Source organism: Amyelois transitella, chromosome 9 (assembly GCF_032362555.1).
Source record: "Amyelois transitella isolate CPQ chromosome 9, ilAmyTran1.1, whole genome shotgun sequence".
NCBI classification, from domain to species: Eukaryota; Metazoa; Arthropoda; class Insecta; order Lepidoptera; family Pyralidae; genus Amyelois; species Amyelois transitella.
Window position 1 is genome coordinate 10,759,438 of NC_083512.1, and position 209,596 is coordinate 10,969,033.

At 35.6% G+C, this 209,596-nt stretch overlaps 11 protein-coding genes and 1 non-coding gene across 12 annotated transcripts; 5 read left to right on the forward strand and 7 right to left on the reverse strand.

The window, feature by feature from the left end:
* The first annotated feature begins 1,593 nt into the window (after nucleotides 1–1,593).
* LOC106132501 (angiotensin-converting enzyme) lies at nucleotides 1,594–136,982 on the forward strand. The gene is made up of 12 exons (XM_013331943.2): nucleotides 1,594–2,310; nucleotides 17,418–17,576; nucleotides 18,318–18,558; nucleotides 19,086–19,168; nucleotides 19,858–20,064; nucleotides 20,938–21,107; nucleotides 21,981–22,105; nucleotides 29,969–30,212; nucleotides 33,299–33,397; nucleotides 126,750–126,890; nucleotides 133,307–133,495; nucleotides 136,078–136,982. Exons 1-12 carry the CDS (start codon nucleotides 1,666–1,668, stop codon nucleotides 136,205–136,207), a joined length of 2,433 nt encoding a protein of 810 aa, XP_013187397.1. The 5' UTR covers nucleotides 1,594–1,665; the 3' UTR covers nucleotides 136,208–136,982.
* LOC106132469 (uncharacterized) lies at nucleotides 35,282–36,701 on the reverse strand. The gene is made up of 2 exons (XM_013331895.2): nucleotides 36,571–36,701; nucleotides 35,282–36,463 (listed from the first exon to the last, which is right to left on the reverse strand). The coding sequence occupies exons 1-2, from the start codon at nucleotides 36,580–36,582 to the stop codon at nucleotides 35,309–35,311; spliced, it is 1,167 nt and encodes a 388-aa protein (XP_013187349.1). The 5' UTR covers nucleotides 36,583–36,701; the 3' UTR covers nucleotides 35,282–35,308.
* Nucleotides 67,815–69,344, reverse strand: LOC106132502 (skin secretory protein xP2-like). Its single transcript, XM_013331945.1, has 2 exons — nucleotides 69,333–69,344; nucleotides 67,815–68,861 (listed from the first exon to the last, which is right to left on the reverse strand). The coding sequence occupies exons 1-2, from the start codon at nucleotides 69,342–69,344 to the stop codon at nucleotides 67,815–67,817; spliced, it is 1,059 nt and encodes a 352-aa protein (XP_013187399.1).
* Nucleotides 76,097–77,557, reverse strand: LOC132902080 (tigger transposable element-derived protein 4-like). Its single transcript, XM_060945866.1, has one exon. It carries the CDS (start codon nucleotides 77,220–77,222, stop codon nucleotides 76,344–76,346), a length of 879 nt encoding a protein of 292 aa, XP_060801849.1. The 5' UTR covers nucleotides 77,223–77,557; the 3' UTR covers nucleotides 76,097–76,343.
* On the reverse strand, nucleotides 89,757–98,064 carry LOC106132470 (uncharacterized). Its single transcript, XM_013331896.2, has 2 exons — nucleotides 98,046–98,064; nucleotides 89,757–90,860 (listed from the first exon to the last, which is right to left on the reverse strand). Exons 1-2 carry the CDS (start codon nucleotides 98,052–98,054, stop codon nucleotides 89,757–89,759), a joined length of 1,113 nt encoding a protein of 370 aa, XP_013187350.1. The 5' UTR covers nucleotides 98,055–98,064.
* Nucleotides 136,983–142,151: 5,169 nt separating the features above from the next.
* Nucleotides 142,152–157,904, forward strand: LOC106132471 (mucin-2). The gene is made up of 8 exons (XM_060945849.1): nucleotides 142,152–142,272; nucleotides 149,750–149,942; nucleotides 150,427–150,553; nucleotides 152,681–152,792; nucleotides 154,285–154,405; nucleotides 154,741–156,401; nucleotides 157,307–157,429; nucleotides 157,539–157,904. The coding sequence occupies exons 2-8, from the start codon at nucleotides 149,818–149,820 to the stop codon at nucleotides 157,829–157,831; spliced, it is 2,562 nt and encodes an 853-aa protein (XP_060801832.1). The 5' UTR covers nucleotides 142,152–142,272; nucleotides 149,750–149,817; the 3' UTR covers nucleotides 157,832–157,904.
* Trnai-aau (transfer RNA isoleucine (anticodon AAU)) lies at nucleotides 157,200–157,273 on the forward strand. Its single transcript has one exon. It is a non-coding gene; the product is annotated as a tRNA-Ile (tRNA).
* Nucleotides 157,905–161,275: 3,371 nt separating the features above from the next.
* LOC106132506 (putative uncharacterized protein DDB_G0282499) lies at nucleotides 161,276–172,978 on the forward strand. Its single transcript, XM_013331948.2, has 8 exons — nucleotides 161,276–161,332; nucleotides 167,873–168,012; nucleotides 168,512–168,589; nucleotides 169,336–169,384; nucleotides 169,720–170,026; nucleotides 170,403–170,583; nucleotides 170,700–172,451; nucleotides 172,726–172,978. Exons 1-8 carry the CDS (start codon nucleotides 161,300–161,302, stop codon nucleotides 172,856–172,858), a joined length of 2,673 nt encoding a protein of 890 aa, XP_013187402.1. The 5' UTR covers nucleotides 161,276–161,299; the 3' UTR covers nucleotides 172,859–172,978.
* Nucleotides 162,663–167,586, reverse strand: LOC132902076 (uncharacterized). The gene is made up of 2 exons (XM_060945848.1): nucleotides 167,063–167,586; nucleotides 162,663–166,407 (listed from the first exon to the last, which is right to left on the reverse strand). Exon 2 carries the CDS (start codon nucleotides 166,404–166,406, stop codon nucleotides 163,473–163,475), a length of 2,934 nt encoding a protein of 977 aa, XP_060801831.1. The 5' UTR covers nucleotide 166,407; nucleotides 167,063–167,586; the 3' UTR covers nucleotides 162,663–163,472.
* A 941-nt stretch (nucleotides 172,979–173,919) lies between the features above and the next one.
* Nucleotides 173,920–178,044, forward strand: LOC106132507 (prion-like-(Q/N-rich) domain-bearing protein 25). The gene is made up of 6 exons (XM_013331950.2): nucleotides 173,920–174,037; nucleotides 175,052–175,169; nucleotides 175,568–175,626; nucleotides 176,115–176,738; nucleotides 177,115–177,242; nucleotides 177,670–178,044. Exons 1-6 carry the CDS (start codon nucleotides 173,946–173,948, stop codon nucleotides 177,762–177,764), a joined length of 1,116 nt encoding a protein of 371 aa, XP_013187404.2. The 5' UTR covers nucleotides 173,920–173,945; the 3' UTR covers nucleotides 177,765–178,044.
* Nucleotides 178,045–186,628: 8,584 nt separating this feature from the next.
* LOC106132473 (fibrillin-1) lies at nucleotides 186,629–195,510 on the reverse strand. The gene is made up of 6 exons (XM_013331898.2): nucleotides 195,337–195,510; nucleotides 194,046–194,082; nucleotides 192,504–193,582; nucleotides 189,706–189,813; nucleotides 188,837–188,967; nucleotides 186,629–187,633 (listed from the first exon to the last, which is right to left on the reverse strand). The coding sequence occupies exons 1-6, from the start codon at nucleotides 195,462–195,464 to the stop codon at nucleotides 187,470–187,472; spliced, it is 1,647 nt and encodes a 548-aa protein (XP_013187352.2). The 5' UTR covers nucleotides 195,465–195,510; the 3' UTR covers nucleotides 186,629–187,469.
* Nucleotides 195,511–202,077: 6,567 nt separating this feature from the next.
* On the reverse strand, nucleotides 202,078–203,840 carry LOC132902107 (epidermal growth factor-like protein). Its single transcript, XM_060945938.1, has 3 exons — nucleotides 203,740–203,840; nucleotides 203,309–203,393; nucleotides 202,078–202,863 (listed from the first exon to the last, which is right to left on the reverse strand). Exons 1-3 carry the CDS (start codon nucleotides 203,838–203,840, stop codon nucleotides 202,078–202,080), a joined length of 972 nt encoding a protein of 323 aa, XP_060801921.1.
* Between the last annotated feature and the right edge of the window lie 5,756 nt (nucleotides 203,841–209,596).

A 209,596-nucleotide genomic window follows, 5' to 3' on the forward strand; every position in this document is an offset into this window, starting at 1 on the left:
TCTCATCGGTTGTTGAATTTTAATTTTCGAAGCATTATATTACTGCCTTAAAAGGGCTTTACTCAAGGCGTGGTAAAGAAAGTCACACTGATAAGAATGAAAGCGACGCGATAACAATGTGATTACAGTCGCAGGAAGTGGCGACCTAGATAAGTCACTTGACGTAACTTTTGTTTGACAATTTTTAAAAGGAAATCATTGCTACCTATTTGGGTGACTATTCTTCATTAGAAGTTGATTTCGTGCACCTTAAATATCTTTAAATTTTAACTTAACCATCATGTTATTCCAATATCTAAGCTGTATTACTATAATTACTGTAGCAAAGTTTTATGAAAATCCGTTCTGGCAAAAGGTCAGGTCAAGAGTACCCAAAACCAACGAGTTTGCATGGAGAGAATTATGAATATGGATGAACCGAAAGAATTATGCAGGGATCGTGGTAAGTTGAAAGATGTTGTCTCTGCCTACCCCTCCGGGAAACAGGCGTGATTTATCTATGTATGTATAGAATGTATGTTGTCAATTTCGGGTACTCCTGACTTGACCATTCGCCAAGACTATACCTGTTCTTCTTTTTCTTCGCCGATCTTGAAATCTAACTAGTATTGCGAAATAATATAAATGACTAGCTGTGCCCGCGATTTCGTATGCGTGGAATAGTTATTTTGGGCGTCATTGAAGCCCTCAAGGATGAATAATTTTCCCCGTTTTTTCTTTCACATTTTCCATTATTTCTTTGCTCCTAATAGTTGCAGCGTGATATTATATAGCCTAAAGCCTTCCTCGATTATTGGTCTATTTAACACAAAAATATTTTTTCAATTCGAACCAGTAGTTCCTGAGATTAGCGCGTTCAAACAAACAAACAAACTCTTCAGCTTTATAATATTAGTATAGATTTATAAATTTAAATTAAATACAATTGCAGTCACGTACAACTTTACAATAACACATTTCACGGTCAAGCTGAGATTTATTATCATAATTAAATATTTGTCACGGCATTACCTCTTGCCCGCGACTTTGTCCGTTTACTTCTTTGGAACATCATCCTAACACTATCTTTTTCCAAAGCGCTCTAAAAGTACCTATGTACATATGTGTATTTTTTGCAAATTCGTATTTTTCTAGTTGAAACTTTTCAATATACAAACATATGTATATACAAGCAATGCCGTGTGGTTCCCGGCACCAAGAGAAAAAAAGAATAGGATCGCTTTATCGCTTACCTATGGATGTCGTATCAGGCGACTAAAGGATAGGCTCATAAACTCGGACCCTTCTTTAAGGCCATGGGCTAGCAACCTGTCACTATTTGAATCTCAATTTCATCTTTATGCCATACTACAGCTGAACGTGAATTTTCAGTCTTTATAAGACTGTTGGCTCTGTATACCCCGCAAGGGACGTGACTATATGTATGTATGTCACTATCAGTATCACAATTTGAATTAACAGTGACGTATCAAAACAATACCACACTAAAACAGCGCCATCAAACCAACAATTCCATCTTCCGACACCGACACTACGACAAATCTTACCCTTGTACAAACTGATACTTAACAATGGTTCACATGACGGGTTCAACCAACACTCAGTAGTCGGCGCGAGCGCAGTCAAGTATCACGCACCATTGCAAACGCGACCTCAAGCCGAAAAATGGCTTGCGCGCATAACAGAAAGTGTACCCTATGGTTTCAAGCTAGCTTAATTTTCTTCCTAAATCTCTCCTTCGCTAAACCACAGTTAGATCTGCCACCTATTTCTGGATCCAGTACCCAACGTTACGGCGGCTACGGACTCCTAACTAGCACACAAGGACCGATAAATTCCCCCGGGAACCAATTCCAGAATCAGAACTTCCAATTCTCGACGGCGCGACCTAATCAGAATACTCCAGGGGTTTATTCTGTATCGTCAACTCCTTTCAGCAATGGAATCAGCCCTGATATAAGTAACAACGGGTACCCTAACAACAATTTCGCGAATCCCAGTTCGACGTTACGACCATTCGATGACAGGAATCGGGATGACAGAATCGATGTCAACAACGATCCGAATTTTCGAAGGAACGATCCCAATTTCGCTAGAAATGACCCGAATTACGTCGGAGTGAATCCGTTTGATTTTAATAGGGGGGTTGATAATAATAATATCGATGATAGGTTTCATCAGGTCAATGTGCAGCAGATCAGGGATTTTCTGGTGAAGGCTGACGAGCAGGCTTCGAAGGAATGCACCAACAATGTGGCGGCTCAGTGGAACTTCGAGACCGATGTTAATGACGCAACACAACATGCTGCTGTAAGTATTTTTTTTATTCGATAATTAGCTTTTTTTTTATGAATTTTTTTGAATTTGATCTTTGAATGAAGAATGTTACAATAAGTTCCATCGAGAAAGGTAGCTGTAAGAAGTATTCTTTCTTATATTCTCGTAAGTAAATAAACTGCAGCATTTTACGTTATTTTTACATTAATTACAAAAATTAATAACTTTAATAGTTTTGCTTTATTTAAAGAAGTATGCGACCCAATTCCTATCGCTAATAAAATTTTAATTTTTTTAAATTATATCCATACCTTAACAGTGCAGTGTGCAGTGTGCAGTAAAATATTTAAATAGTATGACAAAAAAATTTTTTGCAGCCAGCCATTTTTTGTTTACGTTAATATTTATTTAACCAAAGTCAAATAAAATTATGTGATAATATGGTGATGAAATGAAAATAAGACGTATCAAAAGATAAACTATTGTTGCGCACGGTTGATTAGTTTGATTACTTAGAAACTGAGAAAGTTAAATTAAGAGTGAAAGTGTTGAAATTTTATATTGTGTTACTCAATAAAACTTACATTACATAAAGACGTGACTGAAATGATAATTCTAACGAAGATTTTAACTAAAATTATATGTTGAGTTATCCATGAAATCGATTTTAAAATAATCAGTGAAGACAGCAATCAATATTATGAAAAATATTGAAATAATTAAATATTATGTACCTAAATAATTTAGATCTAAAAACTGATAGGAAATATGGAACAATTTTGCGGTGTGAACATAAGACTTGAGTAGGTACGTGAGGTCTCATGACGCATTTTTTTTTTTAAAAAGAGCATAGACGAACCTATAGCCGCCAGGCCATTTTTAAGCAGCATAGGGTCTTTTGCCTAGAAAGACTGTCGTCTGACATATTAAGGCTGGCCCAAAACCAATCTTGAGATAAGTATTATGTAAGTAAGTAGTAACATTATATTTTATTTTTATAAGTACCTAGATTTAAGATTTTTTATAAAATCGAACACAATATTTTTTGTTTACCGAATAAATAAATAAAAAAAACATATATTTCTATATATGTGTCGTAATGTGTCATGTGCCGTGTGGTTCCCGGCATCAATACCAAAAAGAATAAGACCACTCCATCCCTTTTCCATGGATGTCGTAAAAGGCTAAGGGATGGGCTTACAAACTTGGGATTCTTTTTTAGGCGATGGGCTAGCAACCTGTCACTATTTGAATCTCAATTCTATCATTAAGCTAAATAGTTGAATGTGGCCATTCAGTCTTTTCTGTTGGCTCTATCTACCACGCAAGGGATATTGATGTAATTATATGTAAGTATGTACATATATATCATAAAAATATAATTGATATTAGTTAGTCATACAATTTAAAGATAATATAAAATCTTTATGTAAGATATTATAGTAATGCGTAAGTTTAATGGATCTGAAAGAGGTGTTAACTTGTAATTATGACGTTAAAACAACTAATGAACACCGTAATGGTTCAGAGAAAGCTCCATAACTTTTAACTAAAACATTGTGTATAAAAATATATTTTCACTTCACGAAGTAAATATTATCATAATTATAAAGTTGTCAACGACATGACATAACGTTGAAGAAAAATCTTTGATGACAGGAGTCGTTGATGTCTTTTCAATACGTACATTACTGATATACTTAATAATACGGTTAGTCTTCAATTCTGACTGCACAAACTTCTCGTTCATACCCAAAGACCTATGTAATATGATAACTATTAGAATGACGTGATTAAAGAAAACAGTGCAGCGCAGTTTGTTACCGCGTCTTCTGCACTGGCGCTTTGAAAGCGGCAGTAAACTTAGTTTTAAATTATAAGTGATGTTAAAATGATTCATAACACAAAATAAAAAAAAAAAATGAATTTGAATTTGTTAGAATCAAAAATATATCAACAATCCTCTTTTGCCAAGATAGGCAGAGACTACATCTTTACACTATAATTATTTTGCTTTAGCGATCTTTTCATGCAAGCTCGACAATTAAAGGTTACTTTTGACCTGACCTTTTAGAACATCCAAGATTTGACCAAGGTCCGTTAGTCTAGTTATCCTGGTTATTTTAGAAATTAATAATGCTACATTTTCATATATCATCAAACAAGTCTTGACGAATACATACAATCACGTCAATATCCCTTGCGGGGTAGACAGAGCCAGCAGTCTCGAAAAGGCAAAGACAGATTGTAGCACCAAATCAAATTCGAGACCTGTGTTATAGGCTACTGACGCCTCAAAGATACTATATTTAATTATAAACCTCGATCTCCTGTTTGGTTTCCTTCCACCCAAAGGTTGACTGGAAGAGATTGCTTTAGCGATAAGTCCGCCTTTGTACCATCTATATCTGCTTTGTGTTGTTTTGTATGTTTTCTCTTATGGTGCAATAAAGAGTTCTATCTATCTATCTATCTATAAATACCTAATGACCCATGTCAATTAGAAAATGTTGTCTTTTTCTATCATGCTAACCTGGTATCAAACTCGGGACCTTTTGCCTCAGAGGCGAGATTTCAAGAACGCCATACAAGTTTGATAGATTCATTGACGTAGGCCCAAGAGTTAATTATCACAGAATTTATCCCTCATCTAACGTAATCGCGTATAATTGAAATATCTGTGAATCGTGAAAAGCCTTGTTCTAATTTCGGATAACTTAGTTATCGCCTGAATGAACGCACTTAATTTCTTGTCTTGTTAAATTGTACTGGTAAACATATTTTAAGATATGTATGATTCTTGATCATCACTCAGGGTTATAACTGTGATGATGTGTGTAATAATAGTCTGAAAACTAAAGACGCCGATGGGACAAAGTGGAATAATAAATAAATAAATAAGAGAGGGATAAAGACCGAAGCTTCTAATTAGATTTATGCAAGGAGTTTTGCATTTATAGAAATTATCAGAAATTAAATTTATTCTTTCATTACTTATAAAAACCTATTCTATGTCTGTGTCTTTTTAATTAATATTACAAACTTAGATGTTAGGACTATTGTAAAACTATGTAGTAACTAACAACTAATGTAGGTTTAAGTATAAATTAAACGTTGTAGTTACTAAATATGCAATACAGATAATTCATAATTACAAATTATAGTTAAAAATACAGCCAATATATGTATATAAAGAGTGTATACACAATTACTGTTCATTTCATAGCGCCATTAAGAGGTAATCACCGCATTCAAGATTGCTATCAAATAAACAATGTAGGTAGCATGTTATGTTATATGACCATGTCAATGGGAATTATGGTTATATGCAAGGAGATTTACGCATAAACATACATTTGCCGTGTGGTTCCCGGCACCAATACAAAAAAGAATAGGACTGTCTGAACCTCAATTCTATCATCAATCCATAAAGCTGAACGTGCCTTATCAGTCTTTTTAAGACTGTCGGCTCTGTCTTCCCCGCAAGGGATATAAACGTGACTATATGTCTGTATAGCGGTCAAATTTTACTCCGTCGAAAACCTTAGTGAAATACAACCAACCAGTAAACTGTTATCTACGTACGCATACGAGCATTACTGGAAAGTTTCCTGGTACAATTTCCCACACAAACAATGCACGATTTCAATAGATAGCGAGCAGTTTCCAACTGTGAAGAAACTAGTGTCTTCACCCGTTTTTGCTTGGAGATATTGTCGCTCGCTATGTCTGTAATTGTAAGATTGTTTGTTTGGGAACTAAGTATATGTTAGATTCGTTGGTGATATTGTGATATACTTGTTTGTTTCCGTGTTTTAACTTGAGTGTATTTAATACAAGAAAAGATGATTAAAACGTACAAGGATAGGTCAACTTATTTTAAAATCTTTGTCAAATGCTTCTATGAATGTAATGTTTAATTCATATGTAAGGAACATAAGGAAAATAACTAAGGAGTTTTATATTCATACATATGATCACGTCTGTATCCCTTGTGGGGTAGACAAAGCCAAAAGTCTTGAAAAGACTGATAGGCCACGTTCAGCTATTTGGCTTAATGATAGAATTGAGACTCAAATAGTGACTGGTTGCTAGCCCATCGCCTAAAAGAAGAATTCCAAGTTTATAAGCATATCCCTTAGTTGCCTATTAAGACTTCCATGGGAGACAATGGGACAAATAGACGGATTGGTCCTATTTTTTTTTGTTTTGTTGTCAGTAACCAAACAGCACTAAGGAGATTTAAGTTCTTAAAAAAATATTAAAAACTAAAAGATAATAGTTTAATTTGCATCCTTTTTTTGAGAGATCTAATTAGAAGCAGAATCCAGAATTTAAAAGTAAATCCAATATTATAAACGACTTACCAGAATTTAAAATGAATCTTATATTATAAACTATTTAGGTATGTCAAAAGGTAATCAGAATACCACAACGACAAGGGGCTTGGTTTTCTGACGTTTCATTGTTATAACTAATTAGGACTTCAACGATCCAAAAAAAGGCAAATAAAAAAACAAGCAATATTGATCACGACCTAATTCAGCATTCAGTTCCCACGACAGACGTGTCATAAGAAACATATTAAATGATTATAATCTATGCATACTCACGTTTTATTAATAAAATTATTATTAATCATTTGTTTTTTCCAACAATTAACATGTTTTTGCCCCCATAACACGGTTTGGATGTGATGATTATTAATTCTCATTAAAATTGAAAACAATAGAATTGAAGAGTCATTAATTAATTTTAGGTCATGCCGGATTTTGGTCAAAATCGAGTCCATTCGACCCAATTTAAGAATAATGCGAGAGGTTCCGTAATTAATGCCTTATTTCTGTCCTCGCAAATTGTTCCTTTCGTTGGCTATAGACCAATAACATACATACATACATAGTCCCATCTATATCTCTCGCGATGTAGACAGAGTCAACTGCTAGTAAATACTAGTCTACTAGTCCTAAAGTAAGTCTGAGATTCACTCAACTATACTATTTCAGATGATAGCATTGAAGACCCAGGCCAATCAGAAAATGTTTCTTTTTCTATCATATAATGACCAGGAATCGAATTTAACAATTGTCAGTAATTTTCTTCCTTGGTTGCCGAAAATAACGAAATGTTGTTATTCTAGTAGCTGTTTGTCCTTCATATCAACCCAGTAATCTTAAGTCGTATTAAGTGAGTCACCGTGTCAAAGATACCTTCTCAAAATAACGTACAATCAATATCAATAACACTATGCGTCGAGGTGCGATCGAATCACAATAACAAATCAGTTATATTGATGACATAGTTGTCAACTGCGCAGCCTTCATACTTCCGAGAGCCAATGCTACCATAGACAATAGGACCTCAATAAACGAAGCCATAGACTCAGAATTCGGCAACATCCGATTTATTGTCCGTGATAATGGCGTAACAGGAACGAAACAAGCAAATCATGCTATGTTGATTCGTCATGGGGTTGCAGAGGACGTGATTGTTTTAGAATTTTATGTTTGACTAGAGTACGTCCGTGGCTTCACCCGTGTAATGAACAAATCTTACGTTCCGCGAGAATTTCGGGAAATAGTCTCGAATCACTTAAAGTATCTTGTATTTCTGAATATCTAGTCCATAGACCATCAGGCAGGTTTAAGTGTGACTCACACAAATTTCAAATACAAAAAATAAATGGGGGAATCCAGACAGGAGAAGTCTTTTACGAACATACCTGTTTAGGCACCTGACAGGTGCCGTGTGGTTCCCGGCACCAATATAATTAAGCATAGGAGCACTAAACTATTTCCAATGGATAACGTAAAAGGCGAATTAGGATTAGGCTTTTAAAATTTCTTGTAGGCGATAGGCTGTCAACCTTTCACTATTTGAATTCACAATTCTATCATTAAACATGAACATGGTTTATCAGTCTTTCAAGCTTGCTGGCTTTGTCTACACCGCAAGTAATTTCATTTTCATTAATTCAAAATTCAAATTCAAATTTTTTTTTAATTATTATATGATACTTTATATCGCTTAATAATTGTCAAAATGTATGGTTTAACAACATTGATTGACGTCAAATAAATTACTTAAAACTAAGTTTAATGCCGCTTCCAAGGCGTCAGTGCAGAAGCGGTAACAAACTGCACTGCAGCATTTTCTACAACAATTAAATTATGGACGATCTGGTGAATGATAGCTTGCATGAAAAGATCGTTGAATTGTTGTTTTGGCATCAAGTTTAGAATGGTCAATGTTAATTTCTTAAATTTTAATATAAGTAAATAGTAGCCCATATGTCTACCGCACACTATATCTATAATTCTAAAGATCACACATACATTTAGATTCAGCATTACCATGCATACTTATAGCTCCCCGATTACTTTAATGGCCTATACAACAATAGCGTACCTTGAAATAATGAATTGTCTCATTGTACCATGGTCCCAAGCCTTATAGGTCACGACCCTAACGATCACAGGTGACAATATTATTTCCGCCATTTTGTGCCGTTTTTGGATGATGTTGATTGGCAAAGAAGCGTACGAAATCATCCAGCACGAAGGACTAAAATACATACAAACATACATATGTATGATCACGTCTGTATCTCCCGGGTAGACAAATTCAAAATTTTTATTTATTATTATGGGACACTTCGTATCACTTAATAATTGTCATATGTTTTGGTTTCACAAAATTGGTTGACGTCAAAACTAAGTTTACTTACTACCACTTTCAAAGCGTCAGCGCAGAAGAAGCGGTAACAAACTGCACTAACTTTGGAAAGGAGAGTTATTTTTCCTAACATACATACATTATAAAATCAAAAATGTACCTAGACGCTACTGTAGTTATATTTATTTCCTTAAAGAGTTGTCTTAACAAGCCTCTTCGGCGTAAAACGTAAATTGGGTAACTGCCATGTTCTGAATTATAAAAAAAGTTTGTATATCAGCCGCGTTACCTATAAAAGTAAACTATAAGATAACAAGCTATGAAAATAGCTGAAATAAACAAACCTAGCTACATCTGTCAATTGTCGGATCCTCCTAACAGAATAAGCGACAGAGCAGAGACTCCAAAAACCTAAAAGGCCACGTTTGTTTGCTGTCATAGTGACAGGTGTTTCCCTTGATTGGCTTTTACAATACGTAACCTCTCTTACCCACTCCAGCTTCAGTCCAGGATAGTTTTTCGCGCGATAAAAATGGCGTCACGCTAAAAAAAGCGCGACAGGCAGGTTCTTCTCTCCAGAGAGATGAGGACTGGGACTAACATCGAGACGGTAGTGCTTATAATCTGAAAGTGGCGAATAATTTATAAGAAATGCATGAAGAAACCAGATGATATGAAGATGTAGAGATCTTGGCAAGTAGAAAGACGCAGTATCTGCCTGCCTCTCCGGAAAAAGGCGTGATTTTAAGTCAGACATCAGACAGATACTTACCAAAAAGGGCTCAAATGATTCAAAGAGTCAGTAGTTACAACTTCATCTCTTATCATCGAAAAAAATCATCACCAACCTTGTCACGTAGCACATACGTGATGTCCAATCCGTCACGTAACACCTCTTTTTTCATCACCCAAACTACTTTTTTATTCACCATTGTACTCTTAGTAAGTGGTTTTCCATTCTGAGAACATTTTTTTTTAAGTTTTAATCTGGATAAACAATTTTTTATTAACGAAGATAGGTTGGGTCGGCTACTACTTAATTGAAATTATTTCCTTGTAGCAGACAAATGAGAAGTGCAAAATTTAATTTAAATGTTAATAGAATATTCTATTTTCGAATTTCTTTTTAAGCAGTGCCAGGTTTGAAGATATTTTTTTTATTACATTATGAAAAAATTGTACAAAGAAAATTAATGATATTATCTTTATAATGAATACAGGTCGGCTTATCAGTAATATGGTGAAAAAATTCAACCAGTTACCTAAAAAACCTGTATAGGATTCAGTTGCGGTCATAGATAAACCAATAAACCGATTTAAAAATAAACTTAAAAAAAATGATAAGTTCTTTTATTTAACTTTGTTAAACCAACGCATAAACAGTAAAATTAAACTTCGGTAACAACAGTATTTCACATTCCTTTTGAAGGTCTAGGATAAATCTTTGCCAAATCCCATCAAAATAAATCATTTTGACCTTTTTCGTTACAAGCAAAAATCTTTTACTTTACAATTTAAGTACATACTAATTTCAAACAAACAGTGTTTGATTTCCATAGAGATTTGTCCCAAATTTTGACCACCTTCACCTTGCGATCTCACGGTCGGCAAATTACGTCATTTTACTCATTTTTTTTTTCTATTCATATTTCGTGTGGCCAGTCTTTATTCAACGCGAAGTACTAGTAAGTACAAAAGTACTAACGTGACGATCGTGGATCAAAGTCAAGGTAACATGTAACATTTAATTCGTCAATGTTTAGTTGTTTTGTTTATTTTGTAGCGTTATTTGTTTACATACATACATATAGTCACGTCTATATCCCTTGCGGGGTAGACAGAGCCAACAGTCTTGAAAAACTGAAAGGCTAAGTTCAGCTGTATAGGCTTAATAAAAAGATTTGAGATTCTAATAGTGACAGGTTGCTAGCCCATCGCCTAAAAGAAGAAGAATCTCAAATTTGTAATCCCATCCCTTAGACGCCTTTTACGACATCCCTATGAAAGAAATGTTGCGGTCTTTATCTTTTTTATATTGGTACCGGGAACCACACGGCACTATTGTATATAAACACATTATTATTATGAGTGTGGATATAGCGAAATAAGTATGCAGAGATCGTATGCAGAAAAATGTAAATGTAGTATTTCTAACTAGTACTCAGTGTCAAATCGTACTAGTCCTCCCGCAATGTACTTTATTTTTTGGAATATTCCACATAGTATCTTCTTTTAATTTCTAAATCGCTCAAAATTATACTATAAATACTTAAATTAAATTTACGGCAACGTGTGATCGTTTACCTTCATTCGATCCCTTTATGAGCATATATTTTGCGTCTCCGATGTATTCTTATAATTGTTTTTGAAATATTAAACTTTTCTAAGGTTATGTGAAATCAAATATTAGCAAAATTATTTTCTATCAATTCAAGTGCACACTAAACACGGCCCACGTTGTTTTCAATTCGCTAATTGACTTACAAAAGACGAACCTGACCTTACACTAGAAAGACTGTTCTTTATTTGCTTATTTCTATAGACATAAAGTTCAAAATTCTGAATGTAATTCGACTGAATTTACTCTTCATTTAGTATTGTAATGTAAATGAGACGTAAATTGGCTGGTGTCTTGAGCAACAGATTTTGACCAAGGAGCTTATAATCATGTGGAGGTTAACTCCTATACAATGTTTTAGTTAAACCGCTTTAGAGCTATTTATCTAGGTAAGGAAAGCATGTAGTGTGGTTCCCGGCACCTATAAAAAAAGAATAGGATGACTCCATCTCGTTCTCATGTATAATAAAAAGGCGACTAAGGGATAGGCTTATAAACTTGGGATACTTCCTGTAGGCGATGGGCTTGCAATCTGTCACTATTTGAATCTCAATTCTATCTGTAAGCCAAACAGTTGAACGTATATTTTTTCAAGACTATTGGCTCTGTCTACCTGCAAGGGATATAGACGTAATAATATGTATGTGTGTCTATTATATTAAATTACTTTTATACTATATATATTTAATAACTTCGGATTCCGGTTTCACGTAAACTTATTATATTTTACCAGTAGTAATTAAAACTCATATAAACGAGCAAAAGAAAGCACTAATTTGTTTTATACGCAGCAATAAATTCAAATTTTACGACGATTGTTAGCGTGTTATTTTTTGTTAACTCTATAGTATAAGCTTCTTGGCTGTCACATATATTAATTTTACGTAACATTTTTGCACGCCACAGTACATTGTAGTAAACTTGAACTCGTTTCTTTATCAATGGATGTCTACTCTAGTTATTGTTTTTGCTTGGTTTTTGTTTGATTGATTGATTGATGCCTCAATTGTTTCGGTGTTCGGTGATTTGTGGTTTGTTTTGCTGTTCGTTTGTGGGTCATTATTATTGTTATTTATATTTATTCTTCTCGTCGAATCTTAACATAAAATATTATCTCCCGTATTGCGATACTATCCAGAGGTTAAATTCGTCTTCGAAATAAAAATTTCAAAAATATTTTTTGTCATCTGGAGAATTAATTTTTGAATACATTAGGTATTAAATATTGCCAAATTATAGAAAACCAAAATTTTGCCACATTTACCAAAAAAATTTATATTTTTCACTCAATTTATTCCAAGTGCAGTGCCCTTAAAAAAGACGAAGAGCCAATGCGATGTTCCTCACTCTGTAAAATAAAGAAGTCATGGTCACTCTCATGATAAACAGTTCTAGTGAGGGCACGTACCAGACATTTGTCGTGACCATATAAGAGTGCGAGGTGGAAATTTGCATAACTATGGGAATCTGATTGCGTCGCGTGAAATTAGAGATTTTCGATTCAATGTTACGCGTGTTATGTGCTCATCTTTGGATAAATGGTATTGAGCTACATTCATTCATGTTTTTTAAGGTAGACAATGTGCATTCGTCCATGATTTAGATTTAAGAGATCTATATTCGTACATTGACATCCGATGAAAATGCTGCAGTGTAGTTGGTTCCGCAGCTTCTTCTACACATGCGCTTTAGTAGTTATACTTAGATTTAAGTGATGTGACGTCAATAAGTGATACCTTGTATCCAATTTTGAAAATAAATCTATTCTATTCTATTCTTCTCTAGTTACTGAAGACCGAGAATTTTTAAGAGCTAGTTACGAATTAAAAATAAACCTTTTGTTTCAACAACATTCTCTTCTGGCGTTAACTCGATTAGGTCAGTTTAGAATAGTCTTAACCAGAATTTCTTCCTCCTGGCTTTAGTCCCGGTCCTCGGTCGTCACCACCTCTGGAGAGGAGCCCAGGGTATTCCTTTGAACATATAACCTGTATTGGGTGATTCAAGTTTTTACACGAAGCGACTTCCATCTGACCGACCATTTATCGAGGAAGGCTTTAGGCTATATAACATCACGCTGCAACTATAAGGAGCAAAGACATAATGGAATATGTGAAAAAAAACGGGGAAAATTATTCATCCTTGAGGGCTTCAATGATGCCCAAAATAACTATTCCACGCGGACGAAGTCGCGGGTAATGCTAGTGAAGAATAAAATGACATCACAAGTCGTCGCATGTCACGATAAAATTAAGTATATACAATTATGATGAGTCAGGTGGTGTATCACCACGTAATTATCACCTTGCTCATGAATCACCATCATTTACAGAGACGCAATTATCTGGAGACTGTCTGGAGTTTAAATCTGTCATATCGCGTGATGATTAGCATTACGATGTTTCAAATGGTCTTAATATTTGCTTTGTGAAGAATAGTTTTAAATTTATGCACTAGTTTTTGGTAACTTTGTCTTTAAAAGCACATTTGCTTTCTCTATGCCGTGTGGCTACCGGCACCAATACAAAAAAGTGTAGGACCACTCCATCTCTTTCCCATGGATGTCATAAAAGGCGACTAAGAGATAGGCTTACAAACTAAGGATTCTTTTTTAGGCGATGGATTGGCAACCTGTCATTATTTGAAACTAAATTCTATCATTAAGCCAAATAGCTGAGCGTGGCCATTCAGTCTTTTCGAGACTGTTGGCTCTGTCTACCCCGCAAGGGATATGAACGTGACCATATGTATGTATTTTTATTTGCTTTCTCGTTGTGTTAGTTCAGTAACATCCTCCGCCACTATACTTCGGTTCCAGCCTTTTTTTGTCGCGCGATAAACTATAGCTGTTTCGCTTTTTATTTTAACATGAAACGGGACGGCGATAGTTTTACTACTTGCTACTTTTTTTTTTAATTTTTCTTTTTAATTCGTCTGTAGTATCTTAACTTTTAAACGGTATAGCGACATAAAGTCAGGTATTTTTCGGATTGCTGCTTGGACAAAAGCCTGGAGTTAGTAGGTTCTGGTGAGGCATTTGATCCCCAGGTAGCTGACAGGCTTCCGTGACTCTTGCAACTTGGTTGATACTTTGTACATACATACATACACATGGTCACGTCTATATCCCTTGCGGGGTAGACAGAGCCAACAGGCTTGAAAAGACTGACAGGCCACGTTCAGCTATTTGGCTTAACGATAGAATTGAGATTCAACTAGTGACAGGTTGCTAGCCCATCGCTTTAAAAAGAATCCCAAGTTGGTAAGCCAAACCCTTAGTCGCCTTTTACGACATCCATTGGAAAGAGATGGAGTGGTCCTATTCTTTTTTGTATTGGTGCCGGGAACCACACGGCACTACTGATACTTTGTTACGGTCTGGAAACCTACTCTGAATGTGGTGGTGGCGTTTTCGTTAGGAACCAATTAACCATTTGACGGCCTCTGTGGTTCAGCGGTAGTACGCTTGTCTGTGACACCGGAGGTCCCGGGTTCGAATCCCGGCCAGGGCATGATGAGAAAAGAACTTTTTCTGATTGGCCTGGGCCTTGGATGTTTATCAATATAAGTATTTATTATAAAAATATAGTAGAGGCTAACTCAATAAGTGTAATTTGTAAAAAAAAAACAAATAAACATACATACATACATAAAATCACGCCTCTTTCCCGGAGGGGTAGGCAGAGACTACCTCTTTCCACTTGCCATAAATGTAGCTTCACTTAGTTTGAAGCTAAACCTAACTCAACAGTTGTTTTAGGGAACCAAGCAAGAAAACCTTTTTTGAACACCAATCAAGAAAAAATCTATCAGTTATTTCTACATTTTTGCTCAAAACTTTGCTGTAATGATATAGATAGAAAAACGTGTAAGTATAAAATGGAATTTAACTCTTAAGTGAATCTCCACAAAAAGTATGTATACCTGCCACTTTTAATTAAGCCAAAAACCCAAATGACCGCGACCTTGCAACGTTATCTGATAGTCATTTTCATGGCTATTCCCACTGCTCAGAATAATGTATGTAAATAACAATTAAAGCTTACTTCCTTGAGTTTATTGTGGAATTCATCCATACTCGTATTAATATTATAAAGAGGTTAAGTTTTTAACTGTTTGTTTGTAAGAACTAATCTTTGGAAATACTGAACCGAATTTTTTCATTTCTTTCACCATAAAAATGCTACATTATTCGCGGATGTAAGCTAATAGCTTTTACTCGGTTTTTCGCATATCCCTCGGGAAGTATAGTTTAGTAGGTTGAAAGGTATCCCTATGTCCTTCTCCATACTCATACTTTATCCATCCATCCATATAATCACATATTTATCCATTGCGGGGTATACAGAGCCAGCAGTCATGAAAGAAAAACAGGCGATGTTCAGCTGTTAGGCTTAATGATAAAATTGAGATTCAAATGGTGACTGGTTGGTAGCCCATCGCCTCTCAGTCGCCTTTTACGACATCGATGGGAATGAGACGGAGTGGTCCTATTCTCTTTTTTTTATTGGTGCCGGGAACCACACGGCACGCTTAATGATCAATAGTATTAATATAGCAACAAATTAGTCTTTGCCACATGGAAGCTTACAATAAAATCTATGCTTGCAAACCATAACATTGTACATATCCTTCAATTAGTTAGCAAAATAACCCGTCATTATTATTTCCCACGAACAAGTGTTGATCTTGAATCAAGCTTGTTTAAGTATACTTTATATATTTAATTATTAGATTATGTCTAATCTGCGTCGCCTTGTCACGATCTTTAAGATAACTTAAGATGTATACTCCGTACAACTATTTGCCGTGTGGTTCCCGGCGCCAATAGAAAAAAATAATAGAACCACTCCATTTCTTTCCCATGGATGTAGTAAATGCGTCTAAGGGATAAGCTTATGGGATTCTTCTTCAAGATGTAGGCGGGAAACCTATTTGAATCTCAATTCTATAATTAAGCCGAGCAGCTGAACGTGGCCTATCAGTACCTTTAAGTTTGTTGGCTCTGTCTACCCCGGCATGGCAACGACGTTTTATATTATAGGCGTGATAACATGTAACATGAAAGCCTGAAAGGTCACTTAAAGCTTAATGATGGAATTTTGATTGAAAAATCGACAGGTTGCAAGCCCATCGCTTACAAGAGAATTCCCAAGTTTAGTTACGTTTCCTTTAGTCGCCTTTTACGACACCGATGGGAAAGATATTTAGTGGTCCCATTCTAATGTGCCGGGAACCACACGGCACTCTGCTTCCTCAATAATTTCGTTTATAATTTCACTCTTCCCCTAAGCTAAGATCCTGCGCACGCGTCACGTTACGATTGCGAAACACCAACCTCCGTGGGAATGTCCTCTAATCATCCACAATGGTGACAAACGTACGGCTGCTGTGTGAATTAATAGGTGTCTCATTATTTTTATGTGTGCTGTGACCACTGTGGACGACCTCGGGATTTACGTGTGTGATTTTGGTGTCTGAATTATGATTATGTCATAATGTTGTCCGCGAATTCGGCTTCGATTGCGTATTTATTTTTTGTAAGTTTTCTTTGTTTTTCAGTAGATTCTATGCTATTTAGTTTGGTGGCAAAGAAAAATTTAAATGTGTGGCAGCTGATAAAAAAAGTCAATCGAATAAAAAGATATTAAACTTCGGATTTTTTTTAAGCGACGTGTTATCAACCCTTTTCTATTTGAATCTCAATTCCGTCATTGGTCCATACAGCTGAACGTGGACTTTCAGTCTTTTCAAGACTGTTCTTCGTAAGGAATAAAGACGACATACATATAGCCCCGTCTATATCCCTTGCGGGGTAGACAGATCCGACAGTCATCATTAATGATGGAATTGAGATGCGAAACGTGACAGGTTGCTAGCTCATCGCATATAAGAAGGATCCCAATTTTATTAGAATTTCCCTTAGTTGCCTTTTATGATATACATTGATAAGATATAGAGAGATCCTCTTCTAAAGGACCGGACACCACACGGCACGACGAAATTATATTTATGAATTCCAAGACATTGTTTCTTATCTAAGTGGATGCCACCGTTGGCTCTGTCTACCCCGTAAGGGACAAAGAGATTATAACTTGCGTATTACAAGACATTATTTATTTTCCAGTTGGACGCCCAGCAACGCTACACACTCTTCCAGCGAGGGTTGTGGGAGGCGGCTCAGCAGATCCCTCGTCAGGCTGTGAGGGACTATGGCACCTTCAGACAACTCCGGCTACTGTCTATCATAGGCCCCAGTGCGTTGCCCCCCGATCAGTTAGACAGAGTGAGTAAATTTATTTCTAATCACTCTTTTTATGGTGTGTTTATTTGTATCTTTATTGTATAGAAATTTACCGTTAGCTCTGTAGGCCCCGCAAAGGAAATAGACGTGATTAAATGTATTTATGTAGACAATAATAATACTCATGATACCCAAAAGTGCCGTGTGGTTCCCGGCACCAATAGAAAAAAGAATAGGACTACTCCATCTCTTCCCCACGGATGTCGTAAAAGGCGACTAAGGGATTGGTTTATAAATTTGGGATTCATCTTTTAGTTTAGGCGATGAGCTAGCAACCTGTCACTATTTGAATCTCAATTCTATCATTAAGCCAAACAGCTGAACGTGGCCTATCGGTCTTTTAAAGACCGTTGGCTCTGTCTACCCCGCAAGGGAAATAGACGTGATGTGTATGTAGACAATAATAATACTCATGATACCCGAAAAGAGGAACGCTTCAAGTAGTAACGATTCCTGTCTGATCTTCGCTGACTATAACAATATGCCTTGTTTGCCGGTTGACTGGAAGAGATCCCTTCATGGGATAAGTCCGCCATTGCAAGTGATTTATTTCTTTTATAACTATATACTTACTATTTTCTTGTTACTGTGTAAATTTCTATGCAATAAAGATCATCAAACAAACAAACAAACATTTACCAATCTTTTCATTCCGGCTCATTTGTTTACGGTATCCATTTTACATGTTATTAGATATTTAACTATTTTTCTTAACAATTCCAGTATAACCGAATCATTAACGACATGCTAGCCGTATACAACACGGCTGAAATCTGCGCTTACAACGAGCCCTTCAAGTGTGGTCTACACCTCCAACCCGAGCTCCAGTTCATCATGTCCCACTCCAGAGATTGGGACGAGCTGTCCCACGTGTGGACCGAGTGGAGGAGGAACACCGGGAGAAGAATCCGGGACTTGTACGAGCAACTCGCCGATTTAACCAACCAGGCCGCTAGGTTGAACAGTGAGTACATATATACGTATAATCACATCTTTGCATTCAACGATTAATTATTATTTAAATACAGAAAGAATCAAAGTTATGTTATTGACAAAATTTTCATACAACAGATTTAGCCCGACATGATTGCGTATATTTTTTTATCAGGCGAATTGGTAACAAAAACCTACATCTATAAATTTTTATATTTGAGGATAATATTTTTGACATCTATATTTACGAATATCTTCAATGTCCAGTAAAGTAATTAATAACTTTAATGAATTTTGAAACCTGAATTACTTGAATTAATTTTTAAATTTGAGAGCGGTTGGCTTGCCGGCGGAATTCAGTGAAGCGTCATCGGATAACGCTTCAGAAACGCTCTTTCAGAGAAAAGAGATGAATGTATGTCATCCATTTAATTGTTCTAAAAAATATAGATACTTAGATGGGTTTCTGGCCAGGAAACACAATGTTTTGCATTTTTATATCTATGAAGTAAAATCACATTGAGTACTGAAATTAATGGATAATGTCAATGTTTCCAGATTTCACTGACGCGTCTGCTTACTGGATGTTCCCGTATGAGTCCGGGAACTTGAGGCAGGAGGTGGAGGAGGTTTGGGAACAGGTTGGTTTTTAACAAATATGGAACTAAACTTTTTTAGGATGAAATACAGTGTAAGAGCAGTAAATCCTGACTATTTATGTTAGTTGTTAGGTTAGAATACTTGGGATCGAAATTTTATCCGTAACTTATCCTTTAAGCACGCTGAAAGATAACAGAGGAAGATGTTTAATTAACAAATTACAACATTCCGATTAATCATAACAATGTATTCTCTCGTCCACCTTCCTATTTTAAGTTTGGATAATTGTGAAGTTGACGTTAATGAAGAAAATGCTGCAGTGCAGTTTGTTACCTCTAAGTTGCAGTAAACTTAGTTTTAACTAATATATTAGATGCCAACTAATGTTGTGAAACCAAAAGATATGACAATTATTAAGTAGTTGAAATGCCGTGTGGTTCCCGGCACAAATAAAAAAATAATAGGACCACTCCATCTCGTTCCCATGGATGTTGTAAAAGGCAACTAAGGGATAGGCTTATAAACTTGGGATTCTTCTTTTAGGCGATGGGCTAGCAACCTGTCACTATTTGAATCTCAATTCCATCATAAAGCCAAATAGCTGAACGTGGCCTGTTAGTCTTTTCAAGATATAAAAGTGATTATATGTATGTTGAAATGCCCTTAATAATGGATAAAAAAACAATAATTTGGAAGCCTAAGTTTTGATAGATAACTTTGCTTTTTACAGGTGAAACCATTATACGACCTCCTTCACGCCTACGTCCGTCGTCGTCTTCGGGAAGCCTACGGTCCCGAGAGGATCTCCCGGTCTGCGCCCATCCCCGCCCACGTCCTTGGGGACATGTGGGGCCAGAGCTGGTCAGGGATCGTGCCGTTCACCCTGCCATATCCAGGGAAGACGCTGGTCGATGTTACACCAGAAATGACTCAGCAGGTATGTTTTCTATCGTGACAAAGACTTGACACTTTAATTACTTTCACTGAGCAAGCCTTAAATCTCCTGGTACATAAGTTGCGAATGTATTGTCTCAGTGTATGTGGCTGTGCATAGGGGCGTGTTGGTCCCGACATTAATGTATGAAAGTGAAAGTTGGGTATGGCAAAAGAAGCACGAAAGCAGAATAAATGCAGTGGAAATGAGAGCGTTAAGGAGTATGTTGGGTGTGAAATTGAGTGACCGGATAAGGAACAGCGTGGTAAGGGAATGTTGTGATGTGAAAGAAGATGTAGTTACAGGAATAGAAAAGAGTATGTTGAGATGGTTCGGTCATGTGGAGAGGATGAATGAAAACAGGTTGACTAAGCAGATATACAAGGAGAGTGTGGAGGGAAAGGTCGGAGTGGGAAGACCTAGACGAACGTATCTTGATCAAATTAAGGACGTCCTGGTAAAGGGTCAGGTCAAAAGTACCCGAAACCGCCGAGCTTGCATGAAGAGAGTTATGAATGTGGATGAAGCGAAGGAAATATGCAGAGATCGTGGCAAGTGGAAAGAGGTAGTCTCTGCCTACCCCTCCGGAAAAGAGGCGTGATTTTATGTATGTATGTATCCATGAAGCTTGTTCATAATTTTGGATTTAGGAAGTTCAGTTTTTACACGAAGCTACAACGGTCTGGCCTCCAAAACCCTCGCAGAGGAACCTAGGTTTTAGGATGTTTCCCCACACTCTTAGATTTGATTCAAAAAGTATGTTAATACAACAGAAATCCTATGCCTCATTCTCCTTATTAACAACATCCATTCATAAGGACAGCTATAGCCCTATAAATTTTGACAGTAAACATCTGAAACGTTCTATATTTCCAGGGCTACACCCCAGTGACAATCTTCCAACTGGCCGAAGAGTTCTTCGTGTCCATGAACATGTCGGCGATGCCCCAGGACTTCTGGGCCCTCAGTGTGCTGGACCAGCCTCCGGACAGACACATACACTGTCAACCTTCTGCCTGGGACTTCTGTAATCGACACGATTACCGGTATACATACATATAATCACGTTTATATACCTTGCGGAGTAGACAGAACCAATGGTCTCAAAGACTGAAAGGCCACGTCAGCTGTATGGTCTGATGGTGAAATCGAGATTAAAAAAGTGACAGTTTGCTAGCCCATCGCCTAAAAGTATTACCGGTATGTTGGTTACTATTATCATTGGATCCAAAGCTCCTATCTCAGTACTTCTGGATTCGCAGAGGAGCAATCTCCCAACATTATATACTCCCAACGGTATATTGGTAATGATAGTTATCACCTACTTCCTGCTTGCGTTGCGTAAATACCAGATACATCCTCATCTCTCTGAAAAGCAGTCTGGAGTGCGCCTTCTAATCGTAATCCTGGATTGTTTAAGTCAGGTTTATACACGAAGCGACTCCCGCCTGAGGCAACCTTTACATGGGAACTTTTACCATAATCCATACTGGATCATGGTAAAAGTTGTACCTACAAACATACATACATACATCCATATCCCTTGTGGGATAGACAGAGCTAACAGTCTTGAAAAGACTGATCGGCCACGTTCAGTTATTATAACCACACCAAACGGCACAACCCCACAAGTTGTACCTATTATATGAATGCCCCTATTCCCTTACTCGCCTTTTATGATATTCACGCGCTTCAAATGAATTTGATTTACTCTGATGTGATGGGTTCCAAAGCATAAAGACACAATTAATTAACTGGATCCAATGATAATTGGTAACAAACCAAAGAAACTGTCCTAAAATTAATGCCCGATACTTCTAAGAGAATGACGTTTTGTTTGCAGTTAAGTTGAAAATTTTAAAATAGTGAAACGGGCTGTTCAAGAAATATGTAAAAAGCCTTTCTTCTCAAATTTCCAGCATCAAGATGTGCACCCACGTGGACATGAAAGACCTGGTGACCGCTCACCACGAGATGGCTCACATCCAGTACTTCCTGGCGTACAGGAATCAGCCCAAGGTGTTTAGAGACGGTGCCAACCCTGGTAAGTCGCTAAACTTACACTGACACCCTGACTCCACGACCTTAACCTTTATTCACGAACGTTGAAAGGTTATCTTCTTCTGACTTCTAACAATCAAGTTAAAATGAAAGGCAAGATATCTAGTTCGATTCCCAGTTAGTTCAGGTTATATAACACAGGAGTACCTAATTTAAGTAGTTTTGAATAAGGTAAGGTTATACATTAAATTGCCTAGATGTAACGGTATATATTTTTCAAGATGTATTCTATTACTGGAGAAACAAAATTCGTTATAGAATTTAAACTTAAGTTTTTAACATGTCTCCAAAATCGTTAACGAGTTATACACTTTATTATAGTTGAATACACAGGGAAATCTTAATTAAACATACCTAAACAAATAACAAGTAATTTAATAGTTAAAAAATAAATAGAACACACATTGGTCATAAACAAACCGAACGAACCGATCCAAACATTTACAGAATTACACAGATTCGTGACACAGGATCAGTTTGTGACGTAAACGCCCCCGTTCCCGGTCTGACGACGGTAGGACTACTTATAGTTGACTCGTCTAATTGTCTCGGTTATGAAGTGATTCCCGGTGTCTTAAACGACACTTCTTAGAATACGCCAAGTTAATGATAATGTCACATAAATACTCGTATATGGTCGCTAAAAATAACGTAATCCAGCAAATAATCATAATTTTTTATTCCTACACTTGTCAAATACTAGACACGCTTATGAACACTATCGAATCAAACAAACAACAAAACTAAAACAAGAACTGGGATTATATAGACAAAATCCCCCATGCCTACCTACCCTCCGATAAAAAGTCGTGATTTTATGAACGTATGTATGTCGAAGAAATTAAAGCAACAATCACACCGAACGTAGCGGTCGCTTGGTTCACATACACTGCACTCCCAGAGTTACACAGATCTGTGTCACATGAGCAGTATGTGACGAAAACGTCCCCGTTCCCGGTCTGACGACGGCAGGACTTCTGGCCGTCCTCTCCTACTGCCTCCTCTACTTCGGGGAGATACCCGCATTGCCGGACCACGCGGACTTTGCCGTAGACTGAAATATAATGAAAAGTTTGTGATGTAATTGATGTGAACTAAGTTTCAGAATGAATATTCCAAATAAAATAAAGCAGTGTACAAATCAAATCACCATGAGTGTACTGGGTAACTGGGTACTAAGTTGATAAATTTTGTGTGAAATTGTAAAAAAAAAACACTAAGTGCATTTCTTAAAGAAGGCTACTATTTGATAGACTGACATACTCGTGTGAAAGCATAGCTCAAATCGCTTGGTCTAAAGGTTGGAAATTACACCTGCCAGATTACTTACGTATTAAAAAAGAATTCAAAATGCCTGAGAGAATGGAAAATAGAGTGATTTTTCGTTACACGTGGATTGAGCCGCGGGTTATATTTAACATACATATAGTCACGTCTATATTCTTTGAGGGGTAGAAAGAGTGTTGTGTTGAAACGCCTGAAAGACCACGTTTAGCTGTATGGCTTTATGATGGAATTGAGATTCAAATAGTGACAGGTTGCTAGCAATATCTTATCAATAGCTTATCAATGTTCTTACAATAATCCCGTCACCTAAAAGAGTAAGTTTATCAGCCTATCCCTTTGTCGCCTTTTACGATATACATGGGAAAGATATGGAGTGGTCCTATTCTACAAGAGTGCCGGGAACCACACGGTATTTATTTTAGCTAACAATAAGTTTGATACTCACTCTCCATCTTAATGGACCGGCATAAAGTCGGTTCCACCACGGGTATGTGTTCCGGGGGGTCCCTCAGGGAACAGTTGACGACGCCCAGGCTGAACGAGTCGAACTCCTCGCCGCAGCGAGGGTCGTAGGCACTGTTGCAGTCGTAGCATAGGATTGCTGATGCTGTAAAGAAATGAATAGGACCACTCCGTCTCATTCGCAAGGATGTCGTTAAAGGCGACTAAAGGCTTATAAACTTGGGATTGTTCTTTAAGGCAATGGGCTAACAACCTGTCACTATTTGAATCTCAATTCTATCGTTAAGCCAAACAGCTGAACGTGGCTTATCAGTCTTTTTAAGACTGTTGGCTATGTCTACCCCGCTAGGGATAAATACGTATACATATATATGAATGAAATTACTATTGTATAGTACCTGTTTAGTTTTTCGACCCAATTCGTTCATTTCGGGGTCACCATGACTTCACTACGAAGCCCTACTTCTGTTGAAATTGGATTACACGACGCTCTAAACTTGACTTCATTACTAAATCCATGATGTACTAAAGCCACGTTCAGCTGTTTGGCTTGATTATAGAATTGAGATTCAAATAGTAACGGGTTGCTAGCCCATCGCCTAAAAGAAGTATCCCAAGTTTATAAGCCATCCCTTAGTCGCCTTTTACCGTCGCCAATAGTATTTTCAAACATATATATGTATCTCTCGTCTTTATCCCTAGCGGGGTAGACATAGCCAACAGTCTCGAATAACTGAAAGGCCACGTTCAGCGGTTAATAAAATACATACAAACATTTATATTTATATATTCACGTCTATATCCCTTGCGGGGTAGACAGAGCCAACAGTCTTGAAGTACTGTAGGCCACGTTCAGCTGTTTGGATTTATGGCTCAATGACGGAATTGAGACTCAAGTAGTGACAGGTTGCTAGCCCATAGCCTAAAAGAAGAATCCCAAGTTTATAAGCCTATCCCTTATATAAGTAATATACAATAGTTACGTAATTAATCTCTAAATTATCTAGTAAATATGGAAATTTGGCATATAGGTATTTATGTACCAAGTACGTACCCTATGAAACCAAGAAGTGCGCCATGTATAGAAAACCTGAATTTGTGTCTATCTTTATTTTTAAAAGAGTATTCTGACTGATTGACTCACAATCAACGCGCAGTCTTGTACCTTAGGTTGACTAGGGGTGCCCTGAGAATTGCCCACGGGAACGCAAAATTAGCGTGATGTTTCAATTAATAACTTGTTGTAGCCCGCGACTTCGTATGCGAGAAGTTAAGTCGAAATGAATTTCTTAAAATCACATTTTAAGCTTTTTTTGGTCTTATTTAGACACCAATAACGACTTCTTGGAAATTTCTTTCAAGTAGGTACATACTTTGGTTAGTTACAATTTATATGTTTTATTTCCCGTGTTAAATATAATTCTAAAATTTACAATATTTAATTTAGAATCGTGATCAACACTTTTAATCATTATTATGGGACACATCAACATCACTTAATAATTGTCATATCTTTTGGTTTCACGACATTGGTTGAGGTCAAATAAATTACTTAAAACTAAGTTTACTGCCGCATCCAAAGCGTGAGTACGGAAGAAGCAGTAACGAACTGCACTGCAGCATTTTCTTCAACACAATTATCCAAGCTAGAATAAAAATGTGAAGGTATTATACGTTTATTAAAGATTTACCAAACAACTTACCATTTTTTGAAAAAGAAACTAAAATAACAATAATAATTGTAAAAAATAAACACGAACTCTTTACAATTTTCATAGTAAAAGTAGGCTTAGCTGTCTAACATTACTTCTACTGCCATTCACTATAGTGAACTAAATTAACTTGTCTGTCACGCTGTTAATTAAGTTAGATAAACGTGCCGACCGCCCAGTGGTTGCGATGCTATGCTTGGCTATGTTAGCTATATCTATACTAATATTATAAAGCTGAAGAGTTTGAGTTCGTTTGTTTGAACGCGCTTATCTCAGTAACTGCAGGTTCAAATTGAAAAATTCCTTTAGTGTTGAATAGACGATTTATCGAGGAAGGCTATAGTCTATAAAATATCAAGCTGCAACTATTAGGCGCGAAGAAATAATGGAAAATGTGTAAAAAAACGGGGAAAATTATTCATCCTTGAGGGCTTCAATGATGCCCGATATACTCGTAACTATTTCACGCGGACGAAGTCGCGGGCCCAGCTAGTTTATTATAGTTATCGAATTCCACACAAAACTCATTACCATGTTACCTGTGAGCATTTAAGTTACAATGTTGATTAGTACATACATACATATGATCACGTCTATATCCCTTGCGGGGTAGACAGAGCCACCAGTCTTTAAAAAACTGAATGGCCAAGTTCAGCTATTTGGCTTAATGATAGAATTGAGATTCAAATAGTGACAGGTTGCTAGCCCATCGCCTAAAAATGAATCCCAAGTTTGTAAGCCTATCTCTCAGTCGCCTTTTACGGAAAGAAAGAGACGGAGTGGTTCTATTCTTTTTTGTATTGATGCCGGGAACCACACGGCACGTTGATTAGTAATAAGATGCATTATCCCGTAACGTTGGTACAATGGGGAAGCTAAATTACGTCACTTTAGTGAAAGTGTGATATGATCGTATGTTTTGTTATTAGTTTATTAGGTACATACCTACATATTGGAGTGCCGTGTGGTTCCCGGCACCATTAGAAAAAATAATAGGACAACTCCATCTCTTTCTCATGGATGTCGTAAAAGGCGACTAAGGGATAGGCTCATACACTTGGGATTTTCTTTTAGGCGACAGGTTAGCGACCTGTCACTATTTAAATCTAAATTCTTTCATTAAGCCAAACAGCTGAACGTGGCCTATCAGTCTTTATAAAAATGTATACATATTGCCACGTCTATATCCCTTGCGGGGTAGACAGAGCCAACAGTCCTTGTTCAGCTGTGGCTTTACGATCGAATTGAAGTTCAAATAGTGACAGGTTGAGTATTAACTAATAGTTTCAAGTCTGGCCTAATCTTTCAATTGGCATTTTACATAATTAGATCTGAAACACACAGATTGCAGAGTTAAGAACATGCCGCGTTTAGAAATTGCACTTGATAGGCGGTTCGCTCATCTAATGCGAGATTTTAACACGTTGAGTAAAATTATACGCAATTCTGAGCACCGTCCTTAAATTTGCATACATACATACACCAAATCACACCATTTTCCCGGAGGGGTAGTCAGAGACTACATCTTTCCACTTGCCAAGATCTCTGTATGCTTCCTTCGCTTCGTCCACTCATAACATTCATAACTCTCTTCTTCAACCTGAATCCAAATATATTTGTTCAGTTACTTTTTCATGAGCATTTCATTAGCCCATCGCCTAAAAGAAGAATCCCAAGTTTATAAGCCTAACCCTTAGTCACCTTTTACGCCATCTATGGGAACGAGATGTAGTGGTCCTATTGAGTGTAGAAGTGTGAGGTGAATAAAAAAATCGCACCGTATCCTAGCGAGTGGCTTATTGTAAATTCACGGAAAATAATATCAGAATTACGCGTTTACATTATGTAACTCATGCGCGTCTTGCGTGTAACGATCATATATATAGAGATCATGGGTATATTAATTGTGCTTAAATATTATTCATTTACAACATACATACACTGTACCACATCTTTATCCTTTACGAGGCAGACAAAGCAATATTAATAGCTTTGTCTTTCGACCAATCTCCTCTTTTATATATGTATGTATACATATAATAAAACAGTAAAAAATATTTTGTCTGTACATTTAGTATTTTTGACTGAAATGAATAGAGGGACACTTAGAATGAAGCAAATTTTTTTTTTTAATTTTTTGTCTGTCTGTATGTATGATCAGGCTTATCTCCGAAAGTACTGAACCGATTTAATTTGCCTGCAAATAAGTTACGAAATTTAAAATTCAAAGTAATTTATCATTTTACGACGTCCTTAGTCGTCTTTTACGACATCCATGGGAAAGATATGGAGTAGTCCTATTCTTTTTATATTAGTGCCGGGTACCACACGGCACTATGGATTTTATTAGGCGCATAATACGTTATATTCCATTTATTCATTCAATTTCAAACAGAAGAGAATCGCCGTGTTATTTGAGTTAGTTTTCCGCCATAGTACCAGTCGGTATCAATCTGCTATTTAGCTTCCGGATGCTGACTTTCTCTTAGATTCTCAGATTTTAAATGTCGGACAATATACCCGGCGAAGCTGCGGGGCAAGAGCAAGTGTATATTATAGCACTTATAAACAAACAAACAACTAAAACCAACAATCAAAATTTTTATCTATAGTCAATAGGCTGGCAACCTGTCACTATTTAAATTTCAATTCTATCATTAAGGCAAACAGCTGAACGTGGCCTGTCAGTCTTTCAAGACTGATGGGGCTGTCTACCCCGCAAAGGAAATAGACGTGATTATATGAATGAATGAGTTTTTATTGTTCAATAGTACGAGTACTTACCGGTCGGTATTTGAACCTGACTTAAAATGCGTTTCACACTAAGCCTTTGTTTATTAAATTTGCATCCGAATATCCGATCTCTGATTATAACTCATAGCTTGATTGCTATTCATAAGGGCAATTAAATGCGTTGCCAAAATAAACTAATTTTCGCGGTAAATAGGTTGGTCATAATAACGTCTATTTGCCAAGTAGGTCATACTAACACACATAATGTTTCTTGCATAGAGTAGCTGCATATAGAGACAAAGTTGTCTACCTACTGAAAAAGAGTTTCTTTTATCGTAGTAGTTTAACGGCGAATGAGTTAGAAAAAAGTATCAAATGTAACGTTCAAAATTTTCACATTATAGATTTTACATCGTTATTGTTTTTTTTTTGTTTCCCTTACATATTTGAGTTTTATACATACATATGGTCACTTCTATATCCCTTGTGGGGTAGACAGAGCCAAAGTCTTGAAAAGACTAATAGGCCAAGCTCAGCTATTTGGCTAAAAGATAGAATTGAGATTCAAATAATGACAGGTTGCTAGCCCATCGCCTAAAAAAAGTCCCACGTTTGTAAGCCTATCCCTTAGTCGCCTTTTACGACATCCATGGGATGTATCTGTACCTCTTTAATGGTCGCTTCCCCTCCGTGTATTTATTTACTCTGCGATTTCTAATGCGTAACTTTAATATGGAGCGCGAAAACAATAGTATTACTTTATTCGGTATCATCTTTATTTTTAAAACGGAGCACGTATGACTTTTTTGTGTACTTCCGAAGCTGCATGGAATTTAAAATGGCGAATTTTTCTGTCTACGAAAAGATTTCTCTTTATTTGCGGAGGTGATGTCACTTTTTTTGGCTTAGGAATTCGTTATAGAATTATATTTGTAGCGTAGTCTCTCCAGTAGTAACTCCAGTTCATTTGTTAATGTGTACCCTTAACCAATAGAAAATGTATAAAGCATATAGCCACGCGTCACGTCACACGAAATACTTTAGTAGTTAAAAAATCAGTCCAGATAATTTCCTAATCAGTCTAGAAACATATTCTAATTATATTTAAAAAAAAATGTACTTTTTAAATAATACTATAATATAATAATGTGGATGAAGCAAAGGAAGTGGGTATCAAAACTTAAATATTTGAATAAAGTTAAAGACACAGTAAAAAACCGGTGTATGGAAGAACAACTTCAAACGTATTTTTTGACAGTTTATTATTAATTTGACAGATATTTCAGAGTTGCCATATAAACTTCAAATAATCAACTTAAATTTCTAAAAAAGTAAAACATAAATAGGCAATTGTTTAAAATGAATTTTTGGTGTTGAAAGCTTTCTTGGTTTTATCCCTATTCAACCTTTGATCCCTATTCACCACATTTTACGGTATGCAGAGATAGTGGCAAGTAGAAAGAGGTAGTCTCTGCCTACCCTCCCGGGAAAGAGGCGTGATTTTATGTATGTATGTATGTTTTTATCTTATATCCTTTCCCGTCTTCTTTTACTCTGCACTTCACCTTCAATTAAGTTAACCTTAAATCTACCGCTACAGTACAATAGAGCACATATTATAAACAAAGAACTAAAACAAACAACCTTTCCAGGTTTCCACGAAGCGATAGGGGAAGCCATAGCCCTCTCAGTGGCCTCTCCCCGCCACCTTCAGACCTTGGGCCTGGTCCAGCGTTCAGTGGACGACACGGCCCACGACACCAACTACCTCTTCACCCAGGCTATGGACAAGCTGGCCTTCCTCCCGTTTGCGCTGGTCATGGATAGATGGCGCTGGGATGTCTTCACTGGGGACGTAAGGAAGGAGCAATACAATTGTCATTGGTGGAGACTAAGGTAAGACACGTAAGAAGTAAGGTAAGACAGGTAAGAAACATTGATTGCCATTCCAATTCGGGTAAATTGAACGTTTTTATTCAAACCTAAAATTAAAGACTTAAAATATACTTGCGTCTATATTAAGCGATAAGTACTTTCTTTATCAGTAACTATTGACTTTACTACAGTAATAGTATGAGAAGCCTGTCATTGGCCTTATAATAGCATAAGATTAATACTGTATTACTATTTAATGTATATGCTGTTGGTTTCTTTAATAAAATATAATGAACGAACGCATCTACACTCTCCTTGCAAATTCGTTTATAGCACTCTATTACTAGATTTGACAAAAACAAGATAAGTACCTGGTTTCTATCAAATATAGAGTGCCCTAAACCGACAAGGTTCATTCATTCATTTGTATAATCACGTCTATATATCTTGCGGTATTCCGCAAACAAGTCTCTCAAGACTGCTTACACTGACGTACGTTCAAACAAACAAACTGTTCAGCTTTATAATATTATAGTACAGATTAAAATAATGTAACTTCAAAGGCAATATGTAAATCAATAATACACAGTAATTAAGCATGCCCAGTCAGACACGACAATCACAATTGTTATTAGATAATGTAGGCAAAGCCGGTCGCGTGCGCATAACGTTACGCTCTGCTGGTACTAATAAGTAAGTCTTCTAGGTCAGCTAATGCAGTGTTATTTAACGTATTCATGTAGTTCAGAGTTGTTAGTGTGAGATTTACTCGATCAAACGCGTCGAGCAAATTAACTGTTTACCGAAGGTGTACAAGCAGAATGCCGTGTGGTTCCCGGCACCAACATAAAAAACTTGTCACTATTAGAATCTTTGTTCTATCATTAAGCCAAACAGCTGAACGTGGCCTATCAGCGTTATCAAGACTGTTGGCTCTGTCTGCCCCGCATGGTATATAGACGTGTTATATGTATGTATGTTATGTTAAAAGTCAAAATATAAACTGAATTATGACGAAAATGTATAATTTAGTATTAGATAAGGAATAAAATTACACGGTTGCATAGGAAGCGGTAATAATGAACTAGTTGATGGTAACGCGGTCGATACACGGCCTTGACTCTAACGGGTTTGACTCCAGATGAAAGCAAAAGTGTTGTGGTCCAAGTAATAGGAGTAAGCGGGTAAGATAGTTTGGTATGTGTGTGATTGGTCCAATTTGCGATTGGTCCCAATGGTCAACAAAATTTTATTCGCAGTTACTGCAATAATTTTTTTTGTAAGATTGGCCAATTTTTGTTAAGTTGTTTACATTTATCATCTTAAGTGATTCAAAATCGACCAAGCCTTATATGTATATGTATGTAACGTGAAAATAAGTCATATGTACTTATAAAAAAAACAAGTATTTAACGCGCACATAACCTTTATTTTATCTCGGACGTTTCGAATCTAGTTGTATCTGTGGTCACCTGTATTATTTTTAACTAATATAATGCAGTTCGAATCCAATTCGTTCGTTCAATCAAGTTTGAATGTACTATTTTAGAAGTAATGTACCTTAGTTTTATAACTAACGATGTTCTTACGGCGAGGGAAATCATCGTGAGGAAATCTGCACATTTAACTGGATGTGTAAGGTTGCGGAGGTCAGATGGGAGTCGCTTCGTGTAAAAACCTGACTCACCCAATCCAGAATCCATGGTCATGATGCAACGCGAAAGTTTAAAATCAGTCAAAACTAATGTTTCTCATATTTTTTTTTAAATACTTATATAGTCTTGTCACTTGTCTTTTGTACCAAGCCATAACTTTTTGATTGTCGTATGTAACTTTAAAGCGATAATCCGTTCAACTTGGCTTTCATAACGGCATGTGAAATTTACAAATCGCCCTAATTTACATGTTCGCACTATATTTTGAAACAATTACATTCAAATAAGAACTCTTTTTGTTTTTATTCTGTCCTTTTCTTGTGATTGTGCAAAGACACTTAAAGATTTTAATGTTTGTAACCTTTTTTTGGATTAAAGAAAGAAAGGAGAAGAAAATATACAACAAAATAAAACGTTAAATTATGTGAAAATAAAAAAGAATCAGCTAATCCACACACACACAAAATAAACACGTTTTTGTCTTTTTCAGGGTAGACAGAACCAAAAGTTATACCTATAGGTAGTTGAGTGGAGAAGATTTAGTAAAATAAACTAGAATAGTTACTGTTAAGTAGTCGTTAACAATGGTGAGATGTTACTAGCTAGTAAGTTTAAAAAAAAATCTGCTTTCCATTGGTTGACTTTTTCAAGAAGAATCCCAGTTTCTTTACATGGATGTCGTAAAAGGTGACTAAGGGATATGCTTATAAACTTGGCATTCTTCGTTAGGCGTTGGGTTAGCAACCTGTCACTATTTTAATCTCAATTCTATTATTAAGCCAAACATCTGAACGTGACCTATTGGTATTTTCGAGACTGTTGGCTCTGTCTACCCTGCAAAAGATATAGACATGATTATATACATGATATTTCATTCAACGGAACATCTGACTTCACAACATAGTGATAGACTATACTTAGCGTTCGGCTCATTATGTAACAAACTGAATTCCAAATTCATTGTTTCAGTTGCATCACATTTAAAGATAATTGTTTAGATAGAAATCTGTATTAAATTATTCGTTTACGGACTAATAGAATGTTACATTTTTTTTGACTGATTTTTAGTTTGACTGACTAGCTTTTGCTCGTAACGTTGCCCGCGTGAATTAAACACCATCTACAAAAAAATGACGAATTTAATGTAAACTTAAAAAGAAAAAAACGACAAAATTAGCACCACCTATAAAAATCAACAAATTAACGCCATCCAGATACGAATATATATATTTTGGGACCCGCAGGCCTTTCAGTTGTTTCAAGACTGTTGGCTCTGTCTTCTCTGCAAGAGATATAGACGTGACTATATGTATGTATTCTATCACTAAGTCATAGAGCTCAACGTGGCCTTTCAGTCTTTTCAATATTGTCGGCTCTGTCTACCCCGCGAGGGATAAAGACGTGACTATATGTATAAAATTATCCTAATACATCCTAATCTCTTGTCTACAGGGAGCAGTATCAAGGCATCAAACCCCCTGTGCTCAGATCGGAGCTGGACTTTGACCCTGGAGCGAAGTACCACATTCCTGCTAACATCCCGTACATAAGGTGAGTGCTAGAACTTTAATTGAATTATGTATTAGTGCCATGTGGTTCCCGGCACCAATACAAAAGAGAATAGGACCACTCCATCTCTTTCCCATGGATGTCGTAAAAGGCGACTAAGGGATAGGCTTACAAACTTGGGATTCTTTTTTAGACGATGGGCTAGCAACCTGTCACTAGTTGAATCTCAATTCTATCGTTAAGCCAAATAGCTGAACGTGGCCATTCAGTCTTTTCAAGATTGTTGGCTCTGTCTATCCCGCAAGGGATGTAGACGTGACCATATGTATGTATGTATGTATTAGTTAAATATATTTTTTGCTTTGAAAAGAGTGTCTTAGACTTGATGGTTTGATTTGTTTGATGGTTATGGTTTGAGGTACACACGGCTCAGTAGATACTTAGGTCACCATACTCTTATCAAGGTAAGGTGGCACAGTTTTCTCTTGAATCTACCGTACCTACTTTCACGCGAACTTAAATTTTAAGGGTCTAAGATCGTAGGGAAAAGAAAAGTTTGCAAAAAAAATTTCTTGGCGCATATAGAAATATTCTTCACAGTCTCAATTCAAAAAGAATAAACTGGACTTTTTTTTCTTGATTCTTGCGAAGAAAATTCTTATTTTAGGTTTATTTTTTTTTTATTTTCAGCTCTTGTTATGCTTTAAAAATAAATGTTTTAAGTACTTAGGTACTTAAAGTTTATACGTTTTATCTATTTATCCACACATGTCGGATAAAAATTCATCTGTTTTCTATTTCTTTTATACGTACCTATGAACGAAGTCACGACAAACCCACATTTTAATACGTCGTTACGCGCAGTTTTATGCTTAATCTTAACGTAATCTTAATTTTGTAATAGCGCTCACATTGCGTGCCTTTTCTTATTCAAAATAGCACAGACAGTTATTTTTAAGACGGATTAAATGTACGTTAGAAACACAATGCTGTGGAGGGAATCGGCTAAGTTTTCTTTTATTTTGGTGTTTTTTTTTTTTTATTTTGATGAAAAAACATCAGTGACTTTGTATTTTGTTCGACAATTACATGAAGAACAAGTAATGATCTTGATATTGAACTAAAGTATTTGTTAGTAAAAAAATATTGCTATTTCAAAAATATGTCTCCATCTCAAACATTTAAAAAAATAAGTAGTTAATTGTGAACAACATGAACCGTCTTCGTGAAGTGTATTAAAAATGGTATATCATTTAAATGTTTTGTTATTTCGTTGAAAACAGTGTGTTGAGCCACGATATGTCCCACGCATTATGTCTTAACGATTTGCACTTAAAACAATCACTGACACAATTACCTACCGTCTCACTTTCAAAACTGATAAGAAATTATTATTATTTAAGCCTTTATTACGCTCGTATTCCGCATTTGCTCGTTAAGATGTGAATTAATTATATTATATATTACTACGAGGTAACTTACACATCGGGGTCTTGCGTTGATATTGCGTAAAATTTACGTAACTAGAATCTCTAGACGTTTTCCTAAGTAATTACGTATAGGAAATTAATGCTTGCTTTGATTTTTATGGACGCCAATGAGAAAACTTAATTGTAATTATTTAAATGAGCTATACCTGTTATATAAGTGTGACAAGAAAATGCTTTGATTCATATATTTTTCATAATTCTTATTTTAAATTAAGGAATATTAAACGATATATTCCTTTGATTTTGATTCGGTGATTCAGTTATTATATATTTTTTTTACCTACATGATGTATTTCTATGGTCATGGGAAAGAAAATCCATAAATAAATTATTCAATTTTTTTTAATACTTTTCTCACTATTTACATTATTTTGGAGCAGTCGCAAAACTTAGTTGAGAACTAACACAAGATAACAGTTAAAGCTAGATAAAACAAAAAAACACTAAAAAGAGATCAGTTCTGTTAATGGTGGTATTCCTCGTGGCCACCTTCCCCGCCGTAGCTCTCCAGCCCTGAAGAGCCTTCCCAGCCGTGGCTCTCATGCTTCTCCTCATGTACAATTGGCACTGGGATTTTGACTGGATAAGGCACATGCTTCTCAACATGGTAGGGCACGTGCTTTTCGATGTGGACTGGGTAAGGCCTGTCCACGGGAATCTTGACCGGGATGGGCACTTTCTTCTCTACAGGGTAGGGGATCACCTTTTCTACTGGGTAAGGAGCAGGAACATGTACCTTGACGGGGTAAGGCACTGGTTTTTCAACGTGGACCGGCACAGGGTTGTCGTAGGGCACTTTGACGGGGTAAGGCACTTTCTTCTCCACGGGGTACGGGACAGGCTTCTCGACGGGCACTGGGACGGGTTTCTCCACGTGAACCGGGACAGGGTTGTCGACTGGCACCTTCACTGGGTAGTGTACGACCTTCTCCACTGGATAGGGAACGTGCACTTTGACTGGGACCTTGTATGGGACATGGACTTCCTTTTCCACTGGGTAGGGCTGTGGCACGGGCACTTTGACTGGCACGTGAATGTGTTTTTCCACTGGATACGGCACGTGTTCGTAGACCTTAACCGGGACGGGCCTGTCGACGTGAACCTTGACCGGGACAGGGACATGCTTGGTCACTGGGTACGGCTTAGGGATGTACTCGGGCACTTTGATGTACTCCTTCACTGGGAAGTGCACGGTTTTCACGACGGGATAAGGGTGAGGCACTGGCACTTTCACTGGATAGGGGATTTTCTTCTCGACGGGAACTGGGATGTGTTTCTCCACTGGGTACGGAACGGCCACTTTCTTGACAACAGTGACGGTTTTGTGCACGTGTTCTTCGGTGTGGCCTTCCAGCCCGTGGCCTCCCAAATCTCCTTGGCCTCCCAAGTCTCCGTGACCTCCTAAGTCTCCTCCCGCGTCGCCGCCGTAGTCGCCGTGACCGATCTCAGAATGTCCATAGTCACCGCCAGCGCCGCTGTTGCCGTACCATTCAGAAAGACCTCTCTTCTCTTGTTTCTTGTCTTCTACAGCATTAGTTTGTTCAGCCTTTGTGTCTTTCGCCACCTTCTCCTCTGCCGTGGCCAGGCTTAAAGCCACGGCCAAGATTAAGGACGACCTCTGTAAAAAAAAGAGAACAATTTAAATTTTATCTTTCGAATTGTATTTCAAATTTTTTTTCAGTGTCACATTTCATTGCACTCCATATAAGGACATGTTCTACTAACCAATAGCTTCATTTTCGCCTTGCTTGTAGATCAGCGAGCGCTGGAGTGTACTCAGGCCACTGCGTCCCCCCGTTTTATACCTCAACTAAGTCGTTTCGTAGATATATGTTGCAAATACTTTCGCCCGTACTCGCAGCGCTTTCCATGTGTGTGTTGTTATTTATTTTGATATTTTTTTTAAAGATGAACTTTTTGGATTCGATATCACGTTTGGGAACATGATAGGGTTATTGGAAAGACGAAGTTTTCGGTCAATTCTCAAATGAAAGTTGAAGATTAGTTCTGAAAGTTAAAACAGGAAAATATTTGTTATCTTCATTAAAGTTAGACTTATGTATGTATGTATGTGAATATTATATCACTTAAAAATATCAAACTAATACAAATATATCATTGATAGGTCACTTATTCAGTTTCTACATGAAATAATCAGCATTATAAGGAGTTGGTTTTACAACAATTAATTTAAACTAAATTAAGCCATTCATGTCTATTATTTGTTTCCAAATGTTAAATAATCTTTTATGATTGATCGACGTATACATAGTTAATGTTCGTTTAGTTCGTGTTATCTAATATTAAAGTTGTAATTATGATTCAACTATATAGGTATGAAAATATTGATAGACTTATGATCCCAATTAAATGCCATATATAAATTGTTGTTTAGTAATATATTAATTTCAATAATATAAATATTATTGTCTTGACTTAATATAATTATATTATATATTCATTAGTTATTATTTCGGTATAAACGTGTAGGTATTTTATAATCGTTAATTTTCACAATAATTTTATAACTCAACAAGTGTATTGCTCAAGTAATTTTAACCGACAAATAAAAATTATTATTCAGTATTTTTACCTTATTCCATCACCATATGATTTTTTTCTTGCTTATTGCAATAAATTCTCAAAAACATATTGAACAAAATTTGTTACAGCATAAATTTGTTCTCTGTGTAGGGTGTTATAAAAATTAAATTAAAATAACTATATAAATATCACAATATCGGGGGAAACTCTTGTTTGGCGTAACTTCCATCACAAATGACGTGGGTGCGTGGATATCCGCTTTTTATACCATAAAAATGTATAAACGATAATCGATTTCCCCTCTGAAATGAATCGACACGCTATTTCGATCGTTATATTTTATATAAAATCTACAGAACCTCGGTTTTGCGCGGAACATATCTTTTGACGATCTGTGAGAAGCAAAACCTTGTTACATACATACAAACGTAAAAGGCGACTAAGAGATAGGCTTTTAAACATGGGATTCTTCTTTTAGGCGATAGGCTAGAAACCTGTCACTATTTGAATTTAAATTCTATTAAATAATAATCCAAACAGCTGACCGTGGCCTAGCAGTCTCGTCAAGACTTTTGGCTCTATCTACCCCGCAAGGGATATAGACGTGACTATATGTATGTATGTAATCATTATGTCAAACTCTCGCGCACGGATTTCCGGGTTCCGTTGTGATATCAAAACTGGCACTGCGCAATTAGGGCACAATATTAATTGTGATATTGATTGAAGTGGAAATGGTATATGTCATATGATTATGATATGTGTACCGCCATTTCAATATGTTTTATGTGATAGACAAAGCTTGTTGGTAAACTTTTTCAATATATGTATACACTAGCCGTGCCCTCGACTTCGTCCGAGTGGAATAGTTATTTTGGGCATCATTGAAGCCCTCAAGGATGAATAATTTTTACCGTGTTTCTTTTTAACATTTTCCATTATTTTCTAAAAGTTGCAGCGTGATGTATATAGCCTAAAGCCTTCCTCAATAAATGGTCTCTTCGACATAAAAATAATTTTTCAATTCGAACCAGAAGCTTCTGAGATTAGCGCGTTCAAACAAACAAACAAACTCTTCTTACTTCTATTACTAAGATATACATACATTTGATGAATTATTATTATGTCATTTTGTATGTTTGTTTAACGATTTTCATTTCCTTAGAATAGTAATAACGAGACGTCAAACATTTTTGTTTGACGTAAGTCCCCAATTTTTTACGATATTTAATCGTAAAAACGTACATTGCCGTGTGGTTTCCACCACTTTAGAATAGAAACATTCCATATATATCGCCAAAGGCGACTAAGGGATAGGCTTATATAAATGTATCCTCTTCATTCTCTTGTAGGCGATGGGCTAGCAACCTGTCACTGAATCTCAATTCCATCATAAAGCCGTATAGTTGAACGTGGTCTTTCAGTCTTTTCAAGACTGTTGGCTGTGTCTACCCCGTAAGGGATATATATATATTTAATGCACACGGCATCCTCTCTAGCAATTTCAACTATGTGTGTGATAAATTTCAATAAAATTTGTTAAGAAGTTTTAGCGTAAAGCGTAAAAAAGGTGAATATCTTCACGTTTATGATTGGACATCATGAATTTTCCTTTAATTTCGAATAGCAAGTTATTGAGATACTTTAAAAGCAAGTTTAACTAAAATCATCACCAGATGGGTAGGTACTCTAAAAGAGTAGGCACAATAGTAATCTAGACATCTCTTTCACACACTAAACATTAAATGATAGGTGCGCGAAATTCTCACGGCTTTTATTTCTCCGGAAGGAAGTCACGGTTGACTGAGCGTACTGTAATAAACTTGAGCTAAATTCATTCAACTTACACTTAGGAACACTGTTGGCTCTGTCGTACCCGCCAATAAGGGATATAGACGTAATTTTATGTGTGAAGCGTGAAAAGTTTAAAGACGTATTCTCTGTCTATCCCTCCGGGAAACAGCCGTGGTTTTCTTGTATGATGGAATGTTTGTGAGAGGCTAAAAAACTTACATGCATACATATATTCACGTCTTTATCCCTTACGGGGTAGACAGAGCTGGATGTCTCACAAATTAAATCGCACAATATAACAACCCTTTAGTCTAAAACTCAATACTAGTAGGTTTAGATTTAGTTATGTAATCGTAGGAACTATAAACTGGTATGTTGATGACGTCTTAGCCGGTCTAGAAGTCTAGATTTTCCAATCGCCACATAAACGCCAGCCATCCGTGACTTTGCAGTAAATATCTAGTACAAAATTCTATGTATGTTTGTATAGATCTTACCGATTTTGGTGCAGTTTTGTAGAAGTCCAAAGTATGTTACGATATTAGGTACACACATTATAGTGCCGTGTGGTTTAGCCCAGCACTTTAGAAAAGGACCACTCCACAACTTTTCAAAGGCGACTAAAGGAAAATTTTGTAAGCGATGGGCTAACATTCTCTCACTATTTGTATATCAATTCCATGGCTTTGCTATATAACTTGTGGCCTCTCAGTGTTTTTAAAGACTGTTGACTCTGTCTCCTCCGCATGAGACATAGATGTGATTATATGTATGTACAGACTAGAAATACGCTCGCGGTTCCTAAAACGTATAATTTTGTCAATTCTGATTCCGTAGGAATTTTGAGTAATCCTCATTTTGAGTGCATGCCTAGATGTGACCTAAGGGAGGTAAAGAGCCTACCTATGTACATGCTTGATTTCAAAATACATACATACATACATAAAATCACGCCTCTTTCCCGGAGGGGTAGGCATAGACTACCTCTTTCCACTTGCCACGATCTCTGCATACTTCCTTCGCTTCATCCACATTCATAACTCTCTTCATACAAGCTCGGCGGTTTCGGGTACTTTTGACCTGACCCTTTACCAGGACGTCCTTAATTTGATCAAGCTTAATTTCAAATCTAAAAGAAAATCCTTGTTAATTTTAATTCCCGCGGGAATTTCGGATAATCCGCTCCTAGTGATCCTTCAGACCAAATAGGGCTGTGCGTTAATGTGACAATGAATCAGTCAGTGAACATTTTGTTATATAGGTATGTCCCTTTATGCAAAGGTAACTGCGACTGTGTTTGATAGCATTTGCAGACGACCCTTAGTAAATTACGTACAATACATATTGATACCTAGGTAGGTAGGTTTTATTAACTTTATATTTGACCTAAACTATACTTTGGTAGTATCTACTAAAGTTTTGTTATCAAAAGATTAGTTCTACATTCATTCATGTTTTTTTTTAATTTAGACAATATGCATTCGTCCACGATTTAGATTTAAGAGATCTATATTTGTAAATTGACGTCCGATGAAAATGCTGCAGTGTAGTTTGTTCCGCTGCTACTTCTACACATGCGCTTTGGAAACGGTAGTAGTTATAATTAGATTTAAGTGATGTGACGTCAATAAGTGATACCTTGTATCCAATTTTGAAAATAAATCTATTCTATTCTATTCAATTGCCGGAAATTCGTAAATAGCGTTACGTGTTACCATTACTAGCATTACCGAGTACAGAATAACAAGTATTGATACTATTGACATACATTTTGTAATGCGTACACGCGAGATTTGCAGACGCACTCTTGCGTAATGAGATTTGAATTTGGAAAGACGTTCTGTCAATTAATTACTTTTTTTAAGTCCATTAGGCGCCGCTCCCTTCGGTGTAGTGATTTGTGTTGTTGTCCCTTTCTTTCTTGGCCAAGTTTTGGTTGTTTTTGGACGACTTAGATTAGACCATTATAAGGGCCTCTCAAAATAAGGTCTATGGGTTTAAAAATGCAAAAAGCGACCCGATTGTACTGTTATCTCTTACAGAATCAGATGTACTTTATATAGAGTCATAATATAAATAAGGCGATTATTTCCTGCGGGATTTCATACTTTTGTGTCGTAATGGTTAAAGTTTATCCAGGGAAAGTTTATAAACGTTGTTAAGTACACCTGAATCTCAATTTCGTCATTAAGCCATGCAACTGAACTTTGCATTCGAGACTGTTGACACTGTCTATCCCATGAGGACATTTTTTAAAATTATTTAACCAAATTCTCTCTTACAGAATTTGGTTGCCTGGAAGAGATTGCACAATGCGATAGGGCTGCCTTTTATACATTACCTTAACATAAGTTAAGGATACAAGTATAACGATACTAGCTGTCCCGGCAAACGTAGTTTCGCCATATAAAAATTTGCAAGAAATTTCCAGTTAAAAAAAAATGTTAAGAGTGGACAAGCCTTATCACTAAGGGGTATGAAAAATACATGTAGGCCGATTCTCAGACCTACTCAATATGCTCATAAAATTTTATTAGAATCGGCCAAGCTTTTTTGAGGAGTACGGGAACGAACATTGTGACAAGAGAATTTTGGATATAAGATTTTTATGTGCAATTGTTGTTATCCTACTACTATTATTAAGGCGAAAGTTTGTATGGATGTATGGATGTTTGTTACTCTTTCACGCAAAAACTACTGAACCGATTACCATGAAATTTGGTATGTAGGTAGCTGAAGACCCAGAATAACACATAGGCTACTTTTTATCCCAGAGTTCCCGCGGGATTGATAGGGTTTCCATGCGGACGAAGTCGCGGGCGGCCTCTAGTACTCTATATATCCATTTTAAATGGCATTAAAATTAACATACTATAACGTGAATTCGTAACCGAATGAACAATCGATTTAACATACTGCAACACTGTTACGCGATACAGTGTAAGAAATCTGGATGAGAAATTTGCATTTCAGGAAAACAACGTTAAGAATTATGAAAGAGAACAACTAAAGTCGCGGTTAATGTTTTTGTGTAACGCTTTTACGACTTAACCTTTTGAAAGATTTCGATGATTTCTTATGAAAATTTAGTTAAATATCCGATGTCAAATATAGGTTACTTTTTCTGAAAATTTCCATGGAATAGAATAGTAGGTAATAGAAAAAAGAAATATTTTGATGATACGCGGACGAAGCTGTAGGCATAAGTAAGTAGTCTTCGTACTCCTGGCTTTCGTCCCGGTTGCATCTTCACCACTCTGGATAGGAGAATGGAGACTGAGAAGAGATAAGAAGGACTTCTTCCATCAAAACTTTGAAACCTCGCGTTAATTTTATTTAATTAACACGGTAAATCGCTTCCATCTTATCAAGTATTACTTACTGTTCACATTACTATATCAATAATAAATAAATAAATATATACGGGACAAATCACACAGATCGAGTTAGCCTCGAAGTAAGTTCGAGACTTGTATAACGAGATACTAACTCAACAATAATATATTTTATAATAAATACTTAGATAGATAAACATCCAAGACCCAGGCCAATCAGAGAAAGTTCGTTTCTCATAATGCCCTGGCCGGGATTCGAACCCGGGACACAGACAAGCGCACTACCGCTACGCTACAGAGCCTGTTAATATCAATAATCAAGGCTTTTAAATTGAAAACCGCATCAAATAGGTCATTTTATTTGACAGCTATGATAGCATCGTAGGCAGGCGCGACGCCATTTTTATCGCGCGATACAAACGACATCGCGCGTGCCATGCAAGGGGACAAGACAAGTCTTATATAACATTCCCCTTCTTGGCCGGGGGGGTAAATACGAACAAGCAATCCTGTATTGAAAGTGGATTACAGAAATCCAGTATAATGAAATAACTATAAAAATTTAATTACTTATCGGGCTCATTAGCGGTGCCATTAACTTGCTCGGCAGTGTACAATTGAGGGCATTGTGTACGTTCGGTAACAGATTTCCTGCAAGTATACGCTTTAGTTGGAATTATTGTGGTTTATTTACAATTTACTTTTAGTTGATCTGTATGTTATTTAAGGGATAGGCTTACAAACTTGGGATTTTTTTTTAGGCTATGGGCTAGCTGTCACTATTTGAATCTCTATTCTATCATTAAGCCAAATAGCTGAACGTGGCCATTCAGTCTTTCCAAGACTGTTGGCTCTGTCTACCCCACAAGGGATATTAGACGTGACTATATGTATGTATGTTATTTATGTACTACTCTGTCAAGAAAGTAGCAGGAAAAGATCAATAATACACAAACTGTTTGTTATTCATCCAAATTTATTTTATCACCTTCAAAATACGCTCCTTTAGAAACGATACACTTACGCCAACGAATAATCCAATCATCAAAACATTTTTTAAACGCTGTTTCCGGAATTGAGGTCAGTTCTCGCCGCGAATTCTCTTTTATGCCTTCTACCGATTGAAAACGGGTGCCACGAAGTGGTAATTTGAGTTTAGGGAAAAGAAAAACGTCGGCTGGAGCCATATCTGGTGAATATGGTGGTTGCTTGATGGTATTTGTTGAGTGTTTAGTTAAAAATTCGTTCACAATGATGGCCTTGTGCGAAGGTGCATTATCATGGTGCAAAATCCAAGAATTTTCTTTCCACAAATCTGGCCTTTTTCGTCGGATTTGCTCTCTTAAACGCCGCATAACACTCAAATAATATTCCTTATTTACCGTTTGACCTTCCGGCAAGAATTCCGAGTGCACAACACCGCGATAGTCAAAGAAAACAGTCAACATGACTTTGACTTTTGAACGACTTTGGCGTGGTTTTTTCGGTTTCGGTTCAGTTGGAAGGCGCCACTCCGAAGCTTGTTGACTAGTTTGCATGTCAAACTCGTAAACCCACGTCTCGTCACCAGTAACAATGCGTTTCATGAATGTTGGGTCGGAATTGACTCGTTCTAGCATGTCCTCAGCGACTCTCATGCGATTGAGTTTTTGAAAAAAATTCAGGTCTTTTGGGACTAGCCGAGCGGCAACATGTTTCATACCCAAATTATTAGTTAAAATGGTACGGATCGACTCGTGAGATACAGAAAGTTCGGTGGCTATCTCTCTCAAAGTTGAATGAGGATTTTCAGTCACTATTTCCTTCACTTTTGCGATGTTAACTTCAGTTGCAGACGTTGATGGCCTACCAGAGCGAGGCAAATCTTCCATCACATCTCGACCGCTTTTGAACGCTTTGTACCACTCATAAGCACGAGTTTTTGATAAAGTCGATTCACCGTAAGCCTTCTGTAACATTTTCAGTGACTCCGAACACGATATTCCATTGGCAATGCAAAATTTAAGACAAACTCTTTGTTCGATGTTTTTATCCATTATGAAATTAGCAATACACACTAGATATGATATGACTAAAAATAGCACTGTATTTAATGTAAACAACAGATGCAACTCAAACTCCGCGCCAAAATGGAAAACAGTTGTGCCAATCTAACAACAACAAAAAAAACAAAAATTTGAATTTGGAACCATAAATAAATAATCCATTCCCGATACTTTTCTGACTGAATGTATAAATGGGATTATATCTGAATAATTTATATGTGATAATTTTTTTTTAAGTCATACCGATCGGTGATATTGCATTTCAATGCAAAAAAAAAATAGTATCTATAAATAAAATCCATAAATTGACAAAAAATACCATTTTCATTAGCTGAAATGTATAATGTCGAGAGGATTAATGAAAGCTGGTTGACTAAGCAAATATACAAAGGAAGTGTGAATGAGATTGTTGGAGTGGGAAGGCCTAGACGAACGTACCTTGATCAAATCGGAGTCGTTCTAGCAAGTTGGTCGGGCGAGCTTGCATGAAGAGAGTCATGAATATGAATGAAGCGAAAGAAGTATGCAGGACGAGCGGAAATATGTGGTTTTTGCCTACCCCTCAGGAAAGAGGCGTGATTTGTGTGTGTATGTTTGTATGCATGAAATGTATAAACAAAGATTCTTAAAAACAAGCTTTTTTCAATCATCCAATTGAAATATTTGCGTTTGACGAAATATTCGTTAGTAAACTAGTGTAGTGTAAGATAGATATTTATGCGTAATCTGAAGGTCTCTAATTTTTACGAGTAAGTGTATATATTATGTAACTAACGCGTAAATCTATTACTGGTGTTACAACGTCTTTATGGAGGGAATTGGAGCAGAAGTGACATGTAGTTATTTCTTAACGATAAATCTATTTAAAAGAGTATTCTGTCTGACTGATTGACTGAAATATTAATTAATAGCGGAAACCGCTCAGTCTAGATATTGTAAATTTGGCTTGTAGGTTCTTTAAATGGTTTAAGGATGCACTTATAAAGAATTTACCTGGATTCCCACGGGAAAAGGAATTAAAAAGTTTACTTTATATTTATAACGATCGGGCGAATTCTGGTTAGCTATAGGTTGCAAACCCATCGCCTAAAAAAGAATCCCAAGTTTGTAAGCCTATCCCTTAGTTGCCCTTTACGACATCCATTGGAAAAAGATGGAGTGGTCCTATTCTTTTTTCTATTGGTGCCGGGAACCACACGGAAAATAATCCTTTATTTTTAGTACAACAATAAGAATGTTAGTCAAATTAAACAGTACACATACACCCTTAGACTGGCTATTCTCCCAGCTAAATAACTACCTATCTTTGTTCAACGTGCACCATAGACAACGTTCCCATGCTGATAAAACACAGACAATCGGAGAACATTGTTCTTTCGAGAAATCGCGAATGTTCCAGCGAATACGGAATTGTGCAAGTTACTATATTACGCGGTGAGGTAAGGTGCCACTTTCTCACTTGCTGTGCCCGCGACTCCGCCCGCGTGGAATAGTTATTTTGGGCATCATTGAAGCCCTCAAGGATGAATAATTTTCCCCGATTTTTTTTCACATTCTCCATTATTTCTTCGCTCCTAACAGTTGCAGTGTGATGTTATATAGCCTAAAGCCCTCCTCGATAAATGGTCTATTCAACACAAAAAAAAATTCAATTCGAACCAGTAGTTCTTGAGATTAGTGCGTTCAAACAAACAAACTCTTCAGCTTTATAATATTAGTATAGATTATCAAAGAGGGTTTACATCAGGCAGGCGGCCGGTCATAAAACTAAAGCCAAATATAAAGTACCGGGAACCATATGGCACATATCAAACCGCTAAATCCTCTCACCAACGCCTCTTTTCTCTTAATATGATTCCTAGCAAATAATAGAAATGTTGAATACTTGTTGAGTGCCGTGTGGTTCCCAGCACCAATATAAAAAAGGATAGAACAACGCCACCTCTTTCCCATGGATGCTGTAAAAGGCAACTAAGGGATGGGCTTAAATACTTGCGATTCTTCTTTTAGGCTATATACATTCAGTCAGAAAAGTATCGGGAATGGATTATTTATTTATGGTTCCAAATTCAAATTTTTGTTTTTTTTGTTGTTGTTAGATTGGCACAACTGTTTTCCATTTTGGCGCGGAGTTTGAGTTGCATCTGTTGTTTACATTAAATACAGTGCTATTTTTAGTTATATCATATCTAGTGTGTATTGCTAATTTCATAATGGATAAAAACATCGAACAAAGAGTTTGTCTTAAATTTTGCATTGCCAATGGAATATCGTGTTCGGAGTCACTGAAAATGTTACAAAGGCTTACGGTGAATCGACTGTATCAAAAACTCGTGCTTATGAGTGGTACAAAGCGTTCAAAAGCGGTCGAGATGTGATGGAAGATTTGCCTCGCTCTGGTAGGCCATCAACGTCTGCAACTGAAGTTAACATCGCAAAAGTGAAGGAAATAGTGACTGAAAATCCTCATTCAACTTTGAGAGAGATAGCCACCGAACTTTCTGTATCTCACGAGTCGATCCGTACCATTTTAACTAATAATTTGGGTATGAAACATGTTGCCGCTCGGCTAGTCCCAAAAGACCTGAATTTTTTTCAAAAACTCAATCGCATGAGAGTCGCTGAGGACATGCTAGAACGAGTCAATTCCGACCCAACATTCATGAAACGCATTGTTACTGGTGACGAGACGTGGGTTAACGAGTTTGACATGCAAACTAGTCAACAAGCTTCGGAGTGGCGCCTTCCAACTGAACCGAAACCGAAAAAACCACGCCAAAGTCGTTCAAAAGTCAAAGTCATGTTGACTGTTTTCTTTGACTATCGCGGTGTTGTGCACTCGGAATTCTTGCCGGAAGGTCAAACGGTAAATAAGGAATATTATTTGAGTGTTATGCGGCGTTTAAGAGAGCAAATCCGACGAAAAAGGCCAGATTTGTGGAAAGAAAATTCTTGGATTTTGCACCATGATAATGCACCTTCGCACAAGGCCATCATTGTGAACGAATTTTTAACCAAACACTCAACAAATACCATCGAGCAACCACCATATTCACCAGATATGGCTCCAGCCGACTTTTTTCTTTTTCCTAAACTCAAATTACCACTTCGTGGCACCCGTTTTCAATCGGTAGAAGACATAAAAGAGAATTCGCGGCGAGAACTGACCTCAATTCCGGAAACAGCGTTTAAAAAATGTTTTGATGATTGGATTATTCGTTGGCGTAAGTGTATCGTTTCTAAAGGAGCATATTTTGAAGGTGATAAAATAAATTTGGATGAATAACAAACAGTTTGTGTATTATTGATCTTTTCCCGCTACTTTCTTGATAGAGTAGTATACTAGCAATCTGTCACTATTTGTATCTCAATTCTATCATTGAGCCAAACAGATGAACGTGGCCTTTCAGTCTTTTGATGGCTGTTGGCTCTATCTACCACGCAAGGGTTATAGACGTGATTATATGTTATATGTATGTTATGTTGTATAATTTCAGTATAGCTTAAAATGGCACCCCACCCATCACCCTGGGGTAATTTTATCGGCGTCTTGAGCAAATCGCTAATGTGTGCGGTGTCCATTAAAATTTATGAAACCACCACCTGTAAGTATGGTATTATGCCACAGCCCAGAGCCAACTGTATTATTTTGTTACCTCTTAGGTTTTGTAGCGGCCGTTCAGCCTAAATGGACAAACAGACTCTTTGACTCGACATTTTAGATGACCAAAACCGACTGACAGACTTATGATAAAAAGGACAATCGACACTAGGACAAGACAACGATAAGACGCACCTTGAACAGCCGAAATTCTGTTTTATTTAGACACGAACTAACAGACCCTCGGCCCGTTCAGATTTGTTACCGCTTCTTCTGCACTGACGCCTTGGAAGCGATAAACTTAGGTTCAAGTAATTTATTTGGCGTCAACCAATGTTGTGAAACCAAAAGATTTTAGTCAGTCAGATTTTCTTCGTGTCAAGTATCTTTAGTGTATTTATTTCCCACTTATTTTCCCTTTATTTCTATATCTAGTGATTTGTCAATACGTGCACTAAAAAAAAGTCTAAGACAAAATGTAATAATGTAAATAGTAGAGTCGATAAAAGCAACAAGACATACCTATAATTAATAGACAATTGACACATTATAAAACTAAACATTTTTTTATTGTGATATGAATTATGATAAACGAGACAACACGATAAAACCGCGTGCAAAAATGTAGTTTATGTGCTGATGGTTCAATAACTTAGGTTTTCGTAGTGATGTGCTGTGTTAATAATATATCGATATTATATAAATAATCCTACTCGATCTATTGTTAAAATTTATCGATGTGTGTGTATTAGTTTTGAAAGAGTGATTTTATTTATTTTGCTATTGTATGGCTTTTGGAATTAGTTTACTTCTTTCTACTCAACTCCTAGGCTATAAGTTAAGTGGGTTATATGTACAGTAACAATCATATATATTTCGAAAAATTTATGAATTGGCATCAAAAATTACACGAGACAAATGTTTCTCTTATTGCTGGCAAATAAAAGATTTAAAACAGTATTTGTAACATCTAAATGTCAATTACGTGAATTGCAGGCATGTAGTAAAGCAATAAACATGAAGCAAGTGTTTAGTAATTCTAGGCTACGTTGTCTTATCTCGAAATTTATTAAATCGATGAAGTAACAGCACTATTCGATTATGCAATGTGATCGAATGCGATCGCGGCCATACTTGTTCTTCCGTTTTATTTAATTGAACAGCACTAGTTGGTACTGGCGATGACAAAATGTCTTGTATTTTTGTAACAACTTGCTAGTCCCTTAACAAAAACTTAATTTTTTTCTTTAGAATCATTTTCGGGAGGTCTTGGGAAAAGAACCGGTCGAGAGCATACTAAGTTGATAAGTCTTCCTGAAAAACATACATACTAAAATCACGTCTATATCCCTTGAGAGGTAGATAGAGCTAATAATCTTGAAAAGTCTGAAAGGCCACGTTTAGCTGTATGGCTTGATATTGGAATTGAGATTCAAATAGTAACGGGTACTAACCCATCGCCTACAAGAAGAATCCCAAAGTAGCCTCTCCTGTAGTCGCCTGGTCTTAGTTGCCTGAAAAAATATAAATGTTAATGAAACAAAATAAGGTATAAGTACGTAGGAATTGTGGGAAGTGGGAAGATTGTCAATTTTTATCCCTCCGGGAAAGAGATGTGACCAATGTATGCAGCATTTTTTCCTATAATAGTGATACTAATATTATTTGCAAACTGTAGGCTTTTTATAAACGTTACGTACCTACTTCGTTCGACATCAATTAAGGGATTTATTTAAGGGATCTTTACCACACACCGTAATACATAGATAAAAAGAACAATATTATTAAAACTTTGTTTCGACGTTACATAATTATTACTAGTTGCATTTTTGTATTTGTCTTTTATTACAACAAATAAATGAATTAACATATTTAAAAAACATAAACCTTTTGAGGTGGAAACCTTGGGACCGTGGGGTCGTTAGCTTTTCAATTTTCTTTCTAAGAGACCTATCGAGAAATCACATGACCTGTTGGCTGAAAACTTCTTAGGCAACCAGCCTTCTCGGCACGTTGCTGTGGGCAAACGATGTACAGGGACTACACAATTCACAAATTATAACGATTTTTTTTTATTTTCTCTTTTATTATAATTGAGAATTTTTTACTATATCCAGTCCTATTAGATGAAAGGCCAATCAGTCTTTTCAAGACTGTTGGCTTTGTCTACCCCGCAAGGGATATAGACGTGATTAAATGTATGTTTACTATGATTGTAAATAAGACAGATTTAAATGTTAAAAACATAAACTAAATAAAGATAACCATTTTCTACACGACTGTGAAGCAACATACTAGATGACAGACTAGCGCACGCTTCCCGATTTTTTATCGATTATCCAACGTGGGTTCCCAGCTATTGAGTATCGAGTTTTTCTTGGACGATCACAGCACTAGGTTTCCTGATTATTATCTAGAATTCCGTTAACATAGTTTCAATTGTGTTAGTAGTGTTAGTTCGTACATTGTCGATATTAATTAGAAGTTTTGCGAAGTTCATGACTCCTAGACAATAACTGTATGCGAACATTCAAATTTAGAATAAATTTGTCTCTGGGATAGGCATGTGATATCTTCGTCTTCATCGTTACTAACTGTCAGGTGAGATGGAAGACGCCTAGTCCTATATTGAATAAAAAGAAGTAAAAGCAATGTGAGACAGAAAATATTGTTAGGTAACCTATCTTCATATTCAAGATACAATTAGAGTTGAGTTCCTCGCATCACAGGGTCAAGGAGGTAATGCGAGAATCGCTTGGTAAACTTAAAAGCAGATAGATTAATTTTCAAAATAGGATACAAAGTATCACTTGAGAAGAAATATATTAAGTAGGTTTTAGTTATTAGTTTCATAACAGTACCTTTGTTTGATAATAAACCAGTTGAGATCAGAGCCGTAATTTACAGCACGTCAATCAAGATCGTAATTTACCAATAGTCCACCGCTATGTCCGCAGACATACATCTAGCTAGATATCGCGAGTTAATACACGTATATTATGTTTGAAGAAATAGCTTATAATATACGTATAAAAATCACGCCAAACCAATCAAGCCTGATAAACTTGTTGTATGTATGTTTGTAACGCCATAACTTGTGAAACGTTGGTCTGATTTTGATGTTATTTAAAATGTGTATAGGATCTATCCATAGTATTTTTGGTTAGGTTAGTAGTATGGCATCAAAATAGGTTAAGTAGTTTCTGTGATGTTCTTAATTTTGTAAAAAAAAAGCGTTCGCGAAGTCGTAAGTTCTCGAACGACTACTTATAATAAAAGCAGGATCTAGCTGATTTACATCTGTGTCTCCGACACTTCCCTGGCCTATGATTTATGGCAACTAGTTGAAATCGTTAAGTAACAGTTTATAGATTAGTCTAATAATACCAATAGTTGGTAAATCGTGCGATTGTGAATCGACATATAATTTTGCATACAGTATTCGTAGCCAGTGAAATAATTAATTTGTTAATTACATGTTTAGTTGAATAAGCTAGCTATATTCAACATATTTATGGACCACTTTCACTTCCCACGAATGTTGTAAAAGGCGACTAAAGGAGAGGCTGATAGGCTTGAGATTCTTCTTATCTAGCAATGAGCTAGCAACCTGTCACTATTTGAATCTCAATTCCACCATGAAGCCAACGCCTGGTCTTCCAGTGTTTTCAAGACTGTCTGCTCCGTATTCCCGTAAGGGATATAGACGTGATAATATATATGTATGTAAGTTGAATAAGCCTTGCTTAAGAAGGCATAATGAAAGAAGTATGCACGGATCATGGCAAGTTTAAAGATGTGGTCTCTGCCTACCTTTTCGAGAAAGAGGCGTGATTTTATGTATGTATATACGTATAGACTTATAAAGCGTGCTGAATCTAAATATAAACAATGAATTAGATTCCTCATCGAAATTGCGCATGCGTGTGATATTACGTGGACGCAAGCAGAGCATAACACCCTCTTTGTAATGTTAGATAATTAATATAATACGCCCTGCAACTATGTATAACTATACCTCTCTCTTAAAATATATATTACTAGAGGCCGCCCGCGACTTCGTCCGCGTGGAACGGGGAACTCCGGGATAAAAAGTAGCTTGTATGTTATTCTGGGTCTTCAGCTACCTACATACCAAATTTCATCGTTATCGGTTTAGTAGTTTTTCCGTGAAAGAGTAGCAAACATCCATACTGACATCCTGACATACTCACAAACTTTCGCATTTATAATATTAGTAGGATCTATATATATTCATATCTCTATATATTATGGCCTCTGTGGCGCAGAAGTAATGCGCTTGTGAGTATCATAGTTGGTCCCGGGTTCGAATCCCGGCCAGGGCACGATGAGAAACGAACTTTCTCTGATTGCCCTGGCTTTTGGATTTTTATCTATAAAAGTATTTATTTTAGAATATCTTTCAGTCAGTATCTCGTAACATAAGTCTCGAACTCACTTCGAGGCTAACCCAATCTGTGAAATATATAATATATTATTTACTAGCTGTGCCCGCAACTTCGACCGCGTGGAATAGTTATTTTGGGCATCATTGGGTATGATGCCCAAGGATGAATAACTTTCCTCGTTTTTTTTTTCACATTTTCCATTATTTCGTTACTCCTTATAGTTGCATCGTGATGTTATATAGCCTTAAGTCTTCCTCGATAAATGGTTTATTCAACGCAAAAATAATTTTTCAATTCGAACCAGTAGTTCCTGAGATTAGCGCGTTCAAACAAACAAACAAACTCTTTAGCTTTATAATATTAGTATTGATTATTCAATGGGTAAAAAAAGAAGAATTTAGTAAAATTCGCTCTTAGTGCAACCGTAGAGTCTAATATCTAGACTTAGCGGTTTGGGCTGTCAGATGTAATTCAGTCAGTCAGTTAATCTACTCTTTAATACTAGAGTAAGCCCGTAGCTTCACCCGCGTAAATCCAATTATCAAATTACATATTTTTTCCTGCGGGAATTCCGGTAAATCTTGTGCACTTCTCAACCACATAAGTGAAATATAATTGTCTGAGGGAGAAGATAAAAAAGCAAAGTTTCCGTCTGAAAGCATAATACTCTCTTTTTTGAACCAGCGGTAATGTCGTAGCGTGTTCGTAGCTCTGTGAGAGCGTTGATGTCTAATGTATGCACAGGAACATCAATGTTTAGTGGTTACTTAGAGCTTACCTTTTGCCTTATAGTTTTATTAAAAAATGTGGCAGAACCATAGAAATTGGATTATTCTGAATTTAGTTAGACTGAAATGCCATCATCAGCCGTTTGGCTTAATGATGGCATTGAAATTCAAATAGTGATAGTACATCGACTACAAGAAGAATGCCAAGTTTATGAGCTTAGCCCTTAGTAGCCTTTTACGACATCCATGGGACATTTTCCCATGTATGTCGTAAAAGGCTACTGCTACTATGGAGTGGTCCTTTTCTTTTTTATTTTGGTGCCTGACACCATATATTAACATATTCATAAGAAATGTCGCTAATCAATAGCTCTTCAATTCAATTCTTAAATCTTAAAAGTTACATATATCTTTTTTTTTCAGGTAAGTTACAAAATGAGGAATCTCTTTATTTTAAAGAAACTACGATTCGGTAAGTACCTCATGTGTAATAGTTTAATAAAAATAAATAATTATTTAAACCAAACTCAATTGTTCGCGGCACTTAACAGTAATATTTCTTAAATTTTTATTATAATCTTTCATTCTACTACAACGCCATCTATTTCAACTGAGCAAGTCAAAAAAAAAATACAGAAAAGCGTTCGTAAAATACCCGATATCCTTTCTCTTTTATTTTCTACGTGCTTTGTGGTCAAACGCTTGTGAATTTTGTGCGTGTCCCATAGATGGCGCTAATATACAATTATTAATTTAAGCTCATCGGTGTTTGAGCTTTTGAGGGTTTTTAAAGAGACAGTGTAGAATATGATGACTTGGTCTGATAGTTTTTAGGTAAAGGACAAGATTTTGAGGAAACCTAAAAAATTCAAACAAAAATTTTGTATAGACGAATGCTGTAATTCAGATACTACTACTAACTAAATTCTGAAAACAAAAAAGGAAAAAAAGAAATTATTTTTATTTATGTACACAAAATTATATGCAGGAACATTACCTAAATACATTATTCTAGTACAAAGGTGCTACTTATTTCAAAAAAAATCTCTTCCAGTAGACCCATGCATGAGACAGATGAATTTTGGAGCTGTATAATTATATATTAAATATTTTGGTGCACAATTTTATTGGAGGATAAAATAAACTTGAACCTTCAAATCTTATTGTGATTCTAAAATTCATTACTAAATGTAATCGTTTATGTACAGTTTGGCATTAACAGCTCGACCAGCGACAATTTTCCGTTGCCCTTATTACGCAGCTATTATTCAATAGAATTTATCCAGAAAATCAAGTTTCCTTGAAACCTAGATGTTACATAAACGGTGCTGTTTACATCAGTATAGTTTGAGAATTTGTAATTGTTGGACTGAGTAAGTATGGCGAGATTTATATATGGAGCGCACATATAACGTCTATTATGTATGTAGGTTTATCGTATACTAGCTGTCCTGGCAAACGTTGTTTTGCCATATAAATAATTTAAAATTTAAAAAATGCTAAGTGTGGACAACCCTTAACACTTAGGGGTATGAAAAATAGATGTAAGCCGATTCTCAGACCTACTGAATATGCATGCAAAATTTGGTTAAAATCGACACGATAATTTTATATATAAGAAGATATGGTATAGTAAGTATGTTTATTACATACATATGGTACGTCTATATCCTCTGCGGAGTAGACAGAGCCAACAGTCTTGAAAAGACTGAATGGCCGCGTTCAGCTATTTAGCTTAATGATATAATTGAGAATTAAATAGTGACAGGTTGCAAACCCATCGCCTAAATAAGAATCCCAAGTTTGTAAGCCTATCCCTTAGTCGCCTTTTACGACATCCATGGGAAAGAGATGAATTGGTCCTATTCTTTTTTTGTATTTGTGCCGGGAACCACACGGCATGATTATTATACATTATTATTATCACCCACACAAAGGTTTTCCGCTTAACCCAATGGTAGACTGCTAGATAATGCTAGATATTAGCATTAAGTCCGCCTATTGCACTTTACAAATTGTAATTGTTACAATAAAGAATAAATAAATAAAACTCTTAAAAGAAAAAGTTGACGGAAAACATATCAACTAATACAGTTATAGCTAAAATTATGTTTTGAAATATCCAAGGAATAGAACAGACATCATCACTTCTTATAAAATTCCTTTCCTATAAATTAAGTATAATTTTTTAATTAGCATTGAGAGACAGACTTGTTTCAAAATGTTGGACAACATCTTCATAAATTTATATTAAGCCGTATAATGATAAGAGTAGTTGTTTAGTCACAAAATAAATATATGTAGATGTATAAGATACTAGCGACCCGCCCCGGTTTCGCACGGATGCACAGCCGATACTAAATATATCTCTATTATAACTAACTAAAGGACCGCCCGCAAAGCGGCTAACTAAGTCTTGCTCACTTCGCAACGGGCCGTGCAGCAGAAATCGTAATATTTTAATTTCACCACAACTTCAAAACCAAACGTCCAATTTTAATCATTCAAAGACCAAATATTATCTACATAAACTGTTATTATTGATGAAATTATTTATTTTTATAAGGATTAATAGCATGAGTAAAAAAAACGCGTTTAAATGAAGACCAAAAAAAATTCAAGATTTTTAAATAAAAATGTGGTTGTTGTACCTCACTCGACATGGATAGGTATAGTGTGTCGCGGACTTTTTTGTAGATATTTATAAGGTCTACAATTAATTGAAACATTTTATGGTTCTATCTTTTGTAGTTTAGGCAGCGTACGCAAAATAAGTCTTTTTGGTTGATTTTTTCAGTTTGTGTCCGAAAAATCCAAAGATATTACGGAACCCTATTTTTTTCCAAAATAAAATATAGTCTATGTTACTCGTGGATGTAGCTTTCGAATGGTGAAAGAATTTTTAAAATCAGTCCAGTAGTTTTTGAGCCTATTCATTACAACCAAACAAACAAAGTTTTCCTCTTTATAGTATTAGTGTAGATTATGTAGATCTTATGAATTCACTTTATTATGTGATAATTGCGGAAGAATATGCAATTTTTTTTAAACCTTATGCAGCTGATATTCTTTTTATAACTTTTATAAGAACGACATGTTTTGAATTTTTATAAAATGTAATATAATTCATAATCTATGTGAAATGTATATCTACTCTTGTTTCTAAACAGATTGTGAATGATAAATGATAGTAATCGTTAAAATTGCTACATCGAACATAGATCGATGCTAAATTTTATTATATATCTTTCACCGGTTTGTGTAATATTTGAATTATTTCTTGCATATATACATACATATAATCACGTCTATATCCCTTGCGAGGTAGACAGAGCCGACAGTCTTGACAGGCAGATAAGCCACGTTCAGCTGTTTGGCTTGATGATAGTATTGAGATACGAATAGTGACAGGTTACTAGCCCATCGTCTAAAAGGAGAATCCCAAGTTAATATAAGCCTATATCTTAGTCGCCTTTTACGACATCCATAGGAAAGAGATGGAATGGCCCCGTTTCTTTTTTCTATTAGTGCCGGGAACAACACGGCACTATTATTCGTACAATAGAAAATATTGAGTACCATTTTGCCTTGAAAAAAAAAAATGAGCTCACCCATGGGTCCATTCGTATCAAGTTAAAAACCTCTTATAGGTTAGGTTATGTAAATACTGTTGGCTCTGTCTACCCTACAAGGGATATAGACGTGACTAATGTATGTATAAAGGTTAGGCTAGTAAAGGTTGCGGAGGTCAGAATGAAGTCGTTTCGTGTAAAAACCTGACTCACCCAATCCAAGGATCATGGTCATAGTCGCACGCTTGTCTCATCTCCAGGAAGAAGCCAATGTAACCGGTACTAACTCCAGAGAGAAGAAGAATATATTTTTTTTACATACATACATATTGTAACGTCTATATCCCTTGCGGGGTAGACAGAGCCAACAGTCTTAAAAAGACTGAATGGCCACGTTCAGCTATTTGGCTTTATGGTAGAATTGAGATTCAAATAGTGACAGGTTGCTAGCCCATCTATCCCTTTGTCGCCTTTTACGACATCCATAGGAAAGAGTCATGGAGCGGTCCTATTCTTTTTTCATTGGTGCCGGGAACAACACGGCACATTTTTTTTTATTTAAATAAATAAATGATTTAAATAAATAAGTGACAATAACATTACTCACTTCGTCGGATGCAATCGAGTAACAAGTAACAAGGTCAGGTGCGAAAGTCGAACAGTAAAAGTGAATCGAGATCTGGGTGAAGTGAGACTGAGAGTGAACGAGTGATGTACAAACCACTTTTAATTTCATTAACACGGACTAGCTTTCGCAGTTGGTTTCGGTTACGTGGGAATATCAGGAAATATGTAAGACTAGTAATAGGAGAGTGTGGAGGGAAAGGTCGGAGTGAGAAGACCTAGACGAACGTATCTTGATCAAATTAAGGATGTCCTGGTAAAGGGTCAGGTAAAGAGTACCCGATACCGCCGAGCTTGCATGAAGAGAGTTATGAATGTGGATTAAGCGAAGGAAGTATGCAGAGATCGTGGCAAGTGGAAAGAGGTAGTCTCTGCCTACCCCTCCGGGAAAGAGGCGTGATTTGTATGTAAGACTAGAGGCCGCCCCTGACTTCGTCCGCATGGAAACCCTATCAATCCCGCGGGAACTTGTGTAAGCTTGTTACCTCAAATGTCGTAAACAGTCTTCATTCTGAATAGATCTCGTTTCGCCACCAGTCACTGAAACTATCCCTTATTCGCCTTTTACGCCATCCATGGGAAAGAGATGGAGTGGTCCTTTTCTTTTTTGTATTGGTTACTTTACATTTAATTATTAGTTGAGATTTGGCTAGAGATAGGCTGTACAAGACTGAACCAATACTAACATTTATACTGTGGTTGAACTGAGTTCTCACGATAATTCCAGTTAGCACAGTTCCCACATAGATATATCGGACCAACTGTACTGAAAACACGATTGACCAATTTTAGGGTCTATGCCCCAAAGTACGTCATTTATAAAGAATAGAATAGATTTATTCTCAAAATTGGATACAATGTATCACTTATTGACGTCACATAACTTAAATCTAATTATAACTACTACCGCTTTCAAAGCGTATGTGTAGAAGAAGCGGCGGAACAAACTACACTGCAGCATTTTCATATGTACAAATATAGATCTCTTAGATCTAAATCATGGACGAATGCACATTGTCTACACTAAAAAACATGAATGAATGTAGAACTAAAACGAACTAGAAGCGTTTGTACATTGATTTTTATCTTCTTATTTCTAGCTTTAGTCCCGGTAGCATCCTCACCACTCTGGAGAGGAGCCCGTGGTATGCCTATGACCATGGATCCTGGATTGGGTGAGTCAGGTTTTTACACGAAGCGACTCCCATCTGACCTCCGTAACCTTTGCAGGTAAACCTAACCATTACATTGATATTGATATAGAGCTTTTTTATTTACAAAGTCACAATAAGGGTTTGATTTCATCAATGATTTTGATAATAAATTCAAGCAGAGTATGCGTCTTCATAATATTTATGATAAGTTTTTTTTATGTAGCAATTCCAATCTGATATTGCTTTGGAATCTAACCCACATTAGATCATAATTACACATCCAGTTGTGCAGGTTTCCTTACATTTCTCTAGAGTGTAACATCTTCAGAAGATAATTCTTATACTCCTCATCAATTAAAGCTTAAAACTGTATTGACATACAAGGTTTTTGACAGCAATATTAAGGTGTAATTATAGAGCATAACTAGGGCTATTGTACCGTTATTTCACAACAATGGCGCACGCGCATGGACGCTGTCTTGGCCGCGACCTTCTCACCGAATTATGTAAATCTTCTCACGGCATTTTTGTACAAACCTTTTAATTATTAACATGTTACAATACGACATTATTGTAACTGACGCACGAATGTTGTATTATAATTGTAAGCTAAGAAATGGTAGATAGATTGTGCCGTGTGGTTCCCGGCACCAATAGAAAAAAATATAGGACCACTCCATCTCTCTCCCATGGCTGTCGTAAAAGGCGACTAAGGGAAAGGCTTACAAACTTGCGTTTATTTTTTAGGCGATGGGTTAGCAACTTGTCACTATTTGAATCTCAATTCTATCATTAAGCTAAATAGCTGAACATGGCCATTCAGTATTTTCAAGACTGTTAGCTCTATCTACCCCGCAAGGGATATAGACGTATGTGGGTGTGGTAAGGGATATAGTATGTATGTGAAAGAGTTTAAACAAAAACGCATTTTCTATTAAAACAAATTCTACACACGTTACTAAGTACAGCCGTTACTTTTGCATATAATTATACTTATAAATATGACAACAGTGTAATAGTTTCAAAATGTTGGCCAACGGCTTCTCTGATCTAGTTTGGAAGGTAGGAGACGGGCTTGATCCAGCATTCCCTTTCCCCGAGTAGAAGCCACACAATGAATAAGGTCTGCGTCGCATTGCGATACAGGAATGTCGTTGTATTCGTTGGCATCAATATTACAATCACGTGACTGCTTTATGAGCAAACAAATAGTCGCAAGTTAATGATGATGATGTTATTCGTAGTTAGGATGTGAAAAATATATTTTTTTATTATTAAAATTTCATATAAGTCAATAATTCTGAACAATGTATAATCTCGTCCACATTTTTATTTTACGGATAGTTGTGAAGTTGACGTTGTTAAAGAAAATGCTGCAGTGGAGTTTGTTACCGATTCTTCTGCACTGACGCTTTGGAAGCGGCAGTAAACTTAGTTTAAATTTATTTATTTAACGTCAACCAATGTTGTGAAACCGAAAGGCATGATAATTATTAAGTGATATGAAGTATCCCATAACAATGAATTTTTGAAATTGAATTTAAATGATTATTGAAATTAAAGGCTTACAAACTTGGGATTCCTTTTTAGGCGATGGGTTTGCAACCTGTCACTATTTTAATCTCAATTCTATCATTAAGCCAAATAGCTGAACGTGGTCATTCGGTCTTTTCAAGACTGTTGGCTCTGTCTACCCCGCAAGAGATATAGACGTGACCATATGTATGTATGTATGTATGAATTTAAATGTGGATCGTGCTCAATTCAAATAGAAAAATATAATCACGCAAAAACTATACCGCCCTTTGAATGGGAAGTTCTCTAATGTAGGGTAATAAAGGGGTTCAGCTTTTATGAATTGAGATTGTTAGTTAACTATTTGGTGTATGAAGTCGCGGGCAACAGCGTGTTTAAATAAATAATAAAAATAAAAAGTGATATAGTGTTTACTGAATACTTTTAATAAATACATTTTACGCAACACAGGGCCAGAGTAGTTTACAATACCTTAAACTTGTAGAGCCGTGTGGTTCCTGGCACTAATAGAAATAAATTAGGACCACTTCATCTCTTTCCCATGAATATCGTAAAAGACGACTAAGGGATTGGCTTATATACTTGGGATTCATTTTATAGGCGATGGGCTAGCAACCTATCATTATTTGAATCTCAATTCTATCTTTAAGCCAAACAGCTGAACGTTGCCTATCAGTCTCGTCAAGACTGTTGGCTCTGTCTACCCCACAGGGGATATAGATTATACGTTATGTTATGTATGTAGCGCCATGTGAGAAGGGCCTTATTCAGACAATGTTTGGTATCGGTTTCATAATGGCGACCTTCACCCAGCGGTCACTGACATCGCCGCACCGTAATGGGATGAATAATGTACTATTTACAAATTTGAATAGTTGCTTCTTGTTAATAAGAAATGTAATCATACAATATAGAATAAGAAAATTTAAAAAAACATGTTGTAATAATTGCACATTTTACTTTTATTGCAGATTTAGGGAAATGAATTGAAGTGAGTGGAATATACAAATAAATATTCTACTTTCTTTTTACGTATATGGTATAAGTCAGTCAACAGTATGAACTGTAAATCTTTTTATGTCCATACTGTTGACTTTGTTTTGTTTGACTTTGAACGTGGCCTTTCAGCCTTTCCAAGACTGTTGGCTCTGTCTACCCCACAAGGGATGTACGTTTATTCTTATGGCAGGAAAAACATCGTGAGGAAACTAAAACCTCATTACAAATTTGTCGCAGCTATAAATTACTCAACTTCTGACCACCGCTGAGAGGAACATTCTGAAAAACTCATTTACAATATCGTCCCTAATAACTTAAATTACCTATAATGGTTTCGCATCTAACATAGTGTGAGCAATATAGTCATATACTCTAATACGGGCCAGTTGAGTGTTCTGTAACACGTCCTTGTAACATATAGAGAAGGCCATTCAAGTTGTCTATAGATTAGCCATCGATTTTTTTTGATCGGCAAAATTAGATTTGAGAAGTTGCGTCATTGATGAAATTGAAGTGTGGAAGTTGACCGATTTCAATATGGTACAGTGGTCGTTATGAAACCATTGAATAATTACAAGATGAAAATGTTATTGTCTGTACTTAATGACCTTAATAATGTACTTTAAACTGCATATTGGCGAAGATCAAAATCAAATTAAACATTTTTATTTATTAATATAGGATACTTCATACCGCTTAATAATAGTGAAATCTTTTGGTTCCACAACATTGGTTGACGTTCGAATAAATAACTTAAACCTAAATTTACTGCCGCTTCTAAGGCGTCAGTGCAGAAGAAGTTCTTCTTCTCCTTGATAAAATGACCTCCCATTAATTATTTTGGCACTTATTTGTTTGAGCGTTCATGAAATTACTTGTGAAAAGATATGCCGATTATAATTTTTATAACAAATTGTATAAAATTCATTTGTACAAGAATAAATTAAAATAAATAAACAAACATTAAAAAAACTAAATTAACTATAGTTATCACGACAGCCAGTTATATACGTATAAGTTTATAACTAATTGCATGCTTATAACTTTTACCTGAGGCTTTTTTCCCGAGGTAAGTCTAAGTATCTCTGAGCCAATATTCATCAGAAACGGTCCAGTAGCTTTGAGTTACAAACAACTTAGCCCTTTACGAAATTCAGTTTATAACGATAACAATTTCATATAATAGTTAAATTAAAACATCCTCCTCTGTTAGTCTAGAGTTACACAGTAACACAGGATTTTGTAGGGTTCCGTGAAGGTCGAAAAAATTATGAAACGTGTTATTTTATTGGACAGTTTCGTAAAAAAGCTACATTCATAATTTTAGTTTTCTTGGCCTTTACTAATGTCAATGTTGTTTTTATTATAAAGCACTGTTGACATTGAAATCTTAATGTTATACTTACTAATATTTTAACGTATACGTTACCAATTCTTAGTTTTCGTTCCGTTTTACAAGATTTTTTGATAAAATGATACCCCTTTGCTACATTTTCCATATTTAGAATATGATTTAACCAAACACAATTATTTGTTTATTTATTTAAACTTTATGCACGTAAAATGTACAGTACGTGGACTTAATGCCACAAGGCATTCTCTGCCAGTCGAACCTTTGGACCATCCTGAGATTGATGTTATTATATAATGTTTATTACCTATTAAAATAAATTTACATTGATATCCTTATATCAATTTCGCCCAATTATGAAAGGTAAATATATTCATATACAATTTTGAAAAAAAAAAACCTTCGTTTTTCCATTTTCCCCGATAAAATCGAGCGGGCATACGAGGCGGAAGCGGTTGCACAAGTTTGAAGAACGCGTATATTTCGTATGCAAAATGTATAATAGTGCGGGGCACGTACGCACTCGGAACGCACGCGCACTATAGGAAAACGAGAGTAATAGTGAGGAAATTCAAATAAAAAATGATGATTCATTATGTAACGTGCACGAGGTGCGACGACGACGATTCTTCGTTATGTAGTTTATTTACTTAATCCGGTTATGTTGAGGTGTAATATTGAAGTTCTAGTTAGTTTATAGTAATTTAGTATTAGTAAAGCTTATATTATTTTAATACTAAGGGTACGACATCGCGGTTCATATCTAAAATTGTGGGATTTTGGCAAATCCTCCCTTAGTGGACCCTTAGACCACTTGAGGAATATTTGATGACGTTTTACGATGTTTTGACAAAATGCTTGAATATTCTGCTGGAAAACCTAACCTATTGAGCGTTTCATATTTTATAGATATTGACAAAATGAATTGTAGAACAATACTACATACTACAATACAACAATACTACTAAATATAATAAATCAATAGAAACATTTTTATTCTAAAAAAATTTTTTAAATTTGATTTGTTTTATCTTGATACTAGGTAATGTTAATAAAATTCCATGATTTATCAAAGAGCAATAATAAAACATAAATCAATTAATACATTTATCGATAAAAGACCGCGTGTCCCATCACTATTTGAAGTTGGGCTGAAGCCACGAGTCACACGCCAATGCAGATATGTGACGGACTTGAAAGTGAGTTGGCACATCGTCTAATAACACTACGGAATATCAGATTGTCTGTCTGTGTACATTGTTACTTGTACTTTTTTATAGTTTTTGGAGGTTAGGCGCCGTGTGGTTCCCGGCACCAATAGAAAAAAGAATAGGACCACTCCATCTCTTTCCCATAGATGTCGTAAAAGGCGAAACTATTGGCTCTGTCTACCTTATAAGGGTAAGAGACTATTTGTCCAATGTTAATCTATAAAACTGTATATTTATAGTATTACGACCTGTCACTATTTGAATCTCAATTCTATCATTAAGCTAAACAGCTGAACGTGGCCATTCAGTCTTCAAGACTGTTGGCCCTGTCTACCCCGCAAGGGATATAGACGTGACTGTATGTATGCAACGTTCAGATGGCTTTTATACTTTTTCTAATAGACGGGTGTATAGCCACCTACATTACTACATCAGAATCGCAAAATTCGAATCTAGAACCTCCTATTTTCGTTCCTGCCACTGCGCAGGTTGCGCAACGACGACATTCACCCACATGCTCGTACCGTCGGACCATATCGGATTACTTCATTCATAAGGCAGCCATATTGTATTTTTTTCTTTGTCATTACAAGCTCAAGAAGAAACGTACACAAATAAAGTAATTAGTTAAGTATACACTATAGCTAGTCACGCTCCCGTTGGAATTAAAACTAAGTAGTCTATGTTACTGTTACAAATATCATCTAAATCGGTCTACTAATTTTTAAGTTGATTAGTTACAAACAAAACTATTTCAGTAATTTAATTGATAAATACATAAAAAGTTTGATAACACACTCACATCTATACTTCTATACTTATATTATAAAGCTGAAGAGTTTGTTTGTTTGTTTGAACGCGCTAATCTCAGGAACTACTGGTTCCAATTGAAAAATTATTTTTGCGTTGAATAGACCATTTATCGAGGAAGGCTTTAGGCTATATAACATCACGCTGCAACTATTGGAGCAAAGAAATAATGGAAAATGTAAAAAAAAAAGGCTCTCTCAAAAAGACTAGTCTTGACGTGTAATTCAAGATAGTAAATTTTTTTTTGTCAGAAAAATCATACATACATACATACATATAGTCACGTCCATATCCATTACGGGGTAGACAGAGCAAACAGTCCCGAAAAGACTGAATGGCCACGTTCAGCTGCTCAGCTTAATGATGGAATAATAAGAAAAATCATAGCAACTTTATTTACAAAAATAGTAGTGAACCACTCTGTAAAATTTATTAACCTACCAAAAATAGAATGGTCACAATGACAATGGATTTGCACGATAATGATGAAACAACAGTATCCGTAACCTTTCACTGTGTAGTGACTGAGTCCTTGCCTCGACTCAGTTATATTTAACCCTCGACTTAAAAGAGGGGTGTAATAAGCTTTGCTTGTCTGCTTTTACATTAGTATATGTTGATTTGTATCATTCAACACACATGTAGTCAGGTATTAATCCCTTGCGGGGTAGACAGAGCCAACAGTATTGAAAAAACTTAAAGGCCACCTCCAGCTTTATGGCTTTCTGATAGAATTGAGATTTAAATACATACAGGTAAAAAGGAGAATCCCAAATTTATAAGCCTATCCCTTAGTCGCCTTTCACGACATCCATGACAAAAAGATGGAGTTTGTTTTCCTATGCCTTTTTTTGTGTCGGGAACCACACGGAACTAATACTTTGTTTCACACAAATAATAATCTATTCTAATAACATCAATGGAGAAATTGTCGCATAGTTTGCACCAGTGGGGTTATGTAAATCTGGTTTTCGTAACGTGTATATATACTTACACGATACACGGTAAATTACAAGTTTGTTATATGTACGTAATGTAACTAGATTGCGGTCGGAGACGTCCGCGCGTCATTGATACATACATACATACATATGGTCACGTCTATATCCCTTGCGGGGTAGACAGAGCCAACAGTCTTGAAAAGACTGAATGGCCACGTTCAGCTATTTGGCTTAATGATAGAATTGAGATTCAAATAGTGACAGGTTGCTAGCCCATCGCCTAAAATAGAATACCAAGTTTGTAAGCCTATCCCTTAGTCGCCTTTTACGACATCCATGGGAAAGGGATGGAGTGGTCCTATTCTATACATACATACATAAAATCACACCTTTTCCCCGGCGGGGTAGGCAGAGACTACATCCTTCCACTTGCCACGACCTCTGCATACTTCTTAGCTTCGTCCACATTCATAATTCTCTTTATGCAAGCTTGGCGGTTTCGGGTACTCTTGACCTGACCCTTTGCCAGGACGTCCTTAATTTGCCTTCCCACTTCGACCTTTCCCTCAACACTCTCCTTGTATATCTATACTAATATTATAAAGCTGAAGACTTTGTTTCTTTGTTTGTTTGAACGCGCTAATCTCAGGAACTACTGGTTCGAATTGAAAAATTATTATTATGTTGAATAGACCATTTATCGAGGAAGGCTTTAGGCTATATACAACATCACGCTGCAACTGAAAATGTGAAAAAAAACGGAGAAAATTATTCATTTTTGAGGGAATCAATGATGCCCAAAACAACTATTCCACGCGGACGAAGTCGCGGGCACAGCTAGTCGATTATAATTTCGAAGTAACATCGATTTACGGATATTGGATGTAAACAATAATTAGTCGCTTACATCTCTAATTACCCATTGTTTATGTTGACATGTCCATAAAAAGGGTATTGGCAATTGCTAACTATTGCTATATAACCTGTCTGCATTTACGTGTGTAAGTACCTACATTCTTACATCATGGAGAAATTAGTAGAAGCACTACTTAACAGTTATATTGAGAGTATTTTTCTTACTACAAGTCGTCTCGTAACCGTCTTTTAATAGATCTCTGTAATATTCAATAGAACGCTCTGTCAACCCCGTGAGAGCTTATATTGTTTTATAATATAATGCAATATCATAAATAAGATTTATATATCAAAGGTAGATGTTTCTTTGTCTTTTAAAAATAACTTGGTAATTTTTTGTGTGACACTATGTCGCCTTTTGGTTTTGTCTACCTCGTAAGGGATAAAGACGTAACTTATATGTACTATGTCGTTTAAGATTTTGGCTACTTGCTAGTGCTAATTAGCTATTTTTAAATTATTTTTTTTAGAATGGTAGGCTGTATCGATGTAACACTTCAAATTCTTATGATTTTTTTATTTCATCATATACTCGTACTCTTTCCAATGCAATAGTTTTAATCCAATGCGTTTAGTGCATGGCTCAAGGTCTCATATTAGCCAAAATTTTTTAGTGAAGTAATAGTTATCATTTCTGAAATAATATTACTCAATCGTATGAATACGTTAAAAGTGATCTTGTTAAGAAATAAAAACAAAAGGTAAATTTTTTTAATAAGAACCGAAATTTAATTATTTTAGTTTTCGCAAATCGCTAAGCTGTATTAATATGCCACACTAATTTTTGGATAATGTTAATGCGGATAATGTAAATACCAAGCGGCCATTACGCAAAACAAAGACCGCACCGCGTGTATATTGTCGAGAGAAAATGTGGTGCTTACTTTGTGTTTCGTCACAGCACCAGCGGTCCAGTCCCTGATGCTAGGAACTGGGTCGCTATATTTTGCATTTCGCAAATAACTCACGGCATGCGATCCATATAATAACATGTTCAAGTTGCGAAACTGTAGGAAAAACAAATGAAAATACCGGTTACAATTATTTGTTGGCCACGCCATCTTTTATTTTTAAATCAGTTCGTATGAAAATACTCGTTCAAAATTAAAAATAAAAAATAATTAAAAAGAACACAAGTTTTGGTAACTAAAAATAACAGGTACATCAACTCAAACGTAACATTCACCGATCAGGTATAAGCTAAAACTGAATCACAACAAAAGAATAGACTATTTGAGAGTATTAAAGTCAGTGCGGGTCGTTCGCGGGTCGGGGTACAATTGTCCAGGGATCTAGCTGATTAGCAACTATCCCTCTGACAGATTGTGTCCCGGCCCGCGTTCGTTATGTGCTAAGCTTATATTTATATATCACATTCAGACGTCTGCTCCCTGCAGCCTTTAGTAGCTACCATAATGACCATGCTCGTAGTCGTGACCGACGACGACCGGGACTGGCACCTTGACGGGGTAAGGCACTGGCTTCTCGATGTGGACAGGAACGTGCTTTTCGATGTGGACTGGGTAAGGTCTGTCTACGGGGACCTTAACGGGGACTGGCACGTGTTTCTCGACCGGGTATGGGATGTGCTTCTCGACGGGGTACGGAGCTGGCACGTGTACCTTGACCGGGTAGGGCACGGGTTTCTCGACATGTACGGGCACTGGGCGGTCGACGGGGACTTTGACGGGGTATGGGACGGGTTTTTCGACTGGGTAGGGAACGGGTTTCTCTACTGGGTAAGGCACTGGCTTGGGAATGTGCACGGGGTAGGGCCTGTCGACGGGCACCTTCACTGGGACATGGACTTCCTTGACTACTGGGTAGGGGGCGGGCACATGCACTGGTACCTTGACTGGGTAGGGAACCTTCTTTTCTACTGGGTAAGGAGCTGGCACTGGGACCTTGACGGGCACTGGGACGTGTTTCTCGACGGGGTAGGGTTGGGGCACGTATACCTTGTAAGGCACGGGTCTGTCGACTGGGACGTGCACGGGAACGTGGACTTTCTTTTCAACAGGGTAAGGTTGAGGGATGTGCACGGGTACTTTGACGACCTCCTTGACTGGGTATGGGACGTGCTTGACTACGGGGTAGGGTTGGGGTACTGGTACTTTGACGGGGTAAGGCACGTGCTTTTCGACTGGCACAGGAATGTGTTTTTCGACGGGGTATGGGACAGGTACGTTCTTGACGAGTGTGACGGTTTTGTGGACATGAGTGTCGTGTCCCAAATCGTATCCGCCGCTGAAGCCACCGTACCCACCGCCCAGGCTGCCGCCTCCGTGGCCGTACCCTAGTCCGATGTCCCACAGTCCTCTCTTCTCGTGTTTCTTGTCGTCAGATGCCGCCTCTTTGGTGTCGGTCACTGCCACTTCCTTTTCTGCTTTCTTGGCCTCTTCAGCGTGAGAGATGGCCAGAAGAGCCACCAGACTGGCGGCTACGAGCTGTAACAATTAAAAAAGCAATTTAAAAAACGAACGATATCGATAAATGTTCTAAACTTATGCGCTGGAATTGGGTGTTTAGAAAGATTTTTAACTCGTTTATGTACACAAAGATTTCTTTTTGTAAACATATGATTTATCATTGAAATGTTTGCGTTTTGCACTAAGGAAAAACTCGTAAACTTATCCTGACAGACAAACTTTAAACGTCAGAAATTAACATATTCCGCAATCGTCACCACAATCGGCGCTTCGCGACTGAAACTGATGATAACAGTGGAAACTAATTAAAGCTCTAATGAGTGGTCTAGTTCAAATCGGTGGCACACATAGCGCACACAATTTCCGCGTTGCGCAACCCGAAGTGGGGCGAGGAAAATGCGAAATCCAGGTGTTGAAGCACATTTTCGAACACCGTCACTGCACTGTCCTGTCACTTTGTTTATATATATATATTTAAATGTAACACACCATGAACCTCATGATGCTGCACTAGGAGGTTGCACTGAAGTCAGCGAAGTCCTGAATGCGAATGATGCGTGGTGGTCTTGTCTTCGCTATATATATACGGTATGAGCGGCGGACCGAAAAACGGCGGTGTAGGACTCTGCCGTACTTTCGCTTTCGAGGGTACGCGCCGGCTCCTGAGATTGGCTTGTAGTTGGATTATCGGCAGCTAAAGCTTTGATATAAATTAAGGGTGTTTACATAAATTATCTGTGAAAAGATGATATTAATTCTATTTTTAATCTTTTATCTTTATTTAATAGAATCAAGTAATCGTATTACTTTTAAAAAAGAAACATAAAATTACTATAATTACAAAACGCGAACCCCTTTTTAACTTGAAGAATTTTAAATTCAGCTTTTCTTCCTCCTGGCTTTAGTCCTCTGAGTGGAGACTAGGGTGCGCCTTTTTTTATTATTCGAAATTTAATTTCAAACGACAAAATTACAAATAGATATTTAGAACTTCTAGAGAGATGTGGACTTTCTACATCTTTTATTTTGTAATTTTCGGTGTAATAATTTTCTAGCAAACTCTTGTTGGAATTTCAGAATATTTTACTTATTTTGTTTAGTTTTTGTACATTACTAGCACCAAATAAAAAAAATATTCCTTATCAATTTTTAATGCAACTTAAGCAAATGTCTTCTGAGAATAACCAGAACTTGTCTTATGTTAAAGTTTATGTTTTTAACAAAATTGCATTTAATAAAACAACTAATTTGTTATGATAATTCATTAATGAAATCTCCGAATTATATCATTTCAATTCGATTGTGTTAACATGTCCATAAATAAGATTCAGTGCAGAAATTTCTCAATAACAACTTATTTGGGATTAATTTTTGATTAAAAGTATTGACCGATTGATGTTTACAGATTTAATGTTTTTTTTAAAGAAGTATGGAAACTAATTATCATTAACTAATAATTATAGGAATACACAGGGCCCCGGGTTCGAACCCCGGTCAGGTCATGATGAAAAACTACTTCTTGGTCTTGAAAATATAAAAATTATATACTAATATATCGTATATAAAAAACTCTTCCGATATTAAGTGACTGACTGACTGAGAGACAACGCACAGACAAACCGTTGGGTCTAGAATTTTCTTTTTTTTTTCATTTATGTTCCTTTTCTGGTTAAGGATTACTAAGACAGGTTTTACCAAAATTCCCGCGGGAACAGAAGTCAACAGGATTCTCGTTTTAAGCAGGCAAAACCACGAGTGCTCTCTTGTATAATATACAACTGTTCTATACAGATTTTGAACTTACTTTAAACCTATAATTAGTATATAAAAGAAGAATAGCTCACATATAAAAGAAACTACATACATACATACATACATATGGTCACGTCTATATCCCCTGCGGGGTAGACAGAGCCAACAGTCTTGAAAAGACTGAATGGCCACGTTCAGCTATTTGGCTTAACGATAGAATTGAGATTCAACTAGTGACAGGTTGCTAGCCAATCGCCTTAAAAAGAATCCCAAGTTTGTAAGCCTATCCCTTAGTCGCCTTTTACGACATCTATGGTAAAGAGATGGAGTGGTCCTATTCTTTTTTTACTGGTGCCGGGAACCACACGGCACAAGAAAGAAAAAAGAACTATTAGTTATTATTGTTTGCCAATTATCGAAACCTTTCAATGATTGGTTCTAGTAATAAAATCATCAATTAAACAAAGCATGCCAAGGTTGTCACATCCTGATCTCACGCGGGGTCCGATTATGCAATTAGGGTAAGTAATTAAATAAACAAACAAGTAAAAATTATTGTTAGTAAAGTTTTTAACGTTAATTTTTTTTCTTACAATAAACAAATAAGTAAAAATTATAACTTTCATTTTTTTTTTTCCTTTAAGATACTTCATTTATATTGATTGATAAACGGTATTGCACATCTTAAATAAATATTGGTAGAATTGAAAAAGTAATAGGAGATACTTTTAGGCGTAACAAAAGGTCTGTTTTACCCCGACCCGTCTTAAGTCGTCTCCTACGTAATCACTACCCTGAGAAGGACTCGCATGTATTCTTGTGAAGGTTGCAGAGGTCAGACAGAAGTCGCTTTGTGTAAAACTTTTACGCAAAAATACGCTAAACTAAACTTTTGCTTGCTTCTCAGTCCGAAACTGTAGGCTCTGTCTATCCCGTAAGTAATAAAGACACGATATACATATATATGTATATAAAGCGGTTTCAACAAACTCTAATTACAAGTTATTTCAGTGATTTACGTCTTGATATTTTTCAAATTTGTTGTAATATTTGTAGGTATGTTTTTTCATTAATTTTGTTTCTCAATCTGCTAATTCTAATTAACTGAATGTAAATTAGTTTCAATTGGTACTAATTAAATGTGTTTACATAATAGCTTTCGTATTAGCTCAGTTACTTTCATAAAGAAATAAGATACTCGTACATGGCATAATATCTGTAAGACTGTATCGAATTTATATGAAGCCGTAAATGTATATAATAAATTTATATAAATACTAGCTGTCCCGGCAAACGTTGTTTTGCTATATAAATAATTTTTAATTGGGGTATGAAAGATAGATGTTGGCCGATTCTCAGAGCTACTTAACATGTTCACAAAATTACATGAGAATCGGTCAAGCAGTTTCGGAGGAGTACGGGAACGAACATTGTGACAGGAGAATTTTATATATAAATAAAATAATTGGGATTTTTATTAAGGCGATGGGCTAGCAATGAAACGCTATTTGATTCACAATTTTATCAGTAAGCCAAACAGCTGAACGCGGTCTATCAGTCTTTTCGGGACTGTTGGCTCTGTCTACCCCGCAAGGGACATAGACCTGATTATATGTACATACTGACATACAAACGTATAATCACGTTTATGTCCCAGTCTTATATGTTCCAGTGAATAAAAAAAAAGATTCTGTGTGTTTCCAGCTTAGCTCAAATACACGTTGTGGTAAAAATTGTCTCAATCCGTGTTGCTTTTAAGAAGTCAAAGTAATGCAAGGCCATGCACGTCATCGTAAATATTGAGGAAATCTATTTTTAATTTTCTTTTCTATTTTTGAAATTAAATTTTTTCCTAATAAAGAAAAAACATAATTTGGCCAGTAACTAAGTTTCATTATACTCATTCATTTAAATTAGCTTAGCAGTACAAATGTTTGATATATGTATGTAGGTATTGATTGATAGAAATCAAGAATATCCGGCGGAGAAAAATTCCACGATTTAACTGCGAACTACTAAATAAAGAACATTAATTACTTAATGCAAATTACAGGAACAATTAATTTATTATGATACCTTCATATGTATCACGCATGTTTAATTTATCAAACCTTAAAAATATTAAGGTATACGAAATTGCGTATAACAATAACCCGTTTAAATAAATATACATACATACATAAAATCACGCCTTTTTCCCGTTCCACTTGCCACGATCTCTGTATACTTCTTTCACTTCATCCACATTTATAACTCTCTTCATACAAGCTCGGCGGTTTCGGGTACTCTTGACCTGACCCTTTGCCAGGAAGTCCTTAATTTGATCAAGATACCTACGTTCGTCTAGTTCTCCACACTCTTCTTGAATATTCGCTTAGTCAACCTGCTTACATTCATCCTCTCCAAATGAAGAAAACCATCTTAACATACCTACCCTTTTTTAAATTAATAAATAAGGGAAAAATCACACAAATTGAGCTTCTACATACATACATACATATAATCAGGACTATACAGGGTAGACAGCATCAACAGTCTCGCAGACCGGGAGACCACATTCAAGATTTTAAATTAAGTAATGACAGGTTGCTAGCCCATCGCCTAAAAGAAGAGCCCCAAATTTATTAGCATGTCCCTTAGTCGCTTTTAACGACATCCATGTGAAAGAGATGGACTGTTCCTATTCGAAGTGCCGGGACCACACGGCAATGAGTTTCTTTCTTCTCTTATATAAGCGTATCTGAACAGCCACGTCTGAAGCGATGGTACATTACGAATTGTTATATTCACATAAAAAAACTAATGTTTTATAACTAGTATTTTGACTAAAGTTATAAACCTATAATTAAGTATTTCAGTGACACTAAAGATATTACGTAGATGCTACAAATCCGGTTACATAATCTTATTATACCTTTATCTAATAGAATCTTAGTGCCGTGTGGTACCCGGCACCAATATAAAAAAGAATAGGACCACTCCATCTCTTTCCAGTGGATGTCGTAAAATGCGACCAAGGGACATGCTCATAAACTTGAGATTCTTCTTTTAGGCGATGGGCTAGCAACCTGTCATTATTTGAATCTCAATTCTATCATTAAGCCTAACAGCTGAACGTGGCCTGTCAGTCTTTCAAGACTGCCGGCTCTGTCTACCCCGAAAAGGATATAGGCGTGATTATATGAATTATTGATTGTATTGTACAAATTTTTCATTCCCCAACTGGATGTGTAACATGATCCAATTAGAGTTAGATTCCCCTGCAAAGATTGCGAAGTTAAGACGAAAGTCGCTTCGTGTAAACCTGACTTACCCACCCCGGGTTCCTCTCCAGAGACTCAATTGGTACTTACGCTTGGAAAAATGATGATTTTTTCATTAATTTGGTCTGGCATTGTTATGATATATTGATATTTGAAGGTAAAAATGTCCCGGGTTCGATCCTCGGTCAAAATAACTTTTTCCGATTGACTTGGCTCGGATGTTTATCTAATTAAGTTTTTTTTCCTCATGACTTTAGTCCTAGTTGTATCTTCACCACTCTGGAGAGGAGTATGGAGTATGCCTTTGACCATGGATCCTAAATTGAGTGAGTCTGGTTTTTATCCAAAACGCCTCCCATCTGAACTCCGCAACCTTTGCAGGGGAACCTAACCTGTATTGAATTGATCATTACACATCCAGTTTCCTGAATGTGCAGGTTTCCTCACGATGTTTTCCTTCACTGTAAGAGCATCACACAACATGTTTATCTATTTAAGTATTTATTATAAAACATAGCAACTATTGTTGAATTTAGTATCTCGTAACACAAGTCTCGTAATTACTTCGATGCTGACTCAATCTGTGTAATTTGTCCCGTATATATTTATTTATTTATTAATTTATGTTGTTCCAACTGCTCGATAAACTCAATTCCCCAATATGCAAATTATTAAAGACTAAAATTTGTACGAATACGTATATCTGCCAAAACTAATGATAATCGATTTGTTACAATTAATTCACAGTATTGATGCAATAATTACTTAGCAGTAACACCTGAGGCATAATATCATTATCAAAACAATAAGACGATGTTAAGAAATATATAATAATTTCCGTACGATTTCGTTATAATTTCTCCTTGTACTATATAGTCTTAATGTAGATCATTTCTATCGATTATAATATAACACTTAATCGATATTTTGTAACGCAGTGGCAAAGTTTGTACTGAACAATAAAAGCGCTGGATCGCGCGGTCGCCTTTTGATCTACATAAAATAACGCTAAAATCAATCTTAATTAAATCTCAATTCTATAATTTAACCTCTGTAGTCTGTGTTTTAAATTTAACTAAGTTATAAGTAATTCTATCCACTCTATCTCTATCTTTCGTAAAAGGCGACTAAGGAATAAGCTTATAAACTAGGGATGCTTCTTTGTCCTTTCACTTTATAAATGACCGACGACGCGAGGAAAAAAACGCCGCGCGTTTCATGGGCGTTTTTTAACGCAAGTGTATACTTCGCGTAAGTATAGCTGAAGTTAATCGCGCTCGCGCAACACATTCACTTGTATTTTTATTACCGGCTGTCGTTCCAAGGTCTTTATTGTTTATAAACTTATTGTTTCTCAGTTGTTGTTGCAACAAATTAATGCATTATTAATTTACTAGAGGCCGCCCGCGACATCGTCCGCGTGGAGTCAATCCCGCGGGAACTCCGGGATAAAAAGTAGCCTATATGATTTTCTGGGTCTTCAGCTACCTACATACCAAATTTCATCGCTTTAGTTTACGATAGCAAATCGCCTTAAAGTAGATTCTCTAGTTTATAAGCCTTTTCCTTGATCGACTTTTACAATCAGCGTTGGAAAAAAAAATAGAAAAATCTTGCACAGTATAAATGTATTTAATCTCTTACCCTTAGTCGTCTTTTCCATGGACCTATATATTTTGCAGCGAACTATTTGTTTCATCTAAGTATAAAAAATAAATAAATACTTCATTTTCATAGGAGATGCAGGATACATCAACCTAAACTTATTTACAAGTTCCCTAATAAAGCCCACATACAATAAAAAAAACGGATAACTTTTGCAACGTTGTCATGTGTTCGTTGTGTGTATGTGGAGCAAAGCGGACGGACAGACAGACAGACAGACAGTACGGAGGGTGTTTGTGGCGTAAATCATAAGCTGACGCGAGTAGCTTTAGTCTGTGATTCAAAATTCCAAATTTTTATTTCTTGAAAATTTGAAGTTGTCATATCTTTTGGTTTCACAACATTGGTGGGCATCAAATAAATAACTTAAACCTTAGTTTACACTAATATAACTGCCGCTTCCAAAGCGTCAGTGCAAAAGAAGCGGTAACAAACTGCACTGCAGCATTTTGTTCAATCACGTCAACTTCATATTTATCCAAACTTAGAATAGAAATGTGGACGAGAGAATACCTTAGTGTATAGTATATATATTACCCCGATACATATACATATACAGTGAAACCTGGTTAATTGGGATCTCAAGGGACCAAGACATATGTACCAATTATTGAGAGTTTCCAATAATCCAGTTTTCCAATTAAACAGGTTTAAAATTATAGTTGTCTCATTTACAGAGGCCCCTTTACAGAGGTAGAAATGTGCCTTTATTCTTTTATTAGACGTGGAAATGTTAATAAAAATGCGTATTTTTGGTGTTAAGAATTTAATGTAGTAGATATGATTGTACTACATATAAAAAAAAACAATATTGTAACGATTATGACTTAAAGTAATCGGTAATGGTTGTTTGTACTTGATTGCTAGTTGCTGAAACCTGTTTCTCGATATAATAAATTCGATCAAAAATATTAGAATCATCAACATTTGACATTTCGAAATACTTGTGTAAAGTTTCTAAAGCTTCCATTGCCTCACACTTTGAAATTTTCACTGGAGTCTCTTCACAGTCTTCTTCCTCTTCTTCTTCTTCTGTGTCCAAAGAAGAATACATAGCAACTATGTCATCATCATTGAGCTCCTCTGAAATGACAAGTACTGTGACCCGATCTTTACTCAATTTACCACCATGGCAAGGCTGACCTTTGAACGTAAATGTTTTATCCGGAAGACACTTGTAGAATAAGCCCGCTTCATCGGCGTTGAATACGTCATCGGGGGAATAATCGTGTAATAAAGCTGGAAGGTTTTTAATCCACTCATTACATTCGTTATTGTCCACAGAATTGCTCTCGCCACAAACATTTTTGAATGTGATATCGTTTCTTTTCTTAAATCCTTCCAACCACCCATTACTGCCAGAAAAATTATCAAAATGGAGCTTTTTTGCAAATTCTTCAGCTTTCTCTTTAATCATTGGTCCGCTTATTGGAATGTTATTATTCCGTACCTGCTTTATCCATGTACAGAGACACTTTTCAAGTTCAGGATACTCTGCGGCTCGTATTCGTTTGAGTTTTCCTTTTCCATCAATACACTGAGACCGAATTTTCTCGTTATTTTGAATAATTCTACACAGGGTTGACTTTGGTATGTTATTCTCCCTACACAGTTCATCACGCGACTTTCCACAATCATAATCTGATAGAAGTTTTAATTTTTCAGATACTGATAACGTTTTATATTTACGTTTAGACATTTTGTACACTTTTATTTCCTTGTTTTAAGATCAAAACCTGAGATAGTACTGATAAACAAAGCATGCGCGGAAGACGATGCGAAATGTTTGTAAACAAACATGTCAAAACGTGTTCAGACCTGATTAATTTGTCTCACTTATACAGATAATTGAGCTACACAATCTCAATTATAGAGGTAAACATCGAAAAAGTCTTAGAATCCAAATCTCATTTAACCAGTTTCAAAAAGTCCCATTAACAGAGGTAATTTAATGAAAAAGAACCGGGACCTCATTGCAACTCTTAATAATAGAGGTTTCTCACTTATCCAGGTCCCACTTAACCAGGTTTCACTGTATATGTATCGGGGTAATTTACGCTTTTGACAGCGTAGCGTATTTCCGTATGAAAAATATCGTGATGATTCAGTGGTTTGCTTACGCATTTATAATATGCCGTGCCGTGTGGTTCCCGGCACCATTACAAAAAAGAATAGGACCACTCCATCTCTTTCCCACGGATGTCGTAAAAGGCGACTAAGGGATAGGCTTATGAACTTGGGATTCCTCTTTTAGGCGATGGGCTAGCAACCTGTCACTATTTGAATCTCAATTCTGTCACTACGCCAAACAGCTGAACGTGGCCTATCAGTCTTTTTAAAACTGGTGGCTTTGTCTACCCCGCTAGGGATATAGACGTGATCATATGTATTTATAATGTTATTATAGTATGCATGGATGGCGTATATAACTTGTTCCTATAATGTACGCGGTCGATTTAAAGTTTTAATTAAAGAAATTTTAGAAACAATAATTTCTGTAAAAAGTACATACATATAGTCACGTCTATATCCCTTGCTGGGTAGACAGAGCCAACAGTCTCTATAAGATCAGGTTTTGCTAAAAAAAAAATAAGACAAAAAGCAAGTGTGGCTTTCTTAAGATTGCTAACGCTTGTGCTTTAAGAGTTATTTGCAAATAAGCGAACGCAACTTGAGATAATTCTCCTTGCGCCACATACTCCGTATAGAATTGTGCATAGATTGGTAAATTTATGTAAATTCTTTTTTTTTATATGGCAATAAAAATGGCAAAACATCACAAAGACGGACTTTTCCTTAAGTTAGCTGATCGAACCGTGGGATTGAGAGGAAAATTCTTGATTTGATTGAAACAGTACATATTGAAATGGTATTGTTCTTTTATAAATTTCGTTTTAGTGATAAGATTAAGTCTCTGTCTACCCCTCCAAGAATGAATAATATGTTCACATGTGTCGTGTGGTTTCCGGCACCAATATAAAAAAGAATACCCTATCTCTTCCCCATGGATGTCGTAAAAGGCAATTAAGGAATAGGCTTATAAATTTGGGATTCTTCTTATGGCCATTGGGCCAGCAACCTGTTACTATAAGAATCTTAATTCCATCACGAAGCCAAACTAACAACTGAACGTGATCTTCAGGCTTTCAAGACTGCTGCCTCTGTCAAGTCCGCAAGATTGTATGATATTAATTTGGTAAATTAAGAATCTCGCAAAACAAATAAAGAGAAATAATTAAGGAAAAAATACTTATTGTTGTTGTTACATATTATGATAATTAACCAATCCCAAGTAACAATTAGGCGCTAAAGTAAGATTTATAATAAGTCTATAAAAGCGCTAACTAGATTCTAAAGTGGTTTATGGGTGTAACAAATTAGTGTTAGAGCGCGCTCTAACCCTACTTTACCCCCGAATTGGGCACAATTTTTATATTACTTAAGGTTGTATAATGACGGTATACAAGAGTTATGGTAATTGGCTAAGAGGTACAATTAGTGCTATAAGAAAGTTATTATAGCGGTAACAGGATCTCTTAGCGATACAAGAGGGGTAAATAAGCGTCAACTGACTCCTTAAGCGGTACAGTAGAGATACAAAGGCGTTAATTATATTTTCAAGCGCTAAAAGGGAGGTAAATAGGTGTTTTGTAACGGTCTGAACGCTATTCAAGATAATGAAACTAATTTTGTGATCTAATAATAAATAATTTTATTTTCAATGGCTATAAGTTTACGACTAATGATTTTTATATTAAACAAAAACAAGTGATATTGTATGGTGAGAAAGGAAGCATATTTTTGCTGCGAAGGGAAGTACACTGTGAATATGTTACATATTTATTGGCAAATAATTCGAGCGCCCGATGTATGTTGTCTATTTACTGAAAACTTTTCCACGTATTTACAACAATTTTTGTTTATTTTGGTTGCGACGCCATTGTCAAAAACAAGTAGTCAATATAAGAAATACAGTAGTGACCTTAAGCGCTATTACTTTACCTTTAGTCACAAAAAAGTAACAATAGACGCTATAGGATCTGTTATAGCGAAAAATTATACTCCTATTTGACTTAAGGTAATGCAAGAGAGTTTTGTATAACTTCAAGCATTTGGTTCTATATAAGATTAAATAACCACTATTGTAAGGCTGGTAGCGCTTATTAACGCTATTGTGCAACTTTAGGTTCTTGTAAAGAGTTTATTATCACCTGCATAGCACTTTTGGAGGTAGTAGCTAATTCTTATTCTTATTTAGATCTTAGAGTTCTAAGATTCACTTAAAGCTATAACACAAAATGCTGTGCATGTACAACAGTGTTAAGATTTGCCATAATACATCCATAACCTTTAAGCTCGCCTAATTGTCGCGCTTGTAACTCTGTATTATAAGTAGAAGTGATATACGTTACTTGGTACGCCACTTTATCGCCAATAGTCATAAGTGTTGCTACTGTAATGCCTTTGTAGCCCACTAAGTAACAAAATAAGCTCTAATCGTCGCCTAAATGTTTGTTGGGAATCTTCCTTCAAATTCTTTTTGTCTACGCGAGTCACACCGAAGACGTGACAACCAATTAATTTTTAGTAACATATTTTTACGCCAATACCCAGGTAGAACATCATGATAGTTGAGAAAGATCTTAAGCGCGTAAAACCGCTTGTAAAAGCTATATATTAAGATAAGAACATGTTTGTGTGTTTATCATAACAGAGGCGACCTTCACGTGATGTGAAACGCGTGGCGCCAGTGAATGGACGCAATTGCTGGCCTTATTATACGTGCGATAAATTACAGTGCACACTTTTGTCTTATACAAATTAGATATATTTTCATTTAAGAAATGAGTGTATTGACTTCGAAATATGTAGTAGTTTTTAACTGAAATTCATTAGACTCACTTCTATTGTATTTTTTCGTGTGTCATTATATTAACTATGTATAAATTATATATCTACCTAGAATATAGTCTCTGCATATTAAATCAGAGACTATATTCTTCCATTTGCTATGATCCTTACATACTTCTTTCGTTTCACCTACATACATTTATTGTGCTCATTCCAGGTTTTGTATATATGATCGGTATGATCTAATGAATTAGAATAATACAAGAACCTTAACTTTTAAAACATTTTTTTATACATCATGGTCTATCCCGTGATTATATAATCACGTCTATATCCCTTGCGGGATAAACCGAGCCAACAGTCTCGAAAAGACCAATCGGCCACGTTCAGCTGTTTGGCTTAATAGTGACAGGTTGCTAGCCCATCGCCTTAAATAATTAACAAGTTTTTTTTCAAAATAGAAATAATACGTTTCATGACTTATGAAATTATCTTACAGCAGTGCCTAGATGGCAATAATGGCAGTTACAAATAAGCAATGTAAGGAATTGGTGGTATGAAATGACGAACTAATATGTTAATTCGCGCCATGAAACAAATACGGATATTCAGAACGAAGACAAAAAGAAAATAAACATATAAATGTCATTTTGATACGAATGCACAACATGACGCAAGTTTTTGCATCAGAATAATTTAAAAAGGACACAGTGATTCAAGATGCACAAATTTTCGAAATTGTGAAAGACCTGTTTTGACGAAAGTTCACCTTTTTTAATTCAATTGACATCGCATCGTAATTAAGGAAGACAATTACATGAAATCATTAATTGAATTGTATTATGCGTGCATAATGCGTCGCCTTTCCACTCGTTTTGAGTTTTATTCTGTATATGGTAAGGCATACAAATTAACTTCATTGAAAATGTAAATATGACAAAAATTAAAGCAAAATGTAGCTACATTTATAAGAAAAATTATTTAATCTTGAACTGTTTTAAATATTTTTTAACGGATCTGTTATTTTGTTCCAGGTAAGCTATGCTGCAGTTATCATCACACGGTAAAGTAATAATATGTAAAATAATTTGTTTTATTAAATAATAGCTATTAAAATTTAATAAAAAAAAATAGTAACAAAAGTACACCTTGATAGTATATATAACGATATTGCTATTAGACGTAGACTCCCACTTTTATCCAATTCACAACAACAACTTTAAGGAAGACGCCATGTCGAGTCTTAAAAAATCACAAATTTACGCACCGTATTTTATCGTGTGCATCATAATTTTTACACTCTAGTTATCTTTCTCTTCATTTTTAGACAGGTGTTGATTGCGAATTTATTTATTTATTATTGCAAGATATAGGATGAGTGTGGCAACACTGAAATACGCGGTAGCTAATTAATTTGATTCGCCAATTGCATTTTTTATGAGCAGCTCGTAAAAGTTCGTTCTGTTAATTTGGTAACGATGAAATGGAATCAGATTTTTTTTATTTATCTCTTTTCTTCCAACAGAGTAAAAATTGAGCTTCTTTATTTGTTGTCAATACAAAAATGCACCCTGCATTTAATATGAGCGTACATCTAGCCGTATAACGCTACCAATTTTTAACGGCTTGTAAGATATAGGATTCCATGCCGTTTTAGCGGCTACTTAGTTTTGAAGTCGTTAGCTGAGAAAGCAATCAAGTTTACGCGTTTTTCTGTAAATGATAGATAAATTCCTACACTTATTTTACTTGCCTTAATAAGCTCGTCCTTGGTCTACATTCTATAAAATTTCCAACTGATTTTCTCAACAAAAATATTAGCAATAGACCAACTAACTACTAACTATTTAGTATAGTGCACGATGAATAATAACCTTCCAAAAAAAATTGTACCGACGCGTGTATCAAATTCCTACAGGCCTGTGTACCTTATTCAAACATTAAGCCAGTTGAGATTTCTGCGTGACTCACGAGTTTCCCAATGTCTGAGAATGTTAATAACCGTGAAATTATTATGTTGATGTGACACTGCGCATTATATGTGCAAACAGAAATATAACTAAAATATAGAAACGATTAATTATGCAGGTGAAGTTAATGTTACAATCATTCTTAACAGTAAATCTTATTAACGTTTTCTTAAGTGTATCGCATTCTCTTTTTAATACTCGTAATAAAATGTCAGAAGACGAAAAGACGCTAATGTCTAACAGAGGATCTTTCAAATTTCATCTTATCCCTAACAATCTGTCATGGGGGTGAAATATGTATTTTAGCTTACAAACACTTTGTTGAAGAAAATGATGCAGTGCAGTTTGTTACCGATTATTCTGCACTGACGTCTTAGAAGCATGGCAGCAGGCAGTTAACTTAGTTTTAAGTTATTTATTTGACGTCAACCGAAATGTTGTGAAACCAAAAGATTTGACAATTATCAAGCGATATGAAGTATCCTATAATAATGAATAAAAAAATTGAATTTGTATTTGAAAAAGCTCATGTTATAAAACTAAGTACGATTACCTTTTTGGTCTGCCGCTTACATCATACACCTAATAATTTCATAGAAGTGTCAGATGTGGGTGGCCAATGTCTATGCAATTGGTTTCAATTCACGTCTATTTTGGTGACCGCGGGGCGTCTGTTCCTTATTATTATTGTGTAACAATATCGATGCTTACTTCTATTATCCAGTTTTAGCCAGTTTAATCTCGTTTTTACCTGTTGTGACGAGTTTTACCAGGAAACCTTAGTGTAACTTGCAATTGAATTTCAAGCGTCTTACTTTATTATATTTAACTAAAATACAGCATTATATTAGCCTCAAATTAATATCTATTGAAGTATTAATGTGATTGGCTTTAAAATTTATATTTAAAAAGCTAATGATAGGCTATTTGACTGTATTAAAAATATACATTTCTTTTATGTCATCAGTCTTAATATTATTTTTTTGGAGCGATTTGTAATAACGCGAGATAAAAATATTGCATTATTTAAACAAAATCCGTCTCAGAAAATTAGGTTTTTATATGCAGCTGTCACGTGACTAAAAACGATGGCTATTTCTATTATGACGTCAATTATCCATAAACAGACTGTGGATCGTACCGTTCCTTAGTGTTCGCTATTATTTTTCAAGATTTTATAAGTGTTTGATCGCTCAGGATTACTCAGATAACATAGGTATTTAATAATGGTAACCAATTCCGCGAAAGCTGACAGTCGAAACCTACCAAAAGTGGACGCAATAATGGTTGGAAGAAGTAATCTGGATTGTCTTCTTCAAAGACAATCCAGATTTCTATGCTGCCGAACTGAGGAATGTGAAAACATCAATGTAAGTATATCTTGGTAACCACTGATCTTAGATCATGATCTGAAATCACTTCTTACGAATATTCAAATCCATCGGCATAGAAAAAAACAGTTTCGTAGGAGATTTTATTGTAGTATTAGTGCATTGAGGCACTGCACAACATTTATAGGAACTCATTTTAATAATTTTCACACATATGACGTGGCACAAGTTAAATAAAACAAGAGAAAATCAAAACTTTTCGAAACACCAACAAGCTTTGTATGATATTTACACGAAATTTACGTCACTGCATGCCATGGCCGCCATATTGCTAAAAGTCGCGTTTTGGCGGCATATTTGAATATTTCATTTTCTTTTTCGATTTTTTAATAAAATAGCTGTAATAAAGGCAGAAAAGTGTTTTTGTAGGGCTCCTTATAAAGAAATAAATACCCTAAGATAGTTTTTAGAACTTTGTCAAATAGCCTATTGTAAAACTTGCTGTTGGTCATCCAAATATATAAAACTAGCTGTCCCGGCAAACGTTGTTTTGCCAAATAAATAATTTTTAAGCAATTTCTAGTTAAAAAAAATGTTAAGTGTGGAAAACCCTTATCACTAAGGGGTATGAAAAATAGATGTTGGCCGATTTTCATACTCTTTATATACTCACAATATTTCATGAGAATCGGTCAAGCCGTTTCGGAGGAGTACGGGAACGAAAAAAATAAATAAATAAAATTAAGTAAGTTCTTTCTACAAGATTATCAGCAACTGGTTTATTGATTAGATTATTTTCTAAACTAAACCCTACAACAAAATAATGTGTACCCACAAAGTAATCCCAATCCCAACGATTACTCGTATTATAAATGCGAATGTGAGTTTTTTTTGTTCCTTAGTTACCTCTTCACGGATTTGAGTCTGGGAAAGGACAAAGGGTACCCTTCACCCCGGTAAAAACTATAGTTCCCGTGAGATTTGCAAAAAACTTTTGAAGTCAGCGCTAAATTCACGCGGCCGAAGCTGCTGGTAAAAGCTAGTTAAATATGTTCAACAAAAAAATTGTATGCTAAGAAATTAAATCTGAAAATAGTACTTATCATTTATCAACTAAATCATTAGTTTTGTAACCTGCTAGTTACTTGTGAAAGGTGCTCTCGGAGTGCGCAAAATAAAACTGAACTTTTTTTTATTATATCCATCATTTGCGTTGAGTAATTCAACAATGCAAGAGCTATTAATATGCGTACATACTTAAAGTTAGGAATACACTCACGAAGATTTATATTTATTTTTTTATATACGGTACAAATAATAATGGTAATAAAATATTTATTTTTTTCAATTTTTTTTGGGTTTTGCGAATGTTTGATGAAAATTAAATTGGGATTCTTCTTTTAAGCGATGGACTAGCAACCTGTCACTATTTTAATCTCAATTCTATCATTAAGCCAAACAGTTAAACGTGGCATAAATAACAGTCTTTTCGAGACTGTTGGTTCTGAATACCCCGCGATTTATGTTTTTCTGGAATAAGAGATTCCCTATGTATCTCTCCAAAATCTTAATTTTATATACGCTAATTTTATGTAGACTGGTTCAGTAGATAACGCGTGAAGAGGTTAAAAACAAACAAACTTACTTTCGCATTTGTAATATTAGTTCGGATTACAGACAGACAAATGTGAATGCCAACTAATATTATGACTGCGAAAGTAGGTTTGTCAAATGTATCTATAAAAAAATTTACTGATCTTAATCAGAATCAAATACCTAATCAGTAGTGTACTCCTTGCTTTAGAATACGATGAATTTCATACGTACAACTATCAATACAAAAGACGCTCTATACACATAGGATTAATGTTCATATTTATTTGTAGTTCCAACTTCATATTTCGATCTCTTTAGACAAAGGTATGTAATGACCAATTGCATTATTTTACCAGTTGTCTCACCTTACTTCTGTGTTTGTGGTCAAATATAAATGATAGCGTGGTCAACATGCTTCATTAGTCAAGGGTGCTACTTATTTATGAAACCACAACGTTATTAGATGTAAAAAAGTGTGGTTAATGTTAAATAGGTTTTTGGGTGATTTAAGTCATTAATATTATTGTTGTTGAATAAACTTCTAGGCACCAATAGATTGCCGTGTGGTTTCTGGGACCAATAGAAAAAAAATCCCGAAGATGTCGTAAAAGGCGGCTAAGGGAAAGGTTTATAATCTTGGGATTGTGCTCTTAGACGATGGGCTAGCAGCCTGTGACTATTTGAATTTCAATTCCATTATAAAACCATACAGCTGTACGTGGCCGTTGAGTCTTTTCTAGACTGTTGACTCTGTCTACCCCGCAGGGGATATAGACGTGCTCATATGTTTGTATGTATAAACTTCTGCACTAAGTCTATAACTTAAATAATAAATATCCGCTTCTACGGCATCCACAGAAAACATATAGAGTCCTAAAATGGTCCTAATTTAATTGTGAAAAGAACCTGTGGTTTCACCTGAGCACCTTACTGTATACATACATCACTTGCCGTGTGGTTCCCGGCACGAATAGAAGAAAGAATAGGATCACTCCATCTCTTTCCCATGTATGTCATAAAAGGCGACTAAGGGATAGGCTTATAAACTTGGGATTCTTCTTTTAGGCGATGGGCTAGCAACCTGTCACTATTTGAATCTCAATTCCATCTTAAAGCCAAACAGTTGAACGTGGCCTATTAGTCTTTACAACACTGTTGGCTCTGTCTACCCCGCAAGGGATATAGACGTGATTATAAGTATGTATGTATGTACATCACTTGCGGGGTAAATAGAGCCAGCAGTCTGGAAAAGACTGAAAGAACGTTTAACTGTATAGCTTCTATGGTGGAATAGAGTTTCAAACAGTGACAGGTTGCTAGCCTAAGCCTGGCCTAAAAGTAGAATTCCTAGTTCATTAACCCTTAGCCGCCTTTTACGACTTCCATGGGTAAGAGATGGAGTGGTCCCATTCTTCTCCTATTGGTGCCGGTAACCACGCGGCACATACCTAATTGTATGTATAAAGAAAAATATATCTTACCATTAAAGAATTTTTAAATACCTACATTTATCACGTGTTTGTCTGTTACGGGGTAGACAGAGTCAATTTAGACAAAACTTGTGTGATTTACATGGTCTACACTTACGCCCTCTATCGGTAAACTGGAGAACTAGCAGGCGTTGTTTATACTTTCTAAAATATACACATATCGACTTAATTCGTGTCTATTAGCCTTTTATTTTCTTAAAATAACTAAAGATGGCGGCGTTAGCGCCTTTTTAACTGACCTCAATAGAGAGAGTTATGTTTTATATTTTTGTTATATTATTAATGACCTATAAATAAAAATTAAGATTAAGAAACATAAAAACAAATTTTCACCTTTGCTTAAATTCAAATAATAATTCTGATTTTCAAAGTTGAAAATCGTATACCTAGTATAAGATATATTATCTCTCTAAACCTAAATCTTCTCCATAACAATTTCTCCTCCATAAAGTATTTTTTGTTGTAGTCTTCATTTATTACTTACTACTACTTACGAGTATATGTAATGATAATCATCGCCACATAACTGCGTATTGGTTCTTTTTCTCCTTTTACCCCGTAAGGATGCATATATTTTTACTAGGTATTACGAAAATATATCCTGCTACATTTTCTATACATATAGCAGCAATTTCTTTCATACATTTTTAAAAATAGCAAAGTAATGAATATTACAAAAGTAATACCTATGCCTGCAAAATCCCTCAAATTTTCGTACATACATACGGTCACGTCTATATCCCTTGTGGGGTAGACAGAGCCAATAATCTTGAAAAGACTCGCCACGCTCAGCTATTTGGCTTAATGATAGAATTGAAATTCAAATAGTGACAGGTTGCTAGCCCATCGGCTAAAAAAAATAATCCCGAGTTTGTAAGCCTATCCCTTAGTCGCCTTTTACGACATCCATGGGATATGTAATGGAGTGGTCTTACTCTTTTTTATAATTTTTATTTTCAAAAAATATTGGTGCCGGGCACCACACGGCACAAAAGTTTAGATGACATAAGTAAATAAATATCTTAACAAGTCAGACTATCATTACATTGACCTACTTGGATTCGGAACTTGTGTAAAATAGGTACTACATACATATATATATGTACCCCCAAATTATCTGCGATTTGTTGCAACAAAAAACATGCGTGAGATTGCACGCAAACGCACAACAATGCACAATACAATCTTTGTTTGATTTTAAGTCCGCTGCATGAACTATTGTAGCACTATGATTGTTTAAGTTCGTTATTAAATTAGCTTTGATAAGTTTTAATGTGTGGTTCCCCGCACCAATAGAATAGAATAGAATAGAATAGATTTATTCTCAAAATTGGATACAAGGTATCACTTATTGACGTCACACCACTTAAATCTAATTATAACTACTACCGCTTCCAAAGCGCATGTGTAGAAGAAGCGGCGGAACAAACTACACTGCAGCATTTTCATCGGACGTCAATGTACAAATATAGATCTCTTAAATCTAAATCATGGACGAATACACATTGTCTACATTAAAAAACATGAATGAATGTAGAACTAATAGAAAACGAACTAGTAGAAACTTATTTCAATACGAATTCGATATTTCGTCAAATAAATAAAGATAAAATAAAATATGTACACACTGTACTGTATACTGTACTATATAGTCCCTAAGTCGCCATTAACGACATCCATGGGAACGTGATGTCCTATTCTTTTTGTTTAATGGTGCCGGAAAGATGAATCAATAATCACAAATGAAATAAACAGGTCCATGCAATAGTGAAATTAAAGTGATCACCTGACATTCATATAGCCAATAACTGCCTGCCATTCATACGAGTATAGCCAATAACCAGCAATTTTTATTTTTGCTCCACAAAGATTAACCTTAACAAATTATGTTACGTAAAGTTTCAAACCGAAACGCAAGCGACTGCTAAAACCATGGAACTAAGAAGTATGGAGCCTTGTGGTCTCTGACACTTTAGAATAGGATTAACTCTCTCTCTTTCCCATGGATGTTGTAAAAGGCGACTAAGGGATAGGCTTATAAACCGGTTCTCCTCTTTTAATTGATAGGCTAGCAACCAGACTATTTGAATCACAATTCCATCTTTAAGCCGGAAAGTGGATGTTAGTCTTTGCGAGACTGTTGGCTTTGTCAACCCTGTAAGGGATAAAGACGTGATTATAATTTGTATGTTAATTTCCACTATTTAAGTATAATTTATCTCACCCTCTAACTCTTTTATTATGCGTATTTTCGATTGCATTATAAGTTGTTGAATTATTGAATAGATAAATAAAGTCTAATTTTTTTTTAATTTCTCAACTGCATTACTGCTACTTCTACACATGCGCTTTGGAAGCGGTAGTTGTTATAATTAGATTTAAGTGATGTGACGGCAATAAGTGATACCTTGTATCAAATTTTGAGAATAAATCTATTGTATTAACTACTAGAGGCCGCCCGCGACTTCGTCCGCATGGAAACCCTATCAATCCCGCTCGAACTTTGGGATACCCACATACCAATACCAATATTATTAGGATTATACAAAATGTAAACTTGGGATTTGTTTTTCGGAGAATTCTCTTGAGAGATGGGCTAGCAACCTGTCACTATAAATAAAAATATTGTTAACTATTATTATACAACCAACCTCCACGACCAAGCGGCGTGAAGGTCAGTCATTGTATCCCCGTCAGTCACACAGTCTCTCCGTAAGTTTCTTAACCTTTCTATTATTATATTACCGAGCAAATAAAACAGGAAAACTTTTCGATTTTTTTATTTATTTTCATGTCTTTTATTTTTACATTCGACTTAACCTAAGGTAACCTTTTATATCACTACGTACACGTACGCACATACTTACATGACATGATTTTTTTATATAAATATACAAAAATTATGTTTTGTTGCTTGTGTCCCGGCCCAGCGGCGAGGTGATGGTGCTTCCATGGTATTTGGCGGGTGAACACATGTGACTATCCTATCATTATCCTAATGGCTGTAGTAGTTGCCTCCGAGGCTGAGCTCTGAGCTGTATCCATGGCCGTAACCATGTCCGTAACCGTGGCCGTAGGAGCCGACCACGACTGGAACCTTAACCGGGACGGGAACTGGTCTTTCGACTTCGTAAGCCACTGGCTTCTCGACCGCGATAGGGACGGGCCTGTCGACGGGTACCTTGACGGGCACGGCGTAGGGCCTCTCGACTGGGTAAGGTACGTGCTTGTAGACTGGGTAAGGCTCCGGCACCGGCACCTTCACGGGCACAGGCACGGGTTTCTCAACTGGCACGGCGTAGGGCCTGTCGACGGGCACTTGGACGGGGACGGCGACGGGCTTCTCGACGTGGACGGGGTAAGGCACCGGCTTCTCAACTGGGTAAGGAGCTGGCACATGGACGGGGTAAGGCCTGTCTACGGGGACCTTGACGGGGACTCCGACGTGTTTCACCACGGGGTAGGGCTGGGGCACGGGCACTTTCACTTCGACGGGGTATGGCACGTGTTTCTCCACGGGGTAGGGCTGGGGCACTGGCACCTTAACGGGGTAAGGAACGTGCTTCTCTACTGGGTAGGGCTGGGGCACGAGCACCTTGACGGGGTAGGGCCTGTCGACGGGCACGTGTACGGGGTAAGGCACCTTCTTTTCAACGGGGTACGGGGCAGGTACGTGGACTGGTACTTTGACGTACTCCTTCACGGGGTATGGCACGTGTTTGACGACCTCGTAGGGTTGCGGCACGGGGACCTTGACTGGGTAAGGCACCGGGCGTTCTACTGGGTACGGGACGTGTTTCTCGACGGTGACGGGTACAGGGACGCCTTTGACGAGGGTCACTGTTCTGGTGACGTCATGGTGTTCGCCAAGGTTGAAGGCTCCGTAGCCGGCGTAGGCAGCGCCGTCGTCAATGGCATTGTATGCTCCTCCAAGGGACCCAGAGCCGATGTACCCGATGTCAAGGCCGCTGATGCCGTACCCGTATCCGAGGTTTAGGAGACCCCGTTTGTCCAGCTTCTTCTCCAAGGGCTCGGCCTTGTCTGTCGTCTTCTTCTCGCTGGCAGCCGCTGCGGCTACCAGCAGGAAAACTAAGCAGAACTGTGGAAAAATAAAAAAAAAGCTTTATATTTTACATTCATGATGAGCAGAAGAAGACTTAATCATATTAATTTAATTTGGCACTGTTACAGAAACGCTTCGATCCACTGACATAATTTCAAAATAATATCGCTCTTAACCATCTACGCAAGGTCTAGGATAATCTGTTACTATTGAAGATTTATGGATCATTTTTACGACTAATATAATGTTCCACTAACGTTTTAATACCTACTTATGACAAAATAACAGTCCAATTACTGGAATCATAAATTATGATTGATGTTATAACGCAACGCTGTGTTTCGGTTCATGGAACAACAATTTATCATGGATGTGAAGCTTAAAAAGATTTTGTAATCGATTGGAAGCAGTATTCTGTAAGGTTATAAAATGCTGATTATAAGTGCTGTAAGGTTATAAAGTGCCGTGTGGTTCCCGGCACCAATACAAAAAAGAATGGGACCACTCCATCTCTTTCTAACTACTACTAACTAACTAAGGGATAGGCTTAAAAAATTGAGTTTCTTCTTTTAGGCGATGGGCTAGCAATCTGTCACTATTTGAATCTCAATTCTATCATTAAGCCAAATAGCTGAACGTGGCCATTCAGTCTTTTCAAGACTGTTGGCTCTGTCTACCCCGCAAGGGATATAGACGTGACTATATGTATGTATGTATGCTTAAGGTAAGTACTTACAGAAGGTACTAGCTAGACTATTGCAAGTTAATAACGCATTACAAGTGTATGTCATTACTATAATGGGAGCGAATCCCACCGGACGAACGCAGTGTCGCAAAGTATCAAGATTGCGCATACGCATGTTGGCTGCAATACTAACGCCACCGTGTTTGGTATCGATGACCCATTTAAATAAAACCTTTGATTTAGTAATTTTATGGCATAAGTTAGTAAATGTAGTTCTTTTTTATGTAAGTCTTTTACTTGATTTCAAATTCTAAGTCTACTGAAAATAGCTGGGGTACCGCTAAGGTGCCATTTTAGATAACTGTATGTATAGGGACAATTATTCTATTATCTTACATACACCTTTCACCTTGTTTTTACTCCACAAGGACATAAGTAGACATTTGTCTTAAAAGAACTTGAGGGTACGGACAGTTTTATAAAGAAATTGTGATTAAATCATTGACAGGTTGCTAGCCCATCGCCTAAAAGTGAATTCCCAAGACATTACCTTGATTACATTTTTAAATCAGCACGGGCAGAGAAGCAGCTGATGCACACTTTGTTTTACAGAAGCTTGCACTATTACATACATACATATAGTCATGTCTATATCCCTTACGGGGTAGACTGAGCCGACGGTCTTGAAAAGACTGAAAGGCAGCGTTCAGCTGTATGATGGAATTGAGATTCAAATAGTGTCAGATTGCTAGTTCATCGCCTTCAAGACGAATCCCAAGTTTATAAGCCTATCCTGTAGTCGACTATTACGACATCCATTATTTGCATTATTAAGCAATCTAAGGATGTAAATTCATTACAAAAGTAGCAAGTTTTGCTCTTTCGTGTCATATTTGGTCAGATAAGTAGCATATGCCTCTGATATTATGCGAAGTCGGTTAAGTTAGTGATTTCGACATTCCCTTGCTTCCTCCGAGTCATCGTTGACATGCAAGATTTAACAGTAGTATGGGAATTTCTCAATGGTCGAAAGATTTGACAATTTTCGCCTTGAAATCATTGCAATGTGACTTTCTGTTTACAAAATTAATCTAAATTACAAAAATGAGCTTTTGATTTTTTTTGTCAATTTATCTAATTTTTATTTTAAAATTGATATATAATTTTATAGTAGTGAACTTAATGCCTTAAAGGCGTTCTCACACGTTTGAACCTTAGGACCAAATCTAGTTTAAAAATTTAAGACGATAAACTTTAGCAGTATTTTGCAAATAATTACGACTGAGAAAGTAACTAATTAACTATTTCATCAAAGGAAGCTATAGACAAAAACTAAGTTGACTATTTCATCAAAGGAAGCTATAGACAAAAGCTAGTGAGTAATAAAAATATATACGGATCAAATTACCCAGATTGAGTCAACCTCAAAGTAAGTTCGAGAGTTGTGTTACGAGGTACTAACCCAACGATACTATTTTTTATTATAAATACTTATTTAGATAAACATCCAAGTACGAGACCAATCAAAAAAAGTTCGTTTAGAACCGGGATTCGAACTCGGGACCATTGAATAAATATAACATATTATCTATTAAATATTTCTTTAATTTACCTCGCACATATTTTTTATAGTAAATTTAATATAATTTGTAAGTAATATAACTTGTGCTGAATGCGGAACAGAAATAAAACCTGTCAGCCTTGTGAATGAATTGTGAACTAAATGTTACCGCAAAAGACAGAAACTGTCTCAGACATGATTCAGTTTGTAACAGAAACCAGTAAATATCCTGTTTGCAGACGAAAATTCTATTTAAATAGAACATAATTGATTTATTTGTCAAAATTTTATAAGAGGTGTCACTTATTGATGTTTATATATAAGTGTTAACTTATCTTAAATCTAATTGTATTTACTACCGCAAATATTGTCACAAAATCTGTCGGATTTTTCGTTTTACAAGGGCTGAGTTATAGACGTAACTTATTATTATTTTCACCAATAGTCGAATGTTAGATGCATACATTTTCCGCCATTTTTATATACAAACTTTTAATAAATCGTATAGCAAGTACCGAAGTGATATTTCTCGTATATTATTTTCATTATAATGATGGTATAATGAACATGCCTGGCCAGGAATCGAACCTGGGACCTTAATCAGCGGCAAGAATTTTGGCAACACGCCGAGACCATAGAGATATAACTACATAGATAAAGCAACATTACATAGAGATATAACTACACAGATAATGCAACATAAATTGAGATAGCCAGTAGTTTCACAATTCTCCCACAAGAGGGCATTGTTTGTAGTTCCCATAGGCCATGGGCTGTATTTTTGTAACAGTGATAATTAGGCCGTTTTTCACCTGTTGCCACAATCATGTGAACTATGCTGAAATGTTTTACGCAAAATTTCGTTTCGATTTGCATTTATCGAATGGAATTTGTGCCTTATGAATTTAAAATAATTGTGAAATAATTTTGGGGTAATTTGAATGAGCTCCCATTTAATTTACAGTTTACCAATATGAAGTTAATTTTTTTTATTAATAAATCTTTAATTTATAATAAAAAATATTTTCGTTTAAATATTTCAAATAATATTTAGTTAGTAACCATTTCATAATATGAAAATCGTCTGAAGCTCAAAATGTGTTATATGAAGACACTATAATCCTGTTTCTGTCAATTAATTTTTTAACTCGAATATCCAACTCTTTTATTAAAACTTCCTATAAAAAACGTATTAACAATTCCATTACACATCCGAGCGTAACGTACGTAACGATGAAGTCACGATAACATAACAATAACGGATAACGTATTAACATCACGATTCCAGTGAAAACTTATGACCCGGTCATCAGATCCTCGTAAAACCTTGTTATGCTAACTGTAGCAAGTGACGTCATATCACTTTCTTTATGGCGTTATAAAAAAGCAAATGCGTTATTTAGAATCAACTGCATAAAGTTACGACATACTCTTTTAGTATATTTTGGTCTAATTTTTTTTTGAACAGGAATACCGAAAAGAACAACCCCCGCTTCTGTTGAAATATGTAACATTATAATCATTATCTATGTATAAGCTAATTTTAAATGGGTAACTAAGAAGTGTTTAGTTACTTAAAAAATATAGGATCAATCTTGAATTCGCGTCACTTTTATACCTTATAAAGATTTTCTTCCTTACGGATAGACCAGACAAACCTACTAGTTTATAAAAATTTTCACTGTGAATACATGTGTGAATACAATTTAAAACGGTTAACAACATGAACACGACTTCAAAATAACACGAGCTGTGATAAAACTAGTAATTCACAAAGCCCTATGCCTTTCAAATTTTGTAGTATTATAATACAAGCCTCATTTGCAGATGTCCACATAGAACAAACAATCGTAATCAGGAAGGAGGTCGCCAGATTAAGTTGCCGGGATATAGTTTCTCACGGAGTTTCGTAACTTGTACGCGAAGTGTATACCCGTTCGTGTTTTGTTCGCTGCAGATTTAAATTAACATTTTTTTTCTATCCGGCCAGTTCTATTTTCCACAATATTCGTACAATGTAATTTTATGCGCAGTCGAATTCGAAAATATTTTTTTTTTCTGAAAATTATTTATTAGCTGCCAGTACTATTTTCTTCATTTTATTCTGTTGAAATTCAATTTCTTATACTTTTTCCAAATTAAATTTGAATTTTATGGAAAATATTAAGTTGATATTAATGAAAACTTAATAGATAAAACATACAAGTGATTCAAGTCGATTTGTGTTTCCTGTTTAGTTTGACCCTACCACCTCTGGGTTACATTTCAAATGCCGAGGCTAAGTCAGTACCTAATGTACCTTTGAAACTAGTTGGAGTCCTTCAAAGAAATTGAGACATAGCAAAAAATTTGCATTCAAATATATGTTACACCGATCTAGTCAAACGATTTATACTTATCGATGCGGGAAATGGCTTCATTTAAGTTTACGACATAGTTTTGCATAGAGTATCAGATTCATAGTACAAAGTTTGTGCAACCATTTGGCAACGATCGGCCGTCATTAGTCTATCTTTTGAATGGATACTACATACTAGGTTTTCCAATTTAATTTAGTTTTTGATCTTTTTTGTACAATAGTAGAAAACAAAGGATTACAGCGTCAATATTAATAAAAATGACTACTCGCATACGAACAAGTAACAACTTTTATTAATTATTAAGATTAATATTTTTTGTATTGAATGAATAGAAAAAGCAAAAAATTAAAAAAAAAAACAACATTATTTCTATTTTTTTTTTTGATTATTTTCTTGACCGAATTTGTGTTACTAGGAACACGTAAACTAACATGCGACATAAAATGAAACGCTAACATTAAGATCTCGTTCATTGCGTAAATCGGAATGCCTTCACCTTATAAGGTCCTAGCAACAGGACCTAAAGTTTACGAGAAAAACGCCGGTTTTTCTGCTAACTTGGACGCCGTCACGTAAGGAACAGGTCTTGAGACATCCCCAGTGCGTAACTGAGATAACTCTTACTACATATTCAGTTAACGTGTCAAATTCTTTATTATCAGGAAAACTAGTAGCGGTGTTAAAAATATTTTTTTTATTTTTCTCTCATATGATTTTTTTTTATCAGCCTTTTTTTCATTTGTCTAGTTTCAAACCTTTTTCGCCTAATTTCAAGATTTGACTGTGCGTCATGTTTTGTTCGTGATGATAGTTGTTTTTTCTGATTTTTTTTTTCTGGAATAATTTATTGATTTCATTATCTCTGTCTGTTTAAATTCTATGCAAAGAGATGAAGTGGTCAGATTCTAATTTTTGGATCTAAATAACATCAAAGCAGCACTCAAAGAAAAGGTTGATTGACTAACTAATTGGTAAATTTAATTAAATTTGTTTAGTTTGAATATTTCTTTGTTTGTTTATTATCCCTCTTCACCATTATCTTTTTAACTGACGCTTTTCAAATATTGCATACAAACTTTATGCTATAAAAATAATATTCCCATGGATTTTTGAAAAATGACTTTAAAAAAGGACCATAGTATTTTGAATTCCCAAATGCCCGAAGCCCCGGTAGACAGCTAGTTTAATAAGACAGGTGCAATGAGAGTCACAGCTAATGTGCGTAACAAAACCTGTTAGTGTTATATCGGATAATGGCGCTTCCTGGACTGTCTTCCTAGCCCAGGCCAGCTCGAGAGAAACTATTGTGATGCAACATAGAAACAATACAATATCTTAAAGATGTATTCCCCGTCTATCCCTCCGAGAACGAGACATGATTTTATTTTAATATAAAATCCTATTGTCACAATGTTCGTTCTCGTACGGCTTGACCGATTCTCATGACATTTTGTGAGAATATTGAGTAGGTCTGAGAATCGGTCAACATCTATTTTTAATACCCCCTAGTGATAAAGGTTGTGTCCATCCATAAATTTTTTTAAACTAGAAATTACTTGAATATTATTTATATGGGAAAACGACATTAGGGAGAGCTAGTATGCATATATAAATATGATTATTTGTGAATATTAAGTTTTTTGTACTGGCTGTCACTGGTTGGCGCTTATTAGTCACAAGGTTTAGGATTCGTATCCCGGTTATGATAGTTAAGTTAGTTATATTAATTCTTAGAAAGTTAACTATTTTCTATAAAGCATAGATATAAAGATGGCATACTATTATTAATTTATCACTGCGTTTACTTTTTGTGCTTTGTTGTTCTTGTACTAAACAAATATTAATGTTTTTGTTTTAATGAATTTAGTTTTAAAATTATTATTGTAAAAATAATAATAATAATCCAAAGTTTAGGTAGATTGTTTTGGTATAGTTAAAATAATAGATTTGCATCGTTTAAATTTTAAATATATTTTTAAACGCGGAATATTCATTATTTAATTGCTTTAAATGTGCCTATTTGATCACAACATTAATAATTGGATTTGATTGAATTATCTACAAAACATGATATTTTTTTGGTTTCTCTTTAATTTTATTTATTTGATATTTTCTTAAAATCTTTGTATATATTGCAAACATTTAAAATTAACGAATAATACTTAATTTTTATTTATTCCATGAGAAAAGAGAAATTAAATAATTTATAACCGAAAAACAGAATAAAAATTAGATACAACTACTAACAACTTAGATACCTACTGCAATTGCATTTAACACTGCAATACATTCTATTTTAATGGAAACTTAGTATACCGATAAGGTAACCAATTGACATGATTTGACTCAATAATCTTTCCGCCCTGAATACCTAACAAGTATTTACTATTTTAGTATTCACTAAACACATTTAAACTATTAATTTATCTCCCTACTTCAACTATTTCGAACAAAAACACATCAATACAGTAAAGCGTTGACTTCAAAAAAGTGTGTCAAATCCCGAATGTGAAATCGACACGTTAACACTAGATTTTCATCACTTTTTAGGGACACTGTTCACTTTTTTGAAGTCATCACTTCACTGCACTCCACTGCACTAGCCACGCACTCACCGTCTTCATAATGCCTCTTGTTGAGTAAGGAATCGACTGGATGCAGTCCGATTCTGGCCCGCAGTTTATATAGGTGGATATTTGTCAAAACTTTCGCTAACCCCCCTAGAATATGGAATATACGTTGCGTTTTGATCAACGCTCAAGTCCTTCGTATGTCCGAACGTTGGAGGGAGACAGACGCGTCGCGCGTTTCAAATTTAATTTTTTTTTTCGTTGCCGGCCAGTGATTAACTTTTTTTTTATTTCTTAATCTATGATTTATGTTTTTTTAATATTTGACAGTTAAGGCTGTGGATTCCGTTCGCTAGCGACTAATCGAGCCCTCATTTTAATAACTGTTTATGTTTACATAATTAATTTTTATCATAGTGTTTTTCTTACGATTGTTGTACTTGATAGCCATGAAATCGCTTTTCTATGACATGTAACGATTATTGCGGCCCAGTTAACGGCAAGGATTGTTTCCCAAGCGAAGGAATGCCTTGTATTTTTTAATTGGAGCATAGGTACGCGAAGGTATATAATTACTGAGACTTATTTCAGTTATTTTCAATTTTAATGAAATTCTCTATTGATACCGACAAAGTTATGGTATCTATTGCATTGGTATTTTTCTTTTTAATTTTTATTAATATTATCTTTAATTTTTTAAGTTGCCTTGCACTTATGTGTATTAGTTTTTTTTAATTCAATATTTAGTTTGCAGAAATCGAATAAAAACAAAAATAATTTTTATTAATCACGGCTAAGTTTATCATAAAAGTTAATTAGTATTGTCTCTTGACTGCATTAGCAGTATTTATGTAACATTAGTTTCAACTATGACATCTGAACCTCATATCACGTGACATATTATGAAAGTCTTTTTAATTTAACTAGTATTTCCCCGTGACTTTTCTCGCTCATAAATTATAGTCTATGTTATTGTCATGTGTAAGCTAGCTATGGTCTGTAACAACAAATAATCATATAGTAATCATATAAAGTATATAACTTACACATTGCACGTACGATTAATTTTAACTTTATCCATTTAGGAGTTTTTGCGCGAAAGAATAACAACATACAAACTCATATATTTAGAGTTCTCTTGTGGCTTCAAATGCCAAATTTCAAGTCAAAAAGACCAAGACTCTGTCTACTCCGCAAGGGATATAGACGTGATTATATGAATGAACGAATGCACAAGGATCGTGAGTACATCTCACTATCCTGTGATAGTTCATATAATCACGTCTATATCCCTTGCGGAGTAGACAGAGCCAGCAGTCTTTAAAGACTGGTAGGCCACGTTCAGCTGTTAGGCTTAATTAAAGAATTGGAATTCAAAAAGTTACCGCTTGCTAGCCCATCAAGAAGAATTAAAAAAAAATCCAAATTTAAAAGAAATCCATGTTTCTTAGTCGCCTTTTACGTTATCCACGGGAAAGAGATGTAATAGGCCTAATTTTTATATTAGTGCCGGGAACCACATGACACAAATGCGATTCCTGTTGCATACGTCTTTTCGAAGTTTACAAATTATATGCAAATTATATAAGATTTTTTTAATTTTCACACGTCTTAAGTTCTAAAGATAGGTCTTTGTTCAGTGTTTAATTAACAAGGAATCAAAATTTCCTGCTCGAAACATTGTTATCGCGTCGGCCTTACCATCCCGGGAACTAAGTAAGCTTGACTGAACATCACTTGGGTAATCCAATCAAATCTTATATTTACCTTCTTACTTGACACAATAAATGATACTTATTCGACTTTGCAAGTTAAAAATATATATATTTCATCTACTTATTTAAGTATTCAAATCTTATATTTACCTTCTTAATTAGTACAATACATGATACAATTAGTACAATTATGACTTTGCAAATAAAAAATATCTACTTATTTAGGTATTCAGTTATAATAAACAACCATATTTACATACAGATATATATAAACACATTTATAAATCAGAACCATCTTTACATACAGACATTCTACAATCCGGTTCTATATACATAAACATACAAACAACGTCTTTGATAAATATAATTTTTTCTTCATAAATTTAAAAGTAAACTCTTGTCGGTGCAAAAGCTGGAAGTAGAGCATCCTCCATTCATTTCTTTTCACTGCATTTTTTTAAATTTATTTATTGACTAATTTATGTACACAGAAAACATCGAGAATGATAAACGCAAGAAACAAAATAACATAGGTTCTACATACATACATACATATGATCACGTCTATATCCCTAGCGGAGTAGACAGAGCCACCAGTCTTGAAAGACTGATAGGCCACGCTCAGCTGTTTGGCTTAGTGATAGAATTGAGATTCAAATAGTGACAGGTTGCTAGCCCATCGCCTAAAAGAGGAATCCCAAGTTAATAAGCCTATCCCTTAGTCGCCTTTTACGACATCCGTGGGAAAGAAATGGAGTGGTCCTATTCTTTTTTGTAATGGTGCCGGGAACCACGCGGCACTACATCATAGCTTCTAATTATTTAAAAAGAAATCTCTTCCAGCAGTCCTAGAAAGAACTTCCAGAGGTAGGAGACATGATGGAAAGCGTAACATTCGTGTACTCCACACACACAACTAACTATAGACATATATAAATAAATACATACATACATACATACATATAATCACGTCTATATCCCTTGCGGGGTAGACAGAGCCAACAGTATTGAAAAGACTGAATGGCCACGTTCAGCTATTTGGCTTAATGATAGAATTGAGATTCAAACAGTGACAGGTTGCTAGCCCATCGCCTAAAAAAAGAATCCCAATTTTGTAAGCCTATCCCTTAGTCGCCTTTTACGACATCATATTATAAAAGAACAAAATATTATAAAAGAAATATGTAAACACCAATGTATAAAATATTTCGAACGTTCGTACAATATACCAAAAAGTTTTAAAAATAAAAAAAAACTATTTTATAATCAGGAAACATTTTTTATTTCACATTTCAAGTCCTTGCTCGGCCGATAAAAATCATGGCCCACGCGGAAATTAAGGTATCGTGATAATTGGTTTCGGCGATTCGGTGAAAAGTGTGTGTTTGTCAGCGCGGCCGCTGTCAAGGTCTAGAATGCAGATGGCTCTTGTTATGTCATTGTGCGTTGTGACCTGAATTCGTAAACTCAATACGAGTATTTTTAAGGCTATGAAATGCATAGTATGATCTCGTTTTTTTGACTACATATGTAAAGTTTTCTTTTTATCTATATCATTGCATTTTTACACAAAACAATAACAAGTAACAAGTATTACTATATAAGTACATTTTAGTAAAAAAAAGACATACAAAACACTCAACGATGAGTTAGTATCCCTTTACAAGTCTTGAGCTTACTTCGCGGCTAGCTCAATCGGTGTAATTTGTCCTGTGTAAATATTAATTCTTTGTTTACATACATATACATACATTTATATTTCACTCCTCTTTCCCGGAGGGGTAGGCAGAGACAACATTTCCAACTTGCCACGATCTCTGCCTACTTCTTTCGCTTCATCTACATTCATAACGCAGGTTCGTCAATTTGGGTACTCTTGACCTGACCCTTAGATTTAATTCTGTATTTTATTCTAGACTTTGAGAAGTAGAGTCTAGAGATTTAAAATATTGTAGATTCCTACAACTTGACGAGCTTGCATGAAGTGAGTTATGAATGTGTATGAAGCGAAAGAAGTATGCAGGGATGGTGGCAAGTGGAAAGATGTGGTCTTTGCCTACCCCTCCGGGAAAGAGGCCTGATTAATGTATGCATGTAGATTCCTGGTTTACCAAGATTTCCTAAAATAACTAAAGAAGTTGATAATAATGGGATATTTAGTTTTTGTAATTCCTCTTGTAGGCGATGCGTCAACAACCTGTCACTATTTGAATCTCAATTCCATCATAAAGACATACAAAGCTGAACGTGGCCATTCAGTCTTTTCAACACTGTTGGCTCTGTCCGCCCCGCAAGTATATAGACGTGACTATATGTATCTATTTAGTTCTACGCAGGCATACTTACTTATAGATCATAAAGAAACTTCACTTTGGGTTGATTTATTATTGGCATAACAACATTTAGTCTAAATTTCTAGTAACGGTATGAAACAATAAGCAACCGGAACGTGCAAACTAGTTGTTGCTACCGGTTTTGCCGGAGTTACGCATTTTTAGGTTTATCACCTGCCAAAGCGATAGGTAATTAAAGAATTACGAGTTACATACGTGTATACACATAGGCACGTCTATGTCCCTTACGGGGTAAACAGAGCCAACAGTCTTTTAAAATTGAATATACATGCATAGCATTACTTTGCATAGTAAATGACTTAATGATTGAATTGAGATTCAAATAGTGAAAGGTTGCTATCCTATCGCCTTAAAGAAGAATACCAAGTGTATAAGCCTATCCCATAGTCGCCTTTTACGACATCCATGAGATAGATATGTAGTGGTTCTATTCTAAAGAGCCGAAAACCACACGGCACAATTACGAGTTTAGTGATTGATTAGGGTTCTGGAGATTCCTGATTCTTACTTCACGATTACACATGTTTTTACATACTTAGAATCACGTCTCTATTCCTTACGGGGTTGACGGCGCCAACAGCGTTGAATGGACTGAAAGGATATGTTCAGCTGTATGGCTTAATGACAGAATTTAGATTTATATACTAATAGCTTGCTTTTCCAACGCCTAAAAGATGAATAACAAGTTTTTCATGATTCATTTATAAGTATATCCACGTGTAGGTATATATCTTGCGGGGTAGAGCAGCAGTCTCGAAAAACTGACTATTTGAATCTAAATTCTATCATAAAGCCAAACAGCTGAACGTGGCCTATTGGTCTTTTCGAGACTATTGACTCTATTTACCCAGCAAGGGGTATAGACGTGATTATAATGTAAGTATGTACGTAGACAAATATGTCTTAAAGATTCTTAAGGATTGTGTCACAATTTTATTAGTCGAGCGATTTAGTGCGAACGCTGTAAGATTTGGCGGATACGACTAACTATTGCGCAAAACTAGTCGCTGGTTGTCGCAACGTGAATAACTAATGAGGGATTACTCAGAACGGCTGGATCTATATACATTAATTAGATTAATTGCGATTTTACGGTTTGATATGTGAACTGAGATTTGAGACTAATTGCGTATTGTGAAAATGTTGCGATGTTTTCGAAAAAAATATATTCATATAGACACGTCTATATCCCTTGCAGGGTAGACAGAGCCAACAGCCTTAAAGAGACTTGTAGACCACGTTCAGCTGTTTGGCTTTATGATATAATTGAGATTCAAATAGTGACAGGTTGCTAGCCCATCGCCTAAAATAAGAATCCCAAGCTTATAAGCCTATGCCTTATTCGCCACTTACGACATCCATGGGAAATGAGATGGAGTGATCCTATTCTTTTTTTATTGGCGCCGGCAACCACACGGCATCACGAAAAAAATATACCTTATTTAAAAAATTAGTTAGGAAAAGTAGCTTTTTAGAAGCATGCAATCACGTCTTTAAAGCTTAGGATGTGGCCAGAGCTGATTGTCTGTAAAGGGGATGGCTTAGTGAAAGAATTCTGATTTAGATAAGTAGTGACAGTTGCTAGACCATAGACAAAATGAAGATTCCCATGTTTATTAGCCTTTCCAATGGCCGAATTTCACAACTTGCCCGGGATTTAAATCATAAATTCCGATTAACTTCTATTTTCGACTGCATATTTTTTTAAGTTCAAGGTAGCAGACAAGGCCGGTATTTAAAAATTAAAAAAAAACTAATTTGTTTTCCAAATTTGAGTAAATACATTATTGATTTTACTAAAAGGTTAATCAGAGCATAGACATTTACAAAAAAAAACACTTAAATTATTATATGTTTTTTTCCTAAAAAAAATTCAAGTATTTTTTTTAAATAAAGAAGGTACCTTCTGTCTCCTTTGCGTGTTTCAGTATGAACCGGACCCTGGGTCCACTTCGTCCATTTTTAGGCATCCTCAGTTTTTCGCATTGACTGTTCTTAAAAACAACTTCGATTTTTTTTTATTATTTTTTTTTATTCTAGTTAATCAATACCTATGTAACAAATTGTACAGTCCCTAAATTTATAGCTTCTATATCTTCTAGAAGTGCCTTAGACTTTTGATGATGGGTGAGTCAGTGAGTGACAAAATTCAGAAAATTTAACAAGTTGTCTTTCTTAAACTACTGGTTCAAATTGACTGAAATTTTAAATATACCGTACTGAAAATTCAGACTTCCTGTTTATTCCTGTATATATCCACAACGAAATTATAGGGGGGTCGAAAATAGCCTGAATTGCTACGAGAAAAGGATGGTACGGCCGTGCCGCTTTTTTTTTGCTCGACTTGGCGGGGGCACTGCCGTGCACCCAGATTAATAATTAAATTTTTAGTGCACCCGCGGGCAAAATCTAGTAAGATCCTAAAACCTACCTACCTACCTACAGTCTAAAACACTACATCCGGTATGGCCAGACTGGTGCCATTGGCCTTGAACCCATTACCCTAAACTAAACAGACGTGGTCGTGACATTGCTCTAAAATTACTGGACCGGAAACGATACAGCTCATATTGATGATTCTCTAGAGCAATTAATAAAAGATGGTGACATTTTGCGTTTACGTTTTATGAAGAGTAACATTGATTATTTCTTATTTATATATTTATATACATACATTTATAAACACGTCTTTATCCCTTGCGGGGTAGACAGAGTCAAGCAGTCTTGAAAAGACTGATAGGCCACTTTCAGCTGTTTGGCGCAATGATAGAATTGAGATTCAAATAGTGACTTTTTGCTAGTTCATCGCCTAAAAGAAGAATACCAAGTTTATAAGTTGATTTATAAGGCACAGGTCCCTTAGTCGCCTTTTACGACATCTATGGTATCGAGATGGAGTGTTCCTTTCTTTTATTGTATATGTATGACATATATACACATGCCGTGTGGTTCCCGAACCACATTTTATTTGAAATCTAGAAGAACCGACTAACTATAACGTGGTTTTATAAAAAAAAATCAATTTACTTTACTATTTTAAGTATTTTTAAACTTAATTGCATTCATACTGACTACATTCAAAACAGATCAAGTGAAGGTCTTTTTTGTCAAAGCCACTGTTTATTTAGAGTTAATCGGAGCTCGGTTTTGTAAAATATCGTGGATATAGATATACTCGTGTACAATATATAAAGATACGGTGCCGTGTGGTTCCTGACACTAAAGAATAGGATCCTTACCTGAACAGCCCCTAAAAATTGGGATTCTTATAGGCGATGGGCTAGCAACCTGTCACTATTTGAATCTCAATTCTGTCATTAAGCCATAAAGCTGAACGTGGCCTTTCAGTCTTTCAAGACTGCTGGCTCTGTCTACCCCGAACGGGATACATACGTGATTATATAGATGGATAGATATACGCATTTTTATACGATACGTCTTAATCCCTTACGAGGTGAACAGAAACATTTTTAAAGAGACTTGCGGGATAGGCAGAACCAAACAGTCTGGAAACTGAAAGGTAACGTTAAGATGGATGACTTAATGATGAAATTAGATTTAAATAAAGATAGGTTGCTAGCCGTCGTCTAAAAGGAATCCCAATCAAAATTACGAGAGAATTTCCCGAAATTCCCGCGGGAACCGGGAACTAATGGGATTGCGCTATTAACACCGGCAGAGCTGCCTCGCAAGTAACAACAGTGGAAGTGATTTCTTTTGAAATAAGTAGCACCTTTGTACTAGTATTAAATGCTCCTGTATATAATTTTGTGTACATAAATAAATAAATAAATAACATATGGTGCGTTGAACCTTTTTTATATCGAAGTCATAGTTCAAGTTCAGATTAGTTTAATGTGCTGTTATGTTGCGTTTTATACTAATAGCTCCGTTTGTATGTTTGTTTATTTGCTATGTTTTCGCCTTTTTTCCATACAAGCATATAGTGAAGGATACGTAGTACTTTAGATTCTTCTTGCAGGCAATGGTCTAGCAACCTGTCACTATTTGAATCTTAATTCTATAAATAAATAAATAAATCATTTATTTCTCACCACAAAACAAGTGTCTTAATACCTACTAAGGTACAAAGATTGGAGTACTGCTAAACAGCCTGTTTGCGGGAGCTGACGCCTGTACTAGGTTATTACCTGTATTACAAATCATCAGGCCCCAACTCTTGATGGAGTAATCAAAAAACATTGTGAGTAAAATACAAAGAAGAAAATGAGCATGTATAAATTAAACAACTTGAGAAAAATAAAATAATAATACTAAATAAATACTAAATTCTATAATTAAACCATACAGCTGAACATGGCCAATCAGTCTTTTTAAGACTGTTGGCTCTGTCTACCCCGCATGGGATATAGACGTGAATATATGAATGTATGTATACGTAGTATTTCTTTGTGCTGGTTAAAAATACGAGTATAATGTACTGAAAATGAACAGTGTATATTTAAATGATTGATGTTTAATTTGTGATGTGCCAGCATTTTATCCCTACACGTTTTATTTTATTTTTAAATAAGTTTTTTTTTTCTTAAATCAGTTGTTTTTAATGTGCCAGTACGAAAATACCGCAAGGTCGGCGCACTTGAACTTGCAACTTGTGTAAACCTTTCTAATCCCGCGCTCGGATACAAGTATAAAAATTTAACAGTCAATTATTAAAACGAAAAATAACATGAGGTCTATGGCCACTTTCAGCTGTATGACTTATGTTGGAACTGAGAATCGAATAGTGACAGGTTGCTAGCCTGTCACCTAAAAGAGGAATACAAAGTTTATAAGCATATCCTTTAGTCGCCCTTTATAAAAAAAAAACTGAAAATCCTACTAATATTATAAAAGCGAAAGTTTGTGAGTATGTCAGTGTGGATGTTTGTTACTCTTTCACGCAAAAAAATACTGAACCGATTACGATGAAATATTGTTTGTAGGTAGCTGAAGACCCATAATAACATATAGGCTACTTTTTATCCCACAATTCCCGCGGGATTGATAGGGTTTCCATGCGGACGAAGCCGCGGGCTGCCTCTAGTGAATAATAATGGAACCCTAAAAATAAAACCGTTTACAATAAATTAGGTTTACTTTGACAGTGATCTGTCTCAAGGTTTCCTAGATTTTTAGGTCATGCCTAAATCTGTCCGTTACTGTGAATGGATGCAGATAAGCTCATGTTTTACGACCAGTGGATTTTTCTAACCAACATTATATTTTTGTATGTGAAACATAAGTTTACCTCATAAATTTTAAAATATTAGATTAATATTTAGTATGGGATAATTCCAAAAATAAGTAGCTATTATGTATCTAATTAATAAATAATAGTATTATAAAGGAAATGCCTATAAACTTGGGATTTAACTTTTAGACGATGGGCCAGCAACCCTTTGACACTATTTGAATCTCAATCCTACATATCACTTGATTACTTGGTTTTCAGTCTTTTCGGGATTGTTGGCTCTTAATGGGGTATAAAAAGCCAGAGTTAGGGTTAAATACGCATTTTTTGTATGTTTGTATCTTTATCTGTGTTATGAACAATATGGACAAAAAAAAATTGATTAAGTAAAACCAGCCCTCATAGTTAGCGCGCGTTCGAGCAGTTTAATTTTTTTATTTTGACTTGTTTAGTATGAGTTTTATTGTGATTATTTGATGAAATATTCGTTTTGAAATTATTAGTTCTAAATTCATTTATGTTTTTTTTTAAATGTAGACAATATCCATTCGTCCACGATTTAGATTTAAAAGATCTATATTTGTAAATTCAATCGTCCGGTAAATGCTGCAGTGTAGTTTGTTCCGCCGCTTCTTCTACTAGGCAGTAGTTATGATTAGATTTAAGTGAATTGACGTCAATAAGTGATACGTTGTATCCAATTTTCTATTTTTCTATAAGTTTTCGCGCTATAAAAACAGCGTCGCGCGTGACATGCTACTGCACCTTCATTTTAATCAATATTTTGTAGAATTAAGTCATCTTTCTGTCTCACTTTTCCGTGATTTAGTTATAAACAAAATGTCACATTTAAAAACGACCTTCAGAGATTTACATAGTAACTCCTACATATTTTTTTGTGAAACATTCTTATTTGTTTTGAAAATATATATATATGTATAGACATTTATCAATATTATTAAATCATAGAAGTAAATATCATTTGAAATGACACATCATGAGAGGAGAGGAAGGTCATGTTACTAAAAGAGCCTTAAATATAGAAGTGAAAGGTTCAAGAAATAGGGGAAGACCGAAAAAGACATGGATGGACGTAAAGGATAGTATGAGGAGAAAGGGAGTGACCAGTGAGATGGCAATTGACAGAAGTAATTGGAAAAAACTAACATACTGTGCCGACCCCACGTAGAAAGTGGGAAAAGGTAACGACAAAGAAGAAGAAGAAGTAAATATCATTTGTGTCGTTTCTAGATTCAATCCTGGCACCCTCACTTTCAAAATATCAAGTTGCCTGAATGTGCAGGTTATCTCCTGATGTTTTCCCTCACCGTACGAGCATCGGTTAGTATTCAAACTAATGTATATAACTTCGAAAATAATCACTGGTATGTACCAATGTGGAAAGTGGGATTCGAACCCGTGCCTTTCTGCGCATCACGCATTATAACGCACCTTACGAATTCGACCACTGACGCTCTACAAAATTTATTTGTGTAACTAAGTATAAAGGTGTTAACATAAGTATCACTTAGCACCAAAGTGTGACCCTTGGTTTCATTCATATTCATAAACAAACAAACAACCTTGGCTGCATGTAAAGCAATGATTTGTAAAACATATTAGACCATGTGAAATTATATGAAAAAATATGAATGTCGAAAGGTAGGTTGGGAAATTCTATATTGAACCAAAAAAAAAATCTGAAACAAAAACAGGTTATGAGGTACAAAGACTTACAAAAATCATAACCAGGCCACTAAGGGATAGGCTTATAAACTTGGGATTCTTCTTTAAGGCGATGGGCTAGCAACTTGTTACTCTCTGAATCTCAATTCTTCCATTAAGCCTAACAGCTGAACGTCGCCTATCAGGCTTTCAAGACTGCTGGCTCTATCTACTATGTGATTATATGAATGAATACATACATACATATGGTCACGTCTATATCCCTTGTGAGGAAGACAGAGCCAAATGTCTTGAAAAGACTGATAGGCCATTCAGCTATTTGGCATAATGATAGAATTGAGATTCAAATAGTGACAGGTTGCTAGCCCATCGCCTAAAAAAGAATCCCGAATTTGTAAGCCTATCCCTTAGTCGTCTTTTACGATATCCATGGGAAAGAGATGGAATGGTCCTATTCTTGTTTGTATTGGTGCCGGGAACCACACGGCAAATCAATGGGGAAATAAAATTAAAGATGGACGAGGCGTAATCGTCTTTGATAAAGATATGGAGCGATCCTATAAGAACCACACAAAATACGTTAGTAAGATAGTTCTAGTCTAACAGTTATCATGTATGATGACTTAACAACTGATTAGAATTCAATTTCTCAAAGTATGATCAAGGTTAACGAAGAAATCGGCCACAAGGCTGACTGACGGTCAGATGCGACATTTACCTATAAAATGCCTACTATTACAAAAATTTTGTTACGAAATCTTTAAGTGTGTATTTCATTTATCTTTAAAGATGTTATAATAATGTGAAATTATTGGATAAGTGCCATCTATAATATAATATTATAAAGCTTAAGAGTTTGTTTGAACGCGCTAATCTCAGGAACTACTGGTTCGAATTGAAAAATTCTTTTTGCGTCGAATAGACCATTTATCGAGGAATGCTTCAGGCTGTATAACATCACGCTGCAACTATAAGGAAGCAAAGAAATATGGAAAATGTGAAAAAAACGGGGAAAATTATTCATCCTTGAGGGCTTGAATGATGCCCAAAATAACTATTCCACGCGGACGAAGTCGCGGCCACAGCTAGTATTAAATAATCGTGATACACATATGCAATACTTAGATAGATAGACTCTTTATTGCACTATAAGAAAAAGAAAAACAGAAGTAAAAAACACAGGTAATGAGGTACAAAGGCGGACTTATCGCTTAAGCAATCTCTTCCAGTCAACCTTAGGGTGGGAGGAAATTAAAATAGAAAGGCGATTGGCGCAGTACGTATAAAATAATCTTACCCGACTATGTACCAATGACTCTTCTGCGAGTTATGTACATTAGTTTGAGTGCTAACCAATGGTTTTATGGTGATGGAAAACAAATCATGATATCTATAATTGAGGCAAGTGGATGATCCAATACTGGTTAGGTTCCCGTGCAAAGGTTGCGAAGATCAGACTGAGATTCGTAATTATATCATGATAAGCAACATACCAGTCGAATAAAGAAACTCCTCTTTTCTGGAGTAGGTCGAAAATTATAAACCAATTGGTAACATTACAAAACTGTATTAGAAGATTATTGCTCTAACCAAATCTATGGAAATTTGTAGATTTTGTAACTGTTATACAACTATTCATAACATGATCTAGATCACTTGACTATTAAACAATAATTTACATACATACATTTAATCTTTACAAATCACATTTATATCCCTTGCGGGGGAGACAGAGCCAACAGTCTCGAAAAGACTGAAAGGCCACGTTTAGCTATATGACTTTATGATCAAATTGGAATAGGTTGCTAGCTCATTGCCCACAAGGAGAATACCAAGCTTATAAGGCTTTTCCTTAGTCGCCTTTACGACATCCATGCAAAAGGATATGGAGAGAACCTATTCTGAAGTGCTAGGAATCATACTGCCACACGACAAGGTAAATGTTTATATTTGTATTTCATATGTCTCAGTCCCATCATTAAACAATCCATCTGAATGTAGCATTTCAGTCTTTTCGAGACTGCTGGCTCTGTCTACCCCTATTGCAAAGTAGTATTACGCACAAAACCTACTCTCCCGATAAAGTCCACCGTGGAACCTGGATGGAACTGTATGAAGCGGTAATAGAGAATATATTTTAGTTATTTTTTAATAATAATTTAAGTGCGTTTGACCTCAATCTGCTGGTGGTAAGCAAGATGGGGCCTAAGGTGGTGCACGCAAGCTCAATTATTGCCAATTCACTCTTGCCTTGAAAATTTATAAGTTACAAGCATTATTACGAGCAAGTTTTGAACTTACTTCGAAGTTAACTCAAACTAGGTAATTTGTACGTAATTCCAAAAACAAAACACCGAGCAAAGCTCGGTCAACCAGGTACTATTTATTTAAGACAAGAAGTCTTCAAAATCCCCAAGTTGTATGGATCGGGGTAGGGTTTCGTAAGCAGTTCGTCATCAACGAGACTTCTGTCAATAGCATCCAGGGATTCCAGCTGATACCGGGCGGAACCATCATCCCATAAGTGCGAACAGAACTCCACACATGAACGGACCAGATTTATGTAGAGGTTTAGAATTGGGTAGTTTTATTTGCCGCTGACTGTACCTTTGGGTATTTTGGTCTAGTTACGTCGAAGAGATAAGTAATGGGCGGATTGTGTGTAAACAAAGAGATATATTGAGAACTATTGAATTGTGTTTGTTGATTTGTGGCCAATAAATAGAGTGAAAAATCATTATCTAAATTTAATTCAGAAAAAAGTACTATTTTCTTCTTATTTTCAAATAGTGACAGGCTGTTAACCGAATTGATATATACAATATACATATATCTATATATACATACATATGGTCACGTCTATATCCCTTGCGGGGTAGACAGGGCCAACAGTCTTGAATACACTGAATGGCCACGTTCAGCTATTTGGCTTAATGTTAGAAGTGAGATTTAAATAGTGACATGTTGCTAGCCCATCGCCTAAAAAAGAATCCCAAGTTTGTAAGCCTATCCCTTAGTCGCCTTTTACGACATCCATGGGAAAGAGATGGAGTTGTCCTATTCTTTTTTGTATTTATGCCGGGAACCACACGGCACTAAGAACTTAAGCTAGTTATTGTATAAAAACGCAGTATATAACTTAATCTCGGACTAACTGTACTTACATAGTATTATTAATCGCAAATGTAGTAAAAGTATTAGACGAAGGACAAACCTTGGGGCCGGATGTGTTGCGAGACGACGGAACGAGCTTATTAATACCAACGCTAGCGCCCTGTGAGTTAACTTGACACGATAACCTGGTGATTAGTGCATACATACATACATACAAATAGTCACGTCTATATCCCTTGCGGGGTAGAGCCAGCAGTCTTGAAAAAACTGATGTCTGAAGGATGATGATCAGTCACTAAATAACGAAAGAGTTCTATTTTATTACATACATACATACATATGGTCACGTCTATATCCCTTGCGGAGTAGAGCCTTGAAAAGACTGATTGGCCATGTTCAGCTTTTTGGATTAAAGTTAGAATTGAGATTCAAATAGTGACAGGTTGCTAGCCAATAGCCTAAAAAAGAATCAAAAGTTTGTAAGCCTATTCCTTAGTCGCCTTTTACGACATCCATGGGAAAGAGTTGGAGAGGTCCTATTCTTTTTGTATTGGTGCCGGGAACCACACGGCAGACATGACATTATTTATATACATACATAATTATAGTCACGTTTAATTCCCTTGCGGGGTAGAGCCAGCAGACTTAAAAAGACTGATAAGCCGCGTTCAGCTTTTTGGCTTGATGATAGAATTGAGATTCAAATAGTGACAGGTTGCTAGTCCCCCGCCTGCAAGATGAACCCCAAGTTTGTTAGCCCTTAACTTGTTTGCATACATACACACTTATAATCACGTCTATATCCCTTGCGGAGTAGAAAAAGCCAACAATATCTAAAAAACTGATGGGTCACGTTCAGCTTGGCTTAATGATAGAATTGAGATTCCAATAGTGACAGGTTGCTAGTCTACCGCATTCAAGATGAATCCCAAGTTTGTTAGCCTTTAACTTGTTTGCATACATACCCACTTATAATCACGTCTATATTCCTTGCGGGGTAGAAAGGGCCAACAATATCGAAAAGACTGATAGGCGACGGCTGTTTGGCTTAATGATAGAATTGAGATTAAAATAGTTAGAGGTTGCTAGCCCATCGTCTAAAAGAATAATCCCAAATTTATAAGCCTATCCCTTAGTCGCCTTTTACGACATCCATGGACACATCAGAATAGGATTTTTTTAAATGTTTCAATTGATTTTGTGCCGGAATTTTGGTATGTATTTATTTTAACTGTGTTTTTTACAATATTTATAATGGGACCAAACTAAAGTAAGTACCTACGCGAGGTCTACGGTCGTGGCCAACGACTACTAAGTATATTTAGCTTAGATAATGCGTAATTAATTATTACTTACCTTTAGAAACCACGTGGCATGCGTCACAAATGTTTGGCCTTAGCTAGTAATTGGGCCATTCTAAGGTCGAGTAACAGTGAGTTTGAAAAATAAATCGGATTATTATCGCGCGGCGTCGGCGGAAACGCGACTTGACACATTTTGTCGGTTTGTCAATTGTTAGCACTGTCTTAATTAAAGTTAAGGTTGTGTACATAGGGGTTAAATAAATAGAAATGTTGCACAAAGGCTACACAAAAAAAAAAAAGAAAGGAAAACAGAAAGAAAGAAGAAAGGATACACTCTGTATTTGAATAACTGTGGCGCAGCGGTAGTGCGCTTGTCTGTGACACTGGATGTCCCGGGTTCGAATCCCGGACAGGGCACGATGAGAAACGAACTTTCTCTGATTGGCCCGGGTCTTGAATGTTTCTATATAAGTATTTATTATAAAATATGTATCGTTGAGTAAGTATTGGTAACACAAGTCTCGAACTTACCTCGAGGCTAACTCAATACGTGTAATTTTGTCCCGTATATATTTGTTGTATTTTATACATACATACATACATATAGACCGATATATATACTTTGCGAGGTTGACAGAGCCAACATTCTTGAATAGACTGAAAGGCTACGTTCAGCTGTATTTATGTATTTAACTCTATTTCAATAATTACTAATCCCACATAATGTTAATGCAAAGTTTCAATATTATTCGACATTTATAACTAATTCCAAGGTAATAATTGATATAAGCAGTACCTTTGTACTGCCATTTTTGGAATGCACGCCTTTTTTTTGTATACATAAAAAAAAACTACACTAACTCACTTTCATTATCATGCTATAATAGGATTTCCGCAAATGTTTATATTTTTGCGTGTCAGACTGATTTTTATATCGATTGCCATAAAAAATGTGAACAACATTGGCGGGAGAGAGGTTCGCCCTTCGCCCGAGTCCGCCTCAGGTTCCGGTACCCGAGTGCCATGAAACGGTACAATCGGATGTGGTATCGATAAATCTGATCTATTACTTCATTACAGTATAGGTCAATGTCATTCGTAATGACAGCTTTGGCGTGAAAACAATTATTTGGTAATCTGTCATTATTCCGGGTACTAAAATAAAAAAAGAGTAGGGCCACTCTTCCCCATGGATGTCGTAAAATTGACTAAAGGATAGGCTTGTAAACTTAAGATTCTTCTTTCAGGCGATGGGCTAGCAACCTGTCACTAATTTAATCTCAATTCTATCATAAAACCAAACAGCTGAACGTGGCCTCTATCAGTCTCTTCAAGACAGTTGGCTCTGTCTACCCCGCAAGGCATATAGACGTGACTGTATATGCGTATGTATATTTTCAACGCGCACGTAACTTACGTTATGTGCGCGTTTTAATACCTGTATTATTTATAAAAAGAGTACTTTTATGATTGAACCATTTCCACAGAACACAGATATCAAACAAAGGGAATATCGAAAAAAAAAATATTTAGAAAATATGATGCGAACTACGATTTGTTCCAAAATAAAGTATAAACATGCAAATGACATAAATGTGAAGAAAAATATCAAATAAGGAACCACAAAAAAGGAAGGTTGTGAGTGCCACTTAAGTGCATTGCGAGATAGACAAAGTCTGCAATCTTGTCAAGGCTTTTTTTTAAATATCTGTATCTATACTAATATTATAAAGCTGAAGAGTTTGCTTTGTATGTTTGTTTGAACGCGCTTATCTCAGGAACTACTGGTTCGAATTGAAAAAGTCTTTTTGCATTGAATATACCATAAGCAAAGAAATATTGGAATATGTGAAAAAAAAAACAGGGAAAATTATTCATCCTTTAGGGCTGCAATGATGCCCATATTAACTATTCCACACGGACGAAGTCGCGGGCGCAGCTAGTTATTTATAAATCAAATTGCCGCATCCATTAAATAACAACTTTACTAAATCAATGTATCAAGTATGACACATTAATACCTGCGTTAATTATATCTAATTCACATACAGATTATCTACGATACGACTAAACAAATTGACCGACTTCGCAAAGAAAGGTTGTGTTATCGCTACTAGTATCTCTGACCTCGAAATGGAATGCAGAATTCTGATGTAACTCAATTGATTAATTCATAAATTAATAGACTCTGAGATAAAATAACAATGTTTTTTTTTAATTATGTAGCGACCAATTTTAACCATGGTACAATGTGGGTAATTTGCAGAGGATCTTGGCAAAACTAACGGAGATCAAAATGGAGTCACTGCGTGTAAAATCCTGACTTGCCCAATTGAAAAAAATAAAAAAAATTATTTGATTTGATACACAAACAAAAGAAATTGACATTATTTTGTATTAAGGATTTAAAGTTATGAAGTTTTAACTTAAGAATAACTTAACGTCAACACAGAATATTAATTAAATGTAATTTTCTACCTTGTTTTCATAGTCTATCTTATAACAGAGAACGCATAGACAAAATCATAAAGTCTATTTCAAACAAACACTGATATGAAGTGTTTATAACTTTACATACATACATTGTGCCGTGTGGTTACCGGCGCTAATGGAAAAAGAACAGGACCACTCTAGCTCTTTTCGATGGAAGTCGTCAAATGCAACTAAGGGATAGGCTCACAAATTTTGGGGTTCGTCTTTTAAAATCTCAGTTCTACGAGTATCATTATGCCTAACAGCTGAACGTGGCCTATCAGTCTTTTCAAGACTCGGCTCTGTTCACCCCTCAAGGGATATAGACGTGATTATATGTACGATGCACACTTTCATAAATTCCCGGAGGGGTACGCAGACACTACATCTTTCCACTTACTACATGAAAGGTAAACCGACTGATTTAAATATTTCCTAGAGACCGTAAAAATGAAAGCCGGAAATAACTTATATTTGTCAACAATGAACTCTGAATGGCATTGAATCGGCATGAGTCTTGGACATTACGTTAACTACGTTATTTCTTTGCCAGATAAGTAATCTAGTTTAAAAAATAAGGGACAATAGCAATGAAACATATGTACAATATGTACAACATTATCGTATTCTTTTAGGTGACAGGCTAGCAACCTGTCACTATTCGAATCTCAATTCTATATCATTAAGCCAAACAGCTGAACGTGGCCTATCAGTCTTTTAAGACTGTTGGCTCTGTCTACCCCGCAAGGGATATAGACGTGATTATATGTATGTATGTATGTTTTTTCAACAATCCTTACAATTATATTAATTTGACAAAACAAGCATTAAATCTTTTGGAAGCATGTCAAATGCTGGTCGTGCCCGCAGCCATGATGCACGGCTTTGATAAAATAAACTTGACTTCCAGTACACGCGTGTCAGCATGCCACTCACCGACTCGTGATTTGGCAGTTTTGAATAATTGTTGTAAACTAATAAATGAGAACAATTAAAAAAAAAAGTTAACGAGTAATGTTTTAATAGGTGTTAGGTATAATAATTAGGTAGTTAAAATTTAATAGTAGTTAGTAGTTGAAATTAAGAAACAAGAACATACATATAATTACGTCTATATCCCTTGCGGGGTAGAAAGAGCCAACTATAAATAATTATAGGCCACGTTCAGCTGTTTGGCTTATGACAGAATTGAGATTCAAACAGTGACAGGTTGCTGGCCCATCGCCTAACAGAACATCTCTAGCTTATTAGCCTTATAATTCTACTTCATTTCCTGGTCATAACCAATTTTCGCGTAATTCGAACTTGACAGGCACAATGCAGGTTATTGCATTTTATCAACCTTTCGCTTGCAGTCCATATCTTAATGTCAACGAACCGCGCACATGATATGCCAAGGATTGGGAGTGACTTGCCCGCGAACGCTGTGATATTAAACAAAAAAAAATGATATGCCACTCCCTTTGTGTCAGTACAATCAGAATGTTGCACAAAAGTCCAAAGAATAATTGAAGAATGAACAGACATGTCCTTCATAGAAAACTAAATCAATAAATTTATACGTGACAAATTTCATAGATTGAGTTAGCCGCGATGTAAGTTCGGGACTTGTGTTACGAGATACTAACTCAACGATCTCATCACTACCATTTTCAGTTCAAAAAAAAAATTATATTAAACTACTCAATACAACTTTAATTCATCAGTAAGCAAATAACCAAAATAAACAAAATTGTCAATAAGAAAAACCTAAAAAAAAACAATTTAATTAGAATGACAAAACTGCGTTGACACAAATGACACATTTACATAAACAGTGACATTCCGCGAGTGTCATCACACCACGTGACTGCGCGCGCGCATTTTGGCGAAAAAAACGCTGAAGTTATGTAAAGAAGCGTAAGTGATCGAGCGGTTAAATATTTATTCTTATTAAATAGCAAGTACTTATTCTTCATGAGAACTCTTTTCTAAGTTACGTTCATTACGATAAGATTGATAACCTATGCTCTTTTGGTGAGGGCAAACGCCGTGAAGAAACCTGCACATTCAGGTATCTGGATGAGTCACAATGATCCAATATGAATATAAATAAATAAATAAATATATACGGGACAAATTACGCTGATTGAGTTAGCCTCGAAGTAAGTTCGAGACTTGTGTTACGAGATACTAACTCAACGATACTAAATTTTATAATAAATACTTATACATATAGATAAACTTCCAAGACCCAGGTCAATCAGAAAAAGTTCTTTTCTCATCATGCCCTGGCCGGGATTCAAACCCGGGACCTACGGTGACACAGACAAGCGTACTACCGCTGCGCCACAGAGGCCGTCTTCAATATGGTTTTGCATGTGCAAGGTTTCGGAGATCAGACCGGAGTCGTGGATAACCAAGAACCAGGATCGTGATCAAAGGCGAACTCCAAACTCCACAGCTAACGCCAGGAGGATGATGACATAACAGTGACATTTCTCCAGTGTCGTCACGTGACTGCGCACGCGCGCAATTTGGTGGGAAATCGCGCATACTACGTGACTTGGCACCGTGTCCTCTGGTGATGCAAAGTCGGGTAGATAACGTTTATCATCACCCAGAATTGATTAAAGCTAAATTTCTTGTTTATTTGCTTTGACGTTTTGGTCACAGATATACAAGGAGGATGTGGAGAGAAAGGTCGGAGTGGGAAGACCTAGACGAACGTATCTTGATCAAATTAAGGACGTCCTGGTAAAGGGTCAGGTCAAAAGTACCCGAAACCGCCGAGCTTGCATAAAGAGAGTTATGAATGTGGATGAAGCGAAGGAAGTATGCAAAGATCGTGGCAAGTGGAAAGAGGTAGTCTCTGCCTACCCCTCCGGGAAAGAGGCGTGATTTTATATATGTATGTATGTATGTACATTTTGGTCGCATGTTTAGCATGTTAGCCAGTCAGTCAATCTGTTTCGTCTTGAACATAAACCTTAATAATGTAGAATACATATAGTAGAACCACTCCAATCTTTCCCATGAATTTCGCAAAAGTCGACTACGGGATAAGCTTATAAACTTGGGATTCCTCTTGTAGGCTGATGGTCTAGTAACTTGTCGCTATTTGAATCTTAATTCCATCATAAAGCCATACAGCTGAACGTGGCCTTTCAGTCTTTCCAAGACTTTTGGCTCTATCTACCCCACAAGGGATAGACATGACAGTATGTATGTAAGTATAAATAAGTTACAAATACCACCTTCAATAGCTCCACGATAATCACCTTTCGTCTTAATAACTTCAACCTCCAAAGAAACCCATTAAACTATTCTTGACCCCATGTACAAACACTATATAGACCTAATGGATATGAAACAGTTTTTGTTTGTGCAATAGATTTAAATTGATAAAATATCATATAAAAGACCTCCATGAGTACGGTGTGGACATCAACTGGACTCAAAATTAAATCTAGACAAAAAGCAAAATTAATCAATGTTACTACAACCGAAGGAATTTTGATCAGTTTTAATAAATTGACTCAAAGTCTCTTTTGACATCGTTTTGACATTGTAATTTTCGATGTGTGGCCGACATCGTCAACTCATCTCAAAATGGCGCAACTGAATGCTTAAGATGGAAATTTTGCAAAAATAATAAAATATTAATATTATTTTCATTACTTATGAGTATTACTCCGATATCACAAGAATTATTAATATTTTTTTAATTACATTTGTTTTTCAGATTTGTTTTTAGGACTTTTTTTCTCGTGGCCTATCAGTATTTTCAAGGTTTTTGGCTTTGTCTATCCCGCAGTTGATATAGACGTGATTATATGTGTATAATACATAAAATCAGGCCTTCTGTTCTGTTTTTTTTGTTTATAGGTTATATAAATACCCTACCCCCTCGATTTTGTTTGTTTGCAAAATATTTTGCAATTAAATACATTAATTTACAATTTAATTGTAAATCTGAAAGAAAAAAAAATCTCTGTGTTTTTTTAATAAATATACAAATTGTTATCTTCAAGTTGAAAAGATTTTGAAAGACAGACAACGAAGTGATAAGTTTTTTTTTTGAGTTATGAAACCCTTAAGTAACGAATAAGATCATATCTACATTAACAAACTCATTAATTAATTAAATAAAGACGATTGCCATAAAAACTATATTATTTATTGAGTGCGATCAAGTTAGTCAAAAAAAAAATATAGCTATAATGATATGATGATTGTGTATGGCATTTTAGTTAAGGCGAAGTATTACGACCGTCAGTTGTTTTTCGTCAAAATCGTGAAAAGAAAATGCACTCAAATTATTATTAAAAAAAAAAATAATAATAAATAACCAGTAGTTGCTGGCGATTTCTTCCGTCGCAAAGGTTCACTGACAATGTATCATACCCTATTTTAACCCCTTCTCCCCCTTTTCTAGCAATAAAATGTGTTAGTAAGCCTATATTCTTCCTTAGGGTCAACTCTATCTCTATACGGAATTTCATCAAAATCGGTTCAGTATTTAAGGCATGAAACGGATAGTGTTATATTTGCATTTTTAACATTAGCAAGCATTGTTGACTTCTTCATTATACATAGATTTAAAAACAAAATTTAAACACACATAAATTAAATAGTCTTCTCCTTAAATGTTGACCAAGTGAACTTCGCCCCGTCCGTATAATCCACGGTCATGACACGACTTACCGTTATGTAACGATGGCATACAAATAAGAATCATAATTAATTAGGGTACAACTATTGAAATCCTAATAATATTATAAATGCGAAAGTTTGTAAGAATGTGTGTGTGTGTGTTTGTTTCTTTTTCACGCAAAGTATTTGGAATGGTTTCTCAAGAAATTTTGCAGGAATATAGCTTAGACATCAGAAGAACATAATATGTTAATATTTAAAGATATTTAAGGCTGACGAAGCTAGTCTTATAACTAGTCTAATACTTTTTATGTTGTGCGTTATAATAATTTAAAATTGGAATTGATGCTGGGACTTTACGACTTCGAGCGAAAGAACAAAACTACTATGCCACAGAAGCTGATATAATCCTATTAGGATTATTTTCCTTTTTATCTTATAATGTATGTACTTAAATTTCCTGCATTTCTGTGTGATTGCCGGCACCAATAGAAAAGAATAGAATCACTCCATCTCTTTTCCATGGATTTCGTAAAAAGCGACTAAGGGACATGCTTAAAAACTTGGGATTCCTCTTGTAGATGATAGACTAGTAACCTGTCACTATTTAAATCTTAATTCTATCATTAAGCTAAACAGCTGAACGTGGCCTGTCAGCTCTGAGCTCAGACTGTTGGCTCTGTCTACTCCGCAAGGGATATAGACGTGATTATATGTACGTATGTCCTTAATATAGTGCTTTTATAGTTATAAAATTATTTCTTAATCTAAGTATTTATCAATATTAATATATTTATCTTAATGTTAATAACTAAACCAACTTGTAGCATTTCCTAGATCATCTTCATTATGCTAAAAACTAGTCAAATAATTAAATGTATCTTAACTGAATTATGTAAATTATATTTATTTTAATTTAATAATGTTAATCAATTCTAGATTTATATCAATCTTCTAATGACTTAAGTGTTTAAGCGTATTTATATTTATTACTACATCTATACTAATATTATAAAGCTAAAGAGTTTGTTTGTTTGAACGCGCCAATCTCAAGAACTACTGGTTCTAAATGAAAAATACTGTTTGTGTTGAATAGACCATTTATCGAGGAAGGCTTTAGGCTATATAACATTACGCTGCAACTATTAGGAGCGAAGAAATAATGGAAAATGTGAAAAAACGGGGAATATTATTCACGCGGATTGAGTCGCGGGCACAGCTAGTATAGTATAAAACAAAATAACAAAACGCTTTTTGTCAATAAGTAAAGTTAAATTTTAGAAGTATCCATTAGATAGAGTGATTCAACAGGAAGGTATACCAAGCCAAACCACTGGTTATAAAGATCTTAAAAGCATTTCAATTCCTTAAGTTGTCTTATTAAACCATCGCAGCTTTACACGCGTACAGTCCTGATTAAGAATCTGGTTCATTCCCGTTTTCGGGAAAATGTTGGCGAAATTAATTCACATTACTTCCCTACATTTTCTGAGGGACATACTCGTACATACATGCCAAATTACGACGGCCTCATTGAGCTGAAACAATAGCTCGACCTAATTTAATTTTCAAAAAGGCACTGGCTCAAAAACCAGTACCAAGTAAGACAATTTTGTAACTTCACGCTAAGGCCGGCCTTAGAGCCCAACCATCTTGTAATTCATCTCGTTTTGAAATCTGGGCCACACACAATTTCGCTGACCTTCGCATACGGCGGCCATCTTTTTAATTTGAATCATTACCACACGCACGTTAAGAAATATTAACTTGCAGGATTCCGGTATTTCGTTGTTTTATAAACTAATCCCAATCCCATTTGTTGGTTGATATATATTTTTAAAAATTGACGTCCGGTAAAAATGCTGCAGTGTAGTTTGTTCCGTCGCTTCTTCTAAACATGCGCTTTGGAAGCGGTAGTAATTATAATTAGATTTAAGTGATGTGACGTCAATAAGTGATACCTTGTTTCCAAATTTGAAAATAAATCTATTCTATTCTATTTGACATTTTTTCATATTCATTTATTTGCCAACTATAAGTTTAGGTCTTAAATAATAGGAACTGATCTCAGGAACTTATTTATTGTTACTTTTTTATGAAGAAATTTTATAGAAAAGGCAGCGTGAAAAGTGTACATTTTTCACATTGTCTTCAACCTCCTGGCTTTAGTCCCGGTTGCATCCTCACCTCTCCGGAGAAAAGTCCGGGTTGTGCCTTTGACCATGGATCCTAGATTGGGTGAGTCAGGTTTTTACACGAGGCGACTCCCATCTGAAAACCTTTGCAGGTAAACCTAACCCATATGGGATCCATGGTTACACATCCAGTTGCCTGAATGTGCAGGTTTCCTGACGATGTTTTTCCTGACCTGACATTTCACATTGTTTTCTCAATAAATCTTCTTGAAACTATAATAATAACGACTCAGTAAATAACGTTATACAGCAAGCTTTTCCTAACACCAATATATTTTTTGTACATTATTCTGGTAGATATAGGGTGATCCCAGTTTTATTTGAAGAAACACATAAGATCTAAGAATTAAAATCTTTCGTACTTGATATTATTTCTTTCAATTAGCAATACATTGTCGATAAGACGGAAAATGTAAAGGAAACTCGAACCCGTTTTACCTGCACAATTATGTAAAGACTCAGTGGGGCGATGTAGATGGATATATTTTATTACTATGCGGCTAGACGACATTATAGTGAGCAAGAATCCAACAGATTTTTGTAGAACACTTGCTGTCTCGGCAAACGTTATTTTGTCGTATAAATAATTTCTAGATAAAAAAAATTTTATACTCAATATGCTCACAAAATTTCATAAGAATCGGTCAAGCCGTTTCGGAGCAGCACGGGAACGAACGTTGTGACACGAGATTTTTAAATATTAGATTTAAACAAGTATCAAATGAGCGCTGCATATCTTGATGTCAGACTGTCCTGAGACTCTCCTGTATGTGATATTATATTAATATATAAGTTATATAAATAACCTTCTTGGAGTTGATGGGCTAGCAACCTCTCACTATTTGAATCCAAATTCAATCATTGAGCCAAACAAACAGTCTTTGCGAGACTGTGGGTACTGTCTACCCTGTAAGGGATATAGACGTGACTATACGCATGTATGTAAGTACACGTATATTACATACATCATATAAATAAAATTGTTACACTATTTAACAACTTACATATAGGTATGTAAGTATGTATGTAACAATGATTAACAATGTGCACTACTCTAACTATAACAGAAGTTGGGTAATTACACATTGATTGATTGATGTATATGATGCGTTCGCTTCATCATTATTTAATTGATTTATTAGGCAATAAATAAAGAACTGTTCTACTGTTTATTTATGTCTGGATTTTTAGTGGACGAATACTTTTTGTTTCGAAATTCCCAAGGTACTGAAGCCCTGAAGTATTGTAAAGTTTGTAAGGATGTGTTAGGTTTAGAAGGTGATTGTAACCATTTCACGCAAAAACTACAAGATACTACGGTACAAATCAAAAATCTTTACAGTTATAAGTTTAGCTTACAAATTGGAATCTATATATATAAAAGCGAAAAACACTCACATAGGAATCACGAAATCTCGAAATCTACTGAGCCAATAAATATGAAATTTGGCAGGAAGGTAGATTTTAATTGGGAGGGATCCACTAAGAAAGGATTTTTGGAAATTCTATTCCTAAGGGGGTGAAATAGGGGTTGCAAGTTTATATGAAACTTCGTCATTTTTAGTGTGGGTTACGCGGACGAAGTCGCGGGCATCAGCTAGTAACATAATAAATTAAAATTGACTGATATTTATGTCGGACGAAGGCAACAGTTAGTTTTCCCGACCGAGTAAAACCCGGGGCAAGAATTAACTCGCTAATCACGTTATTTTGACGCGAAATGGAACGGAATGTATGATTTATTGAACTTATTTTTCTTTGTCCTGTGTTTATGAAACCGCAAAGTAATTAAGACTTTAAAACAAGTAAAGTGAGTTCTAGAAATTAATAATGGATTTTTTATAATTAACCTATCACGAAGAAGTAAATTTATTGTTTTTTAAGGTCTTGTGAATACATACATACATAATATAATCACGTCCATATCCCTTGCAGGGTAGACAGAGCCAACAGTCTTGAAAAGGCGGTAGCCCACGTTCAGCTGTTTGGCTTAATGATAGAATTGAGATTCAAATAGTGACAGGTTGCTAGCCCATCGCCTAAAAGAATTTTATAAGCCTATCCCTTAGTCGCCTTTTACGACATCCATGGTAAAGAGACGGAATGGTCCTATTGTTTTTAATAAAAAAAAGAAAATTAAATAACCTCATATAATAATAACAGCACAATTTTTTCGACAAGAATTTAAAAATGTACCTACATGGTAGTTAAGTCGATTAGTAGGTACGTAATTACACATAGGTCCTTAGCATATTCTGTCAATGTTTCATTCATGTTTTTTAATGTAGACAATGTGCATTCGTCCACGATTAAGATTGAAGAGATCCATATTTGTAAATTGACGTCCGATGAAAATGCTGCAGTGTAGTTTGTTCCGCCGCTTCTTCTTCACATGCGCTTTGGAAGCGGTAGGAGTTATAATTAGATTTAAGTTATGTGACGTCAATAAGTGATACCTTGTATCTAATTTTGAAAATAAATCTATTCTATTCTATTCTAATGACATTTATCTTGATGTCCCACCTCACAACTATTGCGATACTAAGCAAAATCATTATAATTATAAAGCATTTCATCAGGCGCACACGCACAAGTGTTTCAAAACCAAATTGGCTAAGTACATAATTTTTTAAATCTTTTTTTTTTACTTAACTCTACTGTAATTTTCACTTACTCTCTCAATCATATTGTTGTCCTTATATATTTACGACATGAAATGTTTATTTAAGATTCCAGTAAAAAGTTTACTTAGCGAATTATAAGACGAATATATAGGTATAGCTCTTGGTTTACTTTAAACAAATTGTTTCAATTACTTACCTAGGTCATCTTGTAAGATATTTATAGTTTTATTAATTCGTTTTATTACCAAACAAACTATATTTCACCGAAGAATTAGAGATGTAAAACAATAAAGTAATTGTAAATTTTTTTATATCACGCCACTTTCCCGGAAGGGTAGGCAGAGACTATATTATTTTCTTTCCAGTTGCCACGATCTCTGCATCCTTCTTTCGCTTCATCCATATTTATATAAGTTATTCATACTTTAATCCGATACATAGGTATGTATATAAAAACGTGATTGAATCTCAACAGCAGTACATGTTCTATTAGTTTTTTCGAGACTGTTAACTCTGTCGACCCCGCAAGGGATATAGACGTGATTATATGTATAAGTTTACCTGAGTGATAGACGGTAATTACATCTCTCCGCTTGAGACATAGTCAAATCATCTAATACGAAATTGCTCTTTTGATTTCCATAAAATTCTAATGCAAATCTTGACTCTCCCACGAAATAATATTCACATACAATTTGTTTCGTTTCAACGACGATCTTTCTTCTAGGACTTAGTAATTACATACTATATCTAAAGCGGATATCCGCCGAATGAACTTTATTGGTTGAAATAAATTAAAGGTATGCACAGGAAAATGATCATTACCGATTAAATGAAGCATATGTTGCAAAATTCTATGCCAGCTAGTAAAATGTATACATATATTTATATAATCACGTCTATATCCGTTGCGGGGTAGACAGAGCCAACAGTGAAAAATTAAAATGAAAAAATATTTATTCAGTCGTAAAAGGCGATTTGGATTCTTCTTCTAGGCGATGGGCTAGCAACCTGTCACTACTTGAATCACAATTCTATCATAAAGCCAAACAGCGGAACGTTGCCTTTCAGTCTTTTCAAGAGTGTTGGCTCTGTCTTCCCCGTTAGGATTTTCAATTTGAAAATCCATATTAATTTATTCTCATATGGTTAAATTATTTAACAAACTGTACGCAATGATCTTGTACGCAATAGCAACGGTTGCCATGGATTTTGTTTAGTTAGGAAGAATGTCAAAATATTTTTTTTCTATAATTTTTTTCTAAAATATTCTTAATTTTTATGTTCAATAAAATATAGTAATTCTAAACTGATTATTTCTCTACTCTTTTCTCCTTATATCTTCTGTAGGAATAAATAACTTTGTAACTAACTATACTTCCTACGCAAACATACAACCAAACCTAAAAAGTCGTTCAAAACCTCCTTTAAAACGCTTTCTCATCCTTGTTCACAGATACTTCGTAAGCACAATCTTACAGTTCCAAATCCACCGGGCGATATGCGAGAGGACCGGCCAGTTCATCCCAGGGGATCCCACCAGACCGCTCCACAAGTGCGACTTCTACAGGAACCCTGAAGCTGGTAGAATACTGACGTGAGTATTAAACCTGTTATTGGGTAGTACCTGTTTAGTTTTTAAACGTACATACATATAGTCACGTCTATATCCCTTGCGGGGTAGACAGGGCCAACAGTCGTGAAGAGGCTGACAGGCCACGTTCAGCTGTTTGGCTTAATGGTAGAATTGAGATTTGAATTGTGACAGTTTGCTAGCCCATCGCCTAAAAGAGGAATCTCAAGTTTATAAGCCTGTCCCTTAGTCGCCTATTACGACATCCATGGGAAAGAGTTGGAGTGGTCCTATTCTTTTTTGTATTGGCGCCGGGAACCACACGGCACAATTATGTCCACGTCTGAATTGAATCAGTATTTATGTTATTAAAAAATCAGTAAAGGGCACGATTTAATTATAAAATATAGTGTTATTGCAGAAGGGACAACATACAAGAAAAATCATTTTTAGAAAAATATTATACCGATAGAAAAACGTTTCTAACACGTTTCAGTATTAGAATTGTTTTTCTACAGAAATACTTCTGGTATATGAAATTTAGTATTTAATAATACTTAGGCATATTTTATACTTGAAATTATTACAAAGGCTGTTCACTGAACACATTTCGGTCGGTTAATAAATAAACAAAATGGTAATAGCCAAATTTTTAATTTCAAACTGAAAATGCAACATAAAACCATTTTTTCTCAAGTCGCGGACGCGAGATAATCGCGGACAAACATACATACAGGTAAAACTGAGAACAAACATTTTTTCAAGGCGGTTAAAAATGCACTTTATAAAAAGAACAGATTGAACTTCTGTACTTTAGTTATTCTAGACTAAGCGAAGGGCACAAAATATGGAGCAATAAAAATAATGCAATAAAACAATAACGTTAAGTTATTCAATCATGGGACGGTGTGACCTTGACCACGGCGTCCAAGGTCACAGAACAATGGAGACAGTGGTACAGTGAGCCACGAATAACTGTGACAAATCTTTCAAAATCTTATAACATACATACATATTTTAATCCCGTGGGGGGTAGACAGAGCCAACAGTCTTGCAAAGACTGAATGGCCACGTCCAGCTATTTGGCTTAATGATAGAATTGAGATTCAAATAGTGACAGGGTGCTCTAGCCCATCGCCTAAAAGATGAATCCCAAGTTAATTAGTCTATCTCTTAGTCGCCTTTTACGACATCCATGGGAGCGAGATGGAGTGGTCCGATTCTTTTTTTTCGGGAAAAAAGTGTGATTATATGTCTGTGGCGCAGCGGTAGTACGCTTGTGTGTGACACCGGAGGTCCCGGGTTCGAATCCCGGCCAGGGCATGATGAGAAAAGAACTTTTTCTGATTGGCCTGGGTCTTGGAAGTTTATCTTTATAAGTATTTATTATCAAAATATACGTAGTATCGTTGAGTTAGTATCTCGTAACACAAGTCTCGAACTTACTTCGAGGCTAACTCAATCAGTGTAATTTGTCCCGTATATTATTTATGTATATATGTTTTCCTAAACGGTTAGACTTCGACGTGAACTGTACTAATGTACATTCATAGTAAAAAAACAATAGATCCATTTGGTCGAAATTAGTACGAGCCTGACCTGAATTCATTATAGACATTGTTAATCAGACTATGTATATCAGTTCCCATCCATTGTTTGTGAATGTTTTAATTATTTTTAACGAATGATTAATTACTTTTTAATATACTTACTTGTTTGAGATTTACGTAATTCTAAGTCTACGAAATAAATTAAAAGGCGACTAAAGGATAGGCTTAGCAACCTAACATCACATTAATCAACCACAATCCTTGGCCATAGAGTTGAACGTGGCCTGTCAGTCTTTTGAGTACTGTTGACTATGTCTACCCCGCAAGGAATAAAGACGTGACCATATGTTCGTCTTTATCAGTAGACAGAGCCAACAGTTAATTGAAATTATGATTAATTAACGCAACATTTATTTTAAACGTATAGAATATTTCTCGGAACAATTTCGTGCGCGCGTAATTTTCTTGCGTCAATTTCTACAACATACTTCCTATACTCCACAACAATAAGGGTTAATTTCACATGCAGACATTGAAAATAAAGGAGAGTGCACACAATTGGCATTTGAAGGCAGGAAGCGGCCACTTGACTCGCTATGCGGGCGATATAGTTAACACGGTTTTATATTCAGTATACATTTTTAAGTGTCTATTCTTAAAGTGACGGTCATCGTACTCGATCGGTATTTTTGTGCGCTATTTATCGCGAATTCTTCATGAACTTCTTCTTGATGTGCCGTGTGGTTACCGGCAAGCACGTTCCGAATGACTTTTTGTTTGTTTTATTCTTTGTTATTAGTTTTTAAGATGGAGAAATAAAATGTCGTTTTAGTTCGCTTAGGACACGGTATTTTTACTTAATTGGACCCTTGTTGAACACTCCAAGAAGAGGGAGTGGGTAGGCAGCGGCCCGCCCGGGATGAAGTCAGACTTGCCGTGACCAGGAAGTTATATATAAACAAATAATACATACATACATAAAATCACGCCTTTTTCCCGAAGGGGCAAGCAGAGACTACATCTTTCCACTTGCCACGATCTCTGCATAGTTCCTTCGCTTCATCCACATTTAAAAACGTAATGATTGGAAAATTCTGGCTTTGAGAGTAATGAGCGTCGTAATTTACGATTCCCGGCCACTAGGATACCTAATAATAGGACCACCCCATCTCATTCCCCATGGATGTCGTAAGAGGCGACTAAGGGATAGGCTTATAAGCTTTGGATTCTTATTTAAGGCAGTGGACCAGCAACCTGTCACTATTTGAATCTCAATTCTATCTTAAATGCGTTTTGCAACTTCCTAGCTGCGAATGTAAAGCAGCTATAACTATATACAAGCTATATGTAGCTATATGTATAGCTGTCTATAGCTGATATACAGTCTTCCTAGCCGATGCAATTGGGACCGAAGGAGTCACGTTTTTAGAACAAGCGGTTTTGCACTGACTACTTAAAACGCGGCGTTTTTTTAAACGTTTTCAGTATGGATAATCGTGATTCTGATATAAGTTTTAGCTTGGTACAGAATAACATAATTTTTCTAAGAAGCCGTGTGATTTTTTTGAAAAAAGTGTGTTTGTTGATTGAAAACTTTATAACCACCAAATTTCGTCAAAATCGGTCAAGTTTCATCTATGAAGGCAGACAGACAGACAAATAGACTGATAGATTCATTTTTACTATTAGAATAAGGTTTGAAGCGTTACCCAAAATTCGTCAAAAAAAAAAGGAATTTACTTTATTTTTCCGCAATCAATAAATAACCATATAATACAATAACTTAGGTATAATTATATTAACACAACGATTTGCCGCTTTCTACTCAAGTAGGTAGTCGTATCTAGTTACTTTATTGTTTGCCGGTTGACTAGAAGAGTTCCTTCATGGGATAAATCCGCCATTGCAAGTGATTTATTTCTATTTTTTGTACTATTTGGAGCTTTGGAATAATTAAGTAGTAGTTATAATTAGATTTAAGTGATGTGACGTCAATAAGTGATACATTGTATCCAATTTTGAAAATAAATCTATTCTTTTATATATCTTGTAACTGTGTGAATTTCTGTGCAATAAAGATATTACAAATATACATAAATACATACATACATATGGTCACGTCTATATCCCTTGTGGGGTAGACAGAGCCAACAGTCTTGCAAAGACTGATAGACCACGTTCAGCTGTTTGGCTTAATGATAGAATTGAGATTCAAATAGTAACAGGTTGCTAGCCCATCACTTAGAAGAAGAATCCCAAGTTTAATAGCATATCCCTTAGTCGCCTTTTACGACATCCATGGGAAAGAGATGGAGTGGTCCTATTCTTTTTTCTATTGGTGCCTGGAACCATACGGCTAATTACAAATATTATTATAAACAATAACAAACCTTATTACTAAAACTTTACATGAGTGACGTACAAAAGTCTTACTTTACCTACCGTATGGCGTAAAATAAAGTTCGTGTTCATATCAAGTTATGTAACTAAAGGCGATCGAACATCTGACTCAAGCGCCTAGTATGTCTAACTTTATACTAAATAGGTGTCCATTACGCTTCCCTTATAAGTGAACTAGCTGTGCCCGCGACTTCGTCCGCGTTGTATAGTTATTTTGGGCATCATTGAAGCTCTCAATGATGAATAATTTTACTCGTTTTTTTTCACATTTTCCATTTTTTCTTTGCTCCTTATAGTTGCAGCGTGATGTTATATAGCCTAAAGTCTTCCTCGATGAATGGTCTATCCAATGCAAAAAGAATTTTTCAATTCGAACCAGCGAGAAACGCAGACATACAGACAAAGAAAATATGTAGGCTTTATAATATGTAGTAAGAGTAATAAACTTGGGAATTTTCACATCTTTTCGGGACTGTTAGATCTATCTGCCCCATAAGGGCTTAAGACGTGATTATACATTATGTTTGTACATATCTGTTGCATTGCACTATATTACTGATATTCAGAAAATCACTTAGAAAATTAAGTGATTTTTATTTTGAACATAACATTTTTATTTGTTTTCTATGCTATACTATAAAGATATTTCAACGGTATAAAGACAATTTCCTCCAAAATGTGATGCCAAGAAGAAACCCAATTGAACCCTATTAGATTCGGCTCTGACATAATAAGAAGAAATGGTCGCAAAGGGAACATATTACGTGACCCACTATAGTCTTACCTTCCTGAACGGAAATAATTCTGTTCCTGTTTAAATAACAATACATTTTGCCCTTCATTTTCATCTTTATAGTCTTATTATCGTGTCACAAAATTTTCTGTTTTATGTATGGTTATAAAAAAATTGTTTTATGTATGGTTTCTGGCACTTAAGAATAGAATCACTCCATATCTTTCCCATGGATGTCGTAAAAGGCGACTAAGGGATAGGCTTAAAACTTGAGATTCCTCATGTAGGCTAGCAACCTGTCATTGTTTGAATCTCAACTTTTATTATAAAGCCATAAAAGTAAATTTTTAAACAAACAAACAGAATTTTGCCTTCGAAATACCTACTAGTAGGGAAGTACGAAACGGTATGGATAAACCAAAACGACCCAAATAAGTCAAACAAGAAGCCGATCTAGGTCTCAGATATCCTAGTAAATCTAGACCTAATTACATAAGACTACCGTAAAACAATGCCTTGGCCTGCCATCGATACGCGTTATGCAATTCAGTTGGCTAATGGCTTGATTCTGGATGAATATACATACACACATACATATAATCACGTCTATATCCCTTGCGGGGTAGACAGAGCTAACAGTAAAAATACTGAAAGGCCACGTTCAGCTGTATGGCTTTATGATGGAATTGAGACTCAATTAGGCTAGCCCATCGGCTACATGTGGAATCTCAAGTTTATAAGCCTATCCCTTAGTCGCTTTTTTCGAAATCCAAGGAAAAGATATACCTAGCGTGTTTCTATTCAAAAGTGTCGGAAATCACACGGAAAGTTATCGCAGCCATTATTTCAATTTAATTGTTGTAACCCTTAAAGAAGGAATTTCATTCGTAGTACTTCCCAGCATAATATTCACTAATAACCGGCCATCAAGTACAGCTTACCTTATAATGGCGGAATAATAGCATCGATTAACAATCATAGCTAAATAATTACTCCATACAAACGAATTATACACACTTCGGCATAATTTCCAACGTATTGCAATATTGTGGATGATTTAACTCTTTAATTTGTAGTTTAGGCGGTATGCGGGGCAGTTATTAAACTCATTGCTAAAGAAACTGAGGTCGATGGGCTAAATAATGATTACAATAAATATATCTAGTGCCGTGTGGTTCCCGGCACCAATATAAAAAAGAATAAGACCACTCCATCTCTTTCCCATGGATGTAGTAAAGGCGACTGAGGGATATGCTTACAAACTTGCGATTCTTTTTTAGGCGATGGGCTAGCAACCTGTCACTATTTGAATCTCAATTCTGTCATCAAGCCAAATAGCTGAACGTGGCCATTCAGTCTTTTCAAGACTGTTGGCTCTGTCTACCCCGCAAGGGATACAGACGTGACCATATGTATGTTGCTTTGGATAACAAAATGATGCAATCATAACAATTGCTCAAAACTTTAGTTACTCGATACATTAACGGCCTCTGAGGCGCAGCGGTAGTACGCTTGTCTGTGACACCGGAGGTCCCAGGTTCGAATCCCGGCCAGGGCATGATGAGAAAAGAAAATTCTCTGATTGGCCTGGGTCTGGATGTTTATCTATATAAGTATTTATTATAAAATATAGTATCGTTGAGTTAGTATCTCGTAACACAAGTCTCGAACTTACTTCGAGGCTAACTCAATCTGTGTAATTTGTCCCGTTTATATTTATTTATTTATTTATTAACGATTTCATTCAAACATTACAGTCGCCTCATGGAGCGTGGATCATCGGCGCCCTGGAACCAGATCCTGCAGGACGCTATCGGGGAGACCAGGCTGAACGGGGAGGCTCTCAGGGACTACTTCAGACCATTGGAGGACTGGCTCAGGAGCGAGAACCTGAGGACTGGTGAATACTTGGGCTGGAGTTACGATGGGGATTATTGCAAATTCAGGTAAGTTTTTTAATTATTTTCATACGTACCTAATACAAACATGTTTTCGTCTTATTACGTCTTTATACTTTAAGGGTTAAGAGCTGCAGTGTAGTTTGTGCCGCCGCTTCTGCTACACATGCGCTTTGAGAGCGGTTGTATTTATATTTAGATTTAAGTGATGTGACGTCAATAAGTGATACCTTGTATCCAATTTTGTAAATAAATCAATTCTATTCTATTCTATTGCGGTTACACATCCAGTTGCCTGAATGTGGAGGTTTCCTCACAATATTTTCTTTTATCGAAGAATACCCTCCATTACACAAAAAAGATAGAGCCCTTTGAAGCCTTAATTATAGGAATTCGCTATACTATATATTCGTACTATTGTTTGTTTGAACCGCTTATCTCAGGAACTACTCATTCGATTTGGAAAATTCTTTTTGTTTTGAATAGACCATTAATTGAGGAAGGCTTTAGGCTATATTACATCACGCTGCAACTATAACGAACGTAGAAATAATGGAGAATATGAAAAAAGTCGGGGAAAATTATTCAACCTCGAGGGCTTCAACGATGCCCAAAATAACTATTCCACGCGGACGAAGCCGCGTGCGCAACTAGTTGGGTAATATTACAACAATCGGTCATCAATAACGTGTGAACCGACACTGCATACATTAAACGTAAATATTGAGTCATTATTACAGTTATAGCCAATTATACATTACAAAAAATATAGAGGAAAGTAACTAAATGTGGGCTAGTGCTTTAATATGGGCTAGTAACAATTCTCGAAAACCTACAGTCGAATGACACAACAAACGACGATCGTCCATCGCATTCATTCGCTTTGACATCGCACTCACTCGCTCTCGTCAATCGCGCGCGAGCTGTCGCCATTGTCAGCTGTTCTTGTGTTGTTGCTGTCGAAAAGTTTTCTGAGGTTCGTATCAATGTGTTGTTTAATCAAAGAAAATTAGGTCTAAATACTGTAACCATGTGTTTTATTGCAAAATATAAGTTTAATTTTATGATTTTCGGTCGATTTATTGCTTGCTATATATGATTTGTAAAGTACAAGATCAAATTTATTTTAGTTAAGAATTTCGAATATGGGCTATTACTATGGTCCTAAATATGGGCTGCTGTGGCTTCGGTCATAACTTTGTCTCCATATAAAAATGGCCTTATTGCAACAAGTAGGAAGAAAATTGAAAAAGAAAATAAAACAAAAGATAAGTAACCCAAGCAAAAGAAGTTTAGGAAATAAGTAAGCCAAGACCAAGGAAGAAAGTGTAAGTGAAGAATATGTCCAATTTGATTCAGATAGTGAACCAGATGCCCCTATAGGAAGAGAGGCTCCTGATACTGCCGATGCAGCGTGTATGTTTTGTCAGGAATTTTTTTCAGAAAACGCAGCAGGAGAACTGTGGGTAAGATGTTTAATGTGTCAGCTCTGGGCACATAATGACTGTGCTGGGCCAGAGTTCGACACTTGGATATGTGATTTTTGTAAGTAAATTATGTAATTTCTTCCATCTACCAAAGTAATTTGATCTCTTATAAGGTAAATATTTATAATTGTTATTTTCGTAGAAGACATATTAAGTTTCTATTAGTAGCCCATATTTAAGTACCTGTTCCATATTTAGAATCTATTTTGATATTTTGTTTAATGCTCAAGATAATAATATATAATAATATTAAGAACATATGATTGTTACTTAGCTCTTTAAAAATGTATGTGTGATTATTTTGACCACAATAAATGGTTATTTTTTTAATAGTTTTTTATTTTTGAGGCAAAAACAAAATGGTAGCCCATATTTGGTTACTTTCCTCTAGGCATACGCATCGCGGTCAATTGCCTGTGACCAACGCATAAATTTTCTACATACTTGAACTCATATATAACAAGTGTCAGTTAAAAAGTCGTGAACAGCGATAAAGATTAAAGTCTTCTTCATCGTGGCGTCTTTTCAAGACTGTTTAGGCTCTGTCTACCCCGCAAGGGATATAGACGTGACCATATGTATGTATGTATGTCATCGTGGCGTTAGTTCTGCTTACATCCTCACCTAGCTGGAGAGATGCCCGGGGTGCGAACCTATGACCATGATCCTGTCTGTTTGTTTGTTATTTCTTTATTGCACATGAAGAAAATAATATAGGCTATTACCTACAAAACAGTCATTGGATTAAGAAGAATATGTATGTATGGCGGACTTATTCCAATCGGGATAAGTCCGCCATTGCAAGTCATGTTTTTACACGAAGCGTTTTTATTTAACAGTCGCGAAGAGACTAATGCTAATTGAGATTTTTAAGCGACAGGTGACTAGCCCATCGCCTAAAACGAAGTAACTTTCTATGGTCTTATAGGCTAACGAATGTTGTGCATACATACATATAGTCACAGATTTATTCCTTACGGGTAACAGTACCTCAGTGAAAAGACTGAAAGGCCACCTTCAGCTATAAAGCTGCCCATCGCCTGAAAGAAGAAACCTTTGATAAGAAAGGGATTCCTTAATTGATTTTTACAGTCTTTATTTGTTATTTTCCTTGTCATTAAACCAATTTTCTTTCACTTCCAGCATCGAGACAGCTGGTCTACAAGTATACGGTGGATTCTACAACGCGGCCGCTCAGAACTACGACACCACCAGCTTCATCACCCTACTCATCACTTCGGCACTCACCACTATTTTCACATTACGCAGATGAATAATATAATTTTAGATGTTATATTAAAGGAATCGGAATAATATGAGACGGTAGAAATGGCATTTTTGTTTTTGAAGTGATATGTCGTAATCTTGAATTGCACGCACATTTCAGCGCAGTTATAAAGCTGTATTATAATTATTTACAATTATTTATAATTAAGTTTATATCTAGGTGTACTTTAAGATGAAAAAATATGGTGTCACATCACAACCATAGTTGTAAAGTCACATTCACCAGTAGACCACTTCTGTAGTCTTACATTATTCCGATTTCTATGTTTTATACTTTAAATTGTAGAAAGATATTTTAAGAGAATTACATTTGATTAATATAAATACAAACATTAGGATGGATCCACTAATTACTCGTATCAATTAAAAAAGCCGAAACGAGCAAAGATGAGTCAAAAGCTTAAAACGGTTAAATCAATAGCAAGCTATAAGTAATTCTTAAAAGCTTTGAAAATATATAAATTACAAAATTAATAAACAATAAGATATTTTACTTATTTTAATCAAATCATATACCTATTTAATTTTTAACTGATACAGTTACAACCAAAAGTTTATTGTTAATTATTCAACAAAATCAGTTTTTATCGAAATAAATACTGTTATTAACCGAAATAAATAAAAAAAAAATATCAGGGTTTTTTTTATAATTTTTTTGATTAAATAAAAACTTGTATATTTTTATATAGTTGTTAAGAGAAATATATTTGTTATTGTAAATAGCATTTAATTAAAATAACATTAGAATATTTTGTGATAACTCGAGAGTAAAGAGAAATACGAATTTGTTGTGGTTTAATTTATGAATATGAATAATGCCGTGTGGTTCCCGGCACCAGTACAAAAAATAATAGGTTCACTCCATCTCTTTCTCATGGATGTCGTAAAAGACGACTAAGGGACAGACTTACAAACTTGGGATTCTTTTTTAGGCTATATGGGCTAGCAACCTGTCACTATTGGAATCTCAATTCTATCATTAAGCCAAACAGCCGAACGTGGCCATTCAGTCTTTCAAGACTGTTTGCTCTGTCTACCGCGCAAGAAGTAATTATATGAATGTATGTAACAAGAAAATTTGGCAAATTTCAGTTACCGAATACGTTTAAGTTTATCAAGTTCCCGTGGAGTCAAAGTAATAAAGCAACAACTTACATACATACATAAAATCACGCCTCTTTCCCGCAACAACTTCCCTGTTCTAAATGTGCATACTTTCGAATTGCTCACTTTATACCGACACAGAAAACGCATTACACTACCCTCGTTAGGGATCCCTTATAGATCTTTATTAAAAGCTTTTTGAAAACAACGCAGCGGACCCACAAATGAAGGTCGAAGGTGTCAACATTAAGTAAATTTAATTCAAAAGCCCTACCCAAAATGCCACCATCTAGTTTCCGGAATGTGCAGGTTTCCTCGCGATGTTTTCCCTAACCGTAAGAACATCGGTAAGTATTCAAAGTAATGAACATATCTTTCGAAAATAGTGATTGGTCAGGCCGACAAGGGATTCGAACCTGTGCCTTTCTGCGCATCACACAGAGATGATAAGCTCTTTAATTCGACGGAATATAGACACGAAAATATATACGAGTATTTTTCAAGACCTTTGAGATTTAATATTGTTTCCAAATATTACTGAAATTACATATATATAATCACATCTATATCCCTTGCGAAGTAGACAGAGAATCTTGAAAGACTGAAAGGCCACGTTCAGCTGTTCGCCTTAAGATGGAATTAAAATTTTAATATCGGCAGGGTGCTTATTAATAAAAAAAATGACTGCAGAAAACAATATCTTTTAGAGGTGGCACTGAGAAAAACAGCGATGTCTATTCGTGAAAGATTTACCTAAACACATTTGCAATGCACACTCATATCAAATTTGCTACAGTTAACAAAAACATTCTGATAGACGGATGTTTTTCTATAGATGGCTAGATGGACAGCTGTTGATGTTATTTCAAATGGTCGCGTCACATGAATAACATTCACTCTCATCTGTAAATACTCTTCTCGCCAACATCATCAAATTAATATTGGTTAACATGTATTCGGTTGGAGGTAATAATTTTTATAGGTATTTATTTATTATATCACAGTTAAAACAAGTCCTTTGAAAATAAAGTGGTCAATTTTATTATTATGACTTTTAAATGTTTCCAATGTATGTTATGAATGTGGATTAAGTATAAGTTTTTTGCTTCAATTTCATTTCAAAGATAAAGTCAATAATTTAATAAACTATAGGTAAATTAGATCTTTTGTGCAGTGCCGTGTGGTTCCCGGCACCATTAGAAAAATAATAAGACCACTCCATCTCTTTCCCACGGATGTCGTTAATGGCGACTTAAAGGGATAGGCTTATAAACTTGGGATTCTTCTTTTAGGCGATGGGCTAGCAACCTGTCACTATTTGAATATCAATTCTATCACTAAGCCAAACAGCTGAGCGTGGCCTATCAGACTTTTCAATACTGGTGGTTCTGTCTAACCCGCTCCCTAGCGGGGCATATCGCTATATAGACGTGATTATATGTATGTATTAGAACTTCAGAAGAAACATAGGCTTCCATTTATTTTAGTATATTTAGGATATAATCGTATGTTCAGGCATTATAGCTAATTTAGATACATAATGATGTCATTGCTCACTCATCAACAAAATTACAAACGCAATCTAAAAGAAACCAAACAAATAAACCACCGTTACATTAATTGGAGATGAAAATCAATAGGAAACATACCAGGGCAGCATATTCGATACAAAGACTGCCCACAGCTATAAAGGCGGCGGCACACTGGCGCCGAAGATGCAAGGGGGGACACCCCCAATGTTTGCTATCGCCGCTGGAAGCTGCGACGTTAAGAGGTTATACCAAGCTAGCTGTGCCCGCGACCCCGTCCGCGTGGAATAGTTTTTTCATCATAGCATCATTGAAGCCCTCAAGAGTGAATAATTTTCCCCGTTTTTTTTTCCACATTTTCCATTATTTCCATGCTCCTAATAGTTGCAGCGTAATGTAATATAGTCTTAAGCCTTCTTCGATAAATGGTCTATTCAACACAAAAAGAATTTTCAATTCGAATCAGTAGTTTCTGAGATTAGAGCGTTCAAACAAACAAAAGCTTTATAATATTAGTATAGATGTTTTTTCTCAATACACATTTATATCTCGTTAAAACCTGAGCTCTTCTCTTTCTTGCATCGTTCCGTGGAACGGATCGGATCCACTCAAAAAAAAACATAGTCTTAATTCATTGATAAAATTTAGGAAGCTGTTTGTTTAAAAAAAATCTCGATTATGTTTTGGGTGGTTGGCGGCTTAGTCGGCGCAAGAGTCACACTTCCGTCTACTGCTCCATTTGAATCGTATAAGTATGAAGTCTTCTTTTTGCAAAACCCAATTAAAATTCCTCACGATATTTTAGTTAACCTATTTCTTAAATAATCAAATCAAATATGTAACAATAGCCACATCCAACAAGAAAAGTATTAAAGCTTATATGACAACTGAGTTCTTAGTTTTAATGAAAATATACATAGTAGTCAACTATCTAATAGAATTCCGACGCCATAAGAGGTAGAATATGTGTTCACAGAAACTGTACCTAAATACTAAGATCTAGATTGTAACCATATTCATGGAATAATTGATTATTATTATAATAAATAAATACGGAAAAAAAAGCTCTCCTTAATTTCTTTTTACTAGCGTTTCCTCTTAAGACAATGGCTTTTATTCAGTAAAAATATTGTTTGTTTACACAGATAAGTGTTATTGCGGTTTTCTGAATAAAATTTGGCTTTGTTTGCCTTTGTCACAATGTTCGTTCCCGTACTCTTCCGAAACGGCTTGACCGATTCTCATGAAATTTTTCGAGCATTTTGAGTAGATCTGAGAATCGGCCAATATCTATTTTTCATACCCCTTAGTAATAAAGATTGTCCACCCTCAATAAATTTTTATTTAACTAGAAATGCAAAACAACGTTTTCCTGGACAGCTAGTAGTCTTATAATACACTTTATATGCTTTTTTTATAAAAACATAATGTAAATTACTAATAAAAAGTTTGTAAAAAATCACAGAAATTCATCCAGCAGCACACGATACAGTACAAAACTCTTTTGCAATAACAAAATGAAATAATTGAGACATATTCAAACATCCACAAGTGGTTTCAATCTGATGAATGTATTGGTGGCCCGCATCATTTATCCCAATGCCCGGATAGCCCGCTCCTGACAAATTATTCTCGAATGATCCATCGTATTAAAGATTTATTATCTCATTAATTAAGTCTATAGACTGTGACTATTTGAATCTCAATTCGATCATTAAGCCAAACAGCTGAACAGGGTCTTTTGAAGACTGATGGCTCTGTCCACCCCGCTTGGGATATAGACGTGATTATATGTATGTAAGCATTTATAATATTTTTAACGGCTTAGACAAAAATTCCTTGATCAAATTAGGCACATTCTAGGAATCTGCCAATAAACCGGCGATTTGTCATGATGATTAAACATTTTGAATAGCTGTGTTCCAAAGCGTATAATAAATAGTGTAGCGTATAATATATAGCGTGTAATAAAAATACACAGCTTTGAAAACTTTATTATATTATTATAAAATTTAACAACAACCCTTTGGGAATATTAAATATAATATCTACTAATAAATATGAATGTTTCTGTCGTTAAAACCATTTCCAATTATTGCATCAATATTTCCAAAGGCGCCCAACTCTTTCCAAATTCCGGGATTCTCTCGGTAAAAGATATTTAATATTTGGTTACTTTGAACTGCGGTATCAGTTGATAGCAGTCCAAGTTAACTGCGTCTCCGAAATTTCCCGACTCCAGATGCTTACCGTATACCTCAGCATTGGTTGGCAATCAAACTAATATAGATAAATCCGAAAACAGTCATCGGTACACGACCGAAGCAAGATTTGAAACTGTGCTTTTGTTAGCATTACGCCTTTTTAGGCATCCACAGTTCGACTATAAACGTTACTTGAATATTGTCACAATATAGATGGATATTTTATTTACTTACTTCAATACGTGTATCATGATATTGATGTACATACATACATACATACATAATAGATTCTTATTATAATATCTTCAGGTACTAACTTGCATAGACAGGGAATGTATATAAAACAAAAGAAGTATACAGAAATCGTGGAAAGTGGAAGTAGGCCTCTGCCTAACGAAAGGACGTAATGGATGTAAAAAAAACTAAAGTACATACTGCAAGCTATAAAATACCACGAAGCTGCGAGCGAAAGATAGCGTAAGATAAATCTTGAACAAAGAAACGCATTACAAAATGGTGGTCAAATAAATCAGACACCACAAAACTAAAGGGAAACTTGCAAGTTATGAAGCCATCACTCAAGTCTTTTTCCCGGCCGAGCTTATCTGTGAACCATAGATATCGGAATAATTTAATACAATAGAAATGTCGTATAGATATAATGTGTCGCTGCCTCACATCGCACGCAGTTATTTGTGTAATTGATAAGATGTCAAATAAAACTCAACATTGATATGCAATGTTAAAATGTTAATGGTGACTAAAGGTGGTGGTGACCATCAGTTGCGACTACACATTTATCACTACTTGCCACTTCTTCTTGCTATCTGTCCTCTGAACCTTTACAGAAGTTACTAACTCATAATGAATCATGGTAATAACTGCACCAGATGAATGTGCCTATTCCCTTACTCGCCTTTACGGTATCCATGGGAATGGATAACCTATCTATTCCCTTGGATACGGTAAAGGCTTATCCAAAATTCTGGTAACCACCCGACAATACTTACCACTTCTATAATCTAACATTATTCCGAATGCTATGGTTCCTGTACATCGTTCCCGGTGCTATCCCGCTTCCCACCCCAGTATCGTTTCAACTCTAATTCGGGTAATACGTGTCTATGGTTTCTGGTAGCCTAGTACTTTTTGTTGTGACTGAACCTTTTTTAGTGAATTTGTGAGTGTGTTTTTAATGTAATGAGGATTGATTTGTAAGTGAAGAGATTAAAACATGATTTTGTACGTTTAGCATTTTTGTTTCAAGTTGTAAATCAAATAATAATTTATTTTATGGACAGCTGAGAATGCAATTTGGGAATGCACTGAAATAATTAATTAATGCGCTATGATGAGAAACAGAAATAATGTTTTGTAATTTTTTTTTATAACTTTCTGTTCTAATCACTTGTACGTTGTAAGTAAAATATAATAAAACTTATTAACTTCCCATCAATCAAGTATATGACGAAGTTATGTTTTTCTTACAAAACAATTCTAGTAATGACATTAAAACTTCTTCTTGATATTTTTTTACAAATGGCTACTTGCAAAATGATTTTGTTTTAAATTTAGAATAAAAGAAAATTATTTGAACACTAAAGAATTGGACAATTGAGTGCGCATTTACAATTACTTATATTTAAATGCGTTTAATAATTGGACAAAACTTGTTTATATTTTCATATTTATACATAAAAGCTACATAAAAGCTTTACAATACTGTCCGGTTTTATTATTAGCTAGCTTTTGCGCGCGGTTTTTGCTTCAGTGAGATAAAGGTCTGTGCTTATCGTGTCTCCAAAATGTTTAAAGCTCAAAATCTAATAGACCATTACTAGCTACGCTCCCGTGTGAAATTCTAGAAAAAAAAGTAGCCTTTGTTACTCCCGACGGTCTATTCTATATCTGTGCCATAATCTGTGCGACTAATTTCCAGTTTTTTTTTGAGTTTATTCGTTACAAACATACAGAAAGACACATCTTTTCTCTTCGTAACATTAGTATGGAAATTAATGTAGGGATCTCCAAAAATAATTAGAGAACGTAAAATGGACGCTACAGAAGCAATGAACTGGTATAATTCGGGAGTGCATGGTACATCAATTAGGCCCAATTTATTCATCCTCCCAACAGATGGTTTTGTAATTGACTTTGTATAATAGGACGCTATATAGGGGAGATTACATACATACTTACATATAATCACGTCTTTATCCCTTGCAGGTTAGACAGAGCCAACAGTCTTGTAGACCGATAGGCCACGTTCAGCTAGCCCATCGCCAAAAAGAAGATTCTCAAGTTTATAAGCCTATCCCTTAGTCGCCTTTAACGACACCCATGGGAAAGAGATGGAGTGGTCCTATGCTTTTTTCTATTGGTGCCACAAGGGGAGATTATGTATACAATTTGATGTTAGCTTTAAAACTATGGATGATGTAGGGATGGTATTAATTAATGACAAGTGAAATTTGTGATTTCTGCTTTGGGATCGAAGAATAGCGATATAAGATCAATGTGCCTGTTGAACGTGGCCTTTCAAGACTGCTGGCTCTGTCTACCCCGCAAGGGATGTAGACATGATTATATATGATTTTTTTTTGTTTTGTTATAACTGCTATTACTTCTACACATGCTCTTTGGAAGAGGTATTAGATATTAAAAGATTTAAGTTACGTGATGTTAATTCAATTAAATTATAACTCAAATGATACCTCATATCCAATTTAGAAATTAAATCTATTTTATTCTTAACATGTATTCTCCAAAAAAATTGGTTAAGAACCTGTCATTCTCTTTAAATCGCAATTCCAACACTGAAACAAGATTGAGACTTTCATCTGGCCCGTCTACCCCGTAAGGTATAAAGACGTGATATGTGTGTCTCCTATCACCCAGCTGCGTGCCACTGCGCACAAAAATTATCACATATTTATCTAAATGGTTCACATCCTTTGCGCCGTACCACTCCCGGTGTATTTGACTGCGTTAGTTAACGATTGTCAAACAGTTCTGATTTGTGTATTTGTATTTATTGATTTATTTATTCTTGTTTGGGATAAATTGTTTGTAAGGGATAGGCTTACAAACTTGGGATTCTTTTTTAGGCGATGGGCTAGCAACCTGTCACTATTTGAATCTCAATTATATCATTAAGCCAAATAGCTGACGTGGCCATTCAGTCTTTTCAAGACTGTTGGCTCTGTCTACCCCGCAAGAGATATAGACGTGACCATATGTATGTATTCTTGTTTGGTTGTTTGTTTGTTTGTAAACTCTTTGTTGCACATGTACAATGGCGGACTTATCCCAAATGGCATTTCTTCCAGTCATCCAAAATATTCTTTATTGAAATATTTATACATACATACATATTGTCACGTCTATTACCCTTGCGGGGTAGACAGAGCCAACAGTCCCGAAACTGATAGGCCACGCTCAACTGCCTGGCCCAATGAATTCATAGTGACAGGTTGCTAGACTAATGCCTAAAACAATAATCACAAGTTCATAAGCCTATCCCTTAATCGCCTTTTACTACATACATGGGAAAGGGATGGAGTGGCCCTATTCTTTTTTGTTTTGTGCCAGGAACCACACGGCATATTGAAACATTTACAAAGTACAATAGGCGGAATTAATGCTAATAACATTATCTAACAGTCTACTATTGGGTTAAGCAGAGAACCTTTGTGTGGGTTATAATAAATAATGTATAATAAACAAACTTTTACTGTATATATATATTCTTGTTTGTTTGTCATACACTGCTTATCTATAGTCTAACGACTTCTTCAAATATTAGTCTGAGGAACATGTGAGAAAGAGATTATCCTTTTCTTGTTTATTGCGACATGACTCGGAGGAGTGGGAAGACCTAGACGAACGTATCTTGATCAAATTAAGGACGTCCTGGTAAAGGGTCAGGTCAAAAGTACCCGAAACCGCCGAGCTTGTATGAAGAGAGTTATGAATGTGGACGAAGCGAAAGAAGTATGCAGAGATCGTGGCAAGTGGAAAGAGGTAGTCTCTGCCTACCCCTCCGGGAAAGAGGCGTGATTTTATGTATGTATGTATGTATGTATGCGACATGACCGCCATGCACATCATTAACCCTTCGAGTCGTTTACCGTAAATAACGCGATATTTCAAGTTTTCCATTTTGTTAACTGAGTGACGCAAACAGAAACATTAGAAGAAGAAAAAATAAATGAATGACAGTTACCGAAACACAAATACATGGGTAAATAGCTGTATTAATTTGAATTTGGAATTCTTGACCAAAGAGGCGAAATTTGTGATCAAAGTGGCCAGTAGAACAAAACTCGTACTCGTAAATAACGCGATATTTCAAGTTTTTCATTTTGTATATAGAGTTACGCAAACAGAAAAATAAAAGAAAAAAAAATCAAAAGAATGACAGTTAATAAAACACAAATGCATGTGTAGGTACCTAAATAGCTGTATAAATTTGAAATTGGAATTTCTGACCAAAGAGGAGATATTTGTGATTAAAGTGGCCAGTACAAAAAACGCCAATTTCATATATAAGGACCTAATATAATAAGTTTGAATCCTGTTCCCGTGGGAATTTCTGAGTACTCCCTACTCTATCCAAGAAACGTACATTTTGAATTTCATCTCCTTACGTTGTCTGTCAGTCCCACATCATGGCAGTAATGGAAGAGTTACATAACATACATACATATACTCACGTCTATATCCTTTGCGAGGTAGGCAGAGCCAACAGTATAGAAAAGCCTGGCCACGTTCGGCTACATGGCTTTATGATGAAATTGAGATTAAAATAGTGACAATTTGCTAGCCTATCGCCTACAATAGGAATCCTAAGTAAATAAGCCTATCCCTTAGTCGCTTTTTACGATACTCATGTGAACGATATATGGAGTGGTTTTGTTCTGAAGTGATGGCACTTAACTTTAATTTTTACTTATACGAAGACCTTCCCACACTTAATCACTTAGTAATAACTTAGTCTAAAATAAAGTCCTTATAATCAGACACAATCATTGATTTTTAATAAACATTCATTTCTCACCGCACTGACTATTTATAACTATAACTACCAAATCTTCAATTAAAATCATTCATAACGCATCTAAAATTACAACACACCCAATTCGTATCACAATTGAGGACGGATGAGGGTTATTTAAAAGGGCCGCATGCGAGTAGTTAGCGACTGCGGCCGGCCGACAAAACAAGATAGCTCATTGATTGATGTACTGGGTGTCAAAATATGTCGTTGTTTTAAAGGGCTGGACCTTACAAATAGTAATATTGTAAGGGGAAAGCCTCATTTATTCCTTACATACATACATACATATAATCACGTCTATATCCCTTGCGGGGTAGACAGAGCCAACAGTCTCGAATAGACTGAATGGCCACGTTCAGCTATTTGGCTTTAAGATAGAATTGAGATTCTAATAGTGACAGGTTGCTAGCCCATCGCCTAAAAAAGAATCCCAAGTTTATAAGCCTATCCCTTAGTCGCCTTTTACGACATCCATGGGAGAGTGATGGAGTGGTCCTATTCTTTTTTTCTATTTGGTGCCGGGAACCACACGGCGCCTCATTTATTCCTTTATTCATATTATCTCGTCTATATTACTTTCGGGGTAGACAGAGCCACAGAATTTGCCTTTACGTAAAACTTTCCACTCAAACTACGGCGAAATTGAATAGAATTTCGAAAAAAGAAAGTTGAATAACAAACTCAATTAAAAAGTCCGATAAAATTTTCAATTTGAACTGAAATTGTGAAAAAGTTACATAGAAACTCGAATAGTTGCTGTAATTTAATAACGGTACGAAAAATCACAGTCGTTTCTGCAGAAAAAAATTTTTTTGTTTCATATTTATCATTAAACTATTTTATCAAATATACAAAGTCCTTTGTTTCCCTACAGATGAAGATGTGTGAAATCTTATGGAGGTTGCAACCAATATGAGTCACTTCATACCAGAGTAGAGACTACGTGGAGATGCTATGCGACATTTTGACTGACCAGTCGAAATTTTGCAATTTCTAACAAATCTTTTTTTCCCAGTAGATAAAGTTAAATTTTGGATTGCTCTCAAATTCTGGCATTTGGCTCAAAGGTGTGCACTAATAGAGAATTTCTCAAAATTCCCTCGGGAAATCAAGCAGATTTTTCCGAGCGGAGCTGTAGACTTAGTCAATAAAATTCCCAAGAAAAAGTTATATGAAAAACATAAAATATTAAAACAAATACGCCATCGTCCGTTACTCGCTAAGGCAGTTCATTCACACGCTGGCCCAAGATTGAGATTGCGTGATACAATATAAGATGTTTATGACTGACTCATATATTTGTAGTTTGTAGTACTCGTACACTAATTGTGACGTGACACGCTACTGGGCCTTCTCTCATCTTTGCGTGATCCCAATTGCACCCTACGCCACGATCCCAATTGCACCCTACGCCATTATGCTTCGGAAATTGGAATCTGCTGTTCTTTTTCCACGTCGTCTGGTCTATGGTGTCTTCAGTTTCAAGACCATTAGCATGCTTATTATCTTTCTTGACATCAAGTCATGATTTCTTCTGCTTACCCGTCCTATCTGGGCGCGGTGGATACGGAATAGTCAGACATTTATACTGCAGATAATTTGCAGTCTCTGAGGACTTCCGATAGATGTGGATGTACAGTGTACGTTCAGGAAAACCAAAACCTCTACCACCTTATCTTGATTGGTGTATTGAAGGTGGGCCAGATATCTTATGATTTGTCTGCACCACCGTAGAGAGGTCTCCTATATTTTTTCTGAATACACGCTAATAAGCAACTGCTTTATACGCCTATAGTTCGATATGAGTTTTCTAAACTATTTGTCAAGCATTCTTATTTCTTAGTACTATTGTAATCATCTGTTATAGTATCATACCTTCTGTCTACTTGAGTGAGTGAGTGAGTACTTCTGACCTAAGGAGATAACACGTTTACACCGTTCCTATTTTGTTTATCTTTTTCTTCTTCAGTACCCGTCTTATAGTCACGTCTATATCCCTTACGGGGTAGACAGAGCCAATAGTCCCGAAGAGATTGAATGGCCACATTCAGCTGCTCGGATTTATGATGGAATTGAGATCCAAAAGAATTTTATAAGCCTATCCCTTAGTCGCCTTTTACGATATCCACGGGAAAGAGATGGAGTGGTCCTTTTCTTTTTTGTAATGGTGCCGGGAACCACACGGCATCTACAATATGTTGTGCTGATATCATTTAAAATCAATTAAGACCATCAAATAATTATGATCCAGTCCAGCTGCATGTTATGAACCTGTATCATCTGAATGTTTAAGTCAGCTATCTCTCCAAACTACATTTTTAACCCTTCGTCTAAATCGTCAGTGAGCGGGGTCGTCGCTCGACGGCTGACAATCAACACATCCTGCCTACAATTGGACGCGAAAGGAACGCATCTGCTGATAATGTTGTCAGATCACTGCGCTTTGATTTGTTGGGTGATTTTTACGATATGCGCACACGATTAGGCACATAATATAGATTATATTTGGCATCTCTTTCCCGTGGACGTCGTAAAAAGCGACTAAGGGATAGGCTTACAAACTTGGGATTCTTTTATAGGCGATGGGCTAGCAACCTGTAACTAGTTGAATCTCAATTCTATCGTTAAGCCAAATAGCTGAACGTGGCCATTCAGTCTTTTCAAAACTGTTGGCTTTGTCTACCCCGCAAGGGATATAGGCGTGACCATATGTATGTATGTATGTATATTTGGCATTATGAAACAAAATAACTTTAGGAGTAACATATTACTATTGAGTACTAGAGTAACATGAAATAAATTAATGATCAAATAAAAATGTGGAAAGCAAAAGTTCCTAGAACTTTTAGCTGTTTTCGAAAGCGTGTAAATGAGTTTTGTAGTCATTCTTTGTTTGTAAAATTATTTATTGAAGGTACATTTTACAATACATGTATCTGTTGCATTCGCTTCTTCATAATACCATATTGATAACATTGTCTCGATTGCATTCTCAGCCGTTCATGTCAAATTGGTGGTCCACTAAAGATTCTGAAAAAAACTTACAGGGAAAAATCTGGGGATAATTTTGATATTTTAACAATTATAACTGGATAAAGTGTAGCATCTGAAGGTAAACTGCTTCTGACCAATCAGCCTTGATGTTTGAAGTTCAAGATGCTTTTGTTTATTTACCGCTTATAATGACATCCACAGAATGAGATGAACTGGTCCTTAAAACGTACAGTCCTGTAAGCAATTTTGAGATGAATAGATTTTCAAAAAAACATTCTTTTTTTTTAACTAATCATAAGATAAAATGTATGTGGTACCTCAACTCTAAAAAAATATAATCACACTAGCCGTGGAATAGTTATTTTGGGCATCATTGAAGCCCTCAAGGATGAATAATTTTACCCATTTTTTTTCACATATTCCATTATTTCTTCGCTCCTTATAGTTGCTACGTTCCTTCCTTAAATGGACTATTCAACGCAAAAAGAATTTTTCAATTCGAACCAGTAGTTCCAGAGATTAGCGCGTTCAAACAAACAAACTCTAAAGCTTTCCTTGATTCAGCCGAAATATCCTTGTATCGTTTACTGTGAAAACTGAACCTTTTATCAAAACCCACTATCAATTCCAATTCCCAGAATCGCCCACAAAAAAAAAAACAAATGAATCATTACAAATGATTTGGCCCTAACGATGGGGTATTAACATGTGTGTGATGGAACGGAATGTGCGGACTATAAAGACTCTAACATGGTGTGCGGTGATCCTGGCGCTGGTGGTGGCAGAGGTGGCCAGTCTCAGCGGGTCCAACGTCTGCGTGGTGAAGCAGAAGTGAGTATCTTGTATTTCTGTAATACTACGTCACCATTTCTATAAAACGAAGCGGGTGAAGGGTGCCGTGTGGTTCCCGGCATAAATAAAAAATTGGGATCACTCTGTCTCATTGTCTCGTGTCGTAAAAGACGTCTAAGGAATAGGTTTTTATAAACTTGGGATTCTTCTTGAAAACAGCTGAACGTGGCCTATCAGCCTTTTCAAGACTGTTTGCTCTGTCTGCCCTGCAAGGGATATAGACGTGATAGAAGTAGGAGTATGGAAATAATTTATGCAGTCCGTGGCCTTTGAGTTCTTCCGAGAGTCTAATCTGTTTTAAGGAATAAAAACGTGATATGTAATGTAGGTACGTTTTTTCTTCTTCCTGACTTTAGTCCCGGTTGCATCCTCACCACTCCGGAGAGGAGCCCGGGGCATCGGGGTATGCCATTGACCAAGGATTGGATAAATAAATAAATAATTTATATGTATTTATTTTCAGATACAACATCACAAAGCGAGTGAAGTACCGCGCTCCGATGTCTGTACGTACTCTGGAATGGTGTTTCTCGCTGCCGCCCAGATGTTCCCGCTGGAACACCGAGATGAGAGACTTGACAAGACTAGAGGTAAGTTAATATCTGTACCTTCTAATTTCAGAATGAGGGTGACTGTAGCGGCCGTTCAGCCTCCATGGACAAACACTCTTAGACCTGACAATTTAGATGACCAAAACCGACTGACAGACTTATGAAAAAAAGGACAATCGACGAGACGACGAAAAGACATCTTGAACAGGCAAAATTCTTTTTTATTATATTCAGACACGACGCAATACACCCTCGGCCCGTTCAGAGACAAAGTATACTACTAGGGTGTAGTGAGAGAGATTGATTTGCACTCCACTGTCGTCAAAGGGAAGATTTTCCGTCAGGCTTGGGAACCTCGGCGATGGTGTAGAGTCGGAGGAAGAAAATGCAGCAGTGCAGTTTGTTACCGCTTCATCTGCACTTGGAAGCCTTAGAAGCGGCAGTAAATTTAGTTTTAAGTTATTTATTTGACGTCAACCAACGTTGTGAAACCAAAAGATTTGACAATTATTAAGTGATATGAAGTAATATCGCTTAATAATAATAATATAGAATAAAAAATTTAAACTTGAATTTGAGGTGTATGCTTCAATCTGTAGAAACTCTGACAGCGCGATTTGAAACTTCTCTGCTATAGGCTGATGGCTTCGCATTCTTTACAACAAGGGTTTTCAACTCTTCTGGAATCTGTGAAATTGAGGTTCCCGGCACCAATAAAAGAAAAAGAATAGTACCTTACACTCTTAACACTCCTTTTTTTGACAAGTCGAGTAAATAGTCGGTCCTAATGAACACTTATTTCGATTGCCTATAATTGCTATGCATTGCAAATTAACAAGAGTATTGGTAAGTACGCGACCATTATTAAGTGACAGTGGTCAGGTCCAGTTTACCTCAAGGATAATCCTCGGTCAAGGTAATAAAGTCACGTATTTTAAGTAGTGGAAAGATGATGAGGTTTCTTGGGTAATTGTTAGGAATATTGAGTCAAACAAATTGTGGAAAGGTGCAAAAACTGTATTGTGACTGATTTAATCTTTACGAAAACTACTTTGACAACATCATTACGTTTGACGTTTTGTATTATAAAAAAAGTAAGTTTAATAGACAACAAGAAGGTACTACAAGGTACGCAAAAAATGATATACAAGCTCAAATTCAATTAACCAAAATCCAAATTAAAATATTTGATTCATTATTATTGGACATACTCGTATCAATAGCACTCAATAATTGTCATATCTTTTGCATCTTTCATATGACAATACTAAGTTTACTGCCGCTTCCAAAGCGTCAGTGCAGAGGAAGCGTTAACAATCTGCACTGCAGCATTTTCTTCAACAACGTCAACTTCACAATTATCCAAACTTAGAATAGAAATGTGGAGAAGAGAATACATCGAAATGATTTATACAAAATATAATTTATATAAAAATAGAATTTATATAATAATAAATATATTTTTTTATAGTTTGGCAATTTTAAATAAATTGATGACAAATCCTACAACGACCACCAATGATCATGACTCGTTATAGTGATCATATTATACTTATTTATACACGATGACTAATTGATACATACAAACTTAAAATTACGTCTTTATCCCTTACGGGGTAGACAGAGCCAAAATACCCGAAAATACCACGTCCAGGTGTATGGCTTATGATGGAATTTGGATTCAAAAAGTGACAGATTGCTAGCACATCGCCTTAAAAGCTTGTGTGCCTATCTCGTGATGATTAAAGTAATCATAGTGATCATTGTTTGCTTTCAAAGTGCCGTGTGGTTCCCGGCACCAATACAAAAAAGAAAAGGACCACTCCATCTCGTTCCCATGGATCTCGTTAAAGGCGACTAAGGCATAGGCTTACAAACTTGGGATTCTTTTTTAGGCGATGCTAGAGCTAGCAACCTGTCACTATTTGATTCTCAATTCTATCATTAAGCCAAATAGCTGAACGTGGGCCATTCAGTGTTTTCAAGACTGTTGGCTCTGTCTTCCCCGCAAGGGATATCGACGTAACCGTATGTATACATACATATGGTCACGTCTATATCCCATGTGGGGTAGACAGAGCCAACAGGCTTGAAAAGACTGATCGGCCACGTTCAGCTACTGACCGTACCGTATGTCTGTATGTATGTATGTATGTTTGCTTTCAGACAGAGGAGAGGACGGCTGAGGTGTCAGTATGTTGTCCCGGTTACAAAATGCAGGATGTGACATGCGTTCCCATTTGTCCTAACGGGAAGACAGGAGCGGACTGTTCTAAGGGTATGACTGTTCTATATAGACTAGGCTGACTGATCTATTCAAACCGTTATTAAGGTTTTCAAATCATGTTTAGTCTAATTCTATCAGTAAGCCATAAAGCCTTTTAGTCTTCAAGACTGTCTCCTGATTTGAAGTGTCTCCTGATTTAATGTACTGTCATGTATCGAGTTTTCTACAGCTTCTTTTGTTTATCATATTTATTAAACAGTTTCGAATAGTCATCCTGTAATTTTATGACATGAGTTTCCAGTCTGATCCTCTTAACTTGATAGGCCTCTTGCTGTTTGCTCTGTCTACCCCGCAAAGGATACTGATGTGATTATATGTATGTATCTATAGTCTAAAGTCATATAAAGGTACCTTAGTAAAGATTGGCAATCTTTTAGTATCGACATATTAACATATAATCAAGTCTATATCCCTTTTGGGTAAGACAGAGCCAACAGTCTTGAAATGACTAATAGGCCGCGTTCAGCTGTTTGACTAAATGATAGAATTGAGAATCAAATAGTGACAGGTTGCTAGCCCGTCGCCTAAAAGAAGAGTCCCAGTGTATAAGTCTATACCTTGGTCGCCTTTTACGACATCCATGTTGTTTTTAAATATTCTATGGAAATTCATGTCATTTCTGTGCTATGCTTCAGTGTTCTATGATTATTTATAGATTGACTTTAGGAAGCTGTCTTTGTTTCGTGATTGTTCACACAATAAGAAACATTGCTTGTTTTAATAACGTAGGCGCTTGTTTGATTTTTGACTTGCTTGGTGAAATTTAAATAATAATGTCTCTGTCCATTTAGAGTTATATATAATGTAGTTTCAAATCTTTTTTATTTCAAAAGATGATCAGAATTTGTTACTTGATTTTTACATACATATAATCTCCTTTATCCTTTGCGGGGTTGACAGAGCTAAAAGTCTTGAAAAACCTTAAAGGCCACGTATAGCTTTTCTGCTTAACGATATAATTGAGATTCATGTAGTAACAGGTTGCTAGCTCATCGCCTAAAAGAAGAAGCCCAAGTCTATAAGCCTATCCCTTACTCGTCTTTTAAGACATATATGGGAAAGAGATGTGTGGTGCTATTTTTTTCAGATGACTGTTATCGCCTAATATTTACTATTCTTACTACTTACAGTTGATGCTTCTTCTCCACAAATTTAATCATGATCATTTTGTCAATCTACTTCACCTTATTAAACTGAAATAACTTCTTGTTCTTCTTATTTTAATATAAATGACATTAATTATGCTTAAACGTGTGTAGAGTACCTAATTTAATTATATTTTGACCCATTCTTTTTCTCTCTTTAAGTTTATCCAATTAATTGCAAAATACATAATAACAATAATTCAATTGCTTTTCTTTATTTAATTTATCTTTTCATTCCACGAACAAATCTAAACATACACAATATTGTCAGAAGTTACACCAACATGCCACGAATTGTACACTCAATTATGTAGAATTCTAATATTTCTTAATTCCAGGATGTCCTCCGAAAAAATGGGGTCCTAACTGTGTGAATGAATGTAGAAATTGCACTGAAAACGGGCACTGTTCCCCCGTTACTGGAGAATGTGTGTGTCAAGATGGATGGCAAGGTGAGAGGTGGGTTGCCACTTCAGATATTATGGCATACAAACATATATTGGTCACGTCTATATCCCTTGCGGGGTAGACAGAGCCAATAGGCTTGAAACGACTTAATGGCCACGTTCAGCTATTTGACTTAATGATAGAATTGAGATTCAAATAGTGACAGGTTGCTAGCCCATCGCCTAAAAAAAAAATACCAAGTTTATAAGCCTATCCCTTAGTCGCCTTTTACGACATCCATGGGAAAGAGATGGAGTGGTCCAATTCTTTTTTGTACTGGTGCCGAACAGAATTTATAAACATCGTATTAATTTTTTCTTCAAGTATTTCAATTTCTTATGTTACAGTTGTCAAACAAGCATGCCCACAACGATTGCCACGACAACAATGAGAGAATTACTAACCACCTTGAGAACTGAACCCACAACTAAAACCACTGTATTTACTACGCCTAGCAGTACAACATTGCCTTCTGTTATAACAACTATTCCTACAATTACAACTGCCCCTACCACAATTACCCCAAAAATTGTGACAACGACAGCAGTACCTATTACAACGAAGAATATAATTACAACTTCAGGGATAACAGTTGAAAAATTTAATGATGTAACTACGTTTATACCAATACCAAAAGTACGAGTAACAACAGAAATACCAGCCACAGAAATCGTGACTAAGAAAGTTATAGTAGCCAACACAGCATATAATAGAACTGAACCTACAACGGATTATAAAGGTACATTTATTGAAGCAACTACACTAGGGAATAGAGTAACAAGAATCTTAACTAATACAACTTTATCAACTTCAAGTTCACCACATATATTGACACCGACAACTACAAGAACGACTAAGGGGACTACAAATTTTGAGACAACGAGAAAACCCGAGACTGCAACCAAAGTTCACCCAACAACGCTGAAATTCAAACCAAAGGAAATATGGATAAGACCAGCACAAAAAGGTGAATCTCCCATTTTAGAAATAAAGACTTTACAAAGTCACGAAACACATACGAAAATTAAAACAGCAATGAAGAAGGAACTCGCCCAAGAAACAACTACACCGAAGACTATAATCGTTTCGATTATTCCAACATCGGTATCGTATGCGACATTTAAGAAGATTGCTTTGTCTACAGCATCATTTGTTTCACAAAAGAACGCTACAGCAATAAGAGCTTATAATCAACCTTTAGAGGTTACAAATTCTATGTCCATTCAAACATCAACATCAACAACTCTCACAAAATCAAATACATCATCTTTGAAGCAAACAGGCAATTCTATGTTCACAGTAAATGTAACTAAAGCACAAAACAGTACTGTAAGCACATTATCACCCACAAGAGGGCCCTTTTCAACTAAAACACCTGTTAATAATAAAACTAACAGCATGTCAAGCACGACTGTAGTTAGAATGAGTTCTAATTCTCTAACCACGTCTCCTTCGACTAAACACAAGACTTCGTTAAAAAAATATGTAACCTCATTCACAACAAGTACTTTAATACCTGTTTTCAATGCGACAGAACGAATAACATCACAATATTTTACAACAAAACAAAATTCTGAAGGGAAACTGAATAATATAACACAATCATCTGCAAGAAATGGATCGTTTGAAGCGAAGACAGAAGAGAAAACTAACATTACTAAACATAATGCATCAAATGTTAATTCTAAGTTTAAAACAGTGACTGCCAAACCTGACCAAGATGAAGAAACGTTTCATATTTTGACAGAACCGGAGCATATAACTGCAGTTATGGGTGATAAAGAGTCTGAGAGGAGCTCAGTGGACCTTATATCGGTGATAAGCATAGCTGGAGGTATAATGATGGCTGTCATAACCGTAGCGGTGATCATCGTGATGATAGAGAGGTGCAAGAGGCCGAGGTATGAACATGTGAGGAAGATCAGTGATATGAGAATGCAAGTTATGATCGATAATAATGATGTGCCGCCTCCATATGTGAGGAGTATTTTCCATACGCCTTTACCAGGTAATTATTGCTTAATTACATACATATAATCTCGTCTTATCCTCTGCGGGTAAGACAGAGCCAACAGTCTTGAACTGACAAGAAAATATAAAAATACCACGTTCTGCTGTATGGCTTAATAATAAAAATAAAATTCTAATATTGACAAGTTGCTAGACTATCGCCTACAAGAAGAATGCCCATTTTATGAGCCATTCCCTTAGTTACCTATTACGACATCCACGGGAAAAGTATGGAGTAGTGCTAAACTAAAGTGTTCGGAACCACACGGCACAATTACTATTATTGCAAATTTTCTGTTGTAACTGGCAATGATCTTCCTAGTGTCAGTCCGTCGTTACCTCAATATAGAGGAGCCCGAGGTGCCCTATAATTATGATTGGGTCAGGTTCTTACATAAAACAACACTCGTATATCTGCCATAATTATTATTATGTTATTCGGGAAATAGTAAAGTTAAATAACATTATGTTTACGTACATACTTACATCTATCACGTTTTTATTCCTAACGGACGTGTCTAGACAGAGACAATCAGATATTTAATGTACCTTAAATAATGATTTTATTTTCATTTCATTAACTGTTGATTCTACCTGTTGTCTACCCCGCAAAGGATAAAGACGTATGTAGACGGTGTATGTATGTATACTATAGACATATAAGGGTTCCTTGTTTATCCGGAACCCTAAAATAGATGAATAAATAGTAAATAGACAGACAATAATGAAAATCGATTTCCTGAACTCACTATCAAAGGAAATAAAAAAGAAGCAGTATTTCAACAGTATTGATATCGGCCCATTAGCTCAGTTGGTTAGAGCGTCGTGCTAATAACGCGAAGGTCGCGGGTTCGATCCCCTCATGGGCCACGATTATTTTTATAGTTCTTTATTTTTTTTCAGATCCTCCAACAACAGAGAAATGCCATTATCAACCAATTTCAACTCTTGACCGAAACCTAAAACAATTTATGAGGCCCGTCGTCGTACAAACAATTTCGCCTATAATGCTAGAAAACTTTAGAGGTGAGTTGTTGCTTGGTAAATAAAAAGTAGATTATATCTGAACTTAGACTAATATATAATAATATTTCAATCATTATTTTATATTTTAACAATTAATTTTACGTTCAAGGTATACTGGAATGCCATTATGATCACTTGCCTCAAAGGAGCCATGATTTCGGAACGATGCCAGCGCGATTTTCCACAACGCCATCTATGCCAGACAGTGGTGAACTACGTGGATCGCGTGCTCTCTCAGTAACAGAATCAACAATAGAAGCTTTAAAGTGCGAGGCAAAATTAGATGTAATTGACAACACTACTTCTGAACCTCTGTATGCCGAAATTCCCTGCTGGAGACCGCCTTCTGAACATGCTATTGAAATAATTAACATGAACGGAGAAGCTGTGACAGAGTTATGATTCGGCAATTTTTTGATATGCAGATAGCATGCGTAGCAATGTCTGAAGTTCTGAACGTATTGAGTGATGGCCGATAGATGGCGTTTTGCATATTTTTAAAAAGTGTTTTGTAATGTATTGTGAATTTTATTGATGTTAAAATACCAAAGACAAAAATTGTGTGGATTAACTATAAATGATGTATGTTAAATGTGTAAGTTATTTGGGTATACGCGTTGAGGTGAATAAAATATGTATTACCTAATAATAGTGAGTTTAATTCTTTTGTGAATAATTATACATACATAGATATGATCACGTCTTTATCCCTTAGGAGAACAGAGCCAATAGTCTTAAAATACTAGATCGATTTTCCCAAATCCCCTCCTAAAGTCAAAAATTAAATAAAAACATTTAGACAATCCTATGACAGACTTTAACCATAATAGTTTTAAAAAGTATAGTCTTCAGATGCACGAGTGACACCGAGATATCAAACACAGCCGGCTCCGATTGTAAAAGGTCAAGAGTCAAGTCAAGACGGTCAAGATCGGGATCAGGGTCTGGGCTATGTAATGACAATAACAAAATCAAAGTTATAAGCTGTGTTTCAATACATACATAAATCACGTCTATATCCCTTGCGGGGTAGACAGAGCCAACAATCTTGAAAATACTGATAAGACCACGTTCGGCTGAGGCTTTCAGAATTGGATTCATGTTGCTAGTTTGTCGCCTAAACTTATGAATCGCAAGTCTTTTACGACATCCATGGGAAAGAGATGGGAGTCATCCCGTATTGGATCTCGTACATGGTTATGTAACGAGAGCGATGATTCGGCTCGACCGCCACCAAAGGGAAGATCTTCCGCCAGGCTAGGTGTTATGCCTGGGGAACCGCGGCTCCAACGATGTTGTGTCGGAGGTTGTATATATAGCTCCAATCCATGAAATCTTTGCTTGCGCGATTTAGGGTTTTCGCTGTTTTTGACTAATAGCGTCGCGAGATTCTATTTTTTATTTTTGGGACTTATGGCGTATAGATTTCGCTACAATTACATTATCGATAAGATGCAGTGGATTTGACCGAAGTTCTTACGTTGAGGGAAGCATCGTGAGCTAACCTGCACATTCAGACATCTGGATGTGTAACCGTGATCCAAAACGGGTTTTTTTTTATTATTATTTTATTTTTTATAGCTTTAATTCTGTTTGTCACTAGTGTAAAAAAAAATGTTTGTATAATAATAGGTATTTTTTTAAATATTTATTTTATGTGTGTATATATATTAACATTATTTTATTATTATATTATATTACTGTGCAAAGATGTCCCTATTGAGTTCTTTTAAATTGGAGAAAATATTTTCGACAAATTTGGTCAGTGAGGCCATCGATTGTTCTTTTGTCATCCAATACGGGTTAGGTTTCCCTGCAAAGGTGCGGAGGTGAAATAGGAGTCGCTTCGTGTAAAAACCTGACTCACCCAATCCAGGATCCATGGTCAAGGCCTTACATCAGGCTGCTCTTCAGAGAAGTGAGGATGCAACCGGAATTATCAGAGGATGGAAGAAGAAGAAGCATGTGCTATGCACATGTATTTAAAAATAAAGTTTAAAATATAATTTTTGAATGAATGACATTACATGAATATTTACAAGGCACAGATGACGCCCAGTCACCGCTGATGTCATGATCAGACTAGATTGTGATTTATTATTACCAGGAAAATGTAACTAAATATAAACCACAACTTAAACTTAAGCGCAAACAACATACTTAGTTTGAAAACATTTGGGAAAATTCCTTCCTCTATGGTTCAGTGGTTAAGTGCTTGCCTCAGAGTCAAAAGTCTCAGATTCGGCTCCCGGTTAGGTCAAAATGTAAAATGGTCTTGTTTTTAGAATTGTCTCAGGATTTTTAAGTTAATGTATAAATTGGTATGAAATCAATTAATGAAAAAAAAATTTAATAAATATTTCCCTTTCTTCCATAAGTACCTTTATGTATGTACAAAATATAGTATTGTTGTAACACAAGGAACATATATTAAGCTTAAATAAACACACATTGATTGATCAACGGGATCAATCAATGTGTGTATTCGTCAGTCTTGATATTTTTTGTAGAAAGACGTGACCTAGCCTCTGCCTAGATAGGCATATATTTTCAAAGAATAATAAATAGGTAGCCAACTTTTTTATAAACAACTGCTTCAGACAGGGGTGAATATAATCTTAAATGCTACATATACATGCAAAAAAAATATATAATAACAATAATATCTTAGATAAAAAAAAATATGCAACGGTGTAGATATGCTTGCCACGGAATTCGAATCGATTAAATTTGAGTCAAGATTGAAACCTCTTAAGTCTAGATTCTTACGTCTAGAAATCTAGACCAACGGAGGGCAGTTCAAACAGTCACGAAGACTAAGAATTGTATCACCTGTTTGTTTTTACTATAAACTATATTTTTGTTTATTTTTTTTTACATTCGATTGTCCATAAATATGCAAAATAGATATTATCTCACCGATTCGTGTCGATGACAACATCAGTTAGCGGAATTAGGGATCCGTTTGCAGTGTAAGGAAACCTTAAGTTTTTTATATCGTTATTATTTGAGGAAAAATATTTTGATATAATTGAGATTCATATAGTAACAATTTCAAAGCACGTCGCCTGAAAAGAGGGTAATAAAATTTACTCATAAAATATAAGCGGGAAAGGAATTTGCTACCCATTTGTATAGTGCGAAAAACTATCGCTGTTTCGCTTTGTTTTTATGACGTGAAATGGGACAGCGATAGTTTTTCGCGCCATAAATAAGGCGCCGCGCGTATTATGTTTTGCGCTACAAAACCAACATGGAAATTTTTTTCTATTTCCTCTCATATTATGCTCCTAGAAAATGACTGAAAAAGCAAGGGCGGCATGGCATCGACATCTTTTTCAGAAGACAAAGAAGTTCTGCTTCTTACTCAAATAAATATAACTGATAATTATTTTAAGCGTTTTAAACCATAGAGTTCGTAATAATATAACATTATAGAAGTGGTAAGTAATTCACTGAAGTGATTTGTCGTTATGGAGAAACAACGTAATAGATATTGTATTACAATTCTGAAATTTGTTTTACAACATTTCATACATTCCTGTAGTTTCAAGTAAATAATGACATAATTTTATGGTGGTGCCTGGCACCAATAAAAAAAACAACAATCGCTCCATCCACCCATGGATGTCATAAAAAGGGACTAAGGAATAAGCTTATAAACTTGGAATTCTTCTTTTATGCGATGGCTACTTGTCACTAGCACGTGACGTATGTATGTATTTCATTTATTATAATCTTATTTCGATTCTTATAATTTAAAACCGATAATTTTGTACGGAACCTCCATCAGGAAATTTAATTAGAATCAAACCCAAGTAATTCACAATACTTATGTCAGTTAAGTGTCTAAGGTCTCAGTGTCGGTTCATGCGCGTTGGCAGCGACAGCGCATATTGTTTGGTGAGTATATTATCAATATTATCTTATTTGACCGTCAGTGGCACAGACAATATATACTTACATATAACTAGCTAGGTACAATCATATAATGAGCTACAGCTAAACAAAAAAATACCTACATATGGTTTTTCTTTACATAAAAGGTAAGGCAAAACGATAAAGCTTTAAGGATTTTTAAAGAAATTGCCAAATTTTTTCAATGAAGTGATTTTTATGATTATAGATTAATTCTTATGTTAATGATTACCGTTGAAACTTTGTCTTAAAAAATTTATGGGTGGATTTCAACAAGTGATTTTTTTTTGTCATTTCGGTGAGATTTTTTATTTCAATGCTATTCTACAATTTTTTGATAATAAATAAAACTTTAAGCTATTTTATAACATATGCGTGAATGGTCATCAAATATCATCGAAACTTGCAGATATATTTAAGGTTGAATTTTTAAGTGTCCACTGAAATGATAAGTATCCATCGAAATGATAATAAAAGCCCACCGAAATGAAAATTACCCACCGAAATGATTTAAATGTGCACCGAAATGAAATAAACCCACTGAAATGATACGGCTAAGAACAACCGTGCTGCGGAACAAGGGTTCCGTAATATTTTAAGTTCGGTTTTCATATTCTTAGTTAAAGAAGATACAGTTAGTTGTTGTTATAATATCTTTCTTTGAGACTATTCTCATTGTTTCTTTACTCAAATAACTGTGACTAATTTTAGGCACGTTTAATTTTTTTTAAAGTCATTTTAGTAACTGTGATATTTTTAGTAAATAATGAAGTTTGCTATAATTAAGCTTCTTAGATTTTATTACACACTTAGTTACCTACAGCTCGACCATAATAAAAGCGTGCTAATATTTATTTTACTACCTGCATTAAGGCGTTGTGGCAAGCAAAACTAGTGCTGCCAATGAAAAAAAATAATATGTCAGTAACTAGTACGAATATCAAAAATGTACAACACCCGAACACTAAAGTATTATAATCATATTATGCATTGTTTTTTAGAAATAATAAGAAAACTTTGTTTCATTGTGTTGAGAAACAAAAAGCATTATTGCTAAAAGCGGCCGTTTTTTCCTTTGATGAAAACTGTTGCTCAAAACAATGACATACAGTTTTCCTAGTATGTTTAAAAAATAAAGCGCGTATTAATTTAGTATTCGGGTGTTGTACATTTTTGATATTCATTACTTACTGAGATATGATTTTTTTTTTCATTGGTGGCGCTAGTTTTGCTTGCCACAGCGCCTTAACACCAAAATATGGAGCAGGTAAAGAACTTCGTTTAGGTATAAAAATGTTATAAGAAGTTAAAATTAAAAAAAAAACAGAAAGGTTACACACTGGAGAGTTCATCGAATTAACAGTTTCTTTACGGAATAAGGCAGATACGTACCCTCGTGACTCTTAACCCGGTCAAATGTAGCAAGTAGTTAAAGGTGATAAGTGGGATTTAGTATTTTATAAGTAAAACTTCTATATTAAACAAATCAACTCTTATATTTTTTGATAAGAAACATTATAAAACATCTAATTATATCAGACGAGCTAAGTACTTTAAAACCCTTTTAATTGAGATCACGTTATCTTAAATCACTAATAACAATACAGTATAGTATCTAATAAAAAAAAAGGAATGCAGTTTTTTTCTGCCTAAATACTTATTATTGCAAACTATAAGCCTTAATAAAACAGTATTTTTAAGTAGGTACGTAGATGTAACTTATGTCTCTAATTCGCTAATCAGCCTCTTTTTATGACTTTAAATATGTATATATTGGTTCTTAACTAGATATATAGTAAACAAATGTTTTTTTTTTTATTATCACATGATAACACTTCTTCATTATAATTAAGTATACTATAATTCTCCATTAGTTTAACTTACTACTTAATAGGAACATAGCAAATATCACAAGTATAAATATTCACGCACGAATGATCCAATGGGTTGCTACAAGTTTTACCACACTTTAAGAAAGATAGCCCACACATTAGCAAGCTTGTATTTAAGTGGGAATATGCATTTGAAATCAGGCTCATTCGTGCATTAAACAAGTCGAGTACTTAAAAAAACAAAAAACGAAACCAACGAATAACTACTTACTTTAAAAAATCAAATCAACAGTTCAATCAAAAATATTCAAATCTGAAGTCGATGAAGACGATGATAATCTTTTTACTGGTCTCCTCTTGACTTTAGTTTTGATTTCCTGTTCACTGTCACTGTTACTTTGTTCATACTTTTCAAGTAATGCAGTATCAGGGTTATCAAAAAATGAACACGAGGGAGTGTTGAATTCAATGAAGTTTTCATACTTTTCCAGTAGTGATTTGGGGATCATTGATGATTCCTGTCCAGTTTCTTCTTTTTGATTATTCATTCCAACGGGAGATTTGGATGTTGAGGGCTTAAGAACTGATATGTCAATGTTTTGGATCGAGTGTATTGATAGTTCAGTTATAATACTACTTCTTTTCTTTGGATGTTTCTTTTCTTTGGATGGTTTGGGACGTAGTACCAACTTCTCTGTTAGTTGTATTGGACGCAGCTGTGCCATATTTGTAGTATTTACAAAAGTAGGTAATTGAGTCTCAGTTAAATCATGAAAACCTAAATGTTTGCCGTGAGGGCACATTACGATTTTATTTAGGCATTCTCTTTCAACACAGGATAGATGACGAAGTGCCAAACGGTTCCCCGACTCTTTAGACCAAACCACTTGGTGAACTTTCATAGTTCCCGCAAACGTTTTCAAGTCTTTGGGCAAAAGCCAGTCTTTTTCTGTTATTTGATAATCTTCAACTACTTCGATTTTCACGCCTTGAACAAAAGACTTTAAGTTTTGTACTAGTACTTCAATATTGGTAATATCATGTTGATATGCGACCTGTTTATCCAGCGTTCTCTTTAACACCCCACCCACTCCGTCTGCTGCGCTTTTTCCATGGCCGCACTCGCAATAGTTCCATACTATGTGGGTCAGCATTGGACAATAGGAAGACAGTTGTGATATTATGTATAATATCTTTTTATTCCGGTATTGGGCAGACGGAGAGTCAGAAATAATGTAAAGATTGCGGACTAGAGGCGCAGTTATTTCAATTTCACGCAAAATAGGAACAAGATGCGCCCAGACTGCTGCAGCATCATGCCTTAATGATGTACTTACAGTACAAAAAGATTGAGTTTTGCAAGTTTCATTGTTCAGTTTAAAATAAATTACAGCAGTGTGTAACGTAAATTGTTTTCTGCTGCCACCAAAATGAAGAGACTGAATTTCGGATCCATATTTAGTGGTATAATTTTCACTAAAATCTATTTGTATAATGCAGTCTTCTGTAGTCATATTTTCTTTTAAAGTCTTAAAAGCTTGGTTTTGGTTTTTATTATTAAGGCAATGTTGAAGGAATGCTTTCAGGCTGTTTTCAAATTTTTTAATCAGATCTAGAGGTTTTACCCAGTGTCTTACCTTTTCAACTTTAATAGCAGATTTCTCTACACTATTTTTGGTGTATGTACTTTTGTTCTTCTCCCAATTCCAATACGTTACGTGTACTCCATTATCAAACTCTTGGTAATCAATGAGTCTACTTTTACAGTTCGAGCATGTTCTTTGCAGACAATCGATGTTATCTTTACTACAACATAGGCTGTTTAAAACGTCGGATATTGTGTTTTCTTTGATCAGGCGATTTCTTTTCATCGATTCAATCAAAAGTTTCATATTTTCATGCTTTTCACATAAACATGTGTTTCGTGCATTCACATTTGGTTGAATAATCCAGAAAGGTTTCAGTCTTGAAAATGTTGAATAGCTTATCGGTGGTTCGCCTGATTTTAGATATTTCAAGTGTAAATTTTTAAGTGTGTCTGTCATTAGTCTCTTTTGTTTTTTTAAGCCATGTCTTGATATAGTGTCATTTTTGCCAGGACAAATTGTTGAATTTTCATCGTCTTCTAAAAATGTTACAACCCTCGTGAGATATTGTTTTTTTTTCTTATCAGATTTAATAACTACTTCTGTTTTTTTTTCTACTTTTTGCGTATTTTTTTTCAAATTTATATAACTGCTTTGTAGTCTATTACACCTTTTTTTGAGCATTTCTTTTTCCCGAGAGACCTGTAATAATTTATTTTGTAATTCTGTTATTAGCTTATTTTTAGTTCTTTGATATATGCGGAATTTATCTTTAAGCGCTCGCCTTAATTCTACAGATGTAATTGACGATTCTGACACAGGGCTGTTGGGGCAAAGTGTTGACTCAATACTACTCAGATTTGATGGAGATGGTATTCGTTGTGCGCTACTTGGTAGTACACAAGGAGTGGTAGTTACTACGTTGTCGTAAATATGATGTTGAACATCGGAACTGACGGAACTATCACTGTTCATCCGCAAGCAGCGCCGTATCATGCTGCAACGAGTAGGTCTTAGAGATGAAGATGGGTAGTCTTGTCGTGAAGTACTTGGACCAGGATTATTATTGTCTACAAAATTTCGATGCCTTGAGAGCGGGGTTTGTCGTGGACTGCTTGTGTATATAGGACGAGAGGTTGTAGTCGCTGTATGTTGAGGTTGGATATTCGTACTGATGCTACTTCTACTGTTCAATCGTAAGCTGTGCCTCAAAGTATTGCAACGGGCAGGTCTTGCAGTCGAAGAAGGTGAATCTTGACAGGAAGTGCTGAGTCCAGGATTATTAATATCCTCACCAATTTGATTTGTTGAAGATTGTTCTGGATGATCTTGAACTGTTCCAACTAGAGAGTTTGCACGAGTAGCCGTAGGAGCCGTAGTGGCTCTTTTTTTTTTTCTTTGGTAATAAGCGGCAGCACTTATGTTGTTTCTTCTTCTTAAGTTTCTTAATTTGGTCTTGTTCATTTGATGCCTTGAAACAATTAATCCTGCTGCTTTCTTTCTTGCATATCTTTCTCTATCTTTTTTCAGAAACTCTTCGCGTGTCTCTGCATTGCTCTTTATTCTTTCTTTTCTCCTTCTTTCGTACAACCTTCTTTTTTCTAACCTTTCTTCTCTAGTCTGTGTTCTTGGCCGAGGCATCCTAAAATAAAAAGAAACACAGTTCCTTTTTACTTACTTTCACACACAAAAACATATACACGCTGTACATACCTAGTTTCCCTAATATACCTTCAAATATACCATGCATTTACATTAGCTCTCTCGCAATGGAGAAGTTCAATGATGTTAAAAATACAACATCATAAAATTAAAATATATGTAGATCTGAACTAATCAATAAACTGATCTAATGAGTGTTTTTTTTTTTTAAATTCATCAATATAGGTATGATTGATATATGGATTATAAAAGATTGTGTTTTTTCGCGAAACGACTACCTACCTACACATAAAAGTATCTAGCAAGGTAAGTTTAAAAAAATATCTCGAGGATCTCTAAAACTTTTAACGGATTTATCATTTCGGAGATACATTTCATTCCGGTGGACTGTTATCAGTATTACAGTCCACCGAATCCGCTGAAATGATAACACTGAGATGATAAAACAGATGTCAATTTGACAATAACTCTGAAATAATGTCTGTATCAAAATTTCAAAACTATTTAAACAAAACCATACTTACAGCGTATTTAATGCACAATTTTGAAATAAATCAAATTAATGTAACACAAGTTATAACAGCTACCGAAATGAAATTTTTTTTGACCCCATATCACAGAAATGATACACTTACTTTTTTGGCGGGAAATCACAACACGTTGTAACGCGTGCATAGGCGCCGAGAGCTCAAGCCGGACTAATCTGAGGCGAGGAAAGGTAAGGGGGGCGCAACAACGCAATATTGACGGAGTTTTACTGCTAAAACTTAATGTCCTTTGAAATGATAATTTTTTTCGGGACAAAAGTTGAATGCCTGTCAAATCTATGAGAAGGAAGATAAACAAACAAAAATAGTTTTTGTTGATAGGAAATACATTATTAAATGAAACTAAAATCGATTTCAATCCAAAAAAAATATCGTATTTGCAGGATAAGATATTTTATGAGCAAAATTGGGTGCGGGACAGGTCACCGTCATGATAAAGTGACACTTTGTCATTTTTTTTGGCATGTAATAGATGCCGTAACTCGATGATTTTTTTTGCCATGGTAGAGGAGTACAAACTTCATTAAGGAAAAATATGAAAAATCATAAAGCACCATTCCTCACTACCGTTTTCACGTTTGCCGTGTAATTCTTGTGCTTGCGCAATTCACCCTTATACCCTTTTGTATTGTTACGCGATCACGACTGAGTTAGGATTTTGGGTTAGGCTTTTTATAATTTGATTTGACACTTAAAGGATATATACCATTGCAGGGTCTATCTAGATCTATGTCAGTAACGTTGCCTTTAAAAATATGTAAGAGGTCAAATGTGACCCAAAAGTTCAAAATACTAGCCACCATGTATACCAGAATCAGGGAATTTTATTTTAATAATAGTTCGAGTCTAATTGCTCTTATATCTATTTCTTCAATGTTTTTTTTTTTAATTTTTCAGTTCAAAATGAAAGGTCTATTAATTATATGGGCTATAGCAGCCTGCGCGTACGCAGTCGACTCAGATGATGTCCAATCAGTAAAGTCTGTCAAGGGAGGTCTTTCTCGGTACATTTATAAGGGAGACAACAATATTTCTAGGTAAGGTTTTCTTACATTCAATATTACAGACATATTAATGTATATTTAATTAGACTAGACTCCTACGGTGATAAATATTGCTCATCACGTATTCTTCCTTCCATTTTTTATATTTGTGCAGTGTGGTTACCGGCACAAATTAAAAAAAAATAAATAGCATCATCCTATCTCTAATGGATGTCAATGTGTAAAGGCGACTAAGGGATAGATAGGCGTATAAACTTGGGCGTCTTCTTTTAGGCGATGGGCTAGCAACCTGCCACAATTTGAATCTCAATTCTATCATTAAACCTAACAGCTGCACGTGGCCTATCAGTCTTCAAAACTGTCGGCTCTATCTACCCCGCAAGGGACATAGACGTGATTATATGTATGTATTACTTATATACTGTTATTATGACTTAGAAAATTAAAACTATCAAGCGGTGTGTAAGTGACAAAGATTAATAACAATCTATTAAGATTTCTATTATGTTTTAGAGAGCGCTTTTTGTTTCAGATTCTATAACAGCCGGCAGTTCAATTTGACAAAACATAAGGATGTTGAAGAAATAGGAGTTTGTTATATAGAAATACCGTAAGTATTCATACATACGCCTCTTGGAAAAGACTTTCAGATTATCTTAACTTGCCTCGAAGTCTGCATACTTTACCCAAAATTTACGTTAAAAAAATATCGTCTAAGGTGTAATTACGGTTTAATTTCTTTTTCATATAGTGACTATACCCCAATCTTTTCATTGATAATAATATAATTAAGACATTATATAATTATAAATACTCTAAGACTTTTTTTTGATGAACTTCAGATGTATAAAAATCGAAAGATAACACATGTCTGACAAAAATTCTGACGCCTGTGACCTGTGTTGGCCACTTGCTCATACGATAAACGAACATATGCCTTATGAATCGATCAACTAACTCTAAGGTCTTCTGAACGTTCGTGCTTAACCCTAACCCATCTTGCTTTTTATGACCCATCTTTATACAAGCCGTGTGGTTCCCGGCACAAATAGAAAATAAGAATAGGACCACGCCATCTGTTTCCCTTGGATGTAGTAAAAGGCGTCTAAGGGATAGGCTTTTAAACTTGGGATTCTTCTTAGGCGATGGGCTAGCAACTTGTCACTGTTTGAATCTCAATTCTTTCATTAAGCCAAACGGCCAAACGTGGTCTATCCGTCTTTTCAAGATTGTTGGCTCTGTCTACACCGTGAGGGATAAAGACGTGACTGTATGTATGTATGCATGTATCTTTATAGACTCTCTAAAGTAACAGAAACTGTGAATAAAAAAAAATTATTATTCCATTTTTTTCAGAACAGCCCAATTAGTTCAAGATCAAAATCATGTGCCAGCTGGTAATGGGGTAAGTTAATAAAGAAATCATGCATCAGATCCAAGGAATTTCCTTTGTTAATAAATATCGCTATGTTATAGGTACTATCATTGAAATAATGCATGCTAAATCTCTAGGTATTATGAAAATGTTTGGTTGAAATTCAACTTCAAAACTGCCTACTACAATTTTGTCCAATAAATTAATTGCATACATAATAACATAAATTCTTACAATAAGACACGTTAGTTTTACCTACTTCACTATACATAGTAACATGCATTACCATCTTTTTGAATCCAAAAAAATACATTCCTGTATTCCTGTTAATCCTGAATTTACATTATCTTTTTATTCCTTTCCAGTCACGCCCAGAGCTGTCTAGAATCCGAAGCTGCTGCCACGGCTACGCCAGAAACATCCACGATTTCATGGTCTGCGAGCCGGTCTGTTCCAAGGGCTGCATCAACTCCCTCTGCGTCGCCCCAGAGACCTGCCAATGCTACCCTGACTACGTCAAGAATTCTGCAGGCTTTTGTACCGCTACCTGCCCTATTGGATGCCAGAATGGAAGATGTTCTGGTGGCGAATGTATTTGTAACTCTGGATACAAATTAGACTCGGAAAGCAAATATTGTGTGCCGAGTTGCAAAGATGGGTGCGGTGGGTCAGGTAAGACTGATATGTGAATCCTTTTAAATGAAAAGGAATACTGAAGACAGACGGCTGCTTGTCATACTAGTTTAGGTATCCCTAGAATTAAAATTACCACAAACATCGTGGTTAGTGGTCTATGCCGTTTAAAATTTAAAAATTGCTTCTTATTCGTATTCCTATAATACTGTAATTTCCTAAAGATTCCTCTGTAGTATCATTGAATTAGTAATACAAGTGTCAAACTCACTGCACAGCAACTCAATCTATATTATTTGTCCGTCTAGTATTTATATCTGTTCTGTTTTAATTTAACTTCTTTTTTCTCCAATGTCAAAGTTTGTCCATAATGCTATTACTACTAACTCGCTACTAACATGATGATATTTTTCAGGAAACTGTACAGCACCAAACACCTGTACTTGCCAGCCAGGTTACCAGTCGACTCCAGAAGGCTCTTGCAAAGCCTCTTGTGAACATTGCGAGAACGGAGAATGTGTCGCCCCGAACAGATGTAATTGTCGTACTGGTTATAGTAAAGATCCACAAGGAAAATGCAAGCCACAATGCACTCCGTAAGTTGCTAAATTTTATTGAGGTTTGAACAATTTACTCGTAAATACAAACGACATCATTAAATATTCATTTCCAAAAAATTATCTAAGTAAATGTTCCGCTTTTTTTATTTCAGTGCCTGCCGATCTAATACCAACTGCATCGCTCCAAACGTGTGCTCAGCTCCCTCTGAATTCTCTCCGCAAAATCATGGTCTACCACTTAATGTAATGCCACTTCATCCAGAAAATCAAGTGAATAATACAACACGCCCACTACAACCAAACACAAACCATTATCCTAATCCATACAATCCAAATTACCCACAAGGTCCATATTACCAATATCCAGGAAATAATCCAAATTATAACACACGGAATCTTTCAAATGGATCACATGACAGCTCCTATAGTCAACAAGGTCAAATATCGCAACGGCCCGATGAAGGCTTCTATTTCAATCAGGGAAATTACCCTTATCCAGGAGGCCAAAATCCTCAACAAGGAATTGCTTCACCAAATAATACATTATATCCTTCTCTACCAAGATCAGGACAAGAATCAAATCATTATCCGGGTAATAATTATCCAGGAAATAATCCAAATTATAACACACAGAATCTTTCAAATGGATCACATGACAGCTCCTATAGTCAACAAGGTCAAATATCGCAAAGGCCCGATGAAGGCTTCTATTTCAATCAGGGAAATTACCCTTATCCAGGAGGCCAAAATCCTCAACAAGGAATTGCTTCGCCAAATAATACATTATACCCTTCTCCACCAAGACCAGAACAAGAATCAAATCATTATCCGGGAAATAATTATCCAGGAAGGCCATATCAGGGCAATCAATATCCAGGCGGTCAATATCCAGAAAATCAATATTCAGGGAATCAGTATCCAAATGGTCCACATGTTCATCAAAATGAACCCAATTCTTCTCAACCACATAGAGGAGACATAGATTCTGATAGTAATCAAGGCTCTCGATCAACATCGCCAAATAACACCATCCATGGATACCCATATCCTGGATCAAATCGCAACCCAATTTACCAAGAATCGAACTCCTATTATGCTGGTGGCCGTCAACAAAATACTTCTTTTAACTCTATGAACCAATATGGCTCTAGTTCATATGACTCATCAGATCAAAGACATGGTCAAACATATCAAGGATCATACAATAGATCTCAACAAGAATCACACGACTCCAGAAACCAGAGAAATTTCGATTCGACGCAGCATCAGTCATATGATATATCTAACCAAAGATCATATGATTCATCGCATCGTGAATCTCATGATTCTTCTCAACATGGTCAATATGGATCGGAATATCAAAGTAATTATGGAAATTTCAACCGCGACTCTCAGAATTCTTCAGTCTTTGGGCAACTTGATGCACATCATCACAATTATTCAAATCAAGATACCCAACATTCTAATCAAGGCCTTCAACATTCTTCCAACCAAGACACGCAAAACTCTTATCATCACGGCAATAGCTCTTCAAATCAAGGCTCAACACAGTATGGGTCTTATGATTCTTCAAGACGGGAATCTCTAGACTCTACAAATCAAAGAAATCACCAAGGTTTTGACAGAGCCAATCAAGCAACATACCCTTACTTCAATTCGGGCAGTAATCCCAGAGAAGCTCCTGAAGTATCTAATCAGGTTGCCAACCAAAGTGTTGATAACACTGGTCACACTTATGTTCACGGTTTCGCAGATAGATTTGATATAGATAACAAAGAGAATATAGACCAACAATCTGCCGATGTGCCAGTGTGTTCAAAGGCTTGCATTAACAGCTATTGCGTTGAAGGGAACGAATGCCGATGCAAGCCGGGATACATCCCTGACAGGACAAATCTAAGCGTGTAAGTATAATTGTTTTTTTTTTAATAACCCTTACAAAAAGCCAAGTAGTTGTCACAGTTTCAGTAGGCAAATATTCACAACTACAACAGCATTATTTACACCTTACGAAATGTAGTCCAGAGTCTTAAATCTGAAATCATCTGGAAACACCAATTCATTAAGTTTATGGTCAATTCTTTTACTAATCTTATTCTCCCTCTTGTTAATTCCCCTACATTGATGGAATTACTTGTGTAAACTTCTTCATATGTAAAGCTTCTGCAAAATTTCCAGATGCCAGCCACATTGCCCTGGAGGGTGTCCTAATGGAGTATGCTCTGGCCCCAGACTTTGCCTGTGTAATGCGGGCTACTACAAGGATACGAGTGTCAAAGGGAGACAAGTATGCGTAAAACGAAACAGATAGTGAACAGTCTTCAAAGTTCGCTTTGTAATTATCTAAGTTTAATTTTGTGTGCTATTGAATACCTACTAGGTTAAAAGTTACATTATTTGGTTGCTTAATGTATAAAATTATTAAGACAGTTTTTATAGTTTTATTTTACTCATGCATGAGCTAATTATAATATACCGTGTGGTTCCCGACACCAATAAAAAAAAGAATACGACCACTCCGTCTCATTCCCATGTTTTTTTTTTCGTAATGTAAAAACATAAAAAATAAAGAATAGGACCGGCACCAATAGAAGAATAGGACCACTCCGTCTAGTTTCCATGGATGTCGTAAAAGGTGACTAAGGGATAGGCTTATAAACTTGGGATTCTTCTTTTGGGCGATGGACTAGCAACATGTCACTATTCGAATCTCAATTCTATCATAACGCCAAACAGCTGAACGTTGCCTATCAGTCTTTTCCAGTCTGTTGGCTCTGTCTACCCCGCAAGTGTTATAGACGTGATTATATGTATGTATGTAAAAACATTGCGGTTTTTAATATCCCTATTGGATTTCATATGTGTTCTGTCTGTAGGGGTTTTTATTGTCATGTGATGATGCATCCACGGATGTTGATAAAATAAAATGATAATAACTTAGAATAAAAACTACCAGAATGGCTATCCTGAAAGCACAGCACAAACACTAAGTTACATACAAACATACACATCTACATATCAGCTACGATCAGCTGTTTGGCTTTATGATAGAATTGAGAATGCAAATAGTGACGTTCACAAGCCTATCCCTTAGTCGCCTCTTACCACAACCTTTTCAAAAAAAATATTAATTTTAGCATATTTTACTATAGAGTTAATAGCAGGCAATTGTGAGACTGTCGACTCTGTCTACCCCTTAAGGGATAAAGACGTGATTATGTTTGCATATAGAGTTATAAAAAAAAGTTATAAGAGTTCTTACCTAACTTTCGTGCTGTACCTTCTATACTTATAGTAGGTCTATAACATGGTTTGTTCGTATAAACATAAGCAAAAATTAGTTGGTTAACCACATATGCGTACGATATTATTTTGATATACTTCATTTAAATGGAACTATGGCGTCAAAGCTTTTGGGCGTATGCTTCGTTTTCATCGCTCTGAATTTTTGTGAAACTTATCTAAATGGAATTTGCACAAGGACTGAATGGTAAGAAAATATTATAATTGTCTCATTTTGCATGTGATTTAACGATATTTTTTAAAAAATATACATAGATCTAACCTAATCAATATCGATAGTACATTTGGAAAACGTTAACTATATACGTTTATTGAATACAATAACATTGAGAAATTTTATCAGCTAAACAATACGTATATAAATAAAAAATATATATATTATGATTATTTATTAAACTTAACTTAATATTACTTAAGACGGCCTCTGTGGCGCAGCGGTAGTACGCTTGTCTGTGACACCGGAGGTCCCGGGTTCGAATCCCTGCCAGGGCATGATGATAAAAGAACTGTTTCTGATTTGCCTGGGTCTTGGATGTTTATCTATATAAGTATTTATTATAAAATATAGTATTGTTGAGTTAGTATCTCGTAACACAAGTCTCGAACTTATTTCGCTAACTCAATCTGTGTAATTTGTCTCGTATACATATATTATATCAAACTAAAAATAAAACTACTATATTAAATTAAAGTTGACTTTCTAAACAACAAATTTATGAAATATATTATTGAAATTCAGACCCCTTGGTAGGATTCCCATCACGCAGGCAGCATTACTTTCAAATTTAGGTAGTTTGTGAAGTGAAGTTGAGATTTGTAGCAAAGCCTTATTACAGCACGTGAGAGATCTGTATTTGTAAATTGACATTGTATTGTATTTAATCATACAAACATATGGTCACGTCCCTTGCGGGGTAGACGGAGCCAACAGTCTTGACAATACTGAATGGCCACGTTCTGCTGTTTGGCTGTATAATAAAATTGAGATTCAAATAGTGACAGGTTGCTAGCCTGTCGCCTAAAAAAGAATCCCAAGTTTGTAAGCCTATCCCTTAGTCGCCTTTTACGACATCCATGGGAAAGAGATGGAGTGGTCCTATTCTTTTTTGTATTAGTGCCGGGAACCACACGGCACGGCGTTTTTAATCAGGTACTCTAAACCGTTCAACCACAGACTTATTAATACACCAAACTTTTGCAGGACAAGTGTTCCCAGACAGGTGATGAAAACAAGATCAGTGAAGTATCAAAAGAAGCCATGCTTTTTCAGATGTTGGAATACGAGACGAGAGTATTATAAAGTTACGGAGAACCAGAGGGTAAGAATTTTCATTTACAGTTTCCATTATAATCAATATTGAAATAAAGCTACTTCGTTGTTTTTATTTCAATGTCTTGTTGTTTGAGTTCTTGTTATGTTAATGACTCATTTTACATGATCACGCTGTGTACGCTAAAGTTGGACATTTTTCTTGTTCACTATATATATGTATGTATGTCTACATTTCCTAAGGATAATTATGCAATTTTGTAATGTGTCTGTATGTGTATCTTAATAAATAAATAAATATAAAAGACCGAAAGGCCACGTTCAGCTTGATGGAATTCAGAATTCTCAATTCTATATAGACGTGATTATATGAATGAATGATTAATTGTGAATTTTTTGTTCGGATTTGCAAACTTAGTTTTTACCTAACAGATTGTAAATTTTCAGCAACGACGTGTTTTATATGAATGCTGCAAAGGTTACATACAAATTGGAATAAGCTCTAAGTAAGACAACATTTTTCAAAAAACTCTAACGATACAACTATTTACTTTATAATTACTAACGACAACGATAGAAGATGTAATTACAGGAATAGAAAAGGGTATGTTAAGATAGTTTGGTCATGTGGAGAGGATGAATGAAAGCAGGTTGACTTAGCAGATATACAAGGAGATTGTGGAGGGAAAGGTCGGAGTGGGAAGGCCTAGACGAACGTATCTTGATCAAATTAAGGACGTCCAAACAAAGGGTCAGGTCAAGAGTACCCGAAACCGCCGAGCTTTCATGAAGAGTTATGAATGTGGATGAAGCGAAGGAAGTATATCTGCCTACTTGGAAGTATGCAGAGATACTTCCTTCGCTTCATCCACATTCATAACTCTTCATGATAGCTCTTGATCGTGACAAGTGGAAAGATGAAGTCTCTGCCTACCCCTCCGGGAAAGAGGCGTGATTTTATGTATGTATGTACTAACGACAAACTCTTCCACAGGTCATTCCCACAATGTGTTCCACAATGTGAACCTTCGTGCAGAAATGGGACGTGTATAAGTCCAAATAGATGTGAATGTCATCCAGGATATAACCTTCAATATGGAACATGTTTACCAGTTTGTTCTTGTGACTTTGGAACTTGTGTGGAACCATGGTCCTGCGAATGCTTTACTGGATATAGGATGACCGCTGTCAATGTATGTTCTCCTGTATGCTCTAGTGGATGCTATAATGGAACTTGTGTTAGTCCAGACGTCTGCAAATGTGATGATGGATGGGAACTGATAAATGGAAATACATGTGTTCCAAAATGTTCAACTTCATGTCAAAACGGCACCTGTGTAGCTCCGGATACATGTGAATGTGATTCAGGAAATGAATTCGTTAATGGATCATGTCAAATAATTGATACAGAGGCGAACACTTCTGAAACAACAACAAATTCAGATAACGAGGATTATGAAAATGTCACAGAAGCTGAGCTATCAGATGATCCAATAGATAATACGACTGTGTCTAATGATTGTTTAAATGATAGTTGTTCGAGTACGGAAAAGAACAAAGAAGAACATAGTTATTTTAATGTTACTTCTGATTTAGCCCAGCCATATGAAGATCACAAGTAAGTGTGTAGTTATTTGTTTATTAACCATTACGTAGGTACAGATTCTCGTCTGTATCTGTATTACTAATTGTTGAGAGATACAAAATCGGTCAGCTACGTTGATCAAACTTTTGCTCTAAATCGTACCTACTGGCGACACTTTTTCAATCAATAATACGAAATTTGGCCTAGCCTTAGTGAAGAACTTAATGTTCTCAAAATTTTACACATAAATAATTCTCAGTCCGATTTTAAACGGGTATAACACTAATAATACCTATAGATAGATGCTTTCTTTGTATACATATGTATATAGAGGTTTATATACATATAAATCTTGATTTAATAGGAGAAAGGACGACAATTTATACATTTACTTTCGAATAACTTTCAGAGCCCTGGATTGGATATATTACTATGTGATTCCTGCTTTGGTTCTCATTTTGATCCTCATCATAATTCTGGTATGGAAAAAAACATCAATATCTAATCATTTCACTGGAGGTAGTTATATTGTAGAAGGTATGAGTGATTTATATTTGCAAAAAATATGAATATCAAACTAGACTGCAGTGACGTTCTTGGAATTTTACATACATACGCGTCTTATACCTTGCGTAGTAGAGCTACCAGTATCGAAATATTTAAAGGCCACTTCAGTGTCCAGATGGCTTAGTAATGGAATTGTGATTCAAATAGTGATAATTTCCTAGCTCATCGCCCAAAAGAAAAAAATCAAGATATACTTACTTAAACTCTTGATTTACTCTTACAGTCTAAGAAGAAAAATAAGCATACAGAGCACTCTTTTAATTTTCTTATTATTCAATTTTCTTGTTAAAATTAATTACTTAGCCTTTCAGTCAGGTGTAAGTTGTAATAAGATTCCATAGTTATATTTGATCAATATGTAATTATTCTCCTACTTTCATTAAAATTTTAATTGCAGGTGATAAGAAAAGTGCTCCAAACAACATAAGATTATCTGATATAGCAGAGATCAAAGGGAAGGATAAAAGCAATTGGTGTTACGATGAAATTTAATACTTATTCTTTTATACATTATCACGAAAGTATACACAGGTGGATAGATTATATATTTAACATCGGAATGAAAACAAATGATGAGAAAACTAAAACCCTGCTAAATTATGCAGGTACAAAAATAGCTTATTTCCATGATAAAAGACAGACAACTACTTTTATTTAACTAGATCTCAAAAAACTGGCTTTTCTCAGTGTTAAATAATTCAAAGCATTTCTACAAACTTCGGTAAACTTCAATATATTGTTATAGTTCTTTAAGCACTTTGAAGCAAATGCAGAAAATGTAAATAAATATATATAATATTAAAACATTGCTTTATTTACTTGGCTATCAAGAAGTGGTGAAGGAAGACTTAACCTGTAGGTCTTGGTTCCAATGGATCCTCTCCAAGCTCAATGCCTTCGTTATTCTGATTTTGGGGCAAAACTGTAAAGTAATCATAATGTAACAGTAATTTACAATTGGGTCGAAATTCATATTTCCGTATCAATCGGTCAGTTTTATTTTTTAAATTGTAACGAATAAATCCAAAATATTGGACCAATATTTACGATATTTGACAAATGAACTATACCTTCAGGTAACATACACACACGTCGCGTCTTTACATCTAAGGCACGAAGGCTTCATTTTGGCATGTAAATTTTGAGAAAGTGACAGGTTTCAAGCCTGTCTATCGTAAGTGAGCATTTTGCTTGATTCACTTTTACAATCTACCAATATGATCTAAGGCCCGATAACATAGGGTACTTTACATCTTTTTCTCAGTATATCAATGTCCACTAGTCTAGGCGGCGGTTCTAGTCCAAGTCAGCCCTTGTCGTTAGACCAACTGGCTGTTAGTTCGCTTCTTTTACCTATCCGTAGTCACTAAAAAAATAATTTTCTGGCTTCGTCTCTCGTCATCTCTGGGGCAGATTTGTCCAACCCAACGCCATTTGAGGAAGGAAACTCGAGTATCGATATTGGTGACTTTAGTACGTTGGCGTATGATCTCATTTTTAACTCGGTCTCGCTTTTCATGTTTCTTTATGATTATTATCATTTGTTCGAGATCTAAAATACCTTTTATCTACTAGTCAACAAAAAGAAGTAGTAGTTTTAGAGCTAAGAACAGTCATGAATCACATGAGAACAGCTTACCATAAACGCCCTTTTGTCTTCTATAAATAATTTTGCTTGCCCATATAACGGTGAGTGCAAGCAGTATAGACACAAATAATATAACAACAACTTTCCGTCGTTCATCTACAGATTTAGTGTCATGTTTACTGTAAAAAATAGGAAAATGTAAAATGAATTCTTGGAAAATGCGTTTCACACACTTTTTATCGAATTTTAGATGTACAGTCCATGGGATCACGCCATTTAACTCAAAGGGGTAAAGAAACTTCTTTTTTTGCTGCATTCACATCCACTATTTCTTTTCAAGCGAGCTCATTTTTTACACTTTTTACTTTAACTATCACCAGAACATCCCAGACTAGATCACGGTACGTACGTCTGAGCCTGTCTCTTTCTACGGTACCATTTATTCCTTCCTTCCAAAAATTACTATTGATAATTTACTATCTATATCTGCTTTGATAATTTTCAATGTTTATTTTATAAAAATACTTGTGGTACTCACTATACTAATGTAACATTAGTGTTGTAACTATAAAGTTTGAGGGGCATATCAGAAGTATCCTCTTCTGATTCATCATAATAATCTTCATCGTCACTTTTTTCAGTACCGTTTTTAGTTGATTCGTTTGCATTTGCTACTAATCTGCAAATTATAAATGTTATTTTATATAAAAGGTAAAAATAAATATGAATGTTCATTGCATCACCATAAAAATATTTTAAGTGAATTAAAAAAAACGCATCAGAGCATGTGTTCGTGTTTATATGTTTAAGTACATAATTGTCGGTTGGCTGCAAGTTTCTAATCGTAAAAAAAATTATCGATGTTTTTATAGGAACCCAAGTAAAATGTTTAAACTTACTCGTCATTAATATTAACATCGTCCTCAGATGTATAGATAAGTAAATCTTTATCTTCTGCATCAAAAGAATCTGTAGAGTTTTCAGGCCTAAAAATTGTCTTTACTTTTTCCGTAATGTCTTCAATTGTTTTAACGTTCCCTAATGCTGCTTTCGTTGTTGAGAAGGTGGGAGTTAGACTTACAAATGGCAAAGTCATATCTGTATCCATTATAGACTTGTTTTGCCCAAAATAAGAATCTGTAGCTGTGGTTTTTGATGACTTAATAAATGACTTAATTCGCTCCTTATTTTGAGCATCACCTATTCCTTTGATATCATCAACCACTGAAGTAGATTTTGCAAATAATGGTGTTACTTTTCGCCCACTAAAAAGGATGGTGTTATTTTTTATATCTAAAGAATTTGTAGTTGGAGATTGTATTTTTATAGTTGGTTTAATCATAACATCAGTAATCTCTGTCGTATCCATTTTTGTTGATACATACTCAAATTCAGTAGAAATTTTCTTTGTTGATAATTCAACTGGTTTGTATCGGAAAATGGTTTCATTTTTAAATTCATAGATACTGCTTCTCTTGGTTGTTGATCTAACATGACGAAATATTGTATCTTCCTTTTTTGTGAAGTCTGAAGTTGTAGGTCTCTCTATTTTATTTTCAAAGTCCATATCAATTTCTTTAGAAAAATTATTACTGCTATTACTACTTTTACTTTCAAGTGTTAGCGATTCTGTGATGTTTTTAACGGTCGACTCTTCATCAGAAAATACCATAGTTTTAGTAACGTTTGCTTGCCTTCCGCTTTTGTTAGTAATTATTTTTGTTTCCATTGGAGAAGTTATCGATTCTGTTACAACTGGAATCGTATGGTTATTTTCTCTTGTTGTCTTTATTTCATGTTCGACTAGCATCGTTATTACTTTTGTTGAGCTGTCTACTAGATTCAAAATATCTGATTCACTTTTATGCACAGTGCTTCTTTTACCGTCTGTAGTTATATCATCTAAAGTGGACATAGTTTCCAAAGTAACATTATCAGTAAGATTATTAATTTTCATGGGCATTCCAGTTTTATTATCTTCCGTTGCATTAACATTTGGATTTTCTTCTATCTGATAGTACCTATGAAAAGTTCATACTTTTAGTTTATAACCTTAATAACAATTTATGTACTTGTACGTATTTATACTTACCCAACGTAAGGGCAAAATGTTTCCAAGATGACGCCAAATAACCTGAAAATAATAAAAGACATACATAATAATTAAACAAATATAATACTTTATTTAACCATAAGAGATTTACATACTTTAACAAAATTGAAACTAATAGAATAGAATACATTTATTTTCAAAATTGGATACAAGGTATAACTAATTGACGTCACATCACTTTAATCTAATTATAACTACTACCGCTTCCAAAGCGCATGTGAAGAAGTTCCTGAATGCGCAGCAGTTCCTGAGATAAGCGCGTTCAAACAAACTCTTCAGCTTTATAATATTAGTATAGATTCATACATATCATCACGTCTATATCTTTTGCGGGTTAGACAGAGCTGATAGTCTTGTTGTTAAAACGACTGAAAACCACATTCAACTCTTTGTCTTATAATAGAATTAAGATTCAATTAGTGACACGTTACCCGCCCATCGCCTAAAAGAAGAATCTCAAGTTAACCAATAAATGTCTCAGAAAACATATATAGGAATGATGATCACAAGATAGTACACAGTTTCTGCTTGTTTGCAAAGAAACCTCTTCCAGCCTCTAAGCTTCCAGCAGACCCAAAACAAGAGACATAATGGAAAGAATGACATACCCATTTCAAGGATCTCGCAAAACCTCTTCTCCCGGACTAAAGCTAGAAGCATAAAGGATGAAGGAAGTTTGAAGATGCGGTTACGACGCCACGATTTTGCTAGCTATGACGAAAATATTTATTAACATGTTAAAACTCACGAATCAGGCTCCAAACTTGAATTTTCAATGGACGCTATAAATTTCTCTCCCTGAAATAAAAAGATATACTTAGTATATATGTAAAGAATTTTAATAAAAATCATTAAAATTTTATCATTCCACAACGAACATACCTCTAATATTTTTGGATCCCCTTTCAAAAACCTGAAATATATATATGTTTATGTTTTACATGGAACTTTCAACTCAATACTATATAATTTTAACGATTTTCATATTTCAAAATGAATTATGGATAGTTTTTCTTCTTTTAATGTCTTTTATTTAATGAAATACTTACGGAGGAGTTACAGGAGATGGTAAACTGTATGCATGAAGCTTTAAAAGAGAAAGGAATGAAAGTGAACGTAAGTAAAACTAAAACACTGGTTTTTGAAATGGAGAAAGAAATGACAGCATGTAATATTTTGATTGGAGGAGAAAAAGTGGAGCAAGTGAAAGAGTTTGTATATCTAGGATCAAAGTTTACATCAGATGGCAAGTATGATAGTGATATTGAAAGGAGAGTGAACGCGGGGAACATGGTGAATGGAGCTTTGCATGCCTTTATGAGCAGTCAGAAACTATCCAAAAAGGCTCGACTGGCTGTGCACAGGGGCGTGTTGGTCCCGACATTAATGTATGGGAGTGAAAGTTGGGTATGGCAAAAGAAGCATGAAAGCAGAATAAATGCAGTGGAAATGAGAGCGTTAAGGAGTATGATGGGTGTGAAATTGAGTGACAGGATAAGGAACAGCGTGATAAGGGAATGTTGTGATTTGAAAGAAGATGTAGTTACAGGAATAGAAAAGGGTATGTTAAGATGGTTCGGTCATGTGGAGAGGATGAATGAAAGCAGGTTGACTAAGCAGATATACAAGGAGAGTGTGGAGGGAAAGGTCGGAGTGGGAAGACCTAGACGAACGTATCTTGATCAAATTAAGGACGTCCTGGTAAAGGGTCAGGTCAAAAGTACCCGAAACCGCCGAGCTTGTATGAAGAGAGTTATGAATGTGGACGAAGCGAAAGAAGTATGCAGAGATCGTGGCAAGTGGAAAGAGGTAGTCTCTGCCTACCCCTCCGGGAAAGTGGCGTGATTTTATGTATGTATGTATGAAATACTTACCCAGAACTTTCACAAGCTTTATCAAAGTTTATAATTGTTAAAGATCTGAAAATAAATTTCTTTGTTTATTTCAGTAATCTACCAGTCAGTCTTAAGAAAACAGTAGACTGACAATACTTAGATCAGGTGTCAATTTATCATACATGCATACATATAGTCACGTCTATATCCCTCGGGGCTACCAAAACTATTGGCTCTGTCTATCACTTTATCGTGACATATATACTATGAACATTACAAATTGAAATTCTATCATAAAGCCAAGCAGGTGAACATGGCCTATCAGTCTTTTCAAGACTGTTGGTTCTGTCTACACCGCAAGGGATAGACGTGACTATATGTATGTATGTATGTTTTTTTTAACATACCCATTCAACAGCATTACTTCTAAAGAACGAATTTGTCTAACATACGTGACCTGAAATAAAAGTCTGAACTAAGTTTCTCTAACTACATTTCAGCTTATTTGACCAAAATGACTAATTAAAAAATACTTGTGTAACATGTTGGTTCTATACAAACATAAAAACACGCCTCTGTCGCGAAGGGATAGGCAGAGACATTACGATCCCCTCACACCTACTTCTTTCGCTTCATCTACATTTTTCAATCTTTTCATGCAAGTCCTGACCTGATCATTCATCAGAACGTCCTCTAAGTTTTTCTTTTGAAAAATAAAAAAAAATTATTATACTTACAATCAGAATGAAACAAAATAATATTTTAATCAACATTTTGCACCAAATACACGACGTCACTCATTAAAATAATCACAACTTTTGAAAGCTGTTAATCATATCTTCATTAAGTTAATTATGTATTTACTAGAGTACGCATGCGGCTCCGTCCACCTATAACTAAATTTCCGTTCCAATGGGAGTTTCGGGAAACCTTTTTTGTTTGTTTGCAATACCTTTATTGCATAGAAATTTACACAGCTACAACAAATGTGTCAGTTACATAATTATAAATATTTATTTATTTATTTATTTATTTAAACTTTATTGCACAAAAACAAAAATGTACAAAAGGCGGACTTAATGCCGCTTGGCATTCTCTACCAGTCAACCAGTTGACCAAACAGAAAAAACTTTAAGTTGGTGGTGCGATAAAGTGCACATGCATACTGACAAAATACATACATTACAGAAAGAAAATGCGTAAATACATACAAGATATATATACATAATATACACTATAAATACATATTATTATACATACATAAAATATATAATTAGGATATATAATTAGGATGACCCATCATTAATCTGCCGAAGAAAGAACCCCTTCACAGCATGTTTGAACGCAGAGCGACTAGGAGCTCTCCTAATCATTTCAGGAAGAGCATTCCAGAGCCTTACAGCCTGAACCTGGAAAGATTTCTCCAAAAAAGTAGACCGGAACAGAGGAGTACGCAGAGTCAGGTTGTCTGAAGAGCGAAGAGAACGGGAATGGGTGGAACTCAGAAGCGGGAATTTAGATTTTAAGTAAAGAGGAGAGTGAGCATCATTGAGTAGAGAGTAATATTCATATTTGTGCATATTATACTTAATTATCTTGTTCCTTTATTGTTCGCCGGTTGACTGGAAAAGATCCCTTCATGGGATAAGTCCTAAGCAAGTGATTTATTTCTTTTATAACTATGTACTATAAAATATTATAGTACATAGTTATAAAAGAAATAAATCACTTGACTTTAAGCAGGTTCACGTTACTTTATTTCTTTTATAACTATGTACTATAAAATATTATAGTACATAGTTATAAAAGAAATAAATCACTTGCTTAGGACTTATCCCATGAAGGGATTTTTTCCAGTCAACCGGCGAACAATAAAGGAACAAGATAATTAAGTATAATATGCACAAATATGAATATTTATATTATGTAACTGACAAAGGATTGTACGTACGTAAAGCTGTGCTGTTGATTCTTAGTACTTAGTAGTTGCGTGGAAATATCGAGTCGGTTAACCGGGTCATAGCTGAAAACCAGTGCTTTGCTTATCCCGAGCAATGAAATCCGCTGAGCTTATGACCTTTTTGAATTGCTGCGGCGTACACCTGCTTAGAGTTAAGTTATATATATTTTTTTTAATTATTTTATGTTGTATTTGAGAAGCTTGTGTACGTTGAGTTATTTAAAATTAAAAACAAACAAACAAACAAAGTACCTACTCGTAATAACTAAGGACACGCCAACCTACAAATCTGTCGACTCAAAGGTTAATGCTATTTGTTTGATGATTTAGTCAATCAGACATCTATCATCTTTTTTATACTTACTTTAGACTAGTCCTAAGAGAATAATGTGGTAAATAAAACAATTGGAAAATATTAAATAAAATTTAACTATGTATATTTTTGTAAAATTCTTTGATATGTTAATTTAAGATGTTTCCTTTTACAATTTTGCGTTTTAGTAATGCTTATATAGCGTACAATATTGTAAACAAATATTAATACTATTAGGGTCAATCACAGTCATGAAATCCATATTTTTACACAAAACATTTACTCTCCTTGTGGCTAGAGCGATGATTCGACTCGACCGCCAGCAAAGGTAAGATCTTCCGCCAGGCTAGGTGTTATGGGGAACCGCGGCTTCAACGATGTTGAGTCGGAAGTTACATATTATGCTCCAATCCATGAAAACTTTGTTTGCGCGATTTAGATTCGCTATTGTGATTGGCTGTTAGTGTAGAGATGTCGCCTCATCCTTGTATCCTTGTTTAGTTTCGGTCTGTCGTCAGACTAACAAAGGTCAAACTACAGTCGATCTGAGTAAAAACCGGCAATCTCTTTAAATCATCTCGGTAAGGCACTACAACCCCAGACTCTGAACAACGCAGCTAAGGAGCTATGAGAGCGTTTTTGGAAATTCCCACGTGAGCGACGCCCCGTTGATGCCGATGAGAGCCCCGATGATCTGATGATAATGAAAAGCAATAGCCAATTATATTTTACCTGTTAGAAAGAAACCAATTGAAGTTGACGTAGAAATTTTTGACTAATATTTGTTTTCAAGCTCTTAAGGCGAGGAAAAACATCGTGGGGAAATCTGACAACTGGGTGTGTGATTAACAGAGATCGGAATAGGTAGATTGAATTGGGGTCAATGAACTGAAACGTATATATTAATATGGACATGCCTCCGTCCGGGATTGCGGGATTTGTAAATTATTAAGATTTTTTCCGGAATTTTTACAAGTGGGATGAAGAATATATTAGTGGTAGCTGTTTTCCCCCGACTTCGTTCACGTAAATTGTAGTCCTATGTTACCCGCGGACAATGTAGTTTACTGTAATTGTAAGTACTGAAATGGAATCCCGGAAAAGAGGCTTATCCATGTTATGCTTTCTATGGTAATTCATGATGCAAGTACATAAAATCAATCTACCTATTCCGATCTCTGGTGATTAAGCGCCTGCGCCTGCGCCTGCGCCTACCTGTATTATGCACATTACGTCGACGTCGTGCCGACAACGCTCGGAAGATGCCAAGTGTGGGGAGGCTCTGAGATTCAAGCTAGGTTAAGTAAACCTGCAAAAATGCTTACGCCAATCCGGGGATGCTCCTCGTGTAAACCTGGCTTAGTGACTTCATGAGGGACTGCGGGCTCCTCTCCAGAAAGGTGAAGACCAAGACTAACGCCAGGAGAATGATACTTAAAAGTAAAATGGTTACACCAAACTTTTCGTTCGCTTTATAAAAACTACAAGATGTTTTTTTTATTTTTATTTAAAATTTATTTTAAAATACTAAATCAATTCACATTAGGTACTTGTAATTCTCTCTCTATATACGTTTTCTTGACCATGTCCTTGAGAATACATTTTCTCAACATGTCTTATAATCTGGTTTCAGAAACAGACTTAATATGATTCAAAATGATTCAAGTTAAAAATTAAATCAGTTATTATCAAAAATATGACTTTTTTTTTATTAATGTCTTGATTTATTTACATCAAATGCGTAACAAATTTCAGAGTGTTGCCAGATACTGCACATTTGGTCGCGCTGTACGAAACGCAGTCGTCGCATTTTAATTATTTAAAATGAAGTTGAGTCTGAACAAATGCGAAGACAGCGGCGCGTGCGTCGCGACTAGTCTGCGATCAGTTTAACGAAATACACAACAAACTATTGTTCTCTTACATAGGGTTGCCACACCTTTGAAACGATTTCTTCTAAAAATTTTGTACTATGTATTTAGTGCCTACGTAATAGAAACTAGATTGTTTTTTGTTATATTCAAAATTCGCTGGATATGATTCTTGTTTGTTGTACAATGATCCAAAATAGGTTGGGTTCCCCTCTCCGGCTCATGGTCCCAGCATGTGTACTTCGGATTATACAATCAAGAGGTGAATCAGGTTTTTACACGAAGCGACTCCTATCTGACCTCCGCAACCTTTGCAGGAGAACCTAGTTAATACTTAGTTTAATACTCTAAGACAAGGTTACTTTATTGTTTCAAACCCTTCTAATTTTACATTTACAATTATATTGTCATTTTTATAACAATAAATTAATTTTCTGTTGTGGCAACCCTATTTATATGCCTTTGGCAATTTTATCATTTTTCATTAAACACCTAACAAATAAAATCTAAACCAATTCTATACATTATCTTCTGAAGAGAGAAGCTGTTTCTGAACATGTTTCTCTTCTTCCACGTTCTCGTAAACAGATTTCGTGTCTTCTCTTTCTTCCTCGTCGAGGTCGTTGAACCCTTTCGTTAAGGTATTAGGAACTGTGTATACCACACTACCGCAGGCGTTGTCTGTAACAAAAAAAAAACATATGGTCACGTCTATATCCCTTGCGGGGTAGACAGAGCCAACAGTCTCGAAAAGACTGATAGGCCACGTTCAGCTATTTGGCCTAATGATAGAATTAAGATTCAAATAGCGACAGGTTGCTAGCCCATCGCCTAAAAAAGAATCCCAAGTTTGTAAGCCTATCCCTTAGTCGCCTTTTACGACATCCATGGGAAAGAGATGAAGTGGTCCTATTCTTTTTTGTACTGGTGCCGGGAACCACACGGCACTGCCGGGTCGACACGACACCAAAAAAAATATACATGTTTCTAAATTGGAATAACCTACCTATTGGCTACTAAAGATAACTTAACATAAAATCACGCCTTTTTCCCAGAGGGGTAAGCAGAGACTACATCTTTCCACTTGCCACGATCTCTGCATACTTCCTTCGCTTCGTCCACATTCATAACCCTTAATAATCCCTTGCCGTCCGGTGCCATCCTGTCTACATCCAACAATCTCCCGCAAGGGATGACGTGACTACATGAATGAATGAATTAATGAATGATATACACCTATATACGTTACACACACCTAAACTTTAGGTCAAGCAACTGGTAGTGAATAAATATATCTAATAATAGTTGACCCAATTATTTGTAGCCCAATTCACTTTGTTCTTAATATAAAAGTCTGCAAAGGTGTTTCACCTCATTGTTATGTACTATTTATAAACAAAAGCTTCAGTTTTGTTCCGCTGAAAGACGTTGTTCAGTAAACCAGATGGACACCATTAGTTATTTAGTTGATATGCTTGTTTTTCGATTATAGTAATAAGAATAAGTTAATTTAAATTAGACAAAAAATCATAAATTTTAATAAAAAAAAAAGGATAGGACCACTCCATCTGTTTCATTATCATCATCATTGATGTCGTAAAAGGCGACTAAGGGATAGGCTTATGAACTTGGTATCCTTCTTTTTGGCGATGGGCTAGCAACCTGTTACTATTTGAATCTCAATACTATAATTAAGCTTAACAGTTGAACGTGGCCTACTGATTTTAAGGCTGTTGGCTGTGTCTACGCCGCAAGGGAGGTAGACGTGACTATAGGTATTTATGAATGTATTTTTAACACATTTTAATAAAATAAAAATTCCCCACAATGTGAATATGTATTTAGTGAGATTCTTATATCTAGTCTTTTAAAGTCCAGACTCACAATAGTTGGGTGTTTTGGTCTCGTACTTCTTCCTGCGGCTGTAGATCCTCTGCATCACCACGATCATCACCATGAGCAGGAGGAGGATTATGGCTCCCGCCACAACCCACGATAGCTCCATACCAGCTAGACTGGAATCAGGAATAAATAAATTTTATATATTCAGATAGATGAACTCTTAATTGCACCAAAAGTAAAAGAAAAACTGATAAAAAAAACAGGTTATGAGGTACAAAGACTAAGGATTATAGCACACAGCAATAAATAAATTTTATTTATTTAGTTAGATAAATATACTCTTAATTGCACCAATAGTAAACAGGTTAAGAGGTACAAAGACTATTATATAGTTTACGCACCTATTATTTTTTTTATGTTATTCTATATTTATTATTTTCTATTTTAATTTTGCGTTTTTTTTAAAGTATTTTCTGTCATAATAAATTTATACTGAATTCCTTAGCTTTGATTCATGTAAGTATTAGTATTTAAATTTTCTTTAAATTTCGCAAATTAAGAAATATTACACCACTTTTCAAAACCTTTGAAAATTATACTAATTCATACATAAACATCGAGTCACATAGAATGTTGATAAGCTAAGAATCACTTTGATTAATAAATAATACAAGCATATAAAATAAAGTAAATGAATATAACCATTCCGGGACTTGCATTTTTGTAAATAAGTGTAAGTTTTATATTTAGACTTATTTGTAGATTTATCTTTTAGTTTTCTTTCATTAGTTTTATTTAGATTTCATTGAGTTTTATTAAGGTACCTAACTTACAATGTGTTTTGAAAAGTAAATTGAACTTTATATAAATATTCAATGTTTAAATAAAGTATTAATACAGGCAATACTAACGTGGTAGTTGGCGCTACTTCCGCTGACTCAACCCTGAAGCAGGGCTTATCATCATCACACCAGCATTCCCCATCAGAGCAGGTTCCGTTGCACGACTCACAGTTCACCCTGGAAATTGTATGAATGAATAAAAAAACTGTGCCGTGTGGTTCCCGGCACCATTATAAAAAAGAATAGGACCACTCCATCTCTTTTTCAGGGATGTCGTAAAAGGCGACTAAGGGATAGGCTTATAAACTTGGGATTCTTCTTTTAGGCGACAGGCTAGCAAACTGTCACTATTTGAATCTCAATTCTATCATTAAGCCAAACAGCTGAACGTGGCCTATCTGTCTTTTTTAAACTGTTGGTTCTGTTTACCCCGCAAGGAAATAGGCGTGATTATATGTATGTATGAATAAAAAAATATGTAAGGAACAAATCACACACATTAACTAACTTAAACCCCAAAGTAATTTCAACAAGAAATAAAATTTATAGTCCTAGAAGAACGTATCTTGATCAAATTAAGGCCGTCCTGGCAAAGGATCAGGTCAAGAGTACCCGAAACCGCCGAGCTTGCATGAAGAGAGTTAGATATGAATGTGGATGAAGCGATGGAAGTATGCAGAGATCGTGGCAAGTGTGACTTACGAGTAACTTTAAAAATATTTTCCTATTTAAACTAATATGATCATATTATTCAGTATTAATAATTGTTTATATAAAAACTGGTAAAGTGTTTTACAAAACAATTCAACCACGTACCTATAGCAACTGACGGGTTTTATTAAGATAAATTTATACAAACAATGTAACCTAAACGAGGAAATTACAGCATTGTTGATTAAAGACGTAAATTTAACAATAACACTGGTATAAATTGCAATATGTACCATATTCCTTGTTATAATGAACAATACTAATATTATAAAGCTGAAGAGTTTGTATGTTATTTGAACACGCTTATCTTAGGAACTAATGGATCGAATTAAAAAAAAAAATTATGTTGAATACACCATTTACCTATCGAGGAAGGCTTTATAACATCACACTGCAACTATAAGGAGCGAAGAAATAATGGAAAATGTGCAAAAAATGGGGGAAATTGTTCATCCTTGAGGGCTTCAATGATGCACAATATGACTAAATTGTATGAAGTCGCTGGCACAGCTAGTTTAACATAAAATATGTAAGTTTAAATGGTAAGAGGTATGCATACATACATGTATACAATAGCCAGGCAGTACCTAGTAAGTAGGTAGGCAGAGACTTAATCTTTCCACTTGCCACGATCTCTGCATTCCTTCGCTTTGTTCACATTCATAACTCTCTTCATGCACGCTCGGTGGTTTCGGGTAAGAGGTATTCAAATGTACGTTAATAACGTCATAAATTAAATCTAGATGAATTAAGCTATGTGCACCTACTATGTGATTCTATTCTGTGGATGCTATAAGATAATCAAAGGAAAAAAGAACTCACAACTAGCTTTTACCCGCAACTTCCTCCGCGTGAATTAAGCTCCACCTACACGCGCGAATTTAGCGTCATTTACAAAAGAAAAGTTTTTTCGTGAAACTCTCGGTTATTTTCGTTTATAACAGGACGAAAAGTACCTTATATCCTTCTCCAGACTCTCAATTATATGTACGGAAAATTTCAAGAAGATTAGCTTAGTAGATTACGTATTAAAAGACAACAAACAAACAAATGAACTTTCTTTTGCATTTTGCAGGAAACCCAGAATGGATTTTGGCAAATATTTTTTACATGAAAATTTTAAATTATTTTTATTCAGAAAATTTGTACATATACTCAAGGCAAAATATTTTTTCCAAATTGCAACATATTTTTTTTTGCATTTATCATATTAATTGGGATTTTAAGGCAGGTTGATATTTGACAAGCAGCCTAACGTGAAAACATTAACAATATCTTAAACCACTAATATATAACTCTATTAATTAGCTTATCTTTGTATAAGATACATTAAGTAGGTATTATTTATCAACATAATATTTTTATTATCTTCCGTTATCCCATACGCGTTCATTAGCCAATGTAATTTAGCCCGTTAAAATAATCCAATTAAAAAAAAAAAAACATCTACTACCTACCAATATATTATGTACCAAAAGTTAACTGTATTTCATTTTTGGCGCACTGTAAAAGACGTATTTATGGTTGGCATTGCAAAACAATAAAAGTCTTTGAAACGGTAATTAAATACTTTAAGCCTGAGGATGTCCCTTCAATGGTTGGTGAGCAATCAAAAAGTACTTTGTTTATTTTTTATTTACTGCAAAACTCGTATGTACAAATGTAAAATGTTGCAATCTGAAAGAAATATTTTGCTTTGAGTATGTACAACTTTTCAGAATAAAAACTAATTTTAAATTTTCATGTAAAATATATTTGCTAAAATTCATTACATTCTGAGTTTCATTCGATGATATAAAAAGATTTTACAAAGTTAACAACGCTTCGACGCCTTTGGAATATTAATAACAATAATTTGTATTATAAACTGGCTGTGCCCGCAACTTCGTCCGCGTGGAATAGTTATTTTGGGCATTATGTAATGGCTTGAGGGCTTCAGCCTTTTTACATTTTTCATTATTTTTTTACTCCTTATAGTTGCAGCGTGATGTTATATAGCCTAAAGCCTTCCTCGATAAATGGTCTATTCAACGCAAAAAGAGTTTTTCAATTCGAACCAGTAGTTCCTGAGATTAGCACGTTCAAACAAACAAACAAACAAACAAACAACCTCTTCAGCTTTATTAGTATAGATAGATATAAAAAACAGTACTCACGGTTTTAATTCGATACACGTGCCATTCTCAGCCACGTATCCTCGATCACAAAGACATACTCCATCCAAATCGCAAGTCCCATGTTCACACACTCCAGGACACGGCTTGTAACAGACATGACTGTCACTCGCATTGCTCATATAGTCTTCATTACATCTGCAAGTATCTGGTGCTACGCATTCTCCGTTAACACAGCTCTTATTGCAAACTGGAGAGCAGATTCCTGCTTCTAAACTGAAACCTTCACGGCATTTGCATACATCAGGGCCTACGCAGTCTCCGTTAATACAATTGGAGCAAACTGGAGTGCAAATGTTCCCTTCTTCGGAACCTCTAAAGCCAGGTAGGCAGGAGCATTTGTTAGGTGAAACGCAAATAGCGTTAACGCATTCAATTTTGCACACTGGTGCGCAGACGTAAGGATCATTATCGGGCTGGTAGCCGCTGTCACAACCGCATTTCTCGGGCTCCGCACAATAGCCGTTCAAACATGGCTTGCTGCACACAGGAACGCATTTTCCGACGCTATTTTTGGAGAAGCCTGCATTACATTGACACATGTTTGGAGCTACGCAATCACCGTTGTCACAATCATCGCATTTCGGACTGCATGTGAAGTTATTCATCTTATCGTATCCGTAAAGGCATGAACAGGTATTAGGAGCAATGCACGTAGCGTTGACGCATTCAGGTTCGCAAATTGGTAGGCAGTTTGTTGAGTTATTTGGGTCGATTTTGAAGCCTGTGTTGCAAGTGCAGTTCAGTGTTGATGGGTCGTTGTGGAAACCAGGGAGGCATTGAGGGCCGCAGTGAGTGTTGTTGAGGGGGACGTAGTCAGGATTGCACATGCATTCGTCGTCACTGACGCAGACCGCGTTGACGCATGGGTCTTTGCAAGTGGGGGGGACGCACTGCCTGTTGTCTTTGAGGACTAGCGAGGTGGGGCACCGGCAGACGTTGGGTTCCACGCAGGTGCCTCCATCGCAGCCAAGGTCGCAGACAGCTTTGCAAGCCTTCTCCTTGCGGTTGTAATACCATCCGCTGCAGCACGCGTTCTTTTTCACTTTTTCAACGTATTGCTGTGGAGAAAACCATTTCGTTTAATATATTATAGTCTATGGTATTACTTTGTTTAGTTTTAAATAAATTGGAATTCGAATGAAATCAAAATTTATGAATTATATCCATTTTTGTTAATTTAATTTGACGGCACGGCCCGGAAGTAAATTACTCGAATAACTATAAAAAAAATTTTGTTATTGTTTGTTTGTAAACTCTTTTTTGCACATAAAAATAAATATATTGAATTTATTTGACGTCAACCAATGTTGTTAAACCATACGTTTTGACAATTATTAAGCGATATATAGTATCCTATAGTAATGAATAAAAATTTTGAATTTGAATTTGAATATGACCAATTAAAAACAGTTATTGGATTTAGAATATTTACAATGGTGTACTTCTCCCAATTGGGATTTCTTCCAGTCAACCAAATTTTATTCCTATTTCAATCTTAATAAAATAGTTATTGGTACTTACAACACGTTTTCCGCCTTTCCATTTGGTCTTCGGCACACTGAAACAAATGAAAATCTATTTCATCTTATGAAAATATCAAAAAGAGCGTGAAAAGACTTCTTCAGACTCTAGTGATGCTAATGCCAATAGGATGCCGTAACGTTAACCACATCTTAAGTGAATGAATATGATAAAATGTACGAACTTAAAATACATACATACTATAGTCACGTCTATATTCCTTGCGGGGTATACAGAGCCAAAAGTCTTAAAAAAACTGAAAGGCTACCTACCAGCATTTAAATTAATGTAGGTATGTGCATTCTTGTTTTTTTTAATAACGGTTTTTGTTTTGCAATAACGGTTTTTTTATACGATCTAAGTATACCGCAAACGCACCTCACTAAAAACTTTAACTTTAGGCCATAGTTTTAGCAGTCGACATAACGAACTGTATTAAACTTGATTAATTTTTTTGTCTGTATAGTTGTTTTATTAAGTTTTCTATAATATTCAAAATACAAAAAGAATTGAAATAAAAGAGTATACACAAATTAAAGCGTCGAAAATTTTGTATAATAAAATGTTTTTGCAATGCAAAAAAGGATACCCTATTTCCATCAAATTTTATGAAGTGAAAAATATTGATTTTAATTAATTTTTTTGACGCTATAAATTTATTATAAACGTACTTAACCAAAGAAAAAGAATGAAATAAGTAAGTTTAACTGAGACAATTTAGCAAATAAAAACTAAATTAAACTGAAATCTGTAATTTATTCTCCTTTCGATTTATTTCTTTACATTTTCACGGAAAAATTATTCAGAAAAATTAACGAACACATCGTAAATAATTAAAGAGCTAAGGCCTACATACACACATACATAGTCACGTCCATATCCCTTGCGGGAAAGACAGAGCCACAAATCACATGGATTATGTAACATTATATGCACATAATAAACAAATCGTTTTGGCTTTCTCTCGTAAAATAATCGCAAATAAAACCCCGTTATTTTCGTACATACATACATACATATGGTCGCGTCTATATTCCTTGTGGGGTAGACAGTGCCAAGAGTCTTGAAAAGACTCTTGGGCCACGTTCAGCTATTTGGCTTACTGATAGAATTGAGATTCAAATAGTGACAGGTTGCTAGCACATCGCCTAAAAAAAGAATCTCAAGTTTGTAAAGCCTATCCCCTAGTCGCCTTTATAACATGGGAAATAGATTCAGTGGTCCTATTCTTTTTGTATTGGTGCCGGGAACCACACGGCACATTTTTACATGATTATTTTCATGTCCTTACTTGACCGTTTCGGGACAAACTCCTACTGGTAAATCCCTTGAACTCCTCCCCCTGCCTTCCACCTCACAAACAACCAAAACGCACAACACTACAGTTAAAAACAATACAGGTACGCGTAATCGATTCATTGTAAATTAATCGATTAATCTTATAACGAACGATGCGCGCGTTCAGTCTGACGATCGGAACAATATAGACGTATAGGTACATGAATAAGGTACCAAAAGCTTGATAAAGTTATCACATCCTGCGCATGCGCATGTAAGCCCAATTTTCCATAATACAATGTAGCACAATAATAACTATTCATATTAAACTGCTTTTCTATTAACAAGAACCGTATTTTTTTTTAGTTTAATTGCAGTGATGCGTCGAATTGGGCAATTAATTTTAACTGTCTTTCATGAAGACAGAGTAACTGATTATGAGTCATGGGACGCGAGAGATAAATTAAGATTCAAAACGCGCCGTGTGGTTCCCGGCACCAATAAAAAAAAGAATAGGACCACTCCGTCGTTAAAGTCGACTAAGGGATAGGCTTATAAACTTGAGATTCTTCTTTTAGGCGATAAGCTAGCAACCTGTCACTTTTTGAATCTCAATTCGATCATTAAGCCAAACAGCTGAACGTGGCCCATCAGTCTTTACAAGACTGTTGGCTCTGTATACCCGACAAGGGATATAGACGTGACCATATGTATGTATGTTAAAACGATAATATTAGGACGTTTTTGTTTGTGACAATGTTGACTCAATGTTACAGTTCATATTTAATCGACTCCGATGTGACTTTGAGTGATTGATTTTTTAAAATGTTTTTTACGCAATCACTAGGCGTTACATACATAAATAAAATCACGTCTATATCCCTTGTGGGGTAGACAGAGCCAAGAGTCTCGAAAAAAAATTGAAAGGCGTCGTTTGGCTTTATGAAGGAATCGAGATTCAAATAGTGACAGGTTGCTAGCCCGACGCCTAAAAGAAGAATCCCTAGTATAGAAGTCTATATACTGGGCGTTATAAACCAATTTTGATCGTCTTTCGTTTTTATTTGGAAACAATAAAGTTAAAACGGACTCAGGGAAACGTATCATAAAATTTCATAGTAATAGTGGTAGTAATTACAATTTTAAATTGAATGAATTATAAAAATTTATGTGATATATATATAGTAATACTTGGGCTTTCGGGTGAATTTCAATTAATTTTAATGAGCTTATCGTGTGTAATTATATAATGTAATTTGACATTGCTTGCACACAAGGTCAATAATACCTAAACTAAATTTTAATTCGTTACTTCTGAAATTATTAAGTGAGTACTTAAGAGTAATTTAGAACAAATTAATCATTAATAAATATTAAATAATGAAGAAAAAAATAATTGAGAAAGTATTTTAAAATAAAGAAGAACACAAATTTTACACTTTGAAAAACTTAAATCAAGTAATTTTTATCAACAAAAATTAATTACGGAAACTAGTTTTGAATAATGAAATTTTAATTGCCTATCAATCTTTTTAAGACTCAGTCTACCCCGCAAGAAATATAGACGTGACCATATGTATGTATGTAAAAAAAAAATATATTAGACTACACATCCCCGTTGCCAAAATGCGCAGGTTTCATCAAGATGTTTTCCGAACATGGATTATTTAGACATACATATGTACATATAATCACGCCACTTTCCCAGAGGGGAAGGCAGAGACTTCTTTGCCACGACATCTGCATACTTCTCTCTTCATTCACGTGCATAAAATTTTTGTTTGTTTATTTGTAAATCAAATCAAATCAAACATCTTTATTGTGAAAGACAGGTAAAAACAAAATAAAATAGGTCAACAATAAAATTATAGGTACCTATCACTGTGTCCTGCCCATATGGACGTACAATATTTCCTTTGTAATATCTTTAATGTACATACGAAAGATAACAAAAATAGAGTAAATCAGTAAGACAAAATACACAAAGGCGGACTTATCCCATTTAGGGATCTCTTCCAGTCAACCATTTCTTCATTCAAACTCTTCGGCTTCGGTTACTCTTCATATTTAGAAGCGAAAGAAATTTCTTTGAAGAGGTCAAAAAACGGCTGAACACGACTAATTTCCGACGATTTCTATGTCTAGACATGTTTTGTTGTCTAGGCCGTACCGTTAACAATTTCGCAATTAAAACGACACTTGCTACCCAAATCCGTGATTAATGACGTCGTCTCAAAGCCAAAACATGATTGACTAATCATCACGCTTACGCACTGTACTTTTAAACGCTTATGGGCACTCTACACGTTTTTATAACCGTTGTTTTAAAGGGTAGTATTTACTACCAATAGTTTTATCAATCCGTTTAAATACTTATGTAGATATGTACTCCAAGATCATAGATCCAGTAAATAATTTAAGATAAAATATTTCAACATGACTGAACGAATAAAACGAAAACGAACCAAGATAAACGATATCCGTAATTAAAAAAAAAGCTCGCCAATATTTTTTTTATTTTACATATTCATTATTTCTAAATGTCTCAACCGATTTACACCTATTTAAATAGACCTGTCAATGAAGAATTCTTCTAAAAACAAAAAATAAATCTATATACTTACTGCTCGAAAAATCTATCAATTTAATGAGATGAAATGATTTGTTTAAAATCTTTCTTTAGCTTCAACAGCTAAACTTAATACTTAAAGCATTATCCGCCATTCAAACTTCATAAAATGAAAATTAAATATAATAAAATCCTGACAGCTATTAACTAAAGGCAGCTATAGAAATCCGCAAACAAACGCCGCGCTTAACAAATACAGTGCGTGACACCTCAAATATTTTGCATACACCCGTAAGTACTCGTATATAGGCATCCTGTCAGGCGCTCGTAAAACATACTGACGGGTAGCGGGTTCGAATACAAAGTGGACATCTGACGGCCGCACAGCTTGCAAATTGTTTATACTGCACACTAGCTTCCGCCGGCGGGTTTACTCGCATACTATCTCACGAGAACGGATATTGTGAATGTGATTTATTATTATCAATGATAAATTAATTTTGTTTGTCCCTTTCGTTGAAAACCAACAAAATGGCGCGAAATTCTGAGGCCAATATCTGCGTTTTCAGTCTATGTATAACTAAATTTTCCAGAAGGCTCAAATAGATTAGAGTCTAGGTATAACTAAATTTTCCAGAAGGCTCAAATAGATTAGAGTCTAGGTATGACTAAATTTTCCAGAAGGCTCAAGTAGATCAGAGTCTAGGTATAACTTTTCCCATGATGCCTACAAAATGGTAGGAAGGGGAAGGCAGCGCCGGAGGGGTTTCAGTGAGGTAGTCTGGCACACTCCGTGCCAGGAGACCCACACTCTCCCGGGTGAAAACCCGTCATCTGTAAAGGGGATTCCCCTCCGTTACAAAAAAAGGTCAAACTCAATTGTTCCCGCGAACTGGCTCTAGTGAGAAGTTCCTTTGCTATGTGCGTGGCAACCTGCCAAGGGCTCAGGTCCTGCATACAGCCACTACTGCTGGATGTAATAAGCCTCAATTTAACATGTACATACATACAAACATAAAATCACGCCTCTTTCCCGGAGGGGTAGGCAGAGACTACCTCTTTCCACTTGCCACGAATCACGATCTCTGCATACTTCCTTCGCTTCATCCACATTCATAACTCTCTTCATGCAAGCGTACATACATATAACCACGTCTATATCCCTTGTGGGGTAGACAGATCCAACAGTCTTAAAAAGACTAATAGGCCACATTCAATTGCTTGGCTTAATGATAGAATTGAGATTCAAATAGTGACAGGTTGCTAGCCTGCCGCCTAAAAGAAGAATCCCAAGTTTATAAGCCTTAGCCTTAGTCGCCTTTTACGACATCCATAGGAAAGAGATGGAGTGGTCCTATTCCCTTTCTAATTGTGCCGGGAACCACACGGCACAACAACGGAGTAACATAAACAATTTTTTTATTTTACCCCGTCTAAGCTGTGGTCACATCAATCTGTTATCCTAAATATTATGCTATGACAGTATATTTTTTGTGTCCTTCAACACCACAAGTTGAACCACCAGTATCTTCAAGACTGTTGGCTCTATCTACCCCGCAAGGGATATAGACGTGACCATATGTATGTATGTATCACCACAAGACCATAGATTACTTTTGAACATTGTAAGTAACTCTTTATTAATGTCATATTTCATTTTTATGGTTCCGTGAACGTGGCGTTTCTATCTTCTCAAGATTGTTGGCACTGTCCACCCCGTAAGGCATAAAGACGTGAATATATTTATAGCATTTAAGTCTTGAAGAGTGTGGAGGGAAAGGTCGGAATGGAAAGACCTAGACGAACGTATCTTGATCAAATTAAGGACGTCCTGGTCAGGTCAAAAGTACCCGAAACCGCCGAGCTTGCATGAAGAGAGTTATGAATGTGGATGAAGCGAAGGAAGTATGCAGAGATCGTGGCAAGTGGAAAGAAGTAGTCTCTGCCTACCCCTCCGGGAAAGAAGCGTGATTTTATGTATGTATGTATGTAAATTTAATCGTAACGTATGCCAGAACACGTGACAATATCCCGTTCCGTTCAGTATTTTTCCTAATGATAACTATAGCACTAATAAGGATAATCACAAACTATGCAATAACTGAATATTATTAATTATTTTACTATTATTGTTATTATCTAGCTGTTGTACTGGTGCCGTGTGGTTCCCGGCACCAGTACAAAAAAGCATAGGACCACTCCATCTCTTTCCTATGGATGTCGTAAAAGGCGACTAAGGGGTAGGCTTACAAACTTGGGATTCTTTTTTTAAGCGATGGGCTAGCAACCTGTCTCTATTTGAATCTAAATTCTATAATTAAACCAAATAGCTGAGCGTGGCCTATCAGTCTTTCTGTTGGCTCTGTCAACCCCACAAGGGATATAGACGTGACCACATGTATGTATGTATCTAGCTGTTGCCGACGTTTTTGTGTGCGTGGACAAATTTTTTTATAAATTCATCAGGTGTTTTAGTTATGAAAATTAATTATATTCTATGTTCAAGACTTAAAGGCTTTATAGCCTTTATAATCTTTTATTAAAAAACGTTCAGTAGTTCCGGAGATTAGTACTGCATACAGACACACACAACAGAAACAGACAGGAATTATTTTTCAAAATCCTTTCCTTCCGCCTATGGTTCTTTTATATATAAATATATTCTATGTACGTGCGTAGTTTAATGTGCTTTGACCTTAAAAACATACAAACTAGTAATTAAATAAATATTAGTCACTCATTATTGCATATAATAATCGACTATTATTCTGCAAGTTAAAAATAAGTACATTACATAATTTTGCCCCTAATTATCTGCCGTGTGGTTCCCGGCACCAATACAAAAAAGAATAGGACCACACCATCTCTTTCCCATGGATGACGTAAAAGGCGACTAAGGGACAGGCTTATAAGCTTGCAATCCTTTTTTAGACGACGGGCTAGCAACCTACATGAATTTCAATTCTATCATTAAGCCAAACACCTGAACGTTGTCTCTCAAGACTGTTGGCCCTGTCTACCCCACAAGGGATATTGACGTGATTATATGTATGTATAAAATATGAACAAGTGCTATTATTTATAATTTTTTTATTTAATGAATATTATGTTACAATAACGCAATGTAGTCTTGCAAAAATACCAGTAGCGCCATCTATTAAAAACAACACATTTCTTATTTAAGTTGGGAAGAGTGAATGTGTTCGGCGGTTTGGCTACACGGTTTTAAAACCTTCCCGGTATTTAATTCATCGTTACAAAATTAATTATGAATTAAAATTTTTTCCATAATTTTTGTGTCTCAATATTTTTTTTAACGTTTATAGATGAATTCTTTCCTATTTTGAATTTTGTTTTCGTAATAAGTGTTATTATTTTTAATTTAGCAGTTTTATATTATCAATGGCCAGATGGCCTAATTATCTGCCGTGTGGTTCCCGGCACCAATACAAAAAGAATAGGACCACTCCATCTCTTTCCCATGGTTGTCGTAAAAGGCGACTATGGGATAGGCTTGCAAACTTGAGATTATTTATTTTAGGCGATGGGCTAGCAACCTGTCGCTATTTGAATCTCAATTTTATCATTTAGCCAAATAGCTGAACGTGGCCTATCAGTCTTTTTAAGACTATTGGCTCTGTCTAACCCGCAAGGGATATAGCCGTGATTATATGTATGTATGTATGGCCAGATGTGAGTCACGAATTAATTTAATGGTATTATTAATTCCGGAACGATCGCGTCCCGTCGCACTATCGAGCCGCATGATTTGCATCCTGCGGGCGATGCATTGATAAAATATTTTTTTGCAGTAGGTATATTTCTTATTTAAAATTGGAAGAGTGAATGCGCTCGGCGGATTCCTGGAGGAACTTATTACATACAGGCTAATTATAAATACAGCTATATTTTTTTAAATTTTTCAGTTACAGCCTAGGCCGTTTAGGAAGGAGCCGTTCTATCAGCAAGATCTAGGATTAGAAAATTCCTAGCTTGGATCATAACGAATTACTTTCTTATTTCCTGACTCACAAGTTTAAAAAATACAACAATAACAACATCCTTTAGTCCTTTTCGACGTCCATCCATCCATCATCCGTACACCATACATCCACGTGTAAGAAGTGGAGACTTTATCCTTCGTTGTCGATAAACACACGACCTTATAGAGTATAAAAAAAATACTTACGATTGTGTAAACGAGCAGTCCTTTTCAACACATTCTCCATCTCTACAAGTTCCCTTGCATCCATTACAAGGCTTGTAGCAAATTGAGGAGTTAGTTCTCTTCACGTACCCGTCATAGCACGAACACACGTTAGGCGCCGTACACACGCCGTTCACACACGTAACATTACATGTAGGTGTACACACACCCTTAATTTTCGAAAATCCTTCGCGGCACTCACAGACGTTAGGCTTGATGCACACTCCGTCACATTTATCACATTTCGGTTTGCAGTAACTGTCATTCACTTTAAGATAACCGTCTAAACATTCGCATTTGTCTGGTGCTGTGCATTTGGAGTTGACGCATTTTGCGCACACAGGTTCACATGTAGACGCATCCTTAGCTTTAAATCCTGGCAGGCAAGAGCACGTGTTTGGCGCGACACAATTACCATTGACGCATTTCTCAATACAAATCGGGACACATTCGAAGTTTGAATTTATTTCGTGTCCCTCTTCGCATTTGAAACAATGCGTTTCGTTGTAGACATTAAAGTCTGTTTTGCAATGACAGGTGTTGTTTTGACCACATTGTGCGTTAACGCACGGCGGGGTACAAGTAGGTGTGATGCAGTTTTTCTGTTCTGGATCAAGGTATGAAGGCGGGTCGCATTGGCAGACGTTCGGGGCGGTACAGCGGCCTCCAAGGCAGCCTGTACATTGCGGGGTACACGTATCCTCCTCGCCGTTGTAGACATAGCCTTCGCAGCAAACTGTCTGATTCGTTGTTATCCAGTACGTCTGAAATTGAATTGATAATGACATTACAACGCAACATTTTTTATCAAATTTGATATTTCTTATGAATTAGACAAAAATCTTTCTACAAAAAGTAAGAAACTCAAATCGGTTTTAAAGCTTTGTTTAACATAATTTTATATGAACTTAATTTAATAAAAAGGCGGAAACTTAAATAACATGAACATTTCTTCATTATTAAAATCTTAATGAAGAACTACACATAAAACGCATACGCAAGAGTAAAACCACGGGAAAAGACTTATCCTACTACTACATATAATAAATGCGAAAGTTTGTTAGGACGTTGTTTTTGTCACTCTAGCACACAAAAACTTCAGATCGTTGAAAATCCGTTAGATATTAAAATAACATAATAAGATAAAATTTATAGAGATTTAATGCGTACGAATTCGCCGGCTAATGCTACTATTTCCATAAAACTGACCTCCGGTTTGGACGTCCGGGCGATGCATTTTTTCTTTCCGCACCATTTGTAAAACGTGACCACTCTAGTTCGTGTTCTTTTGATACTGAAAAAAAAAAAAAACATTATTTGCCAAAAACACATATTTTTCACTATCAAAAATAATAATTGTTGTGTAACTAATTTTTACAATTAATTATTTTAATGTGTTTTAGCAAATAAAAATCTATTTTTTTATTTAAAAAATCTATTAACTTTCATCTTAGAAACTCTAAAATTAATCGGAAATTAAAGACTTAACGTAACTTTTAAAAACAAGGGTGATATTTAAATTTAATTAAAACAGTAAATAAGTGCCCACTGCGTCTACACGTCTGCTTAAAATTTTATCTAATTACGTAACAAAATTAAAAATATATTTTATTTTATTTTTTTAAATATTTTCAAATTACCTCGACTTCACTATACACACCCCTTCGTCACCTGCCTTCAACGCACACAATTCCAAAATACAAAATGTCACGATTAGAAATATCACACATTTCACTGTCATCTTAAAACAATCGATTGTTCAAAAAAAAAATATGATTGTTTAAAAAAACATTGGCTGATAATTAAAAAAAAAAACTGGTTCAGGTATTTTTCACCGGCTACAACACTACTGGTTTTAAAAATTCATAAAACTGACTAGTCACTGTCTTTGTCACTTAAAATAAAAAAAATAATATTCTTTTTTTAAATATGGCGCCCGATTTGAATTTTTCCGGTGCACTACTATTGTCCCATCCACAACAATGGCTCTGTTCTGACTATCACCGAAACTACTTACAATGCCCATATCATTAATATGAAGACCTCATTACCCCAGGCCATGGGATTCCAACCCTTATTGCCTTAGGCCTAACTAATGGAACTGATTGTTAAGGACTTGCGACTCATGAAAACCCCGGTCTTTTCTTGTCAAATTAGTTAAATATTCATTGTTATGTTCATTTAAATAGTTGTTAATTATAGCTGTCATATCTTTTGAAATCTTGTTTATTATATTTGTTGAATGAGTAATATTTTGCTAATTATTATATAATACAACGTAATTATGATTTAATTTCTAATGGACACACTTTTTATTAAGCGAAGTGCTCCACAAAATGGTTGCAGTAGTAGGTTTTACGTCTTCAAATTGTTATGTAAAGTTTTTTTTTAATAATGTTCATATTGCGAACATTACACTTTTAATTTTAGAACTATAATAAAACAATAGGAAGATATATATATTTGTGTCGAACAATAAGGTTAAAGTCAATTTTTTTTTTTTTCGGTACAAAAATTAAACGAGCATTTTTAACTATAAAAAATATTGCAACAGACAAACGTTCCTTTATTATAATACACTCGGAGATAAGAGTTCATAGAAAGCGACCGCAGGATCAATGACATGGTGAAATGTTACGGATGCTGCGATATCGTTATCATACGAGCTGTTAAAATAAACCTTAGTAAAATATAGCATAGTTATATCTATTTATCCATACGTACTCAAACCACTTATTTATACCTTACGGGGTAGACAGAGCCGTGTGCCACAAATAGGAAAAGAATAGGTCCACTATATCTCTTTCGGAAAGAGAGAGAAGAAATTGGATGTCGCAAAAACCGACTAAAGGGTAGGCTTATAAACTTGGGATTCTTTTTTAAGGCGATAGGCTAGCAACCTGTCACTATTTGAATCTCGATTCTATTCATTAAATCAAACAGCTGAACGTAGCCTATGAGTCTTTTCGAGATTTTTGGTCCTGTCTTTCCCGCAAGGGATATAGACGTGATTATATGTATATGTACGTATGTATGTATGTATGTAGACAGATACAAAAATCGAGCCCTTGTTCGATTTCATTTTTAAACACTCCGAACTTACATTCATATTGCTCTTCGTAGCATTTAAAAATCGAACGGCCTGAAGTTGACCCAGTGAAAAGGAGGTGGAAAGCCGTTTAGATACTTTTAATCCGTATCGGCACTTAGCGCTGGAATCATCTGGCAAAACATTTTGTTACATTAACGCATGCGCGTAGATGACCAGCCAACCAGAGCTCCTGCGATCACAGATAATATAAGGTGTCTTCTAGAATGCCTTGAGAAAAAAAAAATATATTATTTTTATTAATCGAGAGAAAAAGTTTATTATATATAAATGTTAGTAATTTTTGTTGTAGTTGATAGGACTAAAGATGGTTCATTTCTGCTCCGATACTTACTACAAAATTCCTTAGGCAAAACGAACACTTATTTTGTTCTAAATACGACTGATTTGATGTAATAGTCTGTCAATCTACAGCTAAACTATATGAAAAGTTTTTAAAATTACTTGTGAGTAGTTTAGAACACAATACTACATATATATTATACATACATATAATCACGTCTATATCCCTTGCGGGGTAGACAGAGCCAACAGTCTAGCAAAGACTGACAGGCCACGTTCAGCTATTTGGCTTTAAGATAGAATTGAGATTCAAATAGTGACAGGTTGCTAGCCCATCGCCTAAAAAGAATCCCAAGTTTGTAAACCTATCCCTTAGTCGCCTTTTACGACATCCATGGGAAAGAGATGGAGTGGTCCTATTCTTTTTTGTATTGGTGCCGGGAACCACACGGCATATATATTATCATGTACTTAATACCTGTACTTCGAGCCATCAGGGCAAGACTCTGGCTTTTCAGTATTTTGGAAACTACTGGCTTCGTGGGTATATGCAATAAATACTCGTACAACCATAAATCAAAATCAATGTTTAATATAGGTAAGCCGTATGTTATGTAGACAACCGCTCAAAAACAGTTAAACTATATGAAAAGTTTTTAAAATTACTTGTGAGTAGTTTAGAACACAATACTACATATATATTATACATACATATAATCACGTCTATATCCCTTGCGGGGTAGACAGAGCCAACAGTCTAGCAAAGACTGACAGGCCACGTTCAGCTATTTGGCTTTAAGATAGAATTGAGATTCAAATAGTGACAGGTTGCTAGCCCATCGCCTAAAAAGAATCCCAAGTTTGTAAGCCTATCCCTTAGTCGCCTTTTACGACATCCATGAGAAAGAGATGGAGTGGTCCTATTCTTTTTTGTATTGGTGCCGGGAACCACACGGCATATATATTATCATGTGCTTAATACCTGTACTTCGAGCCATCAGGGCAAGACTCTGGCTTTTCAGTATTTTGGAGACTACTGGCTGGCTTCGTGTGTATATGCAATAAATACTCGTACAATCATAAATCAAAATCAACGTTTAATATAGGTAAGCCGTATGTTATGTAGACAACCGCTTAAAAACTCCTTTTATCTTTGAGGACTTTTTATTTCTCAAGCTAAGACGCGGAATATTAAAGGTGAGAGACGGGTCTAGAGTTCATTATACAATGGTCGTGCGACAACTTCACACCGGATTGGATCAGAGACACTCGGACGGCTTCGGGTGACTTCGTTCGTTTTCGTATTATATCATTTGGATGTTGACTGAATAGGCCACATTTGGGTGTTTATGCAAATTACCTTTCGATTTTAGTTGTAAGGGCAATTGGTAACGATGTCCTTTTATTATCTTTGCTTAATAAAAAAAGACTTCACTACCATAGGAGTTTTCGGAGACATGTTATCTCCAAAGATTTAGTCTGTCTTTGTCCCAAATTTCATCAAAATCGGTAGTAGTTTTTGAATTTTTTTGTTGAGTACTTATATACCAATTGTTACTTTATGTTGGGACTGAAATAAAGATAATTTTGATTAGATATTTTAGGAGTACAGAGTTGACTTGTGCACCTGTTCATGTAAACCAACCCTATCTGTTATCTTCCCCCGATAATACATAAAGGTGAAATATTTCCTTTAAATACGCTCATCAAGAAATCCTAAAATCCATTAATTAACTGATTCTCTCTACCAATAGTAAATTTTCTTAATTCAATGTCTCAACATCGCCTTCGGTTGACTTCCCTTCGAAGCCTACCAGACCTGAGTCCGACCCTGTCGATAGGGGTGTAAATCCCACGCCTGCGCGGCGCGTCGCTGCCACCGCCGCCCAGTCCGAACGGGCGAATGCACGCGCCTATCGAAAAAAAAAACTAAAATCTTCCCCGAAACGATTTAAAAAAGGAATATCTATTGAAAAACCTTTAGACCAATCGCGCTTCACTAGCCCAGATGTCTCGATAAAATACAGTGTACAAGCAAAATTTTTTAAATTCATATTTCGAATTTATTTGTTTTTACTTAGTGACAATGACTGGTAGTGCTGTGATTAAATTTTAGAATAGTGAATTAGGCCTACGATAAAATGTATTTTTATTGATCAACTTCTAGAAGAAATTTTGTAGTGATTTGAATTAATCGTGGTTTTGAATTTTGTGATGTGAAGACTGAATAGCAGCTTGCGTAACTTCGACCGGTGTAGGTGAGTATCGGAGAGATAGTGTATACTCACGAAACAAAAATACATACAAATATAAAGCAACATTCCTTGCTTTGTAATGACTATGAAATAGTGCTGACTTTCAAGAACACCATCACTCAGAAGCGTTACTCCATACTTTTTGACTACAATGAATTTAACAAAAATTTAACAAAAATCTGCTTATAACTGAACGTATTAAGTCTTAAAATGGGTGTTTTGGGAACTGCGTCAAAATTTATCTTAAAATTATTTATTTATTTAATTCAACTTAAGACTCATTCTAAACCAAGTTATGTCTTCGCCTCTCCTTTTCCTAGCCAATTTATTCTTTGTGAAGTGGTACTCTGATTTCAGTGTATTAACCTGACCATTAATACCATAGACGTAGTTATTTACAGTAGCCTTACCTAAACCTCTTTACATAGTTATTTAACGATCACTTAGATGGCAACCGACCAATAAAAAGCCATCTGAAACACGGAATTATAGAATTTTAGGCCTGTTACATTGAAATGGAATATATGCCTGACCCCTGCTCCTCTTGAGAATTTTTGAAGCTAACAAGATGTGAATGTTTTATCCTTGAGTCGTCCTACCTTTTCATTTTTCCTTATACGTTGACAAGAAAAGACGGAGTGATCATATTATTTTTTAAATATTAAACTTGGAACGCCATTATTTCTTTTATTACTTCAAAATTGCTTGTTTGGCGTGGATGTTTCTGTATTTGACAAATGCTTTTTTTTTGCAAGCCTGTCATCTTGTGGGATGAAAAAAGCTGATTAAGATGATAAATATTTCAAGTATCTTTATTGAATATAACGTAGAGCCTTTTACGTGCTGCCACCAGCTGGAACGCATTAATGGTAGATAACTAAGCTATTTAAACAAAAATTAACACTACGATGCAAATAAAAGTTTAAGAAATTATAAAAGCCTTCACGATTTCTTGGTTCATCTTACCTCCCAGCATCAGATTTCTTTACAGAATTTAGCATGGATTAAAATAAAATCAATACGTTTTGGTAAAACTATAACAACTTTATTATAATCAAAAGAACGCTAAACACATAAAAACATTAATCTTAATGCGCACGAACCTCAGTATCAAAATCAACAATGGACGATCATACTTTTTCTACTCTAAAAACATTTTTTTTTTTTAATTTGTTATGGCCAGTGATTTTTAAAATACTTTTGTTCACGTTAAAGATGTGTTCCCAACTTTAAAACTTTTAAAAAGAAACATATTGAAACAATTTTTTTTAGATTTATATTCGATCTCAGTTCTAATGAAATAGCAATCGCCTTCAAAATTAAGAGAGGAAAAACAGAAACCATAAAATGCAACAACTTTCTCTCACTCGTCATATTACCGTAAAATAAAAGGTTATGTGAGCGAATGAGGGCGAAGTCTCAAGAGCGGCGAAGCCTCCTTGAAAGTTGGAAGGGCGCTGTCTTCACGTACTGACAGACAGCTCGAGTAATCTTTATATATATATTTTCTAACAAGCGTCTCATTGAAGCAACCGGAAACACATATTAAGGGGTTATATTATAAAGGCGTAAAGTTTGCAGGTTTACATACATATGTACATAACATCACGCCTCTTTCCCGGAGGGGTAAGCAGAGACTACATCTTTCCACTTGCCACGATCTCTGCATACTTCCTTCGCTTCATCCACATTCATAGTTTAAGGTTTCGGTTTTAGTTGCCATCTTGTTTGCAAGTTTGTTTGTTTGTAAAGGCCAATATCGGAGATACAAAAACAATCATGAAAATTCTTTAGAAGCGAAGCCGTGGCGGGCCGCTTATTTTTATAATTATTTTATCAGTGCCGTATGGT

Excerpts from the sequence above, each read along its gene's own strand:
- LOC106132501 (XM_013331943.2), top strand. The coding sequence starts at position 1,666 with ATGGCTTGCGCGCATAACAGAAAGTGTACCCTATGGTTTCAAGCTAGC. Across the intron at positions 30,213-33,298 it reads TGTCATTGGTGGAGACTAAG|GGAGCAGTATCAAGGCATCA; the intron begins GTAAGACACGTA and ends TCTTGTCTACAG. Across the intron at positions 126,891-133,306 it reads GAAGCTGGTAGAATACTGAC|TCGCCTCATGGAGCGTGGAT; the intron begins GTGAGTATTAAA and ends CAAACATTACAG.
- LOC132902080 (XM_060945866.1), bottom strand. The coding sequence starts at position 77,222 with ATGTCTAAACGTAAATATAAAACGTTATCAGTATCTGAAAAATTAAAA.
- LOC106132471 (XM_060945849.1), top strand. The coding sequence starts at position 149,818 with ATGTGTGTGATGGAACGGAATGTGCGGACTATAAAGACTCTAACATGG. Across the intron at positions 152,793-154,284 it reads AGGAGCGGACTGTTCTAAGG|GATGTCCTCCGAAAAAATGG; the intron begins GTATGACTGTTC and ends TCTTAATTCCAG. Across the intron at positions 157,430-157,538 it reads AATGCTAGAAAACTTTAGAG|GTATACTGGAATGCCATTAT; the intron begins GTGAGTTGTTGC and ends TTTACGTTCAAG.
- LOC106132506 (XM_013331948.2), top strand. The coding sequence starts at position 161,300 with ATGCGCGTTGGCAGCGACAGCGCATATTGTTTG. Across the intron at positions 170,027-170,402 it reads AGATGGGTGCGGTGGGTCAG|GAAACTGTACAGCACCAAAC; the intron begins GTAAGACTGATA and ends GATATTTTTCAG. Across the intron at positions 170,584-170,699 it reads TGCAAGCCACAATGCACTCC|TGCCTGCCGATCTAATACCA; the intron begins GTAAGTTGCTAA and ends TTTTTATTTCAG.
- LOC132902076 (XM_060945848.1), bottom strand. The coding sequence starts at position 166,406 with ATGCCTCGGCCAAGAACACAGACTAGAGAAGAAAGGTTAGAAAAAAGA.
- LOC106132507 (XM_013331950.2), top strand. The coding sequence starts at position 173,946 with ATGGCGTCAAAGCTTTTGGGCGTATGCTTCGTTTTCATCGCTCTGAAT. Across the intron at positions 175,170-175,567 it reads AAGTTACGGAGAACCAGAGG|CAACGACGTGTTTTATATGA; the intron begins GTAAGAATTTTC and ends GTAAATTTTCAG. Across the intron at positions 176,739-177,114 it reads CAGCCATATGAAGATCACAA|AGCCCTGGATTGGATATATT; the intron begins GTAAGTGTGTAG and ends AATAACTTTCAG.
- LOC106132473 (XM_013331898.2), bottom strand. The coding sequence starts at position 195,464 with ATGAATCGATTACGCGTACCTGTATTGTTTTTAACTGTAGTGTTGTGC. Across the intron at positions 193,583-194,045 it reads GGAAAGGCGGAAAACGTGTT|CAATACGTTGAAAAAGTGAA; the intron begins GTAAGTACCAAT and ends TTTTCTCCACAG. Across the intron at positions 187,634-188,836 it reads GACCAAAACACCCAACTATT|ACAACGCCTGCGGTAGTGTG; the intron begins GTGAGTCTGGAC and ends TTTTTGTTACAG.
- LOC132902107 (XM_060945938.1), bottom strand. The coding sequence starts at position 203,840 with ATGACAGTGAAATGTGTGATATTTCTAATCGTGACATTTTGTATTTTG. Across the intron at positions 203,394-203,739 it reads GTGTGTATAGTGAAGTCGAG|TATCAAAAGAACACGAACTA; the intron begins GTAATTTGAAAA and ends TTTTTTTTTCAG. Across the intron at positions 202,864-203,308 it reads CCCGGACGTCCAAACCGGAG|ACGTACTGGATAACAACGAA; the intron begins GTCAGTTTTATG and ends ATTCAATTTCAG.